The sequence below is a fragment of the Balaenoptera musculus genome, chromosome 17 (assembly GCF_009873245.2).
Source record: "Balaenoptera musculus isolate JJ_BM4_2016_0621 chromosome 17, mBalMus1.pri.v3, whole genome shotgun sequence".
In the NCBI taxonomy this organism is placed as follows: Eukaryota; Metazoa; Chordata; class Mammalia; order Artiodactyla; family Balaenopteridae; genus Balaenoptera; species Balaenoptera musculus.
Window position 1 is genome coordinate 45602243 of NC_045801.1, and position 288358 is coordinate 45890600.

Below are 288358 nucleotides of genomic sequence, written 5' to 3' on the forward strand. Positions count from 1 at the left end.
CATTACCTAATGATCAAGGGATCAATCCAAGAAAAGGACATAACAATTGTAAATATTTATGCACCCAAAATAGGAGAACCTCAATACATAAGGCAAATGATGACAGCCATAAAAAGGGAAATCAACACTAACACAATAATAGTAGGGGAATTTAACACCCCTCTTACACCAATGGACAGATCATCAAAATGAAAATAAATAAGGAAACACAAGCTTTAAATGACACATTAGACCATATGGACTTAATAGATATTTATAGGACATCCATCCAAAAACAATAGAATAAACATTCTTCTCAAGTGCACATGAACATTCTCCAGGATAGATCACATCTTGGGTCACAAATCAACGCTCGGTAAATTTTAAAAAATTGAAATCATATCAAGCATCTTTTCTGACCACAATACTATTAGACTATATATCAATTACAGTAAAAAAGAATCTGTAAAAACTACAAACACACAAAGGTTAAACAATACTAAATAATCAAGAGATCAATGAAGAAATCAAAGAAGAAATCAAAAAATACCTAGAAACAAATGATAATGAAAATGTATGACCCAAAACCTATGGGATGCAGCAAAGGCTAAGAGGGAAGTTCATAGCAATACAATACTACCTCAAGAAACAAGAAAAATCTCAAACAATCTAACCTTACACCTAAAGCAATTAGAGAAGCAAGAACAAAAACACCTCGAAGTTAGCAGAAGGAAAGAAATCACAAATATCAGAACAGAAATGAATGAAAAAGAAATGGATCAGATCAGAAATAAATGAAGGAAACAATAGCAAAGATCAATAAAACTAAAAGCTGTTTCTTTGAGAAGATAAACAAAATTGATAAACCATTAGCCAGACTTATCAGGGAAAAAAGGGAAAAGACTCAAATCAACAGAATTAGAAATGAAAAAAGAGAAGTAACAACTGACACCACAGAAATACAAAGGATCATGAGAGACTACTACAAGGAACTATATGCCAATAAAATGGACAACCTGGAAGAAATGGACAAATTCTTAGAAAAGTACAACCTTCCAAGACTGAACCAGGAAGAATTAGAAAATATGAACAGAACAATCACAAGCACTGAAATTGAAACTGTGATTTAAAATCTTCCAAGAAAAAAAGCCCAGGATGAGATGGCTTCACATGTGAATTCCATCAAACATTTAGAGAAGAGCTAACACCTATCCTTCTCAATATCTTCCAAAATATAGCAGAGGGAGGAACACTCCCAAACTCATTCTGAGGCCACCATCACCCTGATAATAAAACCAGATACAGATGTCACAAAAAAAGAAAACTACAGAACAACATCACGGATGAACATAGATGCAAAAATCCTCAACAAAATACTAGCAAACAGAATCCAGTAGCACATTAAAACTATCATACACCATAATCAAGTGAGGATTATTTCAGGAATGCAAGGATTCTTCAATATATGCAAATCAATCAATGTGATACACCATATTAACAAATTGAAGGATGAAAACCATATGATAATTTCAATAGATGCAGAAAAAGCTTTCAACAAAATTCAACACCAATTTATGATAAAAACTCTCCAGAAAGTGGGCAAAGAGGGAATGTACTTCAACATAATAAAGGCCATATATGACAAACCCACAGCAAACATCATTCTCAATGGTGAAAAACTGAAAGCATTTCCTCTAAGATCAGGAACAAGCCAAGGGTGCCCACTCTTGCTACTATTATTGAACATAGTTTTGGAAGTCCTAGCCACAGCAATCAGAGAAGAAAAAGAAATAAAAGGAATCCAAACTGGAAAAGAAGAGGTAAAACTGTATTGTTTGCAGATGACATGATACTATACATAGAAGATCCAAAAGATGCCACCAGAAAACTATTAGAGCTAATCAATGAATTTGGTAAGGTAGCAGGATACAAAATTACTGCACAGAAATCTCATGCATTCCCATACAGTAACAATGAAAACTCAGAAAGAAATTAAGGAAACACTCCCATTTACCATTGCAACAAAAAGAATAAAATACCTAGGAATAAAGCTACCTAAGGAGGAAAAGAACTGTATGCAGAAAACTATAACACACTGATGAAAGAAATCAAAGGTGATACAAACAGATGGAGAGATATACCATGTTCTTGGATTGGAAGAATCAATATTGTGAAAATGACTATACTACCCAAAGCAATCTACAGATTCAGTGCAATCCCTATCAAATTACCAATGGCATTTTTCACAGAACTAGAACAAAAAAGTTTACCATTTGTATGGAAACACAAAAGACCCCACATAGCCAAAGCAATCCTGAGAAAGAAAAACAGAGCTGGAGGAATCAGGCTCACGGACCTCAGACTATACTACAAAGTTACAGTAATCAAGACAGTATGGTGCTGGCACAAAAACAGAAATATAGATCAATGGAACAGAATAGAAAGCCCAGAGATGAACCCACATACATATGGTCACCTTATCTTTGATAAAGGAGACAAGAATATACAATGGAGAAAAGATAGCCTCTTCAATAAGTGGTGCTGGGAAAACTGGACAGCTACATGTAAAATAATGAAATTAGAACACTCCCTAACACCATACACAAAAATAAACTCAAAATGGATTAAAGACCTAAATGTAAGGCCAGACACTATAAAATATAAAACTCTTAGAGGAAAACATAGGCAGAACACTCTATGACATAAATCACAGCAAGATCTTTTTTGACCCACTTCCTAGAGTAATGGAAATTAAAAAAAATAAATAAACAAATGGGACTTAATGAAACTTAAAATCTTTTGCACAGCAAAGGAAACCATAAACAAGATGAAAATATAACCCTCAGAATGGGAGAAAATATTTGCAATGGAATCAATGGACAAAGATTAATGTTCAAATATACAAACAGCTCATGCAGCTCAATATTAAAAAAGACAAATAACCCAATCCAAAAATTGGCAGAAGACCTAAATAGACATTTTTCTAAAGAAGATACAGATTGCCAGCAAACACATGAAAAGATGCTTGGCATCACTAATCATTAGAGAAACGCAAATCAAAACCACAATGAGGTATCACCTCACACTGGTCAGAATGGCCATCATCAAAAAATCTACCAACAATAAATGGTGGAGAGGGTGTGGAGAAAAGCGAACCCTCTTGCAATGTTGGTGGGAATGTAAATTGATACAGCCACTATGGAGAACAGTATGCATGTTCCTTAAAAAACTAAAATTGGAACTACCATATGACCCAGCAATCCCACTACTGGGCATATACCCTGAGAAAACCATAATTCAAAAGGATACATGTACCACAATGTTCATTGTAGCACTATTTACAATAGCCAGGACATGGAAGCACCTAAATGTCCATCGACAGATGAATGGATAAAGAAGATGTGACACATATATACAATGGAATATTACTCAGCCATAAAAAGGAATGAAATTGAGTTATTTGTAGTGAGGTAGATGGGTCTAGAGACTGTCATACAGAGTGAAGTTTCAGAAAGAGAAAAACAAATACCGTATGCTAACACATATATATGTAATCTAAAAAAATGGTACTGTTGAACCTAGTGGCAGGGCAGGAATAAAGACACAGAATCTAAAATCCTGCTTTCTAAGCAGCTTTGCTCTTTTAGCTTTTGTAGCTCACTGATCCACCACCAACCCCCATGTTTACTTATAGTGTTGTCCTATTAGCCATCTTCACTCACTCCAATGCTGTACCTAGAAACAGGGCACATGTCCTGGACTCCCTTCCACCATAGGGGACTTCTCTGGACCCTCAGGACACCCACTGAGTGGGATGAGAATTATTTAAAAGTCTCCTCCTTAATCCTGGTGTGCCAGGGCTGGTTTAGGTCTCAAGGGCCCTCTTGAACTCCAATAGCTCCAATAGCCTTCATGAGATATGTAGCCCTGTGGCCTACAAGAAGGCTCCCAAAGTTCCAGCATCAAGTGTGCAGAAAATCTGCACAGGGACTTTCTCTGTGCCAAGAAGCAAAACAATTCTTTAGCAAGTGCAGGAGACTTCCAGCCATTTATTATCTCACAGCTGCAGTCTAGAAAATAACCTACACAACAAGGATCATGCAAAGAGCTATTTTATGAAAAAATGCCAATGAAGGTTCCAAGTGTTTATTTTAGAGATTTTAGAAGCTTTATTCAGCAAAAGAAAATTAAATCTACCTTCATTTAAAATTTTCTCAGTAATCTCCATTAACAAATATGATAGTATAAAAGAAAACAATGTTTTTCAACATAAATTTCAAAAAAAGCAAATATCCTTAATGGCTTATTCCTTCGATTATAGAAAAACAATTATCAGTACTTTACCTAGATCTATTGATTTTTTAAAGAATAAATTTATTTATTTATTTAATTTTGGCTGCATTGGGTCTTCATTGCTGCATGGGCTTTCTCTAGTTGTGGCGAGCGGGCACCACTCTTCGTTGTGGTGCACATGCTTCTCATTGCAGTGGCCTCTCTTGCTGCGGAGCACGGGCTCTAGGCTCCCCGGCTCTAGAGTGCAGGCTCAGTAGTTGTGGCGCAGAGGCTTAGTTGCTCTGTGGCATGTGGGATCTTCCCGGACAAGGGATCAAATCCATGTGCCCTGCACTGGCAGGTGGATTCTTAACCACTGTGCCACCAGGGAAGTCCCAAGATCTACTGATTCTTTACCCACTGGATTCAACTAACATCATTCTGAAAACTTGTTAGAGCTCTTGGGTAATTACATAGAGAAAATCTGTCTTGGATTATGTAAACAAAGGAAACACAGAAATGTTAATAATCAGAGATTATTCTTGAATTATTACTAATCCTAAAATATATATTTTTCTCTTTGAAACTACTTCCCCACAACACAGATGATAACAATGTATAACAGTAAAAGAGACTTGAGTTTTTACTCTTTTTTTTAACAACTGATTATCGATTTATTAAAAATGTTGATTTAAGCATCTGCAGTGGTGATTTCGACCTCGACTCCTGGCTCAATATTGATGGACGTGATCTGCTTGAAAATCTCAGAAGGACTGTGCAGGTCAATGAGTCGCTCGTGGATCCTTATCTGGAAATGATCCCAAGTCTTAGAACCTTCACCACAAGGAGTTTTCCTTGTAGTTATTCTCAGAGTCTTAGTAGGCATCCGAACGGTCCTTTCACTTTGAGATTCTGTTCCTTAGCGTGTCTGATCAGTTCAGCACATACCTTCTCCAAAGACTTCACGTTGCGGCTGGTGAGGGTGATTCTAATCCGGTGAATCGCCACCTCTGGCTCCACGGAAGTCTTTCCGGTATCTGTAAAGCCATGGCTGCGGCACGGCTTCCTGACTGACTTGTTCCTCAGCTAGGGCGAAGAGCAGTGAGTCAGGAGCATGAGTGGGTGGCCTGAGGCTCTGCTGCCGTGGTGACCACGTCTTCCTCCAAGAGCTCTCCTATGTCTTTATAAGGCAAATGTGAGTGAACCAAAAAAATTCCAGAGAGTACCCACAGAAGAGAAAAAAAGAAAAATATTAAATCCAAAAAATTCACGAAAAGTTAATGCTCCAATTGCTTCAACTTCACTTGAATAAATAAAGGTTGGTTGTAATTGTTAGAAAATAAAAATATTTTGCAGTGTTTCACATTCCAACAATGTTTCAAAAGTATTATAGATTGGCAAGAAGAGACCACAAACTCACATGCATAGAGACACCCACATTCATGTGGAGTAAGATTAATTTCTGATTTAATAAAATAATGATTCAGAACACAGGGTCGTCCCACAGGGCAGAAGCAGATGCAACCTTCCCAGTCTAGTTCCCATGGTGACACTTGATGCATGACCATGCATCCAGCAACACTAAATCTCCTGACCTCAGAGTCATGCTTTCTCTTTAGCACACATTCAGTTATTTGGTGCTTTCTAGCATCATCCTGAACTTTATGTCTTTCAAACACTCAATTGATTCCTATTCATTATACCCACAGAATTCATTCCCTCACTTGTTTCAGATTTTTTATCAAATATTACTTTATCAGACACAGACTACCCTGTATAAAAAGTATTCTCATAATTTCTCTATCTCTCGAATCTTATTTTACTTCTCTTCAAAGTACATATCACCATATTATTTTTCTGGTTTTATTGTTTGCCTCCCCCACCCCATCAGAACATAAGCTTTCTGAAATCAGAGACCCTGTCAGTTTTGTTCATTGCTATATCTTTAGAACAGAAAACAGTGCCTGGTAGACAGTAACCCCTCAATAAATATTCGCCTAATACATGAATAAATAATTTGTGAAGAAGAGAATCAATTCTATTTTAGATATGTTGAAATTGAAGAGCTTGGAAACATGGGTTAAAAATGAAGAAAGAGATTTAGCAGCTACCCACCTAGGTGTGATAAATGAAGCTAAATGAAACTGATAAGAGTAGGTGAGTTCCTTCAGGTAAAGAAAAAGTGCTAAGAGAGAATAAAATGGGACTAAGTAGAGTAATCTCATAGAACCCTTGTTTTTGAATGAAGGTATAGAAGAGAATTCAGTTAAAGGTATGAGGAAGAGGCCATCAGAGAAATAAAGAACGATCCTAAGGCATACAGTTCCAAGAGGCAGAAGATGGTCAATCGAGCCCAAACCTACAGAGAAGAACAGCCAGATAAGGAGCAGCTGGATTGGTAGGAAGTCACTGATGACCTCTGAAATACCAGTTTTGGAATAGGGCAGAAACTAAGTCTCGGTGCCTTGAGACATGAAGAGGACGGGGTGAAAATGTGGAGGCAGAGAGTCAAGAGTCTCTTCATGTCCCCTGAACTTCAAGAGTACCTGAAATATTTGCTGAATAAATGAGTACATAGAAAAATGAATACAGTTTTCTCCCCAGAACCAAGACAGCACATAAATTGCAGCTGAAGTCATGAGATTTAAATGGTAAACAAAACACTCTTTTCAACAACATAGGTTGTATAAAAATATTTCCCTAATCAAAATCAATTTTCTCAGTAGTTTTCCCTCAATAAACATACAGTTTATTCCTGTAACTCACTTTTAAGTGAGCTCCTATGACTTTCATTTGTACCTTGTTTTTTATTTTTGTTTAAAATGCATTCTTGGTTAATGGAGCCTTTAGAAATTTACCTCGAGGCCCTGACTCTGTCTCAGTGGGGACTGACCCTTGATTTCTTTGGAATTGATAGCCTCTCAGCTGTGCTCCATTGATTTAGCTTCCCAGGTATGCCAGAGGCAACCCTAGCACATGAAGGAGTATTTCCTGAAGTGAACTAAAAAAGGGCCTAGTTAGGAAGGTAACATGGTAATAAAATATATGTAAGATGAGAAATCACTCAGCTTTCCACAAGAATAACCACCAAATAGTTACATGAAGAAACATGTTTCTAGTGGGGTTTAAAAATAAATTATAATTAAATTTCTTGCTTTTCTGAACCCACAGCAAATTTATCTTAATCTGTCCCTGGGGTTCTCAAATAAGAGTGTGCATCAAAATTACCTGGAGGAGCTGTTCCACCACAGACTGCTGGGCCATACTCCCAGTTTCTGATTCCGTGGTCTGGGGTGGGGACAGATAATCTGCACTTCTAACGAGTTCTCAAGTGATGTGGATGCTGCTGGACAGAACCACACTTCCAAAAACTACTGGTCTATGCAAATTGTATACATATTTTCATAATTTTTCCCCTAGTTTTCTGTCATCCTTCAGAGAAAAGGAGTCAAATTCTCATCCCAGCACTACTTCCCTGGTTTCTGTCAGTTTCTCTTGTGGAAAACAATTTTTAAAGCTTTAAAAACAAGAACAAAGTGATGTTAGGAGTAACCAAGCCTGGGTTTTCAGCTTCTACTCATTTTTAAGTGGAATGAAGGTTTTATCTTAGTCAATAAGACGTTAGTGTCCCTTAGGAAAAAGAAGATGGTGGTATGACACACCTGATTTCATATTATACTACAAAGTGAAAATAAAACATCATGGTATTGACAGAAAAACATATACACAGATCAGTGGAACAGAATTGAGAGTTCAGAAATAAACTCACACATAAATGGACAGTTAATTTACAACAAAGGAGCAAAGAACATACAATGGAGAAAGGATAGTTTTTTCAATAAATGGTGTTGGGAAAACTGGACAGCCACATACAAAAAATGAAACTAGACCACTATCTTACATCATACACAAAAATAAACATTAAGACTTTAATGTAAAACCTGAAACCATAAAAATCTTAGAAGAAAACATAGGCAGCACACTCTTTGACACTGGTCTTAGCAACATCTTTCTGGATATGTCTCTTCAGGCAAAGGAAAAAAAAGCGAAAATAAAAAGGACTACATCACACTCAAAACTTTTGCACAGCAAAAGAAACCATAAACACAATGAAAAGACAACCTCCAAATGGGAGAAGATATTTGCAAATTATATATCAAATAAGGCGTTAATATCCAAAATATATAAAGAACTCATAAAACAACAAAAAGCCTGATTTAAAATGGACAGAGGATCTGAATAGACATTTTTCCAAAGAAGACGTACAGATGACCAACAGGCACATGAAAAGATGTTCAACGTCACTAATTATTAGGGAAATGAAAATCAAAACCACAATGAGATACCACCTCCCACCCATTAGAATGGATATTATCAAAAAGGCAAGAAACAAGTGTTGGCAATGATGTGGACAAAAGGGAACCCCCATGCACCATTGGTGGGAATGTAAATTGGTGCAGCTGCTATGGAAAACAGTATGGAGGTTCCTCAAAAAATTAAAAATATATATGTGTCAAACCCAATCTTCCAATTTATTCCTCCCTCTGCCTCTTACTCCCCAGTAACCATAAGTTTATTTTCTACATCTGTAACTCTACTTTGGTTTTGTAGATAAGCTCATTTGTAGCCTTTTTTGAGATTCCACATATAAGTGATATCATATGATATTTGTCTTTCGCTGTCTGACTTACTTCATTCAGTATGAGAATCTCTAGGTCCATCCATGTTGCTACAAATGGCATATATATACAATAGATAACTAATAAGGACCTGCTGTATAGCACAGGGAACTCTACTCAGTACTCTGTAATGGCTTATGGGGAAAAGAATTTAAAAAAGAGTGGATATATGTCTATGTATAACAGATTCACTTTGCTGTATACCTGAAACTAACAGAACATTGTAAATCAATTATACCCCAACAATTTTTTTTTTTTAATTACAAATAGAACTATTACATGATCCAGCTCTTCTACTTCTGGGTATTCATCTGAAGAATATAAAAACACTGGTTTGAAAAGATATATGCCCCCTATGTTCACTGCAGAATTATTTACAATAGCAAAGTTATGGGAACAACCTAAGTGCCCAAAAATGGATGAATGGATAAAGAAGATGTGACCCATATATATATATATATATATATATACACTACTCAGTCATAAAATATAAGATGTAATCTTGCCATTTGCTACAACAATGATGGACCTTGAGCATATTATGCTAAGTGAAATAAGTCAGAGAAAGACAAATACCATATGATTTCACTCACATGTGGAATATAAAACAAACCATAATAAAATAAAACAAGCAAAACAAAAACAAACACACAGATACAGAGAACATATTAGTGATTACCAGAAGGGAAGTGGGGTGGAGGAGGGTGAAATGGGTAAAGCAGGTTAACTGTATGGCAATGGATGGAAACTAAACTTTTGGTGGTGAGCACACAGTAGTGTATACAGAAGCTGAAATATAATGTTGTATACATGAAACTTAATGTTATAAACTAATGTTACCTTAATAAAAGAAAGAAAAAAATGATGTTAGTGCCACTTAGAAAATAAGAGCTCAAATGAAATCATACAAATATAGTTGAACTATCTAGCACTAAAAAGTGATTTTTTTTCATTTGCAAAACAGGCATAAAATAAACACTTGTCCCCATCAAAGTCCTTAATACTATTTAGAAAAGGAGGGTGGTATTCATAAAATGACAGAAGAAAATAATACTCATTTGCCACATTGATCTTTAGTTTTCCATTTTTTATTTTGTTTTTAAGTCAAAGAAGAAACAGCACACTTAGAGTCTAAACAATCTAAAGGTAGACTGTAGTGCTTAAATTGGGACCTTCACAATTAAATTATTTTTCTTCCTTTACTCAATGTATTGACAAAGAGAAGAGCATGGTATCCTAAGTAGGGAATAATCTGACTGTGCAGAGCTGATGGGGCAAGTCATGTGAGGCTCTAAATGAGCTTCTTACCTGCTCTACACTTGAGCAATTCCAAAGAGATTAGGGTCACGTTGATTAAAACATTTGTAAGAACAAATTAATATTCGAAGTGGTACCAGCTGTAGATTTCTGCTTATTTTCCAGTTCTAAAAAGTAAAGATTAAAAATAAAATTAAGGCAGTACTCAATAAATATTTTTGAATAAAATAAATATTAACTATCTCAGAGATTTCAGAACATTAATTTCTAAAGAACACACTAAACTATTTATGCTTGATTTGCTCTTTTCCCACACACAAATAAACAAACTTAACTAGCTAAGAAGGGCATACGCAACACTAAACAAAATTCAATGATAAAAGATTATCTACACTTTTATCCAAAGATATTATTACATTGTCTAGCTATAAAGTGTTTGGGATGAAGGTGAAAAACGATACAGAATCCACACAAACCTGATTCTGATCTACAGGGATGTTAAGTTGATCAATCGGCAGAGACTAATTGAACACCTCAGTAGACATCTCAGTTTTACCTGTCTAGCATCCATTTCTCATGGAAATTAATCTTCCTAATACTCTGTTCATTGTCTGCAATGTTCATTAAGATCTTCACTGGCTGGGTTTCAGGCAAGTTGACCAATATATGACAAGTTTTTGTACTTAAAATATCTCTGATCTTAACTTCTCAATGTACAAAAAAAAGGCAGTCAAAAACCCTGTCAGCCAACTTAGTGTACATGTCCTGACCACTATATTTGAAACAATGGCATCCTCAAAGCTTACCATTTATATGTTTTATAAACAACTTTTGAAGTTGTTTATAAACAACATAGCTCTCAGAGAGAGAATCCAAAACAGAGTCACAGCTTAATTTGTTGATAATGCTACTTAGTTTTATCATAACCCACTGGGCTATCATCATCACAATCCACAGTGAGAGATTTCATTACTGTTCTGTTCACTCTTCTACAAAAGAACTTTGAGGGCCTATTCAAAGGTTCAAGCACCTAAGCATAGTTATTAATACATCCTTGAGAGAGTAATAACCTTTCAGCTCTGGTGATAAATCAATGGGGAGCCAAAGTCATACATCATATCACATTTACATCCACCTCCAACAGTGACTATGAAGGGCTCAGAGAATACACAGCACTATTCTAACAATAAGTATTTGGATGAAGGTGAAAAAATGGAATCTCTACAAATTTGACTTCTTTCCTAGAAGTTTACGTGATCACCCAGGAAACATTTACTGAAATTCCCAATGGGCATCTTGTTTTTGCCTGTCAGCATCCATTTCCCATCTGCCAGCACAAAATCCCACCTTTTCCTTTAAGGAACTACCCATTCTCCAATTTAAGTGCAAATGTCATGAAAGTGAGAGGACAACTGTTCCCACCCCCCGTCTCAAGACATAGCCATGTAACTCAGGCAGAGCACATGAACCAGAACAGTCCAATAAAACCAATAATCATCAGCCCCAAAGCTTTCCCTGAATCTACTGAGAGAAGGAAGCTCTTCCTCTACAACCAGAAGGCATATTTTAGGGAGCTCTCACCTGAGAGCAAAGCCAAGACAAAGGAAAGCAAGAGGACAAATTCTTGATGAAAAATTTGGATACCTGATCCAGCATGACTAAATATTCAGCCAAACCCATCCCTGGACCTTCTTCATTACTTGAATTAGTGTTCGGTTTCTTTAACTTGCAACCAAGAGTTCTGAAAAATTACAAGCAACCAAAAACCTGCACCCCTTTAGACAAAGTGGCAAAGATACAAAGATATATAACAAACAATTCCTGCCTCTAAGAATCTTTCAGCATCTAGTTGGAAAGATAAGACATAAACACAAAAAATAACTAGAAACATAAGGCTCAACACAATGATAGGTTCTATATGAGTACAGAGAAAGGAGATACCACCAAAGACTGCATATTAAGCAAGACTTTACAATATAACAAAATGGTGAACAAGATGTTGAGGGATGTCCAGGATGTGGCTACCTGGCAAAGGTACAAAAGGACATTTAGAAAAGGTGAACTATGAGAGCAGTAATTCAAGAATGTGCATTTTGTAACTGGGGAAAAAATACAGTATAAACAGTAAATGGATCATAAAATGTTGAGTCATGGGATATCAACAATAAATATATTAGTCCAGGGACAAAAAGAATTCATAAGTAGTTGTCCAATGATAGACACATTATGTATAATATTTCAGATCTACTTTATATAAGATCATATTGATTAATTAGATTATAATGGCTTAATGTTAAAACTGTGCTTGAAGAGCTAGTGACAAAAGCCAAAACCTAAATGTGGCCTTTTCCCTTTCCGTATACATAGAAGATAACCCTCTCATCCAACAAGCTATTCTTGTCCACTACTGTAATACATCTCATCTAGAACTAAAGGGCTATAAAAATAAACCATGCTACATGAACTTCACTCAACTTCTGTTTAAGAAACTAGGACAGAGGCGGTAAAAGACAAACATACACCAAGGAAGTAAACGTGGCCATACAGCTATCACATTTGCTTTGTCCAGTTTCTCCATGAGGTGAAAAGTTTATAATAGAAATTATTAAAGGCATTTTCTATTTCCACTGTGGTTTTAGCTATTTTCCCTTGGGTCATTAAGAAATTGCATGGGCAGAGTTTCCTTTGGCTCTTGTTGCAAGCAGGAATGCAAAATATCTGTGTCCCTCATTCCCCTACTTGGGGGTATTATTGTTTAGTTAATTAGAATACAATGTTGTATTAAATTTTTTTTTTAATTTGTGGTACCAATCTGTATTTATAGTTGTCACATTCATGGTGATCTATGTATAGGTTCAAACATTTTGACTGCTTCAAGTAGTCACTCACCAGTTACATTAATATTTTTTGAAACATCTTTATTGGAGTATAATTGCTTTACAATGTTGTGTTAGTTCCTGCTGTACAACAAATGAATCAGCTACATGTATACATATATCCCCATATCTCCACCCTCTTGCACCTCTCTCCCACCCTCCCTATCCCACTCCTCTAGGTGGTCACAAAGTACCAAGCTGAATTCTCAGTGCTATGCAGCTGCTTCCCACTAGCTATCTATTTTACATTTGGTAGCGTATATATGTCAATGCTACTCTCTCACTTCGTCCCAGCTTACCCTTCCCCCTCCCCATGTCCTCAAGTTCATTCTCTACAACTGTGTCTTTATTCCTGTCCTGCCCCTAGGTTCTTCAGAACCATTTTTTTCTTTTTTTTTTTTTTAGATTCCATATATATGTGTTAGCATATTGTACCTGTTTTTCTCTTTCTGACTTACTTCACTCTGTATGACAGACTCTAGGTCCATCCACCTCACTACAAATAATTCAATTTCATTTCTTTTTATAGCTGAGTAATACTCCATTGTATATATGTGCTCAATTTCTTTATCCATTCATCTGTTGATGGACACTTAGGTTGCTTCCATATCCTGGCGATTGTAAATAGTGCTGCAATGAACATTGTGGTACATGACTCTTTTTGAATTATCGTTTTCTCAGGGTATATGCCCAATAGTGGGATTGCTGGGTCGTATGGTAGCTCTATTTTTAGTTTTTTAAGGAACCTCCATACTGTTCTCCATAGTGGCTGTATCAATTTACATTCCCATCAACAGTGCAAGAGGGTTCCCTTTTCTCCACACCCTCTACAGCATTTATTGTTTGTAGATTTTTTTGATGATGGCCATTCTGACCGGTGTGAGATGATACCTCATGGTAGTTTTGATTTGCGTTTCTCTAATGATTAGTGATGCTGAGCATCCTTTCATGTGTTTGTTGGCAATCTGTATATCTTCTTTGGAGAAATGTCTAGGTCTTCTGCCCATTTTTGGATTGGGTTGTTTGTTTTTCTGATATTGAGATACATGGGCTGCTTGTAAATTTTGGAGATTAATCCTTTGTCAGTTGCTTAATTTGCAAATATTTTCTCCCATTCTGAGGGTTGTCTTTTCGTCTTGTTTAAGGTTTCCTTTGCTGTGCAAAAGCTTTTAAGTTTCATTAGCTCCCATTTGTTTATTTTTGTTTTTATTTCCGTTTCTCTAGGAGGTGGGTCAAAAAGGTTCTTGCTGTGATTTATGTCATAGAGTGTTCTGCCTATGTTTTCCTCTATGAGTTTTGTAATGTCTGGTCTTACATTTAGGTCTTTAATCCATTTTGAGATTATATTTATATATGATGTTAGGGAATGTTCTAATTTCATTCTTTTACATGTAGCTGTCCAGTTTTCCCAGCACCACCTATTGAAGAGGCTGTCATTTCTCCACTGTATATGCTTGCCTCCTTTGTCAAAGATAAGGTGACCATATGTGTGTGGGTTTATCTCTGGGTTTTCTATCCTGTTCCATTGATCTATATTTCTGTTTTTGTGCCAATACCATACTGTCTTGATTACTGTAGCTTTGCAGTATAGTCTGAAGTCTGTGAGCCTGATTCCTCCAGGTCCGTTTTTCTTTCTCAAGATTGCTTTGGCTATTCAGGGTCTTTTTTGTTTCCATACAAATTGTGAAATGTTTTTATCTAGTTCTGTGGAAAATGCCATTGGTAGTTTGATAGGGATTGCACTGAATCTGTAGAATGCTTTGGGTAGTGTAGTCATTTTCACAATGTTGATTCTTCCAATCCAAGAACATGGTATATCTCTCCATCTGTTTGTATCATCTTCAATTTCTTTCATCAGTGCCTTATAGTTTTCTGCATACAGGTCTTTTGCCTCCTTAGGTAGGTTTATTCCCAGATATTTTATTCTTCTTGTTGCAATGGTAAATGGGAGTGTTTCCTTAATTTCTCTTTCAGATTTTTCGTCATTAGTGTATAGGAATGCATGAGATTTCTGTGCAGTAATATTGTATCCTGCTACTTTATCAAATTCATTGATTAGTCTTATTAGTTTTCTGGTAGAAACTTTAGGAATCTCTGCGTATGGTATCATGCCATCTGCAAACAGTGACAGTTTTACTTCTTTTTTTCTGATTTGGATTCCTTTTATTTCTTTTTCTTCTCTTATTGCCATGGCTAAAACTTCCAAAGCTCTGTTGAATAATAGTGGTGAGAGTGGGCAGCCTTGTCTTGTTTCTGATCTTAGAGGAAATGATTACAGTTTTTCACCATTGAGAATGATGTTGGCTGGGAACATATTTTACCAAAGGCCATTATCAGCTTTGTATTGAATAGGAAACTTTGCATGTGATTATTCTCTAACTTAATAATTACTATTTCTGATACACTATCTCTCATGGTTATTAATTGTTTCCTGGAAATTTTACTAAGAAAAATGGACTCATCATAATTCCTTGGTGACATAGTTTTCCATCTAGAGTCATCAAACACAATAATGTTATATGAGAAAAGAACGTCTCTAATACCTTATCTCTTGATACCCATTTAAGTTTCTATTTCCATTTGTGGCATCATCCAGTATAACATATATTTCTACCAGTATAAAATATGTTCATTTGAAATAAGCTTTTACAAAGGAATTACAATACATACTCTTATAGTAGACATGTCTTCAGAAACCTCAATTAATAAAACCTCACAACTCTGTTAAAGATAATTACTGCTTTGGTCATTGTTTACAGTTAGAAATTGAAACACTAAAAGACCCTTTCTGTCAAGCCAAAGTCAGAGAAGAGGCAAAGGAGTTGGTCTATCATTAGACATGCTTTTATATCTTTTTACCAAAAGCTTTAAAATGTGAAATGCTATATAAAGTCTAAGTTTCACTCTTTACTCTTCACAGTGAAATGCATTATTTCCTGAAACAAATAAACATATGATTATAATCCTCTCGCTATTTTATGGAAAAGTAGTCTTGTGCTTTAAGTTTGAATATGCATGTTTACTAAATTTTATATTTGTTGAATAGTGGAATTGAGAGATGTTTTTAAAATATTCCTAAGTGATAATCACTACCATATTTTAAACTTTGAGAAGTCAAAAATTATCAAAATATATATTTATATCATACAGTATAAAGTAAAGCTTTGGATAAGGTTTCAATATTACATGAAGCACAAGGAATAGGAAATAAGTGATAGATGGTTTCCTGTTTTCTCAAAAAATGTTATAATGGTAGGCAGGATAAAGGCTCCCCAAAGATGTCTAGGTCCTGTGACTACATATGTTACCTTACATGGAAAAAGTTAATCACACTTTGCAGGTGTGATTGACATAAGGATTTTTTTTTTTTTTTAACTTAAGGATCTTGAGATTGGGAGGTTAGCCTGAATTATCCAGCTGGACCCAATTTCATCACAAGGATCATTAAAAGTGCAAGAGGGAGGCAGAAGAGAAGGTCCAAGTCATGGGGTCTGAGAAGAACTAGATCTGCCAATGCTGACTTTGAGTATGGAGGAAGGAGATCATGAGCCAAGGAATGTGGGTAGCCTCTAAAAGCAGGAAAGAGTAAGAAAATGGATTCTCCCCTGGAGTCTCCAGAAAGGAATGTAGTCCTGTTGACACTTTGATTTGAGCTCAATAAGACTCATATTGGATTTCTGACCTACTAAACTATAAGATAATAAATTTTGTTGTTAAGACTCCAAGATTATAGAAATTTGTTACAGCAGCAATAGAAAACTAATACTAGCATCATGTTCCAAATTAGCAGGACCAAGAAAGGCATGACTATGAGAGCCCCTCTCCCCATTTTGGAATCAAGGCACGCTGGAGCTAGAAGAGACTTTGGTCTAATCACTTCATTGTCCAGATGAGGAAACTGGTCCAGATATAATGAGAAGTAAGGTGACTTACCTTAGATCTCATAGTTCGAGGCAGAGACATGACTAGAATATAATTTCACTAAATTCTAGATCATTTTTAGTCATAGTATGCTTCCTAGCTTCTTTCACCAATGTAGTGTTTTGATTATAGTTTAATAATAATTTGCAGAACTGTTTGGAAGAATGAACAGTTATTGGAAAGTGCACATATTTTCAAATAAAGCATAGAAGAAGCATATTGCTTTGCTGTTCTGGTCTGTCTCCAACTGATGGCTAAACATATTCACTTGAATTATCCAACCATCAATTGAAACTCAACAAGTCTAAAATGAAACTTGAGTTCCTGCCTCCCAAATCAGCTCCATCTGGAATCTTCTGGTTTTCTCCCTCAGACCCTCTGAGGTTTCCCACATTCAATCAATCGCCAAGTTCTGCCATCCTACCTCCCTCATGGTGCTTCCTTTCCTTGCATTTCTACTGCTACCCCTTATACCCCACTAGGCAAGCACTCTAACAGGTCTCTGTTCCTCAGTTTCTCTTCTCTTCAAACTCCAATTAACCCAGCACAGCACTGCCAAATGATTCCTTCTAAGGTACATCTTTTTTTTTGTATCATTGACTTGTCCCCACACATTCAGGAGGACTCCGTTTCCAAACAGGATCAAGTTCAAACTCTTTATTCTATCCTTTGACAGGTTCATAGAATTTGACACTAATTTTTTTTTATGTCTTTCTCCCACTCCCAGCCACAAACCAACTTAATTGATTTACTTCCTTATGAACATGACTCATTCTCCAAATTGTTCTCTTCTCCTAAAATATCTTCTCAGCTTCCTTCTCCATGTATCTGAATTCTATCTATGTCAAGGCCCTGTACAAGTTCCAGCATCTGCCTGGGCAATTCCTAGGCCTGACAACCTACAGCGATCTCAACTTACACTTTGAAGCCCTAAAGCAATTGGTCTCATTTAACATTTTGTTTCTATAACTAGTGTCTTTTACATCTTTACAGAGTTTAAACTCTTAGATTTTAACCATTGGGACAAACTAAGTTCCCTACTTATTTGCATTGTACTTAGCACCCAGAGTTCCCTGCTTTAAACAGGTTCTCAAATATTTATGGAATGACTGAAAGTAATTTTAAAAATACAAGATGAACATTCAGAATGACAACTCCTCTATTCCATCAGTGATAAGCGCCAGCAATGAGCACTCCTCTAAAGTTAACTGCTCCATTTAGGAAGTGTAGCTATACATTCAGGATTGCCTAGGACAGTCCTGGCTTCCTGCTGATTTTCCAGTTATTAATAATGTTGCCCACCTTCACTCTCAAAAGCCTCTTGGCTTAGATGATACATTATATATGGTCATTCCACCCTTAGGGTAGTTTGGACTGTAGTAAGGGCAGAAACCAGAAAGAAAATCCTGCTCATGTTCCAGCCACCCATCCAGCTATGCAGCATTCACTCCACTACAGAGTGATCCTGCTCTTCATCACCATCTTAGCATAATCAGTGTCCTTTGAATTCACGTGGGAGGTTCAAACATTTTGGTTATGCACAGCTTCAGATAAATGTGCTGCAGTGAATACAACTTAATATTCCTTAGCAGAAAAAAAAAAAAAAATCATGTATACTGAATACAACTGTTAACTCTACCTAGCAGTTTAAGAACAAAAGGGAGAGTTCCCTAAAGGGAAAGGAGAATTCAATGAATTCCCAGAGAAGTAGAAGCAATCAAGAGACAGTGTGCGAGATCATTTATACTCTAATTGTTTTGCTGTTTTCTGAATAAAATGATAAGAATCATTCATGCCATTTCAATTTTCTGAACAATAAATACACATTATTTTCATGATTGTTTAGAATTAGAAATGTGATGCCTTCTGATGCTCTAAGTGTCCAATTTACATTAAATTAACTAACCATTGCATGTTTTAAGACCTACATTTATTTTCACAGTTGACTGGTTGAAATGATCAGTTTCATAAATGAATGTCAGTGGTATATAAACAGTAATAACTTTTTATTGCAAAGTAAGGTTTTGCTGTGTAAGTAGTGAGTAAACTTATTAAATGTAATCTTATGTTTCATTACTGACAGCTTGTCTTTAGACAGCTTGTCTAAAAACAGGAATTAAGGCTGCAATTTTTCATTTATTTTCATAAAGTAGATCAGCTTTTTCACTCATTTGTAGTGAAACCTACTCAATCTAATCTCTTCTGAATGAAGTTTTAATTACATTGCATCATTCAACACAGGGCTGAGAGTTCATGTTCCATACTGTTTCCTCCTCAACTCTTCAACTTTAAAGGCATCTAGGGAAATGTTATGTTCAACTAGTGTAACTATGTGAAATGAAAATATCAAATGCATATATTGGGCACTGGGTCACCCAAGTATTTGGAAAGAATTTTATGAGACTATTTAGTAACCTCTAAGTCACTGGTTCAATTATGACCCAAGTTGGTAGTAACTAAAAAGGATTAATTTTTGTTGCTGTTTTGAAGCATTATATCATTAGTAGTTAACACTTAAATATCAATTACATTGAAATTATTGACAATTCTATAATTGCTAAGGACTAACTGAATGGCAAGGGCTATAACATTTGAAAAAAACAAAAGCATCTGAATGAATTATGGTAAAAGTTAATATTTGAGATTGTGTAAAATTTTTCATCAACTATTTCCAATCCTCTTCTCACTAATTCATAAGATAAGCATGGCATAATTTCACATTCACCTGAAAAGAAGCAATTACAATTGGATATTTGGTTGTTTCTAGCCTTTTATATCAAGAACAAAGGCCCATTTGTCATCGTGTCTCCCTTCTTCAACTGTGCCCACAGATAACAAACCCATCAGAGACAGAACATTCTGTAAAGCACAACAGGGTAACTAGATGTTGGCATTATCAAATTGGGTTCTTCCTTCATGCTAAAATCTAAAGGTTAGCATCCTGAAAAGACAGTAAAAAGCTGAATTTTTTTTAACAGAAAGGGAGGCTTCTAGGCAAACTAGTCTTTGTATACTCTCCGTTTACTTGAATAGAAAAACAGCATAAAATCCTAAATGTATGCAAAAGCAACTTTTTAATAACACGGTTAATCTGATTATCATCATCCCTATGTATTTTGTGTATGTTCTCACTCTAGAAACAGGGAACTAAACAACTCCATTAAAATAATGTTTCACAGAAACAGACTCACAGACATGGAGAACAGACTTGTGGTTGCCAAGGGGGGTGGGGGCAACGGATAGACTGGAAGTTTGGGATTAGCAGATGTAAACTATTATATATAGAATGGATAAACAACAAGATCCTACTGTATAGCATAGGGAACTATATTAAATATCCTGTGATAAACCATAACAGAAAAGAATATGAAAAAGAAAAAAGAAATATACATATATATATATAACTGACTCACTTCACTGTACAGAAGAAATTAACACAGTATTGCAAATCAACTATACTTCAATAAAATAAGTTAATTAATTAAAAATAATGTTTTGATTGCCAAGCATCTAGTAATATATATTCCAATCTAAATTTTTATCCAATTGTTAGCCATTTTAAAATATGCTTACATTTATTTAGCATAATTTATAAATTCATACTATACACTTGTTCTAATTGTAATTCCATTGTCATATACTTTTTTCACTACATATACTTACTGTTACTTGTTTAACTTTTTCAATTATTTTAAAGGTTAGAATCAGTGATTGTTTCACAGCAATTTTCCTTTAAAAATTTTTCTTCTCACCAATTTTCCGACACTTCCATGTACTCTGCCTGTCAACTTACCTAGGAATATAACTATATTTTGAGCTATTTTCTCTTTGTACACTGAAGATATTATGCTATCTTTTTTCTGGAATCTGCTTTCAATTCATTGTCATTTCTTTGTAGGTGATCTATTTTCTTAAAATTTTACCTTTAGCTCTAAATAGCTTCCCTTTTGTAGTGCAAAACACACTTTTTTACCGAAATGTGTCTAGGTATGGATTTATTCTTATTCTACTTGGCACTCAATGTGCTTTTTCAATGTGAGGGATCATGTCTTTCTTCAATATTTTAATATTTTATTCCATTAATAAGAATTTACACCCAGGTCTCTGTTTCTTTTTTTTTTAATTGAAGTGTAGTTGATTTACAATGTTGTGTTAATTTCAGGTATACAGCAAAGTGATTCAGTTATACAAACATAAATGTCCATCTTTTCAGATTCTTTTCCCTTATAGGTTATTACAAAATATTGAGTAAAGGTCCCTGTGCTATATAGTAGGTCTTTGTTGGTTATCATCTATTTTATATAGAGTAGTGTGTATATGTTAATCCCAAACTCCTGATTTATCCCTCCCCTCACCCCCTATCCCCTTTGGAAATGATAAGTTTGTTTTCTATGTCTGTGGGTCTGTTTCTGTTCTGTATATAAGTTCATTTGTATAATTGTTTTTTAGATCCCACATATAAGCAATATCACATGATATTTGTCTTTCTCTGGCTTACTTCACATAGTATGATAATCTCTAGGTCCATCCATGTAGCTGCAAATGGCATTATTTCATTCTTTTTTATGGCTGAGTAATATTCCATTGTATGAACATACCACATCTTCTTTATCCATTCATCTGTCAATGGATATTTAGGTTGCTTCCATGTCTTGGCTATTGTTAATAGTGCTGCAATAGATGCAAAAATACTCAACAAAATACTAGCAAACCGAATCCAACAATATATTAAAAGGATCCTACACCATGATCAAGTGGGATTTATCCCCAGGATGCAAGGATTTTTCAACATCTGCAAATCAGTAAGTGTGATATATCACATTAACAAATTGAAGAATAAAAAACATTTGATCATCTCAATAGATGCTGGAAAAGCTTCTGATAGAATTCAACATCCATTTATGATAAAAAAAAATACTCTCAAGAAAGTGAGAATAGAGAGAACATAATAAAGTCCATATATGACAAACCCACAGCTAACATCATACTCAATGGTGAAAAGCTGAAAGCATGTCATCTAAGATCAGGAACAAGACAAGGATGTCCACTCTCACCACTTTTATTCGACATAGTTTTGGAAGTTCTAGCCATGGCAATCAAAGAAGAAAAAGAAATAAAAGGAATCCAAATTGGCAAACAAAAAGTAAAACCGTCACTATTTGCAGGTGACATGATACTATACATAGAAAATCCTAAAGATGCTACCAGAAAACTACTAGAGCTCATCAATGAATTTGGTAAAGTTGCAGGATACAAAATTAATACACAGAAATCTCCTGCATTCCTATACACTAACAACAAAAGATCAGAAATAAAATTCAAGGAAACAACATTTACCATCACATCAAATAGAATAAAATACCTAGGCATAAACCTACCTAAGGAAGCAAAAGATCTGAACTCCAGAAACTATAACACACTGAAGAAAGAAATCAAAGATGACACAAACAGATGGAAAGATATACCATGTCCTTGGATTGGAAGAATCAGTATTGTCAAAATGACCATTGTATCCAAGGCAATGTACAGATTCAATGCAATCCCCATCAAATCACCAATGGCATTTTTTATGGAACTAGAACAAAAATATTTTAAATTTGTATGGAAACACAAAAGACTGTGAATAGCCAAAGCAATCTTGAGAAAGAAAAATGGAACTGGAGGATTCAGGTTTCCTGACTTTAGACTATACTACAAAGCTACAGTAATCAAAACAGTATGGTACTGGCACAAAAACAGAAATATAGATCAAGGGAACAGGACAGAAAGCCCAGAGATAAACCCACACACCTATGGTCAATTATTCTATGACAAAGGAGGCAAGAATACACAATGGAGAAAAGACAGCCTCTTCAATAAGTGGTGCTGGGAAAACTGGACAGCTACATGTAAAAGAATGAAATTAGAACATTCCCTAATACCACACACAAAAATAAGCTCAAAATGTATTAAAGACCTAAATGTAAGACCAGATGATATAAAACTCCTAGATGAAAACACAGGAAAAACACTCTTTGACATAAATCACAGCAATATCTTTTTGGATACTTCCCCTAGAGTAACTGAAATAAAAACAAAAAATAAACAAATGGGATCTAATTAAACTTAAAAGCTTTTGCACAACAAAGGAAACCACACACAAAATGAAAAGACAACCTACAGAATCTTTGGGGGTTTTTTAACCATTATGTTTTTAACTCATGCTATATTCTTATGCCACTGTGTTGCAGTTCTTATAATGCACTCAGACATATTTAATTGATTAAAATGTATTCTTACTTTCCTTTTAATTTTTAAAATGAAATTATGTAGATACAAAATCTCTTTATTCTCCTATTCTTTCTTCCATCCTTATTGTTTCTTCAGTGATGACTAATGTTAAGCTGTGCACACCCTTGTGTGTGTGTGTTGGGGGGGGTGAAATCCTGAAGGAAAATTCTTCCATTTATCTGGCCTGAATACCAGTCATTCTATGTTCCACTCCACAAGCCAAGAGAAGAAAAGCCTCATATCTCTTTCACATGATAGTCTTTTAAACATAAGAAGGCAGCTGTTTGAATAATTGTATTGATATCACCATCAATCAATGAATTTATTTACACTTTCTCTTATGGTTCAAAATAAAAATGTGCATGCAATCTACAGTGCAGCAAAAAGTGACCTGAAGGTGGTATCAGGAGGTGTAAACTAAAGTTCTAATTCTGTTATTTCATAGATTTGAAATTTGTGAAGGAACTACTTAACTAACTTAGTTGCCTCACCTGTGAATGGAGACAATGAAAACTAAGTCACAAAGTTAATAAAGAGGACCGGGACTCACATTATTCAAATGTCACCTTCTCAGGGAAGTTTCTCTTAAGCCTCCTGCTATAGGCTGAACGTTTGTGTCCCCCACAAAATTCCTATATTGAAATCGTCATGACTAATGTATTAGGAGTTGGGGCCTTTGGATCCAGCAGAAGAAAAAAGTAAAAATAATCCTATTTCTTGCACATCTGTCTTTGATAGCTTTAAAATTTGTGGGCACTCTTCCTGGTTTTGCCCCTCCCCCACTGATTGCATTTTCTTATTCTCCTTTGCTGACTCCTGCTTCTGCCTACCCTTTAAATACTGTTGTCCTCAAGGGTTCTGTCCTTCTGGCCTTCTCACTTCACTGTGTAAATTTCCTCAGGCAATCTTCATTCCCATGGCTTCAAGTGTCACACTTACATAAACAATCTTTTAATCCACATCACCAGCTCCAACCAGGGTGGGATAGGGAGGGTGGGAGGGAGGGAGATGCAAGAGGGAAGAGATATGGGAACATATGCATATGTATAATTGATTCACTTTGTTATAAAGCAGAAACTAACACACCATTGTAAAGCAATTATACTCCAATAAAGATGTTAAAAGAAAAAAAACAAACAAAAAAAACCAAACAAAGCCTCATCTTGCTACTCCATTGCTTCGACAGCTATACGTAGCTGAATTGTATCCTCCCCAAAATTCATATGTTGTAGTCCTAACCCCCAGCACTTCGAAATGTGACTGTGCTTGGAGATAGTCTTTAAAATGGCAATTAAGTTAAGATGATGTCATTAGGGTGGGCCCTAATTCAATATGACTGCTTTACTTACAAGAAGAGGAAATTTGGACACACATCTGTAGAGAAGGAAGATAATATGAAGACACAGGGAGAAGACAGCCATCAACAAGCCAAGGAGAGAGACCACAGAAGAAACAAAAGCTTCTGACACCTTGGTCTTGAAATTCTAGCTTCCAGAATTGTAAGAAAATAAATTTCTATTGTTTAAGCTACTCAGTCTATGGTACTTTGTTATGAGAGCTGTAACAAGCTAATATAGTAGCTTTTGAAATTAAGTTCAAACTTTACATACAAGAGCCATCCTGATCTCATACCTCTCTCTAACCTCATCTCCCATACTTCACACTCAGTGAGTTCCCTGTACTCACTGTACAATTTATTTGCACAATATTACCTTTGAACAGGCAGTTCCTGCATCTAAAATGCCTTTCCACTGGTTCTTTATCTATTCTGATGCCTCCCTATCATTCAAAGCACATTTACAAGCAATGCCTATTAAAATAATTTTAATGTGTATTAGATATTCTCCAAGTACCAAGCACAATCACTGTGCTAGGACTCAGGGATACACCAGAGAATGTTCTCATTTAATTGAGATCCCTTCTTCTCATGCACCCTGTGCACACCTCTATCACAATACCTATCACGAGAATATAATCATTCTTTCTTGTCTAAAGGTATTGATTTTTAAAAATACCCTTATTAAGTAGCTACTATGTACTACCTTTATTAAGCACCTGCTGTACTAAGCATTGTCTACCTCATGCCTCACTCATAACAGCCCTGTGAGAAAGGTACTATTTTTATCCTGATTTTAGAGATGAAAACTTAGCCTCAAAGAAGAAATTAAGGTGACACAGGTAGTAAATGGTAGGGCTGGTCATCAAGCCCAATTTGTCAGATTTCAATTACCTTACTATATCACTTCTCCTAGGAATATGTAAGTTCCTGGAGGGCCAGAGCTATTATAACATTGCAATTACTCTACTTGAAATGAGACTAGCAGCTCATCAGATGATTTTGACTGGGAATCTATCAGAGCAAGAACATCTTTCCCAAGAAAGATATTCATTGGGAAAAAATGAACATGGCAAGTTGTTGAAGGTGTTCATGTCATAGCCAGTGAAAAGTAGAGTGTTTTGGAAACTTTTGCCAAATAATATGACATGTGTTATACTCATTAGTGTAATAATCTACTCCAGAATATAGATTGGAATATAACAATCTATTCCAGATGGTGATGTGAATAATTCACAGATAGGTTACATAAGCAATGAAGATTACAGATGTATTCCTATCTTGAGAATGAACATACACTTCAATTTTCATTTTTCCACTAATGGTCTCTCTTTTCTCTTGGTGTTTAATGTCCAGCTGGTTTGACTTTTAAATTTCTCCTCAACCATTATTTCACCTTGACATTATCCCTCATTGGCAACAGCTCTGCCAGATTTTTCTCTACAATACATTTGATGTAACATATTAATAACCTAATAGAACACAGGAGCTGGTATTAAAATCCAGTTCTTGGGCTTCCCTGGTAGTGCAGTGGATAAGAATCTGCCTGCCAATGCAGGGGACATGGGTTTGATCCCTGGTCTGGGAAGATCCAACATGTCACGGAGCAACTAAGCCCATGTGCCACAACTACTGAGCCTGCGCTCTAGAGCCCATGAGCCACAACTACTGAGCCTGCACATCACAACTACTGAAGCCTCCATGCCTAGAACCCATGCTCTGCAGCAAGAGAAGCCACCACAATGAGAAGCCTGTGCACTGCAATGAAGACTAGCCCCCACTCACCACAACTAGTAAAAGCCCGTGTGCAGCAATGAAGACCCAAGACAGCCAAAAATAAATAAATAAAAGAAAAATAAAAGAAAAAAATTAAAAGAATTTTTTAAAAAATCCAGTTCTTGTGATTCATCAGTCATTCTTAGAAATAAAATATGTACCAGGCACTCTGTTAAGCTCTCTCTATATAATGGGTGCCCATTCTAACCACTCCTATTCAACATACTACTTGAAATCCTAACCAGAACAGTCAGGCTAAAAAATAAAATAAAAGGCATCCAAACAGAAAAGAAAGAAGTAAAACTATCTTTGTTTGCAGATGATATGATCTTATATATAGAAAATCCTAAAGACTCCTCCAAAAAACTGTTAGAACTAATCAACAAATTCAGTAAATTTGCAGGATACAAAATCAACATACAGAAAGTAGTTGCATTTCCATACACTAACAACAAAATATATGAAAAATAAATAAAGAAAACAATCCCATTCACAATAGCATCAAAAACAATAAAGTTCTTGGAATAAATTTGAGGAGTAAACAAATCTGTACGTGGAAAACTACAAGACTTTGGAGAAAGAAATTGGAGAAGACACAAACAAATGGAAAGATATCCCATGTTCATGGATCAGAAGAATTAATATTGTCAAAATGTCCATATTATCAAAAGCTGTCTATAGATTCAATGCAATCCATATCAAAATTCCAATGACATTTTTCAAAATTTCCAATGATATTTTCAAAAATAGAAAATATAATCCTAAAATTTATATGGAGCCACAAAAGACCCCAAATAGCCAAAACAATCCTGAGAAAGAAGAACAAAGCTGGACATATCATACTTCCTGACTTCAAACTATACTACAAAGCTACAGTAATCAAAACAGTACAGTATTGGCATTAAAATAGACACATAGACCCATGGAACAAAATTGAGAGTCCAGAAATAAACCTCTGCATATAAGGTCAACTAATATTTTACAAGGGAGCCAAGAATACACAATGAAGAAAGGATACTCTCTTCAATAAATGGGTTGGGAAAATTGGATAACTACATGCAGAAGAATGAAATCAGAGCCCTATCTTACACCATTCACCAAAAAGAATTTGAAATGAATTATAGGCTCAAATTTAAGGACTGAAACCATAAAAGCCCTAGATGAAAATATAGGGGAAATAACTCCTTGACATTGGTCTCAACAGTGATTTCCTGGATATGACAGCAAAAGTACGAGCAAAAGAAGCAAACATAAGTAAGCAGGATTAAGCCAAACTACAAAGTTTCTGCACAGCAAAAGAAACTCAACAAAATTAAAAAGTAACCAATGGAATGGGAGAAAGTATTTGCAAATTATATACTTAATAAGGGGTTAATATCAAAATATAATAAGAACTCACACAACTCAATAGCAAAAAATCTAACAACCCAATTTAAAAATAGGCAGAGGAACTGAATAGACATTTCTCCAAAGAAGACATACAAATGGACAACAGGTATGTGAAAAGGTATGCAATATCACTAATCCTCAGGGAAACGCAAATCCAAACCATGATGAGGTATCACTTCATGCCAGCTAGAATGGCTATCATCAAAAAGACAGGAGATAACAAGTGTTGACGAGGATGGAGAAAAGGGAACCCTGGTTCACTGTTGGTAGAAATGCAAATTTGTACAGCTACTATGGAAAACAGTATGCAGGTCCCACAAAAAATTAAAAATAGAACTATCATATGATCCAGCAATCCCACTTCTTATTATATAGCCAAAGAAACTGAAATCGGGATTTAGTAGACATATCTTCACTCTCATGTTCACTGCAGTATTACTCACAATAGCCAAGATATAGAAACAACCTAAGTGTCTGTTAACAGATGATGAAAGGATAAAGAATATGTGGTATATATATATATATATATATATATATATATATATATATATATATATATAGTACAATTGAATATTATTCAGCGAAGGAAAATAAGGAAATCCTGCCATTTATGACAACTTGGATGGACATTGAGGGAATTATACTAAGTGAAATAAATCAGACAGAGAAAGATAAACACTGCACAATAACACATATGTGGAATCTAAAAAAGACAAACTTAGAGAAATAGTAAAGTGGTAGTTACCAGGGGTTGGGGGCTGGGTGAAATGGAGATACTGGTCAAACTGTACAAACTTCCAGTTATAAGATAACAAGTTAGAGGATCTAATGTACAGAATGGTGATTATGGCTGATAATACTGTATCACATATTTGAACATTGCTAAGAAAGTAGATCTTAAATGTCCTCATCACAAAAAAGAAATGATAACTATATGACAGGATGGAGATAGTAGCTGATTCTATGGTGATAAATCATTTTGCATTTATAAATGTATCAAATCAACACATTGTACACCTTAAACTTACACAATATTATCTCTCAATTATATCTCAATAAAGCTGGAAAAAAACCATTATATCATCATAGAGGTCAATTCTTAGATACAAATGAAGTTAGTACTGGTCGACTTAGATAAGGACAAAGAATAAGAGGAGGTCTTATGCTCATATTCACACAGAAAACACCATTTACCTTTGATGGAGGAAAAAACTCAACACATTCCAGCCATACGGTTAAAAAGGACTTTCCACATATTGCACATTTTCTTCCCTGAGAGATTATGTTCCTGACCTGTGGGTACCATTCTATGGCTTGCATTAGGAATGGATTCTTTTCTGCTAGCTGATTCATTATCAATCTTGATGTTATTTCCTAGATTAAAAAAGAATATGGTTCCTCAGATTATTCTCAAAATAACTGGTTTATGTTACATTGATTCTCATTTCACTAATTTATATTTTTGGCTTATTCCTCACAGTTTCTGTTAAATTAGTTTTCTATAGTATATATAATGACTTACATTGTCAATGACTGGCATTGTAAGTTTAGTGTTCAACATTATATGAAAAGGAAGTTACTTCCATTGTAATATCTCTATGTCTCTGACATACAGGAATCCAAGTTACAACAAATTTACATTATTAGATAAAGTTTAGGTTCAAATTTTGTACCTCTCGTTACAATAGGCAAGGACAGTACAAATGTTCAGACTGGACCCAAAAACTCAGTCTGTCATATTTACTAAGCTCTAAACCCTTACTACTTAAACTGTAGATCATGGATCAGTAGAATCTGCACCACCTAGAAGCTTATTAGAAATTCAGACTTAGTTGCACTTCAGACCTACTGAACCAGAATCTGCAGTTTAACAAGGTTCCCCGGGTATTTTGTATGTATGTTAAAGTTTGAGAAGCACTGGACTAAGTTATCTACTGCATTGAGTACCTGAATTGAGACAGGCTGGTAAAGAGTACTGATTTCTATTACCCAAATCTCTGAATTCGGTATGTATTAAACCTATCCACATAAATATTTCCAGATACTTCACTTTAGATAATAATAATATTATAATATTAAATAATAAAAGGGGTGGTGAGGATGGTCACGATGACCATCAACATCATCAGCTTAAAGTAAAAAAAAATATACATATATATATAATACATAACTATATCTTCACTGACCAAGCAAACAAAATAAACATTTGATTTACTCCATTAAATGCCCCTCATTGTTTGTGCCAATAGCATGAAGTTCTGTGTAAATGTTACAAAAACACTGCATGAATTTTAATAGTGTATAAGACTTTTTTCCTGGCCAAAGTGAAAGATTTCCCAGTGGTATTAAGGTAGTCCACGTCAGGTTCTGATAGGAATCTTTGGAAATACATACATACATACATACATACATACATACATATTGGGTTGGCCAAACAGCTCATTTGGTTTTTTCTGTAAGATGGCTCTAGTAGTGCTTAGTTTTCTTTAACTTCATTCAAAACCGTTTTGTTAGATTGTATTGTGACAGCTGTCATATCAGCGTGCATTTAAAATAAAACTTACCAAAATTGGTGGGCTTTTGTGTAGCCATTTTAATACTGAAGATGGCAGAAAAAGCAACATTTTCAGCATATAATGTTTTATTATTTCAAGAAAGGTAAAAATGCAACTGAAATGCAAAAAAAGATTTGTGCAGTGTATGGTGAAGGTGCTGTGATTGATCGAACATGTCAAAAGTGGTTTGCGAAGTTTCGTGTTGGAGATTTCTCGCTGGACGATGTTCCAAGGTCAGGTAGACCAACTGAAGTTGATAGTGATCAAATCGAGACATTAATTGAGAACAATCAATGTTAAACCACATGGGAGATAGCCGACATACTCAAAATATCCAAATCAAGCGTTGAAAATCATTTGCACCAGCTTGGTGATGTTAATCGCTTTGATGTAAGCTAAGTGAAAAAAACCTTCTTGACCATATTTCCGCATGTGATTCTCTACTTTAAACGTAACAAAAACATTCCATTTTTAAAACAAATTGTGACAGGCGATGAAAAATGTTTACTGTACAATAATGTGGAATGGAAGAGATAACGGGGCAAGTGAAATGAACCACCACAAACCACACCAAAAGCCAGTCTTCATCCAAAGAAGGTGATGTTTTGTATATGGTGGGATTGGAAGGGAGCTTCAAGAAAACCAAAGTATTAATACCAACAAGTACTTCTCCCAATTAGACCAACTGAAAGCAGCACTCAATGAAAAGGTCTGGAATTAGTCAACAGAAAACGCATAATCTTCCATCAGGATAACGCAAGACCACATGTTTCTTTGATGACCAGGAAAAAACTGTCACAGCTTGGCTGGGAAGTTCTGATTCATCCGCTATATTCACCAGACATTGCACCTTCAAATTTCCATTTATTTCAGTCTTTACAAAATAGTCTTAATGGAAAAAATTTCAATTCCCTGGAAGACTGTAAAAGGCACCTGGAACAGTTCTTTGCTCAAAAAGATAAAAAGTTTTGGGAAGATGGAAATATGAAGTTGCCTAAAAAATGGCAGAAAGTAGTGGAACAAAACGGTGAATACATTGTTCAATAAAGTTCTTGGTGAAAATGAAAAATGCGTCTTTTATTTTTACTTGAAAACCAAAGGAACTTTTTGGCCAACACAATACATACATACATAATCTTTCACTCATCTATCCCAATTAAAATCTTTTAAATAATAACAAAATCCTATAAATTCCTGTCTCCCTGTTCCTTATTTCTCTATCCATTCCACTTAACAAACATCTGGGAAAGGTGCCATTATACAAAAACAGCCCTGAGCATTGGTTCCTAACTGCCTGATCCTTCAACAGCATAACCTCTTACACACTTCAGCTTATTCTCGGGGATGGTTACATAATGAGGTCATCCTTTCTGAAAGAATTACCCTTTCACACTAATATTACAGGACTCCTAAATTAGATGTTTATTATCACTCCTCTTACTACTTACACAAAGCATAGATTGCGATTCTGACTGAAACACTGATTTTAGAGGTAAGTTTTAGCTACCAGAATTCAACAGCTAGTCTCACTATAAAGCTGCAGAAAACTAATAGACAAGAATTCACACCCCAAAATAGCAGGTGGTAGAATTTGCTGAAGTACATGGGATGAATAAATAGGTCACAATTCATACAGTTCACTTTTTCCGTTTATGATTTCTGGAACCAAACATGTTTGTCGCACTCAGTATGTCTCTTGACAACTCTTACATTACCCATTATTTATATCCTTCTCCTACTTGCTGCCAATGTGTTGCTGTGGAAGAATAACATATATCATTGAAATATAAAGTTATTACTTGAAAATACAAGTGTATATAAAATAAGATACTTTTGGTATGACCAATAGTAAATTTCAGGAAAACTCGTAAAGATACATGCAATGCAGTTTTTGAGAATACACAAATTAATGATGGCCTAATCTCGGCATTATTTAAAAGTCAAGAAGTCTTCTATGACAAATAAATTGTTCCCTTTAAATAGTTTATATGCTATTCTGTTAGAATATTTGTTACCTAACTATATGTAGGTCAGAGATTATTTCTATGTTTAAACCATCATAGATTAAAATTAGTTTCAGGTGTTTCTTTTATTTTTCCTTATATATGATGATTTCATCTGAGTTATAAAATTATCCATATACAAATTATATTTATATAAATATACAAAATTATAAAATGTAAAAACAAATGTGAATCCTTAGAAGGAATATTGAGCTTTGGAACTATTGTATGATCAATTGTTACTGTATGATGGGCACTAAAATGTAGCATGAAGAGCAAAGATACTGAGTCAGAGTCAGATAGATAAATAGGTGCAAATCCTGGCTCTGTGACCTATCAGTGTGACCCTATTTGGACAAGTCTGATCTTGGATCAGACTTCTCTGATCTTGGATACCTCACCTGTAATATAGGGATTTTAACTTCTCTGATCTTGGATACCTCACCTGTAAAATAGGGATTTTTTTCCCCTAATACTATCACGTAGAGTTCAGAGAATTAAATTACATAACACAGGTAAAACTCAGTCTGGCATCTGCTGATGCAGTATATTCTAGCTAATATTTTGTTATAATGTAGTTATCAATGTTAAATTTTAGTTCACAAATCTCTGAGGTGAGGAAAAGTCTTTAAAAAATCTTAACCAATGCAGAGCCTGAAACAGTCCCTATAGCTTTTGACAGCCCAAGTAATTTAATCAGTAATGTTAACCAAATATCCAGTAGAAATGACTTTTACTTTAAGTACAAATATAAAATGTATAGTAAATTTATCACCTTTCTAAGAAAAATTCTTAGAGATACTTTCAAAAATACCCAAGTCATTTATATATTGTAAACAAAAATCATTACTTCTACTAAATAAACAAAACAAAAACCCAAAACTGTTGTGTTCCTGGGTCCTTAGTTTTGAAATGAGAAGGAAGAAATATTGCTCTCTCACCCTGCTCCCGGGTCCCAGGCACAAGGTAACATTCTTGCTCTCTAGTGCTCCCTGTAAGACACCTGCCACATTGGGTTAACCACTCATCCATTCCCCTCCACAAACCAGAACCTCTTCCAACCAGAGACTACCCCTGTTTCCCTTTCCCTCAGTTTCTGGCAGCCCCTTTCTGAGGCAATACTGCAGCATGGAGTCTGGAGCAAAACTGCTTAGAATGGCATCAGCATTCCAAAACTTACTAACTCTGTGAACTTGGACAAGTTATTTAACCTCTCCGAGTCTCAGTTTATCTATAAAAGGGGACAATAACAGTACCTACCTTTCAAAGGTTAATGGAGGACTAAATTAGATCATTCCTGTTATGTGCTTAGAACAATGCCTTGCCCATGGTAAGCATAATAAGTGTTAGTTGTCTATTATTATTATTGTTGTTGTTATTATTTTACTACTACTATTCTGAAATACTTGATTCAAGGAGATAATTAGGTTATAAGGAATTAAACAAATTAAATACTTCAGTTTTTAAAATCATTTACAATTAAACGTCAAGTAAGTTTTTTTTGACTTGAGAGTGGGAAATAATACTGTTTGTGGAAATATAGATCGATTCTCTGGAAAAGAATTTGAAAAGAGCTAATCAGACTTTAAAAGATGAAAGTTCTTTGGCCCAGCAATTTCACTCACAGGGATAATATAGACATAAGAAAAGGACAGTCCTTGTAGCCTTGTTTATAAAGACCAAAAAGTTATAAATTTATTAATAATCTAAACAGCCAACAGTAAGAAAGTAGTTTAAAATATTATGGTGTAATCATATACCAGAATATTATTATGTATTCATCAAAAAAGATGTCATAGACATATTTCTTATTGATTGGAAAGATATTCACAATATTTTGAGTAAAAAAAGCAAGTCTCTAAATAGTATGTGGAGTTTGAAATCATCTTTGATAACAGAAACTTCTGGATTTATGGAAAGTTCTAGCAAAATAAATGTCAGAGAGAAGAGTGATTGTAACTCTGCATATTGGATTTCTGATTTTTTTAATCAATTTCTATTGCCTTTTTTCTAATTTCTCTAAATAAGTTTGTATTACTTTTATAATAAATTTTTTAATAAGTATGGCATTATAACTAATATTTTCTTCCTCGCTTATCTGTGTTTTCTACTTTTCTGCATTAAACATATATTACTTGTGCAATAAGGGGAAAATATTATTTTTTAAACTAAACTGTCAAACAAGGTTGGTTGTTTCCTGTAACCAGGAAACTTGAATCCTATGCAATTCTTGAAAGTTTTAAGACAATTCTGCATGTTCAGCTATAGACCTAAAAGGACCTGAGGAGTCCAAATTCACGATGGAGACTCATACTCAAATGTGGAAAGATCTGAAATCTTTAACTCATCTATCCCCAAAATACACACAAAGAGAGTCTTGTAATGTATTTCCCTATTCCTTCCTTTAATATCATCAACTTTTTTGACTAAAGGGAGCACAGTTTCTGGATCATATTCATTTATCCACTAGGAATGGGGACAAGTGAAAAGAGGATGGAAGAGACAAAAGACCCCAGTAAGAACTAATCAAATATATCCTTAGATAATACTGAGAAAATACTTGGAGGTTAAAGTGAAAACAAATTCCTTTGTTTTCAACAAAATGTTTTCATCCAATAAAATGTTTAAATGTCTCTGAATTTGGTCACTCTGAAAATCAGATAGGATTACATTGGATTCTGCAAGCAAGTCAAAAAGATTATGACTAGGGTCCACAATGCCAATGGATTATGGTTGTATGAATCGTTCGCTGGCTTGGCAAGAATGCTTTAGAAGAAAACTCTTTCAAACTTAAATCATGGCTTTAGTTTGAAGACCTGTGTGAATGCTATAAGGCTTCACCTGTAGACTCCAGATGTCCTCGTGTTTTACAGCATTAACCGGCTGCTTCAGGAACAGTGGGTTTCCCTCACAGTAGAACTCCCTCAGCTTCAGATCTTGAAACTTTCAAAACAAAATAAAAACTTCACTACACAGCAAAATAAACTTCATTTCTGAGCCTACATCTTCAATAAAATTAGACTAAAATTACTTTATTTATGACATATTCCACATTAGTATTTTAACAGCAGGGCATAATCTAGTTATTAGAAACATAAGAATCTTTATGTTGGCATGGATGGCAATGACCTTAGAGGTCACTGATGACATCCCCCATACTAGACAGCTGAGAAAAGTTGTTCAGGATCAGAGAATTGTTAGTAATAGAAGAGATGCTAATTAATCAAATGCTGGGAACAGTTTGCAAATAATAAGTTTGTTAGGAACCAAATATGATGAAAAATAACACTCTAATATACACCAAAATCTAGGTCTCATATATTGTCTTATGATCCATTCATTTATGATCAGTGAGGAAGGTAAGGGAAACAGAGGAACATCAACAAATTCTCATTATATTGAAGTACAGTTGATTTCTCTTTTGTGTACCATGAAAATAAAAAAGAAAAATATACAATTCACAAGAATATTGAATCTTCTATGAAGAAAACCTAAATTCAGCTGGATTCTACCCCTTGAGTAGAAAAAAAGGAATTCTCTTATATTAATATTATATCTTTTTGAATTATGGTTTTCTCAGGGTATATGCCCAGCAGTGGGATTGCTGAGAAAACCATAATTCAAAAAGACATACATATCCCAATGTTCATTGCAGCACTATTTACAATAGCCAGGACATGGAAACAACCTAAATGTCCATAGACAGATGAATGGATAAAGAAGGTGTGGTACATATATAGAATGGAATATTACTGAGCCATAAAAAGGAATGAAATTGGGTCATTTGTAGAGATGTGGATGGACCTAGAGACTGTCATACAGAGTGAAGTAAGTCAGAAAGAGAAAAACAAATATTGTATATTAATGCATGTATGTGGAATCTAGAAAAATGGTACAGATGAACCTATCTGCAGGGTAGGAATAGAGATGCAGATTTAGAGAACGGACATGTGGATATGGGGGAGGGAAGGAGAGGGTGGGACGAATTGGGAGATTAGGATTGACATATATACACTACCATGTGTAAAATAGATAGCTAGTGGGAACCTACTGTATAGCACGGGGAGCTCAGCTCGGTGCTCTGTGATGACCTAGATGGGTGGGATTGGGCAGGGGGAGTGGGAGGGAGGTCCAAAAGGGAGGGGATATATGTATACATATAGCTGATTCACTTTGTTGTACAGCAGAAACTAACACAACGTTGTAAAGCAACTATATGCCAAAAAAAAAAGAACAGGATTAAAAAAAAAAAAAAACTGTCAACAGAAAAAAAAAATTACACCTTGACTCCCTTGAGTTCACATGACTTTGAACTCATGTGGTTTTCAAAGTTAAACTCATTTAGGGAATTACTTTTCTGAGACTTAGTTTCAGCTGTGAAATGGGGACAATAAGACCTATCTTCAGTGGTGTGCAGATAAAACAGTTCTCTGGAAAGAAAAAAAAAATGCCCTGATTTGTGGCATGCTTTGATTCTATGGTGTAAATACTCCTATCATAGCTGATTCCAGTCACTGAACACAGAGTTGGGAAGAGGTGTTGAAAATTGGTTCTTGTGAGCCAGGATGAGGTAGTGCCATTACACCACTGCATCTCACAGTTATGGAAGAATTAGAGACATTTCCTTGATTTCAGCCCATGGTTTGAAACACTGCACTCAACAAATTAAAAATAATTGATTTAAAACATCTTTCCAGGGCATCATGTCATTAGATCTAAATGTCTCATGAAATTTCTACAACATAGACAAGATTTTAAAATAAAATACAGAGTTTAAGGCCACATTGGAATCACCTACAGACATTCTGACTTTCTTAATTCAGTTTCCTATGTTATCCACCAACAAGGAGCAACCTAGAGAGTTGAACCTAATGGTAGACACAAGTCAGTGTTGGGTGTGCTGAAATGAAAAGAGCACATCTTGTGCTTAATGGAAGCATCATTTTTTCCTTCTGGCCCTAAAGAATAACATTATATAATTTATACCTTAACTCATATTCCTTTTATAAAAATCTGATACAAACTTGACTAACTTGGTATCTGCAAAAGCATTAACACATGTGAACCTCATTTCAAAGTTGACCACAGTTCAAAGGGCATACATTTTTCTTTAGGGGTCATGTTTCTCTTCCTTCAAATCCTATCACTATTCTTCCATCAAACATGGTAGTGAGTTACCCAGCTTGCTAACTTACTACACATAATGTATCAGAAAGAAATTATCTTAATGAAAAGAAATTAATAAAGAAATTCATTAGCATGTGTTTTGCAGCAGGTAGGTTTCAATAACCTGACGTCACACAATCTCTCAAAGTCCACTCTGAATATTCCTCAGAGCAACATTTTTTAATACCCTCTCTCTATATGCCCCTCTAGGTTTCCTGCCAGCCTAGCTTCTTAATAGAACAATATTCTTTGCTAGCGTCATCACTCCAGTAGCATAATCTCTTCTGCTAATAAAATGTTGTTACAGCTTTTCAGAGTTTCTTTGCACAGGCCTACTCAAACTACCAGTGTTATGAGTTTAATCTCAACTGGAACAATTTTGTCCCTCCCGCCCTCTCAGGGGTCTACAGATATTTTTCATTGTTACAACTGGGGGAGGGGGCAGTATTACTGGCATCTCTTTAGTAAATACCAGGGATGGTGCTAAACATCCTACAATGCACAGGATAGCTCCCGCAGCAAAGAATTATCAGGCCCAAAAGAGTGTTGAAGTTGGGAAAACCCTGGTTTAGAGGTATAAGGTCATAAATATTCACTGACCATTTATCTGGAAAGGGGATTTGCAGCTGGAGAGAAATGAAGGTTCAAATGAGGGTTTTTATTTTTTTAACATGAAGACTTGATCATGTAGAAGGTAAGTACCAACATAGAGAAATTAATTTAGAGGAGAAAGGAATAATTGAAAGAGTAACAATCAGGTGAAGAACACAGAAAGACTTTTGAAAATTAACATCTTTGAATTATCCTTTCCTCTGTGGCCAGAAGAAAAGATGCAGGCATGAATAAGTTTGAAGGTGTGGAATTGGATGTGAAGGAATCAGACATGATCCCTTCAATTTTGTCTTTGAAATAGAGAATAAGACCATCTGCTAATTGAGTTGTGAAGCAAGGTGTCTATGTGGAAGGAGGCATGAAGAAGGTGGTGAAAGTATCGAATAGGTTTTGGAAAAGGAACCTGGCATGGGACAAGCAAAAATATTATACAGGGGTGCTGAGGGACCACACATTTATGGTAATACCTGTCCATAGATTGTGTGCTCTCCTTTAACACCCAGCAGTCCAGATACAATATTAAGAATCTGCAGAAGTATATGTCAGAAAGCAAGGGCATGAGCTCATACGTACTAAAAAGTAACTGAATTGGACTGGGTCCTTTATGGTTTAGACCAGATAGAAAAAGAAATAGTACAAAGTTTCAGTGGACTAAGAGTAAAAGAAGATGTAGAGGGACATGAAGTCTGTGATCTAAAAGGGAAGATATGGCTATAAAGCAATAAGAGAGCTGGAACATAGGAGGAACCAGGGGTCAAACTGCCATACTAGACTTTAATTCTTCATATTTAGAGCAGCTGAAGATGATGTTGCGATCTAGACATGACTGTGATGGTGGTTTGCTGAACTGAAGACCTGAAAAGCTCATTAAAATCAAGGAATCAAGGAACTTTGAGCCTAAGTTGTTTGTATTGACCACCTTTACAAAACAACTTCTTGAGTAATGTTCTCAAATATTTGGCTGTCTACTGGACATCTCCAGATAAGAGTCCCACAATCACCATAAATTCTAACATTCAAAAGTCGAACTCTAATTTCCCCCAGTTTTCCTTGTTCCTTTCCCCACATCAAACCTCCTGCCATGTCCTGTCAATTCTACCTTCTTAAAACTTCTAGAATTTATCCTTTCTTTCCATCCCCCTATCCACCCACCTCCTTGCCACCTCTGCACAATCTCTTCTCCTATTCCCTGACCCAGCCACTAATCCCTCTGGCTTGATTGAGGCCCTCATCTTACAGGAATTATTGCAATAGTACTTATATTGGTCTCAGTGCAAACTTTTGCTGCCAAAGTGGTCTTTTAAAATGAGAAGCTGGTCATAATACAACCTTGCTTAAAACTTTTCAAGGCACTCTTTTGTCCATAGGATAAATTCAAAAGCCCTAGTATATCATACTTGGTTCTCCTTGGCCTGTTTTTCCAACCATATATCCTAGTAAGCTCTACTTTCACCCTTATACACCAGCCATCCTGTTGTACTTAGGGGTCTCATAAGAGGCCTGTGTCTTAACTTATAATTATTACTCATGCTGTGCCCATTACTCAGTCCACTCCTGGATCACCTCTTCACGACTAAAATATCACCCCTGTAAGCTTCTGCAACTTCTATCAAATGTTTCTGTATCTCCTTAGGCCTAATTAATCATACCACCTGTACATACTATGAGGCAATCATTGTTGAAAATTTGTCTTCATCTATCAGGTTTGGTCTCTTTAAGAGCTATATCTTAAGCGACTATTTAATGCAAGCTCTAAATTCCGTACCTAGTACATAGCTGAGGCCCAATAAATAATCAACCACACACAACTCTCCCTGGGCACTCAAGATTTGCAAAGGCCTTCTTCTCCAGACTTGGTCAATTGTTATAAGGGTTCCTGCAAAGCCCCAGGCCTCAGGAACAATGTATAAGTTCAGCAAGCCCTTCTATTGCTTCAGGCCAGCCTTAAGTAATGAGGGAGATCAGAAGAGGGCTAATTTAGGAAGAAATTTGTTAATGTTAACAAGGAGAAGGGAGGCTGAGATTTCACATGAGCTCAAAAACAGAACTGATAAATAGGTGATGGCAAATAACCACGGACCCTTCAGACCATCTCAAAGCTCACAGGGTTACCCTTTAGCAAGAATTGGAATTTATAAATATGCTAACAGTTGACTTGTGAGGAGGGTAAGGTTTTAAGTGTTGGGACTATGTCATCCAAAAATATATAATTAGCAATTCTGAAAAAAGGACATGAATAAGATCTGTGACCAATGAGAAATTCAAGAAAATGTATGATAAACTTGATATCTAATCAGAATTGTGGAGTGATTCAGCTGATGATATCATTTGAACATAAGGAAGCCAAAAATTCTGTTGTGGGAACCCCTGTCTCACACACTGTGCATGAGTGGGAGGGAAAATAGGCAGAAAGTGACCTAAAATAAGAATCCTTCAGTATCTGCTGGATAGTTGACCCAAGAGAAGACCTCCTGAGGGAGTTGAAGAGAAGTGGCCAAGAGAGGTCTGGAGGGAAGGAGATAACTGAACGCCCAGGATCTAAACATACACACACACACACACACACACACACACACACACACAGCCCTTCCTCATTCTGGTGGCCAGGGAGAAGCAGCTGAAGGCCCTTAAGCTCATGCTTCTCCCTGCCTTCAATATCCTGGGCCTTAAAGCTGATGGGACAGTAGCTCCAGCATCCTCTTCAGCCTCTTGATTTAAACATCATTGTAAAAAGGAAAATTGATCTGGGAGGACTTATTTGTTATTGCCTCACAATCCCCATCCATACCTGCTTAAGATCCCATTTCTATCCTTGAACCACCTGAGAATCAGTAACTGAAGAGGCCTCTGCTTCCACTCTGTCCTGTATTTTCCACCTCCAACAGTGTGATCTTACAATGTAAATCAGATCACAACAGTACCTAGCTCAAAACCATCCAGCACTACCTTGCTCAAAATGATCTCATTTCTCATTCAAAATGAAATGCAAATCCCTCAAGCTGGCCTACAGGACTCTGTTATGATTGGACCCTGTACCATCTCTTTGACCTTATATCCTACCATTCTGCCTCTCCCTCTTCCTTTCCACCTCCTCTTCCCCCTCCTCCCTCCCCCTCTCCCTCCCTCTCTCTCTCCCTCTCTCTATTTCTCTCTCCCCTCTGACAACATTGGCTTTCTTTCCAAGCGTTTTTTGCCTTGGGACCTTTGCACTTCCCTCTTCTTGGAACACTTTGGTCTCAGATTTGTCCATACTATTAACACTCAGAATAAAATGAAATCATATGTTTAGCAGTTTGAGAGGGGAAACATTTATAACTCAAGGATTTGATAACCAGACAAGTTTTCATTAATGTGCAAAGGCAATGGAAAGACATTCTCACATGCATGAGAATGAAAGAAACCAAAGGAAATTAACCACAGAAAATTACTCAAGACACAGTAACTGAAAGAGAGTAACAAAAACCAAGAATTTGGGTAATACATTCATTTTGCCTGTCAAAATGCAAAGAATAAAAAGTCAAACACACACTGCCCCAATACAAACAATATTGGGGCAATCTGTTTTTTGCAAAAAAATAAAATTTGCAATGTCATTAAAAAGTCTGAAAATTGTTCTTACTCTTTGTTAATTCTACTGATAGGAATTCATCCAAATAAACATTTGAAATGGGAGCAAATATGTATACACATTATGTGTTTCTCAGAATTATTTAAAATTGTAAAATCCTTTCCTATATTAAAAAAATGTATGATAAGTTATATTACACATGTAATATTCAGGCATTCTGCCTTTTGACTTTCTATGTCTAGCAAAACCTAAGCCTGGGTCATCCATGCCATCAGCTTTCCCTGTCTCTGCACACAAGCAAATAAGTGCTGTTTGCAGTTATACCTTAGGGAAGGCAAGAATCACAATAAATTCATCTTCACCAACTTCCAGTATGCCCTCAGTGATTGCTGGAAATTCTCCTCTAGTCAACACAACTCCATGTTTTCTTTGCTGGTTCATCTTTCTTTGCCCAACCATGAAATAGTTCTCCCCTGAGCCTAGCACATTCTCTTTTCACTTTATTTTTTTTCCCTTGGCAATCTTAACCATTTCCATGACTCAATGAAATCTCTATGCCAATGACTCTGGTCCACACCCTACAGCCAACTGCCTACTCAAAATCTTCACTTGGATGTCTTAAATATATGTTAAATTCACTGTGTCCAAGATTGAACTCATGATCTGCCCTCCTAGAGTTGGTCTTTTTCCAGTGTTTTCTATCTTAGACTATAGAAAGCTTACTAGCCCATCACTGTTTCTAAATTTACCTCGTAAATGTCTCTTGAATTTGTTCAGGTCTTTCCATTCCAACTTCCACCACCTTAGACCAAGTTATTGTCATTTCTTTCGTGGTTTCAGCAAGAGTCTATCAGAAGTCCACCCCATTCCCTTTGTCCTCCCTTCCAGTGTGTCCTCCGCACTTCGGAAATATGATCTTTTCCAAATACAGATCTGATTATGTCACCCCCTACCTAAAACCCTTTAGACATGCATTGTTCTTCAAATAAAAATAAAAATCCTTAGCAAATTCCTTGGTCATGGCCCCCTCTTAAATTCCTTCCAGTTCCCTGAACAATCCATGTTCCCTCCCATACCAGGGCCTTTCCACATGCTGTTCACTCTTTCTGGAATGGGTCCTTCTCCTTCATCTAATTGATTCCTAATAATTCTTCAGACTTGAGCTTTGTCACTCCTTCCAAGAAGCCTTCCCCAAATTACCTGTTTAGTCAGGCTCCTTTTCTCTCTCATAGACCAGTGGTCCTTTCTTTTAATGTACTGATTTCAGTTTGTAATTATACATTCATAATGTTAATTATTTGATTAATTGTTTTCCCCCTATAGTACAGGGAGAGCAGAGACCCTGTCTTGTTTCCTCACCATTAAATGCCCAGTTCTTAGTACAGGGCTTAGTATGTAATATAAAATGTTACAGAAAGAGAAGATAGACTCAGAAATCAAATTGCCTTGTTTGAATTTGAGGTCTGTTAAACATACTAGAAGCACCAAACTTTTCCTACTCCACACACACACACACACACACACACATACACACAAACACACACACACTTTCTATGTGAAATCACCTACCCAAGGACCCTGCCCTCTACAGATTTTACATGGTATGATTCTACTGCTTGGACACTTGAACAGGGACTTGATTCTTGAGCCAAAGAAAGCCAATCACAGGCCTGAACCAATCATCTGGGATCCAACAGGTTGGCCTAATCATATACTCTTTGTGGAATTTGAACCAAGAAACATGGAAATTTGTCATTTAGCTCTGGAAACTGGACCAGAACAACTATTATGGCAAGGAGCTGGAGAGTCCACAGTGGGCTATGTATAGATTGAAGTTAAAGGGGAACAGAAACAAGGTATAAGTAGAGCAAGCATTTGGAATATGGATACATTATTCCAACAGTATAATAAGTGTGATGAACTAACAGTTCATGCTGCTAAGAATCCCAGAAGCTTGTTGACCTGAGAACCACACACTTGCTCCAGTATCTCTGAGCTCTGCCCAGCCTTACCATATTCCCTGCTTGAATCCCCATGAGATCCTCCTTACTCTTCCCTATGAAACTTTAATTAAACTCCATTTAAATTGCAGCCAAAGAACCAAAAGAAAACATGCACACGAATTTCAACATCATAGAATTCTCTTGCCCTACCATCAGCAGATAGACAATTCTAATGTCTCTGAATTGCTTAAAGTAACCTTCTTATGTGCTTTTCTGTGAATCCTCCTTTGCAAAACACAAAAATCTACCTCTTCCTTCTCTAAATCTAGCTAAGACTTCCAAACTTTAGTCACTCACTCTTTAGAAACAGTCTTCTTTTCAGGTTTTGAAAGCAAAATATATAATTAGTACCTCTCCACTGGATAGGGGAGCCATACATCTAGAGACGCTTTTCCACCCATATTTCTAAACCTCACAGACCTGGTTACAGAGAAAAAGCAGAAATTAGTAGTAAGCAAACTATAAAAGGCAGTAACAAAGAAATCAAAGTTCCCAACCTCTGCCCTGGGATAGTCTACAATTTAAACTGAAAAATTCCACTTTAAAATTTATTCAGACCAGGCAACAATTCAGAGCACTGAACTAGAAGAAAGATAGTCAAAGAGTTTGTGAAAGCTGTTTATGGTCTGAAAACCAATTGTGAGATCTTTGATCTTCTATTTTTTTTATTCTGACAGGAAATTAAAGTTTGAGTGACCAGATTCATGATGGGAGCTGCAGAAAGAATGTCCGTTTGTAGCTTCTCCCTTGGTTTCCAAATGAGCCCCAATGTCGTTTTAAATAAAGTCTCTCAAAGGCATAACACCTTTAATTCCTCCTGATATATCTTTGTTCTTCTTCATTTATATTAAATATCACTGTTTCAAGGGATTCTTGACTGTTTTTATTTACCTTCTCTTAAGTGACTGCTATTTTAACCAAACATTCTTTTCTTTTAAGCTTTTCATATAACTTCATCTATACTTAATAGTAGAATAGAGAAAACACTGGGCTCAAATGCTGGGGACTGGTTTCAAATCCATTTCATCCACACAACCCCTCCATACAAGTCATTCAAATATCTGAGCCTGTTCTTCATGTATAAATAGATATAATAATATCCATCTCACTGGATTTTAAAGGTCAAATAAGGAATGTATTAAGTACTTGGTAAACTATAAGGCATCCTAGAAAAATGAGGTACTACACCAACATGTAGTCCATTGTCTAAAGTAGGCAAGCCATATTTATTACTTTTCTCTCAACAGAAGAGTCTTGTTAGGGTCAGCCAATATTTTGTCTTCCATTTTTTTCATTACTTCACTTCATTTAAGCTCTACCAGACAAGGATAAAGGCAATTTCATAGGCTGCAAATCTATTAGCAAACTGATACATGTACTTCTAGTTTCAAGATGGCAAAACTAAGCATATTTAGCAGTTTCCCTCTCCCATGCCAAATCCTAGAAATGATGAGAAGATAACTTTTAAGAAAATAAATAACCACTTAAAAACAGGGTGATAAATTCTCACAGGAACAGAAATTATGTGTAGACAGTATCAAGTGAAGGAGGAAGCATCAACCCAGGATGAACATGGAAGCCCAAGGAAGAATTCCTACAAAGAAATAGAATTGAGGTAATTCAATACACAGAGGTAGTAGAGGCCTCCAGAGAAGTATGGGATAGTAGAACAACAGACAGCAAGATTACTGAACTCTTTCAGAAGCAGGCAGACACTGTGAACTCACCCACACACTCTCACCCCTATGGCCACACTCTACCTCCCACTCCTATAGCTCCTTTCCCTGAATCCCACACACCTATAGCCTGGTGAGAACAGTGCTTTGAATAGAGAAAGGTGGAGGAGCTTCAAGATGGCAGAGGAGTAAGACATAGAGATCACCTTCCTCCCCACAAATACATCAAAAATACATCTACATGTGGAACAACTCCTACAGAACACCTACTGAATGCTGGCAGAAACCTCAGGCTTCCAAGAAGGCAAGAAATTCTCCACATAACTGGGTAGAGCAAAAGAAAAAAGAAGAAAAGAGACAAAGGACCTGCACCTCTGGGAGGGAGCTGTGAAGGAGGAAAAGTTTCCACATGCTAGGAAGTCCCCTTACTGGAGGAGATGGGAGGGAGGGGAGCCCCAGAGGTGAGGGCAGCAATGGGGGTGTGGAGGGAAAGCAGAGAGAATCCTGCACAGAGGATCAGTGCCGACCAGAACTCACCAGCGTGAGATGCTTGTTGGCTCACCTGCCAGGGCGGGTGGGGGATGGGTGCTGAGGCTCGGCTTTTGGAAGTCAGACCCCAGGAAGAGGACCGGGGTTGGCTGCATGAAGACAGCCTGAGGGGTCTAGTGCACCACAGCTAGCTGGGAGGGAGTCTGAGAAAAAACCCAGGCCTGCCAGAGAGTCAAGAATGTATTGTTGTGGTCGGCTTGAGGAGAGGGGTGGGTCTGCCATAGGAGCTTCCTGCTCTGTGTGCTCACAGACAGCTGGGCACCACCTACGTGACCTCCAGAGGTGGGCACGAACCGTGGCTGTTATCTCTGATACGAGAGGGGGGCGATGGCTGCCACCGCTGCCACCAAGTGTCCTGTGTGTAAGTGCAAGTCACTGCCCACACCTTCCCAGAAGCCTGCACAGCCCTCCACTGCTGAGGGTCCCACGATCCGGGGCCAACTTCCCTGGGAGAATGCAAGGCACACCTCAGGCTGTAGCAACTTCACACCAGCCTCTGCCACTGCAGGCACTCCCCACACACCCCAATTGTGACTGCTGTATCCCTCCCTCCCCTCCCCTAGCCTGAGAGAGCAAGTGAGCCCTAATCAGCTACTGCTTACACCGCTTCTTGCCTGGGCAGGGCACAGACACCTGAGGGTGGCCAACAGACAGAGGCAGGGTGAAAACCAAAGCTGAACTCCAGGGGCTGTGGGACCAAAGGGAAATCTCTCTGTGCAGCCAGAGGAGCAGCAGATTAAACCCCTGCAACTGGCTTGGTAAAGCCTGCATCTGTGAAATATATGAATAGACAATGAGTGTTCCCACAATCGAGGCTGTGGACTTTGGGAGCAACTGTGGACTTGGGAAGCAATTACATGAGGGAGGTAAGGCCAGATCAGAGTCTGAGCTGGCCCCACAGTGCCCACAGCAGTGCCAGAGACCTACTTAGAAGTATTGGAGGATTTCCTGGGTAGGCAGGGAATAGCAGTGGCTCACTGTGGGGGCAAGGACACTGACAACCAAGGCCACAGGAAAATATAACTACTATTACTATTATATATACTTTATCTTATTTTTCCATTTTGTTCTATTGTTGTTCCTTTTAATTATTCTTTTAATTTTTAATTTTTATTTACTTTTTCTTTTCTCTTTTATGCTTTTATTTTTAATATGTTTTTTATATTATTGTTTTCCTATTTCTACTGTACTTTTTCATTATATTGTGTTTTTTCCTTGTTTTTCTTTTTTCCTTTGTTTTGTTCTGTTTTTGTCTTATTTTTAACTAAATTTTACATTTTTCTATTTTTACTTCTTTGTTGTTTTCTATTTATCTTTTTGTTTTCCTCTTTCTTTTGTTTTTACTTTTTTTATTGTTTTTGTGTGTTTCTTTTATGCTTTCTTTGTCTTGTTTTAGTTTGCTCTGCGTTTGATTTGTTTTAGATTTTTTGTTTTTGTTAGTTTAGTTTTTAGTGTTTGTTTTCATTATTGGCTTTGTTTATTGGTTTGGTTGCTCTCTTCTTTTTTGTTTTCTCTTTTTTTTTCTTTATTTCTTTTTTTCAGTGTGGGTGTGTGTTTCTTTATGTGTTTTTGTCCGTTCAGTTTAGCTTTTACCATTTGTCTTGGGGTTTTGTTTGTCTGTTCGTTTTCTTTTTTTTTTTCTCTCCCTCCTTTTCTTTTCCCTTTTCTTCCATGCCATGCAGCTTGTGGGGTTTGGTGCTCTGGCCAGGGATTGGGCCTGAGCCTCCAAGGTGGGAGAGCCAAGTCCAGTACATTGGACCAGCAGAGAACTCCTGGCCCCATGGAATATTAATCATTAAGAACTCTCCCAGAGGTCTCCATCACAACACTAGGACCCGGCTCCACCCAATGGCCAGCAGGCTCCAGAGCTGGACGGCTCATGCCAAACAACTAGCAAGACAAGAACACAACCCCACCCATAGCAGACATGCTGCCTAAAGTCATACTAAGCTCACAGACACCCCAAAACACACAACCAGATGCGTTCCTGCTCATCAGAGGGACAAAATCCAGCTCCACCCACCAGAACACAGGCAGCAGTCCCCCTCACCAGGAAGACTACACAAGCTACTGAACCAACCTCACCCACTGGGGGCAGACACCAGAAGTAAGAAGAACTAGGAACCTGCAGCATGTGGAAAGGAAACCCTAAAAACAGTAAGTTAAAATGAGAAGACAGAGAAATATGCAGCAGATGAAGGAGCAAGGTAAAAACCCACAAGACCCAACAAATGAAGAGGAAAAAGGCAGTTTACCTGAAAAGGATTCAAAGTAATGACAGTAAAGATGATCCAAAATCTTAGAAATAGAATAGAGAAAATACAAGAAACATTTAACAAGGACCTAGAAGAACTAAAGGGCAAAAAACAGTAATGAACAACACAATAACTGAAATTAAAAGTACTCTAGAAGAAATCAATAGCAGAATAACTGAGTCAGAAGAACAGATAAGTGAGCTGGAAGATAGATTGGTGGAAATATAAAAAGAATAAAGAAAAAAGAATGAAAAGAATGGAGGGCTCTCTCACAGACCTCTGGAACAACATTAAGCTCACCAACATTTGAATTATAGGGGTCACAGAAGAAGAAGAGAAAGAGAAAGGGTATGAGAAAATATCTGAAGAAATTATAGTCAAAACTTCCCCTAACATGGGAAAGGAAATAGTCAATCAATTCCAGGAAGTGCAGAGAGTCCCACACAGGATAGGGGAAACATGTCGAGACACATATTAATCAAATTATCGAAAACTAAATACAAAGAAAAAATATTAAAAGCAGCAAGGGAAAAGCAACAAATAACATACAAGGGAATCCCCATAAGGTTATCAGCTGAATTTTCAGCAGAAACTCTGCAGGGCAGAAGGGAATGGCAGGACATATTTAGGGTGATGAAAGGGAAAAAACTACAATGAATATTACATAGCCCAGCAAGTATCTCATTCAGATTCAATGGAGAAATCAAAAGCTTTACAGATAACCAAAAGCTAAGAGAATTCAGCACCACCAAACCAGCTCTACAACAAATGCTAAAGAAACTACTCTAAGTGGGAAACACAAGAGAAGAAAAGGACCTACAAAAACAAACCCAAAACAGTTAAGAAAATGGTAATAGAAACATACATATTGATAATTACCTTAAATGTGAATGGATTAAAAGCTCCAACCAAAGTCAACTGGCTGAATGGATACAAAAACAAGACCCATATATACACTGTCTACAAGAGATGCACTTCAGACCTAGGGACACATACAGACTGAAAGTGAGGGGATGGAAAAAGATATTCCATGCAAATGGAAATATAAAGAAAGCTGGAGTAACAAAGCTCGTATCAGATAAAATAGACTTTAAAATAAAGAGTGTTACAAGAGACAAGGAAGGACACTACATAATGATCAAGGGATTAGTCCAAGAATATATTACAATTATGAATATATATGCACCCAACATAGGAGCACCTCAATACATAAGGCAAATGCTAACAGTTAGCAAAGGGGAAATTGACAGTAACACAGTAATAGTGGGGGCCTTTTGTGTTTGGCTGAGTTTGATCTTTGTTGCTGTATGCGGGCTTTCTCTAGTTGTGGCGAGCAAGGGATACTCTTCATTGCAGTGCACAAGCTTCTCATTGTGGTGGCTTCTCTTGTTGCAGAGCATGGCTCTAGGCATGTGGGCTCAGTAGTTGTGGCTCATGGGCTCTACAGTGCAGGCTCAATAGTTATGGTGCATGGGCTTAGTTGCTACTTTGCAGGTGGAATCTTCCTGGACAAGGGCTCGAACCTGTGTCCCCTGCATTGGCAGGTGGATTCTTAACCACTGCACCACCAGGGAAGTCCAAAGTTTTTATTTATTTATTTAGTTGCACCAGGTCTAAGCTGTGGCTTCGAGGCTCCTTAGTTGTGGCATGTGAACTCTTCATTGCAGCATGCATGTGGGACCCAGTTCCCACACCAGGGATTGAACCCTGGCTCCCTAAATTGGGACTGTGGAATCTTAACCACTGCACCACCTCATTTACACCAATGGACAGATCATCCAGAAAGAAATTAATAAGGAAACACAAGCTTTAAATGATACAATAGACCAGATAGATTTAATCAATATTTATAGGGCATTCCATCCAAAAACAGCACATTGCACTTTCTTCTCAACTGCACATGGAACATTCTCCAGGATAGATCACATATTGGGTCACATATCAAGCCTCAGTAAATTTAAGAAAATTGAAATTGTATCAAGTATCTTTTCCGACCACAATGCTATGAGATTACAAATCAATTACAGGAAAAAAACTGTAAAAAACAAAAACACATGGAGGCTAAACAATATGCTACTAAATAACCAAGAGATCAATGAAGAACTCAAAGAGGAAATCAAAAAATATCTAGAGACAAATGATAAAAACACAACAACCCAAAACCTATGGGATGCAGCAAAAGCAGTTCTAAGAGGGAAGTTTAGAGCAGTACAATCCTACCTCAAGAAACAAGAAAAATCTCAAATAAACAACCTAACCTTACACCTACAGGAACTAGAGAAAAAAGAACAAACAAAACCCCAAGTTAGTAGAAGGAAAGAAATCATAAAGATCAGATCAGAAATAAATGAAATACACACTAAGAAAACAATAGCAAAGATCAATAAAACTAAAAGCTGGTTCTTCGAGAAGATAAAAAAAATTGATAAATCTTTAGCCAGATTCATCTAGAAAAAGAGGGAGAGCACTCAAATCAATAAAATTAAAAATGAAAAAGAAAAAATTACAACACACAGCGCAGAAATACAAAGCATCATAAGAGAGTACTAAAAGCAACTATATGCCAATAAAATGGAAAACCTGGAAGACATGGACAATTTCTCAGAAAGGTATAATCTTCCAACACTGAACCAGAGAGAAATATAAAATATGAAAAAACCAATCACAAGTACTAAAATTGAAACTGTGATTAAAAATCTTCCAACAAACAAATGTCCAGGACCAGATGGCTTCACAGGTGAATTCTAACAAACATTTAGAGAAGAGCTAACACCCATCCACCTCAAACTCTTCTAAAAAATTGCAGAGGAAGGAAGACTGCCAAACTCATTCTGTGAGGCCACCATTTCCCTGATACCAAAACCAAACAAAGATATTACACACAAAAAAGAAAATTATAGACCAATATCACTGATGAACATTGATGCAAAACTCTTCAACAAAATACTCCCAAACAGAATCCAACAGCACACTAAAAGGATCATATAACATGATCAAGTGGGGTTTATCCCAGGAATGCAAGGATTCTTCAGTATATGCAAATCAATCAATGTGATAAACCATATTAACAAATTGAAGGAGAAAAACCATATGATCATCTCAATAGATGCAGAAAAAGCTTTCAACAAAATTCAACACCGATTTATGTTAAAAACCCTCCACAAAGTAGGCATAGAGGGAACTTACCTCAACATAATAAAGACCATATATGACCAACCCACAGCCAACACTGTACTCAATGGTGAAAAACTGTAACCATATCCACTAAGATGAGGAACAAGACAAGGTTGCCCACTCTCACCACTATTATTCAACATAGTCTTGGAAGTTTTAGCCACAGCAATCAGAGAAGAAAAAGAAATAAGAGGAATCCAAATGGGAAAAAAGAAATAAAACTATCACTGTTTGCAGATGACATGATACTATACCTAAAGAATCCTAAAGAAGATGCTACCAGAAAACTACTAGGACTAATCAAGGAATTTGTTAAAGTAGTAGGACACAAAATTAATGCACAGAAATCTCTTGCATTCCTATACACTAATGATGAAAAATCTGAAAGAGAAAGTAAGGAAACACTCCCATTTACTATTGCAACAAAAAGAATAAAATACCTAGGAATAAACCTACCAAAGGAGATAAAAGACCTGTATGCAGAAAACTATAAGACACTGATGAAAGAAATTAAAGATGATACAAACAGATGGAGAGATATACCATGTTCTTGGACTGGAAGAATCAACATTGTGAAAAATGACTATACTACCCAAAACAATGTACAGATTCAATGCAATCCCTACTAAACTACCAATGGTATTTTTCAAAGAAGTAGAAAAAATATTTCACAATTTGTATGGAAGCACAAAAGACCCCGAATAGTCAAAGCAATCTTGAGAAAGAAAAACGGAACTGGAGGAATCAGGCTCCCAGACTTCAGACTATACTACAAAGCTACAGTAATCAAGACAGTATGGTACTGGCACAGAAACAGAAATATAGATCAATGGAACAGGATAGAAAACCCAGAGATAAACCAGAGCACATATGGTCACCTTATCTTTGATAAAGGAGGCAAGAATATACAGTGGAGAAAAGACAGCCTCTTCAATAAGTGGTGCTGGGAAAACTGGACAGCTACATGTAAAAGAATGAAATTAGAACACTCCCTAACACCATACACAAAAATAAACTCATAATGGATTAAAGACCTAAATATAAGGCCAGACACCATCAAACTCTTAGAGGAAAACATAGGCAGAACACTGTATGACATAAATCACAGCAAGATCCTTTTTGACCCACCTCCTAGAGAAATGGAAATAAAAACAAAAATTAACAAATGGGACCTAATGAAACTTAAAAGCTTTTGCACAGCAAAGGAAGCTATAAACAAGTTGAAAAGAGAACCCTCAGAATGGGAGAAAATATTTGCAAATGAAGCAACTGACAAAGGATTGATCTCCAAAATATACAAGCAGCTCACGCAGCTCAATATCAAAAATACAAACAACCCAAGCCAAAAATGGGGAAAGACTGAAATTGACATTTCTTGAAAGAAGATATACAGATTGCCAACAAACGCATGAAAGGGTGCTCAACATCATTAATCATTAGAGAAATGCAAATCAAAACTACAATGAGGTATCACCTCACACCGGTCAGAATGGCCATCATCAAAACATCTCCAAACAATAAATGCTGTAGAGGGTGTGGAGAAAAGGGAACCCTCTTGCACCGTTGGTGGGAATATAAATTGATACAGCCACTATGGAGGACAGTATGGAGGTTCCTTCAAAAACTAAAACTAGAACTACCATATGATCCAGCATCCCACTACTGGGCATATACCCTGAGAAAACCATAATTCAAAAAGAGTCATGTACCACAATATTCATTGCAGCTCTATTTACAATAACCAGTACATGGAAGCAACCTAAGTGTCCATTGACAGTTGAATGGATAAAGAAGATGTAGCACATATATACAATGGAATATTACTCAGCCATAAAAAGAAACAAAATTGAGTTATTTGTAGTTAGGTGGATGGAGTTAGAGAATGTCATACAGACAGAGTGAAGTAAGTCAGAAAGAGAAAAACAAACACCGTATGCTAACACATATATATGGAATCTAAAACAACAAAAAAAGTGGCTCTGAAGAACCTAGTGGCAGGACAGGAATAAAGTCACATACCTAGAGAATGGGCTTGAGGACACGGGGAAGGGGAATGGTAAGCTCGGACAAAGTGAGAGAGTAGCATTGACATATATACACTACCAAATGTAAAATAGATAGCTAGTGGGAAGCAGCTGCATAGCACAGGGAGATCACCTCGGTGCTCTGTGTCCCCCTAGAGGGGTGGGATAGGGAGGGTGGGTGGGAGACACAAGAGGGAAGGGATATGAGGATATATGTATACGTATAGCTGATTCACTCTGTTATACAGCAGAAACTACCACACCATTGTAAAGCAATTATACTCCAATAAAGATGTTAAAAAAAAAAAAAAGACAAATGCACCCCAGTGTTCATTGCGGCACTATTTACAATAGCCAGGTCATGGAAGCAACCTAAAGGTCTATCAACAGACGAATGGATAAAGTAGATGTGGTACACATATACAGTGGAATATTACTCAACCATAAAAAAGGAATGAAATTGTGTCATTTGTAGACATGTGGATGGACCTAGAGACCATCATACAGAGGGAAGTAAGTCAGAAAGAGAAAAACAAATATCATATATTAACGCATATATGTGGAATCTAGAAAAATGGTACAGATGAACTGGTTTGCAAGGCAGAAATAGAGACACAGATGTAGAGAACAAACTTATGCACACCAAGGGGGGAAAAGGGGGTTGGCATGAATGGCGAGATTGGGACTATCATATATACACTAATATGTATAAAAGAGATAACTACTGAGAGCCTACTGTGTAGCACAGGGTACTCTGCTTCGCTTTGCTGTACAGTAGAAACTAACACAACGTTGTAAAACAATTATACCCCAATTAAAAAAAAAAAAAAAGAAGGACTTCCCTGGTGGCTCAGTGGTTGGGGATCTGCCTGCCAATGCAGGGCACACGGTTCGAGCCCTGGTCTGGGAAGATCCCACATGCCGCAGAGCAATTAAGCCCGTTTGCCACAACTACTGAGCCTGCGCTCTAGAGCCTGCGAGTCACAACTACTGAGCCCACGTGCCACAACTACTGAAGCCCGTGTGCCTAGAGCCTGTGCTCTGCAGCAAGAGAAGCGACCGCATTGAGAAGCCCACAGGCGGCAGCAAAGTGTAGCTCCCACTTGCTGCAAATGGAGAGAAAGCCCGTGTGCAGCAAGGAATACCCAACGCAGCCAAATAAATAAATAAATAAATAAATTTATTAAAAAAAGACTAGAGGAAAGGTGAGATTGGGCCCTGAGGGGCTAGCAACACCAGGGAAGACTGAGGACCTATCAGAATGCAGTATACCTGCTGGAATAGTCCAACCATTTTTGCACTCTCAATACACTGACCAATGCAAGCTCCTGTAAGAACTTTTCCTTCTCCCATAACTTGAACTGAAAAGACAGCTGGCAGTCTTTCAGTTAATCTCGAGTGTCTCAAATTAAATAAGCTGAAAATTGAAAAATGAAATCACCTGATAATCATTGAGTGCCAATATCATTAGAGATAACAGATGCAAGAATTTATACCAGGAAATAAAACTAATAGGACAGGATTGTTAAATAAATAGTATAATTAATATCTTCAAACTAGATATGTGAAACGTTGCTTGCTCAAAGGAAGAATAAGAACCAATTTTAAAACTTGGAAATGTTGAATTATATAAGCTTTCTGAATCAAAATTTGGCAATATTTATCAAGTCAGTAAACGTATGCACAATTTTTGATCCAGCGACAACACTTCAAGAAATTTTTCCTAACGAAGTAATCAATGCTCTGTACAAAGGTTAGCTACAATGGCGTTCATTGAAGCTTTTTTATTGTGGCAAGAAGTTTGAAATAGCCTACCTGTCAAAAAATAGAGGACTGCTTAAATATATACAATATCAACACTATGCAGCCATTAGAAATAATGATATAGGAAAATACTTTAAACCATGGGGAAATGTTTACAATAAAAACTGAAAAGGCATGTTATGAAACACGTACATGAATAATACACTAATACAATAATATTAATAATACTAACACATTAACCTGTGTGAATATTCCATTTTGGGGAAAAAATCTATATGTGCATGTGTACACATGCATTCACAGACTTTAAAAAAAACCTGGAAGAACAGGAAGAAATAAACCACAGTGAAAAGAAATTTTTAAATGTTTTTCCAGGAACGATGTAACTTACATTACCCTAATTCTGATTACCAATCTGCAAACCTTCAGAAGACAAATTTGGAAATGGCAGCAATAGACACAGACTCATCCTATACTGGGTTAAAAGACTGGAAATACAACTACCCCGAAGTGAATAAAATTTTCCCAGGGCTAAAACTATTTCAAGGATTTCAAGAAAGCTATCTCAACATCTGTGGTGATTCTAAGATTTTCTCAGAAGTTTGAAAACTCTCCCACATATCTTGCCCATGAAGTATAAAACTAGGAATGTAAGAAATATTTTTTCAAGTCCTGTGCTGGTTCAGCTCATACATTTCAACAGTAAGGGTCAGAGCTGACAGCACCCCCCAAGGAGGTGAAAATTGGTTTGGGGGGAGGAGATAAAAATATTACATATTACAATGGTTTATGGCCCTCAAAACTCAATCCTGCCTGACAGTATAAACACATATGCAGTATATATCTGGTACTAAAATTTAATGGTGTTGGGGAGGGGCTATTAGGGGGAAAAATGTCTAAAATGCTCCTGGAGGTGAGGAGGACAATGAACAAAAGGCTGAGAAACACTGGTTCATCTATAGAACATAAAACTCAAATTCTTTTTTTTTTTCCTTATAACTTCTCTCTTAGTTAGAACTTAGAATAAAAGTATTCACTGCTTTTATTTTTTAATTATACATGTGCACACACATACATGTACACATGTTTCTTTGTGTTAGAAAGCTCTATCATTTGCTCTTCAATAGCTCGCTTCTATATTGAACTTTCTAGATCAAAAAGAATATTCTATAAAGTACTAGATTTTTTTCTAAGCATTGTATTGCTTTTTGTTTGCAAATATAAGTGTTTAAAGCTTTGAAGAAGTGTATACTTATAGCTATTAACATTACCCCAAGATCTTAGACATAGTTTTTTAAAGTTGACTCTGGAATCATTCACATTATTATGACTCCTGTAATAAAGCACAGATTAGGGGTTAAAAATATTTAACCATTTTTTATCACTTATTGAGTCCTTTATAATATGAAGAACATGCATTAATTATGATATATTAATAAACTATAATATTGAGTATGCATTATAATATTATCTTCATGTTTGTCACTTTATAGTCTCATAATAGCTGCTAATTCTCAATCAAGTCCAAGCAACTTAGAGAAGGAAAGATCAAGAGGTGAGAGGTAAGAGAGATTAGTGCGAACCAGATAAGTCTGTCCAATTTTACTGGGAAAATAAAAGTTTTCCTAGAAGTCTCACCCAAAATATTTCTACTTATTTTTCTCTGGCCAGAGCTATGACACATGGCCACTCCCCCTGGAAGTAGTTCAAGAGAAGAGGGTTGGAGATGGGGGCTTCAACCAGCTACCCAAAAGCACTTAAGTCTCTTTGATTACATATCAGCCCCTCAAAGTGCCTTTCTTGACAGTCCCACTTAGAGTAGCAGACCCCTCCTTTATGTCCTGGTTTGTTCTTGCACTGTTGTAAGCACTCAGAATAGAGAGGTGCACAAAACACACAAAATGTCCTCTCCTGGGCTTACAGTGCCCTATGTGTTTTCTTTATAAACTACCTAAAATTATAATATTTTTGTTTACTTGCTTATTATCTGTCTTCCCTTCTAGAATGTAAGCTCTAACAGGGTAAGGAGTTTGTTTTATTCAACTCTGTCTTCAGACTGTCTAGAACAGTTCCTGGTATACAAAAACGTGTGAATGCATACTGAATAAATGAAATACTGAAAGAGGAAATTAAGCTTGGGGAATTTAAGGATTTCTACCCAAGATTAGACAGCTAATAAGTGGCAAAGCTAATATTTTAAGAATCTCTGACACAAAAGAAAGACATTATCTTTTAAAATTCATACCAGATCCTCCTTATCTCAATCAGCAGTGCCAAGACTACTGCTATTGATGTGCTGACTGGTATTGGCTCAGGAGAGCTAATTATGAGCATCAATCTGCAACCTAGCTTTTAGTGATATCATGTCGGTAACTTGAAACAGTCTATGTTGGAAATATTTACTCCCAGCAACTGGCAGATTCCACAGATCAGGGCTCCCTCCCCTGACCAGAGAGCTGGTTGTTAAACATTTGCCAGCAAACCACTGGATATTTCCTTCCCACCCCACTTCCTGTCTCTATTAATGCTAAAAGCACATATGTGAGCTATCCAGACTTCTTTCCCTATGAGCAGTCTTTATTTGGCTGCTTCTGTGGAACTCACTGAGTTTTCAGCATGATGCCCTTCTTTTGCTTTCCCCAATTTCCAAATCTCTAAATCTTTGAACAAGAATCACAGCCCAACCAGGATGGAGCAAATAAAAACTAAAAATTGTGACTACTCAACAAGCAAAGCGGGCAAGGTCACCAGGATATAGGTGGGGAAAGAGAGCAACAGAATTTATAACCAGCTCTGTGTCTATGAAAATGGGCCGGAGCAGAACCTTTGAATGACAGCTCATGGTTGGCAGTCCTGGGCTTACTCCGAGGAGGAGTTAGTGCTGGACTGACTCTATTTGTTTTTCCCCAAAGGACATTCAATGGAACTTGTATTCTAAAACAGTGAATACCTGAATAAAAATTATATGGGAGTGTTGTAAAAGAATTTCATTAAGTGGCTGCTTGCACTCTAATATTAAACACTAGATATATGTTTGTTTTATTTTATCTTATTCTTGCTTTACAGAGTATGTCTTTGATCCAGGAACATAAATTATAATTCCTCTTCCTGCCATACAGTTTTTTAAAAACTTCTAATATTAAATAAGATTTTCAACAATATTCATCCCGTGTTCAATTTTTTCCCAACCCTTTTTCCCATTCATTCATACACAGTCTGGGTCAGATTGCCCCAGGTATATGTAAGGAATATGTAAGGAACCCTAACCCTAGGAGAAAAAGTAGGGGAGGAAGCAATAATTACACTTTCTAGCACAAGTTATCTTAAGACCTCAACATCATGGTGGCAGTCTCATATCACTGTAATAGTGTGTATGGGGTGGGAGAACATGCTTGTGCTTTGATGGTGATAGGCAAAGATAGGAATTAGGACTAAAATAACACATAAAGCACTAGCTATGTTTCTGGTGATTTATATTTGCCAGCACAGTCATTTATCACAGCAGCCAGTATCATCTGTATTAATATCCCATTTTTTTTGGATAAAGGAACTAAAGTTCAGGGCTTTAGAAAACTTGCCTATAGTCACACAACTAGGAAGTTGTGAAACTGGAATTCACATACAGCCCATGGAAGTTCATGTGTCTTCTACTACACAATGCTCCCTCCAATGAAGACAGCACACTAGCTGCTCTTCATTCTGTTATGACCTAAAAAAGAAGTCACTACCAAAATCTTGACTCACCACATTTCCCTAGGAAAGCTAACTTGTAAATCCACCAAGAAAAACCTGTCTTCTTCTATGGCCAACTCAGGGATCTCTTGCATTGGGCTGTTATCTGTGGGAATCATAGGAAATCAAACATAAGTGTCAGAGCCAGAATTCAAACCCTGGCTTGTCTGGTTCCAGATTCTGTCTGTCTGCTGTTTTCACCCATCATGCTTTTCCACTAATGTAAAAAAGAAAGATCAAAATATACCCAATATTACATAGAAATGGAATACTTATTAACTGCATGTGTTTATTAGAGTTGTGTATGTGACTTGATGCAACTGTAATTCTTGGGACAGAGATACACATGGAAGAAAGTCTCAAGAACAGATAACCACTCAAACACTTGGAAGAATCTAGCCAACAAGCAATTTTAAGAGATTAGCACCAACACCCTACTTAAAACATAAGAAAGGGAAAGTAAGCAAAATTTTTATATTTTGAAACAAAAAACTACAATATCAAAAGCCTCACAGTCTTCCCACAGTGACACATTCAACTTTCCTCAGTGTCACCTACTGTCTTCACATCTTTGAGTCAGTTCCGTGACTTCCACTGCACAGCTTAATTGTCTAAGCCTTCTACTAACACAGTGTCTTCTGTTTGTAAGTATTTCCTTGATTTATAGCTCTTTCTTGTTAAGTGTATCCTCCTAGCAAGACACACCTGCAATCTCTTTGAAGTTCCCCTTTATGTCAGGAATGCCAGCAACAGACTCTCAGATATGGTGTCTGAAAATACCGTCCAAGCCCAACATCCTTTCCTCCTCTCAACAGTTAAGTTTAGAGGTTCCTTTTGCAGCGGGGAATCCGGATGCTACCAACAGTTCCTCCTAATTACCAGGCACAAAATGTCTGTTTCAGCAAGAGCTTTCAGAGTCAACTGCTAATCTCAACCCCTCACCTCAAATGAACATATGTTTTTAGTTCTCTTAAAGAACACATTTCCAGGAGTCTTGACTTCAGTTTTCTAAAGTAAGCTAGAGACTATAGGAGTATAGGGGGCTAGGCAGAAGGGTAAAGAAGGTTCAGAGATCAGTCCTTTCTCTGGCTAGTTCAGCTCAGCCATGCCTTCCAAAATAATTAAAAGAACATAAAATCTTAACAAACAGGAACAATATACGATAATCTGGCATGGTATGTTTCTAAAAGTACTACTAGTAATTAAGTATATTTTGGCTTTGAAGCAATCTAGGTTTTAATTTCAGCTCTGCTATATAATGTTGGGAAAAGTACATTAATCTTTTCCAAAGCTCAGTTTTCTCATCTGTACAATGTCAATAGTAATAGTACATAGTTTATAGAACTATAATGAGGATTAAATAAGATGATGGTCCTAAAGTGATTAGCACAAAACCAACCACATACTTTTCAAAGAATATTATTTATTATTGTTTGTTTTTATATAGTAACTTTTACATATCTCCCTTGACATATTACTGTTTCTAGCAAGCATCTGTGACCTAGGTAGATGAAACTCTCACTAACAATCCTGAGTATATCCCTCCTGTGATGGCCTTTGCCTATCCCTGATGGTTTTTCCCTAATTATCTATGGAATTTTCTTGCCAGAATTTCCTAAAGGAAAGCTGCACTAGTTCTAACAAAAGAATGAACTATGTGCCTTATGGGCCTAGTTCTCTGACACTTCTGGGTAGTTGTCTTCTTGATAAAGAAGTGACTTTTTCCCTTTATTATGTTCTAGAACCTTCTGTCTTTACTGTCACTAATCACTATACCTGTCTCACCATTATACCTTCTCTGCACACTACAGTGTGATTTTCTGCTTAATGGCACTTAGAGGAAAAAGCAAGAGAAAGCTAAATTTTTGGAGTAGCAGGCAGTTTTCCATAAATTTATTTGATCCTCACTTCACAAAAATCCTAGGAATAATGAGAAAATTGATGCTCCTCCCTCCTACCCTGATTGTTGATTACAAATAAAATGTTCTGAAACGCCATGCAATTTTATATAGAGAGCTTTGAAATTCTTTTTTTTTCTTAACATCTTTGTTGGAGTATAATTGCTTTACAATGGTGTGCTAGTTTTTGCTTTAAAACAAAGTGAATCAGTTATACATATATCCCCATATCTCCTCCCTCTTGCATCTCCCTCTCACTCTCCCTATCCCACTCCTCTAGGTGGTCACAAAGCACCGAGCTGATCTCCCTGTGCTATGTGGCTGCTTCCCACTAGCTATCTATTCTACATTTGGTTGTATATATAAGTCCATGCCACTCTCTCACTTCATCCCAGCTTACCCTTCCCCCTCCCCATGTCCTCAAGTCCATTTTCTATGTCTGTGTCTTTATTCCTGTCCTGCCCCTAGGTTCTTAGGGATACCTTCTCAGTCAGGACTTGAGTTTTTATTTTCGTTTTTGTTTGTCTTTTAATATATTCTCAATTATCTTCCAAGAACTTTAGATGGTTTATTATATAGAGAAAACCTATACATTAATGCCAATAAAATTAGAGTTCAAAAATATAGGAAAAGATGATTCTAAAACTGTAATCTCTAAATTTTTTTCTGAACTTCTTGGCATCCAAGGCAAAAAGATTATTAAAGAGTTTCTATAATTTTTATTATCTTTTAAAATTAAAAAGGAAATAGAACTTTAATAGAAATGTAATGCAGCTATTAAACAGAGATTTACCTTAAGTAAGTCTGGAAGATAGGAACACAGAGTCCTCTGGAGGATAAATGGAGCAGGAAAGCAGTATCTGACCAAACAAATAAAGTGGAAGTTGAAGGAGGTAGGGACAAAATGCAGATAAGTGTTCTCACACCAAACAGAAGATTCTTGAGACCTTCTCAATGCTTGTGACTTATGGGCATTAGAAGAAGAGTAGGAAAATCAAACAATGGCTAAGATCATGCCATTCAGTCACTTATTCATTCAACAAATATATATTGCATGCTTACTATTTGCCAAGCACTATTCTAGGCAATAAGGATATAACAATGAATAAACAGACAAGTGTCCTGTTCTCATGGGAACTACATTCCATTGGGAATAAAAGAATGGAGCATGAAGACAAACAATAAACATGTAAACAAATAAATAAACATATTTATAACAATAGTAAGTGCCATAATGAAAATTTTTAAACTGTTTTAACAGAATGATGAGATAGATGGCTACTTTGTTGGGTGGTCAGGGAAGATTTTTCTGAAGAGTTAATATTTGACCTGAGACCTGTTATGATACAAAAGAGCCAGCAATAGGAAAATCAGAGAGAAGATTATTATTCCTCAGAGAGGCAGGAGAGAAGGAGATGATAATGCTACTTAATTAGAGAACCAGACCTAGTACCTATGCATCACCAAGAGAATGGTTTGAGCCAGAGTAAGAGTGTTTTGCTACTTAAAATTTTGATACCTGTAGAAGAGTCCTAGAAATGAGCAGAGGTGAGTGCTCATTAAAGAAAAGGAAATGTATAGGTTATTGAGGAAGGTAAGTTTTTCAGAATGAAGTTACTCAAGTTTTCTCAGTATCTTAATGAAATCTATCAAAAATGCCCAATTCCAGTAACAGAAAACAAGGTAACTCAGACAAAACCTCTCATTACATTTTACATAAGTAAAAATATATTAAAAATCTTCTTAAGGGCATCAAAGAGCTAATAAGACCATCAGGAATAACCAAGACAAGATCTAGGAGCTGACAGATATCTAGAGAAATGAGTCCTACATTTAAAACCACTTTACCACACTGAGACCAGAAAAGATTTTCACATAAGAATAAGAGTAAATCAGAAATTATCCAACCCCCCACAGATAGAAGCCCAGCTTTGAATTATCTAGGTGACTCTTAAGCATTGAAACTAAACTAAAGTAGTACCAAATTATTAACATCTCCATCTTACTAAAGAGGTATCATATTGCTTCCGAATGGCAAAAGCAAATGAAAACTTCTCTAGGAAGTTACATCATCTGAGGTCTCAAGTTATTTTCAAAAATAATTTTTCAAATACAACGTCCAGGATGCAATCAAATCTAAACAATCATATGAGAAGAAAATATGGTGCACTGTGTTGAATACTGTCTCTCTGGAGAACTCTGATACAGATAAATAAAACTTCACAAATAACAGAGAACAGAAATCAACCCAAAAGTACTCTCTGATATTGGATCTATCAGACTCAGACATTAAAACAACTACACTTAACATGTTCCAGGAAATAAAAGCCAGCCTTAACAATTTCAGTAGATAACTGAAAAATGTAAAAAGTAACATAGTAGGGACTTCCCTGGTGGTCCAGTGGTAAAGAATCTGCCTTACAATGCAGGGGATGCAGGTTCAATCCCTAGTTGGGGAACTAAGATCTCACATACCACGGGACAACTAAGTTCACGTGCCACAGCTACTGAGCTCACATGCCTCAACTAGAGAGCCTGCATGCCACAAACTACAGAGCCCACACACTGTGGAACCTGCACGTCACAACTGGAGAGAGAAAATCCGCACACCACAACTAGAGGGTAGCTCACACGCCACAACGAAAGATCTTGCATGCCTCAACAAAGATGCCACATGCTGCAACTAAGACCCGATGCAGCCAAAAATAAATTAAATAAATAAATAATAAATAAATCTTTAAAAAAAAAAGTAACATAGTAGATTTGAAAAAGAACCAACCAGAAATTGTAACACTGAATAAAACTGAAATCAGTAAAATTTAAATAGCACATTAGACACAGGTGAAGAGTAAATTATTAAACTGTGAAGCATATCAGGAGGAACTATCTAGAATGAAGCACAGAGAGACAAAATGATCAAAAACAGAGAAGGGAAAGATAAGACAAAAAAAGATAAAGTGAGAAGTAATAACATATAGGGAATTAGAATTACCAAAGAAGGAGAGAGGAAGGCAGAGCAATACTGGAAAAGACAATGACTAAGACTTTTTAAAAAATAATGAAATACATCAATCTACATATTTAAGAAATCAAATAAATTCTAGGCAGGATAAATAAAATGAAATTTACACCTACACACATCATAATTGAAATGTAGAATATAAAGATAATGAGAAAAATTGTAAAGCTGTCAGGAAAAGAAAAACAGATTAAGGAGAAGCAACAGTAATGTTTGTAGCAGACCTATCAACATCAAAGATGGAAGCTAGAAGATAGTGAAATGAAATTTTGGAAGTAGTGAAATATAATACTGTCAATTCAGAATTGTATACCATGTAAGAATTATTCTTCAAGAATAGGCTAAAATAAAAATAGTTTAACTCAAACCAAAACTGGAATAATAAACCACCAGTAGACTCATTCTAAAGGAAAGGCTAAAAAATGTAATTTGAGCTGAAGGTAAATATAAGATCCCTAAAGGAAGATTGGAGATACAGGAAAAAATGAATAACAACAAAAATGTTAAACATGCAGATAAATCTAACTGAATATTATTTGTGTAAAATAATAACAAAATCTTTGAAAATACAAATAGAATTATAACACCAAATATCAAAGAATGGAGGTGAGTAAATAGATTAAAATTGTCATAAAATTCTTGCATTGTCTAAAATGGAGAGTATAAGTACCAATTAATAATTAACTTTCATAAAGCAAGTAAGATTTTTTTAAGCTTTTAAGGTAGTCAATTAAAAAAATAAGTTGTACAAAATTCCCTTAGACAGATTTTAAAATGGATTTGTAAAAATATCCAATCATTTCAAAAGGAAAGAAGAAAAGTTAGAAAAAGGAATACAGAACAAGTGGAACAAATTAAATATATATAGGAATAAATGGATTTAGTCCCAAATAAATCAGCAATCACATTAAACTCAGATGAACTAAATGCTGCAATTTAAATACAAATATTATCACGCTGGATTTAAAAAAATGAAGAGTCATATACTATTTATAGGAAATATATCTAAAACCTAAGGATATAAAAAGGTTGAAGGTAAGGAATTAAAATAGATGTATCCTGCAAATACGAATCAAAATAGAGCTGATATAGCTAAATTAATATAAGAAAACTAAACTTTAAAGCAAAAAGCATTAGCCATATTCAGAATATATGGGCATGGGGCCAAGACATCAAAATTTTAATAAGCACCACTGCTGATTCTTATGCACTCTAAAATCTATTTGATAATGATATATTTTATAAGAATTATAGCCTGGAAAACCATAGAGAAATAAATAGTAAATCCCTAAAACCAGGGTTTCATAGAGTTTACATTTACATTGTTGATGGGGGTATGGAGGGGGGGTCAATAGAAAGGACTAATCATCTAAATGAAAACCAATGCCTAAATAGGCTTCATAAGAGCTGCATTACTTGATTTCAATCAAAGCCTTTCTTTACAATTTTTCTCATTTTTTATTAGGTTTACTCCTTGAAAAATACTGGCCCTCATTTTGAAATCATTTAAACTCCACTTTTATCACAAAGCATAAAAGATAGCAGCTCTGACTCTCTTTATGAGCAAATAACCCTAACCTCCCTTTCTCCCAACAAGCAAAGTGGGTGTAGCTTAAATTTTGGAATCCCCATTTTGAAGATAAGCAACGTCACTTTTATCTCTTGAATCATTTTCTTTATATACTTGACTAGAAGAAAAAAATTTCCAAGAATAACTAAATGATAGCTAAACACTGTTCACCAACCACCATAAATGTGGAATAGGGTCCTTTGAAGCACTTACAGGCATTCAGGACCAGCCTGTCTTTAATTCCATAGCACATATAGAAGTTGAAAGGCAGAACCCAGATTATTTAATTTAGCTAAACAGGGAAAAACATTTATACCCCCTAACTTAGATTTTTTTTTAAGCCCTCAATTTTGAATCAGAGTTTTAACAAAACCCTCATGGCATCCAGGGTAATATTTTATGGATTTTCTCTATGTTTTTCATTTCAAAACGTCTATCTCATGAAATTTTAAAATTAGAATGGCAAAAGAAGCAATCACATATAATCCAACACCCTTCTCCTTGCCCACTGCCCCCCCCCATATAAGAAAGCAGAAAACATGATCTCATTCTCGTAAATGTAGTGACAGGCAAAACATGTAGTCAAGTTTTGGAACTCACTAATTCTATATTAGCTAAGCTTACATCACTTACATAAAACGATAGAGCCCACAAGGGGTTTTCATTAGTCAAGCATTGACTTGTGTCCCATTTTTTAAAGGTAATTGAATGTTGTTTTAAATGTGTATCTCTTAATAAATTGAGTCACTGAGGCAGCACTGACAAAGAAAAATATACTATTTTCAAATTAAAGTCAAATTTTAGAGAGGATGTAATAAGCTTCAAGGATAAGGTATAGTTTTCCTTAATATTCAACTGAGACGGAAAATAAACTATAGATATGGAACAAGAAAAAAGTTGATCTCTAATGTTTCTATTCAAAAGAGGCAGAAAAGCAAAGGGGTTGGAGGTAGACAACTGGAATATCTCATGGCTATTTGAGCAGAGTGAATACTTCAAACCAAATCACTAGAATGTGGAGATATTTGGAGATGTTCTTGTCCACAGCTTTATGAATGTTTCCCTGAATATCACTTTTATACTTTTATACTTGCAAAAGAGTTTCAAATGTTTTGATAGAAATTTTGGTACAAGTCAAACATCACAATTTCATGTTCCCAAGTGCCTTTCCCACAACTGTCTTGGGCTTTTGACCACTCAAGGACATTTTTGGTTATAGACATGTTGAAACTGTATATAACAATTCTCAAAGTGTCCAGTCTATTTCACAAAAATATTTATCTTAATCCAAAGCTAAATGACCTCCCTGTGTGTATGTGAACATATTTGTGTGTAACTGCTCATACTTGGAAATAATTCTACTGAAGGCAGTTGAGCTCATTTGAAAACGATGAGAATCATACAAAAATAAAATGGCTTTCATCACTTGACTTTGGATTAAGCCCAAAAAGTAAAACAACAAAAGACATTGGAACATTTGTGAAATATTTAGGCTTTAGAAATGAGACAAATATGAAGCCAAGAGCGACACTAAACCAGGTTCTATATGCTAGGTATCAGGCAAGTGTCTGGAATCAAGGACACAGCAAGATATGCTTTCACTGGCATGGATCAAAATCAATCAGCATTGAATTTAGAGAAATGCAAATCAAAACCACAATGAGGTACCACCTCACACAGGTCAGAATGGCCGTCTTTAAAAAGTCTACAAATAGGGCCTCCCCTGGTGGTGCAGTGGTTAAGAATCTGCCTGCCAATGCAGGGGATGCAGGTTCAAGCCCTGGTCAGGGAACTAAGATCCCACATGCCATGGAGCAACTGAGCCCGTGTGCCACGACTACTGAGCCTGAGCTCTAGAGCCTGCGAGCCACAACTACAGAGCCCAAGTGCCACAACAACTGAGGCCTGCGTGCCTAGAGCCCATGCTCCACAACAAGAGAAGCCACCGCAATGAGAAGTCCATGCACCACAACAAAGAGTAGCCCCTGCTAGCTGCAACTAGAGAAAGTCCACACACAGCAACGAAGACCCAGTGCAGCCAAAAACAAATAAATAAATTTATTTAAAAAAAAAGTCTACAAATAACAAATGCCGGAGAGGGTATGGAGAAAAGGGAACCCTCCTACACTGTTGGTGGGAACACAAGTTGGTACAGCCACTATGGAAAACAGGGGAGGTTCCTCAGAAAAGTAAAAACAGAATTACCATGTGATCCAGCAATCCCACTCCTGGGCATACACCCTGACAAAACTATAATTCAAAAACATGCATGCACCCCTATGTTCATAGCAGCACTATTCATACAGTAGCCAAAACATGGAAACAACCTAAATGTCCATAGACAGATGAATGGATAAAGAAGATGTGGTACAATATACAATGGAATACGACTCAACCATAAAAAAGAATGAAATAATGCCATTTGCAGCAACATGGATACAACTAGAGATTATCATACTAAGTGAAGCAAATCAGAAAGAGAAAGACAAATACCATATGATATCACTTATATGTGGAATCTAAAATATGGCACAAATGAACCTATCTGCAAAACAGAAACAGACTCACAGACATAAAGAACAGACTTGTGGTTGCCAAGGGGAAAGGGGGTAAGGGAGGGAAGGACTAGGAGTGTGGGATTAGCGGATGTAAACTATTATATATAGGATGGATAAACAACAAAGTCTTACTGTATAGCACAGGGAACTATATTCAATATCCTGTGATAAACCATAACGGAAAAGAATATATAAAAAAAAGAAAGTCTCTATGTGTATAACTGAGTCACTTTGCTATACAGCAGAGGTTGGCACAACTTTGTAAATCAGCTATACTTCAATTAAAAAAATCAATCAGCATTGCTTATGAACAGAGAAACCATTTTATTAATTTATTTATTTTTACTTTTAATTTTTATTTTCATTTTGAAACAACATCAGAATAACAGAACATTGCAAAAGAAGTACCAAGAAGTCCCATAAACCATTCACTAAAATTCCACAAATGTCGTTATCTTACATAGCACTGTACATGGCCCAAGCCAGGGAATTATCAGATACAATACTATAGGTTGTACTAATACACAGGCTTTATGCAAATTTCACCAATATTCCCACTAATTTCCTTTTCCTGGTCCAAGGTTGAGTCTGGGGATCACACAATGCATGTAGTTGTCATGTCTCCTTAGTTTCTCCAACCTGTGACCATTCCTCAGTCTTCCCTTCTCTTTTATGATCTTCACATAATTGATCATATATGATCTTCAATAATAACTGTCTATTTTTTTAACATCTTTATTGGACTATAATTGCTTTACAATGGTGTGTTAGCTTCTGTTTTATAACAAAGTGAATCAACTATACATATACATATAGCCCCATATCTCCTCCTTCTTGCATCTCCCCCTAACCCTCCCTATCCCAACCCTCTAGGTGGTCACAAAGCACCGAGCTGATCTCCCTGTGCTATGTGGCTGCTTCCCACTAGCTATCTATTTTACATTTGGTAGTGTATATATGTCCATGCCACTCTCTCACTTTGTCCCAGCTTACCATTCCCCCTTCCCATGTTCTCAAGTCCATTCGTTATGTCAGAGAAACCATTTTAAATTAAAAGTATTCAAGGAATACTATGTCAAAGGACATAGAGATAAGTAGTAGGTGACAAGTTGTGTAAAGGGTCTAAGAAAAGGAGAATTCAGTTAACAAGGGGTCCTGTTTTCAGAGGGATCTCGTTTGACAATCAGAAACCAAGTCAGCCAGGAGGAAGGGGGAAGGGATGAGACAGAAATAAACAGAGAATCAAAGGTTAAGATCCAGGGAAAGAGGGACCTCTTTCAGAGAGATAGTTTATTAGTAATATTTTGTTGATTAACCAAAGTAGGCCAGAAGAATGTAAATTGGTCTGTACAGGAAAATAACCCAAAATAGTGTGCTGCTAACAGAGACTGCACCCCCCCCCCCCCTATACCCTTGCATACAGAACAGTTGTTACCCTGCAAATTGCATGTTAGAAACTTTCAGGTGCTCTCATGGCCTTGAAAGACATCCCTGCATTTGGGATGGATTTAGCAGCAGGTAGCTCAGACCAAACTTTAAAATTAAAAGAAAATAACATTTAATATCTATCATGGGCCAAGCATTAATAAAGGATTTATATGTTATTTAATTTAATTATTTGTTCGTTCTATATTTGTTAAGCACCAACAGTTGTATCAGATACTTTCCCAGCAATGTTATGATACAAGTGGTTATTAATATCCTCAAGTTACAGAGGGAAAAGGGGGGGGCAAAGAGTAATTGAGTTATGTGCTCAGGGTCACACAACTGGTAAATTGATAATCTAGGCATATTTAATTTTTGTTTGGGAAGAGTATATTCAAATCTTCTCTTCATTCAAACGATTTGTGCTTCTGGGAAAGTTGTTTACATTTTTTTTTTCTCTCCTGTGTTTCTCATACTGTAAAAGGGAAAGTGCTCACACTATTCTCAAATTTGATTTATGATAACTCTGGTGTTTCTTGAAGGAAAAAAGGGGGCACTGATGAAATGAACTAGGTGCTATAACCATTATCCCCCTTAAATAGTCCAAACACAATTTTTCTCATAAAAACACTATGTGCCCACAAAACTTTAGGATATACAAATACTTAAGATTCTTAACTCTGACACAGAATCTGTTTATGGAGAGCACAGATTCAAATGAATATTGTTAATATGAATTTGAAACTGAACCAGCAGCAACTTTGGAAAATGTAGCATTGGCTGTGATTTATATCTTTTAAGCACATTTCTTCAATGTCTATTCACCACAAAGTGCTTTCTCACAACTTGTCATATTTATACGTGTCCTTGTAAATGTTTTAGCTAAACCTGAGTTTCACTTCTAGATCCCATGTAAATAGGAAACTTTATGAAGACAAAACTCAGAAACAACTAAAAGTCACATGGTAAAGATTTGGCCTTGCCAAACTTTCTCCAAAATAAAACTTAGTGTTTAAAGTCACATGCTAAAAACCTCTCCAATTTTTAGATTGACTGATGAATACATGTTTAAGAGGTTATGTAATGGCATATATGCACCAAGTACATCCAGAGTGGCTGAAGAGGATTCAGCTTCCAACTTTATAGGCATTTCTTGTGCTCACATACCAAAATCTTAGTTTCTATGTAAAGTACTTTCCAGAGTACACAAGAATTCTATAGTTCCTTGAGTATCATTTTAGTCAAGGACACAGGGAAATCCTCAGAACCCAAATTCTCACTGAGATGAAAGAAATGCCTTATTTATTTGTGTAACATAACAGGGATTGCCCCTGCCTGTCACTCCTGGGGCAAAGAATAGATTCCTCAGCATTTATTTTCTCTCAGAGGCAGGGTTCTAATATGGGCTTGCAGCAAAAATCTTGAGTGCAAGTCCAAGCTCTACCACAGCTCTATACGTCAGACCAGTGGTTCTCCAAGTGTGGTCCACAGACTTAAAGCAATAGGATCACCTAAGAAATTAATGGAAATAAAAATTCCTGGACTCTCCAAACTACTGAATCAGAAACTCTAGGGGTAAGGCCCAGATATCTGGGTTTTAACAAGCACTCCAGAGATTCTTTTTTTTTTTTTTTTATTGGGGTATAGTTGTTTTACAATGTTGTGTTAGTTCCTACTGCACAGCGAAGTGAAGTAGAGTTCCCTGTGCCATACAGCAGGTTTTCATTAGCTATCTATTTTATACATATTAGTGTACATATGTTAGTCCCAATCTCCCAATTCATCCCACCCTCCCCTTTCCCCCCTTGGTGTCCATACATTTGTTCTCTACATCTGCGTCTCTATTTCTGCTTGCAAACCAGTTCATCTGTACCATTTTTCTAGATTCCACATATATACGTTAATATACGATATTTGTTTTTCTCTTTCTGACTTACTTCACTCTGTATGACAGACTCTAGGTCCATCCACCTCACTACACATAACTCAATTTCATTTCTTTTCATGGCTGACTAATATTCCATTGTATATATGTGCCACATCTTCTTTATCCATTCATCTGTCAATGGACATGAAGGTTGCTTCCATGTCCTGGCTATTGTAAATAGTGCTGCAATGAACATTGTGGTACATGACTCTTTTTGAATTATGGTTTTCTCAGGATATATGCCCAGTAGTGGGAGTGCTGGGTCATATGGTAGTTCTATTTTTAGTTTTTTAAGGAACCTCCATACTGTTCTCCATAGTGGCTGTATCAATTTACATTCCCACCAAAAGTACAGGAGGGTTCCCTTTTCTCCACACCCTCTACAGCATTTATTGTTTGTAGATTATTTTCATAATGGCCATTCAGACCAGTGTGAGGTGACACCTACAACTTGTAGTGTTGATTTGCATTTCTCTAATGATTAGTGATGTTGAGCATCCTTTCATGTGTTTAATGGCAATCTGTATATCTTCTTTGGAGAAATGTCTATTAAGGTCTTCTGCCCATTTTTGGACTGGGTTGTTTGTATATTTGATATTGAGCTGCATGTGCTGCTTGTATATTTTGGAGATTAATCCTTTGTCAGGTGCTTCATTTGCAAATATTTTCTCCCATTCTGAGGCTTGCCTTTTTGTCTTCTCTATGGCTTCCTTTACTGTGCAAAAGCTTTGAAGTTTCATTAAGTCTCATTTGTTTATTTTTGTTTTTATTTCCATTTCTCTAGGAGGTGGGTCAAAAAGGATCTTGTGATTTACATTATACAGTGTTCTGCCTATGTTTTCCTCTATGAGTTTTATGGTGTCTGGCCTTACATTTAGGTCTTCAATCCATTTTGAGTTTATTTTTATATATGGTGTTAGGGAGTGTTCTAATTTCATTCTTTTACATGTAGCTGTCCAGTTTTCCCAGCAGCACTTACTGAAGAGGATATCTTTTCTCCATTGTATATTCGTGTCTCCTTTATCAAAGAGAAGGTGACCATATGTGTGTGGGTTTATCTCTGGGTTTTCTATCCTGTTCCATTGATCTATATTTCTGTTTTTGTGCCAGCACCATACTGTCTTGATTACTTTAGCTTTGTAGTATAGTCTGAAGTCAGGGAGCCTTATTCCTCCAGCTCTGTTTTTCTTTCTCAAGATTGCTTTGGCTATTCGGGGTCTTTTGTGTTTCCATACAAATTGTGAAATTTTTTGTTCTAGTTCTATGAAAAATGTCATTAGTAGTTTGATAGGGATTGCATTGAATCTGTAGATTGCTTTGGGTAGTATAGTCATTTTCACAATGTTGATTCTTCCAATCCAAGAACATGGTATATCTCTCCATCTGTTTGTATCGCCTTTGATTTCTTTCATCAGTGTCTTATAGTTTTCTGCATACAGGTTTTTTTTCTCCTTAGGTCAGTTTATTCCTCGGTATTTTATTCTTTTTGTTGCAATGGTACAAGGGAGTGCTTCCTTAATTTCTCTTTCAGATTTTTCATCATTAGTGTATAGGAATGCAAGAGACTTCTTTGCATTAGTTTTGTATCCTGCTACTTTACCAAATTCATTGATTAGCTTTAGTAGTTTTTTGCTAGCATCTTTAGGATTCTCTATATATTGCATCATGTCATCTGCAAACAGTGACTGTTTTACTTCTCTTTTCTGATTTAGATTCTTTTAATTTCTTTTTCATCTCTGATTGCTGTGGCTAAAACTTCTGAAACTATGTTGAATAATAGTGGGGAGAATGGGCAATCTTATCTTGTTCCTGAACTTAGTGGAAATGGTTTCAGTTTTCCACCACTGAGAACAATGTTGGCTGTGGGTTTGTCATATATGGCCCTTATAATGTTGAAGTAAGTTCCCTCTATGCCTACTTTCTGGAGATTTTTTTTGTCATAAATGGGTGTTGAATTCTGTCAAAAGCTTTTTCTGCATCTACTGAGATGATCATATGGTTTTTATCCTTCAATTTTTTAATATAGTTCATCACACTGATTGATTTGCATATATTGAAGAATCCTTGCATTCCTGGGATAAACCCCACTTGATCATGGTGTATGATCCTTTTAATGTGCTGCTGGATTCTGTTTGCTAGTATTTTGCTGAGAATTTTTGCATCTATGTTCATCAGTGATATTGGCCTGTAGTGTTCTTTTTTTTGTGATATCTTTGTCTGGTTTTGGTATCAGGGTGATGGTGGCCTTGTAGAATGAGTTTGGGAGTGTTCCTCCCTCTGCTATATTTTGGAAGAGTTTGAGAAGGATAGGTGTTAACTGTTCTCTAAATGTTTGATAGAATTCACCTGTGAAGCCATCTGGTCCTGGGCTTTTGTTTGTTGGAAGATTTCTAATCACAGTTTCAATATCAGTGCTTGTGATTGGTCTGTTTATATTTTCTATTTCTTCCTGATTCAGTCTTGGAAGGTTGTGCTTTTCTAAGAATTTGTCCATTTCTTCCAGGTTTTCCATTTTATTCGCATAGAGTTGCTTGCAGTAATCTCTCATGATCCTTTGTATTTCTGCCGTGTCAGTTTTTACTTCTCCTTTCTTGTTTCTAATCCTATTGATTTTAGTCTTCTCCCTTTTTTTCTTGATGAGGCTGGATAATGGTTTATCAGTTTTGTTTGTCTTCTCAAAGAATCTATTTTTAGTTTTATTGATCTTTGTGATCACCTCCTTCATTTCTTTTTCATTTATTTCTGATCTGATCATAATGATTTATTTCCTTCTGCTAACTTTGGGTTTTTTTTTGTTCTTCTTTCTCTAATTGCTATAGGTGTGAGGTTAGGTTGTTTATTTCAGATGTTTCTTGTTTCTTGAAATAGGATTGTATTGCTATAAACTTCCCTCTTAGAACTGCTTTTGCTCCATCCCATAGGTTTTGGGTCATCGTGTTTTCATTTTCATTTGTTTCTAGGTATTTTTTTATTTCCTCTTTGATTTCTTCAGTGAGCTCTTGGTTATTTAGTAGTGTATTGTTTAGACTACATGTGTTTGTATTTTTTACAGTTTTTCTCCTGTAATTAATATCTAGTCTCATAGCATTGTGATCAGAAAAGATAGTTGATAACAATTTCAATTTTCTTAAATTTACCAATGCTTGATTTGTGACCCAAGATATGATCTATCCTGGAGAATGTTCCATGAGCACTAGAGAAGAAAGCATATTCTGTTGTTTTTGGATGGAATGTCATATAAATATCAATTAAGTGCATCTTGTTTAATGTGTCATTTAAAGCTTGTGTTTTCTTATTTATTTTCATTTTGGATGATCTGTCCATTCGTGAAAGTGGGGTGTTAAAGTCCCCTACTATGATTGTGTTACTGTTGATTTCTCATTTTATGGCTGTTAGCATTTGCCTTATGTATTGAGATGCTCCTATATTGGGTGCATAAATATTTACAGTTGTTATATCTTCTTCTTGGATTGATCCCTTGATCATTATGTAGTGTCCTTCTTTGTCTCTTGTAATAGTCTTTATTTTAAAGTCTATTTTGTCTGTTATAATATTTTGTTTTAAACCTCACATCAAAAATAAACATCATTATACCACCTGATGATGACCATTAAAATTTTTCTCACTTTTGTCCGGTCAACTTCTTTTACAAATGACTGCAGTTTGAAAAATAACCAGTCTCCTGAGGGAAAGGGGAGCCAGAGAAAAATCTTTCTTAAAGATAAATATATATATATATAAATAATTGCTTCAAGGTAACTAAAAAACTCAGTGACTTACTTTTCTCCCTGTTGAAACAGCTGAATCATAACTACTTCAGACTGAGATTTCTATTCTTTCTTTTATAATCTAGAGAGAGGTTGGTAACCCTTTCCTCCTAGAAATCCCTCTATGATATCTTAATCCAAAATCCTTCTGCAGTAAATGACAGTGTGGGGTTTTTTTCTCCATCATTAAAAGTTATTAAAAAAAAAAGTTATTAAGGCAGCTGGTTACTGTCTCCCTTCATATAATGAACTCAACAATGAAATTACCACCTACCTACCTCCTTTCTCTTTCCAAGCTAATTAATGTCACTTTCTTTAATTTTTCTAGTTTTAAATTTCTGTCTTTATATTTTTCTTATGATCTCTCTAAGGCCCACTTCAAACATGAAATCCAAAGTTCTTACAGGACAACATTCATATTTGTTTACTTGTCTCCCCAGAATTTCCTGAGGATAGAAATTCTTCAAATCTTCATGACCAAAACAGAGAAGAGAGTTTAACTTGGTTGAACTGAATTGTCATATAAGCCTCACTTAGGAGAGTTATATCTATCACACATACAGGTGCTAGATAGAGTACTACAACTCGTTGTTCTACCCAAATATAATGAGACATAACCTCAAATTGTATGTCCACCTAGAACTTCAGAATGTGACCTTATTTAGAAAGAGGTTTTACAGATGTAATTTGTTAAAATGAGAGTATACTAGATTAGGGTGGGCCCTAATCCTAGGGCTGGTGTCCTTACAAGAAAACAGAGACATGTTATTTTAATGCCCAGTTTGTGGTACTTCATTACAGCAGAACTAGGAAACTCGTAAACCAAGCGTCACTGTTTCCCCCACTATCTGAGCAACTGGCAATGTTTCCTTATGGTTCACTGTCCATCACAGGCAATGTCTCAAAATTGTTACTCCCTCCAAAAAAAATACAAATAAAAGACATTTTGTTTCAAATCATCCTTTTCCTCAAAGGCTTGTTCATTCAAAATCCACATCCAATTCCATCAATATAATAAAAAATGTAAGAAAAAGTGAACATATGATAAGAAAAGGTAAAAGGACACCCAGTCATTAAAAATCACATATTTGAAGAACTTTCATTTAAGGAAAGTGCTCAATATATAATGTTAAAAGAAAAAACAAGATACATATTTCATATGAAATATGCTTTCAATTTTTTAAGTGCACATATAAAAATAAGATACTTGAAGAAAAAAAAAACCAACAAATACTCTTTGGGAGGCAAACCTAAAGATACCTTATATTTGGCTCTTTCTATCCTTATTTATTTTCTGGATTTTCTACAATGAATTAATTACTTCTATAATCAGAAAAATGCTATTTACACAAGGTTATTTGAAGACAAGAGAACTAAATGGGAGAAAAAAAAACAGTTATCTTTAAAAAAATCTTAACAATCCCTATTCATCCAAGAAGCACAGGACTATTGCAAACTATTAAAATGAATAAGTTTGACATGTCTTAGATAGGAATTGGATATCAAATAATCTTATCTGAGGCACTGAAAATTTCCTCAAATTGTGCAATGGTATATCAAATCAAGAAATCAGCCCCAGAGTTTTGCTTTCTCTCTACTGATCTTTCTACTACCAATGACACCTTTTACATACTTAGGTGGTACTTCTTTAAAAAGAAAATTCAGGGACTTCCCTGGTGGTCCAGTGGTTCAGAATCTGCCGTCAAATACAGGGGATGCGGGTTCAGTCCCTGGTCAGGGAACTAAGACTGAGTGCCGCAACTACTGAGTCTGCATGCCACAACTAGAGAGCCCACGTGCTGCTACTACAGGGCCCATGTGCTCTGATGCCTGCACGCTACAACTAGAGAGCCTGCACACCATAACTAGAGAGAAGCCCACATTCCACAACTGGAGAGAAACCCATGCACCACAACTAGAGAGGAGCCCATGTGTTGCAACGAAAGATCCCGTGTGCCACAACTAAGACCCAACACAGCCATAAATAAATAAATACATAAATAAATAAATAAGAAAATTTATACTGGGAAATTAAGTATCATGAAACCAATCCAGACATAGTATAACGTGAAAAACGTACTATTCATTATTAACCACCTTCTTCAGTGCCCACATCCACACACTTTCTTTTTTCCATATATCTAATTCCAAAAATGGCACATCTAATCTCATTCAAATACCTATGCCCAACTGAAAATGCATCATCCTCTTCTCAAAGAAAGACACCAAAATCATGTCCAGTTTCTGAATTGTGCTCTGAGTTTAAGATCTCTGTGGACTGTGAATTCCTCTTGGTGGGTTTCAAATGTGGCTCCTCATGGTCCAGCAAATGATAAATGGTCCAGCGAAATGATGAATGTGATCATCCCAACAAGCTCACAATACACAGGAAAGGATAAACAATATTATATCACCAAAAGACCTTCCATTTGAAAGATAGAGAAGGAGAAGGGCCGTGGAGAGGTGAAATGACTTCCTGTTCTGTATTAGAATGAAGTCCTCAGGGGACAGCCTGATTTTGAGGACCTTCCTGCCACACCTCAAGGAAGCAGGAGAAAGACTCCCTTTCTGGAACTACATTGCTTTGGCACCTCTCTTCCTGTTGGCATATTTTGAAAGGATGGTGATTACCTTTGCTTAGGAGCATTTATGGTTCTCTTTTCAGACGCTGGCACTTTCTGGCAATAAACTCCTTTAAAATTCTTAAAAATATATATATATGCTTTAACAGACTTTTCTAAAGAACACACATGTAGAGGTCCTGGAATGGATACTCTTATTATTATTCTGTATTTCTTTGTTGTTTGAAAATTTAAGAAGAATGTATAATTTGTACAACTTTCAAAAAAAGTTTTAAGTTTAAATCAAGAAGAGAAAAAAAGAGATAAGGAAAGAAATTAAAGTCTCAATGTACTAGATCTGACTACATGGTAATAAAAGAACCAATGCATTTCTAATACAGCTAACTCACTATCTGATGATGACGGCATTTTTCTTAATAATCTAGAAATTCTTTTGATTCAACACATATGAACAAATAATTATAACAGTCCCATTGTCTTACTGCAGATCTCCATTTAATGTACACTCTTATACAAAATTCCTGGTGAAAATTCAGTTTCAAATATTTAAAAGCCATGTGAATTAAAACTAAACTTCTGTGAAACAACTGCATTTTCCAAATAGCACACCAAGTTTCAGGTCATAAAATAGCAACAGTCTTAAATAAAGCCCTATTTAAAAAAAAAAAAAAACAAAAAAACAAAAAAACAATAGCTGTGAGGCAGTAAAATAAGCCACTTAAAGACACTTCTACAGAGCACATTTTCAAATCTTTGGGTTAATACTACACTTCAGGGCAATAGGTATATGGAATTTCCTTTTGCTTTTCTCTCTGTTTTTATGTATGTTTGAAAATTTTTATAATAAAAATAAGTTTTTAGAACATGTACCTCACAAGGTTAATTTTTCCTATTAATGCTAGTAGACAGTGGATGCTCACTATAATTATACATATTACTAGTATTTCACTATTGGTATATATTGTACATACAATATATAATCATAAGAGCTTCCATTCCTTGAATGCCAACTGTGAACAAAATGCTTTAAATCATTATGTAACTTAACAACCTTCCTAAAGTTAATGGTATTAATATACCCATTTGACAAATAAAACAGCAACTCAGAGAAGTTAAGCCACTTGTTAAAGATTTCAAAGTTAGTAAATAGAAAGTTAGAACTTTAAACTCATGTGTATATGACCCCAAAGTCCATGTTCTTCATTTCTATACTATATCGCTTCCTAAAAAGGATGGTCTAATTGTTTTTAAAGTTCACTACCATTATTTTGAAACTTACTCTTTTTCACTGATGATAATCATGGCATAACCTAGAGTCAGTCATTTATCCTCTTTGTTCATCATTTCCTCATTAGTTGCCCCATCTAATAAAATGTGGAAATTTTATTAACTTGAACCAGTTGGACCAAAGATCAGATGAATTCACAGAATATCTTACTTCAGAGTTTTCAGAAAATTCTGAGAGAGATGTTACAAAGGTGATACTAACTCAGATTCTGCCAAAATTACTCTAAATTAATGGAATCTAAGTAATGGTGTTTTATCAAAATTGTAAGTACAGAATCACTGTAGAAGAAACTGTGAATTCACGATACTACTAAGGCAAATACTGAATGTAGTTTAAGAACATTATTTTTATTTATTTGTTTAACATTTATTCAATTGGAATTTAAGACACTGCAGGTGTAAAGGTTAAAAAGAGTACTCCTTTCCTCTGTAAGATTACAGTCTAATGGGAAGACAGACTTGAAAAGAATTACTCTACTTTGTGGTATGTACAAACTATAACGGTACCAGAGAAGAAGTAGCATCAGAAGTCTGCTTTGGCAATCAGAGAAGGCATCATAAGGCAGAAAAAGAGGTAAACTAAGACATGAATAATATGTTGTAGCAGGATGAATAAAATCTTGCAGCATTTATCAGGTCAGCATTAACAACATCCAGTGCTTATTAAACATTCAAAATTGTATTTTTGGAAAACAGTTTGGCAATTCCTTAAAAAAATTAAAACATGGAATTACCATATGACTCAGCAATTCCACTGCTGGGTATATACCCAAAAGAAGTGAAAGCAGGGACTTGAACAGATATTTGTACCCCCATGTTCACAGCAGCATTATTCTCAATAGTCAAAAGGAGGAAGCAACCCAATTGTCCATGGGCAGATGAATGAATATACAAAATGTGGCATATACATACAATAGAATATTATTCAGCCATAAAAAAGAGGGAAATCTGACACAGGCTATAACATAGACAGACTTTGAAGGCATTATACTAAGTGAAATATGCCAGTCACAAAAGGACAAATATTGTATGATCCTATTCATATGAGATTCCTAGAGTGCTCAAATTCTTAGAGACAAGAAGTAGAATGGTGGTTGCCAGGTGTTAGAGGGAGGGAGGAATGGGAAGTTGTAGTGTTTAATGGGTGCAGTTTCAGTTGAAAAGATAGAAAACTTCTGGAGATAGGTGGTGATGATGGTTGTGCAACAACATGAATATACATAGTGCCACAGATCTGTACACTTAAAAATGGTTAAAATGGGGCTTCCCTGGTGGCGCAGTGGTTGAGAATCTGCCTGCCAATGCAGGGGACACGGGTTCGAGCCCTGGTCTGGGAGGATCCCACATGCCACGGAGCGGCTAGGCCCGTGTGCCACAACTGCTGGGCTTGCGCGTCTGGAGCCTGTGCTCCGCAACAAGAGAGGCCGTGACAGTGAGAGGCCCGCGCACCGCGATAAAGAGTGGCCCCCGCTCGCAGCAAATAGAGAAAGCCCTCGCACAGAAACGAAGACCCAACACAGCCAAAAATAAATAAATAAATTTATTTAAAAAAAAAATGGTTAAAATGGTAAACTTTATGTTATGTATAATTTACCACAAAAAGCTCTACATTTTTTCTAAAACACAGAAATTACACTCATTTTTCCTATTTGAGTCATCTTCAGTGTAAAATATTGCTCAGTGGGTAAAAAGGACTGAAATGTCAATTTTGTGTTGATCAATCAGAAAAAGTAATTAATGGATCAACAACTATTTATTGAATACCTTGTGGATTGATGGGCTTCTAATTATTACCTTGCAGTGGAAACATGCTCACCCCAACATGAAAAACTGCCATTTCTTTCCCAGAAGTTAGAAGTTGCTAAGACCAACTGCTTCTCAGTTATTTGAAATAAAGCAAAGTCAAAATTCATCTCCAAATGAAAAAAAAGTGCATTTTTCATTGTTTATGGCTTAAAAACAACTAAGAGAAGTGTCTCTTTTGGATTAATTGCAAGGGATAAAAATTTATGCTCTGGAACGTAATATTTTCAAAAAGTCTGAGGTGACCAAAAACAGTATATGATTAAAAGAAACCACTTAACCATAGCTAATATATTAAAATATTTATGCTAACAATCAGAGTTCACTCCGTTCAAACAAGTTCAGCAGGCACAGAACACAAAGGAAGGAATGGGAAAGAACAGGTCTTGAAATTCTAGAACAAAGCAAATCTTTGAGTTATCTGTATAATTCAAGGTTCCAATTACTATAGGTTTTACTGGCTGCCTATTTTTTCTATTCCCAATAGCATAAACAAAATTATTTTTCAATTGTATTTCAAGTTGACTCTACTTACTCCTGGTGGAAACATCTGAATAACATTTCCAGCTATGTCTAGGATTCTTAGGTTGAAAAGATCACAAAGTCCCTGTGTCAGGAAACAAAAGAGAGAGAGAGCTTTTTAAAAGTCTAATATGTAGAATCACAAACATTTCTTGTAAGTTTAAACTTGATGAGGTTGACCATCTTTCCTAATTACCTGGTCAATTCTTCAGTATATCTCCCCAGGGAGATCACTATGTCTGGATCACCAGATTCTTTCAATCCTCCATTTCCTCTGACCACTCCAGGGCAACATAACATGGTGACCAAGAACTAGACTATTTGTAGTAAATATCTGTAGGTTCAAATTCACCTCCGACACTTACTATATATCTATAGGCAAATTTCTTAATCTTTGCACTTTAGTTTCTCCATTTGTAACATGGAAATGTTAATGGAACCCACTGTCTTCAATATGGATGCTGAATACATTAAATAAATTACTAATCAAAAGTGCTTACTAAAGGGCTTAATACATAGTGAGCACTTAGTAGACATTTCTATCATTAAAACAGAAAGAACCTTTGGGAGACAGAACACAGACGTAATCTTAGAAAACTATTTTTATCAACAATTCCACTGGCATTTATTTCACATCTACCTTTTGTGTGGCATTGTGCTAACACAACCCTTTCCTTATAAGGGAAATCTGTTAGTCTAGCCACATGCCCAATGTGACTGGATGAGCATATACCTTCATATGCACGTGTGCGGACATACACATAATTTATAATGTACCAGAAAATGATTCATAATATGTTCAGTAACAAAACAAATGAGTATTTTCTGTAATGTCTTATCATTTATAATTCAGACCAAAAAGAACAATGATAGACTGAATCATATTAAATGTACAAGGACATAAATGATTATAGGCATTCTTTACATGATAATTCAGAACAGGACTTACTAGCATTCAAATTTTTTAAAGTCTAAACGCCTTGGGTTTATAAAATTGTGGTAAGACTATTGATTTGAAATACGGACTTTTAAATTAGACAGACATGGATCTGAGCTCTTTTCCTGACCTTTGCAAACTATGTTCAAGTCACAAAACCTTTCTGATCTTTATTCTAAAATGGGTATAATAAGAGATACATTATAAAGTTGTTATGAACACTAAGTAATATAATGCTTCATGATGATCCTATTGCTGCTGTTATTGCTTTTCCCTCAAATAAGGCAGACATGTTTTTAATAGGTTTAATCTGTAATTCCAAGACACTTTCTTACTTGCTTATACTAAGTCGAAATTTTAAGGAATATAATAATAAAATTTTTGAAATATACTTATTTATAGCCTATACCTTGGTATATTTTTACATATCACATTACAGGGTGCACAGAATTTTTAAAGGGAATATATTCTTTTTTTAAAAAATTATTCATTTATTATTTATTTGGGTGCATCGGGTCTTAGTTGCAGCGTGGGCTCTTCATTGCAGCACACGGGCTTCTCTCTAGTTGTGGCACACAGTCTCCAGAGCACGTTGGCTCAGTAGTTGCAGCAGGTGGGCTCTCTAGTTGTGACGCGTGGGCTCAGTAGCTGCAGTGCACAGCCTTAGTTGCCCCACGACGTGTGGGATCTTAGTTCCCTGACCAAGGATCAAACCTGCATCCCCTGCATTGTAAGGCGGATTCTTAACCACTGGACCACCAGGGAAGTCCCAAGGGAATATCTTCTTGAGAGAAAAGTGAAACAGTAGGAATTAATCTGCTTTTTTTATTCCTCAAGTTACTGTATGACATGCATTTCCTCCTACTAAATTAATTCTAATTTGTATAAGTAAGGAAGGTAAACCTGTTGACAGGTTCTTAACAGGAAATGGTACTCTTAAACTGGGAAATTTGAGGAGAGTTTAATAAAGCCACTATTTATAAAAGTTTGACAGGGTTCAGGGAAATCAATGAGGTTCCCTAAACCAAGAAAGGTAGTTCCATAAAACCACAAGGTTCTCAAAAGCTAGCAACAGCAGGGAGTTCTTTAATACCACAGGCCTAAAGAGTCAAGGGAATGTAATAATGTCCATTTAGGATCACCTGACATTTGCTATGACTCTCCAGAAAAGCATGCAGGCAACTCACAGCACCCTATTAGAGAGAACATCAGGGGAAAACTATATGGTACTCAATATCCCCCTGCCCTTCACCTCCTGCTATTGCCCCTCATTGGCCATATCCTAGAGGAAGTCTGAGGACAAAGGAGCTCATTGATGCCCATACGGGTCAGTCTCCCAGGCACAGAACAGGTTGGAAAAGGATGGAGAGTGGATGTAAAGGAAAAATGGAAGATATCTAGTACTTACTCAAAAACCAAAAAGTACTAATATTTTGTGCTGTATATAGAGTTGCCAGATAAAATACAGGACACTCACTTAAATTTAAATTTCAGGCAAAAAAAATAAGATTTTTAAAAGGTATAAGTATGTCCCATGCAATATTTGGAACATACTTATACTAAAAAATATTCTTCATCGGTAATCTGAAATTCAGATTTAAGCAGATTTAATACAGATTCTGTATTTTTATTTACTAAATCTGTCATCCCTAGCTTTGTGAAAAAATCCAAGTTATAACCTTCCTTTGTCATAGGGATTTGGGAACTGATTATACCTAATCAGAGGGAAAGCAAATGACCTCTTGTACTCAGATGCCCAAATCTATTCTACAACTGCTCCTTATCATGGTGTAATGAGTTCTTCACCAACAAAAGAAAATTTGGTTCCATCTTTTGCTTACCTCTGGCAAAGATTCTATGTTGTTCCTGACCAGAAGAAGCTTCTGGAGCTTCTTCAAGAAATTCATCTCTTTGGGTATGCAAATGAGCTGATTGTAGTTAAGTTGAAGTTCAGAAAGATTCTCAAGGAAACAAAGTTCTCTAGGAATGCTGGCTAGCCGGTTATGATTTATACTCAGATATGTAAGGCTTTTTAATCTAAAAAATAAAGTGTATGAATGAAATTCACAAGAATAAGAAAGTCCATTGTACAGACCTCACTTATCAGAGCCACGTATCAATTCACATTTTTTGTAGCTCACCTGAGCTTTTCTTCAGTCAAGTGTTCACAACTACTATGAATCATTTGAGCATAAAAAAAACTGTGTTGTAATTTAACTTTTAAAGATATTTTATAATCAGATGGCTTATGTTAAAAGTTAAAATTTTATCTAATCAAAACTTAGATTTAAGAAAAAGAAAATTCTCTCTTCATTCTTTGTACATATACACTAGCTATACTGAAGAGGAAGTCAGAGGACAAAGGAGGACATATACACACACATGGATATAGATAGGTATAGATTTAGATATAGATTATACATCCTGTACCACTTAGTTGCTGCAGAAGATGCAAAGACAGATCGGCCACAAATTCTGCCCTTATGTATATCATTGTCCAGAAGGAGATATTAGATAGAGTCATAAATTGAGGATAGAAAATGCCAACAAACAAGGAGAAAAGGGTTAAGATTTGAGCCTGTAATTGCAGATATAGTACCTGAGGTCCCTCACAAGCATTTTGGAAGAACCAACATTTTGAACTTGGCCTTGAATAATAGAACCTGTAAAATTAGGGCAACAGGAAGGCATAGCAAACTGAGAAAATATTAGTATTTTGAATAAAGAAGCAGGAAAAAATTAGCACTACTGAGCACCAACTATGTACTTGTGCATTAAATTTAATCTACAGCACAACCCTAAGGCTGGAGTTATTACCCTTAATCCAGAAATGAGGAAAATAAAGGACCAGAGGCAGTGAATAACTTACCCAACTTAAACATCAGAAAACCATGTCAAGATTCAAATGCAGATGTGTCTTCTTGCAAAGCTAAGAATGAAGATTTATAATGCTCTCAAGCTGTTGAAGTTAAATTAGTAACATAATGAGGTGACATTTCTAGACAGTTTAAAATGGGGGACTGTTGCTTATGACAATAGTCAGTGCTAGTGAAAGAGATTTGGGGGAAGATTCTATGAACTTGATGGGGGAAGATTCTATGAACTTGATCGTGGAAGCCATGTGAATACATGAGACTGACAGAAAGAATAACAACAACAAAAGATCAGAAGGAGATAGAGAGGAAGCAGATGGAAAGATTCTTGAGAAATATGAACATCTGACAAACAAACAAACAAACAAAAACCAAAGGCACCCAGAGAAGGCGTGAGCAGAAAAATAGATGAACCTGGTTAACAAGGAATTTCTAAAGGTATGAGAGGAGAGTATTTCAAAATTAAAAATATAGTCAAAATGTTAAAATGTTAAAGAGAGGTACTGCAAAAAAAAAAGAAAAAAACCAAACGAACCTACTAGAACTAAAAGCAGGGTCACAGACTACAAAGTCACTATTAAAAAATCTATTTTATGTCTATATTGTAGCCACAAACAACTGAAAATAAAAGTTTTCAAAATTCCATTTACAATAACATCAAAAAAAAACACTTAAAATAGTTAAGAATACATTTAACGAAAGGTAATATTGTACTTTGTTCTCCAAACAGAGCTAAGCTTACTAAATTGTGAAATCATAACGTGTTATAGCTGCAAGAATTTCAAAGTTCATCTCCTCACAATTCTTCCTTTAGAGATGAGAAAACCAAGGTCCAAGACAGTTAAATTACTTGGCCAAGGTCATAAGGCTAGTTGCACAAAGTTATGACCTGAACCTAGTTCACCAGATCTTCCAAGGTGTCCGTTTTTCATTACATGACCAACACATAAATCAGTTGATAAGCTGAATGAGTGAAAAAGCAAGCAGACAACTATTGGCATTTTCATTACCATAAGTATTCCTCTTCTTCATAAATTAGATAGCTTCAAATTTTTTTCTAGTTGCTCTGATTTAAAACATTACTTTTTCTGTAAAAATCTATCTGGGGAAAAATACATTAGCTAGAGGTATAAACAAGTAAATTGGAATAGACTTTAGGTGTTGCAGAAAGCCCTTTGTTGAGAACTATTCATAGTTTTGTATCCTTTAAAAATCTGGATGTTCTTATGTTGTAATACATCTGTTTCTGTTTGACAGGCAATAAAGAGAGTCTCCAAAGTAAACCTGAGTAGGGTTCTGTCTCCATCTGTCAGAAGAAAAGCCCGAGAGGGTGTTTTGCCTGCAGAAGGACAAGGCCTTCAGCTGGCTCCAGAAAGTCACTGTAACAGCAGCCCATCTATGCAAATGTGCAGGATAAGGAAAAATAGCATTTTGTTTTTGTTTTTGTTAATGATAATAAAATGTGTGTTTTTTTTTTTATGAAAACGACATATTGGTTTTAAAGTCATTGCTTTCATATTACCTTTTCCATCAAGCTGAAAATGTTTTACAGTAAAGTTTAATGTCCCCAATTCTGTAGCAGAGCAAGCTCCAAGAATCCCCCAGTTAGGAAATCAATAACACAATCAACTTTAGAACTTTGTTTCAAACCCTCACTTTTATACTTAGACTACCAAGTCATGCTGTTTCTCATTTCTCTGAAGTGTTTAAAGAATCATTTGCTTAAAATCAGTGTCTTGCCTCAGTCCTTCAGGTGCCTCTTTGCTATGTATAAATCCCACAAGGACTTGAGGCTAGGCATACCGTGTTCAAATGACCAGGATGGGGAGAAATGGCAGTTGGCGGCATGGGGTGTGGGGGGTGGTAGTGGTAACCAGCTCTCACTAGAAACAAAATTACCTGCTGATTTCTTGAGGAATCCATGTAAGCTGATTGTTGTTCAGATTAAGCAGGATCAAATTTTGTAAGCCATCTGTTAGAAAATAATTTTAGTCACTTTAGATATCTGTTAGAAAATAATTTTTATTCACTTTTCTGTACACCTTTGTTTTCCTTCTGGTTTCTTGCCTTGGCCAAGGCTCTTTGGGTTGCTGGTAACTGATACCCTCTCAGATTAACTTAATCAAAAAGGCAGAATTTATCCCAGTTAGAAAGCTAAGTCTTGGCACCTGAGGATAGAGGGTACAGCCAAACTCACCACAAACTGGACCTGGAAACTATTATAAAAGGCACCGGAACCCAGGGTTTTAGTTTTGTTTTTGAAACTCAGAACCATAGTCCCATAAATGTTTGCGAAATGCATGAATGACGTCCAAAGGGTCTTCCTGACGAGCCGAACTCATCCACCAACCAGGAAAACCGCACGGGAAACCAGCCCAACGCACCACGGCCCACAACTCCCTGGCGAAGAGGGTGAAGTTGACGTAGAGTGTTCAACTCTATTCCAGAGCCAGAGTCTCCTTGAAGTTGAAGGAGTAGATGGGCGCTGGTGCGTGAAACAGCTACTTGCTGATCTTCTTCACCGGAGACTGGAAGGAGCTGGGGAATTCTCTGCTGTATTTCGTGGGGAACAGGTCCTCTTGGGTCACCAGCTTCTGCAGGGAGCTCAAGACAAAGTCGACGTACTAGGGGACTATGCACTTGCCGTTCTTCCTGCCCTTTGTGCCGCTAGCACTGTGTGTGGCCCATGACCGTCGTCTGGCACCCCTCTCCTATGCAGAATGCTGGGCTTCCCCATCCTGCACGAGGACGTCGTGGAGACCGTCGCGGTGTTGCTCGCCAGCCCCTGGTTGAGGTCGATCTCTCAGGCAACACCACCAGCACCTTGAACTCGAAGTCGGACTTCGATTCCGGACTTGGTGTACTCCGCTTCCAGGTACATCTTCTTCTCCCCAACAGGCTTCTCATGGTTGGGCTTGGCTTTTAGACGTCCCCATGAGCCAGTCCATGGCTGCGTGGGCCCGCCGCACCCTATGTCCAACATGCTGGACCTTGTGGCTGCAGCGGGAAGTCATATTAATATAAACATATGTATATAAATACACATAAGAGATACATAAAATATAATTTTAGGTATATATGTACACACACACACACACACACACACACACACACACACACACAGTAGTCCTTTGAACAACATGGGGGCATTAGGGGTGCCAATCCTCCACACAGTGGAAAATCCACGTATAACTTATAATTGGTCCTCCCATCTGCTCTTTCTCTGCATCCCGGGATTTAAACAACCCAGGGATCTGCAGTACTGCAGTATTTACCATTGAAAAAAAATCCTGGTATAAGTGGACCTGCGGTTCAAACCTGTGTTGTTCAAGGGTCAACTGTATGTGTTGGCTGTGTATATACATAGTCCTTTGGCTGCTCTTGGTAGTCACAGAAATGCTCATGCTTGAGTCTCCTGGGTTTCTGATGCTTCTGAATCACTGAGCCAGGTCGTGATGTCCAAGGAGACCCATACCAGCTCCAGGCTAATAGTCTGTCTGCCCCCAGGAGCTTCTCAAAGTCTGGTAGATAATACTCTCTGGGAATCTCTGCAGAACATAGAGTTCCATTTCTCATTACAGATTCTCTCAGCTTCATATTCATTCTCTTTCTCTTTCTCACTTCCCCTCTCCTTCACTCCTCATTCTTTCTCTTTTGAACATACTTTCTTTACTTTTCCATGTATCCATATAGCTGTCCCACAACCCCTGCATTTGAATGATCATGGAGTAGACAGAATTCTCAAATTGAAATGGCTACAGCAGGGGTCCCCAATGCTTGGGCCATGGACTGCTACCGGTCCATGGCCTGTTAGGAACGGGGCCACACAGCAGGAGGTGAGCAGTGGGTGAGCAAGTGAGCGAAGCTTCAACTGTATTTACAGCTGCTCCCCATTGCTCACATTACTGCCTGAGCTCTGCCTCCTGTCAGATCAGCAGCAGCATTAGATTCTCATAGGAGCGTGAACCCTACTGTGAACTGCGCATGCAAGGGATCTAGGTTGCACACTCCTTATGAGAATCTAATGCCTGATGATCTGAGGTGGAGCTAAGGCAGCGATGCTAGCGCTGGGGAGTGGCTACAAATACAGATTATCATTAGCAGAGAGATTTGACTGCACAGAGATGATAATAAATCAACTGCTTGCAGACTCATATCAAAACCCTATCAGTGAGTGGCAAGTAAAAACAAGCTCAGGGCTCCCACTGATTCTGCATTAAGGTGAGTTGTATAATTATTTCATTATATATTACAATGTAATAATAATAGAAATAAAGTGCACAATAAATGTAATGTGCTTGAATCATTGCAAAACCTTCCCCCCTCCTGGTCTGTGGAAAAATTGTCCTCATGAAACCGGTCCCTGCTGCCAAAAAGGTTGAGGACCACTGGCCTACAGGAACCAAGAAGATAACTCAAAACACAGCAGGGGGCCTAGCAGGAGTTCACCTGTCAGGCATGCGCTGAACTGGTAAGCACATGCATTTTCCAACACAGCAGCTGCATTTCAGCCAGCTCCCAGAAATTGCTGTCACATGGGAATGTGAGTCCAGTGTTGCCTAATCTTTCTTTTTTAAAACAGACAGACAGAAAAGAGCCAGAGATTCAGACTTTTATATGAACTCTCTTAACTTGGAAATCTGGGGACCCTAATTCAAATATTTAGAGAGGCAGACAAAACAGAACTAACCTATTTGTGAACCAGATTCATCCCACGGGTCACCAGTTTGAAATCTCTCTCTTAGTTCATGTGATTAGCTCAGACCAGTAAAACTGTTTTAGGCTCTATCATAATCCCCAAGAAAGAGAATGTGACTGACCCAGCTTGGGACACATGTCTCACCCTGGTCCAGTCTACTTTGGTGGGGTGGGGGGATGGGTACAGTGCCATGTAATACATGCTGGACAGTGCTCAAATCCCTGACACCAAACTGCTTCTGCCCTTGGATAATCAAGACCTGGCATAGAACATAATTTATGTCACTCACATGGGATTTTCAAAGTTCAACAGCCCCAAATCAAGAAACAGAGAAACTACAGACATGCAGGGGCACTGTACACAGATTACATTATTTTTTAAACCTCAAATTTAAGAGCAACATGAGAAAAAATTTCTTTACAGAAACCTAAAGTAGCATGAATTAGGTTGCTTAATATCATTTATAATAATACATCAGGTTTTACCTGTTTGTCCCCTCAGTATAGTTCATAAATATTATTGTGTACTTTTTTGCATGCCCTTAATTTTTTCTTATGTGTAAATTGTTTTCTTCCTAAGTAACTTATGACTGAACCCTGAATCTACAGCTTTGTATGTATAACGTGCATACCATTAATAAGAGTTTATTACAGTTATTATTCTGTGGAAAAATATTTCTGCAAGATACATGAGCTAATATTTTAAAGTACTTTAAAGAGATAGTACCAGAATCTACTTGTGCTCTTTGCTATACGCCTCTAACTGAGGGCCCATGAAATAATACCCTTAATAAATGCTGCTCAATGATAACAATGATGATATATAGCACCCATGCCTCAAAAGTTCACAGAACTTTATAAATTCTATTATATAGTTCTAATTTTACTATCAGGGACACAAAGTAGTAAAATGCCTTACATGAGTTAATGAACCTATAAAAATTATCTGGATCTCTGTCATGTGTTCTGTCCTTAAGCATACTCTACCTATATTAAATAGGAAAAATGTCATATTAAATGGAGAAATTATTAGTTTAAGGGAAACACAAAGAAAAAAGGGCCATTTATTGAATCTCCTATCTTTTCTTTAAAATTCTCCCCAAGTTGATTTAAGCTTAACATCTTGAGCAAAGATTGTGACTTAGTGTTTTAGACAGTGTAAAAGGTGTAAAGAACAAGGAGAGCTGTGTAGAGCTTTTCTTGATTTGATTTTCAACTAGTTTTCTCTCTGGCCCAGAGAAAGGGTGCCCAGATTTGAGAGTCTAAATGTACACTGATTCTGAAAAGGGGAAAATTTACTAACACTAATGCTTATTTATTTTCTTAGATCTATATGTAAAGAAATATATAATATGGTAGTCGGAAAAAAAGTTGTTCCCCAAATTCCCTAATTTCAAGTGTAAATATCTCCAACCAAAAAGATTAAAACGTAAAATTCCTTCTTCACTTTAGTTTCAAATTGTTCAATATAAGGAAATTAAGTTTGACACTATAATTATGCTCTTCTTTGACTAACCACATACTCCAGATGCAAATCTATGAATCTTATTTCCAAATAAATGGAGCTTCTTCAAGGATGTAAGGTATTTCATCTCTTCTGGAACTTCTTCTAAAAGGTTGTTTCCCAGATTTAGTGCTGTCAACTGCAAATATATAGAGATTTAATGAACTCATACATTATGCACCTTACATGAGAAAAAAGAAATAATTAAGCCCCTTTGCTGAGATACATAGCATTTTTTTAGATGCTAAAAAAATCAACATAATCTTAATTATTTCACATGTACCTAAAATTATCTATAAAAATAAAGGTCATTTGAATTCATGTTCAAACACTTTATGTTAATTTAAGCACAATTTAATTCTCAATTAAAGTACTTAACTTCATTAAAATTGTATTACAAACCATTTCACAGGTATTTAAAAACACAATTAATGATCCATTCATAAGTTACTTGAGCAACTCAGGAGTATCCTAACACTAAAAACTCAGCAAAGGGGCTAATTTCCTGAAATCAGAAATTAGCTGAAGATCTGAGGTCCTTCTGTCATACTAATCCCAAATGAGCTTTTTCACTTAGGCCAATAAGACTTCTATAATACATGGATGCGGGTGGGGTGGGAGGGTGGCCTTTAACATCACTCTGTGATCACAAAGTTCATAAGAGAAACTATTGACATGATATGGTAGGGTAGGGAAGATCTGCCCTATGTACCTACTAATGTCAGATTGGTCAGACATAGGAAGGACCATACATAAAAGGAGTTAGAAAGATCCTCTAGATCCTCTAATCCAGGGGTCCCCAACACACCCCTATTTTAAGGAGGAAGATTCGAGTCAAATCCCAAAAGAATGTTAAGTAAAATAAAAGCATACAAGTAACCACTGGACTTAGCAACATGAAAGTTGTTGGTGACCTTGATAACAGGGGTGAAGTGCTGAGGAGGAAACTGAAGTATGCTGTGGAGAAAATGTGAGAAAGTGAAGACAATGACTGAAATACAATTCTTTAAAAAACTTTTGTTATGAAGGGACACTAGAAAATTAGGAGGGAGCCTGGAGGGTTTGTTTGTATTTTGTTTAAAATAAAATATAGTACAGTTTATTTATATGCTGATGAAAATAATCTTGTAGATAGTGAGAAACTAATGATATAAGGACAGGGATAATTGCAGAATCAAAATCCTTTAGTAGACGAGCAAGGATAGGATCCAAGATACAAATGGGTGATAGCCTTGGATAAGAGCAGGGACTTTTCATTCGGGAAGTAAGAACGAAGGTAGAGAAGGTAAGTGCAGATCAGGGCAGTGGATAGATTTGACGACTGAAAGATGAGGGAGTTCCTGACTGACAGTGTCTGTTTTCTTAATGAAATGTGAAACAAAGCCATCTACTTGGAGGAGGAGATGTAAGAGCTTTGAGGGAAGGTAATTTTGAAGAGCAATCTAGAGAAATGTAGTAGGGTGGCCAACAGCCACATCTGGTTTTCTGATTCAATTTAGCTCCCAAGATGATGATATAAAATGGGTAACTCAAGAAGGCATTTTCTCTGGGTGACACATTAACTACATGCCCCTTTGGCTTGAAAATGCTGCCATGTAAATTTTGAGCTCCACGACCAAGAATATGACATGTAGAAAATAAAGAGGGTTCAACTGAAAACCTTAACGTTTAAAGGATTTCAAAGTTAAAACTAAGATGAAGTGAATGGAACTGGGATTATTCTTGATAGAACAGAATAAATAAAAGAAAATTCATTGATGGCCTTTAAATTCATAGAGGTATCTTAAAGACCAGATGATTACACTCTGTCATCATGGCAAATATGTTAGAGCTTCACCCTAAATTACATAAAAATACAGAAAGGTCCAGAGACACTGTAGCAAGGACTGAGCTACCTTTCAGAAATACCTCAAGACCCAACCTAAATGTTTCATTAATACAATCATATTTATGTCTGTTGTGTGCTTGGTACTATTCTGAATGCTAGAGTGAAAAAGACACACAAGATCCCTCTCTCTTAGTGTTTATTTGTTGGGAAGTGAGAGAGACAACAAAATAAGTAACAAATAATAGCTCTTAGTGTTAAGTGCTATATTTAAAGGAAAGTAAACAGGATAGTTGGATAAAAAGTGACTCAGCGTCAGATTGAGTCATTAGGGAAGACTTCTCTGAGGAGGTGACATTTGAGCTGAGCTATTTAGGATGCCTTGACAAGACTGTTCCAAATGGTGTTTTACTCACAAAGGGTTTCATAAATAGAAGGCATCCAGAAAGAGCACAGCTGTGTGTGGTTAGTAACTCTCCTTGGTTATGGGTAGTTCCTGAGGGAAGTTTTAGTCATATGAGAGACAACCACCTGATAAGCTTAAAACTTACAAGACTTCAGTAATTATCTATAGTGAAGTTCTGTTGGTATTCTCAGAGTGTAACTCTTCTGTCCTTTGGAAACTAGCACATTGTCATAGATTGAAAGACACCATTGCTACTAAATGGTTTCTCACGGACGCATGATCCAGGGAATTATAGCATCTTACAATCAGAAAGAACCTTCATAAGTCACCCAGTGCAACATACAAAATGCAAGTGAGCAACTATATACCTTCTTCATGAGCACACTTAGTAATGGGTGGCTCTTTTATCTTGTTAGGCAGTTTTATTTATGACTGTGTGTGTGTGTGTGTGTGTGTGTGTGTGTTTCTTTAGGCACTCTGTAACTTCTATCCAATTCTTCCCATAGGAATCATAAAAGATAGTTTTATTCCCCTGCCTCTCTCCCACGTAACAGTCTTTAAAATATTTGAACATTGCTATCATATTCCCCCTGAATTTGTTCCATTCTTCCTTAACCATTTCCCTCAGGACATAATTTCCAGACCCTTTACCATCCTGGTTACACTCTAATTTTTCTAAGTACTCCTCTCTAGAAACATGGTACCTAGAGTGAGACAGGAAATGTGATCTCATAGCATAGATCTGTTGAGACCATGGAATCTGCCTCAGGCAGATGACTACACTTCTGTTGCAGCCTAACATGGCTGCAACATGCACTCTTTCAGAAATGGGGCACATGGTTGGTGCATAATTAATTTTGTCTGTGGCCAAGAAAAACCTACTGTCAAGGAGATAACTCACATCCTGAACTTGTGCAATTGAATGCTTTTCTTAACTTAAATTTAGGAATTTACAGTTATCCCTGTAAAAATTTCATCTTGTTGGTTTTGGCTCAAAAGACATAAGTGGATGTGATGATGTCACTCTAAATTCAGAATCTAAACTGGACAATGTCAGTGGACAAATGAGATCTGTTTTTCCCCTTCCCACTTTGGCTAATGCACTCATCTTTCTCATAATAATATGGTAGCCAAACTTTGGAATCACCTAGAACTTCTCTCTTGCCACCTAAATTCAATCAGTAACCAAGTCCTATTCTCAAAATGCCTCTTAGATGCATCATTTTCAAGTCTCATTGCAATTACCCTAACACTAGTCCTCATTACTGCCTGCCTGTAGCATTACCTAACTTAAGAATGTAAAGAATGGGCTATCTTATCATTTAAACTCCTTTTACCTGTCCTACTGGATTATATAAAAAGAGTTGCCCGAATAATCAGTCCATGAGGAATTTCCCTACTTAGTATGCCCTAAATGTTTCTTGGCTCCCTGTACCTCTTCCACATCTTTGTATGTTTGTCCCAAATAGTGTCTGTGTATCCCAACTCGTCCTAAATTTGATTTGATTTATTTAATTGCATTGGCCTACTCATACCTCTAAGTTATAACCTGTCTGTAGCCTGCCTTGAAATGGATGTGTGTGTTTCCTCTTACATCTTGGATATGAGGTAAGCATGTCAGTGTCCATTGATGCCTTTGGGTTATAGACTCTAGATTTAATGGGTAGCAATCTTTGGATAAAGAGAGAAGAGTATAAGAAGTTTGAGAAGAAAAAGTACTGATTAACTTATTAATACTAATGACTAACATTTAAATAGAATTTTATATGTGCCAAATACTGTGCCATGCAACCTTGTACATTGCCTCAGGTGGACTTCAAGGTACCCCCAATTTACAGAAAAGGGATCTGAGGTATAGGTTGTGATTTATGGTGAAATAACATAGCTTCACTCAGTGGCCTATACTCCTAATTTCTACATTACACTATTTACTTTAAACTATTATTAAAAAGAATTTATTGTTGCTTAGAATGATCATATATATGCACGTAATATATACATTCATTCATACACACACCCATTACACACACACAATAGAATTGTATGCAATATATGGATTTCTCTTTTTAAATATTCTTGTTCTGTGAGTTACACCATTTAGTCAGTATTTTGCAGTAGCAAAAGCACAGGCTTTGGAGACCATCTGCTATGCAATGTACTCACTATGGGATCTCAGGGAAGTCACTCCAATTCCTGTCTTCCTTTCTTTATTTTTAAATGGAGATACTAGCATCAACTTCTCAGGGCTGCCTTAAGGATTAGAGCCAATATAATGAAGTACCTGGCAAATAGTGGATATTATGAAATGCTAACTATAAACTTTTAGACTCAGGAAAAGACCATGGAACAAGATGTTAGACATACATGATGCTAGGAATGCTTCATATAGTATATATGTTGACACTTCGACTCAGTTTTCAATTTTTAAACCTGTTTTCTTAATGATTTCTAACTCCTTTTTCCAAAGATTTCTAAATTCACAGTCACTTTTGAATGACACTTTCAGGAAAGAGAAAATTATCTCTGTTATTCTGTTGGCCACAGGAATAATGACTTTCTGTTAATCAGTTAATTTTGCTGGAAATTTTTTTTTTTTTTATTATTTCTACAGTGACAATGTGCTCAGGATTCTCTTTCCATTAAACTATCACTATACCTTGGTTCTCCAATTATTATAATGGATTTCTGTGTTTAATGCTCCCCCTTGGCATATATCACCTTCTCCAGGAAGCCATCCTCCTTTTGTAGTTGCATAACACTGTGTACTTTCTATGGCTAATTATTATCTTCTGCTTTGTATTATAGTGACTCATGTATATATCTTACCTTTACTATAAAGTTGGAAATTTTCCAATGATAGGGTCTCTGTAATTCATCCAGCACTCAAAAAATAGTGTCTGGAATACAATAGCTGTTCAATAAATATTAGTTGAATGCTGTCTGCTTAGATCATTTCTTTAATAAGCTGATGGTTCAAACTGTGAAGATACTCATTGTGGCTCCACATCATTTGTCTTTTTTCAAAATCAAGTATCTATTGAGCTCAGTCAGTGCCAATCTACCCAGCTGGATTCACTTCCTTCTAATGGGCTGCATGCCTTCTTTATTCTAACCATCTGCTCGTTCTCAATAACCCTATAATCAATACAATGTGATGCCTATCATATGTATGCCTAGAACTTGGGCCAGGCAACCTCTCCTAACATTTAATTATGCTGTGCTTGTAGCTATTAATTATCACTAGAAAACTCTATGCTATTTATTATATCTTTCAATTACTTATTTGATTTTTAAAATGGTATCCATGACTAACTTGGACCAAAAACATTTTTTTTCATGTAAAAATATACCAGCTCAAATGTCCATTTTTATTGGGAAGTCTTTCTAAACTAAATTAAGGCTTGGTGAGCTCAAATGTCCATTTTTATCGGGAAGTCTTTCTAAACTAAATTATGGCTTGGTGATACCATTTTGGAACAAACTATTAAATCATTCACCTGTAACATGTACAAATATGTTTGAGCTGGTATTTGAAATATTAATCCTTAAATTCCTTAAAGGACAGTGAATATTTCCATTCACTGTACCTAAATAGTACATAACATAATGTCACATTCTGTAAACTAGTTAATAAAAATAATTGAATCAAATTAATAAAAGAAAAATAAGACTTTTACATTTTTTAATTAGTTATGTATATGGCCAAGGTATGTGGGACAGGGCAGAATTAGGGCTCACTCTGTTAATTCTTTTTTTTTTTTAATGGACAATTTTTTTAAAATTTTTATTGGAGTATAGTTGATTTACAGTGTTGTGTTAGTTTCATGTGTACAGCAAAGTGAATGTTATACATATACATACATCCACTCTTTTAGATTCTTTTCCCATATAGGCCATTACAGAGTGTTGAGTAGAGTTCCCTGTGCTATACAGCAGGTCCTTATTAGTTATCTATTTTATATATACTAGCGTGTATATCTCAATCCTAATCTCCCAACTTATCTCTCCCCCCCTCACCCCCTGGTAACCATAGTTTGTTTTCTACATGCTTATTCTTATAAATGCCGTTTTTTTAGGAATCTAGCACTGCAGTGCAGTACAATTGCCAAATGCATCTTCTGAGTCCAGCTGGTCCTGAAAGAATTTATTTGAATAACTTGGCTAATTTCAAAACTATTATTTAATTTTTCAGTAACTTCTTAATTCTTAATATTGGGTTGGCCAAAAAGTTCCTTAGGTTTTTAAGTAAAAATAAAAGACATTTGTCATTTTCACCGAGCACTTTACTGAACAACATATTCATAGTTTTATTCCACTACCTTCTTCCATTTTTCAGGCAACTTCATCATTCCGTCTTAACAAAACTTTTTATCTTTTTGAGCAAAGAACTGTTCCAGGTACCTTTTACAGTCTTCCAGGGAATTGAAATTTTTTCCGTAAGAGGAATTTTGTAAAGACTGAAATAAATGGAAATCCGAAGGTGCAATAACTGGTGAATACAGCGGATGAATCAGAACTTCCCAGCCAAGCTGTAACAGTTTTTGCCTGGTCATCAAAGACACATGCAGTCTTGCGTTTCCTGATGGAAGATTATGCGTTTTCTGTTTACTAATTCCAGATGCTTTTCGTCAAGTACTGCTTTCAGTTGGTCTAATTGGGAGCAGTTCTTGGAATTACTTGTTTGGTTTTCCAGAAGGAGCTCATAATAGAGGACTCCCTTCCAATCCCACCATATACACAACATCACCTTCTTTGGATGAAGACCAGCCTTTGGTGTGGTTGATGGTGGTTCATCTCACTTGCCCCACGATCTCTTCCGTTCCACATTATTGTATAGTATCCACTTTTCATCACCCATCACAATTTGTTTTAAAAACGGAATATTTTCATTATGTTTAAGTAGAAAATCGCATGCAAAAATACGGTCAAGAAGGTTTTTTTTGCTTATGTGTAAACCAAACATCAAGCAATTAACATAACCAAGGTGGTGCAAATGATTTTCAACGCTTGATTTGGACATTTTGAGTATGTCGGCTATCTCCCATGTGGTTTAACATTGATTGTTCTCAATTAATGTCTTGATTTGATCACTATCAACTTCAACTGGTCTACCTGACTGTGGAGCGTCATCCAGCAAGAAATCTCCAGCACGAAACTTCGCAAACCACTTTTGACACGTTTGATCAGTCACAGCACCTTCACCATACACTGCACATATCTTTTTTTGTGTTTCAGTTGCATTTTTACCTTTCTTGAAATAATAAAGCATAATATGCTGAAAGTGTTGCTTTTTTCTTCCATCTTCAATATTAAAATAGCTATACAAAAATTCACCATTTTTAAAATTTAATTTTTTTATACAGTAGTTTCTTATTACTTATCTATTTTATACATATTAGTGTATATATGTCAATCCCAATCTCCCAATTCATCCCACCACCACCACCACCACCACCACCCCACCCCCCGCTTTCCCCCTTTGGTGTCCATACATTTGTTCTCTACATCTGTGTCTCTATTTCTGCCTTGCAAACCAGTTCATCTGTACCATTTTTCTAGATTCCACATATATGCGTTAATATACGATATTTGTTTTTCTCTTTCTGACTTACTTCACTCTGTATGACAGTCTCTAGGTCCATCCACGTCTCCACAAATGCCCCAATTTCGTTCCTTTTTATGGCTGAGTAATATTCCGTTGTATATATGTACCACACCTTCTTTATCCATTCGTCTGTCGATGGGCATTTAGGTTGCTTCCATGACCTGGCTATTGTAAATAGTGCTGCAATGAACATTTGGGTGCATGTGTCTTTTTGAATTATGGTTTTCTCAGGGTATATGCCCAGTAGTGGGATTGCTGGGTCATATGGTAATTCTATTTTTAGTTTTTAAGGAACCTCCCTACTGTTCTCCATAGTGGCTGTATCAATTTACATTCCCACCAACAGTGCTGGAGGGTTCCCTTTTCTCCACACCCTCTCCAGCATTTGTTGTTTGTAGATTTTCTGATGATGCCCATTCTAACCGGTGTTAGGTGATACCTCATTGTAGTTTTGATTTGCATTTCTCTAATAATTAATGATGTTGAGCGGCTTTTCATGTGCCTCTTGGCCATCTGTATGTCTTCTTTGGAGAGATGTCTATTTAGGTTTTCTGCCCATTTTTTGATTGGGTTATTTGTTTTTTTTTAATATTGAGCAGCATGAGCTGTTTATATATTTTGGAGATTAATCCTTTGTCCATTGATTTGTTTGCAAATATTTTCTCCCATTCTGAGGGTAAAAATTCACCACTTTTGATAAGTTTTTTTTTTTTTTTTAATGCACGCTATTACAGCTGCCACAATACAGTCTAACAAAGTTGTTTTGAATGAAGTTAAAGATAACTAAGTGCTACTAGAGTCATCTTACAGAAAAAATATGAACGAGCTGTTTGGCCAACCCAATACATCAAGTCAGATTTCTCAAAACAATTATACTTTCATTGGAAATAGTTTCAAGGTCCATCTAATCTCTAGAGAATCCCTGTGACCTCTAAGACCTGTTCCCTTAGAGCCCAAAATTAATCCCAGTGTCATGAAATTGGCACTTCCTACTCAGCAATATTAGAAGGAATCTCTGGCATTCACAGCAGAAGCATTAACAAGGCATTACCTTTTAGCATCCTGTCAGAAGCTTCTAAAGGAAAGACTAAAGAAGCAAGGATAAGAGTTCCAAATCTTGGAAAAGGGGAATTGCAACACAAAACTCATTCAAGTAAACTGTAAAACTTTCAAGTGTTTGGACGAACTAAGCATTTGGATGTTTGAATCGGGGTAGAAGTTAAAATTTCTGAGTAACCAACATGGTTAAGACACTATATATGAGATAAGCCAAGGGAGGCACAGAGAGATTATGTGCTCAGTTGGCAAGTGAGAGAAGAGGGTTGGGGCTCCTCTAGACATCTGACAGCTAGAGGAAGAAGCAGAAGTTCCAGTAGGGGTTCAAGAGGCTTAATGCAGGCTTGGGCATACAAGCAGAGGCAAAAGAGGAATGAAAGTAGTGTAGAGAGAAGGAATTCACTAGGTGCCTGTGTGCCAGGACAGGATACAATAAACAAGTATGAGAAAGCCCTGTTTTTATAGCAAAGCCAGGCTTAGAAAACAGGAGGCATTACCTACTTCATGGAGGAAGAGCACATTTCCAGTGGATGGGACAGGAGAAAGGACAGGCTTGATGCTGACAAACAGTACAAACGATGTCAAATCCTTTCTGTTCTGCCAGACATAGTGAGACCCAGAATGTCCAAGGAGGGAGAGATAGGGAAAGTTGTTGCATATGCTTTTCCTCTTGTGTTCCTCTGCATAACTCCCATCCTTCAGATCTTACCTCAGTTGCACTTCTCAGGTCTACCTTCTCTGATTTCTCTGACTACAACTCCTCATAACACAATATAATTCTTCTTCATGACACTTTTCACAATTATAACTTTACATGTATTTGTATATTTGATTACCTTTCCCCAGTAAACCTGAGAGTAGAGACACATGATGTTTTCATTCCTTTTTGTATTATCAGCATCTAGCAGAGTGCTAGTCTACTACTAGCAGGCACAACAACTATTTGTTAAACATAGGAAAGAAGGAAGGCAGGAAGGGAAGGAGGAAGGGAGGGGGGTGACTGGGTTAGGGAGTCATCCAAAAGGACAGTAAAAGTATGAAAAGGAGAGACTAGGGACGCAATAACAATTTACAAACTACCCAACTCTGCTTAGAGTTGTCTTTATTTACTGTCAATTCTTTATGGTCAAATAAAAAGCTATGGCAGACCACATCTTTGTCCTGGGCAGCTACACATGTGAACCACTTAAGGTGAACATTGCTGTACTACCATTGGACTTTATGATGCATATCAACAATGCTGTACACAATTAGAGATAATGGCTATTTGTTTCTTTGGAGATTTTAAACCTATCATGATAGCTCTGTGTTTGATTAAGTTGGACTTTGAAAATGGCTTACATCCCATTTCACTCAAATTGACATTCAATGGTTTACTAAGTGCCAGGCACTAGGGACAAGACAAGGTCTCCACCCTCAAGAGTTATAATAAAGGGCATCTTTGAAAATTGTTGATATACCAGCACTTCATTAGTCCTAGGCCAAATGTATTCACCATAAATTATAGGACATTAATCCATTTTTTTCATGTCATTAGAAGTGATTGAAAATTTCCAGTTTCATTAGTCAAATTAGCAAAGAAAAAAAGAATATAATCTGTATTCTCTAAAGAATCTCCTTCCATTTTATCACTGTTGCTAGTTAGACCACAATAGCCACTCTAATTTATTTCAAAGTTTCATGTTGCTAGTTAGACTACAATAACAACTCTAATTTATTTCAAAGTTTCAATGTCAGGCATTGAGCTTACATATATTAACATTTAATTCCCAAATGAAGACAAAGACCTTATTTTTTTTTTCACATCTCTATCCTCAGGACCACCATAGACACAAGAAGATGAATGTAAATATTTGTCAAAAGAATGGATATGTAAACAAATGGAGAGTGGGAACAATTCATGTATTGTTCAAACCTGCCACCTTTAGGCAATCCAATTTTTGTTTTTAGGAACTATAAATTGAACAACACACCCTGGTGAATTTCACACTAAGTGTATAGAATAATAAGACAATAGAGCTGAAAAAAACCGCAAAAGAGACCTCATTTTATACATGTATTCACTGGTTGACCTTGGCAAATGACTTAACCTTTCTGGATCATAAATTTTATTAACCATATGAGAGTGATAATTATAACTTTCTTGAAAATGAACAAAGAGTTCCTAGCATTGTGTCTGGCTCTTGGTATATGGTGGATGCTGTTATTCTATTTGATACCATTTTGTGAGTGCACAAATTTTGTAATTATTACTTTTGTTTTAGGAAGTTAAATATCAAGACTATTTTAATGCTGTGCATTCTGTGGCAAATATAACCCCAAAAATCAGTATATTGGGGCAAACTGGACTTCCTATGATGATAAAAGAAAGACTAACCCAAAAGTCAAGCACAGTATAGACCCAAAAGAAAAAAAAAAAATAGATAGGGGGAGTTTCAAGCATTATTAAAAGCACGACCTGTAGCACCACAAGAAAGAATTCAAACCAACTTTTAAAAAACGCATTCGGGGATTTTATAGAAAATTGTTAGAGTAAGAATTATGATCATCTTTGAACAATGACATAAGTATCACCAAGATATGAAGACCACAAGGACACTTGGCAGCATTTCAGCTGAATGCCACAATGAACCCTGCCTGCTTTATCTGCTATATTTTTCTCCTTAGCACTAATACTACCTCACATCCCACTTGTTTTGCATGTTTCTTTCTTGCATCTCTTCTGACTAGAACATAGCTCCATGAAGGCAGGTATTTTCATCTGTTTTTTTTCTTTTTTTAATTGCCAAATTACCTGAGACACAGATGGTGCTCAATACTTAAGTGTGGCTTTGAATAAATGAAGGCAGAAATTGAGGCCCAGTGAGATTAAATATCTTATGTTTAGTTGGTGAGTGGCTGAACAGGTTGAAGTATCAGGACTTGCAGACACTCTTCCAGGGCTCTTTGCAGCTCTCTAAGCTCTCTCTTTTCTGAAAGTTTTGTCTTCCTTTCTCTTAGCAACTGGGAGAGTGAGCAGTATTTCTGAACTATGTAAATAATCTCTATCCATCTTTTGAGCGTTTCTAGCACATTTTATTCAAGGTGCTTCTAGAACTCCCATTATAAAGGGAAAATAGATTTTTTTCAAAACTCCACAACATTGGAGACTCTACATGAAAAAAATTGCTAGTTCATAGCAGTGAAACAATAATGCCATTAGCCTGAGTCTGACTTGTAAAGCACTTTAAAGATAGACCACAAGAAGCCTAGTTTCTAATCAGTTGAATTCTTCTTTAAAAGTAAAATGTGACTTCTTCTTTCAAAGTAAGGGCTGAGCTGAGCCAACACCCTGTTTAAGGAAATTGAATTGGGAAGTCAAAATTTAGGGTCTCTCCTAAATAGTCAAAGGATGAGGAGGAGAGTAATGCGGGAGCCACAAGAAGACAAAGTAATAATGATCAGACACTTCGGCTTTTTTTCCTGAGGGAGTATATTTTACAATCTGTAATTTTTTTTACTAAACAACTATTAATTGGAGAGAAGGATACACATGTTTTCAGATATGCAAGAGTTCAAAAAATTTAATTACCACATACCTAGACCAGGGTGCTATCTGGAGAGTTATTTCTACAAAATAAGTAAACCAAAAAAGAGGGAAAACATGGTTCCAGGAAACAGTGGTTCCAATTCAGGAGCTGCAAAGGGATATCCGGGCTGACAGTATCCAGCAAACCTAGATAGTAATCAGCTTAAATTGGGGCAGGAGGACAGAGGCTCCTGGAAGGAAGTTACTCAAGGAAAAAGCACGTTTGATAGGGTATGTAATATGATCACGTTTAAAATAAAATGAGGCCATGATAAAGGCAAAGGCACAAGAAAAAGTGAAAGACAATTAGAAACTCCAAGGGAACAAAAATGGTATATGAGGAAGAAAATATAATCATAGTACATTAACTGGTTCCATATAAATGATATTTACTTATTAACAGTATACATTTTAGAATTTTAGAATTCTCCATGAGACAAAGATTTAATCATGGTGATAACTGAATAGATTATAAATACTATACATCTCATAAAAGTAAGAAGTTTATAATTTGTGAAGAGGAAGAGGGAAGGAGAGCTGAAAGTGGATTACAGATGCCAACATTGCCATCTTACCAAGTGGGGAATAAAAAGAGATTGTAGTTGATGAAAAAAGAAACAGGGGTTTCCCTGGTGGCACAGTGGTTGAGAATCTGCCTGCCAATGCAGGGGACACAGGTTCGAGCCCTGGTCTGGGAGGATCCCACATGCCGTGGAGCAACTGGGCCCGTGAGCCACAATTACTGAGCCTGTGGGTCTGGAGCCTGTGCTCCGCAACAAGAGAGGCCCGCACACCGCGATGAAGAATGGCCCCCGCTTGCCACAACTAGAGAAAGCCCTCGCACAGAAACGAAGACACAACACAGCCATACATTTAAAATAATAATAATAATAATAATCTCCTTCATTTAAAAAAAAAAGAAACAAAGGTTGGGAGATTGGGATTGACACATAACACTACTATATGTAAAACAGATAACTAATAAAAACCTACAGTATAGCACAGGGAACTCTACTTGATACTCTGTAATGACCTAGATGGGAAAAGAATCTAAAAAAGAGTGGGTATATGTATATGTATAACTGATTAACTTTGCTGTCAGCAGAAAATAACACAACACTGTAAATCAACTATACTCCAATAAAAATTAACTTAAAAAAAGAAACAAAGGTGTAATAATATTAAATTTAAAAGATAACTACAGAGAAACTAAACATATTAATATAAATATATTTGGAAGATGAAGCATGATATCTAAAATGAACAAATCAAGAAAACAAAAGAATTAAAAGTGGTTATAAATAGAGGTCAAAATTGTGGGTGAGGGGGAGTGGATCAGAAGAGAGTTACTTTTTATTATAAACATTTTATATTATTTGATTTTCTTAAAACAATGCACTGTTACTTTAATGGAAAAAAATTCAAGCAGAGGTGGAGAATTGGCTCTTGGTTCAGTCAAATTTTAAATTCCTTTGCAAAGAAACTCCTCTGTCTCATTAGAAAAGTCCAAATCCCAAGGATGTCCACTCTCACCACTATTATTCAACATAGTTTTGGAAGTCCTAGCCACAGCAATCAGAGAAGAAAAAGAAATAAAAGGAATACAAATTGGAAAAGAAGAAATAAAACTTTCACTGCAGATGACATGATACTATACATAGAGAATCCTAAAGATGCCATCAGAAAACTACTAGAGCTAATCAATGAATTTGGCAAAGTTTCAGGATACAAAATTAATGCACAGAAATCTCCTGCATTCCTATACACCAACAAAGAAAGATCAGAAAGAGAAATTAAGGAAACAATCCCATTCACCACAGCAGAAAGAATAAAATACCTAGAAATAAACCTACCTAAGGAGGTAAAAGACCTGTATTCAGAAAACTATAGGACACTGATGAAAGAAATCAAAGATGACACAAACAGATGGAGAGATATACCATGTTCTTAGATTGGAAGAATCAATATTGTGAAAATGACTATTCTACCCAAAGCAATCTACAGTTTCAGTGCAATCCCTATCAAATTACCAATGGCATTTTTTACAGAACTAGAACAAAAAATCTTAAAATTTGTATGGAGACACAAAAGACTCCAAATAGCCAAAGCAATCTTGAGGGAACAAAATGGAGCTGGAGGAATCAGGCTCCCTGACTTCAGACAATACTGCAAAGCTACAGTAATCAAGACAATAGGGTACCAGTACAAAAATAGAAATATAGATCAATGGAACAGGGTAGAAAGCCCAGAGATAAACCCATGCACCTATGGTCAACTAATCTATGACAAAGCAGGCAAGCATATACAATGGAGAAAGGACAGTCTCTTCAATAAGTGGTTCTGGGAAAACTGGACAGCTACATGTGAAAGAATGAACACCCTAACACCATACACAAAAATAAACTCAAAATGAATTAAAGACCTAAATGTAAGACCGGACACTATAAAACTCTTAGAGGAAAACATAGGAAGAACAGTCTTCGACATAAATCATGCAAGATCTTTTTTGACCCACCTCCTAGGGTAATGGAAATAAAAACAAAAGGGACCTAATAAAACTTAAAAGCTTTTGCACAGCAAAGAAAACCATAAACAAGATGAAAATACAACCTTCAGAATGGGAGAAAATATTTGCAAATGAATCAACAAAGGATTAATCTCCAAAATATATAAACAGCTCATGCTGCTCAATATTAAAAAAACAAACAACCCAGTCAAAAAATGGGCAGAAGACCTAAATAGACATTTCTCCAAAGAAGACATACAGATGGCCAAGAGGCACATGAAAAGCTGCTCAACATCACTAATTATTAGAGAAATGCAAATCAAAACTACAATGAGGTATAACCTAACACCGGTTAGAATGGGCATCACCAAAATATCTAGAAACAATAATTGCTGGAGAGGGTGTGGAGAAAAGGGAACCCTCTTGCACTGTTAGTGGGAATGTAAACCAATACAGCCACTGTGTAGAACAGTATGGAAGTTCCTTTAAAAACTAAAAATAGAACTACCATATGACCCAGCAATCCCACTCCTGAGCATATACCCTGAGAAAAACATAATTCAAAAAGACACATGCACCCCAATGTTCATTGCAGCACTATTTACAATAGCCAGGTCATGGAAGCAACCTAGATGCCCATCAGCAGATAATGGATAAAGATGTGGTACATATATACAATGGAATATTACTCAGCCATAAAAAGGAATTAAATTGGGTCATTTGTAGAGACATGGATGGACCTAGAGACTGTCATACAGAGTGAAGTAAGTCAGAAAGAGAAAAACAAATATCATATATTAACGTATATATGTGGAATCTAGAAAAATGGTACAGATGAACTGGCTTGCAAGGCAGAAATAGAGACACAGATGTAGAGAACAAACTTATGGACACCAAAGGGGGAAAGCAGTGGAGAGTGGTGGTGGTGGGAGATTGGGATTGACATATATACACTAATATGTATAAAATAGATAACTAATAAGAACCTGCTGTATAAAAATAAATAAATAAAATTCAGGGAAAAAAAAGTCCAAATCTGTTCTACAAATGCACTTTTGGAAGTTATTATTAAAGGGGGAGTTTTTGAGTATTAGCGTATTTCTTGGAAAGATATGGCCACAGACTACAAACTCAAATAATTTTGGAAACCTAAGAGGAAATGAGGTAGGTGAAGGTAAGAAAATAGAGTTTTGTTTTTTTTTTTGTAACTCTGAACTCAAAAGTAATGAACTATAATGAACTACAATGACTTGGCTGGTTATAGGTTGTTTCAGTGCTGATGACAGTTTAGAAGTGAACAAAAAGAAAACTGCAAAGTTAATATCCCTTGCCTTCTCCCAACCTCAAGATTTTAGCAGCTGGAGTTTCACATTGTTCAGCAGAAATGTTTAACACAAGCATCTGGGATTCATTCTGTTGCTCTTTATAAGGATATTCTTTATTTAAAATACTAACCTTCTTTTAAAGACTACTTCAGAAGAAATGAATGTTCCCTCCTTCCCATTTCCTGCCAACACTCCATTTCAATGTTCAGCCTGCTCTAGGAAATTGAAAAGAACTCCCTTCTTACATCAGAAATATCTCTTCATTCCATATGCAAAAGCTTCAGGATAGTCCCCAGGGTGAACAGCATCTCCAGGATCCTCAAACCCACTTCCAGATGGAGCCCCCAAGGTAGACAAGTAGATCCAGGCTCCCAACCCCTTTCCAGATGACAGCCTCCAGAAAGATGAGTGTGGCAGAGACCTAACCCTCTGATTCCAAATGTGGGTCACAGAACATGTGGATAAGTTGTAACATCTTCTCTCCCTACCATATGTAATTCACTAAGGGAGAAAGCCTTCTGATCCCTTTCCAGCAACCATCCACATTAAGTCTCCAGGGAGCTAAGTCTCCAGAGATTGAAGGCTTCTTGTCTTCTCAACTCTTTTCTCTCTTCCTATTTTCCATCCTCAATTGAAAAAGATAATGCTGTTCCTCACCTGGGTCAAGGTGCTTATCTCTGGGCACACTTTGGGGATTCGGTTATTCTGAAGGTCTAGAGTCTTCAAGCCAGGCAGTTTTTCTAACATTGAGGGCATCTTTGTCATGTTCTTTCCATTTAAGGTAACGATTTTAGTGCTTTTACCACCCGTTCAGTGCTCTTATTAACAACCTTTCAGCCATGGGCTTGGAAGAGAAATAGCTTCCTTATTACGCATCTTTAGAACCTCTAATTGTAGAATTGGTGTGTCATGGAAACAAAAACATTCTGAGATCTACCATGTTGAAGGTGGGAGGCATTAGATAGTTTCCTGTGTAAAAGGTACAGAGGGAAAATAACTGATTCCAGGTTTGGGGCAGGAAATGTACAAGATGAGCCTAGAATATCTTGTGCCAGAGGCAAAGAAGTTACCAAGGACTAATGAGATCACATCAAAGGACACAGAAGCCACTTCTAAGGGCTCCCACTAGTCTAAAATGGGAATATTTGAGAATCAGAAAGAATGATGAGTGGACCGAAACATCAAAATAATTAAAATCTAAGAATTCATAATGGTATTATAAAAATAAAAGAAACCCATTGACTACCTTGGGACTTGCTAGGGAACCAACTCAAAAGACTGAAAAATGATAAAGGAAAAAAAATGAAGCATTTATTCTGCTTTTCCAGTACAAACTGCATTTTGGTGTAACCTAATAAAGTTCTTACTCATAGAAAAACAGAAGCCAATAAATGAGGAAGAAAAAAATAGATTTAGGAAAAATCACCATTTTGGTAAATCTAATGAAATACTGGATATATGTAAAGATCACAACTGGGTGCTAAAAGCATTAGGTGAAAGGTTGATGAGGAAATTTGCGAGTAAGAAATCAGGCTAATAACTTAACCTACTAATCAATTTTAGCACCACTAAAATTGAGACAATCATATATTTTTAAGTCTCATGATGTCATACAATAAAAATTACACAGCGCCACCTATAAAATATTCTTGCCTAAAAACTGAATCTGAGTTTAATCATGCTTCTATATCTAAATACCATTTACAGAAAATATGAGGACTAGAAAACAAACTAAATTAATCTCAGACAAGCAGTCAGCCAAATCTAGAACATGGGAAATTCTGCAAGGCAAATGACACAATGTTTACCCAATAAATCAATGTCATTAATAAAAAGAAGGGGAAACTGTTATGAAATGAGACTTAAGAAAAATAACAGTCAAATGCAATCTGTGAATCTTGTTTGGATCCTTATTTGAATAAAAATATTTCTAAGTTGATTGAGGAAATTTGATCATGGACTGGGTATTAAATGATAGGAATTGCTTATTCTGTTATATGTAATAATTACATGGTGGTAGTATTTTTTTAAATGTACCTAACATTTAGAAATGCATCTGAATTTTCAAGTGAAAAGCCATGATGTCTTGAATTTTTTTTTTAAATAAGCAGGGCAGAAACGTGGGTGGAAGAAACAGATCAAATAAGATTGACCAAACATTGGTAATTATTGATGCTCAGTAATGGGTACATAGGGGTTGATTATACTATTCTTATTATATTTTGTATAATATTTGAAAATTTCCAAGTGAAAGATTCGGACAAAGACAAAAGAGTAAGGGAGAGGAGATGAAGCCAATGATATTTGATTAGAACCCCATTTGGGCCAGTTATGAGGCTTGGAGGCATTTGGGCTACATATATATATCACATTTAGACTGCTGATTTTCAAAAACATGAATACTGTAAAATGTATTCCACAATGAAAGTAGTCAGAACACAATTCCATCTTCCTTTGTAATTCACAAATCCCTTTATTCATTCATTCAGCAAACATTTAGGAGTAGCTACTATGTGCGACACTGTTCCAGGCACTGGGGATAGAGGAGTGAATTAAAATGACAAAAACCCCTCTCTCAATGAAATTACATTCTAGAAGGGGGAGAAAAGCAAGCAAGATAAATAAGTAAACTTAGTACATTAGATGGCATTGGGTGCTTAGGAAAAAATAATAAAAACAGGTTAAAAAAACTAGGAAGTGTGGGAGTGAGGAGTTTGCAATTTTAGGATGACCTGAGAAGGCTTTACTGCGAGGGTACTATTAGAGACAGGAGCTTTTCCAATAAGAGGGCAAAGCAAGTGCCAAAGTCCTAAAGAAGAATCATTAAATTTATAAAAGGCTATTATAATGAACATCAATATCAAAAAAAAGAGGTGCTGATTAATAGATTTCCAATTGCTAGAATGATAAAATCATTTTTCAGCTACTTAATCACTGCTCTTTTTATCTCTTCCAAACCTATCTTCCAATGTCTTTTGATATTGTTTTAGTTTCCTAAGAACAATCATGCTGTTACTATCTAAACAAAGTGATCATAAAGCTTTGGTTCTTTTTTTTAAAAAAAAGTCTCATGGACACTCATCTCCTCTAAAGTAACGCTGTATGGCCTGTACCCCAGCTGACACTATCTAAACACTGGTGATTTCCTGCTTTAAATGGGTAAAGAGGCCACCACAATCGAATACTGCTTTTTTATTAATTTGCTTAACATAGAAAATCTGGTAAACATTCTTAATTCCTCCTCCTGTCTTACTTCCACTATGCAATCAATTCTATTAATACTGCCTTTTCCAGTTATTTATTGCTGAGTAACAAACTACTGTGAAACTTAATGGCTTAAAACATTTATTTTATTCACAAATTACAATTTAGGCAGGGCTCAATGGGGACAGCTTGTCAATGTTTCTCTTGGTGACAGCTGGGGTCTGGGGCAGAAATTAAAGGCTCATTCACCCATATCTGGTGGTAGGTGCTGGTTGTTGGCTGGAACTTTAGGGCAGTTAGCCAGAACACCTACCTGTAGCATCTCCTATGTGGCCTGAGCTTCCTCCCAACACAGTGGCTTGGTTCTAATGGAGAGCATCCCAAGAGACAAAGTGGAGCAGAAGTTATATTGCCCTAGCTTCAGAAGTCATGCAGCATCACTTCTGCCACATTCTATTCATTAGAAACAAGTCACTGAGGCCAGCCCATATTCATTCAAAGGAAGAAGAATTAGACCCAACCTCTTGATGGTAAGTAGACATGTCTTAAAACCCACAACAGTCTATCCCCTGGCCATGAGTTACATACATTCCTCCAACACACAAAATAGAGTTGCCTTCTACCAAGAGCCCACCTCCCCAAAAGTTTCAGTTATTTAGAGCATCAGATCCCAAAATCTTGTCATCTAAATCAGGTACAAAGTGAATGTGGCTTCTCAGGGGCAGTTCCTTAAGTCCAGCTCAAGTACAGTTCATCTTGATCTGAAGACCTATGAGCTAAAGAGACAAGATATCTGTCCCCACATACCCAGAATTTAACAACTGGTGAAACATGGAACAGACAATAGACAGTTCCACCCAAAAAAGTAGAAAATTAGAGGCACAAAGCAGCCACTGGATCATAGCAATTCTGGAACCCAGCTAGATATATGTTGTCAGTTCCTTGATTAGTGTTCAGTCCTACTGCCTGGGACTAGCTCTTGGTTCCCCTTTCTGGGCTCTTGAATTTGTCTTTCTCTTTCCATAAAACACAGCCCATGTTTGCTGAATTTCCTCAGACTGCTTCCTGTCCATAGAAGAGTCCAAAGGCCTCTCTTCATTTTTTTCTTTTTTGGTAACAACTTTGCATTATAATTCACATATCATACAATTCAGCCATTTAAATGTATAATTCACTGGTTTAAGTATATTCACCAAGTTGTTCAACCATCACCACAATCAGTTTTAGAATATTCTTATTACTCCAAAAAGAAACCCTGGATCCTTTAGCAATCACTTTCCCATCCACCCAGCCCTAGTAACCACTACTCTCCTTTCTGTCTCTATAGATTTGCCTATTCTGGACATTTTATATAGATGAATCATATAATATGTGTCTTTTATTCAACATAATGTTGTCAAGGTTCATCCATGTTATAGCATGTACCAGTACTTCAGTCCTTTTTATTGACTAAAAATATTCAATCATATGGCTATACTATATTTATCCACTTATCAGTTGACTTACATTTAAATTGTTTCTACTTTTTGGCTATTACAAATAATGCTATGAATATTTGTGTACAATTCTCTTGGGCATATATATAGGAGAGGTCATATGGTACCCTTTGAGGAACTGCCAGACTGTTTCCCAAAGTGGCTGCATCAGTTTATATTCCTACCAGCAATGTATGAGGGTTCATCTTTTCACTTTATACTGTCACTTTTGACCCAAACTCATACAATCCCTTTAAAAACTTTGTATGTTTGCCTTGAAACAGTTCATAATTCACTCCATCAGACAAAAGCAACACCCAAAAATCTCTTTGCAATAGCCCTTCTCTATTTTGGGTTCCCATGTGAAACTACTATGAGACAATAGCCTTAAGAATTTTAGAAGCTCTCTCATCTGTTGTTTAGAAAATGTCTTTAATCTTCCTGAGGTCTTAACAAAGCGTTTTACAGTCATGCCTTTGGCTTCATCTTTGGAGTTCATTTTCGTGACAGTTCCCTATCTGGAATTCATTCCTTAATTTTAGCATCATTTACTGTCTGGAGAGGCTAGGAATGAGAAAGTTTTGTTTTGTTTTTCAAACCCCAAAATTCATGGCTCATTTATATTTAATAATTTGTCCTCTTGCTTGCCTTTCCCCCGTCATTTACTATAGGCAGCTAGAAGAATCCAGATAGTTCCTTAGGTAGATCATCCAGTTGATGAGATATACTTCTCATTTTCCATGTTAATGCTGCTGGCATCACTGCTAAACTTTCTTCTACTATGTAAGAGAAGTCACCTTTCTTCCAGGTTCCAATAACATTTTCCTCATATTCCTTTAAACCCTCACCAACAGCCTCCTGGACTGACAACAGGCTCCTGCTAACAATCTCTTCAAGGCCTTTCTTACTTACAACTGAGGCCCAGTCCCAAAGCCCATTACATGGTTTAGATAATTTGTTATAACAGCAAATTCTGTATCAGGGTTCAATCAGAGAAAAAGACCAACGAGGAATCATATAGACTTTGACCTTAGGTAATTATAGAAGCTGGTTAAACCATCTGTGTAGGTCTGTTGCTTTTGTGTCTGGTGCTATGCCTGTCCCAGAATTGAGATGCTTAAGGAAAAAATCCAACTGAAGTGGGAGAAGCTACAGGCTCAACTGTTAATTCACACTAGTGAAGTGAGCCAGTAGACTAGCAACAGGATGCGTGATATTAACACTACATGCCTCCAGTTTTTTCCAGTTAACATTGTATTAGTTTAAGGTGTACAACATAATGCTTTGGTATATGTATATGCTACAAATATTACAATAATCACATATTTATCAAGTGCCCATTACATGCCTAGGCAGCATTATAGCACTGCGGCACGGGGGACATAGTAAGGAACAAGATAGGTCATTTCTTTCATGAAGCCAACATTTCAGTATAATAAATGCTAATTTAAATAAATACACAAAGTGGCAAAGAACCTGATTTTGTTGGTTCAAGGAAGATTTCCTGCTGTTGACTGCTGAGTCCAGTCATAATGTGTTTAAAAGGACTAACTAGTTGATGAAATAAATGTGAGGGGGGAAAGAATTTAAAAAGGAGCATGAAAAAAATGTTCATGGCATGAAATACACAGGGCCATGGGGAATATAAATAATTCTAGTGCGTAAGTCTATAGAAAGGAGTGATGGAAGTTGATGCTGGAGAGGTATGTAGGACCAGTTGTGAAGGACCTCCTTTAAAAGCCACAATAAGGAATGTGGACTTCATCCCATAGGAATGGGGAGCCACTGGAAAGTTTAGGTAGGGAAAACAGTAGCCAGATTTGCATTTCTGGCAGTTCACAGCAGCATGAAGGGAGAGTTTATGAGAGTTAAGACTGGAGGAGGGACAGCAATTATGAGGCTTCTGTACTATTCTAGGTGAAAGAGAAAAAGGGATAGAGAGGAAATGATAAAGCATAATGTGGGTAAGATTGTGACTAGAACCTGATCTCATAGGTACATTAGATGGGATGAACCGTAATTTAGGATGTGAGTGGGGAAATGAGAGTTGGGCAGGGTCAGGCTGTGGCACAGGTCCAGCTTTATGAAGACATAGGAAGAGAAAAGTAAAAAAGGAGATGGGGTTTACCATTTCAACGTTTTGAGTTTTGACCTGCATCTTAAATGCATTCCCTATGGATGCCCAGATGAAAGGGTTGCTAATCTCTTTGCTGTATGTGTTAGCTTTGTGGAATGTCAGCATCCAGAGCTTTCCTAGCAACCAGAAATCAATCTATTTGGCAGGATAATCTGATGAAAAATCACCAGGTTTTTAGACAGCATCATCCTGTGAATTCAGCACAGGACAAGGAACCTTAAATTGAATGTTAATCCAAACGGAGCAATTGACTTATTATGGAAACTTAAATAAGTCAGTCAAACTAAGCTGTATCTGTCTTGTCATCAGTAAAACAACAAGACAGAATACCAAACTATTCCACTGAGATGTGTGAGAAATATCTAACTAATGACTGTAAACTACTGTGGAAGTATAAAGTGCTATAAGAATGCTAAACTAGCATTCTAGAATCTCAAGGACCTTAAAGTAAAAAAAATCACTAATTTTATTAACACAGAGAGGGCTTGTTCCATTTATTAATACTATATAATACAGAGAACCTGGGTAATTCCTACTCTTATAGGGGTCCCTATGACAAATTAAAAAGGCTTTGAATGCTACAAAAATGCATGGAAAACTGTAGTTCATAAATACAGGTTATGGCAGAAACCAATACACTTATTTGATTTGTTTTGGCAAGCTTATTTTGTGATTAAAATGTGGTCTGAGGGCTTCCCTGGTGGCGCAGTGGTTGAGAATCTGCCTGCTAATGCAGGGAACACGGGTTCGAGCCCTCGTCTGGGAGGATCCCACATGCCGCGGAGCGGCTGGGCCCGTGAGCCACAATTGCTGAGCCTGCGCGTCTGGAGCCTGTGCTCCGCAACAAGAGAGGCCGCGATAGTGAGGCCCGCGCACCGCGATGAAGAGTGGCCCCCACTTGCCGCAACTGGAGACAGCCCTCGCACAGAAACGAAGACCCAGCACAGCCATAAATAAATAAATTAATTAATTAATTAAAAAAAAAAATGTGGTCTGAGACTTGGGGCACAGATAGCCCCAAGGTAAAAGTTTCCAAACATAAGCAGATGCTTCATGTACTAGAAATCTACTGTAGAAATTCTCTCTTCTGTAATAAACAAGGGTATTGTATTTCTCTTGCTTTTCTGTTTAAATATGGAAATGGAAGTTTTGATTTAAAGGGTTTTGGATTCTCAAAGGCCTGCCTTCTATAGTCAGCCTTGCCATTTACTAGCCGTATGGTTTAGCAAGTTATTCATTCTTAACCTCTTCAAGTCTCATCCCCATTATCTATGAAAACAGGGTATTGGGCATACCAACCCCTGCTGGACCTTAGCTCCACTATCCTCTTCCTTATCCATCACTACTTCAACCTAACACACAGCAGGGAGACAAGTCCTTGGTGCAACAGGCGTATGTTAGCACCTTCTATCAGTTCCAAGAGTAGTGCTTGCACACTTTAGATTTAACAAAAGGTGAAGATCTTGATTTAAATGTCTATGTGAAGGTGTACAAAAGAAAACATAACTACCTTTACTGAGAATTTACTGTGTCAGGCAGTGTACTAAATTCTTTATATAAGTGGACTTATTTAGTCCTTACAGAAGGCAGGGGTTGGTATTTTAAGCAAAATCAGGAGAAAGATTGTAAGTCATTCCTGTTCAGAAAAATAATAAATTCAGCAGGCTTGTACAAAGGCAGTAATTTGTTTCAGTAAGGTATACTAGTCATCCTGATTACACTGAAATAAGACAACTGTAAACTTCTTCCTGGTCAGCATATTAACCAAGGTTTTCTTTTCTTTTTTTTTTTTTTGGTCTGTATACTTATTTTAGAGGACCATTATATTTTTTAGATTCATTAAAATCAAATTGTCCTAATTGACACATGAAGGTAAATTAACTGTAACACACTATCAGAAGTTAAGAAAAAAGAAAGCTCTCTTGGGTTCCATTCTTCCTTTCAACTAACCAGAAGACTTAAGAATTCATCCAAGGGTAATATAAATTAGAAAGCAGCCCTTCTGTGAGCAAGCAGAATTCTCAGCCCTTCTGTGAGCAAGCAGAATTCTAAGCCACTATCTTGTTCTATTCCTAACGGCCCATTAGCCTAATGAAACTCCTCAGTCATATCCTATCCTCTCAGCTGATCTTACAACTATCAACAAACATTAAGCAATTAATATATAGGCCAAGCAATGTGCTAGATATTTTAATAGTAATCAGCAAGTCCTTGTTTCTAAGCACTTAAAGACTAAGGGGAAATAATAACAACAATAATAATAATAAACAACTAAATGTAAATAACTAATTATAAGTGTATAGTTACTAGAAAGCAACATGCATCAAGTGGGGTACCTAACCCAGCCCAGGTAGGAGAACTCTGGGGAGCTTACCTAGGTCGGTGCTATTTAAGCTGAGACCAGGACAGTAAGCTAGGTGAAGCAGGTTGCACCCAACTCCGAATGTCAGTCCAAAGGCCTTACAGGAGGGAACAAGATGGGGTAAAGAACAAGAACTGATGTTTCTAAAACTTACTTTAAAAAATGAATTAGAAACCCTGTGAGTTCTACTTTTTCCATAAGATAGAGAAAGATATATTTCAAACAAGACTTAGAAGAATCAATGTATGTAAAAACACACAGACATGAAGAAACATCTCTCTCTCATTTGTTCAGTAAAAGTAAAAACAGTATGAAATTACAAACTAAATTTTCAGAAAAAAACTGTCCTTCAGCTAGTTCATGACAAACTATACCAAGACAATGTATTGACAAATACGTGGCAGCACTAATTTGCACAGATTTCCTTCTTACTGCTTCATATTCTTACACACAAATGTTTATTCATTTTTCTTTTCTTCTTTAACACCCAAGAGTTTTAGATATTTTTCTAATTAATTTGCCTTTCATTATTTTAAAATAATAAAATAATATAAATGTTATAAATATTAGAATCTGTGACTATTACTTTCAATTATATATGAGGACAAAATAAAGGCTGAATAAAATTCTAAAACAAAAGTTTTCTCTACTTCTAAATTCTAAAATTATTAAAAAATAACAATTTGAACAAATGTTGATTTAATCATTCATCTTTTATTTTTCTTTTAGCAAACATCAGATAATATGAACAAAATTTTATTGCTCACTATAGTTACACACACTCTTTTTTTGCTTTATATAAGTTAGAAAACATATTTAAGTGGATAAAATTCTTGGCTAAAGACATATTCCAGAACTCTAACATATACTTTTCTGAGTTAGGACAAAAGACAACAAACTTTCAAACTTCCCTAAGAGACCAGCATCATACAGCAAATTAAATTAGTATATGCTGCTATTAACATCTGCCATTTTTTAAAGACTTTAATTTTAGTCTTTAGGTTACAGCTAAAATAATTTTTATCTCAAGTTTTAAGAAAGAAGAGAAGCTGACCATACAAATCCTGTTCATTACCATATTGGTCATTTAAAAAATAAAAAATAATAAAAATTAAAAAATATACCTACAATCAAGAAAATTCTACTCATCCTGCTAGAAAAAAATAGCTACCAATAAGTTATTTTAGAATACTTTAAATATAGATGGAATTTATAATAACTAGATTTCTTTGTATCTTGTTTTATTACTTCTTAATGCTTCTCTTTTAAAGTAACAGATTACTTCAAAATAAAGCCAAGCTGCTTAGTATTTTACAATTTTATTCTTTTATAAATTTCAGACCCCCAAAAAAATTCAGATCAAGGATTACAAAACAAGCAACCTTCAGAATATATTTTGTTTGGCAGGCAGAATGGTTTTAATCTTTGGCAGTTGAATACCTTCATGTAGTACTTATTTGCTCTAGATGACCACAACAGCTCCTGCCAGGTTCCCACACAGTCACCTGCTGGGCATGTGATTCTGATACCCTGTTTTTAATATTATAAAACCCAATATTTACTTATAAAAATTAGTTGCATTCATGGAGAAAAAATTCAAATTTTATAAACTTGATGCAAAATCTTACTAGTTATTTTCTTATTTGAGAAAAACAGATCAAACCAGAAAGATCTCATTTTTATAATACCCCCTTACATAACAAATTATCAGACACATTTGTACATATGGGTACTATCTTCTTAGAATATTGTTACAAGTAACCTAAAATCTGAGCTAGACAAATCATTCAACTGAAAAGTATTGTACTGATTTTATTATACAGTGTTGGCTCAACAGTGGCTTTCAGCCACATAAAAAATGCCCAAATACTTGAGACAAATATTCTCAAATATTTGAGGAAAGGTGACATTAATAAGGCTAACAAAATAACAAGTTAACAAAGGCATTCTCTAATCCTAGAGAATGAAGCAAAGGGAGAGATCTTGTAAGACAAATTGTAAAAGAGGAAGAATTTGAAGTAAATTTGGCCTTGGACCCTTTTATATTGCTACCCCTTCAATTTGCACAAGTTAAAGAATAAGAGAGACTAAAAACTATTTCTTAGTGGAAAAGACTGCAAGGAAAGCAAAGTAGCTGAGTAGTGATGGAGAAAACACAACAAAGAATATAAAAATTTATAGTTAAGAAGATACTCAAGAAATGATGGTACAACCATTCTGAAGTTAAGAAACAGAAAGGAATAACAAATGAATTAGAAAGGCAATAATCTGCTGAGTCTTTTTAAGTTATATACAAATAAAAGACATCTGTACTTCTTTAGAGGTTTAAATCTGATTGGAAACATATTGACCTATGAATTTGTCTCATTTCTTAAAACATAACAACTGATTCCCATCTGAATAAATATTTTTAAATTCTTTATTAAAGCAAGCTTCTTAGCTGCACTTTGATGGGGTTATATAAAAAGTGTCACAGCATTAATCCCATCAACACCAAAGTTACTGCAATCACGTTCATTTATAAGCATTCATTAAATTTGCTATCACCATCACCACATTATTGCAATGTCAAAAAGACTGAGTCATTTCACTTCTTCAAGAAAAATTACACTGACACGGTTACTGAAAGCTTTCAGTAATAGGGAGAAAAAAAGAATTTTAATTATTTCAACACAGAACAGAATGTTCAGAATGTTCAGGATTCTATATTTAATAAAAATATCAGCAAACAGGGTACCATCTTGGTCTATAAATGATGTTCTCCACAAGGGACTTACAAGTGTTTTTAAAACACCACTAAGGGGACATTGGTGAAAGTTTATCTTTGACACATTTTTAAAAAACCTGTTAGTAGCTTTGCCATAAAACTGATTTAAGGTAGTTGTTTTATTTCGGAAACATTTAGAACAATCCAACACTTGGTATTAATACTCAGGTCAGCACACTGTACTAAAACATAACAGCAACATTTTATAGACTAGCTGCAATTTTCACTAGCTGTGTTCACCAACCGTTTAACAGAATTGTAGTGTTCTCCTAAGCCATATGCATGTCTCATATAACTGAAATAAAAAAAGGAGAAATAAGTAATTTAGATAAAAGTAATTCAATTCACTGTATATAAATGTTTATTATGTATATAAAACCAAGTACTTTGAATTAATCACTTCACAGGGTATCATTCAATAGACTTCATTACTTAAAAGTTCAACACCATTTGAAAAGCATCAGCAGTCAGTAAGATCTGGTTCAATAACTCTGTCTGCTGAGTTTGTCAGGTAAAACACAATCATTGGAGTGAAAAAGGAAAAACTGAGATGCTGAGTGCTCAACAAGCTTAAATTATTACCTAAACCCAAGCCATTAATGACTACCTTAGTAGGCTTAGCTAATGAACACTAAAGCCAATGGCAAACTCTCCATGCTATGTTTCAGAGAACTCTCAATTATGTAACATGTTTTTACAATATGAAGAAAAAAGTCTCTAAGGAATAAACAATCAGGCAACATGAATGTATTTCAGCTTTTACACCTGTTGAAACTTTTAGCATTATTAATGTCAAACCAGAACAACATGAGAACTAATCCTAAAATTTTGTAACCTTTAGAAATGACTTTATTCTTAACTCATATACAAGATTAAATCACTAGAGGTTTAAACAATTATCTAAATCACATATTTTGACAATGCTTTCTAATTCTGTAATTGCCTTTTACATAAAATAAGCAGAATTAATGCTGCTGAAGATGGATTTGTTTTGATTAATCAACATATATAACCTAAAATTTTTTCATAATCCTTTTTGTCTTAATCATGAAAAATATTAACAGTAGGAATTTCTAGGTACTTACACGAGTATTAATGGGTTTTTTGGATATTCTTCACCAACTACAAGTGGAGGAGAATCTGCCTGTATTATCTCTATTGGTGTTCGTAAAATGTGAGACAGGGCTCTTAGCTATAAAAGAGAAAATGTAAAACCAAAAAAACAGACAAACAAACAAATATGTATATATTAGTAAGGGAAATAAAGAGGTAAATCTTATTCAAATCATAAACTACTGAATTTATGCATGAATACGGCAACCAGTCAGAGCAGGGATCTACTCTTGTTCCTTAGTGTACACCAAGAGCCCGGCACATAGTGGGCACTTAATACATATTTGTTAAAAATCAAATAAATATAATGTTTACTAAATCAAATGCATACGTTTCAAGTCCTGGATGTACAACAGCTTTTTGGAAATATCTATGCCATAGTTAATGAAGGGGATGAGTAAATTGAGTTCATTATACTAGTCTCTCTACTTTTGAATATGCCTTGAAAATTTCCATAATAAAGGATTTTTAAAAATACCATTACTCAGGCACCAGATCAAATCAATTACAATTGAGAGGGGCTGGGGGAAGGACAGAGGAAGCAGGAAAGAATAGGAGGTTTATTTTTTTAAAAGCTTTTCAGATGACTCTATTGTACTAATGTTGAGAACTGCTCTATGATTTTCAAGGCATGAGTAGAATGAGTTAGGTTATGAACTGTACTATCCTTTCATGGAATTTCCAACTGATTAACATACAATTTTAAGTTCATGCCACATGATATAAAATTAGAGCTTAAAGTTGGGTGAATAATAGTTAATAATGAATACTGGTAGTAACATTTTTTTAGACTTACTTTAACCAAGCACTCTAAGTGCTTTATGTGTATTAATTCATTCAATCCTCACAATAACCTTACATGATAGGTACTATTGTTATACATTTTAAAGACTATAATTACAGGTAGAGAAAGGTTAAGAGAAGTCAAGCACAAGGAAACAAAATGACTTGCAACTGAACTGAGAAGTCTGACTCTAGAGCTCAAGTTCATAAACAAATTAATCATTTAACAGTTTTCAGTCATAATGCCCTGATCTGTTTATTTGTCCCATTATAACAGAACATGGACCTTTTAGGAAATTTTAAACAAAGGTAAGAAATTAATTCAAGAATATGGAAAAGGTTCTGTGCTACACAGTAGCAAATTTAATCCCATGTTCCATCTCGTAAAATATTCCTTTGAGGCACTTTTTTCTTATACCTAAAATAACATTTTTTAAAAGCTAGCATGGAATGGAGGGTGCAAAACAAGCTCTGGAAATCTTAACATCCCATCTAAGTCTTCAGAAATCATACAAAGAATTTCTCTTTAATAATTTAAATTTACCCCATTGTGAAAACAGCAACTCTTAGTTCAAATGAATTCACAAACAATTTATGAGAAAATGTCCTTCAAAAGATGTTTTAAAAGGTTTTTCTCAATTTAAAAAGAGTCACTTAGGTCTCTAGAACTCAAATTAATTTGAGATTCTTATTAAAAAGTTCAAGCATCTTTAATTACTCCTAATGCAGTCACAAAGCTAACCTTCCCGAGTTTCAGAGACCCAGGAGAGGCATACAAAACAAGTGGACACAGTTCCCTCTGGTGGCTCAGAAGAGGTACAAATATAGCACTGCTAAGAAAAAGACTTCGAAGAAGCAATTATGTCATATCTCCAAACAACATAGTTCTTGAAGTGAAATAGAGCCACAAACTATTTAAGATGACTAATCATAATTACACAATAATATTAATTATATTGCTAGATTCATCTATCTGGCACTTTAGCTTACAAACTTCTATGCATATACTCTTTGCCTTATTTAATATCCACAAATGGCCTACCATGTACATATAGGGGTTTTATTATCCCCATTCAATAAGGAAAATGGAGCTCAGGAGGTTGGCTGACTCCCCCAAAGTCACAAAACTGAGAAGTACAAGGAAAAACCACGACCTAGCCCCAAGTCTTTCCCTCTTACTCCCTGACTTCTAATACCCCAGGCTATGTCATCACCACTTGGACCACTTAGGTGTTTTATTTTGCTTTAATGAAACAAAGTTAACAGTAAGATAAATAATTAGAGCTTAAAAAAATCATGATTAACTCCCTACAAGGGACTAAATATATTGTTTTCTTACAAGTGAATTTTAATGCATCAAATACTGCTTTCAAGTCAGTCAGTATCAACTAGGAACTCAAGACACAATTATAATTGATGTATTGTGGGAGGATTTGACGTGTATTCTCACATTAAAATATTGTTTTCTATTTCTGATGTAAGAGATGTTACTTTTCCAATAGTGATTTTCATCAGTTGAGCCACTTGGGTAAATTTTACTGTACTTGCGTAAACTCTTCAGTTTCATAGGTCCAAAAATTCAAATATATGGCCAGTAGCAATATCACAAATGGAAATACGCAGATGCAACACAAGCCTCACCAACACACTGACCAAACACTGGGCTATTTAAAATGAAATAGTGCTTCAGTTCCCAAAGGTACATACTTAAATTAAAGGCCTAAGAATATTAACTCCCTTTTTCAATGCTTCATCAGTAGAGAAACAGGAAATATATAAAGAAAAGGAATCTTGAAAGGGAAATTTGGATCATCTGAAAAATATGTCTGAAAACTACAGAAGGGATTTTTAAAAATAATTTAACAATGCCACTATGAATAATAACAAACTTACCTCAAGCTGACCTCCCCATGCAGCGGTGTTTATGATATCATCACAGTACTTTCTAAACTCTTCTGTAGAAAATAGATCAGAATATAGCACTTAATAATTTTTAGAACTCATGTTAGATCCCTTTTATACCTCCCACAATTTCTGATGAAACTGCCCAAGTTATGAACTTCCTCCTTCTCTACCTATATTCTCCAGAATTTAATCCACTTCCCAATCCAAACTTAATTCACTCAAACTTTCCATCGAAGAGCAAAGCAATTCATCTCTGCTTCTCTCCCTCAGCCTAAGGCCCAGGGACCTCAACTACATTACAAGCCTACCTCTCTCTTGACCCAAGCAATGACCCCAAAATTGCCACCATATTCACGTTTTAAAGTCCAAATCTGCATCTGAAAGTATATGCTGAAAGACTAAAAAATGCATCCTTTATAATATCAGGTTCACTATAAGACCCTGTAAGAAATGTGAGAAGAGAATCAGAGTAAAAGTAAAATGAGATGAAACTCCTTTCCCAGTGATAGCATCAAATAGTGCCTTCACATATTTTAGAAACGTTTAATTTATTTGTATCAGTATCAGTTCTAGACAAAGAAAGGTCTTCCTAGATCAGTCCTGAGAGGACATAAAAGACCTAATTTCAGAGTTTAATGGCATATCTTGAGCATACACACTTTTATACAGAAAGTTAAAATGGGAAACTAACACCTCTAACTTCCTGTTTAGAGGAAGGGGAAAGAATTATGGGCATCTAGAAGAAAATATGTCCCGTGTATCTGTCTCATTCACTGTCTCATATCCAGTGCTCAGAACAGTGCCTAGAGTAGTTCTTGGCACACTGTGGCCTTCAATAAATATTGTCTAAAGGAATGAAGGTAATTAAGTCTTTTGTCTTTTTCTCTGATTCACCATGCTGAGTTGCCACCTCCTCTCCACTTCCCTACAACTAGCAGTTGGGGGACTCCATTAAACAAGTCAACCTTAACCATCCCCTCCCTCTTCAATACATCCTGGCCATATGACTTGCTTCCAGTGGATACTGACACACCTGCTGTCTTATCTCAAGGACTAACTTTCTCCCTTACTTCCCTTTCTCTTTAAGAAACTTTTTCAGATTTTCACTTGCTCTCTCCTTTATTTGCTAGTTGTACATTTTTTTACCTTCCCAACTATCATAAGGTATTATAGAGAATAATAAGGCAGGTTATTAACTCATTTGTTTTTGGTTTTGCAAAGTCAAATTTTGCCTGAATATTATGGCTTATTGAGAATAAAATTAAATCTCCCAAACTACAGGATAAAAGGAGGAATTAGTTTTCCTAATCATTCTATACTGGTGGTTTTCAGGCCCTATACTTCCAGAGACTAGTCAAAGCTTAACTTTGTGAAATAGAACTTATTAACACACTTTTAAAAATAGTAATGATGGATCCTATTCCTATCTTATATAAAAGATTAATATATTTTAACTACAAAATAGTTAAGTACTTAAAAGATCTTAATAAACCAAAATGTGCTAGTATCTATTAAAGTTATAGAAAATAATTTTGCCTAAATGTTGAGATATTTTCCCCCATAAGGACCATTCAGGTTATTTTTATTATCAGTTCCAGGAAGCATTTTATTTAACAACCACCACAACCATGACAAAACATAGTAAAGAAAAATAAATTACCTGAAGTATACATATCTCCTGTATTAGCATTTGTTAAAAATGGCAGAAAGTCTTCCACGTGGCTTTGCATATAGTCAGCAGTCTGACATCTTAAGGCAGCTACAGTCAGACTGCAGTCCTGTTCTTTCAGTTGATCTTCAATGGCTCTATACATACAGTGGCCATCAGATGGAATCTGTTTAATTTCCAACTGTCTAGCTGCCAATATTTGAGCAAGTTTTTCACTTTCTACATGTCTAGCTCCAGTTAAGTTTTCAATTTCAGCTTCAGCTATCCTTTCTTCCCGCTCCTTTTCCAGTGCAGCTTTTTTGTCCTATGAAGAGGACAGTGTAGGAAAGTTAATTCCTAATAATTGGGACTAATTTACATTTATTATGGGGATGAAATATAAGATTCTCAAAAACATTTTTCTCCCTTCTCCCACAAGCACTATCATATTGATGATCTCATCACTTGTAGAATTTTCTATATTGTGAACTCCTTTAAAGGCAAATATTATTTCTCATCTGTGTGTACAGCACCTAGCTCTGTACTAGGACAAAGAAAGCCCTCAAATTTTTCTTTGAAGTCTATTTAATAACTACATGCCAAGTATCTAAAAACTTTACTTACCGATTTCAAAGTACTATCTTAGGACTGAGTTGTCCTAGGGCTTAAAGCAACATCATTGTCATACATAAGTCCAAGCTAATCCAAACTTTTTAACTTATCCTCACTCCACCAGTGAGGTCTTAATGTGCTAAATCACCAGCTCACCAGTGAGGCATTAACTGGCTAAGGTCTTTAGAAGGGTATAGGAGCTCTATTTATCCAGCTTTAAAAAAAAAATGTGTACATACAAACACACGCACATTTAACTAAAGTAACAGATAAAAGCATTCTTCTTTATAAAAAAGTTAAAATATTACAGATAATCTAAAGTTCCCCTGCCAATCCCAGTGCCTGCTCTAGAGTTCTGATGTGTATCCTTCTAGATTTTTTTCTATGTATTTTAATAAATACAGATGTACTCATAGAAAATGTACAGAAAACAGTATTTTAACAAAAGTCCCATCATACATTACACTCTGCAACTTGCTTTCCTTATTCAAATGTTATAATGGAATGGGGAGAGGGTAATGAGAGATTTGTGACATGAAGGGTGGATAAGAAGTAGAATGGGAAGGTTGGGAAAAAAGAGAAAAAACTCCTCACACTTGGAATAGCAAGGATCAAAAGACAGAAAGCACTATATGTTCCGTAGCTGAACACAGTTCACATAGCTAGAGTAGAGTACCAGAGAAAAGTGTCAAGAGATGAGGTTGGGGGGCAAAAAAGATGGTATATAGTTAATATATATTAAGTCTATGCATACATAGTTTAAAAAACAACAACACTAGAAGGAGATACACAAAATATTTACAGTGCTTTTCTCTGGATGGTAGGATTACAAAATAAGTTTTATTCTGCTTTGTGTGTGTGCCTGCATGTGTGTGTGTGAACATCTTTCTAACTCTCTATGGTATGTTTTACTTGTATACTGGGAGCAAGTGCTTTTCAATTTAAGAGAATAAAAATAGTTAAACTACATTCTATCAATATAAATCTTGATATTGGTAGCAAACTACAGTGAAGGATTTAGATAAACCAAGAAAAAGAAGGAGAAGGTAAAGATTTTTATGTCCCCAGCTCTAACCTTTCCTTAGGACAGAAGATGCGAATGGAAAGGCAAATTTCAATTTCACTTAATGCCACCTGCTTCTACTACATGCCTGTTATGTGCCATGCCAGATAAACCTAAAGTGATGTCTAAGTTACCTGAATCAAAAGCAGTATTATCTTCTTAATAAAACATAAATCTATTTGCTTTTTCTTCCCAACTCCAACCATGCCAGAAATACCATGAAACAATTTATTTCACTGCATACCTACAACTGCGGATCACAGTGGCATAAAATCTTAAAACACAAGATGGCACTATTACTTTTTAAAAGACTATAAAAAACATTTTCAGAGGGGAGAGGAAGGATAAGCACCTTGAATATCATCTAATCCAAAACCCCTCATTTTCCTCTTCTGAGGAAACAGCACGCAGAAAGATTTCCAAAGGCCATACAGCTGGTTAGAAGCAGAGCAGGGACCAAGGACAACACAGAGAGCTCCTTCTATCCAGGCACCTGAATCAGAATAAAAGTTGGAGTAGATGGGAGCTGGAGTTAATGACGTCATGTACTAGTTACTGGAAAACTGGAACTTTATACTCTCTGTAAAACCTTAATTTAAGCCTCTAAAATACCAATCCAATCATTTCACTTTTTCCCTCATGCTCTGCTTCAATATTACAAAGCAATTGTATTTCCTTTTCAGGGCACTAGGTAGGAAACACACTGGATTGTTTGCCCAACCAGGCAGAGTTTTCCAGTGGCATGAGGCACTTTCCTTTCTACAACCCTAGTCCTGGAGGTAGAATGGCACCAATAAATTCTAATGAAAATGTATGTACGATGAAAATAGCACATAAATCATAAATACATTGTCAGTAAAACTAGAGTCATGTAGTAATAGTATAGTAATACAGCAAAAACAACTCTGAAGAGAAATCTTAAGAGCTGGGTACTAGTGCAGGGGTTGTATTAAACTTTCAGCATGCCACTGAGACAACCTGGGCCTCAGCTTTCTCATTTATAAAATAAAGAAATTGAACTAGATCTCATTCCTGCTCTCAAATTTCCTATTTTTGGAACCCAGTTCTTCTAAGTTCTACTTTGGGCTCTTTCCACCATACCAGTAAGTTTTCACTGAAGTCCTTTGAAGTAAATAAAATACTCCCTATGCTTTTCTAGATTGAAAATACGGGATTTGCTCTACAATATTCCAATGATAAATCTTCATAAAGTTTTGTCATGTTTTTCTACCAGACAGTTGTATCTCTCCCAAAGATGACATCATTAGTTAATTGACTTTTTATTCCTTGGTGCCTCTGGGGAAAAAAAAAAGTGGTTCGGCATAAGTCTAATACCCAATTATCTACCCTGTCTTCAGGTTCCATTTTCTTAAATACTATAAACTTTCAGTGTTTTCTGTCCCAAAATCCTATTAATATAACAAAGCAATAAGAAACTTTGGGCATTACTTATAGGGTGTTTTCTCTGCCAAGTGTTGACTCAGCAGAGAAATGTTGCCAAGCAGCTGACTATAAAAGATACTACATTTTTTGAGGGTATAGCTGGAAAAGGTATGCATTTCAGCTATGCAATATTTTAGGAAAAAAGTAACAAAATGTTTGAGAAAGGTAAGGGAATTAGTTTGTTTTGTTGCCTAAGGGACCAGGTAGGGTGAACAAGTGTTGATAAAGACAGGAAAGAGTTGTGTCATGTTTTCCAGAATTAAATAGTTGCTACTCTAAGATATAGCAATTACTAAGTAGAGGCAAATCCAACAAATATTTTGTTATGTTTCTGCCAAGCAAAACTTCTGCCCTTCACTTTTCATCTATAGAAGATAGATGACAATAATAAGGCTATAACAGAATACGTATCATAAGTAGAGATTTGGTGAACTAAATAACCTCCAAAATACCATGAAACCTAAATTTCATCAGTCTATGAAATTCACAATTATAATAATTACTCAAAAACAAAATTTTACAATAGTATGAGAAATGTTTGACAATTTGCAACTTAAGCAACTTTCAAGCAAACAAACAAAAAAACTTGTCTTAGGTTGAATTTCTTAAGAGGTGTACTATGCAGTACTTAACACAGTGAACAATACTATCATTTGTTGATCCAGTAGTTCTCCAGGCCTTGTTTTAGGGCTTTGGAAACAGTAAATTATTTAATATTCACAATAACTCTATGAAGTAGGTATTATTTTCCCCCATTTTATACATGTGAAACTGAGGCTTAAAAAGGTTAAGAATCTTACCCAAAGCCACCACAATGGGATTAAAACCTCCATCTGACTGACAGCAAATTCCATGCTCTATTAAATTATGTACTACTAAATTACAAGATGCAAAGCTAGTTTAAACATTTAAATCCTAGAAAACATCAAGTGTTAATAAAACAATATTTGGGAAAGAAAGATTGGATTTAAACCCCTTGTTCTTTTTCATAGTGAAAAGCCCTTACCTATCTAATCTCACGCCCATAATTTTGATATCATAAACTTATTACGTCCAATAAATCAGTTTCCCTACAGCTCTTTTCATTCCCATATTTGTTTTTGTGCATGCTGTTTCACTGACTTTAAATATCCTAACTAAATAACTATATTTCCTTAAATACCAACTATTTAACACTTAGCACAATGAGTTTTTCCTTCTCTGAATTTTCATCACAACTAACCAATACATATATAACTACATAATTCTGATATTTTGTACACCTATATATCTTGCTTAACTTCTAGATTCAAATTCTTATTTTACCACTTAATACCAAAGTTTTTAACCAAAGCTGTACATCAGTATCACCTGGGCTCACACTCTTCAAATTCTGAATTATTAAGTCTAGAATAATATATTTGTAAAAAATATCCTTCGCACACCCCCTTTCCTAGCCCCACCCTCCTATGAGAACTGCAAATTGGACATGTTATTTTATACTGCCTCAGGGCTATTTTCTTCTCTAGAAACTGGGGATAAGAAATCCTACTTCACAGGATTACTGTCAGGACTAAATGAGATTTCATATAATCTAAAGCCTAATAAATGTTAGTTCAGGTCCTCTGGCAAGGAACTCCATTTTTTTTCTATTCACTTCCAATACAACACCTAAGATAGTATTACACACACAGTGCTAACAAATACTAGGTGACTTTCATACCCGTCTCTTTTGTGCTTTTGATATCCGAAACGGCTGATTCTCAAGAACCAAGTTTGAAATATTGACAGCAACAGAATCTATCTGAGGGAAACAAAAAACATTAAAAAGTTAATGAAAAATACCTTTAAGTTATTATTCAAAGTATTAGATTATTAAATTATTATCGAAAGTCACAAATATGTGTCATCCCACAATTCAAATTTGAATAACAGCACTAGATACAATACTAAACGAGACATGGTTCTGTCTACTTTCTCTGTATTTAAGGGAGAATTGTCAGATTCCCAAGAACTTTCCTTACAGCTCTTCAAAGACAATGCTCATTCCTGCATGGTTTCCTTCTTTCTTAGAATGCCTACTCCATTCATCTAAATACTTCCTGTAAGGGCCACAACTCATTCAGCATTCCACCCTTCCCTTCTCTAAATGTTATACTTATAGAATATGTAAGGTTCTGTCATTACTACTTTCATAACCTCAAATGTGGTGGCAAAGGCCTTTCTCTATCTTAATTAGCCAGAACCTGATGAGCACTGCTTCTTGACCCTGGTAGGCAGTTGAGATTTTTCTATCCTTTCCCATCTACAAACTGAAAAACTTATAGGTAGAAAATTTAATTTATAATTATTGTTAAGATATTACAACTAATCTTTTTTTTTTATTACTTTTTTTTTTAATTTATTTTTTTTATGTCTGTGTTGGGTCTTCGTTTCTATGCGAGGGCTTTCTCCAGTTGCGGCAAGCGGGGGCCACTCTTCATCGCGGTGCGCGGGCCTCTCACTATGGCGGCCTCTCTTGTTGCGGAGCACAGGCTCCAGACATGCAGGCTCAGTAATTGTGGCTCAATGGGCCCAGTTGCTCCGCGGCATGTGCGATCTTCCCAGACCAGGGCTCGAACCCGTGTCCCCTGCATTGGCAGGCAGATTCTCAACCACTGTGCCACCAGGGAAGCCCATTACAACTAATCTTAATCACCAAATGGCTGTCATGTGTTTGCTAAAGAACAAAATGCTAGACTTACAACTATCAGGATTAGTAGCTAGTATTTTATTACCACAAGTATAAGTTAAGCTAGTTTTTAGTATGACACATACATGAAACATATCAAGACCTCTAATACCAGAGTCAGCAGTCCCTAAGGCTATGGACCAAATGATCAAAATATCAAAATCAGATTAAGACTTCAAAGAATGTTTATCAACTTTAGTGAAATTGGGATTCTTATATTTTTCAGAGGAATGTGCTAATTTTACAAACTGCCATACTGACAATAGGCGAGATACAAAAAAGCATCTGGAAAAAAAAAAGAGAAGGCAGTGACAAAAGAATTCAGGTGACATTCAGAAAGAAAACAGGCTTCAGTTTAAGAAAAAGAAGATCAAGTAAAATGAGAGTTTGTATTTTAACAGTTGGACAATATGTAGCTTAACAATTAAACATTTTTGTCCTTGGAAACCTAGGAAAGAAATCTCAAAATTGAAAGGCCTGAGAGAGGAAACAAAACTACCTCACTAATAGAAAAGATAGGGAGACAATTAGGAATACCATGATTGTAAAACACAAACACCTAGAGCATCATGCCTTGTTACTTGGAAATAAAAGGCACGGAAAGCCAGGCTCTTGAAAAAAAAGTTAAAGAAAATAAAACTATGTTTAATAACTGTAAATCAGTACAGACAAGCTGTTTTCCCTGTCAACAGCAGACCAAAAATGAACCAAATAAAATAAAATTTATTTATGGTAGATAAAATTTTGCATAGACATAAGAACTTTCTAACTATCAATAATGAGAATGAGGTTATGTAGTCTATCATCTTTGGTATCTAAAACCCATGCAATAAGCTACCACTCTAGATAAAATTATAACAGATTTCAGTATTCACATTCTGGAGTAAGACAGCTCTCATTTTGAATTCAGGCTTTGGTACTCAATGGCTGTTATAAATTTAGAACAAAGTTTTAAATCTCTCTGAGTCTGTTTCCCATTTGAAAAATGGGATTATCTACACTTACTTCAGAGGTAATACTTCATAGTGTGTTATTATGAGAATTATGAGAAAATTAATGTAATATGTTAAACGAAGTGTGTGGCATACAACACATTGTGTATGGGTACAATGATGAAATAAATATTAGCTAAAATGATGACAGTTAACATGCTACAATCTACCCAAGAAACATTAGTAAATTTCCATTTATTACAACTTGTTCATAAAGCACTTTTAACTTAAAAAATGATTTCACATTTGTTATCCCATTTCTTAAAAAAAATCTGTGCTTAAACAGCAGTAGTATTTGTATCATATGATATGTGAAGAACTTATGCTCAAGATTAAGTAAATTTGCCCAGGTTACAATCCTATTTAATGGCAATTCTGAGACTAGGAGACTGGTCTTCCAACTTTCATTTGGTAAAGCTTCCTTTAGTCCATTTTATCAATCTGTTCATCTTTGGGGCAATAGTTAAGATAGGGGACTTTTCTTTGCTGGCCTTCCTTTAAAAACACACTACCATATAAACCTGGTCGGAAAAATATCAATGAAAGGTGATGGCATGAGCGTGACTAAGTGACTTCTTTCCCTCCGATTTTATGATTTTATATAATAGTGTAGTAGAAGTGGCAGTTGCTTTCAAAGGTAGACAAAGAGAAACATTACTTCACCTACTTTACTCTCCTTAGAAGTCAGCTTCAATTGCTCCAGCTCCTCTTTATGTTTCTGTTCCATTTCTGCTTCTAACTTAGCAACATCTTCAGTAAGTTGCTTCCTCCTCTTTTTGTCATTCTTGGGGACAGCATTCTTCATACCTTGAATTTTGGCTGAAAAGCCACCAAAACCATTAAGTCATAAACCCAGGGATTAAGAAGAAATATGAAATAGTAACAATAAGGGGATGGTAAACGGAGAAGGGTATAGAAAAAGTAATTATGAAAGCAAGAAGAGAAATTACACAACAGATAGTTACAGAGAAGGGTCCAGATGAAGCTAAGACACCCCCTCAAAAAAAAAAAAAAAGAAAAATTTTATTAACATAACCGTGAGTTTGTTTGGTGTGGGAGGAGGAAAAACTTAAAAAAAAAAACGTAAATTTTTAAATCTTTCAAGTACCCCTTCCGAGTCCTCAAAATTTAGGTGAGATATTTCAAAACGCACCGAGTAGGGCAAGTGTCAGCAAGTCGGGCAGGAACAGGAAGGGGAGACAGGAAAGGGGGTCTGGGTCCAAGACGGTGGCTTCCCGGTGTTTTCAGAAACCCACACCCGGGCGGTGGCGCGGGGTAGGGGGAACGCGGCGGACCGGAGAAGAGGAAGCTTCTGAAGGTTTGGGGGATTAAGGGACCTTGGAAAGGCGGTAGGGAAGAGACCACTGGCTACTTTGGAGACGCCTAGGAGGATCCAGATCAGAAACCCCTCAAGATTTCCCAGAAGCGACCCGCCACGCACCCTTCCCTGGGTCCTGGCGACTTCTAGGTTCCCATTCCCCCGTCACCTTGCAACTCCTTCTTCTCTTTGCGATGCCTTCTCACCAGCTGCTCCTCCTCATCAAGCTCCTCAGTCAAGACTGCCTCCATGACGACCAGGTAACCCAGCACAGTTGCTGAAAGGAACCAGCACAAGCGGCTAGGAGCACCTTCCACCCTTCAACCCTCACCCCGTGCGCCATTGGCCGCAGCTAGGATCCAGCCCCGCCTTCAAGGCGGTACCGGATCTAAGCTGAGTCATCGGAGAGAGGAGGAAGAAGAACCGGATGCTGCGCGTGCGCACTCCCGTGACCCGCGCTAATGCGGCGCGGCCCGGCGCGGCGGGGCGGGGCGGGGCGCGGCGGGGCGGGGCGGGGCGCGGCGGGGCGGGGCGGGGCGCGGGTGGAGCACGATGGCGTGCTGGGGTTTGGCTTAGCCGGCTGAAGTTTTCAGCCTTGCAATTGATCCGCGCTACACCCCGTTCAGCAGTAAAGCTACACCAGTCTATTGGCCCTGACGTGAGGCGGGCAGAGATGACGTAGCGGGAACTGTTTTGGACGTTTGTTTTGTTTTGTTCGGTACTTCGGAACATCTACTTTAATGGGACCACTTTTGGTCCCATTGCTAGGAAGTACTATTCAAAAGGTAAGAAGGAAAACATAAAACATTTCAATAAAACCGTGAATAATTATCAGTGAGAATCTTTGTGCTGATCCAATCAAACAGTAGGGAATTAAGTTCTGTTTATTATTTTCAAGGTCGTAATACCGCAGTTCGGAAGAAAGACAACTAAGTAATTGAGAAAATGCCGCCTCTTGAATAAAGCGGTGGAAATAGATGAGGTAGTAAGGATTGAGTATCATATCACACAGGAGCCTAAAGACCTATGCTCAATGATAAAGAGGCTATTGCCAGAGAGATTGAAAAGTATCAGGAAGCTGACAGAGATAACAGAAATGTGCAAACCTCATAGGGCACTAAATGGAATTACTGAAGTTAACGCAAAGCAAGAGAAATTTTCATGCAGAAAAAAAAAGAAAAGAAATCAAGTAAAGTAAAGTGAAGAAGAGAGACCTAGAGCACCTGCCCAGGAGATAAAATCTACGCAGAACAGGAATACCTGAAACAGAGGACAAAGCAAATGAAGCTGAAACTATAAGGAACTAACTGAAGAAAAATGTCCGGAGTTGAAGAAGGAACTAGATCTGCAAATTGAAAAAGTTCACAGGGTACCATTAAAATTTAATGAAAAGAAAGCAACACCCAGACATATCCTGGTAATATTTTTTAATTGGAAGGATAAATAAAAAATTCTACAGGTATCCCAGACAGAGAAGGCAAGTTACTTATAAAGGGGCAAAGTTAGGCTGACCTCACATTTTTCTCTTGCAACTGTAAATGCCAGAAAACAGTGGAACAATATCTACAGTTTTAAGGGAAAATAATTTTAAACCAATTATATACCCTGCCAAATTATTTCTGTACCAAGGCAACTGGAAGACATTCACAGATACGCAGGGGTTGAGAAAGTATATCTTTCAAGTACCATCCTTGAAAAATTTGCTGAATAATGTACTGCAGCCAACAAAGAACATGAATTAAAATAACTTAAAAGTAAGGAGGCAATTGTATGAAAAAATTAGTGGTAAGCATTAGTTAAACAGCATTAAGGTTACATTGTTAGGTAGAGTTATAAAACTAAATGCTAAAATTTGTAAGTTGGGTCTAAAATTTCAGTTTATAAACTGTGAAAAGGCAGGCTACACGTTCAATATATAGAGCAAATAAATACTGTTTTATTTTTAGCATGCAATGTAGACAAAGATACTCATGTTCTTAAGCCAAACATAAGTAAAATAAAAGGACTTTGTCACTGTGCACAGAACCTGTAGAATAAAGGCATACCAAATGTTAATCTGGCAAAATGGGAAAACCAGTCAGTACAGTTTTGTTTTCCCTAGTTTTAATTATAGAAGGGGGAAAAGTAGCAAATTTGTCTGTAATGCTAATACTGGTAGTGTAAAAAGAAAATTTTTTAATTACTCATTGGAGAGATCGTGAATTAAAACCTTGTTTTATGTGCATCTTGCCTACAGAAAATCAATACCTACTGCTTCATGTAGTAGTAGATCATTGTAAGTAAATTTGACAATGAGATGTGTTACAAATAAAAATAGAGCACATATTCCAATTGGGTTGTAGAGGAAGTGGTGAAAAACAACGAGGAAGCATTAGAATTGGCATAAGATAGATTGACACAGGTACTGATGAGTCATCACACTCGTAAACTGGTTAAATAGTCCTATTTAAAGAGATTAAAATTGGGTCAAAAATCAATCTATAACCCTGGATACTCACATTTGTATAAAGCAAAGGATAAAAGAGTTTAAAGATAATGGAAATGATAAGTCATAGAAATGGAAGTAGGGAGCAATATTTTTATTAGAACTCAAGCTATAACATATTTATAAAACATACAGTACAGGTGGTAACATTTAAGAGGCTTTATGTGGCAAATAACATGGCATTCATATGTAAAATAAATGTTCAATACCTTCATGTGAATGATAGTTTTACTGATGTATATATGTTTTTAAAAATTGTATTTAAAATTAGTACATTTTATGTACTTAAAATTAATAAAGTAATCCTTTAATTAAAGAAAATACACATGGCAAAAATTGTTGGACTATGACTTCAGTACTTACAATCTTTAATAAGTCAAGTAAATGAAAAGTTGAGATAGTTAAGGAGTAGTTAAGTAGTTCAGAGGTGTGTGTGTATTTGCGTTCTTTTCAGATTGTCCTGAAAAGTGACTTTATTTCTAAGTGACTTATACTAAGGTGCAGGGAAAACTTTAATATATTTCTAGAAAGCACAAATGATCACATTGCAAAAAAGCCTAGGAACTATGTTCAAATGTGAAAAATCACATATTTGGAATTTTTTTAATGTTATGAATTACCTTTGGGTCAAAGAGGAGATTATAATAAATGTGATAATTTAGGATCTGAAACAATAAGGACATTATGAGTTATATGTTATGGGATGGATGTACAAAAGTCAAGGAACTAAGAATGAAAACACTAGATGAAGAATGGAATATGCACCTAGGAAAGACATAGTTACTGGACTTTCTAAATTTTGCTACCTTCCAATTCTAAGTAGTGGATTTACTTCAATATAAGCTATTCTAAGTGCCATGGTTAGCTTCTTAGTGACAGATTTTTCCCAACTGAATTTTACCATAATGGATTCTAAGGAGCTAACAGTTGACTCTCAAAGAGAGAGAAGCCAAATTCTCTTCTCTCACCATCACCTACTGCCCTCCTCCCCGTCACTGTTTTTATTCTTCCTTTCTCAGACTTCCATGTAATACTTCTTGCTCCACAATCTTTTTATTGAAAAGTATCATCCTCAGAAAAGCAGCATAAGCATTGCCTGGGAGCTTGTTAGAAATGTGGTATGTCAGGGTAATAGCAACACAGGATTAGATTATAAAATGTATTATTAAGCATCTATAAGCCTTCTCAGTTCACACAGTGCATTGTATATTATGAATGTTTAATAAATGTTAAGTAGTGTTAAAATCTAGAAACAGGTTTGCTTAAGCAGTGTTATTGTATGAGAGATTTTGTGCTTGAGTTGTAAGCTATTGCAGCATCCCTATTTGAATCAAAAATTTGGTTGCATTTTCCAAATATTTCAGGTGAGAACTGGTACTTCTATTTTTCCTTGTAAGGATGGGACACAAAGAAAACTTCAGATTGAACAATCCAAACTTTAAAATGTTGAGGGAGTACAATTTAAAATGGTAAAGGAAGAATGAGCCTTTCTCTAGTGAATAAAATAACCATGGAGTAGATTTAAATTAGGTATTTCAAGGTTTCTGGATAAAATCAAAGATCCATTTACAGCAGCTATATATAGTTGATAATGGGTGGATAAATAGGAGCATTGGCAATACTTGGAACAGTAGCTCTAGTAAGTTATAGACAGGACTTTTTCTATTCTTGAATGATCTACTCCCCTGAAGGTGATGACACCCTTGTATTAGCAAGGGTGGGCAAGACCAGCGATGCTCAAATATAAATATGCAAACCATTTGCCTGGGAAGATCATATTAAGTTGCAGATATTGATTCACCAAGTTTAGGGTAAAGTTGAGATTCTGTATTTCTTGCAAGTCCCTGTGGGTTGTTGATGCTGCCACTTTGGGTACCTACCGTACTTTCAAGTAGAACAATAATAAAACCTATGTTGTATCTACTGTCCATGAAGGTGAGGCTCAAAAAAAAAGTAATTGGCTTAAGACCACATAGTAAGTGTCAGAACCAAATATGATTTCAAGACTAATTCATGTCATCTGTACAATCCTGCCCTCATCCATACTACAGCACCTACTTAGAAGATTGTTGTGTGGATAAACTTTATATAATAAGGAAGAAAGCTCATTACTTCAGGTAAGTTACATATTGCAGAAAACAATGGCTCATGCAGGGGAAAATGAGTTTTGTTTGTAACATGTTGAGCATGATTTGTGACAGGGACATTTGTGGATAAGTCAGACAGGTATTTAGAGATTCAGGTCCAGAGCCAGAAGAGATATCATGATTGGAAATTTTGGTTTTAGTTTTCTGACTTGAAGGTGGTATTTGAGGCCATGAGAAATCACCCTGGAAAGAATGATAGGAAATAGAAGAAAAAAGGAAAGGAGGTTAAACCTTAAGGGACACACCTATATTTGATGGGTAAGTATTACAGAGGAATGGAATATTTAGATTTATAGTTCCAACTGAATTAAACATCAAAAATAAGGCACTTCCGAGAAGTGTCTGGAAAGAGAGAGAAATCTAATGAAACATGAATGGTTGAAGAAAGTGTGTGCATCTCATCTGCCCAAGGATTGGAATGTGTGTGACTCACCCACCGTATGACTTGGGGACAGATAATCAAGCCCCTCTGAACCTCAGCTCCTTCACAAAGTGGGATGGGCAAGTGGCCTCCCACCCAGGAGTTTGTGAGAATCCCTTTTCTTTGTGTTCCTCTATTTCTCTATCCCGCTCTCTCCCCCTTTCTTCCTAACACGTGTCTGTTGAGTATCTATTACATGCCAGATACCTGGAAGAGCCCTGGGAATGCAGCTTAAATGGGGCTGGGTAAGGATGGGCCCCAGTGCTGGGGCCCAGGTGACTCAGCCTTGGCTGGCCAGTCAGAGAGCACTTAGTTCCAGGTGTGAATGGGACAGTGGTCCTCCAGGGAGCCCGGAGCACCGCAGGATGTTGACAGCAGGCATCCCTGGGTCAGAGGGATGCCTCTCCTTCTGTATTTCTCTTTGACTCTCTCTCTACCTCTCTGTATCTCTTGATCTGTCTTGCCATCTCCCTGTTCTGTTGGTTTTTATTTCTTTCTGTGTCCTTAGCTGTCGTCTTCTCTCCTGGATTAACTCTCTCTCTTTTTAAAAATAAGTCTGGCTTCCTCATTCTTTCTCTGTCTCTCTCTGTTGACTCTATCTTCTTCTGTATGTTCTTTCTTCCTGCTTGATGTCTTCCTGTCTGTATTTCTGCTTCTTTGACTCTATTTAGGCATTAGGTTCTCAGTCTATTTCTCTCTCTCTCTCCCCTTCTCCTTCTCCCTTTATGTCTGTTTCTGTCACTGTCTCTCTCTCTGGCTCCCTCTCCTTTCCAATCTCCTGTCCAGACACCCAGAAACAGGACTTGTCCAAGGGATGGGAACCAGCCAGAGACCCAGCTGCATTCTCCCCTGTGACTGGACCTACCAGTGACCAGTTGCAGGAGCTTTACAGCAGAGCTCATTCACCCTTCAATGAGGTCATTGTTGTGAACTTGAGTTGTATGCCTGTCTTCTGGAGTATTTCTCTCAGTAGCTCTGTCTAATCAGGTTTGGGTGTTAATTAAATAACTGATATTTGCATGTTTGGTGGCAACTTGGTGTCATATTAAATTTTAATTTGGTCTAAAAACAAAAAGCACTACAGTCAACCCTATACTTTGAGTTGAATAATGAGCAGGAGGGCCTTTTATCTTTGTACTAAATTTTTTTAACTTATAATTTGCAAACTATAAAAAAATCTGTAATAACACATTATTCCATTATAGATTCTAATTTTTTAGTTCACTGTTACATATCACATCTAGTTGATTTTTGTTACTGGTGGTAATTATGTTCTTTAAAGTTTCTCAAACACTGAATTAGTGAATACTATATCATTGTCCCTAGGAGAAATATAGAATTAGGTTTCTGCAAACCTCTGATCACATTACTGTCACCAACTGATGAATACATAACCTTAGGGTGTCACCTTATTTTAAGATACCTTATTTAATATCTGTCGTTCATTCACTAACATTGAACTCATGGCCAACAGAACTATAACTCATAGCCTGAATGAATCTTACCTAACACATATTTTCTCTGTAAGGTACTTAAGAACAATACACAGCACTATACTTAGGGACCATTTTAAAGAGCAAAATCACCCATAAAAAGCACAAAATTGCAAAAAAACACACTAAATATATCCTGAAAAGGACACTAGTTTACAGTATGAGAACTGAGACAAGATAGGGTGTCACCTTGTTCCACTTCATCAGGGATTATACATGTCAGATGACAAATTTTTTTTGCTGCTCTGCACATGCACACACCCATGAACGGGCCATTAGTTTTGATTTGGGGGTTACTAATCTTAGTAAGCGAATTCACAAATACAGAATCTGTGAAAAATAAGTATGGACTAATTCATTCAATGTGTTTTGTTCAGAATTTTTCCAACTTGTTTGGGAAGCCATGTTTCCACTAATGAAGCCTAAGAATTCTGGCTTTTTTTTTTTTGAGAGCATACAACACTGATGACTCCCACAGAATTAAGGATTGCCACAGAGGTTCTGAAGGACTTATACACGGTTACCATGAACTGCTCAGAAGACTCTGCTGTGTTCCTTTCTGTTGGCCCTGAGCCAGAAAGTCTAGATTCCCAGTAACCATTATTTTGTTGTCCTCTCTGAGACAGAAGGAGAAGAATATTCCCAACATAAAACAGGACAGGGCTTCCCTGGTGGCGCAGTGGTTGGGAGTCTGCCTGCCGATGCGGGGGACACGGGTTCGAGCCCTGGTCTGGGAGGATCCCACATGCCGCAGAGCGGCTGGGCCCGTGAGCCACAATTACTGAGCCTGCTCGTCTGGAGCCTGTGCTCCGTGACAGGAGAGGCCGCGACGGTGAGAGGCCCGTGCACCGCGATGAGGAGTGGCCCCCGCTTGCCACAACTGGAGAAAGCCCTTGCACAGAAATGGAGACCCAACACAGCCATAAAATAAATAAATAAATAAATAAAAATTTAAAATAATATATTAAAAAAAAAAAAACAGGACAAATTTAAATCTAGAATACCTGTCCCAAATGTTAATTTCAAAGAACTCTCAACAAGACTAAAGGATGGTACAAACCCATATGCCGAAAAAGATACAGGAAAATTGAGGGTTTCCATTTTCTGTTTGGTTGACAAGACTGCATATTTGAGAGATATGCAACCATTTATGAAAAAAGATTGATATTCAAGAGTCACAAGTTACCTCAGCAGGGTTACACACACAGCAGAAGAAAATCGGGCCTCAGTTTTGATTAACTGGCAATTTTGAGCCTCTCATCCTAAAGGCTATCATAATGATAAAAAAAGAGATATGTTTCTTATGTGGGCTGCCATAACAAAATACCATTGATTGGGTAGCTTAAACAACATACATTTATTTCTCACTGTTCTGGAGGCTGAGAAGTCCAAGGTCAAGATGCCAACAGATTCTGTTTCCGATGAGGGCTCTCTTCCTCGCTTGTAGACAGTTGCCTTCTCATTGTTTCCTCATATGTTTGGGAGTGGGGGTGCAGGGAGGGCAAGGTGTGGGAATGGGAGAGAGAGTGCTCTCTGGCATCTTCTTAGGAGGATACTAATTCTATTGAATTAGGGTTCCACCCTTATGACCTCATTTAACCTTAATTACATCCTTATGCAGCCATACTGGTGTTAGAGCTTCAATATATGAATTTTGGGGGAGACACAATTCAACCTACAGAAATATGGGAAGGCAATAATACATTTTGAGACATGAAGCCTAAAACAACTGCTAGTTTACCAACACTGAGCTCTTAGGCAGCACCTTTTTACTCAACTATTATATGCTAAATATTTTATAATAATAAAATGTTGAATGAAAATCAACTTGGAAGCGTGAGTTTAAGAGCTTTTTGGCTTCTGAAAAAAAAATTATTTTAACTGGACTTCTACATTGTTTTGTTTTAAAGAAGAGCTGAAATATTCAATTTATTTCCATAATATGCCTTCTACGATTCCTAAAATGGACACAGTGCTTTATGATTATAAAATCCTTATATATTATTACTATTTTAAAACCTCAATTCATTAAGATAAGAAAAAACTACTACCATCATCAACCCTATGTTAGAGATAAAGAAAATAAGGTCCAAGAGGTTCAAAATGGAGCAAATAATATAACAGTGATAAAATGATCAATAACTTCATTCAATGTGATTAACCTTTTACATTTTATGAAGGCAGCTTAATAATCATACCAAAACCAACAATTTAATTTCTAGAAATTTATCCTGGAAAACAATAAAAGAATATACAAAATTTGGAAAAATTGGAAACAATGTTTATGTCCAGTTATAAGGACTTAGTTAAATACATTAATGTATAATCATTAAAAAGAGTAAGACCTATACTGAATGATAATGGAAAGGGCCTCATGACATGTAGGAAGGAAAAAAGCCAGTTAACAGCAAATATAATAATACATTTTTTACATTTTTTTGTGTGTTCATATATCTTTGTCTCTCCATCTATCTAGAAAATGTAGAAAAATATTTGGATATTGCAATGTTAACAGTACTTACATCTGAGTGGTAGCTTTTTGGATAATTATTTTTTTCTTTATCTTTCATTAGCATGTTCTTGTTAACAGAAAAATAAAGCTATTTTACTCTTTTTAATTAAAACATTTCTGCAGAAATTTTGAACAAAGTATAGATGATGATAAGTGTTATCCATTATCCCACCATGCAGAGATGTCCTGAGAACAGGATATTTCTTTCTGGAAATTAAATTACTTTTCATATTTAGAATAATACTATATATAAATTTCTGCTTTTTGTTCACTTGCAATTATAGTAATTTCTCTAAGTCATTTACTCTTCAAAAACATTTTTAACTGCTGCATATTTTCCCATCACATAAAACAGCTGTCAAAATCACCACTTTTCAACCTATAACTTGCTTAATTTCTCAGTAATATTGGACACTATTGACTATCCCTTCTGTCCACATTTCTACTCAAACGTGAGTGAAGCCTGCCTTATCCCTGCATATAAAAAGAAAACAATGTGCTCTCCCCACCCAGCTTTCCTATTTCCCTCTTTAACCTGCTTAATGTCTCTCCATAACAGTTATCACCATTTGATATACGTATTCTTCTTGAGTGTTGTCTTTTTCCTCCCTTAGCTTCCATGACACACCCTCTCCTGCTTTTTCTCCTTTGATTTTGGCTGTTCCTCTATCACTCACTGAAATTTGCTGGATCCCTCAGGGCTCTGTCCCAGGCACGTTTGTCACTCTATACACTTTCTGCCAATTTCAATTCCCATGGTTTAATTACTACATCTATTTGCCAATTGGACCTTTCTTCCAAGTGCCAGCAGGGTCATACGTACATATACAGCCCCCTGGGTGACTTCACTTGGATTGCCCCTCAGTTACTTCGGATTTAACATGATTAAACTGATCTAAATTTGTTCTCCAGATTTTTTGTTTTGGTTTTTGTTCTTTTTTTGAAAAAAATTACATATTTACGGAATTTTTTTTTTTTAATCTCAGTAAACGGCATCACTCCACATCCTAGATGACCCCACCTGTTTTTGTTCCTGCATTTATGTCTGATTTCATCTACTCCCAACCCCAGACTTCAGCAATTTTGGTCTTTTTTTCTGTTTCTTCTTGCCACAGGAGTTTTTCCCTAGGTGCTTTTTCAACTTGGGGAAAATACTCACCAAATTTTGTAAAACTGGCCTTTTATCATCATTCAGGTAAAAATTCATATGTTTCACTTTATCAAAGTTACCTCAACTACTCAACAACCTACATGGCACCCCTGCCATCAAGTATATAGCACCTCTCTCAAGGCACTGCAATCACTTTACCTGCTATATCACTGTCATAGCCCTAATTACTCTCTAATAGCATCTTCTTTTAACCTTTTATCTTTTTAAAGTTTTATCTATTGAGGTATAATTGACATACAATAAATTACAACCAATCAACCAATAAATGGCACCACTGTCGAGAGGAAAGTTGCTTACATCAGAAACCTGGGTATCATTCTCAACTACTTTTTTTCCCTTACCCTTTACTTGCAACAAATCATTAAGTCCTACCTTTTACATATATCTCATATCAATCCACTTACCTCCAGTTCCACTGGCACCACTCTAGGTCCAAACCAGAATCATTATTCACCTGTATTACAAAAACATGCCTCTCTCAAGTTTATTCTTTATAACACAATAAGAGTTATCTTTAAAAACTCAAGCCAAATTTAAGATTCAACTCTTAACTACTTTTCCAGTAAGTGTATACTTCTTAATATGCTTCTCAAGGCCATCTCCAGTCTCATCCCATGCCACACTCTGTTATAATATGTTTAAGCCATCTGGATTTTGGTATCTTGAACTCCCACACTTTTTTTTACAAGGAATGGGATACATTTGGAAACAGTGATTTCTCACCACTGCAAATATTGATCTGTCATCACTCCCCGACCACACTATCTAAAGTAATTCACAATTCTTATCCATTCATTCTCTATTGGAAGTACCCTATTTTTCTCCTTTGTAATACTTTTACTTGTCTTCTCTGTTTCTTGCACTTGAATATACTTCCACGAAGCAAGTACTAACTAGATCTGTCTTCTTCACATTTCTGTCCTCAATACCTAATATGGTGCTTAGCATATAGAATTCCTTCAGTAAACATTTAAATAAATCAAGCATGGACAGGATAATCATTTAGCAATAGTAAAGGCAGATAAAAGAACATTTAAGGTTCATTTCATCTTTGAACTATACAGTTATGGAAATATTGTCTTATATTTTATCTTCAATATTTCTCAGTGGTAATTATAAGATGAAAGATCAGATCTTGTCCCTGCAATGAGGTTTTACCCAATGGCAAATAACAGAATACCAGTAAATGAAAATAAACACCTTACAGAACTTTCTCTTTTGCCCTTTTAACTTTCTAGTATGTCTCTTAATTTATATTCTGTTTCACTTTCTTCAAATATTTTCAGTTGCAATGTTTTAAAATCTCTCATTTTTGTTTTCTCACCCATTTCCAAATCCTTTTTGCTAAGTTATTTTTCTTCTTTTTTCATGAATCTTTTTTTGCCTGTTATAAAAAATTATGTGACATTGAGCAACAATCGTAATATGGTGGAATCTGGTGTGGTGGATATGGCAAACTTGTACTTAACATCCATTCCATCTTCTCCTTAGATGTGAAAGAAGTTTTCAAAGACTTGAAAGTTAAATACTGTACTTCTTCTCTTATAGGCTTCTGGATGCAAATTTCCATCTATTAGAGACACTAGCCCAAGACTAAATGAGGTGTGCTCTTTTTTCTGTTATTTCAGCTGTCATTACTAATTAGAACATTTATGGAAAACTTGGGTGGAACTGCAACAGTGTTGCAGTGTCCAGTGCTTTAGCCTCATCTCTAGGTATCTTTAGGGTCTCTGATCAAAGCCACAACTATATGTTCTTAAACTGAACATATCTTGTGGCAGCCTCTGTATTAGCCTCTTTACACCTCAGTTTCCTATTTTAAACTGAGGGGGTAGAAAGAAGAAAAGCCATCTGTTTTGAATTATTTTTAAATATAAAACTATTTTTTCAAATGAAATCTTATGCAGAGGTCCAATATAAATTTGGTGATGGTGAGAGGGAGGTATGGGGAAGAGAAAAGCTGAACTTGTAGTCGTTCCTCACAACCAGGTTATTTTCTCCATTTAAAACAGATTAAAATGGAGCCAATGAAACTAAAAAGAATGAATAGTGTGGACTCCTACCTACTCTTCGATAAACTTCAGGCACCTTGTGGAAACTATAGAAGTTTAGTTTGAATATCACTGGGTACATCTAAGGCAGAAGTTTTTAATCGTCTGTACTTTGGAATCAAATGAAGAGCTTTGCTTTGATTAGTTTTATTTCTAATACTGATGTCCTGGTCTCTCTCCCAAAAAGTCAGCTATTGAGAACAGGCAGGTATATTCTTTTAAGAAACTCTCCAGTGACTAATGGGATTGGAAATAACGTCTCTGGATAGAGTTTTCCTGATTCTGAGTGCTTGTCTTTTCACTGATTTTCATTAAGGCAAGTCTCTCATCTCAATCTGGGTCCTTATTTTGTTTCCTCCACCTACAACTTCTCCAAAAGTCCTTGGATTTCCCCAAATTCTTATATTCTATTATACCTCTATTCTTTGTTACCTAACTTATCCCAAACCAGCATCATATTCCAAAACAAAACACTGTTTCCTAGGCTTTATTACAAGCTGTTGTTCTTCATACGAATACATAGAATAATTATTTAATGATTGGAAGATGAGCCTTCGAGTCAGGGTTGAGTTATTTTATATCTCTTCCCCATATTAACTCTAAAACTTACTAACACTTTGGACAAGTTAGGGAAAAGTGATAGTATTACTACATAGAATTATCATAATAATTTGGTAGGGTGAGGCCTACAAATTGTTTGCATGGTGACTAGCACATAGAAAGTGCTCAGATTGTTAACAGTGGTTCCCATACTAAATGCTCCAATCAAAAGACAGAGAGTGAAAAAAAAAAAAAGACAAAGGGTATCTGATTGGAATAAAAAAAACAAGACCCTTCTCTATGCTGCATAAAAGAGACTCACTTCAGAGATAAAGACACACACAGACCGAAAGTGTGGAGATAGAAAAGATATTTTATCCAAACTGAAATAACAAGAAAGCAGGGGTAGCAATACTGATATCAGACAAAATAGACTTTAAAACAAAGGCTGTAACAGAAGACAAAGAAGGGCATTATGTAACTATAAAGGAATCAATACCAGAAGAGGATATTACACTTGTTAACATGTATGTACCCAATACAGGAGCACCTAAGTATATAAGGTGAATGTTAATAGACATAAAGGGAAAAATTGAAAATAATACAAAAGTAAAAGGGGACTTTAACAGCCCATTTACATTAATAGACAGATCATCCAGACAGGAAATCAATAAGGCACAAGTGGCCTTAAATAACACAAGAGAACATATGGACTTAATAGATAGCTACAGGACATTCAATCCAAAAACAGCAGAATACATTATTTTCAAGGGTACATGGAACACTCTCAAGGATAGATCACATGATGGGCCACAAAACATGTCTCAACAAATTTAAGAGGATTAAAATTATATCAAGCATTTTTCCAACCAGAACTGTATGAAACTAGAAATGAATTACAGAATGAAAAATGGGAAAAGAATAAACGCAGAAACGAAACAGCATGTTATCAAAAAACCAATGGATCAATGAAGAAATAAAAGACAAAATCAGAAAATATGTCAAAAATAACTCCAAAATCTATGACATTCACAGAAAGCAGTTCTAAGAGGGAAGTTTATAGCAATATAGGCCTTCATCAAGAAATAAGGAAATCTCAAAAAAAAAAAAAAAGAAAGAAAGAAATAAGAAATCTCAAACAAGCTAACCTACCACCTAAAGAAATTAGAAAAATAACAAACAAGATCAAAGTCAGAAGAAGAAAGGAAATAATGAAGACCAGAGAGTAAATAAATGAACTAGAGACCAAAAAGGCAATAGAATAGATCAAAGAAAACAAGAGCTGGTTTTTTGAAAGGATAAAAAAAATTAATAAATATTTAGCCAGGCTCATTAAGAAGAAAAGAGAGAACCCAAATAAACAAAATAAAAAATGAAAGAGGAGAAATAACAACCAATACCACAGAGATACAAAAAATCATGAGAATAATATGAACAGTTATTTACCAACAAATTAGGCAACCTAGAAGAAATGAGCAAAATTCTAGAAACATACAACCTACTAAGACTGAATCAAGAAGCAACAGACAATCTTAACAGACCAATTACTAGAATTGAAACTGAATTTTTAATAAAAAAATTCCCACCAAACCCTCTTCCACTATTGGTGGGAATGTAAATTGATACATCCACTATGGAGAACAGTATGGATGTTCTTTAAAAAGCTAAAAATAGGACTATGACCCAGGAACCCCACTACTGGGCATATACCCTGAGAAAACCATAATTCAAAAAGAGCCATGTACCACAATGTTCATTGCAGCACTATTTACAATAGCCAGGACATGAAAGCAACCTAAGTGTCCATCGACAGATGAATGGATAAAGAAGATGTGGCACATATATACAATGGAATATTGCTCAGCCATAAAAAGAAATGAAATTGAGTTATGTGTAGTGAGGTGGATAGACCTAGAGACTGTCATAGAGAGTGAAGTAAGTCAGAAAGAGAAAAACAAATACCATATGCTAACACATATATATGGAATCTAAAAAAAAAATGGTTCTGATGAACCTAGGGGCAGGACAGGAATAAGGATGCAGACGTAGAGAATGGACTTGAGGACACAGGGATGGGGAAGGGTAAGCTGGGACGAAGTGAGAGAGTAACATTGACATATATACACATATATACCAAATGTAAAATAGATAGCTAGTGGGAAGAATCTGCATAGCACAGGGAGATCTGCTCGGTGCTTTGTGACCACCTAGAGGGGTGGGATAGGGAGAGTGGGAGGGAGATGCAAGAGGGAGGGGAAATGGGGATGTATGTGTACATATAGCTGATTCACTTTGTTATACAGCAGAAAGTAACACAACATTGTAAAGCAATTATACTCCAATAAAGATGTTAAAAAAAAATTCCCACCAAAAAAATGTCCAGGACTGGATGACTTCACAGGGAAATTCTACCAAACATATAAAGAAGAGCAAATACATATCCTTCTCAAACTATTCAAAAAATTGAAGAGGACAGAACACTCCTAAATTCATTCCAGCATACCCCATTACTCTAATACCAAAACAAAGACACTTAAAGAAAAAATTACAGTTCAATATCTTTTACTGAAACATCTTCAACAAAATGTTAGCAGACCAAATTCAACAATATATAAAACATACACCATGATCAAGTTGGATTTATTCCAGGGATGCAACAATGTTTTAATATTCACAAATCAATGTGATACACCACATTAACAAAAGGAAGGATAAAAATCACATGATTATTTCAATAGATGCAGAAAAAGCATTTGAAAAATTTCCACATCAATTCATGATAAAAACTCTCATTGAAGTGGATGTAGAAGGAACATATCTCAACATAATAAAGGTCATTAATGACAAACACACAGCTAACATCATACTCAGTGGTGAAAAGCTGAAAGCCTTTCCACTAAATTCAGGAAGAAGAAAAGGATGCCCACTTTTGCCATTTCTATTCAATATAGTATTGAAAGTTGTAACCATAGCAATCACACAAGAAAAAGAAATAAAACACATTCAAATTGGAAGGGAAGAAGTAAAACTGTCTCTATTTGCAGATGACATGATACTCCTAAAGTATCCACCACAAAACTATTAAAACTAGTAAATGAATTCAGCAGTATTGCAGGATATAAGATTAATATACAGAAATCTGTTACTTTTCTATACACTAATAATGAACTAACAGAAAGATAAAGTAAAAAAAGAAATCCTGTTTAAAAGCACATCAAAGAATAAAATATCTATGAATAAACTTAACTAAGGAAGTGAAAGACCTATACTTTGAAAACTATAAAACATTGATGAAAGAAGATAATACAAAGAAATGGAAAGCTAACCTACGCTCTTGAATTGAAAGAATTAATAATGCTAAAATTGCCATACTACCCCAAAAAAGTTACACATTTTGTGCCATCCCTGTAAAAATACCCATAACATTTTTCACAAACTTGAATAAATAATCCTAAAATTCATATGGAACCACAAAGACCCCAAATTGCCAAAGAAATCTTGAAAAAAGAGAACAAAGCTGGAGGTATCACCCTCCTAGAATTCAGACTACACTACAAAGCTACGGTTCTCAAAACAGCATGGTACTGGTACACATAGCTCAGTGGAAGACAATATAGAACCAGAAATGAACCCTCACACCTACAGTCAATTAATCTACAACAGAGGAGGCAACAATATACAATGGAGAAAAGACAGTCCCTTCAATTACTGGTGCTAGGAAAACAGGACAGCTACTTGTAAAAGAATGAGATTAGAATATTCTTCACACTGTATACAAAAATAAAGTGGATTAAAGACATATGTGTGAGACCTTAAAACATAAATCTCCTAGAAGAGGACACAGGCAGAACATTCTTTGACATACACTGTAACAATACCTTTTTGATCTGTCTCCTAAGGCAAAATAAATAAAAGCAAAAATGAACAAATGGGACCTAATTAAACTCAAAAGATTTTACACAGCAACAAAAACCATCAACAAAATGAACAGACAACCTATGGAATGGGAGAAAATATTTACAAATGATATAACCAACAAGGTCGTATAAAGATAAATATATAAACAGCTCATACAACTCAATATCAAAAAAACAAACAACCCCAATCAAAAAAAGGGCAGAAGAACTGAAGAGATACTTTAAAAAAAAACCTGTAGATGGCTATCAGACACATGAAATGATGCTCAACATTGCTAATTATATAGAGAAAAGTGAATCAAAATGACAATGAGATACCACCTCACATCTATCAGAATGGCTATCATCAAAAAGACTAAAAATAACAAATGTCGGCAAGGATATGGAGAAAAGGGAATCCTTGTACACCACTGGAGGAAATGTAAATTGGTGAAGCCACTGTGGAAAACAATATGGAGGTTCCTCAAAAAACTAAAAATTGGAATACTATATGATCCAGCAATTACAATCCTAGATATATATCCAGAAAAAATGAAACCACTACTTCCAAAAGACACATACACCCTAAAGCTCATAGCACTATTTACAATAATCAAGATATGGAAGCAAGCCACATGTCCATCAACAGGTGAATAAATAAGATGTGGTATGGAATATTACTCAGCCATAAAATAGAATGAAATAGTGCCATTTGCAGCAGCATGGATAGACCTAGAAAATATTGTGCTAAGTGAAAAAGAGTCAGACAGAGAATAACAAATACCATATGATTTCACTTGTATGCGGAATCTAAAAAATAAAACAAATATACATAACAAAACAGAAACAGATATACAAAACAAACTTGTGGTTACCACTGGGAATAGGAAAGGGGAGAAAGATGGGGTATGGGATTGAGATACAAACTACTATGTGTAAAATAAATAAGCAACAAAGATATAAAAGACAGTACAGGGAATTATAGCCATTATCTTGTAATAACTTTTAATAGATTATAATCTGTAAGAATAACAAACCACTATGATGTACAACTGAAACTAATATTATAAATCAACTATACATGAATTAAAAAAAAAAACTATTACAGTTACCAAATATGTCAGTAAATGTATTCAGTTTTCTCTCTACATATAATTTAATAACTGAATTTTTTTGTATATTATTTATTTTTATACAGCAGGTTCTTATTAGTTATCTATTTTATACATATAATGGATATATGTCAATCCCAATCTCCCAATTCATCCCACCACAATAACTCTGAATTTTGAACCATATAACATAGTGTGGATGATTTCTTCATTTTGCCTAGTCAACAAAATTTATTAAGTACCTGTTATGTAATGTGAAAGGAACTCAATAGTCATTCTCTCTTTAAATATCCCAAGTATACGTGATCAAAGGTTCTATCAGCTGAAACTGAGAAATATCCATTAGGATGGAGGAAACATACATTATGAGGGATGCATCTAATGTAATAGAATATGTGTTTGACCTACACAGTATTTCCACATATTTATCTTTTAGGCAACCAGTAAGCATGTTTTTATTATTTTTATGTTTTATTTTTTTGAAATATAGTTGACAGCCACATATTTTTAATTAAAGTATCATTGACTTACAATATTATATTAGTTTCAGGTGTACAACATAGAGATTTGGTAGTTTCATAAGAAAAGGGCAATAAGAACATATGTATCGATAATTACCTTAAATGTAAATGCGTTAAATGCTCTGAACAAAAGACACAGACTAGTTGAATGGATACAAAAATAAGACCCATAAATATGTTATCTACAAGAGACCCACTTCAGACCTAGGGACACATACAGTCTGAAAGTGAGGGGATGGAAAAAGGTATTCCATGCAAACGGAAATCAAAAGAAAGCTGGAGTAGTAATACTCATATCAGCAAAAACAGGCTTTAGAATAAAGACTGTTACAAGAGACAAGGAAGGACACTACATAATGATCAAGGGATCAATCCAAGAAGAAGGCATAGCAATTGTAAATATATATGCACCCAACATAGGAACACCTCATGATATAAGGCAACTGCTGATGACCATAAAAGGGGAAACTGATGGTAACACAATAGTGGGGGACTTTAACACCCCACTTAAATCAATGGACAGATCATCAGGACAGAAAATTAATAAGGAAACACAAGCCTTAAATGACACTTTAGACCAAATAGACTTAATTTATATTTATAGGTCATTACATCTGAAAGCAACAGAACACACTTTCTTCTCAAGTGCACACAGAACATTCTTCATGGTAGATCATATCATGTATCACAAATCAAGCCTCAGTAAATTTAAGAAAATTGAAATCATACCAAACATTTTTTCCAACCACAGTGCTATGAGATTACAAATCAATTACCGGAAAAAAAATGTAAAAGACACAAATACATGGAGGCTAAACAATATGTTATTAAATGACAAATGGATCACTGAATAAATCAAAGAGCAAATCAAAAAACGCCTAAAGACAAATGACGATGAAAACACAGAGATCCAGAACCTATGGAATGCAGCAAAAGCAGTTCTAAGAGGGAAATTTACAGCAATACAATCTCACCTCAAGAAACAAGAAAAATCACAAACAAACAAACTAAGCTTACACCTAAAGCAACTAGAGAAAGAAGAAGAAAAAAAGAACTTTGTAGAAGGAAAGAAATCACAAAAATCAGAGCAGAAATAAATGAAATAGAGATGAAGAAAACAATAGCAAAGATCAATGAAACTAAAAGCTGGTTCTTTGATAAGATTACCAAAATTGATGAAACTTTAGCCAGACTCATCAAGAAAAAAAGGAAAGGGTCCAAATCAATAAAATTAGAAATGAAAAAGAAGTTGCAACAGACACCACAGAAATACAAAGGATCATAAGAGACTAGTACAAGCAACTATACATGAATAAAATGGACAACCTGGAAGAAATGGACAAATTCTTAGAAAGGTACAACATTCCAAGACAGAAGCAGGCAGAAATAGAAAATATGAACAAACTAATCACAAGTGCTGAAATTGAAACTGTGATTAAAAATCTTCCAGCAAACAAAAGTCCAGGAGCAGATGGCGTCACAGGCGAATTCTATCAAACATTTAGAGAAGAGTTAATCCTTATCCTTCTGAAACTCTTCCAAAAAAAAGCAGAGGAAGGAACACACCCAAGCTTATTCTACGAGGCCACCATCACCCTGATACCAAAACCAGACAAAGATATCACAAAAAAAAGAAAACTACAGCCCAATATCACTGATGAACATAGATGCGAAAATCATAAACAAAATACTAGGAAACCAAATCCAACAACACATTAAAAGGATCAAACATAATGATCAAGTGGGATTTATCCCAGGTATGCAAGGATGTTTCAGTATCTGCAAGTCAATCACTGTGATACACCACATCAAGAAACTGAAGAATAAAAACTATATAATCATCGCAATAGATGCAGAAAAAGTTTTTGACAAAATTCAACAACCAGTTATGATTAAAAACTCCAGAAACTGGGTATAGAGAGAACTTCCCTCAAACATAATAAAGGCCGTATACGACAAACCCACAGCAAACATCATTCTCAATGGTGAAAAACAGAAAGCATTTTCTCTAAGATCAGGAAGAAGACAAGGATGTCCACTCTTGCCACTCTTATTCAAAATATTTTAGGAAGTCCTAGCAACAGCAATCAGAAAAGAAAAAGGAATAAAAGGAATCCAAACTGGTAAAGAAGAAGTAAAACTGTCACTGTTTGCAGATGATATGATATTATACACAGAAAAACCTAAAGATGCTACCAGAAAACTACTAGAGCTCATCAATGAATTTGGTAAAGCTGCAGGATACAAAATTAATACACAGAAATCTCACATTCCTATACACTAACAAAGAAGGATCAGAAAGAGAAATCAAGGAAACAATCACATTTAAAATCACATCTAAAAGAATAAAATACCTAGGAATACCTTCCTAAGGAGTCAAAAGACCTACACTCAAAAAACTATAAGGTACTGATGAAAGAAATAAAAGATGACACAAACAGATGGAGAGATATACCATGTTTCTGGATTGGAAGGATCAATATTGTGAAAATGACTATACTACCTAAAGCAATCTACAGATTCAATGCAATCCCTATCAAATTACCAATGGCATTTTTCACAGAATTAGAACAAAATATTTTACAATTTGTATGGAAACGCTAAAGACCATGAATTGCCAAAGCAATCTTGAGAAAGAAAAATGGAGTTGGAGGAATCAGGCTCCCTGACTTCAGACTATTCTACAAACGTACAGTCATGGTACTGGCACAAAAACACAAATACTCATCAATGGAACAGGATAGAAAGGCCAGAGATAACCCATGCACTCACCTAATCTATGTCAAAAGAGGCAAAAATATACAATGGAGAAAAAACGGTCTCTTCAATAAATGGTGCTTGGAAAACTGGAGAGCTATATGTAAAAGAAACAAATTAGAACACTCCCTAAAACCATACATAAAAATAAACTCAAAAAGGAATAAAGACCTAAATGTAAGACCAGACACTCTAAAACTCTAAGAGGAAAACATAGGTAGAACACTCTGACATAAATCACAGCAAGATCTTTTTCAATCCACCTCCTTGAGTAATGAAAATAAAAATAAACAAATGGGGCCTAATTAAACTTAAAAGCTTTTGCACAGCAAAGGAAACCATTAACGAAATGAAAAGACAAACCTCAGAATGATAGAAAATATTTGCAAATGAAACAACCAACAAGGGATTAATCTCCAAACTATACAAACAGCTCATGCAGCTCAATATCTAAAAAACAGTGAACCCAATCAAAAAATGGGCAAAAATATAAATAGACATTTCTCCATAGAAGACATACAGATGGCTGAAAAGCACATGAAAAGGTGCTCAACATTGCTAGTTATAAGAGAAATGCAAATCAAAACTACAATGAGGTATCACCTCACACCAGCCAGAATGGTTATCATCAAAAACCCTACAAAGAGTAAATGCGTGAGAGGGTGTGGAGAAAAGGCAACCCTCCTACATTGTTGGTGGGAATGTAAACTGGTACAAATGCTCTGGAGAAGAGTATGGAGGTTTCTTTAAAACTAAAAGTAGAGGTAACATATGATCCTGCAATCCCACTCCTGAGAATATATCCAGAGAAAACTATTATTCAAAAAGATACATGGAGGAGACCTTCAAGATGGCAGAGGATTAAAACGTGGAGATCACCTTGCTCCCCACAAATACATCAGAAATACATCTACATGTGGAACAACTCCTACAGAACACCTACTGAACGCTGGCAGAAGACCTCAGATTTCCCAAAAGATATATTTTTTTTCCTTTTTCCCTTTTTGTGAGTGTGTATGTGTATGCTTCTCTGTATGAATTTGTCTGTATAGTTTTGCATTTACCATTTGTAACCCTAGGGGGTTCTGTCTGTCCTTTTTGTTTGTTTTGTTTTTTTAGTATAGTTTTTAGCACTTGTTATCAGTGGTGGATGTGTTTTTTGGTTTGGATGCTCTCTTCTTTCTTTCTGTTTTTATTACCTTTTAATATTTTTATTTATAATAATTTTTTATTTTTTATTTTAATAACTTTTCTTTTCTTTCTTTCTTTCTTTCTTTCTTTCTTTCTTTCTTTCTTTCTTTCTTTTCTTTTCCCTTTTCTGCTGAGTCATGTGGCTGACAGTGTCTTCATGCTCTGGCTGGGTGTCAGGCCTGTGGCTCTGAGGTGAGAGAGCCAAGTTCAAAACATTGGTCCACCAGATACCTCCCGGCTGCACATAATATCAAACAGCAAAAGCTCTCCCAGAGATCTCCATCTCAGTGCTAAGAGCCAGCTCCACTCAAGAACCAGCAAGCTACCGTGATGGACACCCTATGCCAAACAACTAGCAATACAGGTACACAACCTCACCCATTGGCAGAGAGGCTGCCTAGAATCATAATAAGGTAACAGACACCCCAAAACACACCACTGTATGTGATCCTGCACACCAGAAAGACAAGATCCAGCATCATCCACAAGAACACAGGCACCAGACCCCTCGACCTGGAAGCCTACACAACCCACTGAACCAACCTTACCCACTGGGGGCAGACACCAAAAGCAACGGGAATTACGAACCTGCAGCCTGCAAAAAAGAGACCCCAAACACAGTAAGTTAAGCAAAATGAGAAGACAGAGAAACACAAAGCAGATGAAGGAGCAAGGTAAAAACACACCAGACCAAACAAATGAAGAGGAAATAGGCAGTTTACCTGAAAAAGAATTCAGAGTAATGATACTAAAGATGATCGAAAGTCTTGGAAATAGAATGGAGAAAATACAAGAAACGTTTAACAAGGACCTACAAGAACTAAATAGCAAACAAACAATGATGAACAACACAATAAATGAAATTAAAAATTCTCTAGAAAGAATCAACAGCAGAATAACTGAGGCATAAGAAAGGATTAGTGACCTGGAAGATAAAATAGTGGAAATAACTACCACAGAGCAGAATAAGGAAAAAAGAATGAAAAGAATTGAGGACAGTCTCAGAGACATCTGGGGAAACATTAAATGCGCCAACATTCTAATTATAGGGGTCTGGGAACAAAAAGTGAAAAAGAAAGGGACTGAGAAAATATTTGAAGAGATTATAGTTGAAAACTTCCCTAATATGGGAAAGGATATAGTCAATCAAGTGCAGGAAGGACAGAGCGTCCCATACAGGATAAATCCAAGGAGAAACACACCAAGACACATATTCATCAAACAATCAAAAATTGAATACAAAGAAAAAATATTAAAAGCAGCAAGGGAAAAACAACAAATAACATACAAGGGAATCCCCATAAGGTTAACAGCTGATCTTTCAGCAGAAACTCTGCAAGCCAAAAGGGAGTGGCAGGACATATTTAAAATGATGAAAGGAAAAAACTTACAACCAGGATTACTCTACGCAACAAGGGTCTCATTCAGATTTGACAGAAAAATTAAAACCTTTACAGACAAGCAAAACCTAAGAGAACTCAGCACCAGCAAACCAGCTTTACAACAAATGCTAAAGGAACTTCTCTAGGCAGGAAACACAAGAGAAGGAAAAGATCTACAATAACAAACCAAGAACAATTGAGAAAACGGTAGTAGGAACATACATATCGATAATTACCTTAAATGTAAATAGATTAAATGCTTCAACCAAAAGACATAGACTGAACGAATGGATACAAAAACAAGACCCATAGAAATGCTGTCTACAGCAGACCCACTTCAGAAGTAGGGACACATACAACTGAAAGTGAGGGGTGGAAAAACATATTCCATACAGATGGAAATCAAAAGAAAGCTGCAGTAGCAATTCTTATATCAGACAAAATAGACTTTAAAATAAAGACTGTTACAAGAGACAAAGAAGGACACTACATAATGATCAAGGGATCAATCCAAGAGGAAGATATAAAAATTGTAAATATATATGCACCCAACAAAGGAGCACCTCAATACATAAAGCAAATGCTAACAGCCATAAAAGGGGAAATTGACAGTAGCACAATCATAGAAGGGGACTTTAGCACCCCATTTTCACCATTGGATAGATCACCCAAAATGAAAATAAATAAGAAACACAAGCTTTAAATGATACATTAAACAAGATGGACTTAATTGATATTTATAGGACATTCCAACCAAAAACAACAGAATACACATTCTTCTCAAGTGCTCATGGAACATTCTCCAGCATAGATCATATCTTGGGTCACAAATCAAGCCTTGGTAAATTTAAGAAAATTGAAATCGTATCAAGTATCTTCTCTGACCACAACACTATGAGACTAGATATCAATTACAGGAAAAAAATCTGTAAAAAATACAAACACATGGAGGTTAAACAATACATTACTAAATAACCAAGAGATCACTGAAGAAATCAAAGAGGGAATCAAAAAATACCTAGAAACAAATAACTATGAAAACACAATGACCCAAAACCTATGGGATGCAACAAAAGCAGTTCTAAGAGGGAAGTTTATAGCAATACATTCATACCTCAAGAAACAAGAAACACCTCAAATAAATAAGCTAACCCTATAAAAGCCATCCTAAGAGTGTGAGATGATATATCTCATTGTTGTTTTGACTTGCATTTCCTTGATAATTAGTGATGTTGAGCATCTTTTTGTGTACCTGTTGGCCATTGTATGCCTTCTATTGAGACATACCAAAAAGTGTATTAAAAATTTTAATACTAATTAAAAATTAAAAAAATATATTTATAAATTAAAATGTGTATGAGACAGGCTGGTATGTGGGACCTGGGACCCTTTGCTGCAGTGCTTGCAACTGGACAAATGTCTCCTCAAACAAGAAAATATCAAGAAAGTATATGGGATTGAAAATAGCTGTGGGCATGTGCAGTTGGGGTGAATTATGGACAACAAGATACAAAAAGACCAAAAACCCAACTGTCATTTCTGAAGAGACAGGAGCAAAATCAGGGTGTTGGGAGCAAAAGCAGGGTACTGCGCATGAACCCTGCACACAGCACCATCAAGGGGATAGGCAAACCAGCTAAGCCACACATCTGGCCTGACCCATGGACCCGCCCCTACCCTTTCCCTATATAAGGAACCAGCTCCCCCCAACCCCCACCTTGGGGAGTGAGCAAGGGAACGTGTTACTTGTTTTCATACCCTCCTGCTGCAGCAGGAACCCCAGTAAATCTTTGCCTGAATTTCTTGTCTGGCCTCTTATTACTTTCTGTTGATTAAGGAAGGCCAAGAACCTTGGTCAATAACAGACTTTGTGGCACCCAACGTGGGGCATTTGTCTCCTTCCTGGGAGAGGATCTGGGTACATCTGGGACCACTGAATGAGGCTTCCCTGTGGGTGACAAACGGCCACCTGAACCTCTTGTTTCAGCATCACCACGTTTAGTAAGTCTGCCTTCCTGGTGCCTGAGGGCCTCGGTACCCTCTCTCAAGCAAAGATTTCCCCTCCCCTTTGTCCCTTTCCCTCTCCTACTATCTGTTTCCTTCTCCTTTCTCTGTCCTCTCCTACTTCCCTGTCCTATCCTTCTGAGATAGTGGATGTCAAGCAGCTACAGCATCTCTCCTCTCAGCTTGTGAGAACTGCTCCCTCTGGCTGGCAATGGCTCACCTTGATGAGTGACAAGCAGAGGTGGGAGACGCTTGCCTCACACCATGCAGATCTTAGTCCAGTGGGCTCTCCCTGATGGGAGATTTATGAGAGTGATACATGTTTATCCGCATATTGTGTAGTGGCTGGAAGTCTGATAGTCCCAGTATTCTCACCTTGATTTTTCTCCTGTCTCTTTCTTTTTTTCAGTCTTTTTTGTCCCTCCTCCCTTTACCTCTCCCTTGATCTTTAGGCTTGTACTCCCATACATCCCCTTTATCCTGAAAACTTCCTGTTTGTGCCTTTAAGTTTCTGTCATTGGTACATGTTGAGTAAAATGATCTTTGTCTTATGTAGTTTTGTCTGTCTAACTGCTCCTGCAAGTCTCTGCCAAAATTGTGGGCACGGTGGAACACTTAAGCATTAAGTGTTGAAATAAAAACACAGTCCACATTGCCTGAGACTCCAGCCTTGGGCTACTTAGTGGAATTTTAAAGAGAAAAAAAGAGAGAGAGAGAGAGAGAGAGGGAGGAGCTTGCATTTCTCTCCACTGCCTTTGCAATGTAACTATTCTGCCTGGGCTCTCAGGAAATATTTGATCCATCTGTAGTCCCCCAGACAAAGGGGGAAAGAAAGAGACCTTATTAAACTCAGGCAGGAAAACTATGAGATCTTTGGTTCTGTCTGTCTTTATGTAAAAATTAGCTTGAAAATGAGCTGTATTTAACTGGCTTAAAGGAAATTGGCCACTTATATACATTCTCAGAAATACAAAAGAAACTTACCAGAATACATTTCAGGTTCATGTGATCTGGGAAATACTCAACATTGAATTTATATCTGGTATTAAATCTAGCTTAAACTTGTGGGTTAATTAATACAGACCTGTCTTTATAGTCATCAACATCAAGTATAATACTTTTATTGTACCAAGGGTTACTGAAAGTCAATAAGTGCACATTGTTTCTGTTATGAAGTTTGTCAACAAGGAAAATAACCAGATATGATTAAACTTTTAAGTAAATGTAACTGAGATAAGAGATTTTTGGTAAACTCTATGGGAATAATGCTGTTTTGGAAATGTCCATCTAAAATAGCTTCTTCAGATTTGGTAACTTGAAGCTGTATTAAGTTAAATGATACAAGTTTGTTGAATAGCTAGGTCATTCCCAAATAAGATACCGAGACATCAATTACTAACCAGAAAAACTAAAGAGATATAGAACTATTAAAGTATATGTTTGGTGACACCCTGAGATGTTTTCTACCAATAAGACAGTTCATGGTTGCTTAAGGAAATTAGGATGTGTGTTTTCAGTAAAGAAGGCATAAGGAATGGAATTGCATTTATTAAGGGAAAAGAAAGTAGGTTTCTCATAGAGCTGATTGTTTCTGGATGGAAAAAATAAGGGACAAACGAATATGGATACAGAAAGTGATGGAGGGTTTGTGCATGGTTGGGATTGGTTAGATTTAGATTGAATTTAATTCAGTAAAATTAATTCCGTTGTTAAAAGTAAGCAGGTGCAAGACTAAATTTGGTTCTCTCTCTTAAGAGAACAAAGTTTTCTTGAAATGCTGCTTTTGATAGCAGATTGTGTGAATTTCCTTCCTTGAAAGGATCTATTTTGGCAGTCCTGCCTCTGGGGCAAGTCTGAGGCAGTTCAGGCTGTACTGAGGCTTTGGTTTTGCTATGACTGGTGTCATACAGGTGACCCATTCAACCTGCCTTCCCTACTTGAATTCTCGATAACTTTAAAGAGCCAGGAGAGAACAGGGTGGTGCTATAGGAGGAGAGACCACAGGAGATATGCCAGCCAGGAAAAAAAAGAATTTAAAAAGATCTTTAAAAAAGATAATCAGGCCTAAGGATTTAATCAAACATGCCTGCATAATGAAGCCACCATTACAATCCAAAAGGAGGGGTTTCAGAGAGCTCCCAGGTTGGTGAAGCATAATGACTCTATGTGCCACTGTGCTGGACTCCAAACTCCAAGAGGACTGAAGTTACTTTGTTCTCGACCTCATCCTATGAATCTCTTCATCTGGCTCTTGGTTCCAGTGGTATAATATCCTTGGTAATAAACCACTCATCTGTCATGTGTCTGAAAGGGTCTTGGTGCTCCAGACTGGGGTCAGGCCAGGGACAGAGCCTCTGAGGTGGGAGAGCTGAGGTCAGGACATTGGACCACCAGAGACCTCCCGGGACCATGTAATATCAATCAGCGAGAGCCCTTCCAGATATCTGCATCTCAATGCTAAGACTCAGCTCCACCAAACGGCCAGCAAATTCCAGGGCTGGACGGCCCATGCCAAACAACTAGAAGACAGGCACACAACCCCACCCATTAGCAGAAAGGCTGCCTAAAATAATACTAAGTTCACAGACACTCAAAAACACACCACCGGATGCAGCCCTGCCCACCATAAGGACAAGATCCAGCCCCAACACAAAGAAAACAAGCACCAGTCCCCTCGACCTGGAAGCCTACACAACCCACTGAACCAAACTTACCCACTGGGGGCAGACACCAAAAACAATGGGAACTACAAACCGGCAGCCTGTGAAAAGGAGACCCCAAACACAGTAAGTTAAGCAAAATGGGAAGAAAGAGAGATATGCAGCAGATGAAGGAGCAAGGTAAAAACACACCAGACCAAACAAATGAAGAGGAGATAGGCAGTCTACCTGAAAAAGATTTCAAACTAATGATGGGAAAGATGATCCAAAATCTTGGAAATAGAATGGAGAAAATACAAGAAACGTTTAACAAGGACCTAGAAGAAATAAAGAGCAAGCAAACAATGATGAACAACACAATAAAGGAAATTAAAATTCTCTAGAAAGAATCAATAGAAGAATAACTGACGCAGAAGAACAGATAAGTGACCAGGAAGAAAAAATAGTGGAAATAACTACCACAGAGAGGAATAAAGAAAAAAAAAAAAAAAGAAAAGCATTGAGGACAGTCACAGAGACCTCTGGGACAACATTAAATACCCCAACATTCGAATTATAGGGGTCCCAGAAGAAGAGAAAAAGAAAGGGACTGAGAAAATATTTGAAGAGATTATAGTTGAAAACTTCCCTAATATGGGAAAGGATTTAACCAATCAAGTCCAGGAAGAACAGAGAGACCCATACAGCATAAATCCAAGGAGAAACACAACAAAACACATATTAATCAAACTATCAAAAGTTAAATACAAAGAAAAAATATTAATGCAGCAAGGGAAAAACAACAAATAACATGCAAAGGAATCCCCATAAGGTTAATAGCTGATCTTTCAGCAGAAACTCTGCAAGTCAGAAGGGAGTGGCAGGACATATTTAAAATGATGGAATGGGAAAACTTACAACCAAGCTTACTCTACCCAGCAAGGATCTCATTAAGATTCGTAAGAGAAATTAAAACCTTTACAGAAAAGCAAAAGCTAAGAGAATTCAGCACCAGCAAACCAGCTCTACAACAAATGCTAAAGGAACTTCTTTAGGCAATAAACATAAGACAAGGAAAAGGCCTACAATAACAAACCCAGAACAATTAAGAAAATGGTAAACGGAACATACATATTGATAATTACCTTAAATGTAAATGTATTAAATGCTCCCACCAAAATACATAGACTGGATGAATGGATACAAAAACAAGACCCATATATATGCTGTCTACAAGAGACCCAATTCAGACTTAAGGACACATACAGACTGAAAGTGAGGGGATGGAAAAAGATATTCCATGCAAATGGAAATCAAAAGAAAGCTGCAGTAGCAATTCTCATATCAGACAAAATAGACTTTAAAATAAAGACTATTACAAGAGACAAAGAAGGACACTACATAATGATCAAGGGATCAATCCAAGAAGAAGATATAACAATTGTAAATATTTATGCACCCAACATAGGAGCACCTCAATACATAAGGCAAATGCTAACAGCTGTAGAAGGGGAAATCAACAGTAACACAATATAGTAGGGGACTTTAACACCCCATTTTCACCATTGGACAGATCATCCAAAATCAAAATAAATAAGGAAACACAAGCTTTAAATGACACATTAAACAAGATGGACTTAATTGATACTTTTAGGACATTCCATCCAAAAACAACAGAATACACATTTTCTCAAGTGCTCATGGAACATTCTCCAGGATAGATCATATCTTGGGTCACAAATCAAGCCTTGGTAAATTTAAGAAAATTGAAATCGTATCAAGTATCTTTTCTGACCACAACGCTATGAGACTAGATATCAATTACAGGAAAAAAAACTGTAAAAAATACAAACACATGGAGGTGAAATGATATCCTACTAAATAATCAAGAGAACACTGAAGAAATCAAACAGGAAATCAAAAAATACCTAGAAACAAATGACAATGGAGACACGACAACCCAAAACCTATGGGATGGAGCAAAAGCAGTTCTAAGAGGGAAGTTTATAGCAATGCAATCGTACCTCAAGAAACAAGAAACATCTGAAATGAACAACCTAACCTCACACATAGAGCAATTAGAGAAAGAAGAACAAAAAAACCCCAAAGTTAGCAGAAGGAAAGAAATAATTATGATCAGATCAGAAATAAATGAAAAAGCAATCAAAGAAACGATAGCAAAGATCAATAAAACTAAAAGCTGGTTCTTTGAGAAGACAAACAAAATTGATAAACCATTAGCCAGCCTCATCAGGAAAAAAAGGGAGAAGACTCAAATCAATAGAATTAGAAACGAAAAAGGAGAAGTAACAACTGACAGTGCAGAAATACAAAGGGTCATGAGAGATTGCTACAAGCAACTATATGCCAATAAAATGGACAACCTGGAAGAAATGGACAAATTCTTACAAAAGCACCACCTTCCGAGACTGAACCAGGAAGAAATAGGAAATATACACAGACCAATCACAAGCACTGAAATTCAGACTGTGATTAAATATCTTCCAACAAACAAAAGCCCAGGAGCAGATGGATTCACAGGCGAATTCTATCTAACATTTAGAGAAGAGCTAACACCTATCCTTCTCAAACTCTTCCAAAATATAGCATAGGGAGGAACACTCCCAAACTCTCTCTATGAGGCCACCATCACCCTGATATCAAGACCAGAACAAGATTTCACAAAAAAAGAAAACTACAGGCCAATATCACTGATAAACATAGATGCAAAGTTCCTCAACAAAATACTAACAAACAGAATTCAGCAGCTTATTAAAAGGATCATACACCTTGATAAAGTGGGGTTTATCTCAGGAATGCAAGGATTCTTCAATATATGCAAATAAATCAATTTGATACACCATATTAACAAACTGAAAGATATAAACTATACGATCATCTCAATCGATGCAGAAAAAGCTTTCAACAAAATTCAACACCATTTTATGATTAAAACTCTCCAGAAACTATGCATAGAGGAAACTTACCTCAAAATAATAAAGGTCATATATGACAAAGCCACAGCCAACATCATTCTCAATGGTGGAAAACTGAAACCATTTACTCTAAAATCAAGAACAAGACAAGACTGCCCACTCTCACCACTATTATTCAACATAGTTTTGTAAGTTTTAGCCACAGCAATCAGAGAAGAAAAAGTAATAAAAGGAATCCAAATCGGAAGAGAAGAAGTAAAGTTGTCACTGTTTGTAGATGACATGATACTATACATAGAAAATCCTAAAGATGCTACCAGAAAACTACTAGAGCTAATCAATGACTTTGGTAAAGTAGCAGGATACAAAATTAATGCACAGAAATCTCTTGCATTTCTATACACTAATCATGAAAAATCTGAAAGAGAAATTAAGGAAACACTTCCATTTACCATTGCAGCAAAAAGAATAAAATACCTAGGAATAAACTTACCTAAGGAGACAAAAGACCTGTATGCAGAAAACTATAAGACACTGATGAAAGAAATTAAAGATGATACAAACAGATGGAGAGAAATACCATGTTCTTGGATTGGAATAATGAACATTGTGAAAATGACTATACTACCCAAGGCAATCTACAGATTCAATGCAATCCCTATCAAACTACCACTGGCAATTTTCACAGAACTAGAACAAAAAAATTCACAATTTGTATGGAAGCACAAAAGATCCCAAATAGCCAAAGCAATCTTGAGAAAGAAAAACAGAGCTGGAGGATCCGTCTCCCTGACTTCAGACTATAATACAAAGCTACAGTAATCAAGACAGTATGGTACTGGCACAAAGACAGAAATATAGATCAATGGAACAGGATAGAAAGCCCAGAGATAAACCCACGCACATAAGGTCACCTTATCTTTGATAAAGGAGGCAAGAATATACAGTGGAGAAAAGACAGCCTCTTCAATAAATGGTGCTGGGAGAACTGAACAGCTACATGTAAAAGAATGAAATTAGAACACTTCCTAACATCATACACAAAAATAAACTCAAAATGGATTAAAGACCTAAATGTAAGGCCAGACAGTATAAATCTCTTAGAGGAAAATATAGGCAGAACACTCTATGACATAAATTACAGCAAGATCCTTTTTGACCAGCTCCTAGAGAAATGGAAATAAAAACACAAATAAACAAATGGGACCTAATGAAACTTAAAATCTTTTGCACAGCAAAGGAAACCATAAACAAGATGAAAAGACAACCCTGAAAATGGGAGAAAACATTTGCAAAGGAAGCAACTGACAGAGGATTAATCTCTAAAATATACAAGCAGCTCATGCAGCTCAATATCAAAAAAACAACTCAATCCAAAATGGGCAAAAAGCCTAAATAGACATTTCTCCAAAGAAGACATACAGATTGCCAACAAACACATGAAAGGATGCTCAACATCACTAATCATTAGAGAAATACAAATCAAAACTACAATGAGGTATCACCTCAAACTGGTCAGAGTGGCCATCATCAAAAACCTACAAACAATAAATGCTGGAGAGGGTGTGGAGAAAAGGGAACCCTCTTGCACTGTTGGTGGGAATGTAAATTGATACAGCCTCTATGGAGAACAGTATGGAGGTTCCTTCCAAATCTAAAAATAGAACTACCATACAACCCAGCAATCCCACTACTGGGCATATACTCTGGGAAAACCATAATTCAAAAAGAATCATGTACCACAATGTTCATTGCAGCTCTATTTACAATAGTCAGGACACGGAAGCAGCCTAAGTGTCCATCGACAGATGAATGGATAACGGAGATGTGACACATATATACGATGGAATATTACACAGCCATATAAAGAAACGAAATTGAGTTATTTGTAGTGAGGTGGATGGAGTTAGAGTCAGTCATACAGAGTGAAGTAAGTCAGAAAGAGAAAAACAAATACCATATGCTAACAAATATATATGGGCTTCCCTGGTGGCGCAGTGGTTGAGAACCTACCTGCCAATGCAGGGGACATGGGTTCGAGCCCTGGTCTGGGAAGATCCCACATGTCACGGAGCAACTAGGCCTGTGAGCCACAACTACTGGGCCTGCGCGTCTGGAGCCTATGCTCTGCAACAAGAGAGGCCGCAATAGTGGGAGGCCCACGCACTGCGATGAAGAGTGGCTCCCACTTGCCGCAACTAGAGAAAGCCCTCACACAGAAATGAAGACCCAACACAGCCAAACATAAATAAATCAATAAATAAATTTAAAAAAAGAAGTAAACAGCTCTTTAAAAAAATATATATATATGGAATCTTAAAAAAAAAATGGTTCTGATGAACCTAGTTGCAGGACAAGAATAAAGACATAGGCGTAGAGAATGGACTTGAGGACATGGGGACGGGGAAGTGTAAGCTGGGACTAAATGGGAGAGTAGCATTGACATATATACAGTACCAAATGTAAAATATATAGCTAGTGGAAACACTAGCTTCATCACACAGGGAGATCAGCTCGGTGCTTTGTGACCACCTAGAGGGGGTGGGATAGGGAGGTTGGAAGGGAGACGTAAGAGGGAGGGGATATGGGGATATATGTACACATATAGCTGATTCGGTTTGTTAAACAGCAGAAACTAACACAACATTTTAAAGCAACTATACTCCAAGAAGGTGTTAAAAAGAATGTTCTATTTCCTATTTGCCCTTTGAAATCTTTTATTGTCACTTTGGTTAAAGGAATAAGTATGTTTCCACAGCAAACTATGATCCTATCTGACCAAATGTTTTAAAATTTTTTGAAATTTTTGACAAACTTCCCAAATATCAAACTCTAATTAATGTTCTTTTGACCTCCAGCTAACATTGGAGTGCTTCAAATCACCCCTGGAGCATCCCAAAGATAAATCTTAAACTAATTGGGATCATTTGGTATGTTAAGTTACATGGGAAACATTGTCCAAATTCACTGTTGCCTGTGTCATGTGGAATCATCAGGCTCTCTTCAATTTTATCGTAGCCACCAAACATGGATAAGGTGAAGGATTTGGGGTTCTTCTGCTGTCTAGTCTCTCACTCATCTCACCTAATGTCCAAAAATATACTATGAGAATTTCTCCATTTCCTGGCCCTCAAGTCTTGAACCCCATGCTACCTTCTATAATTCCCAACTCCAATTCTTCTAGGAGTTCCTTTTTGCACCTCTGGGACACCCTTCACCTCAGGCGTTGGCAGCCCATACACTACTACAGACTACCTATTGGGCTGGCTACTTCCAAGCAGCCCACATCCTAGGCTTTATAGATGGTCAGTCTCAAGGAATATACAACAGCATAGGGAAACTTATTATAGCACATAAACTTTATAGACAACAGATTTCCCTCAAGGAGAGTCCTGGCAATGCACTGGCAGTCGTTCAAACGTTCTCCCCTCTACCCCAGACTTGCATAAGGGACTGGGTCAACCAAGTCCATCTGGTTAGGCAATGGGAGAATACAGGACACTCAAAACCTGATTAGGTTTGAAGGGAATTCAGAGGACACTTTGACCCCTTCAGGTTAAAGCCCCATGAATGTTTCCAGGACGCTGGATTCCATTTCTAGTAGAGCTCTCTTGTTTTCAGTTGCAGGTTTCTTAACATGGGAGGATCCTCTTCTAAGCCAGAAGAAACACTCTGGAGTGTATCCTTAAAAATTGGAAATTTTGGAGAGTGGAGAAGATGGCGGAAGAGTAAGACGCGGAGATCACCTTCCTCCCCACAGATACATCAGAAATACATCTACACGTGGAACTGCTCCTATAGAACACCCACTGAATGCTGGCAGAAGTCGTCAGACCTCCCAAAAGGCAAGAAACTCCCCACGTACCTGGGTAGGGCAAAAGAAAAAAGAAGCAACAGAGACAAAAGAATAGGGGCGGGACCTGCACCAGTGGGAGGGAGCTGTGAAGGAGGAAAGGTTTCCACACACTAGGAAGCCCTTTCGCGGGTGGAGACTGCGGGTGGCAGAGGGGGGAAGCTTCAGAGCCACGGAGGAGAGCTCAGCAACAGGGGTGCGGAGGGCAAAGCAGAGAGATTCCCGCACAGAGGATCGGCGCCGAGCAGCACTCACCAGCCCGAGAGGCTTGTCTGCTCAGCCACTGGGGCGGGCGGGGGCTGGGAGCTGAGGCTCGGGCTTTGGTCAGATCCCAGGGAGAGGACTGGGGTTGGCGGCGTGAACACAGCCTGAAGGGGTTAGCGCACCACAGCTAGCCGGGAGGGAGTCCGGGAAAAGGTCTGGAGCTGCCTAAGAGGCAGAGAATTTTTCTTGCCTCTTTGTTTCCTGGTGCGAAAGGAGAGGGGATTCAGAGCGCCGCCTAAATGAACTCCAGAGACGGGCAAGAGCCGCGGCTAACAGCTGATCTTTCAGCAGAACTCTGCAAGCCAGAAGGGAGTGGCAGAACATATTTAAAGTGATGAAGGAGAAAAACGTACAACCAAAATTACTCTACCCAGCAAGCATCTCATTCAGATTTGAAGGAGAAATTAAAACCTTTACAGACAAGCCAAAGCTGAGAGAGTTCAGCACCACCAAACCAGCTTTACAACAAATGCTAAAGGAACTTCTCTAGGCAAGAAACACAAGAGAAGCAAAACACCTACAATAACAAACCCAAAACATTTAAGAAAATGGGAATAGGCGCATAAATATCGATTATTGCCTTAAATGTAAATGGATTAAATGCTCCCACCAAAAGACACAGACTGGCTGAATGGATACAAAAACAAGGCCCGTATATATGCTGTCTACAAGAGACCCACTTCAGACCTAGGGACACATACAGACTGAAAGTGAGGGGATGGAAGAAGATATTCCATGCAAATGGAAATCAAAAGAAAGCTGCAGTAGCAATTCTCATATCAGACAAAATAGACTTTAAAATAAAGACTATTACAAGAGACAAAGAAGGACACCATATAATGATCAAGGGATCGATCCAAGAAGAAGATATAAAAATTGTAAATATTTATGCACGCAACATAGGAGTACCTCAATACCTAAGGCAAATACTAACAGCCATAAAAGGGGAAATTGACAGTAACACAATCATAGTAGGAGACTTTAACACCCCACTTTCACCAATGGACAGATCATCCAAAATGAAAATAAATAAGGAAACACAAGCTTTAAATGATACATGAAACAAGATGGACTTAATTGATATTTATAGGACATTCCATCCAAAAACAACAGAATACACATTTTCTCAAGTGCTCATGGAACATTCTCCAGGATAGATCATATCTTGGGTCACAAATCAAGCCTTGGTAAATTTAAGAAAATTGAAATCGTATCAAGTATCTTTTCTGACCACAATGCTATGAGACTAGATATCAATTACAGGAAAAGATCTGTAAAAAATACAAACACATGGAGGCTACACAATACACTACTTAATAACGAAGTGATCACTGAAGAAATCAAAGGGGAAATCAAAAAATACCTAGAAACAAATGACAATAGAGACAGGATGACCCAAAACCTATGGGAGGCAGCAAAAGCAGTTCTAAGAGGGAAGTTTATAGCAATACAAGCCTACCCCAAGAAACAGGAAACATCTCGAATAAACAACCTAACCTTCCACCTAAAGCAATTAGAAAAAGAAGAACAAAAAAAACCCCAAAGCTAGCAGAAGGAAAGAAATCATAAAGATCAGATCAGAAATAAATGAAAAAGAAATGAAGGAAACGATAACAAAGATCAGAAAAACTAAAAGCTGGTTCTTTGAGAAGAGAAACAAAATTGATAAAACATTAGCCAGACACATCAAGAAAAAAAGGAAGACTCAAATCAATAGAATTAGAAATGAAAAAGGAGAAGTAACAATGGACATGGCAGAAATACAAACGATCATGAGAGATTACTACAAGCAACTCTATGCCAATAAAATGGACAACCTGGAAGAAATGGACAAATTCTTAGAAATGCACAACATGCTGAGACTGAACCAGGAAGAAATAGAAAATATGAGCAGACCAATCACAAGCACTGAAATTGAAACTGTGATTAAAAATCGTCCAACAAACAAAAGCCCAGGACTAGATGGCTTCACAGGAGAATTCTATCAAACATTTAAAGAAGAGCTAACACCTATCCTTCTCAAAATCTTCCAAAATATTGCAGAGGGAGGAACACTCCCAAACTCATTCTACGAGGCCACCATCACCCTGATACCAAAACCAGACAAAGATGTCACAAAGAAAGAAAACTACAGGCCAATATCACTGATGAACATAGATGCAAAAATCCTCAACAAAATACTAGCAAACAGAATCCAACAGCACATTAAAAGGATCAAACACCATGATCAAGTGGGATTTATCTCAGGAATGCAAGGATTCTTCAATATACACAAATCAATCAACGTGATACACCATACTAACAAACTGAAGGAGAAAAACCATATGATCATCTCAATAGATGCAGAGAAAGCTTTCGACAAAATTCAACACCCATTTATGATAAAAGCCCTGCAGAAAGTAGGCATAGAGGGAACTTTCCTCAACATAATAAAGGCCATATATGACAAACCCACAGCCAACATTGTTCTCAACGGTGAAAAACTGAAACCATTTCCACTAAAATCAGGAACAAGACAAGGTTGCCCACTCTCACCACTATTATTCAACATAGTTTTGTAAGTTTTAGCCACAGCAATCAGAGAAGAAAAAGAAATAAAAGGAATCCAAATCGGAAAAGAAGAAGTAAAGCTGTCACAGTTTGCAGATGACATGATACTATACATAGAGAATCCCAAAAATGCTACAAGAAAACTACTAGAGCTAATCAATGAATTTGGTAAAGTAGCAGGATACAAAATTAATGCACAGAAATCTCTTGCATTTCTATACACTAATGATGAATAATCTGAAAGTGAAATTAAGAAAACACTCCTGATTACCATTGCAACAAAAAGAATAAAATATCTAGGAATAAACCTACCTAAGGAGACAAAACACCTGTATGCAGAAAATTATAGGACACTGATGAAAGAAAGTAAAGATGATACAAATAGATGGAGAGATATACCATGTTCTTGGATTGGAAGAATCAACATTGTGAAAATGATTCTACTACCCAAAGCAATCTACAGATTCAATGCAATGCCTGTCAAACTACCACTGGCATTTTTCACAGAACTAGAACAAAAACTTTCACAATTTGTATGGAAACACAAAAGACCCCGAATAGCCAAAACAATCTTGAGATCGAAAAATGGAGCTGGAGGAATCAGGCTCCCTGTCTTCAGACTATGTTACAAAGCTACAGTAATCAAGAGAGTTTGGTACTGGCACGAAAACAGAAATATAGATCAATGGAACAGGATAGAAAGCCTAGAGATAAACCCACACACATATGGTCACCTTATCTTTGATAAAGGAGGCAAGCATATACAGTGGAGAAAAAACAGCCTCTTCAATAAGTGGTGCTGGGAAAACTGGACAGGTACATGTAAACGTATGAAATTAGAACACTTCCTAACACCGTACACAAAAATAAACTCCAAATGGATTAAAGACCTAAATGTAAGGCCAGACACTATCAAACTCGTAGAGGAAAACATAGGCAGAACACTCTATGACATAAATTACAGCAAGATCCTTTTTTTGACCAGCTCCTAGAGAAATGGAAATAAAAACACAAATAAACAAATGGGACCTAATGAAACTTAAAAGCTTTTGCACAGCAAAGGAAACCATAAACAAGACCAAAAGACAACCCTCAGAAGGGGAGAAAATATTTGCAAATGAAGAAACTGACAAAGGATTAATCTCCAAGATTTATAAGCAGCTCATGCAGCTCAATAACAAAAAAACAAACAACCCAATCCAAAAATGGGCAGAAGACCTAAATAGACAGTTCTCCAAAGAAGATATACAGATTGCCAACAGACACATGAAAGAATGCTCAACATCATTAATCATTAGAGAAATGCAAATCAAAACTACAGTGAGATATCATCTCAAACTGGTCAGAATGGCCATCATCAAAAAATCTAGAAACAATAAATGCTGGAGAGGGTGTGGAGAAAAGGGAACACTCTTGCACTGTTGGTGGGAATGTAAATTGATACAGCCACTATGGAGAACAGTATGGAGGTTCCTTAAAAAACTAAAAATAGGACCATCATACGACCCAGCAATCCCACTACTGGGCATATACCCTGAGAAAACCATAATTCAAAAAGAGTCATATACCAAAATGTTCATTGCAGCTCTATTTACAACAGCCAGGACATGGAAACAACCTAAATGTCCATCATCAGATGAATGGATAAAGAATATGTGGCACATATATACAATGGAATATTACTCAGCCATAAAAGGAAACAAAATGGAGTTATTTGTAGTGAGGTGGATGGAGTTAGAGTCAGTCATACAGAGTGAAGTAAGTCAGAAAGAGAAAAACAAATACAGTATGCTAACACATATATATGGAATCTAAGGGGAAAAAAAATGTCATGAAGAACCTAGTGGCAAGACGGGAATAAAGACACAGACCTACTAGAGAATGGACTTGAGTATATGAGGAGGAGGAAGGGTAAGATATGACAAAGTGAGAGAGTGGCATGGACATATATACACTACCAAATGTAAAATAGATAGCTAGTGGGAAGCAACCGCATAGCACAGGGAGATCAGCTCTGTGCTTTGTGACCACCTAGAGGGGTGGGATAGGGAGGGTCAGAGGGAGGGAGATGCAAGAGGGAAGAGATATGGGAACATATGTATATGTATACCTGATTCACTTTATTATAAAGCAGAAACTAACACAACATTGTAAAGCAATTATGTTCCAATAAAGATGTTTAAAAAAAATTGGAAATTTTAAAAAATAGATGGGATGAAAAAGGAAAAACTTAAATTTTACTGAAACACTGCTTGGCCTTTATATAAGTTGGGGGCATGGAAAGTATGGCCTGAAAATGGGTCCCTAAATTATAATATCATCCTGCAATTGGATCTTTACTGTAACAAGATGAGAAAATGGACTGAGGTTCCCTATGTTCAAGCCTTCATGGTCCTTTACCAAAATCCTGCCCTATGCGGCTTTTGTAGTCAAAAGCCTAGGGAATCAGAAAACAATCCCTTTTAAACTTTCCATCTCTCACGGGGGAAACCATGCCTCCCCTGTCTCTGTGGAGCCACCTAGTTTTCCAGATTCCTCTAACTGATCCCAAACTCCACCTCCCTATATCCCTTTATATCCTCCATTGCCCCAGGAGAGAGAGACTAGTCCCTCTGGGGTAACTTGTAGTGGAACTTCTTATCACCCAGGATCAGGGAAAATATGCCCTCTTAGGGAAGTAGCAAATGGTGAAGGGGCAATCAGAGTACATGTGCCCTTCTCTTTAACCAATTTAGCCCAATGCAATCAGACACTGGGTTGATCTTCTGAAGTTTGGTGAAGGATTTCAGGCCCTAGCTCTGTCCTTTGATTTAACTTGGAAGGATGTCCAAATAGTCCTATTTACCTGCTCTAGTCATGAGGAAAAACAGAGAATTTGAGCAGCAGCTCAGGGGCATGGCAAACAACTTGCCAGGGACCAACACCAACATTTTGTTATGGGTGGAAACGCAGTCCCAAGTCAGGAACTCTACTGGGGTTATAATTCCCTGGAGGAAACAGAAGCCAGGAACCACATGATCCAATATGTATTAGAAGGGATGAGAAAGTGTATCAAATAGCCAGTTAACTATGAAAAGGGTAAAGGAGTGACCCAGAAGAAAAAGAAAATCCAGCCCTCTTTTAGAGATGGCTTGTGGAGGCTTTTAGAAAATTTACTAACACTGATACCTCCATCCCTGAGGGTCAATTACTGCTGGGAAAACATTTTATCAGCCAGTTTGCCCCTGATATTAGGTGGAAACTGGAAACTCCAAAAGTTACAATTAGGCCCTCAAACCCCTATGCCCCAACTCATAGAGGTGGCCTTTTGGGTATTTAATAATAGAGATCAAGCTGAGGAGGAAGAGAGAATCCAATGTGAAAACAGGCAGGCCAGGGCTCATGCTAAACTGATAGCCATTGCTGTCAGCCATGCCTTGCAACCTCAGGACAACCCAAGGGGGCCAAGAAGTTTTAACCATCTGTCTAGAGGTGAAACCAGTAAGGGGGAATGCTTCAAATGCAAGCCAACCAGCCACTGGGTTCGTTAATGCCAGAAAGAGCCTCCCTGGTTCATGCCCAACCACATCCCCTTGTGGTCAATCCTTATATTAGTCCGGGTTCCTGGAGATGCCAAATGGTTTACTGTGCTTGACCTCAAGGATGCCTTCTTTTGCATCCCAGTACATCCCTCATCTCAATATCTGTTTGCCTTCAAGTGGACTAACCCCCACTTGGGCCAAATGCAACAATATACCTGGAGAGTATTGCCTCAGGGGTTTCAGGACAGCCCACACTTTTTCGCCCAGACCCTAGGAAAAGAACTAAGGGAAATACACCTAAAAGAAGGGGTTATTCTACATTATGTACATGATGTATCAATATGTAGCCCCACTATGGAGGACTCAGATCAAAATACCATTAAAGTCCTTAATTTCCTTGGGGCCCAGGGCTACAGTGTCTCCCAAAAATGCACAAATCTCAAAACAACGAGTTAAATATCTGGGATATATTATAAACCCTGGAAGTAGAAGACATTTATCTCCAGATAAAAAACAAGCTATATTGGGCCTAAGCACCCTAAAGACAAAGAAACATCTTTGTACCTTCTTAGGCATGGCAGGATTTTGCAGAATTTGGATTCCAGGATTTGAACTAATGGCTAAATCCCTATACGAAGCCACTAAAGGCCCAGATGCAGAACAATCACTTTGGACTGAGGGACAAGAAAAGGCATTTAATACTATCAAACAGGCCCTCACCAGAGCTCCTGCTCTGGGTCTCCCCAATTAAAAAATGCCATTCATCTTATATGTAGCTGAAAAGCAGGGGACAGCTCTGGGGGGTCCTTATACAGAAGCTAGGAGAAGTTCTTCCGCCTATAGGCTATTTTTCCAAACAACTAGATTCTGTGGCCTGAGGTTGGCCTGGCTGCCTCCCAGTGGCAGCTACCACCACTTTATTAGTAGAAGAAGCTAACAAGCTTATCCTTGGACAGTCACTGGAATTCCAGACCCCTCATCAAGTACAAGGGATTCTGGAGATTAAAGGCTACCACTGACTAACTGGAGGCTGTCTTACTAAATACCAGGCTTTTCTCCTTGACTCCCCAGAGGTAACTCTGAAAACTTGCCACAGCCTTAACCTGGCTACACTGATGCCCACTGAAAGTCCCAAACTAACACATTCCTGCCGTGAAACCCTTGACCGGGTTTATGCCTGTAGGCCTGATCTAACAGACCAGGCCATAGAAAACCCTGAAGAGGAATGGTTTACTGATGGCAGTGGTTTACAACTAACTACCAATCCTCGCTATTCAATATGAGTGGGGAAATTGAAAACTGTTTATCTAGTTGTTCTCTTGCACCCCACAAGGAATAAAAAGCTTTCTGGCAGGAGGTTTTGCCCTTCATTTCTTATAACCCTTCTCTTTTCAGTTATACTGATTTATGCTATATTTTGTCTAGTACTCCATTGTCTTCCCCACTGTTGTAAATCTGTGACTAAGACTTTTCGGTCCAAGAAGGAGACCTAGGACAAACAGGTCCAGACCTTCCATTTTAAAAATAGAGAAACATGTTAAACTTTAACCCTGAGATTAACAAAAATATACACTCAAGCAGAATGGCTTCACAATTTTGACAAGGGCGATATTGCCTCTACTGTATGGTTAACAATTAAGGAAGCTCTCCCAAGGTTAACCTGGTTCCTTCCCTTTCTAGGTCTTTTAATGGCTATTGTTGTTCTCCATTTTGGCCCTTGTTTGTTTAACCTTTTGGTTAAGTTTGTGTCTTCTAGGCTCTATCAGTTTCAAGTAAGGCTCATGATGGCCCAAGGAATTCATCCCATTCCAGTGGAAGATGGCTCAGGTCCCTATAGGTCCTTGGAACAGTCAGCAAGGGACTTCTACACCTCTAGGGTAGGCTAAGGTCTGTGGCCCCCATCCAACAGGAAGAAGTTTCAGAAGCGACCTTCTGCCCCTTACCCCTAAAGAATAAGGGGTGTAGAATCTCTCAATGGGGAATGAGACAGGCTAGGATCTGGAACGTGGGACCCTTTTGCTGCAGTGCTTGCAACTGGACAAATGTCTCCTCAAGCAACAAAATACAAAGAAATTATATGGGACTAAAAATAGCTGAGGACATGTGCGGTTGGGGCTAATTATGGACAACAAGATACAAAAAGACCAAAAACCCAAATGCCACTTCTGAAGAGCCGGGAGCAACATCAGGGTACTGCACATGCACCCTGCACACAGCACCATCAAGGGGTGGGTGAACTAGCTAAGCCACCCCTCCGGCCCAAACCCTGGACCCATCCCTACCCTCACTCCATATAGGGAACCAGTTTGCCTGCACTTTGGTGAGCGAGCAAGGGAACCTGTAACTTGTTTTCACTCCCTCCTGCTGCAGCAGGAGCCCCAATAAAGCCTTGCCTGAATTTATTGTCTGTCCTCTTATCAAGTTCTATTGATTAAGGAAGGTCAAGAACCTTGGTCGGTAACAAGTATATTAAAAAGTTCCTCTAATCAACTCCAGTTCCCAGATAGGACTACTGTTAATCAAGCCACTTACTGTTGATAACATTTTAGGAATAGCACCAACTTGATTCTTACCAGCTGTACTAGTTTACTCAGACTGCTATAAAAAAGTAGCAAAAGCAGATGGCTTGAAACAACAGGAATGTATTGTCCTATAGTTCTGAAGGCTAGAAGTCTGAAATCTAGGTGTCAGCCAGGGCTATTCTCCCGCTGAAGGCACTAGGGCTCTTAGTTTTATCATTTTCTTTCTTCTGCTTACTTGAGATTTTATTTGCTCTTTTGTTTCTAGTTTCTTAAGGTGGAAGCTGAGACTATTGGTATAAGAACTCCTTTTCTAATATAGAGATTTTATGTGATAATTTTTTCTCTGAGGATTGCTCTAGAGTATCCCACAAATTTTACATTGTGTTTTTGGTTTTTTTTCGATTCAAAGTACTCTCTAATTTCTTCTTTGAGTTCTTTCACTCATGAGTTATTTAGAATTTGACTTTTAAAAAACTTTTTATGGGACTTCCCTGGTGGCACAGTGGTTAAGAATCCGCCTGCCAATGCAGGGGACATGAGTTCGATCCCTGGGCCGGGAAGATCCCACATGCCACGGAGCAACTAAGCCCATGTGCCACAACTACTGAGCCTGCGCTCTAGAGCCCATGAGTCACAACTTCTGAGCCCATGTGCCACAACTACTGAAGCCTGCGACCTTAGAGCCCATGCTCCACAACAAAGAGAAGCCACCACAATGAGAAGCCTGTGCACTGCAATGAAGAGTAGCCCCCGCTCGCCACAGCTAGAGAAAGCCCACGCGCAACAACGAAGACCCAACGCAGCCAAAAAATAAATAGTCATTTATAAAAATAAAAAATAAAAACTTTTTATTTTGATTTAATTTTAGACTCACTTAGAAGTTGCAAAAATAATATAGAGTTCCTGTGTACCCTTCTGCCAGCTTCATAGAATTTTATAAAAACCAGGAAAGTGCTGTTGTTACAATACCGTTAACCATAGACCTTATTTGGATTTTACCAGTTTTACAATCACTCTTTTTGTATCTATAAAATTTACTACATGTACAGATTTATTTGACCACCACTAAAATCAGGGCACAGAACTGCTTCATCATATCAAAGAAACTCCTTGTGCTGCCCCTTCATAGTCACTACCTCACCTTAACTCCTTCCAAACTTCTTTTGTTCTTGAACATGTTATATTTCTTCATCTATGCATTTGTTCTGGCTCTTTTAAATGTTCTTTAAATGCTCTTGATTAGCCTTCTGATTTCTGATGCTGATACAGTAGCCCTTCCTGGAATATATCTTTAGTTATAGTGTAATATACATTTTATAATTTTGTTAGTAAGGGTTTAGGGTCTTAGGTACTGCTTTGTGAGGTTAATATTTGTACACTTTTTGCTTTGCTGTTAATGTAAAAGTATGTTTTTTGATTATATTTTCTATCTTGTTATTGCTGGTTTACAAAAAATTACTGGTCTTTCTAGCTCCTTTCTCTCTTCTTGGCTCATATTTCTTCAACTCTTATGTCTTTATTTCTCATTCTTCTCCCATACCCTTGTCAGAGGGAAAAATGTGTCTTTCCTTTACTCATGAAGAGTAGTTTTCTGATTTCTCCTGATACCTTCCACCTCCTGATATCAAGTCCTATAATGCCTCACCCAGCATTAGGAGGCTCTTGAAAGTAAATTCCCAAGGACTGATTTCTATCTGACAGAAATTCTTCCTATATTCCTAAATATTTTTAATTAGTTTTACCTGGAAACTAAATCAGAAAATGTATAATTATTAGAGCAGAGACTCTAATCATTAAAGAAATATATGAAACATCATTAACACTACCAGCTTAAAATGCTGTTGTTAGGCAGTGGTAGCTGAAATTTTAAAGTTTACTATAGAAACCATTATAGTAGTGCATGAAATTCTTAGAACAGAATGATTATCTTCCAATTTTAAACTTAAAATTCAGAGGTGAAATTCTGTATTGTTTAAAAAATGAAATTATAATGCACACTTTTAAAATATAAAAAATCTGTAATTAACTCAGGAGGTGGAAACATTTATTTTATTAGATATAATCAATTTAATTAGAAGAGCTCTTTTCAAAAGTTGTGTTTTTAGTGAAGATAAGAATCCTTATTATGTTAATCCTCCATATGGAGAGACTGAAATAAATGATTCAGATAACAGGTAAAAAAAAAACCTTTGGGAGAAGACAACAAAGAAAAGGAATACAGCTAAGAGAAATGATCAGATGCAAATAACCTTGGGGTTGGGGGTGAGAGAGGAGTGGTAGTGTAGAATTGAGGTAAATGGTCAAAGTGAACAGCCTAGTTTTCAGATTCAGGAGCAGATCATATTAATAGGATTGAAAAAGATAAACTTTGGCAGACTATGGCTAAAAATAGATTAAAGTTTTGTAGTAGCTACTTCCATCTGTATACGGCTTCATATGTCTCAACATATGCAACCTCTGTACAAAGGAGGCAGTTATGTCTAAAAACAAAGGATTTGGAATCAGATTACTTAGGTAGAGATTCCAGTTCTAACATTTAAGGCTAGTAATATCATGAGTGAGCAATCCGATCTCTTAAGAGTTTCAGTGTCTACCTCTGTAAAATGTGTATAATAGTAGTACCTGCTTCAAGGGTTGTTTTGAGGATAAATTGGGATAATTCAACATAAAGAAATAGCCCTCATTTAAGACTGCTAACTACTATCATTATCAAATATACCCCACTTTAATGTTAGAAACTTTTTCACTTGAGGTAGAAATAAATTATCCCTGACTTTCCAAGTTGGCTTATTTTTGTATCTCTGCCATTCCTGACCAGGGCAAGAAATAGATTAAAAAACCCACATCAACCAGGGCTGTGGTTAGGATACCATCAAACATCTGCTTATGAACTCTGAGCTTATAATACTGTGTCCTCCAAGCTGCAGGCTTCCCCTATATTTATCAGTATGACAGAGTACTTGCCCCCAGCTCTTGATCAGCCTTCTGATTTCTGTTGCTGATACAGTAGCGCTTCCTTGAATTTAAGCCTGCTTTACTAGTACTCAACAACCTACAGAGCCGTAGAGTCTATGTCATATTGTTAGCACAAGTTCGTGTGCCCAACGCACAGTGAGGCTAAACAAACCAAAATGTTGGAGTTTGGAGCAGAGAAAGGTTTATTGCAGGGCCCTGTAAGGAGACAGGTGGCTCCTGCCCTAAAAAAGCCCTGAGCTCCCTCAAATTTTGGAAAAGCATTTTTAAAAGCCAGGTGAGGGAGATGGTTGCAGGGTATGTGATCAGCTTGTGCACAAGTCTCTGACTGGCTGATGGTGAGGGAACAGGGTGGTGTCACAGGGGTTAACATTATCAATCTTTTGGCTCCAAGAGGCCTGGAGCTATGTGCTCATGGTCATCAAGTAGTTAATATCTTCCATTTGGTGGGGGGTTTTCACACCTGTAAAACAACTCAGGAAATGAGCATCAAATAATGTTATCTAGGTACTTCAGAGAGGAGCTAAAGCAGAGGATATGGGGGAAGGTCTGTCTTGGGAAGGCCTTATAGGGTTCTGCTCAGTTACAATATCATTACTCCTCTGCTCAAAAGCCAACAAGAGTTCCAAAGTTTTCTCAACTCAGAAGATATACCAAACTGGCCTCATACGATCTGCCCCATCTGGGGTACATGCCAAACTTCTCTGATCTCATCTTTTACTCCCCCACCCCCCATCCCCAACCCCCCAGCTCAGTTTGCTCAGGCTTCCTTGCTGTTCCTGCATATACCAAGCATGCTCCCTTCTCAGGGCCTTGCTGTTCACTGTCCACATACCTGTTTAAATGTCAGTGAAGCCTATCCTAGCTCCTCCATGTAAAAAAGCAATGTGCTTCCTCCACCCATCTTTGCCATTTTCCCTTACTCTGCTTTATTTCTTTTATAACATTTATCACCATCTGATATATTATATATCCTTGTTAAACTGTTACCTATATTTTTCGTTATAATGAGGTCAGGGATATTGTAACTCCTTAAACAGTGCCTGGCACATAGAAGGTGCCTAATAAACATTTGCTGAATGAATGAATAGAAAAATACTGCAACAATTCTGAAAAATTAAAAAATAGAGGACTGGTTAAATAAAATGGGATGTTGCACTTAAGTAACAGGCAGATAGACCCTTCAAAAGCCTAGAAGTAGAAATGAAAAAAGCCTAGAAGTGTGGAAATGAAAACTAGAATGTGGTTCTGTATCTCACAGGAGGAAATGCTGGGAATACCAACTTCTAAAGAGGTAATAGGTATTTTTCTTACCCAACTGTTTTCTGAAACCATAGGAAAAGTAGGTTTCTTATCATAACATGTGTTTTTACATTAATCAACTGCTTCTATGGTCTCAAATAGGTTTATCCATGAGATGTGTGTATGTGTACCTCCAAGGGCTAAAAGGATTTTTAAAAAGCAATCTTATTCTATGTAGATTGTATTAGCTCAAGCTGCCATAACAAAATACCACAGATGGTTTGAACAGCAGAAGTTTATTTCCTCACAGTTCTGAAGGCTGGAAGTCTAAGATCAAGGGCTCAGTTTCTGGTGAGGACTCTCTTCCTGGCTTGCAGATGGCTGTCTTCTCATTGTATCCTCACATGGTCTTTCCTCAGTGCAGATTCATGGAGAGAAAGAGAGAGACAGAGAGAGAAAGAGAAAGAAAGAGGGAGCGAGCTAGCTCTCTGGTGGCTCTTCTTATAAGGATATGAATGTCATTGGATTAGGGTCCCACCATTAGGACTTCATTTAACATCAATTACCTCTTTTTTTAAAAAAGTATTTATTTATTCGGCTGTGCCAGGTCTTAGTTGTGGTACATGGGATCTTCCTTGCTGCGTGAGGGATCTTTGTTGTAGCAACTTTTAGTTGCGGCATGTGGAATCTTTCAGTTGCAACATGCAGAATCTTTAATTGTGGCATGTGGGATCTAGTTCCCTGACCAGGGATCGAACCTGGGTCCCCTGCACTGGGTATACAGAGTCTTAGCCACTGGACTAACAGGGAAGAGCTAACCTCAATTACCTCTTAAATGCCCTGTCATCTTTGTAGCCCCAGAATTTAGTACCAAATTCTTGTATTTATTAATAAAAAATATTTGAATCAAGGAAAAGCTTGAATTTGAGGCAACAGTCATATATATTTCTACATTTATCCATATCTATCTATCTATCTATCGATGTAATCATCTATCTATCTCTACAAGTTATTAAACAAACAGAACTTAGCAAGGTACAGATAAGAAACAGTTATAGTTTCCTACAAATACTGCCCCTATTAGGGCCATTTTAAATTCTCGCTTGCCTCCTGTAACAGATATCTTATCACATCATCACATCTTGGGTAGATTCTATAACTTCCTTCTCAATTTCAGTGATTAAAAATCCATCCAGTCTAAAACTCCAATTTCATATCCAAATCAAAGATTTCCTCTTTTCTGTCATCTACTAGTATTGTGGCTTGAAGGACCTGAAATGGGGAGGGGTATGGTCTTCCTTTTGCCTCTTTCCCACTTTCCACCTTGGGGGAAAGAATGTAGTTTACCTCTGGGCTTCAGGTCCTTCTTCCCTTTTCTAGTTTCTACCTCCTCCAAGAAGTGGACACAGGGAGGAGTTGGAGGCAGTCAAAGGGCTGTCGTAGTCTTCCTTGTGTTCTTTGATACTAATTCTTGGGCCAACACTGACTGGTCATTGACAGACAATACTTTCTCCACAGCAGGCACTCAAATACTGGATTTCTAGAAGAGGCACAAATGTGAGTTCTTTAGGGCCTTCCCAATCTATGGTGTCCTGCTTAACTTCTTCCAGTCCTCCTCAGCTCTTGTACTCAGTGGAATACCCCATGGGCTCTGGTTGCTGGGGTTTTTTCACCCAGCAGTTAGCTTCTTTTGTTGCTGCCATCATGATGGCACAAGTCCAGCTAATTTTTTTTTTTTAAATAAATTTATTTATTTCTTTATTTTTGGCTGCGTTGGGTCTTTGTTGCTGTGCGTGGCTTTCTCTAGTTGCGGCGAGCAGGGGCTACTCTTCGTTGCGGTGCGCCGGCTTCTCATCGTGGTGGCTTCTCTTGTTGCAGAGCACAGGCTCTAGGCACGCGGGCCTCAGTAGCTGTGGCTCGCGGGCTCTAGAGCGCAGGCTCAGTAGTTGTGGCGCACGGGCTTAGTTGCTCCGCAGCATGTGGGATCTTCCCGGACCAGGGCTCGAACTTGTGTCTCCTGCATTGGCAGGCGGATTCTTAACCACTGCGCCACCAGGGAAGCCCCCTAGCTAATTTTTGTGGTGCTACTTTGGCCTACAAGAAACTCACATTCTCATCAAAGCAGAAGTGACAGCTGAGCTACACCACAGGCCTTTCTGTTTGCCCTGCCATAATTCACCAATTCTTTTTTTCCTGTTCACACAGACTTTGGGAAGAGCAGGTAGTCTGTGTCCTAATTTGAAAATGAGGTGTTAGTTTTCCTTTTATGCAGATACATCCAAACTTTGCAAATTATTCTTAGAGCACTTCTCACTTGACTTTTCAGAAAAGGGCAGGGGGAAGCCACAGAAGAATTCCCTAAACCAACAATTCATGACTTCAAAATTTCCATTTTCTTCCTTCTCATTCTCCTGTTTATATGGATTGGGGTAATTGTGGTTATTGAGGGGCCAGTTCTGCTGATTTAGTAGGTGGAGATACTTACTGCTTTTTTTTTTGGCCTCAGTTTTGGACCCTAACTATCAGTTTTGGATCAACAAGAAAAGTTCCACACAACTTCAAGTCACATTTTGTCTATGGAACTTTGCATTTCACTCTGTTCTGTTGGGGTGTGCTTATAGAGCTTGGACCTTAGTTTACTCTTATTAGCATCCTGTGAGATGTAGGACAGCTATCCCCCATTTTGCTGATGAAACTGAGACAATAAGAGGCAATCTAGGACTAATTAATTGAAAAAAAACAAGTCTTCCATGACTATAGTCAAGACTTCAACCCTCCTCTATTGTTTTTGCAAAATGCTGCAACTTTTTCAACTTTAGAACATGACCTTATTTTCTCAGAGTTATAATTCTGTTTGCTGGAGAAGTAAACAAAATCCCTCAGAGCTGAAGGTAAACCTATTTACCCTAGTCTTAGCAGAGTGTGTACCCATCCTTCAAGTTTTCCTCACTTAAGAACAAGTTTCCTGCTTTTTCAGGGTATGCATATAACGAAGGGGCATTCATATTTCAACCTTCATGTGAAATCTAAATCCCTATTTCCTCCAAGTCCTTTTTACTGGGCATTTCCAAAAGCCTTAGGAACATTCATGAATTTTTTTTTATTCTTTTGGCCATGTCACGTGGCATGTGGGATCTTAGTTCCCCGACCAGGGATTGAACCTGTGTCCTCTGCATTGGCAGCGCTGAGTCTTAATCACTGGACTGCCAGGGAAGTCCCCATTCATGCATAAATACAACTCCCTCAGGCCTGCTGAGATACCCTAGATTTCTTGCATTAAGCATACAGACTACACACCTGAGATGCACTATATAATAACTGTAAGGTGAATGTAGATGAATTAATGAGTTAAAAATACAAACATGTTCTGGCCCATTGTGCTTCTAGCTTAGTTCAGTGATGCCTGTCCCCTAGTTTTCCTTCCAATAGAGCTAAAAGGGGAGAGTGATAAAAAAGCTTATGTTTATGGCAAGTCTATGTGCCAGTCACTGATAGTTACATTCCATATATTTTCTCATTAAATTATAATAAATACTCCATAAGGTAGGTATTATTACTCTGTTTTACAGACTAATTAGACAACTGAGGTTTTGAGATGTTAAACTAACTTAAATAAGATCACTACTCAGAGGTAGTGAATTCAAGTATAATTTTATCTGATTTCCAAGCCTGGGCTCTCCTGGCACAGAGTAGAGAAACAGAGGTCAGGTTAAGAGAGTAGAGGTGGTATCCTGGTATGTGCTAAGGAAAGCAGTTATAACCCTTACGAGTACATATTTAATATGAACATACTTTACATAGAGGTTCATAAAATATTCATAGATATTCATGAAATCTATGATAGATATTCATTAAATATCATAGATATCTTGCATAGATATTCATAAAATAGCCTTCTCAGATGGACTTTAGCATTTCAAATTAAACTTTCCCAAAACATCATGTCCCTTGAAGAACTCTCCTTTGTCTTTATGCCTTTTTTACACAAAATATCGTTTGTGGTTGTGATAAATCATTATAAAGTGACCTCCAATGAATCACACCTCCCTGCATCTATGATCCTCTGCATGTGAAACTGTCACATCTTCCATCAAGAGACTGAATTTATCCCTCTGCCTGTTTGAATGTGACCTGGCCTTGTGATTTGCTCTGACAAATAGAATGTGGTAGAAGTAAACTTGTACATGTTCCAAAACCTTGGGCTTATTGTTACTGAGTCCAAGCTCGTTCTGCTCACTGCATGACAGGCCAGTAAATCAAGAGATGAGGTGTTGAGGCAAGGAATAATGACTTTATTCTGAAAGCCGGCATACCGAGAAGATGGCAGACTAGTGTCTCAAAAGAACCAGCTTATTGGAGTCTGGATGCCAGTTTCTTTTAAAGAACAGAGATGGGGAGGAGGTTAGGGAATAAAGTAAAAAGGCCATAAATTTTGCAAATATCTCCTGGAATGGCCAGCCTCAGGGAGGGGATGTGTTAATTTCTTCTTTCTCCTAGCCATCCACAGGTGGACAGGGTCAGGATGTTTCCCGGAACAAAAGCACTTTGGTTTAACATTCAGGCAGAGGGGCAGGGTTCCCGGAGGCAGGCCATTATGTATAGACAGTATCCTCTTAGTGAACAAAAGCAACTGGAAGAAAAGGTTAAGGTAAAAGAAACAGATCCAACATGAGGTCAAATTTTGTTCTTCCCTGTAACATTATAAGGCCTTGGAAGCATCTGCCTTTGCCCTCTAAGTGTACTATTCTGAGACTGACATGCAAAGAGGAAGCCCAGGGTAAAAGTGCATTTGGAGACAGGGGTTCAGCCAATGCAGCTTTCTCAGCTGATCTCAGTCCCCAGCTGATCCACCAGCTGAATGCATCTTTCTGAAAAATAATACATTGTTGTTTTAATCCACTAAGTTGTAAGATGATGGATTCTTAAAAAGCAATAAAAAAGCAGAAAGTGGTACTGGAAGTACAAAGCAATAGGTAAATCCAACAGAAATTGGTACTGAAAGTACAAAGCAATAGATAAATATAATAGAAATTAGTATTGCTCTAAAAAAACCCAAGTATACGGCATTGTCTTCAGGACTAGGCAGCCTGAGAATGCTGAAAGGAATAGAGAGGAAACTGTTAGTAGAAGCTAAAAAGCAGAGAGGAAATTGCTATGGGAGACCAGAGAAGAGAGGTCTACCAATTAACTATTGCTTATGGCAACTTGGAAGGTAGAAAATGCACCTAATGAACTTATTGATCTCACTAATTTCCATGTAGGGTATAGAAAATAACAATTAGCTTCTTTCAGCTTTGTCTGATGAGAGGTGGTATTTTATATTGCTGCCATAAAAAAATTATCACAAACTTAGCAGTTTAAACAACATAAGTTTATTATTTTATAGTTCTGTCAAAATTTAGAGATAGTAAAAATTAAAACTAGATCAGTAAAATAGTATTAAGTAAGAGTTTATGGTGTACAAAAGGATAGTTTGCAAACTGGGAGTCTTCAAATCCAACACTGAGATGAAATTCAGAGGCATGATGTCACAGGATGACTTTGTATAGTAGAAGTAAGAAAGCTGTTTAACCTTTACAATGATCGGGTATTACAATGGGGGTTTCCAGATGGTAGGGGATTCATTAAAATTGATTAACTTGTACCATTTTAGGAAGATGATTATCAGAGGCACTTAGAAGAAAAAACCTACCTTGATTTTTACTTATGTTCATGAAATAAGCTAGATTTATTTTCTTTGGGTAACTTAAATGACTTTGTCTGCTTGTAGGATTTTCAAGCCTGGCCTCTATTTTATTTTATTTTAACATTTCCATAGGTCAGAAGTCCAATAATTCTCACTGGACCAGAATCAAGAGATCAGCAAGGCTGTGTTCTGCCTATAAGTTCTAGGGGAAGATCTATTTGTTGACTTGAAAATAAAACACACAACATAAAGGGTTGTGAGTTTAAGTTTTATTCAGGGTCTTACTGAGGAGTATAGCCTGGGAGATAGCTCTGAGGAAGTGCTCCAAAGAGTTAGGGGAGGAGCCAGAATACATGATTTTTTGGCCAGAAAATACATGTAGTCACGCATATATCTTGGTAAAAGATGACTGCTAATTACAAAGAACAGACATCTCGAGTTAATGATTTTAGTGCTTTTCTATGTATGGAAGATGCAAGAATCTGGAGTCATTGAAATTCTTCCTGAGACATGAATCTATCTAGGGGCCTGTTTATTGAAAGCACAGAGTGCCTCATCCTGTTTTTCATCTTGAATTCCTCTCAGGGGAGACTGCAGTGGGTTTCAACTTCACCCTTGTATAGCTGGGTGATGAGTGATGCTCTATGTTCTTCTTTGCTCACAATTTCTTTGCTCATTAAAGTTGTTTATAGAATCCAGTTCTTTGTGTTTGTGGGGCTGAAATCCTCACTTCCTTGCTGCTGTCAGCTGAGAGTCACCCCTAGCTCTAAAGGCCACCCACACTCTTTGGTTCCCTTCCTCCACCTTCAAAGTCAACAATGGTAGGTTGTGTCCTCCTCACACTTCTAATCTCTCCTCCTTCTTCTTGTGTGAATATCACTAACTACAGCCAGGAAGGTTCTCGGCTTTTAAAGACTCATTGGCCCACCTGGATTACCCAGGATAACCTCCCCATCGTAAGATCTGCAACCCTTAATCACATCTTCTAAATCCCTTTTGCTATGTAAGGTTTCCTAGGTTCTAGGGATTAGGTGTAGACATCTTTTGGGGGTCATTATTTTCCCTACCACAGAGATGAACTAAAAAAGAACTTTCAGTTTACAACAGAATTTAGAGGAAATATAGAGGACTCAGAACAGTCCAGTAAAAGATTTTTAACATAAGAAATGGCCTCAGGATAAAATTTTAATCCAAGGGGATGGCTATAAAACTCCTTGTTAAGACCTCTGAAAGATTCAAGCAGTGATTTGAAGACTTCCTTAGGTAAGACAAAGGGGTTTCTACAAATCTGAAGGGTCTCAAATGTGGCCCAATGTATAGAGATGCCTATCTCAAAAAGAATTATGTCTGTGGCTTTGGCCGCAGGAAGTAAACCCCAATCAGATTTATAAGAAGCCTGCAAAGTTTTTAAGGGAATTGTATTAACTTGGATTAAAAGGAACAGAGACAGTTCAAAATTTTAAAAAGGCCTCTGGGCCTCCAACTTTGTTTGGGCAGGAGGCAGACTGAGAAAGCTACTCAGCTACAAACAGGAGTTGTACGTTATAGAAAAGAAAGGACTCAGTGGCAGGGCAGAGAGCCAAGGACAGCAATAGATGAGGAAACCCAGTAACACTAAGAGCAGAACTATGCCCTAATAAAGGAGCATTCCCTGGCTCTAGTGTCAAGGGTGCTAGTGACATATGCTCAACTGGATTTCAGAATTCTGTGGTTCAGTGTACACTATGTTCTTTCCATTCTAAATGCACATCAGCTCCCTCCCCTCACCTTATGAAATTGGAGTGTTTATTGCTGTTATGCTGTTCGTGTTTCACTGTTAAATGTTGGAGGCTGGGGCAGGGGGAGATGAGGAAGTCACATAATTTGTCTTTTTAGTTCACAGCTCTCTGAATCAACAGGTGATGTACCCAAGGAGCTGAACCTATGGAATCATACCCAAGGAATTTTGTCTGCACCTGGACTTGATTTAGGTGACAAGATATACAAAGATGACTTTGGTGATTAAATGAGACTTTGGGGTCTTAGGAATGGACAAATGTAGTTTGCCTGTGAGAGGGACATGAACCATTGTGGCCAGAGGATAGACTATGGTAGCTTGCTATATAATGGCCTGCAATGAATCATGCCTTCCTGTGTTCCACAGCCCTTTGCACTGTGACATTGTCACTCCATCCATGAAGATATGAAATCTATTCCTCCACTGGCCTTGTGACTACATTTGACCATGAAAAGAGATCTCTGGGCCTCCAACTTTCTTTGGGCAGGAGGCAGGCTGAAGGAGGTGGAAGAATATGGTGAAAGTAACATTATTTGAGGTCCAGAGCCTAGATCTTAAGAGGCTCCATAGCTTCCACAATTGCCCTCTTAGAACACTGCTCTGAGACTACTAAGCACGTGAAGAAGCCTTGTTTGAATGACTATATGGAGAGAGACTCATGGCCATCCCAGCTGTCTCATCAGCTGAGCCCAGCCCCCAGCCAACCTGCTAGCTGAATGCAGCTGCCTAAGTAAGGCTAGGCAAGACCAACAGAATGTCTACTCAGTCAACCAACAGAATCATGAAAAATAACAAATCACATTATTTTAAGCCACTGGGTTTTGATATAATTTGTTACTTAGTAGTAGATAACTGGAACTGTAGCTTAAGCGCTTAAGTAAGTAGTAAAATATATCTCTTACTAGTTCATACATTATCTGTTTAACCATACAATTATTCCAAAAGTGAAAATGAATAGTGATGGCAAAGTATCATAATCATAAAATGCCTTAGATTGATCAGTATTATTTAACATTTACTGAGTAACCATAAACTATAGAATTATCTTTAAACTAGAATGAAGTGATACTCTTCTAATAAAAGATTTTTACTTTTTGTGAAATTTGGCATTGTTGCAAATATAATCTCAATATACCCATTAACTGTATCACCCTCAATTGAATTCTGAAATTAATAGAGAAGTCATATAAAGAAGTAAAGAATGAAAAAAAACCCAAAAAACCTTTATACCATTATTACCTGGGCAATAAAGAAAGTCTAGCTGTAAAGATAAAATGGAACAATAAAATAGGTGGCAAAACTCTCATCTTCATCAAACAGTCAAGAAATGCTCTTAACTTTTTTCCTGTTAACTATTTGTTTTAGTAAGATTCTGGGACTGTGTAGGATTTGTTCATATACTCATTTGTTATTTATTTGGCAAACATTTATCAAGTGGTTATTAATGTGCCATGCATTGTGTCAGATACTGGAGATATAATAGTGAATGAGATAGATTTGGTTTCTGACCTCATAAAGTCAGTTGGGGATAAAAGGTGGGTGGGTAATGGAAATGTAAACACACTGCTACAATAAAGTGTGATAGGTGACAGGATAGGACACTAAAGTCGCCCCTTGTCTTTCTGTATCCATGGGGGATTGGTTCCAGACCACCATCTCCCTGCCACCCCCAACAGATACCAAAATCTTTGGATGCCCTTCCATAAAATAGCGTAGTATTACACAGTATTGCATATGACCTATGCATATCTTCCTGTATACTTTAAATCATCTCTAGATTACTTATAATACTTAATACAATGTAAATGATATGTAAATAATTGCCTGAGCATGGCAAATTTACGTTTTGCTTTTTGCAACTTTCTGAAATTGTTTCTTGCAAAAAATTTTCACCTGTGGTTGAATCTGTGGATGCGGAAACCCATGTATACGGAGAGCTAACTGTATAGAAATAGGATTTTGTTGATTCTTTTTAAAAGTTTCTTTATCTCAATAGCTTCTAGGCTGCAACTGTAAAAACACTGTTGTTTCTTTTGTAAATTGTTCATTTTGCAGGGAGTGCTACATCTTTACCCCTCACATTCCAAGTTCCTAGAGACCTATAAATGCCCTTGGATTATATCCTATGGGAATCCTATTTATTTATTTATTTTTGTCTTCACTGGGTCTTTGTGGCGGGGCAAGGGCTCTTTGTTGCGGTGTGCCGGCTTCTCTAGTTGCGGAGTGTGGGGGTCTAGAACGCACGCATGCTCAGTAGTTGCTGCGCATGGGCTTAGTTGCCAAACGTGAGGTCTTAGTTCCCCGACCAGGGATCAAACCTGGGCCCCCTGCATGGGAGTGTGGAGTCTTAACCACTGAACCACTAGGGAAGTCCCTGGGAATCCTTATATTGTGTTGTCTCCTGATACTACTGATCCACAAAGGATGCTGCATCATAGAAAACATTATTCTTTGATTTTCCCTTAGGATTTCCAGCTGGTGCCTAAATGGAACTTTCAGAATAAATAGTGTCTTCAGAGGGCATGTAATATAAGAGGTAGTTTCAGATGTCTACAGTTTGCTTTCACTCATGCCCCTTTAAATCTCCAGCCCCTTTAAAGAATACCAGCCTCATTTTTGGTTTGTTTTTGACTGTGCTATCTGACAGACATCTTGAAGACCAAGACCATCCTCTATTCATATGCGTAGACCAGTAATCACATGATAATATGTGATGAATGACTCAAAGAACTGTTGCAGAAAAATGATCGGTTTGAGACCATGACTATTTTCCCATTGCATTTTTTTATTTGGGCATGTTCAAAACTTTGATTTTAAAACCACTCTAGCAAGCCACCAAAAAAAGAAAGGAAAAAAATAAACACAAAAAGCAAGATGAGATCTGTGCTTAGCTTGTTTTTAATACTGTTTTACATGTGAATGATTATTTTAAGACATCAGCTAAAGAAAATAGCTATTTGCCTTACATTATTCATAACTTTATTATCATATATGTGTCAGGGACAATACAGTACAAAAACAAAACTAAAATGACAACCTATTTTGTTAAATTAAACTTGTAAAAACCAACACACTATGCACAGTTTCAATAAGGTACAGTTACTAGAGTGCCAAACAGATATTTAAAAATTAACAAGGAAAAGCAGGAAATGGCACTGCTCATACAAAAATCTACTTCCTCTTAGACAACAGATGTTGAAAAATGATTTCCTAACAAAAGCAGCAGCCCTCGAGAAGGAATTGATAACCCTAGGAATAAGTTTTCTTTATATAATTGCTGCAAAGTTTGACAGCAAAGAACTCCTCTTCCTCCCTTGAGGAGTTAAACTTGGATTTGTGATCTGTGTAGTTTTCCTGTAATGAAGCCACAGGCCTTTTGCCCCCTTTCAGGCTGCTCTTTACTCTTCTTTTTCCTCAGTTAAGGAAACGTGAAGTACAAAGAAGAAAGAGTTGTAACCCCTCCCTCCCACTTACCTCTTCTCTGCTTTCGGTTACTTGGCACCTTCCCTTCCCAGCGTTTCCTAGTCAGCCCTACTACGTTCCCAGGGCCCCTGCTCCTCCCATTCTCCCCTCCCCCAGCTCTCCCGGGCCCTTTCTTTTTTTTTTTTCTTTATCCGCTCCCCTCCCCTAGGCGTGCTTCCCAGCGCGCTTCCCTTCCCCGCCTCTCGATCCCGCATCCCCCCTCCCTGCCCGCCTCCTACCTTGTGACACATCCCGGGTCCTCCCGGAGGCGGCTGCAGCGGCAGTAGCACTAACAGCGCCTCCAACCGGAGCCGCAACCCCAGACTCAGCCTCCACCCCGGCCCCGGCGCCACTGCTGCAGTCATGGCTGCTGATGGGGTGGACGAACGCTCGCCTCTGCTCTCCGCATCCCCTTCTGGAAATGTCACTCCCACGGCCCCACCATACTTACAAGAAAGCAGCCCCAGAGGTAAGGCCAGCATAGATCTTTCTACTTTGTACGAAAAAGCCTAGGATGTAAAGACCAGGGAGTTCTGAGGCGGAGGCCAGCCTCTCACTTGGGCTGGGAGAGAGGGATGCTGACTGTGCCTTCTGAAGCAGAGCCTGCCTGCCTGAGAGCTTCACCGCAGGGCTTTCTCGTGGTGTAGTGTGAGGTGTGTGAGTGTGTGCATGTGTGTGTATTTCTCCCCTTCTTACCCACGGGTATGGGATGTGTGTGTGTGTGTGCACCCTGTCTTATCCACTGCTGTTGGTGTGTGTGTGTGTGTGTGTGTGTGTATGTGTGTGTGTGTGTGTGTGTGTATTTCACCACTTCTGACCCAGGGGTACAGGATGTGACATGAATTGCCCAGGTTGGGCTTTGCTGTTTTAGAGCAGCTCCTAAGTGCAGCTGGATGGTGGTGCAAATCTTTCACAGTCATTCACAAATTCTTTCAGGTTGCTGAGAAACCAGGAGTACTGCTCACCTTGGCATCTGTCCTTGAAAGGGCTTAGCTTGAAAAATATGCATTTCCTACCATTCACCCACTAGTGGTCTGTTCAATCAGGGAATTGCCTTAGCAAAAGGAGAAGAGTTAATCAATATTCCTAACATGTCTGAAATCTCTGCCCTTCCTTATTGCTTCTACTTGTAAGGAGTATGTGTTAGTTTTAGTGGTAAATGAAGAGGAATAGAAGAGAAGATGGAATATTTTTGATGCATATCTGAGTGAGATTGAAATTGACTTTTAAAAGTAACCCAAGTTAATAAAATAAATATTTCTATTTATTTCTCTTCGTAAGATGGAGTCAAGAAAGATTTGATGGCAATGGGGTCTGAAGAAAGAAGGGGAAAATCTATTTACCAAACTATTCAATTTATTCCAAGATCTATCATTGTTCTAAGGCTTTTAGTTGATTCCTATAGTAGAAATAAGGCGGAGTCAGTAGTTACAGAAAATGGAAGGCAAGACTTTAAAAAACCACTTAGAGTAGTGAAAAGATTGGTCAAATATGGCACTTGCAAATGTAGGTTAAGTGCATCTCTCCTTTTTGGCTGAATTTGAGACATTTAAAAACCCAAGGAGGCAAACATTAATGACTTTGAAAATGTGGGTGGATCCTGTTTCCTGTAACACAACTTTTTCTACATTCAAGTCTGGAATTGGAGCAGCTGTAGAGCAGGTCGAAATTGTCAAGCATTTAAAATTTCCATTTAATACTTTATAACTTGAAAAGCAATAATCTAGATCTTAATCCACACTTAACAAGAAGCAGGACAAACGAAAAGGATGTTTAGCAGTGAATAATTTAGTGTGTTTAATGAGTTGAGAAATAAGGTGCAAAATGGTACAGATACTCACCCATAGAAAACCCACAAGTCATGTTTGTTGGTCAGCATTAAACACGTGTCAGAGGACACCTCTTGGGGGAATTTCCTTAAAAGGCAAATTTGATGGTAATGTGTTTACTGTTATCTAAACTGTATGGTCTACAACAGGTTTAAACACTTATTAATGACTGTTTCAATTTCATCAATTCACCCTTTTAAGACAAAATATTTGATGATTTATTGAGAGACAGAATTTAGATTTAAGAAACTGTCCCATAACAGATTTTCATGCTCTCTATCTTGCATCTGTGTTTTTTATTTTTAGTCCGAGAGTGGCTAAATTATCCCACAAAAATGGTCATACTCACGTACCTGCTTGTAGACTTCTTTATCATTTGCCAAATAGTTGTTATTCTGATAAGACTTCTCAAAGCACAAAATATGGTACAAGTTTCAGCTCAGCCACTATGAAAAAGAAGTTTCATTCCAGAAAACTTTTAACAACCAAAGAAATTCAATGTGTTATAAAACAAAATTCAACTGAGTACATTTTAAAGATCTTATTGGCTTTATTTAGTGATTCATGAATCAGGCAGAATCCCCCCTAGCAGATAAAAAGGAGCTCTAAGGAACTGTACAAAATTAAAGACTCATATAGGCAGAAGGGAGTGGGACAAGGAAGTTATACTAGCAAAATGTGGATTAGTTGTGGCAAGGTCACTTTTCTTTAGGGGATGGCAGGGGCCTATCAGACAGATGACCTCACTAGTGCTGATCAGGAGATTCCTGATTGAATGGGTTGAGTCCATTTTTGAGAGAGGCATAAGTGACTCCATTTTGGGCCTGTTGTCTTGTTTGTAACAATTTTTTAGCAAAAAGCTCTTTCTGCCTATTGTAGAATTTTTTTTTTTTTTTCTTAACTGGTGAATGAGACAGGTTAGATAATTAGAAACACTAATTTCATACGGCATAATACCTAGGAAGCAAGATGCATAAATGAGAAGTAAAAGGCATTTTTTTTTTTGCATTTTTGACAAAATATCTTTTCTTAATAAATAACAAATAAGAATCTTGATAACTATTTTGAGTAAATACACAAGATCTGATTCTAGAAGAACAGTGCTAATTACTCATTCAGTAATTCATTGGGCGGGACAACGTGCCAGAGACTGCTCTAGGTAAACAAGAGTAACCAAATCCATGCCCTCATGGAACATGAGGAGAAAGAATAAGTAAAGACATGGTTGAATCATTTCAGATTGTAAGAAACAGTCTGTCACTAGACCAAATATTTTCAGGAGTTGACAACAGTAGAGTTGAAGCTTGGGATTCAAAAGACCAGAAATAGAATGTACTTTTTGGTAAAGAACTTTGGTTTATGATAATTACCATCTATAATTACCCAGACATTAAAAAATTTTCTTAGAAGTGGTTAATAGCTATAACTAGTGACTATTTTCTCCAATTCAACCCTTCGCTATTTGTGTAACCTTCTAAGAACAGGAATGTGAGATCCCACCCCAAGATGAAATATTCCATTTCAAATTGAAAGTTGATGGAGTGTTTATTTACAGACAAGTTATCGATAATGTAGTGGGGGAGCAGTTAGTATTTTGCATCTGGTTTCATTTGTGTAACAAATCCTCCTGGGTTTCTAAGTGGAATGCTTCTAGTGGTCTTTGCTGTCAGTATTGGATTCCTGCATAGAGTAGGAGGACATCACCTCTCCTGTGATTACAGTGCCCCATTTGGTATATTTGTCAGCTTTTGTTAAATCATAGAAATTAAAATCAAAGAGAGTTTTAGGCTCATTTGAAAGGAGGTTGGAAAAAATACCACAAAACATACAATTTGGCTATATTTGTTTGCTTTCTTTATACACCTGCTAATTTTATAGGTAAGATGTGGCAAATGAATATGACCTCTAAATTTACGAGACATCATCTGTGAAAAATGGTTTATATTTGGGTTGTCTAATTATGTATTGAATATGGGAATGTGATTATCTACTTCACTATAATTCTATAGGGAAAAGAGTACTTTGTTATACAGAGATAGTTTCATTTGCTTAGTTTGTTTCTGTTATTCATTCAGCAAATAAATATTGGAGTACTAGCCAAGCTCTGTGGTAAGAAGGGAAAAACAGACATGGCTCCTCTTCCAGTCTAGTGGGGGATATTGAGACATAAATTACATAATCATTCAAACAAATACAAAAGTGCAGTGGGGATGAGGACAATGCTAAAAATATATCCAGTGCTGTGAGAGTATATAATGAAAAGATTTAACCTGGTCAGGAAAGGCTTTCCTGAGACTTGATTTAGGTCTGAAAGCTGAGCAGTAGTTAACTTGGCAAGGAGGAGATTAGAACACTCTAAGCAAAAAAAAAGTATGTGCAAAAGCCTTTAGCAGGATAGAGTATGGTAAGTACTAGGAACTGAAAGAAGGCCAGTGTGGTGAACGTAGAAACAGCAATAGGGAATGTGCTGCAAAATGGGAGTGGAGAGGTTGGTGTGGTTCATATTCTCCAGAGACTCTCCTTAGAACTATGCTTTTTGATATTCAAGTCCTTAGATAATTCTTCTCCTTGAATCTGGGCTGACATTGTGATTGATTTTGGCCTATAGAATAAGGTAATAGAGAGCTGAATGACTTTGGAGACTAGGTCACAAGAGGTCTTGCAGCTTTTGCCTTGGTCTCTTATAAAGTACACTCTGAGGAAAGTAACTTATGTAAGAATTTGAACATCCTGAGACTGCCATGCTTTGAGGAACCCTTAACTAGCCACCTGCAGAGGCTATATGGAGAGAGGGATGCCTGACCAGCCCTCAGACATGTGAGTGAAGAAGCCATCTTGGATGCCCATTTGAGCCTTCAGATGACTCCAAGCCAAGTCAAATTCTTACTGCACCTGCATGACAGATTCTAGGTGATTAACATCCCAACTGAGTCTGAACAATCTACAGAATCATGAAAGCTAATATTAAATTGTTGTTTTAAGCCCTAAGTTTTTGGGTGATTTGTTCTGCAGCAACAGATGACCAGAACAATAAGTATTAATCAGTGCATGCAGGGATGATTGGTCATGTTGAAAAATTTTGCCTTAAGCAAAGGGATGATCTGGTTAGACCTTTTATTATTTTTTAATTACTCTATCTATGGATCAGAGAATGAATTAGAGAAGGGCCAGAGTAGATGAGGATAGATGACTTTGAGTGGCTACTATAATGATTTGGACAAATCTGATAAACTGTGATGATAACTTGGACTCAGGTGGTGGTAGAAGTGGAGAGATAAGTAGATGTTAGGAATTACTGAAGAGGGGTTGATGATAGATTGAAGGTAGGAATGAGAGGGAGGTGGCAAGGATATTTCCTAGAATTCTGGCTTCTACAACTTGGTGTGATTGCCTACACTGAGGCAAAACACCAGAAGAAGACCAGGTTTTGAAGAATACAGATCATGAGCTTAGTTTTAGACATGATACATTTAAGGTGCTTTCAAATATCCAAGAAGCGATGTCAGATAAGCAATTGGATTTACAGGTGTAGGGCTAAGAAATGAGATCTGGGCTGGAAATATAAAATTGTGTTATTTACATATTGGTGATAGCCAAATACATGGATCTTGATTTAGAGTTTCCCAAAGCCCCACCAGTGTGCCATGGAATGTAACGAGATAGAACATACATGTGTTAAGATATGGATTATCCTCAGTCCTTGGAGTAGCAGAAGCCTTTAGTCCAGTGGCCTCCAGCTCTGAGTAGCTATACAAATATTGTTGTTTTCTCTGTGTACCAAAATGTGAAAAAGTTTGGGAAGCTTTATATGAGACCACTCTGGGAGAAAGAATAACATAAAAGGAGGAGGGAGCTTAGGACAAAGCTTTGAGAAACTCCCAAATTTAATGAGCAGTCAGATTAAGAAGAGCCTGCAAAAAGGCTGATAAGTGTCTTCCAGTGAAGTAGGATGAAAGCCAGGGGACTGTAATATCACAGAATCAAGGGGAAGAAAACACTTCGAGTAAGGCGTGGTCAAACATGTCAAAAGCTACAAGAAAGAGCAAATAGATAAGGTCTAAAAAAATGTCATTTGAACTTAGTGCCATGGAGGTTATTAGTGACCTTTGTGAGAGTTTGTTTAGAAGTGGCAGGGGGGTGGGGGTGGGGGTAGTGGTGTGATGAATTGGGAGATTGGGATTGACATATATACCCTAATATGTATAAAGTGGATAACTAATAAGAACCTGCTGTATAAAACAATAAATAAAATAAAATTCAAAAATTCAAAAAGAAAGATATGTTTATATTCAAATCCTTTTTAAAGAATTGAAGAACTGTTCATTCCCATCTAATGTAATACTCTAATGTGCATTTGTTTTAATTGTAAAATTACCTCAAAGCAACTTAACTTCAATGAGGAGGTTAATATTCCTTTATTCTGAAACATGCTTAGATTTCGTATGAAACATAATTGCATTTTAGAAGGCATTGCCATTTTCTTTTTACCTTGTTTCACTTTAAAAAGTGTGTAAATTCGAAGTTGCTTGAGGAAATGTTTTCAGTGACTAGAAAATAAGTTGACTCCTGGTGTGAGAGATAAGTTATTTAATATGAACTTTTATACTTCTTACTTAGAAATTGTACAATAAATAAAGTATATTTTTAGTGATCCTCTACCTGAAGAAATCTAAAGTTAAAAATGGTGCCTTACTTTAAAGTGAGGCAAAGTTTTATTTCACTTGGAACTATGTTCTACACTAGACTAGAGTTTTACTAGGCACTAGAGTGTCTTGGTTCAGACTGTTATAACAGAATACCATGGACTGGGTGGCTTAAACAGCAAACATTTATTTCTCACAGTTCTGGAGTCTGGGACGTCCAGGATGGAGGTGCCAGCAGATTTGGTGTCTAGTGAGAACTCGTGGGTTGCAGACCCCCAACCTCTCCTTGTATCCTCATGTGACAGAAGGAGGGCAAGAGAGCTCTTTTGGGTTCTTTTCATAAGAGCACTAGTCTTATTCATGAGGTCTCCACTCTCATGACCTAATTACCTCCCAGAGATCCCACCTCCTAATACCATCACATTGGGGGGTTAGGATTCAACATATGAATTTTGAGGGGACACAACATTCAGTCCATTGCACTGAGTTAGAGTCCTTGAATCTATTTGGGCAGTCTTTTAAATTTTGGAACCTCCTTGCATCCTTGCAGAGTTTAAGGTTGGCTGTGGACTGGCAGGAAGAGATGATGTAGACCCAGAGACCCACACTATATGCACAACCAACGGTAAGATTAAATTAAATTCTCATTTTATCAATATTTACCAAGGTTTCTGAAACCCACTAGAAACCTGTTTGTCACAATGAGTGGAAATAGATGCAGCATATTTGACAGCAGCTACCTGAAGCTCCGTGAAGGTCCCAGTATAGGTGTAGACCTGCTGTGATACTGAGAAAGTAGGGAAACTTGATATTGTGCTGTGTGCTAAAGCTGATGCTCCATTTAAGGGAGTTTTTTTTCAAAATGGTTCTTTTTTGTTTGTTTTTTACTGAAGTACAAATGATTTACAATGTTGTTTCAGGTGTACAGCCAAGTGATTCAGTTATACTATATATATATATATATATATATATATATATAGTCTTTTTAAGATTCTTCTCCATTATAGTTTATTACAAGATATTGAATATAGTTCCCTGTGCTATACAGTAGATCCTTGTTGTACAAAATGGTTCATGAATCAAAGTCTCCTTCAGTGAGACCACATCCTTATGAAGGGAAAATAGAGCCCAAACGTTGCTGAAGTACATCTGCTTCCAATTTTCCAATATTATGGCAAGCCCATTTCCTATTATAATCCTTTTCTGTTATTCAGCAGGCATCAAGCTCTATGATTCTTTTATTCTATTTTATAATGCCCACATTTCCTCCTGACTCTACCAAACATCTTTAAAACATTAATCAAGAAATGTTTTATTCAGTCAGTTATCATTTCAAATATTTGAGCACCTGTTATACTGTTCCAGATGCTAGGGAGTTTACATTTCAGTGAGAGATACATTTGGTAAGGATTATAACTCCAGAGAGTGAAGAGAATAAAGCAGGGCATGAGGATAGAGTAAATGGTGGTGCGGGGAGTATTTCAGGTAGTGTGTTCAGGAAAGATATCTCAGATATGATAATTGCTCAGAGACGCAAAAAATGAGTCGGAATCAGCTGTTGGAAGATTTAGGGGAGGAGTGTGTCAGGCAGCTGGAACAACAGGCACAAAACATGCTGTTATAAAACAAGGAGGACAGTTGTTTAGAGTGTGGTGACTTAGGGGAGTGTGGTAGAAGAAGTTAGAGGACTAGACTAGGAAGTCCAGGAGAGCTTTGTCAACTGAAAAAATGTACAATGTGAGAGTTATGAGTTAAGTTTTATTTGGGGCAAAATGAGAAATATAGGCTGGGAGACAGCCCCTCAGATACCTCTGAGGATCTGTTCCAAAGAGGTAAGGTGGGAGGTCAGTATATATGTGATTTTAGTGAAAGGGGTATATGTGCAATCAAGCACACATTTTGGCAGAAGGTTGCTGCTAGTCATGAGGAGCAGATGTCTCCTTTAATGATTTTAGTGCTTTTCTAGATATGAGAAGATGCAAGAAATTGGGCTCGTAATATCTTCTCCTGAAAAACATCTAACTCTCTGAAGACCTGTTCTGCCAGGTTTTCCTGGAGAACACAGTGCCTCCTTCCTGATCTCCGCCGTGAACTCCTTTCAGAGTGTGTTGAAGGTCAGCAACTGCAGTGGCTAGTACTTCATCCTTGTAGAGGCAGATGGCGGGTGACAAGTTTTATGGCAGCTTTGTAGGCCATCATCAGAAATGGGATTGTGTGCGGAGGATAATGGGAGGCCATGAAGGGCTTGGAGCAGATGAGAGACACGAGATATTAAATGCTTTACATTTAAGTAGATCATCCTGGTTGGTGTTTGGAGAATGAATTATTGGGTGAAAAATGATAAGAGGCTAATAAGACATGAAACTAATCAGGAGGCTGTTACAGTGGAATAGGCAAGAGGTAATGTTGTTCTGAACCAGGGTAGGGGTGATGGAAGCAGTGAAATGTGGTTAGATTCAGGACATATTTCATCCATAGAGCAGCAGGACTTGCTGATGGATTGAATCAGTGGAAAGAAAGGAATCACAAATCTCAAAAATGACCTAAACAGCTAGGTAAAAAATTGCACTTTTTTCTAAAATGGGCAAACAGAAGGAGTTGGGTGTGTGTTCGGGGGGTGGTGAGGAGAAGGACAGTGGAAATAAATATTTTGTTTCAGACAAGTGGAGTTTGAAATACCTTTAGTCATCATTCAATTGGAAATGTCCAGTATGCAGTTGGATGTACAAGTCTGGAGTCTGGGAGAGATCAGGCCCGAGGAGTACATTTCATTCAACAATTATTTATTATATGTATGGTAATACTTCACTGTAGTGGGAGATGATGCTTTCGGCTTCTCATTTATTTCCAAGGATTCTTCAAACTCTTTTCAGGAATGTCAAACTTCTAGGACAGAGCATTCTGCAAAAATCTTGCAAGATTTGCCAGATGCATACAGATGTTAGCTAGATAGCTCAGATGTTAGAGAGGAGAGTTAGCAGGATGGATGTTCATAACTATATTTGAAGGCAGTAAGCAACTATCTGGGAAGTGATCAGTGGAAATGCTAATCCTTCCACTTTGGGGAAAAGCAGACAACCCTGAGTCCAGCTTTATGCTCAGCTGTTATGAGTTTCATTTTTATGAGGATGAAGAGATATTGCATAACCTGAGAATGACAACGCTTTAATAGTTCTTAAAAGGGAACACATTCTGTCTGCTATTCTTCTTTCAAGAGAACTTCCATACTTTTTTTTGGTGGATTGAGTAGGGAGTGCATCAGAGTTTGTGTTGCTTTGGCACTTTTCTAGATTTTTTTCCTTTCCCTGGTTGCTGTTATAAAGTGAACTTCTTTTTCTTTGTAAGAATAAAAATAAATGTGTGAAAAAGAAGTGAAAAGTGTACCTCCTCTTCCTGGTCTTCAGGTAAGTTTCTCAAGCATTATATAACTAAATCCCTGTATAGTCTCAGAAATGATCTGCCACCAGGTGTAGTTTGCCCTGGGGGACCTGACACTTGAATTCTTTCTTCCAGTTACTAGCTGTTGACCTCAGAGTAGCTACTTTACATCTCTGGGCCTCAGTTTTCCACCTGAGAAAGAGTGGTGTAGTGTGTTCCCTTTTGCTTTTATATTCCATAACACAGTTGTTCTTGGTAAGGAATCTGGATACACCTAAGAGAATATATCTGTGACTTTAAAATACAGATGATTATTATCTTTTTTTACCTCATTCTTTTACTTCCAATGTCCCTTTTTTACTTAAATTTCTATTTCTTCCAGTACCTTTTTGAAAATTTTCAAGACAGTATTATTGAACATTAAGGAGTGTTACATGGCTCTTTTAAGCATCAGAAGACCAACTAGCGTGCAATATTTTTTTCTTCTATAGGAAGTATTTGTATGTGCCACATGACCAGTCAGGGCATTCTATTCAAAGCATGTATTTCTAAAGGCAATGGCAAAATATTTTTTCTTCCTATGCTTTGTCAAGTTGAGATAGTTGAGCTTCGCAGATCAATAATATGGATTTAAAACCAGTATACAAGAAAGCCTCTAATAGTTCATCATTTGAACATGTGAAGTTTTAAAGTTTCAGAGATTAAAGTGCTAAGATTCACCATCCAGAGGAACAGCAATACATAGAAGGTATAGTAAGCAGATTTAAATAGAAGACTTTCACAGACACCTGAGTTGTTATTAATCTTAGGCCATGGGAATCTCCCAAATAAACATTGATTTCTACTGAGCTGTATGGATTCTGCCAATTAATACAAAGTTATTTATAAGAAAACCATTTTCCAAGTTTACAGAATTCAGGGATCCTATTCTGGTTCTCTATATAGAATGCTTTGCCTTGCTCAACAAAAGTAGTATTTATATTTATTGCCAGTACCTAATGAGGACATAGGTTATTATTAAAACTATCAGACATGCCTGAACACAAGGTGACCTAAGTGAAAGCCATATGGTCTTTTATGACCTAGTCTCGGAAGTCAAATATGGTGTCACTTCTGCCATGCTCTATTGGTCAAAACAGTTATAAACCACCTGCACGTAAGGTGAAGGAACATAGACTTCAATTCTAATGGGATGAGTATCAAAGAATTTGCAGCCATATTTTAAAACCACCACAATAAGCTGTGATATACCCACAAACTGGAACACTGTGCAGCTGGAAAAGAAATGAGGAAACTCTATGTACCATTGTGGAAAGGTTGCCAAGATATAAAATAAAGTGAAAAAAGCAAGATGAAGAATGAGGAAGGCATATTCCTTTTTTTTGTATGAAAGATGGAGAAAAGAGAATATGTGTATTACATATTACAGGTATATATTACCTGTACTAGGCTAAAGAAACACTGGAAGGATTAAAAAAATAATAATTTAAGTGGAAGTCTCTGAAGTGAGGCATGGTAGATTGGCACAGAAATTGGAGTAACAATTCGAAGCATATATTTTTTTACATTAATATTGATTTTTGAGCCATGGAAATACGTTACTAATAAAAATTTAATGTATCAGAAAGCACTTTGGCCACATTATGTTATTGATCCTTGTAGAGTTTATCCTTCACTAGGACCCTGAACAATGTAACAAATGCTATGTTTTAGACCATGTCCCCACATCTCTATACAGATCCTTGCAGTGGAACCTTATATTTCATTGTGTTTGATTTGGTCCATTACTCCCACTTGTCAAGATCTTAATAGGAAGAATCCTGTTTGGATATGGGAAATGTATCACTATGCGTATCTGCTTTTTCCTAAGACCATGCTCATTGCCTCATACCAGTATCATTTATTAGGCACTTCTGGTCTTCTCTAGATGAGGATTTACTTTTTGATTCCTATGGGTAGATAAGTAGGAAAGGGATTTTGGAAACTGAAACATTCAAATTCTATCCATTTGTCAAAGTCCTTTCTTTCCATGTAATCCTTTCTAATCTCTGTTACTGGACGATATATGTTCCCAAAGCAATATCTCTCAACATTTCTACTATATATTTTAATACTTATTTGTGTACATGACCTTATCAAGGAAGGCAAGGAGGGAGACAGGATTCTTGTATCTTTTATCTGTGAGTCCTACATAGTCTCTTGCACTTGATCTTATATTTCTAGGTACTCAACAAGGATCCGTCATATGAATGAATGAGTGAGAAAACAAAGAAGGATGCCATCATGGTGATTTTGAAGTCACTTAGAGAGTGAAGGTTTTACAGGTTTACAGAAGAACATGAGAACAAAACATAGCAAAGGAAGGATCTCCATCACTATACTTCCTGCTGGCTACAATGAGGAACTCTCCTCTTAATGGATTAACTTCTGGATTTTTTTTATTAATCACTATATTTTAAAATAAAATTTAATTGACCCATGGGGTAGAAATATCTAAGCACTAGAATTTAAGGGATTTATTCACTAAATATGCTTAAAAAATAAATACTGTTTCTAAGAGCCTCAGTTCACTCCATATATTGTATCTGATTTTGCTTAGATTTATGGTGAATATGTCCCAAATTCTAAAATTACTAAACTGGTGACTTTTATCTATAATCTATTAATCCCTAGGTCATTTAAAAAAAAAATGAGTGAAATATTTCAAGATAGAAAAATATTGAGTATAATATAATCATTCATATATCATCATCTAATTCTATCAGACCTTAACATTATGCCATACTGTTTCATATATTGAAGCAAATAAAACATTGCAAATCCAGTTGAACTTTTTCCCTTCCCCATATACTGAGGTAATTTCCCCCCTCATATTTTCTCATCTAAAATGTCTTAAAACAAATTTTGGGTTCAGTTATACTTAAGTATATTTTATAACTATGATTCATGAATACTTGTAACTTGCAAGTTATCATTTAGTGTGTACACCTAGTTATATGCAAAGTTTTGCTCTTAGAAAAAACAAGTCTGTAAGAGTGAAAATGAGCTGTCTAGGAAGAGTGACAGAGTAGGAATCTGTTACCTCCCCTGGCTATAGGAGGAGTTTCTAAATTTCTAGGGAGGTACATTTTTTGCCTTGGAAACAATTTTTTTCTGCACTAAAAATTAGTATCTCTATATTTTTCTTGAAACACATGCTTTCTTGGAAGCAATATTGTAAATAAAAAATTAAGAATGGAGCCATGCATGTACAAACAATATGATTTCACATAAATTATGTCAGAAAAAATTGTATTTTTTTCAATAAAAATAAACACAGTAGTTGATAAAATGAGAGAAGAATATGTAACTTATTAACTGCCAATACTGGAAGGAAGTACTAGTACCACAAATGAAATACACTAGAATGAGGTAAAAATATTGCCTAATGAGAAATAGAAAAGACAGAGCAGAAGTTTTTGTCATCAGGGAATTTGTCATTGGCAGGTCACTGGGCATTTCTTGCCAGTATCTCCAGTTATATGGCAGCATTTTGACACAACCCAAATTCCTAAGACCACTAAGGGAGGGAAAAATAGCAGATAAACTGCCCATAGTGGAATTCAGTACTCATCATCACCAGCTGTATAAGAATACCTAGTTTGTTGTTGTCTTGGGGTCTACCATGAACCCACATAAGCTCCTACAAGCAATACTAGAGGCACTAGGATGTAGATTGGTATTGGTGCCAAGCTGATTTCACGACCAAACTTAATAAGGTATAGCTGTTTTTCTAGAGCTGCAGTTTGGAGAAAGGAGTTAATGGTTAAAATATATAGAAAGATTGCAGTACTTGAATGCTAAATTGTGCTAGAGTGACTCTTCTCTTCCCTCCCCTACTCCTCGCTCCTGACACACTGCGCCTTAGTCAGATTTATATGCCCTCCTCTGTACTCCCAAAGTCCCGTGTGTGCACATCCTTGTTAGAGCACTTACCACACCAAATTATACTTGTAGTTTTACTGTCTTTCTACATGTTAAGAATGTGAGCTCTTTGAGCCCTGGGGTATGCCTCCTTCTCCATAGTATCCCTGACATACATCCAGTACAGTACCTGGTACAGAACAGATGCTAAGTACTTGTGACTGAGTGCTAACTAGCTCTTGGAAATCCACCATAGAGGGCCTGGCTGGCTGCTGCTTTTTGCCTAATCATAGCTGAAGGCCTCTTGACTTCCTCTGTCATCAGAGCTCATAGAGGGGGCTTATATCACATCTCCTTAGTTATAAAACTAGAATTGCCCTGGAGCAGCAGTCAAACTTAGAAAATGAGTGAGTTGAATGAAGATGTGACAATTATTACCACTCCTACATCTTTCATAGTAGCACTGTCTCTGTAGTCCTCCCAGATAATGTGGAGCTGCTCTTGTTAGAAGATCCAGGGACCCTCTATGTGACCCTTCCTACCTTAATCTATGGGCCAGAGAACCAATTTAGGTATTTGCTGGTTGACAAGAATGTCTGTTCCAATAATATATTCAGAAACTGGGGAAATAACTTCAGCGTGGGTACCCAGATTTACTGGGACCACTATGGGTGGATCTGGGGCAAGACTCCATCTGTAACCTGATGGCCATCTATAACTTCTCTGACAGGTCGCCCACATTGGAGTTTTGAGTCAGGAATTAGCACCATTTACGAGCCAGTTTCTAGCGATACCTGAAATATCTGGGTATTTTCTTTTTCCCCAGTGAATAGTCACTCTAGTAAATGATCTCAGGTCTTTAGGGGAGACTTGGAGATTTATAATATATACTTAGAGTAGTGTCGCTGGATCATTCGTCAGAGGCATCAACAAACCCTCAATAAAGATGCTCTGGGTCTGTGAACTTGGCTTTGTTGGAAACTGGTTGAAAAACTATGACTCATCACTGTGGCTACTCAAGTCAGGTTGCTGGTTTTAAGACCTAGATTTTTCTATTATATATAACCAAGTAACATTTGTGTAGGTTACCCATCCATTTCATTCTTAGGCTTATTTCAATGAGCCTCTGCCAAATGTCCTTATGGATCAAAATTTTCTAATATCCACTATTTCCCATTACATTAAATGTACCCACTTTTTCTTTGACTTTTAAGTGCTGCCATTTGGCCTCTGTTACTCTGGGATTCCATGATCTCAGTTGGAGTCATCCTGCACTGTAATGCCTGGTCTATGTAGGAGAGCCACCACAGTAGAATGCTTGTGTTCCCCTAAATAATGTATAAATCAATGCCTTAGTTAAAGGCATATCCTCTGGGTCCTCTCAGGGGATGTAGTGGGGTGTGGGATGCAGATTTCATATGATAAACTCACTCTAACATTCCTGACTCCTTAAACCTTTGATTGCTTCTTCTGCATCATGCTAGGGATGTTTTGACATTTCACCCTCATTGAATGTAAGGCCAAGTCTCATCAGACCAACAAGTAAACTGATAGAGCCACTTCCAGATTTAAAACAAACATTGAAACCAGAACATTTGTCAAGTACACCTGGATTATTAAATTTGGCTCAACTCAGTGTTATATTCCATCCTCTTTGCTTTAACCCCCATAAGATTCACTCCCACACATATTCTCCAGGTTTCTGACAATATATATTATCAAAACATTGCAATTCTCTTGATGTATTAGTTACTTCTTTCTGAGTCACACTTTGTACTTGTCCTCCTAAAGCTTGTTGAGATCTGATCCTAGTTTATGGGTCTTGAGGCAACAAGGGGTTTTATGATGGGTCTTAAGGAAAATGGTCGTCTCCTTGTAAGACAACCACTTCAGGTGAGCTTATTACAGTTTTCCATTAAAAGGAGGCTCATATTCTCAGAGATAAGAAGAAATGTTGTGTTCCACTCACAGGGGAGGCTCAGAGTGACTCAGGAGTGTAAGATTCTCAGCTCTGTTTGGGTACAACTAGATGGCCCCATTCCAAGTTTCAGAGTTCCACTTCTTTGCAATCAGTGTCCTAAGTTTCACATGGCAGACTTGGTAAGGCTGTGGGTTTCCCTGACCTTATAATTTAGCTATCTATACAATTAAATTTTGTGTTTGATTTTCAGCAATATAAGCCCTGTGACAATTAGAAATAAGCAATATTTTTAGGGCTGCAATAGAAGTTCTCTGACCATGACTTGTGCTGAGAGTTTAAAGACCTGAGCTTCTCATTTTACCCCATATCACAATCCACACAGTAATTATTACTGCCATAATGGTCAAGTAAAGGAGCCTCAAATATCACAATCATCTACAGGAGATAATCTGATTCACCAGGATGCCACTGCATGCCATCAATCACTACCATACCATGTCTCATTGGTAAAGGAGCTCAGCACTGCATTCAAGCCCAAGGCATGACCCACCCATTTCTCCAGTCCCATTTTTGAGGGTCTGTTTCCTGGGATTACACCTGGTATGAGTTTTATAACAGTTAGGATGTGAAGATAGAAACCAAAAAATATAATATAACAGAAAGAATTAATTCGGTATAAAGTTGTTAAGTAGGTAACTAAAAGGTAAAGATATTACACTAACTTATCAAATAGGTATTAAATGCAGGAAGCAGCTATTACCTCTAGGGCTGTGAGAACAAAGGGAAGAGATTAGGATTATTAAAATTTAGCAATTTAGAGGAACATAACTGAAACATGAATTCTCAGAGGCACCAGCCCACTGGTGGTGATGTCTCTGAGCCCTGGAGAAAGATTTTGTACACCTGGAGAAAGGGCTACAAGTCCCTTCTTCCTCCTTCGACCTTGCAGGTTCTGTTTATCACCTCCTATTAACAAAACATAACCTGCAGCCAGCTGGCAAAGAAAAAATGTGGTTTGGAGAGTTTTAGCTCCAGCATGACAAAGCATAGAAGGGTGGATTTGGAGCTGAGAGTTGGTAGCCTAATAGCTGGCACATTTATCTTCCAAACTGACTTTAGCGAGATAGATCCTTATGAGGGTATAATGGTTCTAGAAGAATCCAAGAGTTTCCTGGAATAGTTTTATTTCTTTGGTTTCAGAGAGGGGAGGAACAGAAGGTGGTCTTCCCTTTCTTTGTGTTGAACTGGACTGGAGAGGTTTTACACAGGAAGTAGATATCCCATAGCAGCCAAGCACAACCTGTCCCTAACCATACTCTCCACAAAAATCCTATGGAGGAGAAAAAGCCAAAGCTTTCCTCACAGGCTGGTCCTTTATACTTTTCTTGCTCATCCTATAATCATAGTGTTCTAAATTATCTCTCATTTTAATCTGATGTCATTTTTCAATTTTGGTACATCTTTGTCAAGGGCCAGAAGGACTGCATATAAAGGCTGTATTAGTGAAGTAAGCAAATTAAACTGGAAAATGTTGTCACTGCAGAGATTTATAAAGGAATAACTGAGATAATAAAGATCAGAGCTATCCAGCAAAACATTTTCAACCTTTAAAATGCTATATCTGGGTATATCTGGTAAAAAATGAAGTATGGATTATTACACCAGGATGAATTAGCAGGAAAGAGGGGCTTTTGGGCATAAAATAGATAAATTAGGTTGATGTTTATGATGGGAAAGTGTAATTTGATCACTTGTGGGTTTATAGAATAATAATGGTTCCTTTTGAGTGTTTTAAGGAAGACCATTATGTATGCCTTGTGATCTATGTTATTTTGTCTTGTCTCTTTTACGAGTCTCAGTTTTTCTGTGAATTTTTTATCATGAACTAATTCTTTCTTCATATTATATTCTAATTTTCATTTTCCCTGACTATTCTTTCTCCTCCTCCTAATCCCCTTTAACTCAGATCTGATTCTTGTCTAAGTATTTGTGCAGAATCCCCATTAGTCCTTACACCTTTTCCCTATATTAAATCATTATTCATTAAGAGAGGCAGCTGTCATTATGGAGTGACCTCTGGGAGAAGAGTCAGCTCTTGGCTTTGCTGAAGTGCTGTATAAAAGTCTACTAAGAAGTCAGAATCTCTGGTCTTCAGTTTTCTCTTCCATAAAATGAAGAAATTAGACTAAATACTAGACTAAGATTGCTTGAATTTCTAACACTGTATAATTCTGGAACTTTGAGGGGGTTTTTCAGGTCTGAGGACTACTGGTCTAACAAATACTGCTCACATGGAGAAAAAAGATTTTTCACTTAGGCAAACCCCATAGAGAAAATGATCATTGTTTAAATAACAAGACTCTTCCAAAATGAAGAACTTTTGTGACTCTTAATATCCAATGATCCCAAGTTCTGAGATTACAGTGGACTTTTTATCCAGGGCAGAAATTTAAAATAGGTGTAATAGAGGTGATCTGTTGACTGTTTTAAAGTGAAAAGAGACAAAATGAACAATCTAAGTTGCTAATTATTGCAGGTTTACTGGCAGTGAAATAAATTTCTGGAATTACAAGTCCTTTACAAGAGGAGATGGAGTTGTAGGTCAAGGTTTCCTTGGGATAAAAGTACAAGAAATATCTCTAAATCAGTTTAGTGCTAAAGTAATTAATGGACAGAAAATTGAAATTATAGGCCTGAAAGCACTGTTTAGTGGAGCAGTTAGGCTGCAACATCTGTCATTCTACTGATCTCTTGGATTGATTGTACTTATCTGGTGGGCCAGGCCAGTGTCCCCTGTCCACTTCCCTCTCTCAGTGCATGATTTGGAGAGGGTATTCTATATATAGAAGAGAGCCTTTTTTTCAGTCATGCTGTGCTCCCCTGCTAGGACCCTAGCTCCTCTTCAAGGAGAGTAGTGGTAATATACTTAGTATCATTTTCCCAGGAGAAATAGATGAGCCTGATAAATTTCAGTGATTCACTTATTCATTCATTTATTCATCCATCATCCATTCAATAAATATTGAGTGAGCATCTGTCATAGACCAAGCACTATAACAAGTGCTGTATCAGTCCTGAACAAGCCAAACAGGACCTTGGCCTCATGGAGCTTATAGTCTCTCCCATTTTAGACTTCTAATCCTCACTCATTCTTTCCCCCTCCTTCCACTTCCCAAGCCTCCAGAAGATTCTGGCATATTTTTGTCATTGAAAGCTTTTCTTTTTTAACAGGTTAAAAATTACATAGTACAAATTTTAGAGGAAAAGTTCACAAGGTTTTGTTTGTTCTGATACACTTCAAATGTATCAGAACTAAATAAGATCAACCATTAAAATCTTTAGGAGATTCCATTGAGCAAAACTTTTGCCTGTTGGAGTGAATGGGTTTTACCATCCTTATATGTAGCTGCAATGTGTGGCCTCTTCCCCTCACCCTCAATGCCCTTGTTTTCTTTGTGAAATTGTCTTGTCTTTAAATTTCTTTTCTATCACACTATGTAAGGTGGAAACCTGGAATTAATGGGAGACCTACTTCATGTTACTTTATGACTCAAGGAAAAGGCAAAAGAAGAAACTTTTATTAATAATGCTATTGCTAATAATTATTTTAAAAAGTATTTATTATTACACACCAGGCAGTGTGTCTTGAACTTCTAGTGAGGTGTGTATGCTTTTTCCCAGAACAATACCTTCTTTACTGAGATCTGATAATCTGCAAATTGCACAGGCTCAAATGTATTTTGACACATTGATCCTTTAACCTGTTTTTTCTTCTTGATTAATACATTACAGGTAATTCTGCATCAACCTTAAATTCTTTCAAGGATTTAAAACTATCTTTTGTTTGTTTTTTGTTTTTTGAATTTCATTTATTATTTTTTATACAGCACGTTCTTATTACTTGTCTGTTTTATACATATTAGTGTATATATGTCAATCACAGTCTCCCAATTCATCCCACCCCCACCACCCTTGGTGTCCATACATTTGTTCTCTACATCTGTGTCTCTATTTCTGCCTTGCAAACCGGTTCACCTGTACCATTTTTCTAGATTCCACATATATGCATTAATATACGGTATTTTTCTCTTTCTGACTTACTTCACTCTGTATGGCAGTCTCTATGGCCATCCATGTCTCTACAAATGACCCAATTTTTTTTGGCTGCGTAATATTCCATTGTATATATGTATCACATCTTCTTTATCCATTCGTCTGTCGATGGGCATTTAGGTTGCTTCCATGACCTGGCTATTGTAAATAGTGCTGCAATTGAACATTGGGGTACATGTGTCTTTTTGAATTATGGTTTTCTCTGGGTATATGCCCAGTAGTGAGATTGCTGGGTCATATGGTAATTCCATTTTTAGCTTTTTAAGGAACCTCCATACTGTTCTCCATAGTGGCTGTATCAATTTACATTCCCACCAACAGTGCAAGAGGGTTTCCTTTTCTCCACACCCTCTCCAGCATTTGTTGTTTGTAGATTTTCTGATGACGCCCATTCTAACTGGTGTGAGGTGATACCTCACTGTAGTTTTGATTTGCATTTCTCTAATAATTAGTGATGTTGAGCAGTTTTTCATGTGCCTAATTTATAGTTTTATAAATTATAAAACTATTTTTATAATTTAGACATCTATAGCTTCTTTTTAAGTTCAGTGTTTGACAGTGTTCTGGTATAAGACTCCCAGGGATGTGTGCATATTGTCATTTCAATGTGGCCTCTTTCAGAGCCTTGGCTGCTGCAGAAATTTGGTTTATTATGAATATTTGAATGGATAACATTTTTTGCTAATTCTTTGCAAGTCTAAAAAATCTACATGATATACCCCAAGGATGCCAGGTGGTAATATGTGGATTTTAAATATACCATAATGTGTTGTGCTCTAACTCATTTCAGACTATCATAGAGTTCAGAATCTAATCCAGTGGATAGAAAAATCTCTATTTCAAAAATAGCTCTTTTCATGATTAGGTATTGTTATTGTATTTTATAGTGTCACAGCAGTGACCCTTGAACTATCAGTTCTCTTTAGTGGGGATTCAATCATGTGTTGAGGTGTAGCCTTTTCTAGATGGCCTATGACAATATCTTACCTTGAAAGGGGCTCCTATGCCTGTAAATAAGATAGCTACAAAATGAGGCTAGGCAGTCCCCTTTAGAAATCCCATTCTGGAATAGTATATCTAGATTCTTTTTCTCTAACTTTTGTAACAAATATATACTTCTGGTAGATGAACACAATTCCGAAATTGGGCTTCTACCCTCTACCCAATCACCCAATCAGTCGACTTAAGGACTCTCAAAAAGCAGTGTGTGTGTGTGTGTGTGTGTGTGTGTGTGTGTTTGTGTGTGTGTGTGTGTGTGTATCTTTGTATTCTCAGAATTTTCAAACATACACAAAAGTAGTAAGAACAAAATGACCTTCTGTGTCTTTATATTCATAAATATAGGCATTTTGCTACTCTTGTTGCATCTATTAACCCATTTTTTTCTTGGAGTATTTAAATTAAATTCCAGACAATATATTTTTTACCCATAAATACTTTGATACATTTCCTAGATTTTTAATGTTAGGTGAAAGTTTGAGACAAAAATTGTTAAATTTACTTCATTCTTGTTTTTTGTCTGAAATTACCATAATTCCATTCTAATTAGAACATGTTCCATGTTGATATGTTTAGATTTCCTGGGTTCGTTTTTGTCTCTCCTTGACTGCCACCAAAACCCTATTTTGTTCTTGTCATACTCAGCAGTTTTACACTGGTTCTAGTATAAACAGAGCACGACAACTACACACTGTATGTATATGTATATATGTAAGTGATTTTAAAGCTTTGTCCTCATTGACTATTTCTATTTCTTGGGAGTCAGATCATTAGTGTAAGATTTTTATTTTAGGCATAAATTATCACCTTCCTATTACAAACTCTATGAATTTGCACATAGAAATGGAGTGGATATTTTGAGTATAGGTTAATAAAATGTGTAAACCTAGGCAGGTGTGATTTGGATTTTAGGAGCTAAGAATTACTCTACTTCACAATATAGTCCTATATGTGTTTCTGCTCTGAAACTATATTATGTTGGCCAGCTTTAAAAACATAAAGAACAGGAGAAATTTTGATAGTTTTCCTACTTTACTTCTATTGCTTGTTTGCTGAAACCAGCCGTAATATCTCTGAGACTCTGATTCAGTGGCTAATATCTTTTTAGCGGAACTCCCACCTCCGTACACAGCCATTGCCAGTCCAGATGCCAGTGGTATTCCAGTAATAAACTGCCGCGTGTGCCAATCTCTCATCAATTTGGATGGCAAGCTTCACCAGCATGTGGTTAAGTGCACGGTTTGCAATGAAGCTACGGTAAGTGGAGATATTCATTAATAAAAGCAGAAATTATTATCTGACATCTTCTCCCTAAAAAAGTATTCCAATAATGTTACTTACAAGTAGATGTGGGCTGGATACAGAAATGGCCATTTTTTTTATCCTTTCTTTCTTCCCTCTGGCTATTTCTCTTTTATCATACAAGGATGCCTCCAGGTGTTTAAAGCTAACTTCATTATGAAAATTTCATGATGAATTTACATGTAATGCCATTTGGCTCTTTACTTTCTAAAATGAGACTGACCATAGACAGTTATTTACAATTATCTTCAGTGTCTATCCTCATCTCAACGAAATCCATTCTGATTTTCACTAAAATGAAATATACTGAAGTCCACTACAAATGTGAACTTTGTACTTATTATGTAGAAAATTATTTAAACTTGTTTTACGTCTGTAGGATGGCGGTATAGTTTTTCTGGGCTTTCGTGATTGTGCATTTATTATTGACATTTGTGTCGAAGTGTTTATTAACAGCTTGGTATATTATTCCATTGATTTGATATTAATTCAGTGAAATATTCAAAAAAAAATTGAAGGGCATTTTTTTTACTGAACTTTGAGAAGAGCAACTAAATTTTAAGTAGGATTTTTACAGTTTTAAGTAATAAACTGGTAAAGAGTATACTGGTTAAATTAAATATATTTCTACTTTCATGGTTAGGCTTTATTTTAAAAATTTCAATCTGTCTCAAAACTTGAAATTAAATATTAATTTAATTTTTGGTATTTGTAGTTTTTCCTCTTTAGAAAAAGCCTAAAAGAAAAGTCAGCCAATGATTACTGTATCTCTAAGAACCTTGAAAGATGAATACTGGGGGCTTTATTATATGTTTTATGGAAAAATCATAAGATAAAACCTTAAGTCATGAAGCAATATATATCATTGTAAATACTTTTTCTATAAGGGACATCTTTTAGAGAACTTTATTGTGTAAATAGGTGATACCTGCAAAACTAGCTATTTTCTTTTTCAGTTGAACACTTAAATAGTAAGTTTCATTAATATCAACTTCCTTAGTGCTCCTTTTAGAGTTGGTAAGCAAATAAGAATTGTTAGACACAAATAGCATTTTAAAAAAAAATACCAGTGTCTTAAAGGCTTCCTTGGATTTGGCATTAGTGTTGAATTTTTTCACCTCTTCCTTCACCCATACAAACTTTGTTCTTTAATGAGAAGAAAGAAAGGAGATTTAAGCTTTATATTTACATGTGGAAGTAAACAGAACAGAGTAGGTCAATTATGCAAGAATCTCAAAGTCACTATGGATTTAGCCAGCAGCCTCAATCTGGTTACTTAGAAGTGATGAGTTCATATAGGGTCAGTAAAATTTGGCTACAAATAAGCTAGCTACTTTTGGACATAAAGAAAATTGTGCTGAAATTTTTATATCATTACTACCCCTGTTAAGTAAAGACATGTAAAAAATTGTGAATATTCTAGAGAATATGAATAGCATTTAATCAGATTGCCTTGTATGGAATTAGTAACATTACAAGGGAAGAAAAAATTGAAAAAAAAAAGCCTTTGAGGAATGCTGTAACATATGACCTGCTAATGTTTAAAGTGTAATGTGATCTTAAATTTATGAATGAAGAGGTAGGTGTTAGGCAACTGGCAGCTTCTCTGGAGAAATTCTATGTTGAAAAGAACAGATATAATAGACAGATATAGTGGACCAGGGCACAAGAGAACAATTCTCTTATGTTCACTATCACTGTTTCCTACTCAATTTAACTGTTATTCATTCTCCTCATGTCACCTAAAACAGGATGTCAGTGTGTCTATTCTCTTGGGTAGCCACCTTTAATAGGAACTGGACATTCCTGTGGAGATTGAAAGAAATAAAACATAACAAAACAAAAAAAAATCAAGGTTAATAAAAGTCCTTTTTACTTCAGTAGATAGAATTAGGAAGGGAAGTAAGGTGTGTGTTGTGTGTGTGTGTGTGTGTGTGTGTGTGTGTGTCTGTGTGTGTGTGTCTGTATATGAGAGAGAGAGAGAGAAAGAATATGGACAAATTTTAGCAACACTTGGAGAACACAGAATTTAAGGTTAAAAGGAGAAGCAATATCTATGACTAGTTAGTGGAAAATTTGAGAAGTCCTGGAGAAAGAGTGGAGCTAGTTGGCTGCATACTTGATTGAGTCTGAGATTTGGAGACTAATAGACTGGGCTTTGAATCTGCCACTTAGTAGCTATATATCCTTGGGGACTTCTCTAAACTGTGGTTCTTCATGTAAAGAGGTATAATAGTAATAATACCTACCTCTTAGGGTTGCTGTTGGGATTACAGAGGTAAAGTGCCCAGCACAGTTCCTGGAACATGTAAGCTTATTTTGCCAAGTAAGACTATTAAAACTTATGCATATGAACAATGTCATCTCCCCTGCTGCCCCCCACCCCATCGTTTTACTGTAGACCAAAAATGACATGGTGTGGGCTGGCACTGAGGACCAGTGCTTGAAATCTTCCAGTTCAATCATCTTGTTTTACAAATGAGAGAATTGAGGTCTAGAAGTATGGTGGGAATAAAATACAGGCTACCTCAGAGACATTACAGGGTCAGTTCCAGACTACTGCAATAAAGCAAATATTGCAATAAAGCAAGTCACACAAATTTTTTGGTTTCCAGTGCAAATAAAAGTTATGTTTACACTATTCTGTAAGTGTGCAATAGCATTATGTCTAAAAAAAGGATATATCTTAATTAAAAAATACTTTATTGCTAAAAAATGTTAACCATCATCTGAGCCTTCAGCAAGTCATAATCTTTTTGCTGGTGAAGCATCTTGACTCCCTTTTGATGGCTGCTGACTGATCATGGAGGTGCTTGCTGAAGGTTGGGGTGTCTGTGGTAATTACTTAAAATAAGACAACAGTGAAGTTCACTGCATCAATCAATTCTTCCTTTCATGAACCATTTCTCTGTAACACACAATGCAGTTTGGTAGCATTTTACCCACAGTAGAACTTCTTACAAAATTGGAGTCGATCCTTTCAAACCCTGTGGCTGCTTTATCAACTAAATTTATGTAATATTCTAAATACTTTGTTGTCATTTTAACAGTCTTCACAGCATCTTCACCAGGAATAGATTACATGTCAAGAAACCAATTTTATTTGCTTATCCATAAAAAGCAACTCCTATCCGTTAAAGTTTTATCATCAGATGGCAGCAATTCAGTCACATCTTCAGGTTCCACTTCTAATTCTAGTTCTCTTGCTATTTCCACCACTTCTGCATTTTTCTTCCTCCACTGAAATTGAACACCTCAAAGTCATCCGTGAGGGTTAGAATAAACTTCTTCAAACTCCTGTTAATTTTGGTATTTTGACTTCTTCCCATGAATCACGAATGTTCTTAATGTATCTAGAATGGTGAATCCTTTCCAGAAGGTTTTCAGTTTACTTTGCACAGATCTATCAGAGGGATCACTATCTATGGCAGCCCTATGAAATCTATTTCATAAAAAATGAAACCTGAAAGTCAAAATTACTCCTTGATCCATGGGTTGCAGAATGAATGTTGTGTTAGCAGGCGTGAAAACATTAATCTCATTGTATATCTCCATAAGAGCTCTTGGGTCACCAGGTGCATTATCAATGAGCAGTAATATTTTGAAAGGAATTTTTTTTTCTCAGCGGTAGGTCTCAACAGTGGCCTTAAAATGCTCAGTAAACCATATTGTAAACAGATGTGCTGTCATCCAGACTTTGTTTCTCTATTTATAGTGTAGTGGCAGAGTAGTTTAGCATAATTCTTTAAGGGCCCTAGGATTTTCAGAATGGTAAATGAGCATTAGCTTCAACTTAAAGTCACCAGCTGCATCAGCCCCTAACAAGAGAGTCAGCCTGTCCTTTGAAGCTTTGAAACTAGACATTGACTTCTCCTCTTTAACTATGAAGGTCCTAGATGGCATTTTCTTCCACTAAAAGGCTTTTCATCTACACTGAAAATATTTAGTGTAGCCACCTTTCTTAATTAGCATAGCTAGATTTTCTGAATAACTCGCTGCAGCTTCAACATCAGAACTTGCAATTTCACCTTGCAATTTTTTTTTTAATTGAAGTATAGTTGATTTACAATGTTGTGTTAGTTTCAGGTGTACAGCAAAGTGATTCATATGTACACACACACACACACAAACACACACACACATATATATATTCCTTTTTGGATTCATTTACCTTATAAGTTATTACAAAATATTGAATATAGTTCCCTGTGCTATATAGTTGGTCCTTGTTGCTTATTTTATGATTAGTATGTATGTGTATGTTAATCCCAAACTCCTAATTTATCCCTCATCCCCGTTTCCACTTTGGAAACCATAAGTTTGTTTTCTATGTCTGTGGGTCTAATTATATTTTGTATATAAGTTCTTTTCTTTTAGATTCCACATATAAGCAATATTATATGCTATGGGTCTTTCTCTGTCTGACTTATTCACTTTAGTATGATAATCTCTAGGGCCATCCATGTTGCTGCAAATGGCATTATTTCATTCTTTTTAATGGCTGAGTAACATTCCATTCCAATATACAACATTTTCTTTATCCATTCATCTGTCATCTGATGGACAATTAGATTACTTCCATGTCTTGGCTGTTGTAAATACTGCTGAAATGAACATTGGGGTGCATATATCTTTCCAAATTATGGTCTTCTCTGGATATATGCCCAGGGGTGGGATTGCAGGATCATGTGGTAGCTCTACTTTTAGTTTTAAGTGAATCTCCATACTGTTCTCCATAGTGGCTTCACGAATTTACATTCCCTTTAACAGTGTAGGAGGGTTTTTTCTCCACACCCTCTCCAGCATTTATTATTTGTAGTCTTTTTGATGATGGCTATTCTGTAAATTGATACAGCCACTATGGAGAACAGTATGGAGGTTCCTTTAAAAACTAAAAATAGATTTACCATATGATCCAGCAATCCCACTACTGGGCGTATACCCAGAGAAAACCATAATTCAAAAAGACACATGCACCCCAATGTTCATTGCAGCACTATTTACAATAGCCAGGACATGGAAGCAACCTAAATGTCCATTGACAGACGAATGGATAAAGAAGTTGTGGTACATATATACAATGGAATATTACTCAGCCATAAAAAGGAATGAAATTGAGTCATTTGTTGAGACGTGGATGGATCTACAGACTGTCATACAGAGTGAAGTAAGTCAAAAAGAGAAAAACAAATATCGTATATTAACGCATGTATGTGGAACCTAGAAAAATGGTACAGATGAGCCGGTTTGCAGGGCAGAAGTTGAGACACAGACGTAGAGAACAGACATATGGACACCAAGGGGGGAAAACTGCAGTGGGGTGGGGATGGTGGTGTGCTGAATTGGGCGATTGGGATTGACATGTATACACTGATGTGTATAAAATTGATGACTAATAAGAACCTGCAGTATAAACAAACAAACAAACAAAACAACTAATACTAAACTTTCATTGGGTTATTTGTATGGAAATATGTTAATATAAATGTTTCAGACATTACATGAAATTTCTAAAAATCTTATATGTTCTGGTATAATGTTATAAGTCATAATTCTAGTTATTACTTTAAAATGTATGTCTCAGAAATAACTAAATTTCCTTGTCAATTGCACTATTATGAACTTTCATCAAATCTTTAACTGTGGTCATTTACAGACAGTTCTGGGTGTACTCTGATGCTTTTGCAAATATGTTCCTATAAAAGGGTTTCATCTTCAAGGAATTCATAGAAAAGACTCTGACAAGTACAGGTTTCTGATAACTGTACTGCTGAACTGAATGAATAAGCATTCTCAGAACTCTAATGAAAAACTGATGAACTCATAAAAGTGCTAACAAAAGATCAAGATAAAAAAAATTAATTACATTAGATGATGGCCATTCTGACATGTGTGGGGTGATATCTCATTGTAGTTTTGACTTGCATTTCTCTAGTAATTAGTGATGTTGAGCATCTTTTCATGTGCCTCTTGTCCATCTGTACGTCTTTTGTGGAGAAATGTCTATTTAGGTCTTCTGCCCATTTCTTGACCGGGTTGTTTGTTTTTTGATATTGAGCCACATGAGCTGTTTGCAAATTTTGGAGACTAATCCCTTGTCTGTTGCATCATTTGCAAATATTTTCTCCCATTCTGTGGGTTGTCTTTTAATTTTGTCTATGATTTCCTTTGCTGTGCAAAAGCTTTTAAGTTTGATTAGGTCCCATTTATTTATTTTTGTTTTTATTTCCATTACTCTAAGAGTCGGCTCAGAAAAGATATTGCTGCAATTTATGTCAGAGTGTTCTGCCTATGTTTTCCTCTAAGAGTTTTATAGTATCTGTTGTTACATTGAGGTCTTTAATCCATTTTGAGTTTATTTTTCTGTGTGGTGTTAAAGAATGTCCTAATTTCATTTTTTTTTAAATGTAGCTGTCCAGTTTTCCAAGCACCATTTATTGAGGAGACAGTCTTTCCTCCGTTGTATAGCCTTGCCTCCTTTGTCATAGATTAATTGACCATAGGTGCATGGGTTTATTTCTGGGCTTTCTATCCTGTTCCACTGATCTAAATTTCTGTTTCTGTGCCAGTACCATACTGTCTTGATTACCATAGCTTTGTAGTATACTCTGAATTCAGGAAGCCTGATTCCTCCAGCTCTATTTTTCTTTCTCAAGATTTCTTTGACTATTTGGGGTCTTTTGTGTTTCCATACAAATTAAAAAATTTTTTGTTCTAGTTTTGTGAAAAATGCCATTGGTAATTTGATGGGGATTTCATTGAATCTGTAGATTGCTTTGGGTAGTATAGTCATTTTGAAAATATAAATTCTTCTAATCCAAAAACATGGTATATCTTTCCATCTGTTTGTGTCATCTTTGATTTCTTTCTTTAGTATCTTAGAGTTTTCAGAGTATAGGTCTTTTGCCTCCTTAGATAGGTTTATGCCTAGGTATTTTATTCCTTTTGATGCAGTGGTAAATGGAATTGTTTCCTTAATTTCTCTTTCTGATTTTTCATTGTTAGTGTCTAAAAATTCAACAGATTTCTGTGTTTTAATTCTGTATCCTGCAACTTCACTGAATTCATTAATGAGCTCTGATAGTTTTCTGGTAGCATATCTAGGATTTTCTTTGTATAGTATCATGTCATCTGCAGTAACAGTTTTACTTCTTCCTTTCCAATTTGGATTCCTTTTCTTTCTTTTTCTTCTCTGATTGCCATGGCTAGGACTTCCAAAACTATATTGAAAAAAAACTGATGAGAGTGGACATCCTTGTCTTGTTCCTGATCTTAGAGGAAATGCTTTCAGCTTTCACCGTTGAGTATGATGTTAGCTGTAGGTTTGTCATATTTGGCCTTTATTATGTTGAGGTATGTTTCCTCTATGCCCACTTTCTGGAGAGTTTTTATCACAACTGGGTGTTGAATTTTGTCTAAAGCTTTTTCTGCATCTATTGAGATGATCATATGGTTTTTATTCTTCAATTTGTTCATGTGGTGTATCACAGTGATTGATTTGTGTGTATTCAAAATCCCTGCATCCCTGGGATAAATCCCACTTGATCATGGGGTATGATCCTTTAAATGTATTGTTGGATTCAGTTTGCTAATATTTTGTTAAGAATTTTTGTGTCTAAGTTCATCAGTGATATTGGCTGGTAATTTTCTTTTTTTGTGGTATCTTTGTCTGGTTTTGGTATCAGGGTGATGGTGGCATCATAGAATGTTTGGAAGTGTTCTTTCCTCTGCAGTTTTTTGGAACAGTTTCAGAAGGATAGTGTTAACTTTTCTGTAAATGTTTGATATAATTTGCCTGTGAAGCCATCTGGTCCTGGACTTTTGTCTGTTGGGAGTTTTTAAATCACAGATTCAATCTCAGTAGTTGTAATTGGTCTGTTTATATTTTCTATTTCTTCTGGGTTCAGTCTTGGAAGATTGTACCTTTCTAAGAATGTGTCTGTTTCTTCTAAGTTTCCATTTTCTTGGCATATAATTGCTTGTACTAGTCTCTTACGGTCCTTTGTATTTCTGTGGTGTCCATTGTAACTTCTGTTTTTCATTTCTAATTTTATTGATTTGGCCTCTCTTCCTTCTTTTCTTGATGAGTCTGGCTGAAGGTTTATCAATTTTATTTATCTTTTCAAAGAATCAGATTTTAGTTTCATTGATCTTTTCTATTGTTTTCTTCATCTCTATTTCATTTATTTCTGCTCTGATCTCTTTGATTTCTTTCCTCTACTAACTATGGGTTTTGTTTGTTCTTTCTCTAGTTGCTTTAAGTGTAAGGTTAGGTTGTTTGTTTGAGATTATTCCTGAGATAAGCTTGTATCTCTATAAACTTCCCTCTTAGAACTGCTTTTGTTGCATCCCATAGATTTTAGATCATTGTGTCTTCGTTTTCATTTATCTCTAGGTATTTTTTGATTTCTTCTTTTTTTCATCAGTGATCCATTGGTTGTTTAGTAGCCTATTGTTTAGCCTCCATGTATTTGTGGTTTCTGCAGTATTTTTCTTGTAGTTGATTTCTAATCTCATAGTGTTGTGGTTGGAAAAGAGGCTTGATATGATTTCAATTTTCTTAACTTTGCCAAGTCTTGCTTTGTGGCCCAGCATTTGATCTATCCTGGGGAATGTTCCATGTGCACTTGAAAAGAATGTATTCTGCTGTTTTTGGATGGAATGCTCTATAGATATCAATTAAGTGCATCTGGTCTAATGTGTCATTTAAGGCCTGTGTTTCTTTATTGATTTTCTTTCTGGATGAGCTGTCCATTGATGAAACTGGGGTGTTAAAGTCTCCCACTATTATTGTATTACTGTCAATTTCTCCTTTTATGGCTGTTAGCATATGTCTTATATATTGAGGTGCTCCTGTGTTAGGTGAATATATATTTAAAATTGTTATATCTTCTTCTTACAATGATCCCTTGATCATTATGTAGTGTCCTTCTTTGTCTCTTGTAGCAGTCTTTATTTTAAAGTCTAATTTTGTCTGATGTGAGTATTGCTACTCCATCTTTCTTTTATTTCCATATGCATGGAATACCTTTTGCCATCCCCTCACTTTCAGTCTGTATTTGTCCCTAGATCTGAAGTGGGTCTCTGTTGTAGACAACATATATATGGGTCTTGTTTTTTATCCATTCAGGCAGTGTATGTCTTTTGGTTGGAGCATTTAATCTGTTTACATTTTAGGTAATTATCAATATATATGTTCTTTTTTTTTTTTTATAATTTAAAACGTATACACTTTATTTTATTTTATTTTATTTTATTTTTGTTTTGTTTGTTTTTTATACTGCAGGTTCTTATTAGGCATCAATTTTATACACATCAGTGTATACATGTCAATCCCAATCGCCCAATTCAGCACACCACCATCCCCACCCCACCGCAGTTTTCCCCCCTTGGTGTCCATATGTCCATTCTCTACATCTGTGTCTCAACTTCTGCCCTGCAAACTGGCTCATCTGTACCATTTTTCTAGGTTCCACATACATGCATTAATATACGATATTTGTTTTTCTCTTTCTGATTTACTTCACTCTGTATGACAGTCTCTAGATCCATCCATGTCTCAACAAATGACTCAATTTCGTTCCTTTTTATGGCTGAGTAATATTCCATTGTATATATGTACCACAACTTCTTTATCCATTCGTCTGTTGATGGGCATTTAGGTTGCTTCCATGACCTGGCTATTGTAAATAGTGCTGTAATGAACAATCGGGTGCATGTGTCTTTTTGAATTACGGTTTTCTCTGGATATATGCCCAGTAGTGGGATTGCTGGGTCATATGGTAATTCTATTTTTAGTTTTTTAAGGAACCTCCATATTGTTCTCCATAGTGGCTGTATCAATTTATATTCCCACCAACAGTGCAAGAGGGCTCCCTTTTCTCCACACCCTCTCCAGCATTTGTTGTTTGTAGATTTTCTGATGATGCCCATTCTAACAGGAGTGAGGTGATACCTCACTGTAGTTTTGATATGCATTTCTCTAATAATTAGTGATGTTGATCATCTTTTCATGTGCTTCGTGGCCGTCTGTATGTCTTCTTTGGAGAAATGTCTATTTAGGTCCTCTGCCCATTTTTGGATTGGGGTGTTTGTTTCTTTAATATTGAGCTGAATGAGCTGTTTATATATTTTGGAGATTAATCCTTTGTCTGTTGATTCGTTTGCAAATATTTTCTCCCATTCTGAGGGTTGTCTTTTCATCTTGTTTATGGTTTCCTTTGCTGTGCAAAAGCTTTGAAGTTTCATTAGATCCCACTTGTTTATTTTTGTTTTTATTTCCATTACTCTAGGAGGTGGATCAAAAAAGATCTTGCTGTGATTTATGTCAAAGAGTGTTCTTCCTATGTTTTCCTCTAAGAGTTTTATAGTGTCCAGTCTTATATTTAGGTCTCTAATCCATTTTGAGTTTATTTTTGTGTATGGTGTTAGGGAGTATTCTAATTTCATTCTTTTACATGTAGCTGTCCAGTTTTCCCAGCACCACTTATTGAAGAGACTGTCTTTTCTCCATTGTATATCTTTGCCTCCTTTGTCATAGATTAGTTGACCATAGGTGCGTGGGTTAATCTCTGGGCTTTCTATCTTGTTCCATTGATCTATGTTTCTGTTTTTGTGCCAGTACCATATTGTCTTGATTACTGTAGCTTTGTAGTATAGTCTGAAGTCAGGGAGTCTGATTCCTCCAGCTCCATTTTTTTCCCTCAAGACTGCTTTGGCTATTCGGGGTCTTTTGTGTCTCCATACAAATTTTAAGATGATTTGTTCTAGCTCCGTAAAAAATGCCATTGGTAATTTGATAGGGATTGCATTGAATCTGTAGATTGCTTTGGGTAGTATACTAATTTTCACAATGTTGATTCTTCCAATCTAAGAACATGGTATATCTCTCCATCTGTTGGTATCATCTTTAATTTCTTTCATCAGTGTCTTATAATTTTCTGCATACAGGTCTTTTGTGTCCCTAGGTAGGTTTATTCCTAGGTATTTTATTCTTTTTGTTGCAGTGGTAAATGGGAGTGTTTCCTTAATTTTTCTTTCAGATTTTTCATCATTAGTGTATAGGAATGCAAGAGATTTCTGTGCATTAATTTTGTATCCTGCAACTTTACCATATTCATTGATTAGCTCTAGCAGTTTTCTGGTGGCAGTTTTAGGATTCTCTATGTATAGTATCATGTCGTCCGCAAACAGTGACAGTTTTACTTCTTCTTTTCCAATTTGTATTCCTTTTATTTCTTTTTCTTCTCTGATTGCCGTGGCTAGGACTTCCAGAACTATGTTGAATAATAGTGGTGAGAGTGGACATCCTTGTCTCGTTCCTGATCTTAGAGGAAATGCTTTCAGTTTTTCACCATTGAGAATGATGTTTGCTGTCGGTTTGTCATATATGGCCTTTATTATGTTGAGGTAGGTTCCCTCTATGCCCACTTTCTGGAGAGTTTTTATCAGAAATGGGTGTTGAATTTTGTCAAAAGCTTTTTCTGCATCTATTGAGATGATCATATGGTTTTTATTCTTCAATTTGTTAATATGGTGTATCACATTGATTGATTTGCGTATATTGAAGAATCCTTGCATCCCTGGGATAAATCCCACTTGATCGTGGTGTATGATCCTTTTAATGTGTCGTTGGATTCTGTTTGCTAGTATTTTCTTGAGGATTTTTGCATCTATATTCATCAGTGATATTGGTCTGTAATTTTCTTTTTTTGTAGTGTCTTTGTCTGGTTTTGGTATCAGGGTGATGGTGGCCTCATAGAATGAGTTTGGGAGTGTTCCTTCCTCTGCAATTTTTTGGAAGAGTTTGAGAAGGATGGGTGTTAGCTCTTCTCTAAATGTTTGATAGAATTCACCTGTGAAGCCATCTGGTCCTGGACTTTTGTTTGTTGGAAGATTTTTAATCACAGTTTCAATTTCATTACTTGTGATTGGTCTGTTCATATTTTCTGTTTCTTCCTGATTCAGTCTGGGAAGGTTATACCTTTCTAAGAATTTGTCCATTTCTTCCAGGTTGTCCATTTTATTGGCATAAAGTTGCTTGTAGTAGTCTCTTAGGATGCTTTGTATTTCTGCGGTGTCTGTTGTAACTTCTCCTTTTTCATTTCTGATTTTATTGATTTGAGTCCTCTCCCTCTTTTTCTTGATGAGTCTGGCTAATGGCTTATCAATTTTGTTTATCTTCTCAAAGAACCAACTTTTAGTTTTATTGATCTTTGCTATTGTTTTCTTTGTTTCTATTTCATTTATTTCTGCTCTGATCTTTATGATTTCTTTCCTTCTGCTAACTTTGGGTTTTGTTTGTTCTTCTTTCTCTAGTTTCTTTAGGTGTAAGGTTAGATTGTTTACTTGAGATTTTTCTTGTTTCTTTAGGTAGGCTTGTATAGCTATAAACTTCCCTCTTAGAACTGCTTTTGCTGCATCCCATAGGTTTTGGGTCGTCGTGTTTTCATTGTCATTTGTCTCTAGGTATTTTTTTATCTCCTCTTTGATTTCTTCAGTGATCTCTTGGTTATTTAGTAACGTATTGTTTAGCCTCCATGTGTTTGTCTTTTTTACTTTTTTTTCCCTGTAATTCATTTCTAATCTCAGAGCGTTGTGGTCAGAAAAGATGCTTGATATGATTTCAATTTTCTTAAATTTACTGAGGCTTGATTTGTGACCCAGGATGTGATCTATCCTGGAGAATGTTCCGTGCGCACTTGAGAAGAACGTGTAATCTGCTGTTTTTGGATGGAATGTCCTATATATATCAATTAAATCTATCTGGTCTATTGTGTCATTTAAAGCTTCTGTTTCCTTATTTATTTTCATTTTGGATGATCTGTCCATTGGTGTAAGTGAGGTGTTAAAGTCCCCCACTATTACTGTGTTACTGTCGATTTCCTCTTTTATAGCTGTTAGCAGTTGCCTTATGTATTGAGGTGCTCCTATGTTGGGTGCATATATATTTATAATTGTTATATCTTCTTCTTGGATTGATCCCTGGATCATTATGTAGTGTCCTTCCTTGTCTCTTGTAACATTCTTTATTTTAAAGTCTATTTTATCTGATATGAGTATAGCTACTCCAGCTTTCTTTTGATTTCCATTTGCATGGAATATCTTTTTCCATCCCCTCACTTTCAGTCTGTATGTGTCCCTAGGTCTAAAGTGGGTCTCTTGTAGACAGCATATATATGGGTCTTGTTTTTGTATCCATTCAGCCAGTCTATGTCTTTTGGTTGGGGCATTTAATCCATTCACGTTTAAGGTAATTATCGATATGTATGTTCCTATGACCATTTTCTTAATTGTTTTGGGTTTGTCTTTGTAGGTCCTTTTCTTCTCTTGTGTTTCCCACTTAGAGAAGTTCCTTTAGCATTTGTTGTAGGGCTGGTTTGGTGGTGCAGAATTCTCTTAGCTTTTGCTTGTCTGTAAAGCTTTTGATTTCTTTGTCAAATCTGAATGAGATCCTTGCCGGGTAGAGTAATCTTGGTTGTAGGTTCTTCCCTTTCATCACTTTAAGTATATCATGCCACTCCCTTCTGGCTTGCAGAGTTTCTGCTGAGAAATCAGCTGTTAACCTTATGGGAGTTCCCTTGTATGTTATTTGTCGTTTTTCCCTTGCTGCTTTCAATAATTTTTCTTTGTCTTTAATTTTTGCCACTTTGATTACTATGTGTCTCGGCGTGTTTCTCCTTGGGTTTATCCTGTATGGGACTCTCTGCGCTTCCTGGACTTGGGTGGCTATTTCCTTTCCCATGTTAGGGAAGTTTTCGACTATAATCTCTTCAAATATTTTCTCTGGTCCTTTCTCTCTCTCTTCTCCTTCTGGGACCCCTATAATGCGAATGTTGTTGCGTTTAATGTTGTCCCAGAGGTCTCTTAGGCTGTCTTCATTTCTTTTCATTCTATTTTCTTTATTCTGTTCCACAGCAGTGATTTCCACCATTCTGTCTTCCAGCTCACTTGTCTGTTCTTCTGCCTCATTTATTCTGCTATTGATTCTTTCTAGTGTGTTTTTCATTTTTGATTTCTTCAACTCTGTTTGGTTGTTCTTTATATTTTCTAACTCTTTGTTAAAAAGTTCTTGTAAGTTCTTGCTTGAGCATCCATTCTTTTCCTGAGTTCTTGGATCATCTTTACTATCATTACTCTGAACTCTTTCTTGGGTAGCTCTAGAGATAGTTTGCCTATCTCTACTTCACTTAGTTGTTCTTCTGGGGTTTTATCTTGTTTCTTTGTCTGGAACATATTCCTCTGTCTTCTCATTTTGTCTAAAATTCTATTTGTATTTTTATGTATGTGGAAGGTTAGTTATGTTTCTCAACCTTGGAGAAGTGACCATCTGTAGGGGATTTCCTGTGTGTCCCAGTAGTACAGTCCCCTCTCATCACCGAGGGCTAGGGACCAGCTGGTCCCAGGGTAGATTCTGACCTGTGTTTGTAGACTCAGTTCCACTGGCTGCTGGATTGTGGTTTCTTGCTTCTGGTGTCTGCCTCCTTGTGGGTGAGGCTGGTCTAGAGGCTTATGCAGGCTTCCTGGTGGGTGGGGCCAGTGCCTGCCCACTGGTGGGTGGAGCTGGGTCTTGGCTTTCTGATGGGTAGGGCCGTATCAAGGGGTGTGTCTAGAGGCAGCTGTGTGCTCAGGAATTCTTTAGGCAGACTGTTTGCTGATGGGTGAAGCTGTGTTCCCACCCTGTTTGGCCTGAGACATCCCAACACTGGAGCCTACAGGCTGTTGGGTGGGACCAGGACTTGATGCCAAAATGTTGGCCTCTAGGAGAGCTCACGCCAATGAAATGTCCCCTGGTAACACTGTCACCAGTGTTGTTGTCCCCAGAGTGAGCCACAGCCACCCTCCCACCTCCCCAGAATACCCTTCAAGACCAGCAGGTGGGTCTGCCCCAGGCTCCTATGAAGTCATTGCTTTTACCCTGGCTACCAGTGCACACAGGACCTTGTATGCACCCTCTAAGAGTGGAGTCTCTTTTTCTGAGTCTCCAAAGTCTCTGCAGGAGTCCTATGGAGCTCCTGCAATCAAGTCCTGCTGGCCTTCAAAGCCAAATGGTCTGAGGGCTCCTCCTCCAATGCCAGACCCCTAGGCTGTGGAGCCTGATGTGGGGCTTAGAACTCTCACTACTATGGGAGAACTTCTGTGATATAATTGTTCTCCAGTTTGTGGGCCGCACACCTGGGGGGGTATGGAATTTGATTGTATCAGGAGTGCACCCCTTCTACTGTCTTATTTTGGTTCTTCTTATGTCTTTGGATGTAAAATATCTTTTTTAGTAGGTTCCAGTCTTCTTAATCAATGGTTGTTCAGCAGTTAGTTGTGATTTTGGTTTGCTCACGAGAAGAAGTAAGCTGAAGGCCCTTCTACTCTGCCATCTTGGACAGGAATTGAAAAATTCTGCAGTTTTGCATGACACATACTGTTGGTTATGCAGTTAAGCACACAAGCCCTGGAGTCAGACTGCTGGGATTCAGATTCAGATTCTTTCCTTTAACCTCTATGTGATTGACAGCTAATGTCTCTATTTTCTCGGAATTTATACCTCCTCTTTCACCCTTAGTCTAGCTTCAGGGACCGTGTGCAGAGGACTTGCACCTAATGAATTAGATTAGTTTGGATTAGAGTTCCCAGCTCAGAGCTGCTCCTGATATCTGGAATTTGCATGCTGGGCCATTGGCAGTTCACCCTGCAATTTTATTTTATGGAGATGGCTCCTTTCTTTAAACTTCATAAACTAACCTTTGCTAGCTTTGAACTTTTCTTCTACAGTTTTGTCACCTCTTAGCCTTCATAGAATTGAATAGAGTTAGGGTCTTGCTCTGGATTAGGCTTTGGCTTAAGGGAATGTTGTATCTGGTTTGATCGTCTATCCAGACCACTCAAACTTTCTCCATATCTGCAATATGACCGTTTTGCTTTCTTATCATTTGTATGTTTACTGGAGTAGCGCTTTTAGTTTCCTTTGAGAACTTTTCCTTTGCATTTACAACTTGGCTATTTTGTGCAAGAGGCTTAGCTTTTGGCCTGTCTCAGCTTTGGACAAGCCTTCCTCACTAAGTTTAATCATTTCTAGCTTTTGATTTAAAGCGAGAGATGTGCGAATCTTCCTTTCACTTCAATACTTAGAGGCCACTGTAGGGTTATTAACTGGCCTAATTTCAATATTGTTGTGTCTCAGGGAATAGGGAGACCCAAGGAGAGGGAGAGAGAAGGGGTCACTAGGTGGAGCAGTCGGAACAGATACAACATTCATCGATTAAGTTTGCTGTCTTATATGGGCAAAATTTGTGGCACTCCAAAACAATCACAGTACTAACATCAAAGTTCACTGATCACAGATCAACATAACAAATATTATAATAATGAAGAAGATTCCAAAATTGTGAGAGTTACCAAAATTGTGACACAGAGACACAAGGTGAGCAAATGCTATTTGAAAAATGATGCTGATAGACTTGCTTGATGCAAGATTGCCACAAACCTTCAATTTGTAAAATAGCACAGTATCTGCAAAGCACAATAAAGCACAGCACAGTAAAATGAGGTATGTCTGTATAAAAATAAATCTTGTCATTTGCCAAACACACATTTACTTAATGGTAAAATATGAATACAGAGAAATTAAGACAAATTCTGGTTCTTGATACTTTAGATTATATAGGAATACATTCTGGATGTTTGTGAATTTTAGATTGTCAGATTCTATTTATAATATAGTTTAATAAATTGCAGATGGCTTATTGCTAACTTATATGTATTTCTACCAAGGTTATTTACTTAAAATTCTTAAATCTTAAAAAAAAATATGTTGCAGACTTACAGAAAGTTAGAAAAATAATAGTACATAGTATAGAGAATTCCCATGTGGGCCCCTCATCCACATTCCACAAACATTGACATTTTGCCAAAGTAGCTTTCTCTCTCTTTCTAAATAAATATTTTTTTTCAGAACCTTTTAAGGTAATTGTGGACATGGTGCTCTTCTACCCCTAAACATTTTAGTGTAAATTTCCTAAAATTTAGTGTAAACTTTCCAAAAAAAAAAAAAAGGACATTCACTTATACAATCACAGTACAGTTATCAAATTCAGGAAATTAACATTGATACAATACTGTTATTTAATCTTTTGACTTAATTCATGTTTGCCCAATTGTTCCATTAAAAAAAAAATCTGGTCCAGGAGTCAATTAAGAATTACATGTTGCATTTGATTATCATGTTTCTTTAATCTGCCTTAATCTGAAATTTAGTCTTTGTCTTCTATTGCCTTGACAGTTTTGAAGAGTACAGGTAAGATATTTTGTAGACTGTTCCTCATTTGGGTTTGTCTGATGTTATCTTGTGATTAAATTCAGGTTATACATTTTGGCAAGCATGCCACAGGAGTGGTGTTCTATTCCTCTCAGTGCATCAGAGCTTATTTGCTTTAACAAGCTTAAGTCCTAGTAATGAGAGGAGTGTTTTCTTTGGTTTTATTTATTCTAGCTTTTAAATTTACTGTAAAGTTAAAGAAAAAGGAAATGCTAGCATTAGGAACTATAATAAGTTTTTTTTTAAGCTAAAAGATGCCATAAAATTAATCACTTGTATTCTAGTGAGTAAAGTTTAAGAAAAATTCAGATTTCTGATATACTCCTCTTTCCCTACTATTCTTTTTGAGCTTGCTTTTCTCAGACATGTGCAAGAACCCTCAGTGAATGTTTGCCCCTGGCCAGGCAGATAAATGACCTTGTCTTGTGAACTTTAAATGGAAAACAACTCCAGGCCAATACAAACAAATTTTGAAATATGCCCTTCATAATTAAATCTCTACAGTCCCCCAAATTTTATAGAGTGTTTACCAACATTTGAGCTATTTAAAATCACCTATGATTCATCATTAATTATTAGAGAAAGGCAAATCTAAACTACAATGAGGTACCACCTCACACCGGTCAGGATGGCCATCATTAAAAAGTCTACAAATAATAAATGCTAGAGAGAGTGTGGAGGAAAAGGAACCCTCCTACACTGTTGGTGAGAACGTAATATGGTGCAGCCACTATGGAAAACAGTATGGAGGTTCCCCAAAACACTAAAAACAGAGTTACCATATGATTCAGCAATCCTACTCTTGGGCATATACCCAGAAAAGACTTTAGTTCGAAAAGGTACATGCACCTCTATGTTCATAGCAGCACTACTTACAATAACCAAGACATGGAAACAACCTAAGTGTCCATTGACAGATGAATGGATAAAGAAAATGTGGTATATATATAATATATATATATAATATATATATATATTATATATATATATATATATGTATGTATAATATATATATATATGTATATACAATGGAATATTACTCAGCCATTGAAAAGAATGAAATAATGCCATTTGTAGCAATATGGACGCAACTAGAGATTATCATACTAAGTGAAGTAAGTCAGAAAGAGAAAGACAAATACCATATGCTATCACTTATATGTGGAATCTAAAATATGATACTATCTATGAAACAGAAACAGACTCACAGACATAGAGAACAGACCTGTGGCTGCCAAGGGGCAGAGGGATTGGTGAGGGAAGGATTGGGAGGTTGGGACTAGCAGATGCAAACTATTATATATAGTATGGATAAACAACAAGGTCCTATTTTATAGCACAGGGAACTATATTCAATATCCTGTGATAAACCATAATGGAAAAGAATATGAAAAAGAATATGTATATGTATAACCGAGTCATTTTGCTGTACAGCAGAAATTAACACGGCATTGTAAATCAACAATACTTCAATAAAATTTAAAAAATCACTTACGATGCACTTTTCCTTAATGTGTACTTTGGTAGCGCTATGGGGAGCCTTAGATTTTAAGAATCATTTCCATTTTATATACAAACAAGTTTTGGCAATCTGTACTTTAGTTAATTTGCTGTGTTTATATTTTCTTCTCTTATCTAGCCAATCAAAAACCCCCCAACAGGGAAGAAGTATGTTAGATGCCCTTGTAATTGTCTCCTCATTTGTAAGGACACATCACGGCGAATAGGATGTCCAAGACCCAACTGGTAAGACATAAAGATTCATTCATTCATTCATTTGTTCATTCAACAAGTACTTATTAAAGATTCATTATGTGGCAGGTTCTGTTCTAAACAGTCTTTCTCCTCAAAGTAATTATACGAACTACAGTATTTTTTTCTTTGTTAAAGGAATAATACTGCTTAGTTTGAAATTAATGGTTACAGTTATTTGTTTGTTTGGTTTTTTATTTGCTGTTATTTTTATTTCCAGCTTATAGATGAGAAATCTGAAGCTCTGAGAGAGAAAATAAATAGTTCAAATCAGTGCTTTTCACACTTTTTAAACTTTTGGCTCTGATGCCAAGTGTAAAATACATTTTATTTTACAACTGAAAATTCATATGTATTCATATACATACGTACATACACACACTCATATATTTGAAACAAAAGTTTCACAAAGGAAATTTACTTTTGCTATATGCAGTGCACTTAGATTTTTTCATATTTTACTTACTCTGTTTCTGTCTATTTATCTTTTTTTTTTTCTTTCTTTTTTTTTTAAACATATTTATTGGAGTATAATTGCTTTACAATGGTGTGTTAGTTTCTGCTTTATAACAAAGTGAATCAGCTATACATATACATATATTCCCATATCTCTTCCCTCTTGCTTCTGCCTCCCTCCCACACTCCCTATTCCACCCCTCTAGGTGGTCACAAAGCACCGAGCTGATCTCCCTGTGCTATGCGGCTGCTTCCCACTAGCCATCTATTTTACATTTGGTAGTGTATATATGTCCATGCCAATCTCTCACTTTCTCCCAGCTTACCCTTCACCCTCCCTGTGTCCTCAAGTCCATTCTCTAGTAGGTCTGCGTCTATTCCTCTCTTGCCCCTAGGTTCTTCATGACCATTTTTTTTTTTTAGATTCCGTATATATGTGTTAGCATACAGTATTTGTTTTTCTCTTTCTGACTTAACTTCAATCTGTATGACAGACTCTAGGTCCATCCACCTCATTACAAATAACTCAATTTCGTTTCTTTTTATGGCTGAGCAATATTCCATTGAATATATGTGCCACATCTTCTTTACCCATTCATCTGTTGATGGACACTTAGGTTGCTTCCATGTCCTGGCTATTGTAAATACAGCTGCAGTGAACATTGTGGTACATCTCTCTTTTTGAATTATGGTTTTCTCAGGGTATATGTCCAGTAGGGGGATTGCTGGGTCATATGGTAGTTCTATTTTTAGTTTTTTAAGGAACCTCCATACTGTTCTCCATAGTGGCTGTATCAATTTACATTCCCACCAACAGTATAAGAGGGTTCCCTTTTCTCCACACCCTCTCCAGCATTTATTGTTTGCAGATTTTTTGATGATGGCCATTCTGTCCGGTGTGAGATGATATCTCATTGTAGTTTTGATTTGTATTTGTCTAATGATTAATGATCTTGAGCATTCTTTCATGTTTTTGTTGGCAATCTGTATGTCTTTGGAGAAATGTCTGTTTAGGTCTTCTGCCCATTTTTGGATTGGGTTGTTTGTTTTTTTTGATAATCAGCTGCTTGTAAATTTTGGAGATTAATCCTTTGTCAGTTGCTTCATTTGCAAATATTTTCTCCCATTCTGAGGGTTGTCTTTTGGTCTTGTTTATGGTTTCCTTTTCTGTGCAAAAGCTTTTAAGTTTCATTAGGTCCCATTTGTTTATTTTTGTTTTTATTTCCATTTCTCTAGGAGGTGGGTCAAAAAGGATCTTGCTGTGATTTATGTCATGGAGTGTTCTGCCTGTGTTTTCCTCTAAGAGTTTGAGAGTGTCTGGCCTTACATTTAGGTCTTTAATCCATTTTGAGTTTATTTTTGTGTATGGTGTTAGGGAGTGTTCTAATTTCATTCTTTTACATGTAGCTGTCCAGTTTTCCCAGCACCACTTATTGAAGAGGCTGTCTTTTCTCCATTGTATATTCTTGCCTCCTTTATCAAAGATAAGGTGACCATATGTGCGTGGGTATATCTCTGGGCTTTCTATCCTGTTCCATTGATCTATGTTTCTGTTTTTGTGCCAGTACCATACTGTCTTGATTACTATAGCTTTGTAGTGTAGCCCGAAGTCCGGGAGCCTGATTCCTCCAGCTCCGTTTTTCTTTCTCAAGATTGCTTTTTCTATTCGGGGTCTTTTGTGTTTCCATACAAATTGTGAAATTTTTTTCTTCCAGTTTTGTGAAAAATGCCATTGGTAGTTTAATAGGGATTGCACTGAATCTGTACATTGCTTTGGGTAATATAGTCATTTTCAGAATGTTGATTCTTCCAATCCAAAAACATGGTATATCTCTCCATCTATTTGTATCATCTTTAATTTCTTTCATCAGTGTTTTATAATTTTCTGCATACAGGCCTTTTGTCTCCTTAGGTAGGTTTATTCCTAGGTATTTTATTCTTTGTGTTGCAGTGGTAAATGGGAGTGTTTTCTTAGTTTCACTTTCAGATTTTTCATCATTAGTGTATAGGAATGCAAGAGATTTCTGTGCATTAATTTTGTATCCTGCTACTTTACCAAATTCATTGATCAGCTCTAGTAGTTTTCTGGTAGCATCTTTAGGATTCTTTATGTATAGTATCATGTCATCTGCACACAGTGACAGCTTTACTTCTTCTTTTCCAATTTGGATTCCTTTTATTTCTTTTTCTTCTCTGATTGCTGTGGCTAAAACTTCCAAAACTATGTTGAATAATAGAGGTGAGATTGGGCAACCTTGTCTTATTCCTGATCTTAGTGGAAATGGTTTCAGTTTTTCACCATTGAGGATGATGTTGGCTGTGGGTTTGTCATATATGGCCTTTATTATGCTGCAGTAAGTTCCCTCTATGCCTACTTTCTGCAGGGTTTTTATCATAAATGGGTGTTGAATTTTGTCGAAAGCTTTCTCTGTATCGATTGAAATGATCATATGGTTTTTCTCCTTCAATTTGTTAATATTGTGTATCACATTGATTGATTTGCATATATTGAAGAATCCTTGAATTCCTGGGATAAACCCACTTAATCATGGTGTATGATCCTTTTAATGTGGTGCTGGATTCTGTTTGCTAGTATTTTGTTGAGGATTTTTGCATCTATGTTCATCAGTGATATTGGCCTCTAGTTTTCTTTCTTTGTGACATCTTTGTCTGGTTTTGTTATCTGGGTGGTGGTGGCCTCATACAATGAGTTTGGGAGTGTTCCTCCCTCTGCTATATTTTGGAAAAGTTTGAGAAAGACAGGTGTTAACTCTTCTCTAAATCTTTGATAGAATTCGCCTTTGAAGGCATCTGGTCCTGGACTTTTGTTTATTGGAAGATTTTTAATCACAGTTTCAATTCAGTGCTTGTGATTGGTCTGTTTATATTTTCTATTTCTTCCTGGTTCAGCCTCAGAAGGTTGGGTGTTTGTAAGAATTTGTCCATTTCTTCCAGGTTGTCCATTTTATTGGCATATAGTTGCTTGTAATAATCTCTCATGATCCTTTGTATTTCTACTGTGTCAGTTTTTACTTCTCCTTTTTGATTTCTAATTCTATTGATTTGCGTCTTCTCCCTTTTTTTCTTGATGTGTCTGACTAATGGTTTATCAATTTTGTTTATCTTGTCAAAGAACCAGCTTTTAGTTTTATTGATCTTTGCTATCATTTCCTTCATTTCTTTTTCATTTATTTCTGATCTGATCTATGTCATTTCTTTCCTTCTGCTAACTTTTGGGTTTTTTTGTTCTTCTTTTTCTAATTGTTTTAGGTGTAAGGTTAGGTTGTTTATTTGAGATGTTTCTTGTTTCTTAAGGTAGGATTGTATTGCTATAAACTTCCTTCTTAGAACTGCTTTTGCTCCATCCCATAGGTTTTGGCTTGTCGTGTTTTCATTGTCATTTGTTTCTAGGTATTTTTGATCTCCTCTTTGATTTCTTCAGTGATCTCTTGGTTATGAAGTAGTGTATTGCTTAGCCTCCATGTGTTTGTATTTTTTACAGATTTTTTCCTGTAATTGATATCTAGTCTCATAGTGATGTGGTCAGAAAAGAAACTTGATACGATTTCAATTTTCTTAAATTTACCAAACGTTGATTTGTGATGCAAGATATGATCTATCCTGGAGAATGTTCCATGAGCACTTGAGAAGAAAGTGTATTCTGTTGTTTTTGGATGGAATGTCCTAAAAGTATCAATTAAGTCCATCTTGTTTAATGTGTCATTTAAAGCTTGTGTTTCCTTATTTATTTTGATTTTGGATGATCTGTCCAATGGTGAAAGTGGGGTGTTAAAGTCCCCTACTATATTGTGTTACTGTTGATTTCCCCTTCTACAGCTGTTAGCATTTGCCTTATGTATTGAGGTGCTCCTATCTTGGGTGCATAAATATTTACAATTGTGATATCTTCTTCTTGGATTGATCTTTGATCATTATGAAGTGTTCTTCTTTGTCTCTTGTAATAGTCTTTATTTTAAAGTCTATTTTGTCTGATATGAGAATTGCTACTCTAGCTTTGTTTTGATTTCCATTTGCATGGAATATCTTTGTCCATCCCCTCACTTTCAGTCTGTATGTGTCCTTAAGTCTGAATTGGGTCTCTTGTAGACTGCATATATATGGGTCTTATTTTTTTATCTATTCATCCAGTCTATGTCTCTTGGTGTGAGCATTTAATACATTTACATTTAAGGTAATTATTGATATGTATGTTCCTATTACCATTTTCTTAATTGTTTTGAGTTTGCTCGTGTAGGTCTTATCCTTCTGTTGTGTTTCTTGCCTAAAGAAGTTCCTTTAGCATTTGTTGTGAAGCTGGCTTGGTGGTGTTGAATTCTCTTAGCTTTTGCTTGTTTGTAAAGATTTTAATTTCTCCATCAAATCTGAATGAGATCCTTACTGTGTAGAATAATCTTAGTTGTACATTTTTCCCTTTCATCACTTTAAATATGTCTTGTCACTCCCTTCTGGCTTGCAGAGCTTCTGTTGAAAGATCAGCTGTTAACCTTATGGGGATTCCCTTGTATGTTATTTGTTGTTTTTCCTTTGTTGCTTTTAATCTTTTTTGTTTGTATGTAATTTTTGATTATTTGACTAATATGTGTCTTGGCATCTTTCTCCTTGAATTTATCCTGTATGGGACTCTCTGTGCTTCCAGGACTTGATTAAATATTTCCTTTCCCATATTAGGGAAGTTTTCAACTTTAATCTCTTCAAATATTTTCTCAGTCCCTTTCTTCTTCTCTTCTTCTTCTGGGACCCCTATAATTCGAATGTTGGTGCATTTAATGTTGTCCCAGAGGTCTCTGAGACTGTCCTCAATTCTTTTCCTTATTTTTTCTTTATTCTGCTCTGCAGTAGTTATTTCCAGTATTTTTTCTTCCAGGTCACTTATCCGTTCTTCTGCCTCAGTTATTCTGCTATTGATCCCTTCTAGAGAATTTTTAGTTTCATTTATTGTGTTGTTCATCATTGTTTGTTTGGTCTTTAGTTCTTCTAGGTCCTTGTTAAATGTTTCTTGCATTTTGTCTATTCTATTTCCAAGATTTTAGATCATCTTTACTATCATTATTCTGAATTCTTTTTCAGGTAGACTGCCTATTTCCTCTTCATTTGTTAGGTGTGGTGGGTTTATACCTTGCTCCTTCATCTACTCTGTGTTTCCCTGTCTTCTCATTTTGCTTAAGTTACTGCATTTGGGGTCTCCCTTTCGCAGGCTGCAGGTTCATAGTTCCCGTTGTTTTTGGTGTCTGCCCCAAGTGGCTAAGGTTGGTTCAGTGGGTTGTGTAGGCTTCCTGGTGGAGGGGACTAGCACCTGTGTTCTGGTGGATGAGGCTGGATCTTGTCTTTCTGGTGGGCAGGTCCACATCTGATGGTGTGTTTTGGGGTGTCTGTGACCTTATTATGATTTTTGGCAGCCTCTCTGCTCATGGATGGGGTTGTGTTCCTATCTTGCTATTTGTTTGGCATAAGGTGTCCAGCACTGTAGCTTGCTGGTCGTTGAGTGGAGCTGGGTCTTGGCATTGAGATGGAGATCCGTGGGAGATTTTCCCCGTTTGATATTACTTCGAGCTGGGTGGTCTCTGGTGGACCAATGTCCTGAACTTGGCTCTCCCAACTCAGAGGCACTGCCCCGATGCCTGGCCAGAGCACAAAGAGCCTATTATCCACACAGCTCATAATAAAAGGGAGAAAAAAAGAAAGAAAGAAAGAAAAAGGTCGAATAAAATGAAATAAAATAAAATAAAGTTATTAAAATTTTAAAAATATTTTAAAAATTTAAAAAGTAATAAAAAATAAAGAAAGAAGGAAGAGAGCAACCAAACCAAAAAACAAATCCACCAATGATAACAATCGCTAAAAACTACACTAAAAAAAGAAAAGAAATAAAAAGAAAAATGGAGAGACATAACCCTAGGACTTATGATAAAAGCAGAGCTATACAGACAAAATCACTCACAGAAGCATACACATACAGACTCACAAGAAGTGAAAAACGGAAAAAAAAAATATATATATATATCGTTTCTCCCAATGTCCACCTCCTCAATTTGGTGTGATTCATTGTCTATTCAGGTATTCCACAGATGCCGGGTACATCAAGTTGACTGTCGAGATTTAATTTGCTGCTCCTGATGCTGCTGGGAGAGATTTCCCTTTCTCTTCTTTGTATGCACAGCTCCTGGTCTTCAGCTTCTGAGTGTAGGTCACCTGAGGGCATTTATTCTTCGCTCAGACAGGACGGTGTTAAAGGAGCAGCTGATTCAGGGGCTCTGGCTCACTCAGGCCAGGGGAGGGAGGGATATGGAATGCAGGGTGAGCCTTTGGCGGCAGAGACCGGCATGACATTGCAATAGCCTGAGGCATGCCGTGTGTTCTCCCGGGGAAGTTGTCCCTGAGTCACAGGACCCTGGCAGTGGCGGGCTGCACAGGCTCCCAGGAGGGGAGGTGTAGATAGTGACCTGTGCTTGCACACAGGCTTCTTGGTGGATGCAGCAGTAGCCTTAGCGTCTCATGCCCGTCTCTGGGGTTCGTGCTGATAGCCGTGACTCACGCTCGTCTCTGGAGCTCCTTTAAGTGTCGCTCTTAATTCCTTCTCCTCATGCACCACAAAACAAAGAGGCAAGAAAAAGTCTCTTGCCTCTTCAGTAGCTCCAGACCTTTTCCCAGACTCCCTCCTGGCTAGCTGTGGCACACTAGCCCCCTTCAGGCTGTGTTCATGCAGCCAACCCCAGTCCTCTCCCTGGGATCTGACCGAAGCTGGTGAGTGCTGGTCGGCACCAGTCCTCTGTGTGGAAATCTCTCCACTTTGCCCTCTGAACCCCTGTTGCTGCGCTCTCCTCTATGTCTCTGAAGCTCCCCCCTCCGCCACCCACAGTCTCCATCCACGAAGGGTCTTCCTAGTGTGTGGAAACCTTTCCTCCTTTACAGCTCTCTCCCACTGGTGCAGGTCCTGTCCCTATTCTTTTGTCTCTGTTTTTTCTTTTTTCTTTTGCCCTACCCAGGTATGTGGGGAGTTTCTTGCGTTTTGGGATGTCTGAGGTCTTCTGCCAGCGTTCAGTACGTGTTCTGTAGGGGTTGTTCCACATGTAGATGTATTTCTGATGTATTTGCGGGGAGGAAGGTGATCTCTACATCTTGCTCTTCCACCATCTTGAATCCCCTCTGGTTACAGTTATTTGTAAACTAATATTCTTGAATAAGCAATGAAAGTTTTCCTGTGGTTACATAACTACTTAATAGATTGTAATAAATCAGTGACTCATTGTGTTTTATTAAAAATAACCAATTAGTTTATCTTTGACATATTTCATCTTAAGTTGGAAGTGTTTTAGTAATCACTGTATACTTTAAATTGTGTTATTATACTAGTCTTTGCTGAGTATAAGCTATGCAATAAATTCTGTAGTCATGTGCCTCTGCCAAATGACGTATGGAAGTGCCCAGATAGGAGTATATCAAAACCTTAACTGTGTTTTGTTTCTGTGTTTTCTGTCTTTTTGACTGTTATGTGAATCATTTGCAACCCCATCTGATGGTAACCTGGGAAACAGAAAGGAAAGGAGCCTACCATTGTCCTTTCTGTCCAACTCCAATTAAAGAGACATTAAGGATTACCAGCTTACCGAGAGAAATTTGGTTGTGACTCAGCACTTTGGTACATTCATGGCACACATATATCTGTTAATGTACAATATTTTAACTTATTTAGTCTTTTACTCAAGTTGTCTTCCTAGATAGGATAAGATAAGATAAGGAATGATAAGATTTGAATTTATAAGAACTTGGAAACAGTAGTTAAATGGTTCCCAAGGTGATTTGATTAGGTCCAATTCCAACTAATCTTTTTGCTTTTGAAATATTGACTATTGCTGTTTTCTGTGATTTTGGCTCTAAAGGCTGACATTTAATTCACTTAATTTATAAAACAAGTATAACCTATTTTCAATATTATATTCCATGTTTTTGGCCCCACAGTGTAGGTTTTGCTCTCAGTCCATTTGTGGGATAATGAAGTTGTTTCCTTTCTGTTTCCACAGTAGACGCATAATTAACCTTGGCCCAGTAATGCTTATTTCTGAAGAACAGCCAGCTCAACCTGCATTGCCAGTCCAACCAGAAGGTACAAGAGTCGTGTGTGGGCACTGTGGAAACACATTCTTGGTACGTAACAAGACATTTGTGACAGGGACATCAATCTGTAAATGTAGGTCTTGATCACACAGATTTGACCACTGCTCATAGTCTTATAGTTTTGTCCGAGTGCAAATTGATCAAAAGATTAAAATAGAGCCTTTTTTAGAAAGCCAGTTAATCAGAGCTGCAACTAGGATGTACTGCATTGTTTGTGAATTACATATAAGGTGCATCCCCTGACTGATTCATTTGCAAAAAGGACCTCTCTGGGTAGGCTAATAACAAACAAGAACCCTGTCCTCCAGGCAGAGCAACTTGGGTATCCTGGCTTAGTGAGCAACTGAATCTACCTCCTACCCTCATCTCCTCGGCAGAGCGCAAAATGCACACTCATGCAGTGGCCTTGTTTCATGGTTCTGGATTCAAGAAATATTCTCATTATAATTTATCAAAATTTTTCTGATTTTTATATATGAAACTTGGAGTAACGGGAATTAACTGTGGTATCTGTAATTAGATAAATTATTGGATAAAAAATATAGTATAAGTAGTTTGACATGAACAAAAGTTATAGGAGTTCTTGTTTTACTACTTTTAACTTTAACCCTAAGCTTGATTTTTAAATGTTAATTTCATAATGACTTACCCCATCAGGAAGAATAAGAACAGGTTTTCTTTTGTTATTTAGCATCCAAAGGAGACAAAGATTTTCCTTAGAACCTAAGTACTAAAGGAATCTTCCAGAGTGTAGGCATGGGGAGAGCTGAGGTTGCAGTGGTTTATAAACAAGACCTGCTGTCACTAAGGGATGAATGAGCTTAAGAAAATGTAGACTGTTTGCTCTTTTTCCCTTCTAATTTTTATTTTTGATAAAGTAATTCATGTATAATAATTTCAAATGTCAAATAGGACTGTAAAGCTTAAAGGGAAAATAGTGGTCATCTCTTTACCTAACACAACCCCAATTTTCATCCCCCAAATACTTTCAACTCTTTCAGCTGCTCTTCTGGTATGTACTTCCATGTGTTTAAATTGTTTGCTTATTTTTTTCTTTTTGATTAAGCAGTTTTAGATATTACCTATTACTTTGTAAAACGCAGGTTGAAGATTTAGCACTCTTACCACCCTGCCTGCTCTCATAGTCCTTTCTCCACTTTCATACTCCCAGTAGAGTTATAATATTTTATATGATTAATACTTAGTCTTTACATTTTTTATGATTAAGTAAATTATGTTCACAGCTGAGCCAAGTAATATGTTACATTCCTCTCCTGTATGGCTCTTAAATTTTTCTTGGATTTGTTAATAATTGCCCCTCCCCCTTTTAAATTTGTTTTAATTTTTTATGTACAAATCACTAGCTCTTCTCATATTCTTTCATATGGGTCAGGGAATCTATTATTTAGACTTCCTCCTACACAGCTGTCATCCTGTGACTTCCCTTCACCTTATCCTAGGAATTCCTATTACCTCTTTCCTGTGTTGGATCCTCTGCCATCCTTACAGTTCTTGGTTTATTACTTTATTTTGTTGGAGCACATCCTCTCTTAGCTTTCTGAGAAAAGATGCAGAGAAATAAATTTGAACCCTTTTACTTCTTAAACAGTTTTTAATCTAACCCTATTTTCACGTTATAATTTGTCCAGATGTAGAATTATAGGTTGCCAATTCTTTCCTCAGAAATTTGAGGACTTTGCTCCACTGTTGATGTGAAGATCAACTGCTGTTGTGGCTCCTGACCCTTTCCATGTGACCTATTTTTCTCTCTTTATTTTCTCTTATTTTCCTCTTTCCTCTTTCATTTCTCCAAGGTTCTGAAATAGTATTAGAATGTGCCTTAGGGAGGATCTTTTTGACCTCATTGTCTGGGTACTCAGTGAATCCTTTTATAGTCCACTCCATTTTCTTTCTTCCATCTTTCTACAACCCCTAAGATTAGATCACCTGAATTGACATACACACTCTCTCTTTCTCTCTCATTTTTTTTAAACATATTTTTCAGTTTTGGCTTTTTCTTTTGCTTACAGGGAAATTTCCTCATCTATATCTTCTAAACTTAATTAAAATTTTAAATTTCAGATGATCTAAATTAATTTTTAATTTCTAAGAGTTGTCCTGTGTTCTCTGATTAATTTTTCTTTTTTCTAAATCACATTCTCTTCTTTTTTTTTTTTTTAAAGGAACTCCTTTATTTACTTACTTATTTATTATTTATTTATTTATTTATTTTTGGCTGTGTTGGGTCTTCATTTCTGTGTGAGGGCTTTCTCTAGTTGCGGCAAGTTGGGGCCACTCTTCATCGCGGTGCACGGGCCTCTCACTATCGCGGCCTTTCTTGTGGATCACAGGCTCCAGATGCGCAGGCTCAGTAATTGTGGCTCACGGGCCTAGTTGCTCCGTGGCATGTGGGATCTTCCCAGACCAGGGCTCGAACCCATGTCCCCTACATTGGCAGGCATATTCTCAACCACTGCGCCACCAGGGAAGCCCACATTCTCTTCTTTATGGCATCTTTCTGAAGCTATTAATTATATGTTTTCTTAGGTATTATTCTTCTTTATGCCTTGTCTCTATTTTCTCTCCATTGTTTCTATTTGTTTTTCTTTTCTGATAGAGGTTTTAATGAGAAGCTCATTTATATATGAGAGCAAGTTACTGATTGGAATCTCTAAGTATGCAGCAGGGGCTAAACATTTTCTCCTTCCTTCCTTCCTTCCTCCCTCCCTCCCTTCCCTCCCTCCCTCCCTTTTCCTTTCTTCTTCTCTCTCCTCCTCCTCCTCATCTTTCTTCTTTCTCTTCTCATTTTTCTCTTTTCTTGAAGAACTCCCAACTATTAGTATCAATAAGTCTTTTTTTTTTTTAGGGCAAGTTTCTCTGGGGAATAATCCTCTGACCTCTTGTAAGAGGTATATCTGGGAGACAGCATTCTAGGAGCTAAGAAAGGATTATAGGGATGAAGGTCTCATCTACTGTTCAGACTGTAGACTTATTTAACTCCTTTGTTTTTAGAATGGTGTTTTATTCTTGCCTTCTCCTGTGCCTGGTGTTCCTAAGTTCACAGTCCTTCTAGTTCAGTTTCTTTGAGAGAATAAATCACTCTTCTCTTGCATGTGTTGGGGAGGGAGGGATTTTTGGTTTTGTGATATGGAGGGAAGAGTCTAGAACTGATACTCCTGTTTTTATCACTACCCCTAACTCCCATCTTTGAAAGCACCTTGTAGTCCCAAGGTCTGAACTATTTTGTAGTTCTTCAGTTGAATCAGCCTGCTTTTCATTGGATATCTCTCTTTAAGCAATCAGGTTTCAGCATCCCTTTCAGTGTGTTACCAAGTCTCCATCAGCTTTCCATTGTCTGAAAATTCAAGGTCATTTCTCTTCAGATTCTATTTGTCCTTATGGTATTATACATTTGTAAATACAATTTACTGTCATTTTAGTCAGGTTTGGAAAAGGAAATAAAAATGCATGCATTTGTCCAATTTATTACATTTAACCAGACTTTCTATGATTTTTCTGATCTACTAGGATAAGATAAATCTTCTTCCTTGCATTTATATTTTATTGATTAAGTCAGTGACCAAGTACATCAATTAGGGGATATATTTGGTGGGGATAGTGAAAAGATTTCTTTTTTAAAAATTTCTTTTTAAAAATTCACTATTGAGAATTAGGTTTGGATTTGGGTCATGGCCATACTAAAGCCTGACTATGTGATGCTGGGCAAGTTATGTAACTTTGCCAAATTCTGGTTTCCTCATCTGAAAATGGGGAGAATATTTGCATCCTCACAAGATTTCTGAGAGCAGTAGTAAAGACATTTGTCCAAAATTTGTGACAGTGGAAGCTGGCCTTGTGGCTGACAGGGTCTCAGTGCACCTGCTGGGTGTCAGATCTGTGTCTCTGAGGTGGGAGAGCCACATTCAGGACATTGGTCCACCAGAGACCTTCCGGTTCCATGTAATATCAAATGGCAAGAACTCTCCCAGAGATCTCCATCTCAACACTAAGACCCAGCTGCACTCAACAACCAGCAAGCTATAGTGCTGGACGTCCTATGCCAAACAACTAGCAAGACAGGAACACAACCCCACCCATTAGCAGAGAGGCTGCCAAAAATCATAATAAGGTCACAGACACCCCAAAACACACCACAAGATGCGGTCCTGCCACCAGAAAGACAAGATCCAGCCTCATCCACCAGAACACAGGCACCAGTCCCCTCCACCAGGAAGCCTACACAACCCACTGAACCAACCTTATCCACTGGAGGCCGACACCAAAAGCAACAGGAACTACGAACCTGCAGCCTGCAAAAAGGAGACCCAAACACAGTAAGTTAAGCAAAATGAGAAGACAGAGGAAAACACAGCAGATGAAGGAGCAAGGTAAAAACCCACCAGACCAAACAAATGAAGAGGAAATATGTAGTCTACCTGAAAAAGAATTCAGAGTAAGGATAGTAAAGATGATCCAAAATCTTTGAAATAGAATGGAGAAAATACAAGAAACTGAGGCAGAAGAACGGATAAGTGACCTGGAAGATAAAATAGCGGAAATAACTACTACAGAGCAGAATAAAGAAAAAAAGAATGAAAAGAATTGAGGACAGTCTCAGAGACCTCTGGGACAACATTAAATGCACCAACATTCGAATTATAGGGGTCCCAGAAGAAGAAGAGAAAAAGAAAGGGACTGAGAAAATATTTGAAGAGATTATAGTTGAAAACTTCCTTAATATGGGAAATGAAATAGCCAATCAAGTCCAGGAAGAGCAGACAGTGCCATACAGGATAAATCCAAGGAGAAACATGCCAAGACAAATATTAATCAAGCTATCAAAAATTAAATACAAAGAAAAAATATTAAAAGCAGCAAGGGAAAAACAACAAATGACATACAAGGGAATTCCATAAGGTTAACAGCTGATCTTTCAGCAGAAACTCTGCAAGCCACAAGGTTGTGGCAGGACATATTTAAAGTGATGAAAGGAGAATAAAATACCTAGGAATAAACCTACCTAAGGAGACAAAAGACCTGTATGCAGAAAACTATAAGACACTGATGAAAGAAATTAAAGATGATACAAACAGATAGAGAGATATACCATATTCTTGGATTGGAAGAATCAACATTGTGAAAATGACTCTACCACCCAAAGCAATCTACAGATTCAATGCAATCCCTATCAAACTATCAATGGCATTTTTCACAGAACTAGAACAAAAAATTTCACAATTTGTATGGAAACACAAAAGACCCAGAATAGCCAAAGCAAACTTGAGAAAAACATGGAGCTGGAGGAATCAGGCTCCTGGACTTCAGACTATACTAAAGCTACAGTAATCAAGACAGTATGGTACTGGCACAAAAACAGAAATATAGATCAATGGAACAGGATAGAAAGCCCAGAGATAAACCCACGCACATATGGTCACCTTATCTTTGATAAGGAGACAAGAATATACGATGGAGAAAAGACAGCCTCTTCAATAAGTGGTGCTGGGAAAAATGGACAGCTACATGGTAAGAGAATGAAATTAGAACACTCCCTAACACCATACACAAAAATAAACTCATAATGGATTAAAGACCTAAATGTAAGGCCAGTCACTATAGAACTCTTACAGGCAAACACAGGCAGAACACTCTATGACATAAATCACAGCAAGGTCCTTTTTGAACTATCTCTTAGAGAAATGGAAATAAAAACAAAAATAAACAAATGGGACCTAATGAAATTTAAATGCTTTTGCACAGCAAAGGAAAACATAAACAAGGTGAAAAAACAACCCTCAGAATGGGAAAAATATTTACAAATGAAGCAATTGACAAAGGATTAATCTCCAAAATTTACAAGCAGCTCATGCAGCTCAATATCAAGAAAACAAACAACCCAATCCAAAAATGGGCAGAAGACCTAAACAGACATTTCTCCAAAGAAGACATACAGATGGCCAACAAACACATGATAGGATGCTCAACATCAGTAATCATTAGAGAAATGCAAATCAAAACTACAGTGAGGTGTCACCTCACACCAATCAGAATGGCCATCATCAAAAAACCTAAAAACAATAAATGTTGGAGTGGGTGTGGAGAAAAGGGAACCCTCTTGCACTGTTGGTGGGAATGTAAATTGATACAGACACTATGGAGAACAGTATAGAGGTTCCTTAAAAAACTAAAAATAGAACTACCATACGACCCAGCAATTCCACTACTGGGCATATACCATGAGAAAACTATAATTCATAAAGTGTCATGTACCACAATGTTCATTGCAGCTCTATTTACAATAGCCAGGACATGGAAGCAACCTAAGTGATGACAGATGAATGGATAAATAAGATGTGGTACATATATACAATGGAATATTACTCAGCCATAAAAAGAAATGAAATTGAGTTATTTGTAGTGAGGTGGATGGACCTAGAGTCTGTCATGCAGAGTGAAGTAAGTCAGAAAGAGAAAAACAAATACTGTATGCTAACACATATATATGGAATCTAAAAAAAAAAAAAAAAAATTGATTGTGAAGAACCTAGGGGCAGGAGAGGAAGAAAGACACAGACGTAGAGAGTGGACTTGAGGACACGGGGAGTGGGAAGGGTAAGCTGGGACGAAGAGAGTGGCATGGACATATATACACTACCAAATGTAAAATAGATAGCTAGTGGAAAGCAGCCACATAGGACAGGGGGATTAGCTCAGTGCTTTGTGACCACCTAGAGGGGTGGGATAGAGAGGGTGGGAGGGAGACACAAGATGGAAGAGGTATGGGGATATATGTATATATATAGCTAATTCACTTTGTTATAAAGCAGAAACTAACACACCATTGTAAAGCAATTATACTCCAATAAAGGTGTTTAAAAATAAATAAATAAATAAATGGAAAGTATTTAGATATTAAAAAAAGAAAAAGAAATCACTATTGATTTACTATAGGATTACTCCCTCTGTATGTATTGATATATATGAAATTAACTGACTAATTTAAATATAAATAAAATATATTTACTATCCTTTTCTTTCTTATATGCAAGCATATTTAGTTTGAAATATCATTTAAAAATCTTCAAAATAGATTTTTTCAATTTACTTCAGTGAGTTCCCTTCCACAATTACCTTGCATTTGCATTTTTGCCCAGTTATGTTTTATATTCCAAATCCTTGGCATGGATAGTCCTTGTAAGACACATTATAAGTGAGCTGATTTCATTTTTTCAAAAATATATATTGAGCGTGTACCAGATACTGGGCTACATGCTGGGGAAACAGGAAGTCCCTGCCCTCATGGGATTTTTCCAGTCTAATAGGAGAAAGACAATTAAAACAAGAATTATATGAAATCTAGTTAGGCTAAAGCAGAGAAATACAGAGTGTTCTTAGTGTACATACGGAAGCATCTAGCCTAGAGGAAGTGACATTATCCTAAGAGTAATGGAAAGCTAAAGCAGAGCTTTATAATTAATTCTGTGTATATGGATGCTATGTCTATAATAGATTGCATATGGGCAAGCCTGAAGAAACACAAGACCAGATATTTAGGTTTTATTATTCAGAAAAGTGATGATGATGGTCATGAATAGCATAAAGAATTTGAGAGAGAATTGGCCATACTGATATTAGTGTAGACAAGGGAATGAGGAAAAAAGTAAAATTAAAAACAACTGTTACAAAGGTTTAGATTTAATTTTTTGAAATCATCTGGAAGTGAATTCTAGAGAATGATCCAAGTTGAGAGGTTAGATAGATGTGTGTAACATGGCTTTTATTAAAATTTATGCATTTATATATTTTCTCCACAGAAGAAAATTACTAAAGTAATTTGCAAGTCAGAAATGAACTTCTAAAAGTAAGCGCCTTCTTACTTAATATTCAGTGCAGGCACGTGAATCATATTAGCATAGTAATTATGATTTTAAAACTTTAAGTTTTTGGCAGGAAAGGGTGTTTTGGATTAACATATGGTATTTAAAGATTATTTCAAAATTTCCAGAAAACAAAGTTTTTGGTGACTAGAACAGAGTACATACCTTTAGGGTGGCTATTACCTTGGAGAGTTTCAGACTAATGAGAGATACTGAGTGTTACAAAAAATAAACAGACCTGGAAACTCTTAGTTTTGACTAGAGAACTTCACCTTATCCTTGTTATTATGCTGATCCAAGTAATCTTATATCCTTTGTAGTATTCTTTGCCCTTCAAGTTTTTAACTAATAGGATAATTCATCTACTTATTCCATACTTTGTTTCAGCCTTGGCTTACAAGGTCCAAAAGCAATTGAGAAAAGTTACAAAGTCCAATAGCATTGAAAAATAAAATATGAAATGGTCAGGGAGAATGAAAAATAGGACAGAAATATGATGAAGTCATGCATAAGTATATAAGTATGCATAATATTTATTCCTGTGCAGTTGTTAAAATTTTACTGAATGTTAGCTATGAGCCTTCTATGGTTAATGAAAAGAGGAAAACATAATCTATTACAACAGGGGTCCCCAACTCCCAGGCCATGGACTGATAGTCATCTGTGGCCTGTTAGGAACTGGGCCTTACAGCAGGAAGTGAGCAGCAGGCGAGCGAGCGAAGCTTCATCTGTATTTATAGCTGCTCCCCATTGCTCGCATTACTGCCTGAGCTCTGCGTCCTGTCAGATCAGCAGCAGCATTAGATTCTCATGGGAGTGCAAACCCTACTATGAACTGCGCACGCGAGGGATCTGGGTTGCGCGTTCCTTATGAGAATCTAATGCCTGATGATCTGAGGTGGAGCTAAGGCGGCGATGCTAGTGCTGGGGAGTGGCTGCAAATACAGATTATCATTAGCAGAGAGGTTTGACGGCACAAAGATCATAATAAATCAATTGCTTGCAGACTCATATCAAAACCCTATCAGTGAGTGGCGAGTGACAATTAAGCTGCATTTGGTGGCAGGCTTTATAGTGGCAAGTGAGTTGATGTACTTCAGTTGTACAGCTGCATCTAATGGCAGGCTTTAAGTCAGAATCCAACACTTATTTTAGTTCGCGCATGGCCCTCCCATTATTTTGTCTACCACTTCCATCCGCGCCTCTTTCCCGCACTGCGCACTTGTCTCAGTCACAGTTTTGATAAGCCCACAAGCTAACCCTAGCCAAAATGAGTAAAAAACAAACGTTGCTGGAGAGCTTCTTTGAAAAGGGGGAGAGACCCAATGATTAGACAGCAGAAGACTCTAAGACTCTAAGACTGCTAACGAAAAGAAAGCTGCAGTTAAAAGAAAATACCAAGTGTCCTACTTAAATTATAGGTTAATTGCCACAGGTGATTCACATTCTGCAAGTCTGCCTTGTATAAAATGTGGCGACTGGCTAGCCAATGAAGCCATGAAACCTTCAAAACTGCTTCGCCACATGGAGACCAAGCACCCTGCATTAAAAGACAAGTCTTTGGAGTTTTTCAAAAGAAAAAAATGTGAACATGAAGAACAGAAGCAATTATTGAAAGCCACCACTTCATCAAATGTGTCTGCATTGAGAGCATCATTCTTAGTGGCTAACCGCATTGCTAAAGCTAAGAAGCCCTTTACTATTAGTGAAGAGTTGATCCTGCCTGCTGATAAGGATGTTTGTCATGAACTTTTAGGAGAGGCTGCAGTTCAGAAGGTGATACGTGTTCCTCTTTCGGCTAATACCATAACTAGATGAATTAGCAGAGGATATTGAGGCACAATTGTCAAAGAGAATTAATGAGTCACCGTGGTATGCAATCCAGGTTGACGAGTCTACCAATGTTGACAACAAGGCAACAATGCTTGCTTTTGTGTGATATATTTTTCAGGAGGATGTGCATGAGTATATGTTATGTGCAATTTTGTTGCCAACCAACATCACAGCTGTAGAACTATTCAAATCTTTGAATGATTATATATCAGGAAAACTGAATTGGTCATTTTGTGTCGGGATATGCAGATGGAGCAGCTGCCGTGACTGGATGGCTTTCTGGTTTCACTACTCTGATCAAGGAGGTCGCTTCTGAATGTGAGTCTACACACTGTGTCATCCATAGAGAAATGCTGGCTAGCTGAAAAATGTCACCTGAACTTAACAACGTTTTGCAGAATGTGATTAAAATTATCAACCACATTAAAGTACATGCTCTTAACTCACATCTGTTTGCGTGACTCTGTGAGGAGATGGACACAGAGCACACACATCTTCCCTTATATACAGAAGCGAGATGGCTTTCTAAAGGTAGATCACTGACCAGAGTTTCTGAGTTATGAGACCCGCTCCAGAGATTTCTTTTAGAAAAACAGTCACCACTGGCCGCACATTTCAGTGACACAGAATGGGTTGCAAAACTTGCTTACTTGTGTGACATATTCAACCTGCTCAATGAACTCAATCTGTCACTTCAGGGGAGAATGACAACTGTGTTCAATTCGGCAGATAAAGTGGCTACATTCAAAGCCAAACTGAAATTATGGGGGCGACAAGTGAACATTGGGGTTTTTGTCAAGTTTCAAACATTAGCAGAGATTTTGAAAGAGACTGAGCCAGGGCCTTCTTTTTCCCAGCTGGTGCATGATCACCTATCTCAAAATGATCAAAAGAGTTTGAGCATTACTTCCCAACCAGAAAAGACCCCTGAATTGGGAAGGAATGGATCTGCGACCCATTTGTGAATAAGCCAGGTGAATCAACTTTGTCCGTGCTAGAAGAGGATCAACTGCTTGAGACTGAGGATGACAGTGGCCTTAAAAGTATGTTTGAGACAACTTCAAATCTCCATACGTTCTGGATTACAGTCAAGGCAGAATATCCTGAGATTGCCACAAAAGCACTGTAGAGCCTGCTTCCACTTCCAACATCCTGTCTTTGTGAAGCAGGGTTTTCTGCAGTGACAGCAACCAAAACGAGATTACAGAGTAGACTGGACATAAGCAACACACTTCCGGTGTCACTGTCTCCCCTCAGCCCCCGATGGGACCATCTATTTGCAGGAAAACAAGCTCAGGGCTCCCACTGATTCCGCATTATGGTGAGTTGTATAATTATTTCATTATATATTACAATGTAATGATAATAGAAATAAAATGCACAATAAATATAATGTGCTTGAATCATACTGAAACCATCCCTTACCCCCTCCCCCCGGTCCATGGAAAAATTGTCTTCCATGAAACCGGTCCCTGGTGCCAAAAAGGTTGGGGACTGTTGTATTACAAGATATTTGTGAAGTTTTCATAAAAGTTCACATAGGAGCTTTTACTGGAATACTGAGACCTATGAGAGAATTATTCCCATGGATTAAGATAAAACAACACTATAATGGACTGTGTCCTCAACAATATTCTTTATTTATAATAACATAATACAATGTAATATAATATCACTGTTCTAATGCTAAAATTAAATTTACTAGGAATTCACACTATTCACAGTATTCATTTAACAGCCTGGCTGGAACCATGGATAATGTTGAGAAAAGCTAGATTTGTGCTTTCCAAAGTGTATTCATCAGAACACTCATTTTATAGGATAATAATAAGTGTTATGCCAGTAAAGAGTTCCAGGATCATTGGGAATTTCTAAGATTAAAAAATCAAGCAGAATTTTTATAGTTATATTCTTTAGCACTTTTATTATGTAATATGTTAAAATAATAATAATTAAATGACGTTAAATGATTAAATAATAATTAACTTAATTATTATAATTAAATTAATTAAACTTAATTTCTTATAATAAATAAATAATGTTAAAGTCCAAGAGGAAGTTTTATGTAGTATTTGCAAACAATTTTGAGGGGATTGTCTAGCCAGACCAATGTTTTAGGAGACATTGTTTAGAAAATAATTTTCCAGAAGAATAAAGGTAATACAAGCTAGTCCTCCATGAATGTAAAGAAGTTTCTTAAGACAACTGAACAACAGAGAGTTTAATATTGCATCTATGTGGGGCAGGTATTCACTGTTGCTGTTGAAAGGCAGGTCCACATTCTGTGTAGGGTTGACATTTTCCAATAAAATCTACAATATGTGCCTGAATAATAGATGATGGCTCAAACTTTGCCCTGAAGTGGGCCAGTGTAGTACCTTCAGACAGGTTCAGATTTTCTTCACTAGTTCATAGGGTTCTATGGTTTGGTGGCTTAGCAGAGAGTGGCAGCAGTTTTAACTTGAACATACTTTAAAATAATCACACCAGTTGCCTATTGTATCCATTAAAAAATAAAACCTAGTAAGGTACTATCAAATGACTAGTTTTAGCAGTATAACTTTCTTACATGCCTTCTAAAATCAATTTAAAAATATACCTCAGGGAAACTAAGTTTATCTGTTATACAGAATGATTAGAAATAAGCCAAATATTGGAAGACCTCTACTAAAAATAATTGGGTTTTAGAGAAGTTGCTTTTAATCGTTCTGATAGAAAATATCTATTTTTCACAATAACCAAAATATGGAAACAGCGCAAATGTCCACAATGGATAAATGGATAAAAAAGATGTGGTACATATATACACAATGGAATATTATTCAGCCATGGGAAAGGAGGATATCCTACCATTTGTGACAACATAGAGGGACCTTGAGCACATTTTGCTAAGGGAGATGAGTCAGTCAGAGAAAGATGAGTACTGTATGATACCCCTTATATCTAGAATAGAAAAAATTCAAACCTGTGAAAAACAGGAAAATGGTGGCTACCAGAGAATGGGAGGTGGAGGATAAGATTGATAGTACAAACTTGTAACAATAAATAAGTCACAGGGATCTAATGCACAGAATAATGAATAGAGACAATAATATTGTACTATAATTATGTAATTGATAAATATCACTACAGAGGCAACCATGTTACAAGATATATATATATCAAAGTAATAGACTATATACATTAAATCTGTACAGTGTTACATATCAAATTTATTCAATTAAAAAAACAGGAAAAATTAGATTTTTTTTTCTATTGACACTTCAAGGTTTGGTAGTAAAATTTTAAGAGTGCAGAGGCTGCATTTTAAACAAGAGAATAGTAGTAAATCCTTTCAAAATCCCAGGTATTTGCATTCATTCAAATAGATTATGACAAAATTATTTCTAATAATAAATATTTTTCTATTCTTAGTTTGCTGCATTTAAGTGAGTACTTACAGATAACAACAAAACCAGATGTGTTAGGTTGCTGGCTGTATAACTTACTAATCATACAATAGAGTCTTAGTTGTTTGTTAGTAATAATTGAATTTATCATATATAATCTGTGCTAAAATGATAAAATTGGACTAAATAATCTCCCGTAGGTTGGTCATCTAAAATTCTAGATTTTCTGTGCCAGTGTGTTAGCCTTCAAGCTTGGATTTTGAGTTACCTTTCTCTTAAGGGTTTCATAATTGCTTCCTCAGCCACTTTGCTTCTCTTAACAATGAAAAACTTAAGTTTGTTATTTATGAATAAAATTTGAAATGGCATCACAAGTTCAACAACTATCCTAAAACTAATTTCAAAAACATGAAAAAGTACTTAGTAAGATTTCTGTATTCTTCACTTCTTAATGTTCTATGCCAATTTCTGTAGAAATCTATGTAAATCTGTTTAGTACATTAATTTAAACATTTTTACTATTAAGAATAAATTAACTTGTTATAAAATAAATAATAAAAGGAACAGTTAATGCTGCTTGAAAAAAAATGTAGCCTTCGTTTGGCATTCTCAGATATTGAAAAATTATCATTGTGAAAAGAGTGAACATTCATGTAAAGTTTCATTTCTAGTTTATTTACCTTGGGACTCTATATTCCTACTGTGATTGAGAGAGATTATTTCAAGGTTAAGTAACTTTCAGGAGGTTTGAAATAAAAATGAAGAAAAAGAAGTCCAAACAAACTCAGATTTATTTGTTCTTTTTTAAAAGCTAATCATTAAAAAATTAAAAAGAAAAAATAGTCAAGTATCAGATACTTTCTGAAAGTTTTCCTCTATTATGTGGAAAACATTTGAATATGCATAACTTATTGAAGCCCTACTATACCTAGAACTTGAGAGTTATGAAGAAAACTGAGTGACCTGGAATCCTAAGCAAAAATTAATTTTAGTGAAAGAAAAGTTATTTTGATGATAAAACTGCTAATGTACTTAACGGAATTATACAAAAGAAATATACACTTTACAAGAAGATATATAGAAAAGCAAAAAATGGAAGGGGAGGAAGGTATTTTGAAATATATTTTTTGTGGTAAAGGGTTACTTTATTATTTTTTTTTTAATTTTTAAGTTTTACTTTAAATGTATATTGTACCTCCTTTCAAAGACTTTACTACCAGTAAGCTGTTTCAAGCATCTGAATAACAATACTGTGAGGAAGGTAGCCCATTTTATTACCTACATTGCAGGGAAGAAAATGGAAAGAAAGTTGTCTGTAGAAGGAATGTATTTTGTTACATAGAATAAGCAACTATAGAACAGAAAGCAGCTTCCTGACATTAGTTCTACCTGTATCTAATTTGTTTAGTTTATTTACTTTGTGCATTTTCTACATAAATAGAATAGTTGCATTTTTAGTAATGAGTCTAAATACTCATGTATTTAAAAGCTAATCATCAATATTTAGAGGAAAAACAACATTGAAGGTACATGAAATATGTTTTTATTTTCTGGCAGTGGACTGAAACATAAAGCTGAATGAAATGACCCAAATTACAACATTACATCCAGTTTTCATTGTAAAGCAAACCTAGATTGCATCAGAACCTTGAAAAAATCATGGGAACTGTTTCAGAGGGGAATCCCAAGCTTTATTTTAAGGGAGAGGGAGATGTGTTGGAGGGGAAAAGCTCATATAACTATGAAAAGGTTGATGGCTTCTGCTGTGATCCCTGAGGACATTTGAACTAAAAGAAACATCTTATCAGATTGGATAGTTTTCAGTTTTTGTTTTCAACCTCTCTTCTTATTTGTTTTACAGTGGATGGAACTGAGGTTCAACACTCTGGCAAAATGCCCACACTGCAAAAAAATGTAAGTTCTGTACCACTGGAAATACTGTTGGGAAATATTTGAGAACAATTTAAAGAGTTCAGAATTCTCACTTAAGTAAATTTTGATGTTAAGACATACTATGGGATGAATGCATGGTTAATATATTTATGCTTTTCAAGACTAAAAAAAAGACATCTTTGAACTGATTAATCTATTCCATTTTGAAATTGAAATGATTGGATCTATTCTCTAAAGGTAAATCAACTTACCTTTAGACAAAGTGAAAATTACTAAAATTATCAGTAACCTGGTAATGATTTTCAAATGTTCTAAGTGGTTATAATCTGTTGCAAATAATCTAAAATTTATATTTTTAAAATGGACTGTATAAAAAAATGGACTGTAATCTTGGAAAAAACCAAATTTTGGGGGGTTTATAATTAGGAAGTTGGATGGCAAAGTTTTTATAATTATTTATCTCTCTTCAGTCAATTTCTCTGTATTCCTAAATGGTGTACCTAAGGAAAATAACAAAAGGCAATATAAAAATGGGAGAAACTAGAAGACATTTTGATTAAAGACATTTTATGCCATCTATGTTGAGAGACCCCAAGTCACCCTAAGATTTTTTGACTTTCTAGGAGAACTAATAGGACTTAGTATACAGTTGTACTCACAGCTTTATGGTGAAAGTATGCAAAGCAAAATCAGCAAAAGAAAAAGGCATGTGGGGCAAAATCTGGAGGAAACCAAGAGCAAGCTTTTAAGAGTCCTCTCCCAGTGGAGTCATAACAGGACTTCATTCCTCCAGCAATGAATTGTTACAACATATGTGAAATGCTTTTGACCAGAGAAGCTTATTAGGTCTAATTGGAGCTGGTCACATAGGCACCTGCCGCATAGCACATGCCACAATTCCATACTCCCAGAAGGAAAGCAGGTATTTGGCATAAGCCATATTGGTTGTACAAGTAATTTAGGCATAGCAACCCACTCTTATCAGTAAGGGAATAGTTAGAACTTTTTTGAAATCTAAGTTCCCAGGTGTCAGCCAAGGGCTTACCTTACAAGCCAACTTGTCTAAGGATAGCAGTGTTAGGCCTGCTATACTCTTTTCTGCACAGCATCTATTTTGATAATAAAATTCAAAAATTACTGTTTTCCACTTGCATGTGTGGAAAGTAAGCAAAGGAAATTAGACTGGAATGTTTTGATAATTAGTATTTAAAATAAAAATTATCAGCTCATAGTTACATTTTTGTGATCCTTAGAATAATATAAATACTATATCTATTTTGAGAGTAAAGTAATCCTAAGAGTGGTTTATAGGAGGAAAGAATTTAAAAGTGTCTGCAAAGTAGAATATATGTAATAAAATATCACCATTTATTTGTGCTAGATCTGATTCCAACTAAATATAATCCTGTGAGAATAACTTCTTTACAGCACATTTCTAGCTTCAAAGGAACAGATATTTCCCTTTATATTTATTTGTGAAATTAATCATATGAATGCTTAACTTAGCTGAATCCAGGACAAGTCTGTACATGGAGAAGCAAAGTGGATAACCCCAAATAAGTGCACAGAAAAATATATACTTCAGGGGCATACCAAATACATGTGTGTGTGAATATGTCTGTGAATAATCCATATTTCTGTATGTTATCTGTATTTTCACAAAAATGAAGGCAATTAAATTTCATATATCTTTACGAAGAACATTAAATTGGATTTAAAAAATCTTTTAGAAAATAAAAAAACTTCTAATGATTAGCAGATTGTGTGCTAAGCACAGTGATTGTTGCTTTGTGTACACATATATATTAGCTGTAATCTTTACAAAAATCCTGGATAGCGAGAATTATTATCCTCATTTTATAGATGAGGAACTGTTAGAAAGGATAAGGATTTTGCTCAAGTGATTTGCTTGGTTGGTTAATTATTTTAGAACAATGGCAATATTTTGCTAATAATAAAGAAGTATTGAATGTCTAGATATTCTACCATTGGTTAAGGTATCACAAGACTGTATTAATGTGGAGAAGAATTTATCAATTACTTAAGAAAAAACTTGCTTTGAAATTCACATGAAATAAATCAGCTTAAATATCATTCTTTGAGGACTGTGTATAGAATTGGAATCACATGCTGAGCTTGGAAGGACTTAGGGCATTCATTACTTATTTGAGCAAAGATGCTGTTATTACATGAACACTCATGGGTCATATCTAGATTTCTTTTCTTTTTGAATGTTTTTCTTAACAAACTGATGAGTCATCTGTTGAAGTAAGATTCTGAGATTTTTATTTCTTTAAACTCAAATAGCAAATGTCCTAAAATTATTTTTAAGTTATAGAAGTTACTAAATCATTGCTATGAAACTAGCGTGTTATTTTTATATCTCACAAAACAAGTGGGGAATACCTTCCCCCAGGGCTCCAGAGACCAAGAAGCATTTTTTATCTCACTGTTTTTTATTCATGCAATCACTGAGGCTATTGTAGCTGAAGGTGAGGTTTCTCTTTCAATTGGGCAGCTTGTAGCTACTGCTGGGCAGGAGATGTAGTCCTAGCATTCTGAAATGACAACTTGGACGATATTTCCATGAAGATGTTTTAATGGACTTAAGATTAGTAGACATGGTGATTTAATCCATGATAATTATCAATGAATATCATTTCTCCTACATCACTGAGGTACTTTGGGGATCTCTTCCTGTCATTTTAATCAATAGCAGACTCATTCTCAGAAGTTATCCTTTTATTTTTCTATTTAGTGCTTTCTTTTATAATTATTCATTAATTCAACGTCCTGTGCTAGGTACTAGGTGCTCAAAATAAAGATATAACCTTGCCTTCAAGGGACTTAGTCTTGTGGGTATACAGAAGAGAATAGACAACTACAATAAAGTTTTAAGTGCTTTGGAAGGGTATACCCAGCATGCTCTGCTCTGAAGAGCCCCTAATCCAGACTGGAGGGAAAGGGAATGTGAATGAAGGCTTCCAGGAAGGAGGGATGTTAAAGATGACTGGGAATGATATGAAAAAAAGGGCCAATGGTTCCTTGTAGAAGGAGCAACTTGTGCAAAGGTATAGAGGTACAGAAGAGTCAAAGTATAGGTGTGCTATGAAGGAAATGGAATAGATAGGGTTTAATGTGAAGGGACAAAAGAGAGATTGGGGTCAAGAATGACCTTGTATCTGAGAGGCTGTAGAACCATTCACTAAGATAGTGAATGAAAGATCTAGAAGAACTGTGTCCAGCAGAGAGATGATATGCTCATTATGAATGTACGTATAGAGAGACTCTTAGGTTTTCTAGATTGGCTAGATCATCATCCCTTGAAATTCAGATCCATCTACCTGCTTTTCAAACCACCAATCTTGCATCAATATGGTCATGGCTTCTTCCTTCCTTTACCAAGACAACTGAGAGCTGAAAATATTCTATGCTGATTAGCTCTTTACAAATGTAGAGCTTTACATTTCAGCTAAACCCTTGCTTGATATTCCCTATTTAAGTGTCCTTGATTAACTCTCTCCCCCATTCCTCAAAGTGGTTATCTCCAGATATTTTCTGTTCCTCTTAAACCCCCATCCCTCATACCCTCTTCTCTATCTCAGCAAATGAGTTGCCTTCTTCCTGTCTCTCTCAAATATTTGAGGCTATCTGTGACCTCCCTCATCTTCACACTTCCTACCTATAAACATTTTTTATATCTATGCTCACTTTATTTCTTCTTCTCAGAGGGATGCATGTCTCTTCCTTTCAAGGCATATCTCTTTAGTTCATCTTGGCACCGCATTCCTCCAGGAGTAAAGTAGAATTAGCGTCAGTCCCCACTAGGCCACTGAATTTGCTCTGACAAAATTCATGCCCCAATTGCAAATTTTATTTTTTATTTTTTAAGTTTACTTTTAATTGAAGTTTAGTCGAATTACAATGTTGTGTTATTACTGCTGTACAACAAAGTGACTCACATACATATATATACATTCTTTTTCATATTCTTTTTCATTATGGTTTATCCCAAGATATTGAATATAGTTCTCTGTGTTATACAGTAGGACCTTGTTGTTTATCCATTCTATATATATCAGTTTGCATCTGCTAATCCAAACTCCCAATCCAACCCTCTCACCACTTGGCAACCACCAGTCTATTCTCTATGTCCCTGATTCTGTTTCTGTTTCATAGATAGGTTCATTTATGTCATATTTTAGATTCCACATATAAGTGATATCATATGGTATTTGTCTTTCTCTTTCTGATATACTTCACTTAGTATGATAATCCCTAGTTGCATCCATGTTGCTGCAAATGGCATTATTTCATTTTTTTCTATGGCTGAGCAGTATTCCATTGTATATATGTACCACATCTTTTTCTTTAAATCTTTTTTTTTTAAATATTTATTTATTAGGCTGTGTCGGGTCTTAGTTGTGGTGCGCAGGCTCTAGAGCACTTTGCAGCATGTGGGATCTTAGTTCCCCGACCAGGGATTGAACTTGTGTCCCCTTCATTGGAAGGTGGATTCTTAACCACTGGACCACCAGGGAAGTCCCTGTACCACATCTTCTTTATCCATTCATCTGTCAACGTACACTTCGGTTGTTTCCATGTCTTGGCTATTGTGAATAGTGCTGCTATAAACATAGACATGCATATATCTTTTTGACATACAGTTTTGTCAGGATATATGCCAGAAGTGGGATTGCTGGATCATATGGTAGTTCTATTTTTAGTTTTCTGAGGAGCCTCCATAATGTTTTCCAAAGTGGCTGCACCAAATTACATTCCCACCAACAGTGTAGGAGGGTTCCCTTTTCTCCACACCCTCTCCAGCATTTGTTACTTGTAGACTTTTTAATGATGGCCATTCTGACTGATGTGAGGTGGTACCTCATTGTAGTTTTGATTTGCATTTCTCTAATAATTAGCGATGTTGAGCATCTTTTCATGTGCCTATTGGCCATCTGTATGGCTTCTGTGGAGAAATGTCTCTTTAGGTCTTCTCCCCATTTTTCAATTGGGTTTGTTTTTTTGTTGTTGAGTTGTATGAGCTGTTTGTATATTTTGGAAATTAAGCCCCTGTCAGTCGCATCGTTTGCAAATATTTTCTCCCATTCTGTAAGTTGTCTCTTTGTTTTGTTTATGGTTTACTTTGTTGTGTAAAAGCTTGTTAATTTGATTACATCTTATTTGTTTATTTTTGTTTTTATTTCTATTGCCTTGGGAGACTGACCTAAGAAAACATTTGTACCATTTACATCAGAGAATGTTTTGCCTATGCTATCTTCTAGGAGTTTTATGGTGTCATGTCTTACGTTTAAGTCTTTAAGCCATTTTGAATTTATTTTTGTGTACAGGGTAAGGGTATGTTCTAACTTCATTGATTTACATGCAGCCGTCCAACTTTCCCAACACCCCTTGCTGAAGAGACTTTTTCCTATTGTATGTTCTTGACTCCTTAGTTGAAAATTAATTGCCTGTAGGTGTGTGGGTTTATTTCTGGGCTGTCTATTCTGTTCCATTGTTCCATATGTCTGTTTTTGTGCCAATATCATGCTGTTTTGATTACTGTAGCTTTGTAGTATTGCCTGAAGTCTGGGATGGTTGTGCTTCCAGCTTTGTTCTTTTTCTTCAGGATTGCTTTGGCAATTCTGGGTCTTTTATGGTTCCATATGAATTTTAGGATTATTTGTTCTAGTTCTGTGAAAAAGGTCATGGGTAATTTGATAGGGATCACATTAAACCTGTAGATTGCTTTCCATTTCTTTGAATCACCTTCAGTTTTGTTTATTAATGTTTTATACTTCTCAGCATATATGTCTTTCACCTCCTTGGTGAGGTTTATTCCTAAGTATTTATTTTTTGGGTTGTGATTTTAAAAGGTATTGTTTTTTTACATTCTCTTTCTGGTATTTCATTGTTGGCATAAAGAAATGCAACTGGTTTCTGTATGTTAATCTTATATTCTGATATCTCTCTGAATTCGTTTATCAGTTCTAGTAGTTTTTGTGTGGGGTCTTTAGTGTTTTCTATATATAGAATCATATCATCTGCATATAATGACAATTTTACCTCTTCTCTTCCAATTTGGATACTTTTATTTCTTTTTCTTGTCTGATTGCTGTTGCTAGGACTTCTAATACTATGTTGAAGAGAAGTGTGAGAGTGGCATCCTTGTCTTGTTCCAGATTTTAGCAAGAAGCCTTTCAACTTTTTGCCATTTCATTTTATATTGGCTGTGGGTTTGTCATGAATAGCTTTTACTATTTTGAGATATGTTACCTCTGTACCCACTTTGGTAATAATGTTTATCATGAATGGATGTTGAATTTTGTCAAATGCTTTTTCTGTATCTATTGATATGATCATGTGGTTTTTGTCCTTTCTTTTGTTTGTGTGGTATATTACATTGATTTGCATATGTTGAACCATCCTTGTGAACTTGGGATGAATCCCACTTGGTCGTGGTTTATGATCTTTTTTATGTGTGGCTGGATTTGGTTTGCTAATATTTTGTTGAGAATTTTTGCATCTACATTCATCAAAGATATTGGTCTGTAATTTTCTTTTTTCATGGTGTCTTTGTCTTGTTTTGGTATCAGGGTGATGGTGGCTTCATAGAATGTCCTTCAGAGTGTTCCTTCCTCTTTAGCTTTTTGGAAGAGTTTGAGAAGGATCAGTATAAGTTCTTCTTTGTATGTTTGGTAGAATTCACCTGTGAAGCCATCTGGTTCTGGACTTTTGTTTGTAGGGAGTTTTTAAATTCCAGATTCTATTTCATTTCTAGTGACTGGTCTGTATGTTTTTAGAAGAATGTTCATTTCTCCTAGGTCTTTGAATTTGTTGGCCTATAATTGTTCATAGTATTCCCTTGTGGCTTTTTGTATTTCTGTGGTATCAGTTTTTATGTCTCCTATTTCATTTCTTGTTTATTTGTATTCTTTCTCTTTTCTTCTTGGTGAGCCTGGCCAGAGGTTTGTCAGTCTTGTTTATCCTTTCAAAGAATCAACTCCTGGTTTTATTAATTTTTCTTTTTTTTTTTTAAATCTCTGTTTTGTTTATTTCCTCTCTGATCTTTATTATTTCCTTTCTTCTGCTGACTCTAGGTTTTGTTTGTTCTTTTTCTAATTCTTTTAAGTGGTATGTTAGGTTGTTTATTTGAGATTTTTCTTGTTTTCTGAGGAAGGCCTGTATCTCTATGAACTTTCCTCTGATAACTGCTTTTGCTGTATCCGATAGGTTTTGTATGGTTGTGTTTTCATCGTCATTTGCCTCAAGGTATTTTTTTATTTTTTACTTATTTTTAAATTAATTTTTATTGGAGTATAGTTGCTTTACTAATACTAATGTTGTATTAGTTTCTACTGTATAACAAAGTGAATCAGCTATACATATATCCCCTCTTTTTTGGATTTCCTTCCCCTTTAGGCCACCACAGAGCACAGAGTTCCCTGAGCTATACAGTAGGTTCATATTAGTTATCTATTTTATACATAGTATCAATAGTGTATATATGTCAATCCCAATCTCCTAATTCCCCCCAACCCCCTCTTTCCCCCTTGGTATCCATACATTTGTTCCCTATGTCCGTGTCTCTATTTCTGCTTTGCAAATAAGATCATCTATACCATTTTTCTAGATTCCACATATGTGCATTAATATACAATATTTGTTTTTCTCTTTCTGACTTACTTTACTCTAGGTCCATCCACTTCTCTACAAATTATCCAGTTTCGTTCCTTTTCATGGCTGAGTAATATTCCATTGTATATATGTACCACATCTTCTTTATCCATTCCTCTGTTGATGGTCATTTAGGTTGCTTCCATGTCCTGGCTATTGTAAATAGTGTTGCAATGATCATTAGGGTGCATGTGTCTGTTTGAATTATGGTTTTCTTTGGGAATATGCCCAGTAGTGAGATTGCTGGGTCATATGGTAGTTCTATATAGGTATTTTGTTTAAATTTCATCTCTGATGTCATCATTGACCCATTGGTTTTTTAGTAGCATGTTGTTTAGTCTCCATGTAATCATTTTGTTCTCATTTCTTTTTCTGTGGTTAATTTCTAGTTTCATGCATTATAGTCAGAAAAGATGCTTGAGATAATTTCTATACTCTTAAATTCGTTGAGGCTTGTTTTGGCCCTAGTATGTGATCAATCCTTGAGAATGTTACATGTGCCCTTGTTTTTTTTGGATGTCATGTCCTGAAAATATCAATTAAGTCTAACTGTTCTACTGTATCATCTATTATCTCTGTTGCCTTATTGATTCTTTGTCTGGAAGATCTGTCCATTGATGTGACTGGGGTGTTAAAGTCTCCTGCTATTATTGTATTCCTGTCAATTTCTCCCTTTATGTCTGTTAGTATTTGTTTTATGTATTTGGGTGATCCTGTATTAGGTACATATACGTTGATGAGTGTAAAATCCTCTTCTTGTAGTGGTCCTTTTATCATTATATAGTGTCCTTCTTTATGTTTCTTTATGGCTTTGTTTTAAGTTCTATTTAGTCTAAGTATTGTGACTCCCACTTTCTTGTCATTTCAGTTTGCATGGAATATCTTTTTCCATCCCCTCACTTTCAATCTATTGTGTTCTTTGCCCTAAAGTGAGTCTCTTGTAGGCAGCATATCATAAACTCTTGTTTTTTTTATCCAATCTGCCACTCTGTGTCTTTTGATTGCAGCATTGAGTGCATTGATTTTTAAGGTACTTCTTGATAGATATGTATTTATTGCAATTTTAAACTTTGTTTTCCCATTGATTTCATATTTCTTCTTTATCCCTTTCTTTTTCTTTTTGTTCTTACTTTTGTAGCTTGATGATTTTCTTTTGTATTATACTTATGTTCTCTTCTTTTTGGTTTTTGTAAATCTATGGTATGTTTTTGATTTGTGGTTACCCTGTTTATCAACTATGTTAACCCCTTCCTATATCTACTTGCCTTAGACTGGTAGTCATATTGGCTCAAACACATTCTAGGGAAAAAAATCTACATTTTCTTACTATCCTCCCCCACATTTTATGATTTTGATGTCCTCTTTTACATCGTCATGTTCATCCTTTTGCTGTTCATTGTGGTTATCATAACTTTCACATAAAAATTTTTTGATTTTTTTTTTTAATCTGTGTACTGGCTTATTTAAGTAATTTATTTTCCAATTGTGATTTTCTCTTTTCTATAGATTCTTACTTCTTTTCTATTTAGAGAAGACCTTTCAATATTTCCTTTAGGATAGGTTTAGTATTGCTGTATTCTTTTAGCTTTTGCTTGCCTGAGAAATTCTTTGTCTCATCTTCTATTCTAAATGATAATCTTGCTGGGTAGAGTATACTAGTTTGCAGATTTTTCCCTTTCAGGACTTTGAGTATATCTTGACACTTGCTTTTGGTCTGCATCACTTCTGTAGAGAAATCAGCCTTTTTTGGGTTGCCTTGTAATTAACTCTTTGCTTTTCTCTTGCTGCCTTTAGAATCCTCTATCTTTAACTTTTGCCATTTTTGTTATGTCTTGATGTAGGTCTGTTTGGGTTTATCTTGTTTGGGACCCTCTCTGCTTCCTGTACCTGGATGTCTGTTTCCTTCTTTAAGTTTGGGAAGTTTTCAGCTATAATTTCTTCAAATACATTTTTGATCCCCTTTTCTCTTTCTTCCCCTTCTGGAATCCTTATTATGCATAGGTTGGCATGCTTTATATTATCCCATAGGTCTCTTACATTGCTTTCATTTTTTTTTTTCATTTGGCTTTCTGTCTTCTGTCCTGATTGCATGATTTCCATTATTCTATCTTCTGGGTCACTTATTTGTTCTGCATTATTGTGTTATGTATTACCTTTAGCTCAGCTCTTGTCTCTGCAAATGAGTTTTCTAATTTTTCTTGGTTCCTCTTTATAGTTTCTAGTTCCTTTTTACAATACTCTGCATTTCTGTTGATAGCCATTCTTAATTCCTTCAGTATTTTCATTATCTTCTCTTTGAAATTTGTATCTATTAGACTGAAGAGGTCTGCTTCATTGTTTGTTCTTTCAGGGGTATACTCTTGGTCTTTTAACTGGGAGTGGTTCCTCTGCTTTTTTGTTTTACTTATATTTCTCTTACTCTGTGAATTTAGGAGAAACAATTATCTACTGTGGTCTTGGAGGGCTATTTATATGTAGGGTTGTCCCTGTGTAGCTTGTGTGGGTTTAGTATGTTTGGTGCAAGGGCTGTTTTTAATATGGATGCCTGTTACTTCTTTCTTCAGTGTGTGCTGGTTGTTATTTCCTTGACAGGGGGTGCTGGTTTAGGTTGCTGGTTTCTGGTCTTGGGGTTTTTGGCAGCAGGGGGTGGCTCAGGCACACCCCCTGGGGCATGCGATGGGAATGGAGGTGGCTTACAACCACTCCTGGAGTTCAGATGGGTGGTAGTGGGAGCCCACAACTACTCTTGGGGTCTGGGAGGGCGTTGGTAGGGGGACCATGACCACTCCTGGAGTCCAGAAGGGCATCAGCAGGGGCCCACGACCATTCCTGTGGTCCAGAGGGGAGTCAGCAGGGGGTGGTAACCACCCCTGGGGTCTGGGAGGGTGTTGGCAGGGGCCCAGCGACCACTCCTGGTGTCTGGGCAGGCTGCAGTGGAGGCTCAGGACCACCCTTGGAGCCTGTGCAGGCAGTATCCTGCCTCTGCGAGCACGTGCACAGGGAAAAAAGCTACAATCCAGGTCCCGTCCCTCCCTAGTGCAGTCCCCAAACAATGGCGACTGGCCTCTAAGGTGGCCCAGGCTTCCTTGGCGTACACCCCCAGCAGTGGTCACACTGGATTCCAGCCCCCCCAGTCTGTTTCTACACAGCCAACCCCAGTCTTCTCCCTGGTTCTTATCTCCAAAGCACGAGTTCCAGCACACAGTCCCTGCCAGAACCAGAAGATGGGCGTGCCAGGCTGGGCTGCTGCAAACCGGCTACTAGTGTTGTCCTTGGAGGCTCTGAAGCTCCCCTTCAGTCCCGGCTGATCTCCCCACTGCTGAAAGGGCTTCCCAGGGTGCAGGAATCTTTCCTCTTTCACAGCTCCCTCCCAGGGGCACAGGTCTGGTCCTGATTCCTTTTTCACTTTCTTCTTTCTTCTTTTTTTTTTTTTTTTCTGTTTTCTTTTTTCCCACCCGGTTACATGGAGATTTTCTTGCCCTTTCAGCAGTTTGAGGTTTTCTGCCAGCATTCAGTAGATATTCTGTGAGAATCGTTCCATGTGTAGATGTATTTTTGTTGTATTTGTGAGAGAGGGTGAGCTTCATGTCTGAGTACTTTGCCATCTTGATTGCTCTCCCCACTTGCAAATTTTAATAGATCTGTTCAATCTTCATTTTCTTGTTTTCTCTTTAGTATTTGGTTCTGTTGATTACCCTGCTTTTTTTCCTTAAAATTTGTTCTTCTTTTGGTTTCAGACGTCACTTTCTCCTGGTTTTCTCCCACTTCTCAGAACATTCATTTGCTATCTCCTTTCTTGGCTCCACTTTCTCTTCCAAGTCATTAAATATTGCTATTCTCCAGGATTGGAACCTAATCACAATATATCTGTGCTTTCTCATATGTTTTTATATCATTTATATGCCACTAAATCACAACCAATATACCATTAAATCACCCCAGACCTCTCTTCAGACCTTCAGATGTAAATATACAATCTGTATTCACCATTTGCCTGTAGTTATTTCAACCTGGTGTACCATAGGCATGTCAAACAGAATATATCCAACTTGCCCACCCCACTCTGCAAACTAATTGTACTTGTGTATTGATGAATAACTTACATTAATGAATGTTTTCTTATCTGCTCAGCTGACCAAGCCAGAAATCTGAGTGTGTCTTTATTCACAATATCCAAATGGAAACAGGTCCTGTCAGTTCTGTCTCTTGACATTTCAATTCTGCTCTCCTATTCTTACTATTTCTATTATATATAGTTCAAGCATTCAGGATCTCTCACCAGGACTACTGCAATAGCTTTCTAATTTATCTCTTGGTCTTCAGCCTTATAGTTCTCTTCCAGTTTATTAGAGTAAAGGTCTCCAAGTGAAAATATGATTTCAAACTCTCTGGCTTCAAACCTTTTAGTAGCTCCCAAATTCATGGCCATAGCATACAGCTGTGCAGGTTGTATATTGCACAACCCAAGGAGGTGCCGTTGCCATTGCTGTTTTAGGTTTTTCTATTAGTGCCATATGAAGTATGCTAAGGAAAGATATTTTCTACTTATTGACATAAATGCATCATATAGACTATTACAGGCCCATTGCCTAAAATCCAAAATCAAACTCTAAACTTCTTATCAAGATTTATACAACCCTCCAAGTTTAGATATTTGCCTAACTTCTCTAGTGGTATCTTTATTATGTTTTCTTCTACCTCTACACACACCACCAGCCTCAACAAATTCTTCTACTTCCATAAATATACAAGAGAGTTTCTTGCTTTTGTCCCTTAATCTCCTGCTAGGCCTGGAGTGACCTGGCTCATCCCTTTCTCATTCCTGTTTACTTGGAAAACAACTACTTAACCTCACAGATTAGCTGAAAATCCCTTTAATTTTACTCACTTACAGAAACCTTCTCTGGAAGAAAGGTTATTTTGCTGCTTGTTCCTTGAACAAAAGTATTATTTTTTCTAGCTGAACAATGCTACTGTTAGCAGCTAAGATGACTTACTCTCCCATCTATTCACATCTTACCCTGTCCTTAAGCTTCACCTAATAAAGCCTTCCCTGGCTACCTTATCTGAAAATTGTGCTTAAATAACACTGCTTGGCACCATCTTTATTTTCCTGGTGTCCTTCACAATGCTAGTGTTTCACAGGGGAGTGTTATGAAGGGGGAGGTAAATAATTTGAAGGGTGAATAATCAGATGTTTGAGAAAACTTGCATGATCTTTTCCTCTTGGATAGTCAGTGTCCACACTTTTGTATATTAGAGGCCCTTGACTTTCACATCCAATAATATGAAAGACTAGTTAACTATTACAAATATCCTTTTAAATGCATTGTTCAGCTCATATGAAAGTTAAGAAAATCCCCAGGGAAAAAAAATGGAGAGCAAATGACCACCAGCGCTGTCCTAAGGGTATTTATCAATACTAGGGACCCAGAGACTAGGGTTTCAGTGTTCAAATGAAGAATGAGAGAGAAGGTCTTGGTCTTGCAGAAGGTGGAGATTTGGAATACCATCCCTCCCCACCCCCAATAAAGGACTATTCTTCATGAATAGAGTAGGTCAAGGAAAATGTCCACCAGAAAAGGAAGAATACACATGGAAATTTTTATAAGAACAGTGAATTTCAGGTTTATATTTTACCAGGTTTATATGGTATAAGAAAACCCAGTCCCAGAAATCATTTTAAAGTGGTTTAAGATTGGTATCATTCTAGGGAGCCTGGGAAAAGCAAATGAAAATTCTCTGTGGATGAAGACATTCCTAAACCATGCCTGCTAGGATTTCTTATATTAAGGTCTGTCAAAATAAGTTCTCAACAAAAATACCAACATGAGGAAACAAGATACAATAAGCAGAATTGACATTGATAACAAACAGCATAATTAGACTTCTAGGAACTTCAGATATTATAATGTTAGGTATAGAATATGTTATAACCATGTCTAAAATGTTTTTTTTTTTTTTTAAATAGAATTAAGAGAAGACAGATAAGAGTCTATAAGAAATGACCTGGGCACATACAAAAACCTGTACATGAATGTTCATAGCAACTTTATTCTTAATAGCCTGAAACTGGAGACAACCTAGATGTCCTTCCATGGCTGAACTGTTAAACAAACTGATTTACCCAGACCTTGACATACTATTCAACAGTCAAAGGAATGAACTATTGTTCATCTATGCAACCGTTTAGGTGAATCTTTGGGAATTTATGCTGAGTGAAAACCAGTCACACAAGGTGGCCTACAGCATGATTCCTTTTATATAACAGTTTTGAAATGACAGAATTTTAGGAATGGAGAACAGTTGCATGATGGTGTGGTGAGTACAGGGGGTGGGTAGGCAAGAGGGAAGTGAGTGTCGTTATAAAAGGATCCTTGCAGTGATCGAACTCTTCTGTATCTTAACTGTGGTGGTGGGTACATGAACCTCCACATGGGATAAATTGTACAGAATTAAATATACACATACACACAAATGAATATAAGTAAAACAGGAAATATGAATATCAGTGGATTGTATTAATGTCAATACGCTGGTTATAATATTGTACTGTAGTTTGCAAGATGTTACCACTGGGGGAAATTGGGTAGAGGATGAATGAGAGTGCTCTGTATTATTTCTTATAACTGATTTTGAGTCTACAATTATTTAAAAATAAAAAATTAATTAACCCAAACAATAAGCAGGCAGGTTTTGAAAGATACAATAAAACTTCTGGAAATTAAAAATTACAGAAATGAAAATACAGTGGAACAAGTTAAACAGCAGATCAGATTAAGTTGACAACTAAAGTTGTGGATTGGAAGATAAAGTAAATTACCTAAATCCATCAGAGAGGCAAAGATGAAAATAATATTAAAAGAAATAAATATAAGAGCATCTGATATATTTCTGATCTAGAAGGAAAAACTAGAGAATGGGATAGAGGCATTTTGAAGAGATAATCCCTAAGAATTTTCAGATCTATGAAAGATATGAACCTGTAGATTCAAAAGGAACAATGAAATCCAAGCAGAATAAACAAATATGTTATAGTGAGATTACAGACAACCTAAAATAAATAGAACATATTAAAAGTCAGATTTTTAGTGTGAAAAAGATAGCAGCAAATGTCTCAACTGCAACAATGGAAGCCAAAAAGTTTAAAAATACTTCAAAGTTCTAAGAGAAATTAACTGTAAAATTGTCTAAACCATCACAGACTAATGAAGGTAAAATAAAGATATTTGCAAATGCAGAACCAACTAACCAGCAGTAACAACCAAAACAGACTGGTTACCATTCTGATACCCTCACTAAAAAATTGATAAAAGATGAATTTAGGGAAAATATCCCTGAAGAAATTTCTGCTCTGCAAGAATAAGAAAGTATAAACCAAGAAATTCTAAACATTCATCAGGAACACTAACTATATAAAATACCAAAAACATAACAGTAATAGTATTAATGCTAACAAATTGGGAGAAACAAAAATAGAATTGAATTGAAATATTGGGACTTCCCTGGTGACGCAGTGGTTAAGGATCCACCTGCCAATGCAGGGGACACGGGTTCAAGCCCTGGTCCAGGAAGGTCCCACATGTGGAGCAACTAAACCTGCGAGACACAACTGCTGAGCCCACATGCCACAACTGCTGAAGCCTGCATGCGCCCCCTAGAGCCTGTGCTCCACAACAAGAGAAGCCACTGCAATGAGAAGTCCGTGCACTGCAACAAAGAGTAGCTCCCGCTTGCCTCACCTAGAGAAAGCCCACACGCAGCAACAAAGACACAACACAGCCAAAATTAAATAAATAAATAAATAAATAAATAAATAAATAAATAGATAGATAAATAAAAGAATTGAACTGAAATATTGAAGAACAAGAACATGTAAGATGGGAGTGGAATGTTTAGAGTTAAAGCTTTCTAAGATCTTTGCATTTATTGGGAAGATAGATTTACCAAATGATTTTAGTTTTTAAAAGGTATGCATATTAAAAATTTAAGTGCAAGTGTTAAATAAATAAAAATAAATTGTAAAACTTTCTAAATAGTAGGTAGAAAATGAAATAACAGAATCATAGTCAATCCAAAAGAAGTCCAGAAAAGGGGGTAGAAAAGCAGATAGGGAAACAATAGAAAACCAAAATAACATAGAAGGGATAATCAATATATATTAGTTGTCAGAATATATATAATTAGACTAAACTTGTCAATAAAACTTGCGAGAAATTATCAGACTAGATTTAAATACATCTGTATGCAATTTGAAGAAGAAACACATGAAATATGAGAACATAGAATGAAAGTAAAAGGTGAAACCATGAAACACTAACCAAAAGGAAAGATATACCAGGCAAACACTAACCAACAATAAAATAGCAATAGTAATATTAGTTAAAATAGCAAAGACTGCTGTTCTCTTTTTCCTTGCAGTAGAACTGTCAGTCTTAATGGACACCCAGGTGGAGACTGCATTTCCTAACCTCTCTTGCAGATAGTTGTGACCATGTGTTTATGTTAGGGCCAATGGAATATGAACAAAGTGATGATTACATCTTCCTGATACTCTCCTTAAAGACAAAAACTGTTTGGCCTCCTTTTCTCTCTCTTCCTCCAATTACTTGGAAAAGGCAACTGTAGCAGAAGACTTGTTACCATATTGAGTCAATGGCAATCATAGAACAGATGTAAAAAGAATTATTGTCATTATGGTCACTTCATCAGAAATATAAAGTTTGAACTTGAGTGCAAAAAATAATCTAACTTTGAAATATGTAAAATAAAAATAGATAATTATAAGGAATCTGCTCTTGTAGATCGACATAAATACTATTGACTGAAAAAAAAATGCACAATCTGAGAGCTGTGAGTTTTTATTGGGGACATAATGGGGACTATAGCCCGGGAGACTGCATTTCAGATAGCCCTGAGAAACTGCTCCAAAGAGGGAGGGTGGAAGGTCAGTATAATGTGATTTTGGCAATGGGGGAGTACACGCAGGCAAGCACATATTTTTTGCAGTAGGTTGCTGCTAGTCTCATGAAGATTACCACTAGTCACAAGGAGCAGACATCACCATGAAGGATTTTAGTGCTTTTCTAGATACAAGGAGATAAAAGAATTGGGGTCATAAAATCTGAAAATATCTAACTATCTGAAGACCTGTTCTGCCAGTTTTTCCCAGAGGACAAAGTGCCTCATTCCTGAACTCCACCCTGAACTCCTTTCAGGGGATGTTGAAGGTCAGCAGCTGCAGTGGCTCATGATTTAATCCTTGTAGAGGTAGATGACAAGTGCCAATTTGTAGTTGGCAATACAAAAAGCAAAACTGTAATATTTTTAGAAGAAAAGATAGAAAAATATTTTTATGACAGAAGTAGGAAAGAATTTCCTAGACAAGGCATAAAAAAGTATTAACCTTAGAGGAAAAGATTGATAGTTTTGACTATATTAGAAGTACTTTGTGTTACATTGGTATCATTAGTAAATACTCATGATCAAAATATGTTATTAAAGTTGAATTTATAAAAACAGACTATAAGAAGATATGTGCAGTATATATAGCTGCATGGAATAGTAAGCAGATTATATAAATGTCATCTATGAATCAGTAAGTTAAAGACAGCCCAAGACAGAGACAATAGGTATGAACAAGCAATTAATAGAAAAAGAAAACCGGTAGTCAACCTGCATTTGAAAAGATGTCTAACCTCACTGCAAATTATGGATATACATAATAAAATCACAATGAAATACCATTCGCACTCGTGAAATTGTCAAACATGAGAACAATACCAAGTGTTGAAGGGTTAATGAGGATGTAGGTGGAGCAGTGGAAGCTCTCAAATAATGTTGGTGGGGATATAAATTTGGCATTTGTTAAAATTAAAAACATGTCTACAGTACTACCCAGCAATTCTATTCCTAGGTATATGTTTGAGAAATTCCTGCATATGTACATAAGGAAACATGTAAAAGCAAATTCAAAGTAGCCTTGTTATAATAGCAAAAACATTTAAAGCAAAACAAAACAAAACCCTGACTGCCCATCAACAGGGAGAATGAGTAAGGTGTGTTATTCCATATAATGGAAGATAGTTGTGCAAATGAATGAAGTAAGTTTCCACGTATGACTATGGAAGAGTCTCATGTAGAGTATTGAGGGGAAAAAAAAGCAAGTCACAGAAGCATACAGTTTAACACATGTACGTGTAAAGTTTTAACACTTGCAAAACAATACTATATATTGCATACAGATACCATATTTGTATTAAATGTATAAGAGATTTTATTATGCATGTGATAGGTGTTTTGTCATTGCCTTCTCCCTATGATAAGATGACACTTGGGTTGTAGAGTAGCAGTAGGTTATTTCTTTCCTGGGAAGATTTTCCAGAGGTAGTGACTATTTAAGTTGAGTGATGAAAAATGAGCATGGGTTTTCTAAGTAGAATTCATGCACTGAAATTAATATACTAAAGTGTGTTCCTTTGGCTCACAACAAAACTGCTCTGATATTCACTTAGAACATTTTGACTTATTGAGTATATTCTAGCAAATTTAGTTGCCTTCTAATCCATGGTAGATTAGACTGCCAGAGGCAGATACATAGGTAAATGAGAAATGGTGGCCAGCTGTGAGATATAAGGCAGGAAAAATCACCAAATGCAGACATAGTTATTAAAACTAAAAGCAACCTAAGGCTAAATGTAACATAAAGGCAATGAATCACAGATGCCCTAACAACTCCAGATAGCAGGCTGTACACTACTGCAATTAATGATGACCCCCCAGGTCATCCACATGTTTCTGTTTTTGTTCAAGTATTCAGGAATTTTTATGATACATATTTGCAATAATAGTCATCAATTTTAAAAAAGATTTGGGACTTGAAGCTATTTTTCTATTATGCAAAATTAACATTTTGGAATAGCACACTTCTAAATTATGCCTAGTAAATGATGCATTTCTGTGTTTCATTTATTCAATAGACATTCCATGAGTAATTTACCATGTGGTAGGCATAATGTGGACACTGGCCATACACAAACAAATCAGATAATTATATCATCCACTAACACAATGTGTGATATATGATATGTGTTAATATATGTTTGTTTAGGAAGAGAAGGAAGTGCTAATTGGCTTTTTGATCTTTGCTATACTTTTATCATTTTGAAAATTTAAAAAATTAGAAGTAGAGAGAAGTGAAAACTATTGGATTTGGAATTTCAATTGAGAAATATATTTTATGAATTTCCCATAGGCTTCTTGCAGTATGTATTAAAAGATTTTTAAAAGTTTAATCTCTTTAATTTTGTAATTCTGATTCTAAAAATTTATCTTAAGAAAACAATGAAAAATAAGCACAATGGGAAGAATTAATATTGTTAAAATGGCCATACTACCCAAAGCAATCTACAGATTTAATGTGATCCCTATCAAATTACCCATGACCTTCTTCACAGAACTAGAACAAATAATCCTAAAATTCATATGGAACCATAAAAGACCCAGAATTGCCAAAGCAATCCTGAAGAAAAAGAACAAAGCTGGAAGCACAATCATCCCAGACTTCAGGCAATACTACAAAGCTACAGTGATCAAAACAGCATGATACTGGCACAAAAACAGACATATGGATCAATGGAACAGAATAGAGAGCCCAGAAATAAACCCACACACCTATGGTCAATTAATCTTTGACAAAGGAGGCAAGAATATACTAATAGGTAAAAAGACAGTATCTTTAGCAAGGGGTGTTGGGAAATTTGGACAGCTGCATGTAAATCAGTGAAGTTAGAACACACTCTCACACCATTCACAAAAATAAACTCAAAATGGCTTAAAGACTTAAACATAAGATATGACACTGTAAAACTCCTAGAATAGAACAGGGGCAAAACATTCTCTGACATAAATTGTACCAATATTTTCTTAGGTCAGTTTCCCAAGGCAATAGAAATAAAAGCAAAAATAAACAATTGGGACTAATCAACCCTACAAGCTTTTGTACAGCAAAGGAAACCATAAAGGAAATGAAACCTTACAGACTGGGAGAAAATATTTGCAAATGATGTGACTGATAAGGGCTTAATTTCCAAAATATACGAACAGCTCATACAACTCAACAACAAAAACACAAACAACTCAAATTGAAAAATGGACAGAAGACCTAAATAGACATTTTTCCAAAGAAGACATACAAATAGACAACAGGCACATGAAAAGATGCTCAATGTCACTAATTATTAGAGAAACGCAAATCAAAACTACAATGAGGTACCACCTCATGCCTGTCAGAATGGCCATCATTAAAAAGTCTACAAATAAATGCTGAAGAGGGTATGGAGAAAAGGGAAGTCTCCTACACTGTTGGTGAGAATGTAAGTTGGTGCAGCCATTGTGGAAAACAGTATGGAGGTTCTCAAAAAACTAAAAATAGAATTGCTGTATGATCCAGCAATCCCACTCCTGGGCATATGTACAGACAAAACTATAATTCAAAAAGATACATGCACTCCTGTGTTCATAGCTCTATTCACAATAGCCAAGACATGGAAACAACCTAAATGTCTATCAACAGATGAATGGATAAAGAAGATGTGGTACATATATACAATGGAATACTACTCAGCCATAAAAAAGAATGAAATAATGCCATTTGCAGCAACATGGATGCAACTAGTGATTATCATACTAAGTGAAGTAAGTCAGAAAGAGAAAGACAAATACCATATGATATTACTTATGTGTGGAATCTAAAATATGACACAAATGAACCTATCTATGAAACAGAAACACACTTGTGATTGCCAAGGTAGTTGGTGGGGGGGAGGGATAGATTGGGAGTTTGGGGTTATCAGAAGCAAACTGTTATATATATAATGGATAAACAACAAGGTCCTACTGTGTAGCACAGGGAACTATATTCAATATCCTGTGTTAAACCATAATGGAAAAGAATATAAAAAAGAATGTATATATATGTATAACTGAATCACTTTGCTGTACAGCAGAAATTAACACATTGTAAATCAACTATACTTTCATTAAAAGAAATAAGCACAATACTTTTAGATGTTGCTTAGCTGGCATTATTTCCAAGAAGGAAAAGGTGTCCAGTACTAGGGAATTTGTTAAGTTATGTTATATTCATCTATCAGAATTCCAGTTTGAGAATAGTTAATGATGTAAGAAAATGTTTATGCTAAATTGGTAAGTTGTAAAAAATGCCTGGAGAAAAATAGCGGTATTTATGGTAGTGGAATTACAGGTAATTTTCCTTTTCCTTTCTATTCTTTATTCTTATTTTCCAAATTTTCTACACTAAACATATAGCAATGGTTATAAATGTAAAAAAAAAAAAAATCAATTTCTATTTGTAAGATAGCACTGATTTTTCCATTCTGGAATAGATTGTTTTGGAAATAAATTTTTATCTTGGATGATCATTATTGACCATAGTGGGTTTTTTTGGACTTTGTCAATGACCAAGACTTGAATTTTGTTTAAAGCCACAATAATTCACATACAAATTCACCAGGTATGATTTAGATCACTCATTAAAAATATTATTATGTACATTTTTGTTTCTCAAGTTGAATAAATAAATGGAAATATATGTGTTATTAAAGCCGTAGATAAGTATTCACAAAGATGAAATGGAGAATCTTCATGTAAATACTTAATATTCTTTTTTGTTCTCATGAATTTGCAGTTCCTCTGTGGGTAGTGCACTTCCTCGAAGACGTTGCTGTGCATATATTACCATTGGAATGATATGTATTTTCATTGGAGTTGGATTAACTGTGAGTATTACTCTACTCACTGTTAGAATTCTTTCTTCTTAACTTTATTCAGTAGTAATAACTTTTTTCAGTAGTAAATGGTGAGGTCTGGAACAGCCTTCATTGATCCTTGAAGAACCTGCCTCCCTCGCATACCAGGCCCAGAAGCTTCTGAAAAACTATGAGCAATCTGAAGCCAATCCATGGGCCTGGAGCTTGCCCATGCAGGTGAAATCATGTCTTGGGATCCCTCTGAAGGTCCTTGACATTGGGAATTTTACCCTCCATTTAACAAAAGCCCATTTGTTTTTATTTAGTGCCAGAACCAATTTTGTCATGGCCAAAGCTGAAGCAATACTCATTCAGCTATGAAGGTCTGAAAAACCATTCTTCTTTTTATTCAAGTCAAACAGAGATTTATTATCAATATGGGGATGGCATTGGGGTTATATAGATTAAATTCCTTTTATAAATAAGAAATTTTAATGGAATTTTTGTTTACTTCATAAGGTTTATAGTTAATGTAACTAACAATGTCATTTTATTAAATTTTACTCTGTTAGTGGTAGCCAACAAATGCAGCAACTCATAATTTGTCGGGGTTTTGTCATCTCAGGAATATATTTCATAAAAATTGCATGTAAGCCAATACAAGTTCTCAGTTTCTAACCTTTTATTTTTATATTGCTTTTTATTTTAGGTTGGCACCCAAGGTTTTGCAAGGCGATTTCATGCAACCTATGTTTCTTGGGCAGTTGCTTATCTCTTAGGTTTGATCTGCCTTATCCGAGCTTGTTATTGGGGAGCTATAAGAGTGAGTTATCCAGAACATAGTTTTGCATAAGCTTGTTTATGATTTGATAATGCAGGTGAGAGTATCTAGCAGTTCTCGATAAACTACTCTGGCATCTTTAAATCATTTACCTAATGGATTTCATTCTGGTTTATGTATGAAGTTTTAAGACTTTGGGCGTCTTTTATGAACAAATGCTCATTGTACTACATTATATACAAATAGGTTGTTTTGCTGCTAAGTTTTCAAGCTCCAAATAATAAATCTTGGTCTTCATGTTCTTTTACATCTCTTAAATATATTTTTGATTTGTTCCCAAACTTTACATATAACATCAACCTTTCATTATTTTTAAATCAGTTATTCCATTACTTGCTGATCTATATTTCCAAGAAGTGTTTATAAATGTTGGTATAATAGCTTCATATTTATACTTATATTTTAATTGAACAGTAACACAATTGCTTGCTTTAAAATCTAAGCAATATGCATTTTGCTTAAACTGCTTACTGTAACTTTAACTAAGATCATAGTGACCTTATTCAGGAAAAAAAAAAATTTAGTGTACCTTCAAAGACTTGACATTCTTGTCAGATAAAGACCATTTCTAGATACTGTATGCTTGTTTTATGTTGTTTGTAGAAAGATATAATATTTTGGTAGTAATTTAAAATACAAGAATAAAAATATTTATTTGTCCACAGCTGGAGATATGTTGGGTAAATGCTTTTTTCTCAAAGATCACAGGATCTTTGCCTTTGTCACAGGATCTTTTTGTCTTTTATTTTTGTCATTTTTTAATTTACTAATTTTAAAAGTTCTGGCCTAGATTTTTGAAATTTAATGTTAATCATCTCTATGTATTCCTTTATGGAGCCTGAAGGAGGTATTTCACATAACATATTTCATAATATTTAACCATTTACAAAGATGTATCTATATTAGGTTGTCCTCCTTTTCATTAGATCATGGTAAATTTTTCTTATTGGGATAATTATAGAATACTTATATGTGCAGGGAGCCTGTAACATTTTACACTGGCTAAAATATTGAGATGAGATGCAGTTACTTTTACCATTCTTCTCAAATATAGCTGGTTAAATAATTACCAAATTTATTCAAAATACAGATCAAAGACAAAAAGCAACATAGTTTTCTAAGAATTCACTAGGATTTAAGGAATCAGCTCTTGCACTGCCCATCTTTGCAGTTTTGAAAAAGAAATTGCTTAACTGAGAGGTAATATTCTAAAGCTTTTGAAGTAGTAGAATTAGATAATGGATGCTCTGAGTAAATTAATTGGCTATTCCATGGATAAGAATAATATTTTTAATTATTTATGTTCCTAATTAGTATAAAAATGTACTCATCAGAGAGTTTGGAACAAACTACACATAAATTTCAAAGAGTGATAAATGTATAAATGCAGTTGCTCAGGATTATATGTATCTTTAAAAATATACTAATAAAGATTATTGTTCAAAAATTACCTTGTTCTATTCCATTTTTAAAAAATAAGAGGTCTTTCTAAAATTGCCTTGAGATCTTACTCTAAAGTTTTCATGTTCGAGAATGCATATAATGTTCCTTTATATAATATTCACTTATGTTTTTTCCAGTATTTTCATGCTTCTATTTTAAAAATAAAGATTTTTAATCCATTTGTAATACACTTGATGTATGAAATGAGAATCTAATTTGTTTATTTTCTTTTTTTTAAAAAAATTTTATTTATTTATTTATTTATGGCTGTGTTGGATCTTTATTTCTGTGCGAGGGCTTTCTCTAGTTGTGGCAAGCGGGGGCCACTCTTCATCGCAGTGCACAGGCCTCTCACTATCGCGGCCTCTCTTGTTGTGGAGCACAGGCTCCAGATGCGCAGGCTCAGTAGTTGTGGCTCACGGGCCCAGTTGCTCCGCGGCGTGTGGGATCTTCCCAGACCAGGGCTCGAACCCGTATCCCCTGCATTGGCAGGCAGATTCTCAACCACTGCGCCACCAAGGAAGCCCTTGTTTACTTTCTTAATGGTTGATTAGTTGTAGCAGCATTGTATATTGAGTAATACATTATTTCCCCATTAACTTGAAATCCCACGTTAAATTATATGCTACATGATCGTATTCCTTTTGCAATATAACTCCATGAAAGCAGGAACCTTGGTCTTATTTGCTGCTTTATTTCCAGAATTTAGAAGAATGCCTAGTGCGTATGTGTTCAATAGATACTTGTTGCATGAATGAATAAATGATTGAATGAATTGGTATGTTAAATTCTTAAATGCGCTTTGGTCTGGATTTTACATTTGTTCCAGAATGTATAGCTAAATGTTTACATAATCTTATGCTAATGGAAAACTTTCCAAGTAGAACCCCAAAGCAGATATTAATAAGAAAGAAATTCAACATCCATTTATGATAAAAACTCTCAACAAAGTGAGTATAGAGGGAACATATCTCAACATAATAAAAGCCATATATGACAAACCTACAGCAACATCATACACAACAGCAAAAAGCTGAAAGCATTTCCTCAAAGATCAGGAAAAGGACAAGGATGTCCACTCTCACACTTCTTTTCAACATAGTATTGGAAGTCCTGGCTACAGCAGTCAGTTTGCCAGTGACATGATACTATATATATAAAAAATCTTAAAGACACCACCAATAAACTACTAGAATAAATGAATTCAGTAAGTTGCAGGATACAAAATTAATATACAGAAATCTGTTGAATTTTATACACTAACAACAAACTATCAGAAAGAAAACAGTCCATTTACAATTGCATCAAACAGAATAAAATACCTAGGACTAAATCTAACCAATCTTTTACAGAGGGTAAAAGACTTATACTCATTAAACTATGACATTAATGAAAGAAATTGAAGACAACACAACAAATGAACAGATATATCATGCTCATGTATTGGAAGAATTAATACTATTAAAATGACCACAGATTCAGTGTAATCCCTATCAAAATACCAATGGCATTTTTCACAGAACTAGAACAAATTATTCTAAAATTTGTATGGAAACAGAAAAGATCCCAAATAGCCAAAAGTATCTTGCAAAAGAAGAACAAAACTGGAGATATCATGCTCCCTGACTTCAAACTATACTACAAAGCTGCAGTAATCAAAACAGTGTGGTGCTGGCACAAAAACAGAAACACATTATCAATGGAATCAAAAATCAAGAGCCAAAAAAAAAAAAAAAGAACCAAGAGCCAGAAATAAACCCACATGTATATGTTCAATTAATCTACAACAAGGAAGGCAAGAATATACAATGGGGAAAGACAGCCTCTTCAATAAATGGCGAACAGCTAGATGCAAAAGAATCAAACTGGACTACTTTCTCACACCACATACAAAAATAAACTCAAAATCGATTAAAGACTTAAATGTAAGACCCCAAACCATAAAACTCCTGGAAGAGAACATAGGCAGTATGCTCTTTGACATCAGTCTTAGCAATGTTTTTATGGATATGTCTCCTCAGGCAAGGGAAACAAAATCAAAAATGAACAAATGGGACTACATCAAGCTAAAAAGCTTTTTCATGGCAAACGAAACTATCAACAGAACAAAAGGCAACCTAGTGAATGGGAGAAGATATTTGCAAACAATATATCTGATAATAAGTTAATACCCAAAATATACAAAAAAAACCTCATACTACTCAACACAAAAAAAAAAAAAAAAAAAAATTAAAAATTGGGCGGAAGACCTGAACAGACATTTTTCCAAAGAAGACATGTGGATGGTCAACAGACATATGAAGAGATGCTCAACATCACTAATATCAGGGAAAACTACAGGACATCACCTCACATCTGTCAGAATGTTTATTATAAAAAACACAACAAATAGCAAGTGTTGGTGAGGATGTGGAGCAAAGAGAACCCTTGAGCACTATTGGCATGAATGCAAATTGGTACAGATACCATGGAACACAGTATGGAGGTTTCTCAAAAAAACTAAAAATAGAACTACCATAGGTTGCTGCAATTTCACTTCTGGGTATTTTTGTGGAGAAAACAAAAACATTAATTCAAAAGGTATAGGCAACCCTATTTTCAGTCGAGCATTATTTACGATAGCCAGGACATGGATGCAACCTAAATGTCTATCAACAGATGAATGGATAAAGAAGATGTGGCATATATATTCAATGGAATATTACTTAGCCATAAAAATAATGAAATCTTGCCATTTGTGACAACAGGGATAGATCTAGAGAGTATTATGCTAAGTGAAATAAGTCAGACAGAGAAAGACAAATGCCATGTCATTTCACTTATATGTGAAATCTAAAAAACAAAACAAACATAACAAAACAGAAACAGATGCACAGATACAGAGAACAAAAAGGTAGGTTTGTGGGGGGATGAGTGAAATAGATGAGGGAGATTAAGAGGTACAAACTTCCCATTAGAAAATTAATAAGCCACAGGGATGTAATGTATAACATAGGGAATATTGTAAATAATGTTTAATGATATAGTGATAGGTGGTAACTAGATTTATCATGGTGATCATTTTGTGATGTATTAAAATACCGAATCATTATGTTGTACACCTGAAATGCCATATTGTAAGTCAGTTATACTTCAATTTAAAAAAATACATTAATAGGAAAGGATTAATAGATTGTATGATTAAAAGAAAAAAATCATAAGCAAAGCCAAAAGACAAACTGGTGAAGATCTTTTCAAAATAGTATAAAGAATTACTGTTTTTAATACGGGAAGAGACTAAAGGCATGAAAAAGCAATTCACAAAAGAAGAAATACAATAATTAATAAACATTATCTTTTTAAAAAATTTGCTAGTAATGAAAGACTATACGTTAAAAACTATGAAAAAACAATTTCACCTACCATATTAGCAAAAGTTAAAAAGCAGTAATATTCCTGAAATTTTGAAGATATGGGGAAGTACACACACACACACACACACACACACACACACACACACACACACATTCTTTGACCTAGTTGTTCTGTCTCTAAGAATTTATCCTAAAGGTGTTATGGATAAGATAATAAATATATATGTACAACAATGTTTATCACATTTTTATTTATAATGGGGGTTAAAAAGAAAAAAAATGTCTAAAAATTCAATAATGTGGAGTAGGTGAAATAAATTATGGTATACCTATACTGTAAAACAACAGGCAGTCATTAAAAATATGATGAAATTTTTCATCTGTTCAACTGGAATGGTTTACAAAATATTGTGGGACAAAATCAGATCACAAATCAATATGTAGAGTATAATTAACTTCTTTTAAACAAATGATTTTACATGTTATGTGTTGAAAAAACTAAGGAAAATTAAGCACTAAACATTAAGAATAGTTATCTATGAGTGATAGAAGATAAATGATTTTTACTTTATTTCTGTGCTAGATTAACTAATAGTTGGAAAGTGTTAAGTTTCCTTTTGATAAACAGATAAGAATGTTAAGTGATGATCACATCAGTATTTGTTGCATTGTCATTTGATTCTTGAGGAGTTTTAAAATAAATTTATTAAAGCCCAAACCAATGAATTTCATCCATAAAACCTTAAGTTTTAAAGTTAACATGTTGTATATTTAAGCTTAGTCTTATATGAATTACCATAAATTTTTAATTAACTACGTCCAAACTTATGACAGTTTATACTTAGCCTTCCAGTGACTAGTACAGAAGTAGAACACAGAAAGTGCTGGGAAAACATTAGTGGAAAGAATATAACATATCCACTCATCAGAAAAGGAAGGATTTATTTGTCCCTTGTGGTCCAAGGTAGGAAAAAAAAAAAAGGCTTAGTTCTTAGAAAAGAGAAAAATAGAACCATGATCAGGTATTCTTGAGCAAGTCATTTGTGAGTGTACACATGTCATTTTGGCAGAAAAGAAAGAATCCTAATAATGATAGGTGGCAAGTATGGCGCTAACCTTACAACATGTGCTATTTAATATTCACAGGAATCCTAAGAAACAAGGATTCTTGTTTCCGCTTTGCCAGAGGAAATTGAGGTGCCACTCCCATAGATCTGAAGAAGATTTTGCATAGAACAGGCATCTGCATTCAAAACAAGCACTAATGATTCTGATGTTGGTTTTTCCTGAGCCATACTCTGAGAAACACTGTACTAAACCATGCTGAAAATATACACAACACATGTTCACATGCACTTTCTCTGGCATTCACATTTTCTAATATAGAAAAAGCTTTGATTGTTTTTGAGTAATAACACCATTTCTTTTGTTTAGCTTTTGTTTATTTTTGATCTAGCTATACTTGTGCTTCTATGCTATCATGAAACTCTGCAGCCACTACCATGTTCATGGTCTGCAAAAATTACTATAAAATCTAAATTTGCATTTATTCAGTGTGGTTTTGGTACACATGTACATATTTATGTAGTAAGCACTGAAGAAAAAACCTTAATGTTATTAAAGGTCACTCAGCTTATATGTGATGGAGCCAGTTGTAATCAAACAGTCTGTCTGCCTCCAAAATTTATCTGCTTTCCACTACAACTTGAGATTTTATTGTGCTTTGCATTGTAGAGAATAACTTCTGAATTTTTGTGCCCCTTGCTCTTCATTGTGTGTAACTCATCTCTGGGAAGAAAATAAAATATTTGCCCTAAGTATTCATTTCACAAAGAATAGAATACTCTAGTTTAAAAAACATTTTTTGATTTTATTATATCAGACTTTATTAATTTTATAGCATGTTATCTTAAATATTATTACATGTATTTATTTTCTTTTTTATAATTAACAAAATCATAGGAAATAAGTAGGAATATTTCATATTAAATATAAGGAAATTGACATACAATGAATTTTAATTAATATAACTTCTTTTTCTTATAATAGCAATATTTATTAAAATGATTGTTAAATAGCACAAAATGCTAAAAAAGGTTTGTAAAGGCTTTTAATTTTTAAATTTATTTTACATGTTCAGTTACAAATTTAAATAAATACTAAGGTTCTTTATGTTTGATAAATGAGCATGTATTTGACCTTAGGTGGAATACCATGTGAAAAACAAAAATGAGAAGCCTATATTCTTTTGGGACTGCCCCCCAAATAAGTTTTTAGGCAAGGCTAAAGATCTGAGTACAGTTTGTAATTTAACAGGTGAGAGTCTTTGATCCTCCACAGAGATAGTCTTCAGTTTTGTAAATGTAACTAAAACTCATTTAAGGTAACTTGCTAAAAAGGAAGTGATCACACACATTGCTCTGAAGTTTTTAAGTGTCTTATGTGTATGTGTAATGTTTGGATATAGAACTACTGTAGGTTCCCAGTGTTTAAATAAAATTTTCTGAAAAACCTTGCCACAGTGTCTACTCTATGCCAAATATACCATTGGCTTAAGATATTTGATATTCAAATAATCTTGGAGAAAATGCATTAAATTTTCATTAGTCATTAAGCCTTTAGCAAGAATAAGCTTAGGAGATTTGTAGAGAATTCCTTAGGTTATGTAATGCCTTATTTTTTCCTGGCCTCTTCCTACACACCTGCTGTATGACTCCTTGAAAAGTTCCGCTCTGCCTACCATCTGCCATCCACAGTCTTCTTTTACTCCCCCATAATTAATGCAGACTTCAGTATCTGGTTTTCATTCTTATCACATGCCATTGATTTAAATGTCAATGTGAATGGCCTCTCTAATACTCTGGTCTGGACTCAGTTCTTTGATTCCTTCAAGTCCAGTGACCTTTACCTCCATTACACATCTGCTATTCACCACTGTAGCTGCACTCTGGGCACCCATAGTTAGAACCACTCCATCTCCAAACTCATATTCAGATATCCACTCTCTGAATATATGCTTCCTCTATCCAAAATTCTGACTCTCTTTGTACTGCCATTCCTGAATATCACCTTCAACACTTCTAATTTCTTGATTATTCCAATCTATCATCTTCTATATTTACCAATGAATCCCATAACCACAAAGATTAATGCCACTACATATTTTTGATCTTTACCTTCAATTGCACCTCAACATTGTTTACCTGTCTTCAGCTCTCTCTGCAAATTTCCCACAGATACCATATGAAAACTTTAGTCCTAAAGCCCCTTACCACACTTTTCACAGAGACCCCCTTCCTCTTACAGTGGTTGTTTTCTTATTTCACCTATTCTTACCTTTGTTCCATTCCTCCACCTACACTCTAGACTCATTCCATTCCCTCATTCCTCCTCAGGGAACTCACAATATCTTTTCATTGTTTCTGAGATTCATCTGGCTGCCTAAATCGATAACTGGCATCACCATTTTTATTTCTCATCTCACACCCTCTACAATCCATCAGTTCTCCCTATTCTCTGAAGTACGTGCACGTCTCTTCATGGTTCCTCCCTATCTTAATTGTGGCTCTCATCAACATTTCCTGTAAAAGGCTATGAACTGGTCCCTCTGCTTCTATTTTTGCCTTGCCTGCTGCCTGTACCTCTCCTCAATCCATTTTCCACATTAGTCACCTAAGTGATTTTTTTTTAGATGCACATAAGATCTTATCATACCCTACCTAAAGTCCTTCAGCATCTCTCCACATCCTTATAAGGGAGATAAAAGGCTCTTCATTCTTCTTTAGCCTAATATTGAACCATTACCCAAGCAGTGTCTCGTATTTTCTGTTTCTGCAGTACTGAATTACTGATATTTTTTGGAATTGACTGCTGTTTTATTTCTATATGCCTTTGGACATGTCCTTCTGCCTGCAAGGAATATCCCTGTCTAACTTGGTAAACTCCTTTCTATCCTTGAAAATCCTGCTTAGGCATTACCTCCCCTGTAAACTCTTCCATGATCCTTCCTCTCCTCCTTTCTACCCACAGACAGAATTCTTTCCTTGTACTACTTCTATTCCATGTAAATACTTCTGCCACATATACTACCCTCTATTTTACTTACCAGTTTATAGGTACTCTTAGACTATTGATCTCTTCTTACTAGTTGTGCCTCAGTCATGCTAGTCGTATTTCAGTTTGTTTTTTATATCCTCAGTGACTGGCACATAATAGGCATAGACTTTCAAAACTGTTTTTTTTTTTTTTTTTTTTTCTGAACTAAGCTGAGTGGAACCAAATCTCTATTATAGCTTTTCATGCATTGTTTCAATGATTATCTGTATGTGGGGGTGTGTGTATGTGTATCTATCATAAAATGCTTTGTAGATGTTTGTGGAATAATCAGAGGAAGAATACTGACAGGAGGT

The 288358-nt window shown here is 36.5% G+C and overlaps 3 protein-coding genes and 2 pseudogenes across 6 annotated transcripts; 1 reads left to right on the forward strand and 4 right to left on the reverse strand.

Annotated features, from left to right (window-relative positions):
• Positions 1-4942: 4942 nt before the first annotated feature.
• Positions 4943-7515, reverse strand: LOC118883341 (annotated as a pseudogene).
• A 2728-nt stretch (positions 7516-10243) lies between these two features.
• On the reverse strand, positions 10244-108338 carry LRRC69 (leucine rich repeat containing 69). Its single transcript, XM_036830628.1, is given in 9 exon segments — positions 10244-10354; positions 28950-29129; positions 35155-35256; positions 81208-81279; positions 83973-84168; positions 86904-86976; positions 91219-91345; positions 108155-108307; positions 108309-108338. Coding segments are annotated over 9 exon segments (1044 nt in total).
• LOC118883619 lies at positions 87333-87952 on the reverse strand (annotated as a pseudogene).
• A 9031-nt stretch (positions 108339-117369) lies between the features above and the next one.
• On the reverse strand, positions 117370-133393 carry OTUD6B (OTU deubiquitinase 6B). 2 transcript variants are annotated; one of them, XM_036830611.1, is made up of 8 exons: positions 133199-133393; positions 132379-132530; positions 129712-129792; positions 124904-125216; positions 123232-123293; positions 120528-120634; positions 119687-119737; positions 117370-118205 (listed from the first exon to the last, which is right to left on the reverse strand). In XM_036830611.1, exons 1-8 carry the CDS (start codon positions 133278-133280, stop codon positions 118118-118120), a joined length of 936 nt encoding a protein of 311 aa, XP_036686506.1. In that variant the 5' UTR covers positions 133281-133393; the 3' UTR covers positions 117370-118117. The 2 variants fall into 2 exon arrangements, with proteins under 2 accessions (XP_036686506.1, XP_036686505.1); XM_036830610.1 differs by having other exon boundaries at positions 117370-119737; positions 133199-133354.
• Positions 133394-192351: 58958 nt separating this feature from the next.
• Positions 192352-279520, forward strand: PIP4P2 (phosphatidylinositol-4,5-bisphosphate 4-phosphatase 2). Of its 3 annotated transcripts, XM_036830431.1 has the most exons (9): positions 192352-192606; positions 199160-199234; positions 214032-214180; positions 233173-233279; positions 241781-241904; positions 256835-256887; positions 278252-278342; positions 278639-278695; positions 279022-279122. In XM_036830431.1, the coding sequence occupies exons 1-8, from the start codon at positions 192501-192503 to the stop codon at positions 278669-278671; spliced, it is 738 nt and encodes a 245-aa protein (XP_036686326.1). In that variant the 5' UTR covers positions 192352-192500; the 3' UTR covers positions 278672-278695; positions 279022-279122. The 3 variants fall into 3 exon arrangements, with proteins under 3 accessions (XP_036686326.1, XP_036686323.1, XP_036686324.1); XM_036830428.1 differs by lacking the exon at positions 278639-278695 and having other exon boundaries at positions 279022-279520; XM_036830429.1 differs by lacking the exons at positions 199160-199234; positions 278639-278695 and having other exon boundaries at positions 279022-279393.
• The last annotated feature ends 8838 nt before the right edge of the window (positions 279521-288358 follow it).

Coding starts and splice junctions, on each gene's coding strand:
- OTUD6B (XM_036830611.1), bottom strand. CDS start 133,280: ATGGAGGCAGTCTTGACTGAGGAGCTTGATGAGGAGGAGCAGCTGGTG. Junction 129,793..132,378: donor TGACTTCTAAGGAGAGTAAA/GTAGGTGAAGTA, acceptor TGTTTCCCTCAG/ATAGATTCTGTTGCTGTCAA. Junction 120,635..123,231: donor CATGGGGAGGTCAGCTTGAG/GTAAGTTTGTTA, acceptor TCTCTTTTATAG/CTAAGAGCCCTGTCTCACAT.
- PIP4P2 (XM_036830428.1), top strand. CDS start 192,501: ATGGCTGCTGATGGGGTGGACGAACGCTCGCCTCTGCTCTCCGCATCC. Junction 199,235..214,031: donor CACTATATGCACAACCAACG/GTAAGATTAAAT, acceptor ATATCTTTTTAG/CGGAACTCCCACCTCCGTAC. Junction 233,280..241,780: donor GGATGTCCAAGACCCAACTG/GTAAGACATAAA, acceptor CTGTTTCCACAG/TAGACGCATAATTAACCTTG.